Genomic DNA, 275,246 nt, shown 5'->3' with positions numbered 1-275,246 from the left:
CCCCCACTTTCCTTCTGCTCTCCCCCTAGGCGTTGCCCTGCTCTCCAGCGAGTACCCGGAACGGATCCTGCCTGTCCTGCTGGCACGGTACAGGTGCCCGGCGCAGGGCACGGAGGACACCATGGCTGCCATCACCAGGATGAAGCTGGGCGAGGTGCTGATGCGCGTCATCCAGGCGCTGGGTGAGTCTGCAGCCGCGTCCGTGAGCACGGCGATGCTGGCCGCTGCCAGCAGCCATGGCACCGCTCAGCCCCTCGCTGCTTTCTGCTGTGCCACCAGGGTAAAGCCCATCGGAGCTTTTTGTTGTCCAAAGGTGAGACCCCACCATGGGGGGGTCTGGCAGCCGAAGGGCAGCTGGCTGGGGTTTGCCGGCAGGCGGGCGCAGGCGGTGATCCCTGCCAGCAGCCCACCGTCCCCTCAGCCAGCAGCGCTGGGCTCGGAGGCTGCTGGGAAGCGCCCGGACACGCAGGGCTGAGGGGTAAAAGCTGGATGAGGCCTTTCCGGCAGCCGCTGTTGGGGCATGTCCTAAAACGCCGTGTCTTATTCCTCAGCAGAGGCCAGGCCAGTGGGAGCGTGCAGCCAGAGCTCTCCACGGCGGGGGAAGGCAGCAGCCGACGTCCCTGCTGCCGGGGCAGCTGCGCGAGGGTCCCTGGTCACCGGCTGGGTGCTTTGTTCCCCAGCCAGCCGTGGCAGGGCAGACCTCCTCCTGCAGAGCCCAGGCCACCCAGGACTGGGGCTCCCCTGGGGCCTGTGCCACATGCTGGCTACCCAGCTTGCTGGAGCTCTCCTCCGGGGCACGGCTACCACCGTAACATCCCCTGGGCATGGTGGCACCCCTGAGCTCGACTGGCATCCCACCGAGGCCAGTGCTCCGTGGGCCAGGTTGTGCCACTCTGCTGCCGGGATGGGGACAGGGCATCCTACGGGCCAGCAATCCCATCATCTCCCCGTGAGCTCCAGCAAGTGGTGTGAGCAGTGGCAGAGCCTTTTGGTCTCTGAAGGCCCCTGGGTGATGTCCGTGCGTCCAGCCCTTGCCTTGCTTGGCGCTGCAGCTGCACCACGCTGGGGTTCCCTCGGCAGCTGCCCGCGGCACGGCTGGCAGTGGGACGGTGGGCACGGCCTCCGCTGCAGCTCTCCCTGCTCCCCGTGGTGCCTCTGCCGCAGGCAGCAACTCTGGCACGTCCCAGCTCGCCTGCATATTTATAGAATAAATCGCATGAAGTTGTTTTTGTTGCAAAGCTTCAGGATTTAAGAGGAAGGATTTATCCAGCACTTCCAGAAATGCTTTGCTCTGTGCAGCAGTGCTGCTGTGGTTCAGAGCTCTCCTGCTGCCTGGGGACCACCATGCCTCCCACCTGCCCCATCCCTGCATGCCATCCCACTGGAGTGGCTTTTTCCTATCCAGGAGGGGATTTTGCAGCAGGCACCTGTCACCCGGCAAACGGCCGGTGTGGGCAGCGTGGCTGGAAGTGCACAGCAGCCCCGTCCCAGATGTGTGGCAGCCCCATCCTGAGCACGCAGTGCCATTCCTCTGCATCCAGCAACGCAGGGCCAGGCACCGCACGAGGGTTCATGGAGACCTTCCACCGACCCGATTAGCTTTCGCTGCAAACCCATTAAATCTGCTCTGGGTGCACCACGGCAGACCTCTTCCCTTCTTCATCAGGGAGCATGTGCCTTGCTTGCTGCAGAAGGGGAAACGCTTCATGTTTTCTGTGACCGTCTGGCACAGGGCTGGTGTGCTGTTGGCTTTAGAGGAGATGCATCATGCTCAGACCATCCAGCACTGCTCAGGCTGCCATACTGACTCCTGGGGTGCAAGCATGGAGCAGGCTGTGTTCCCAAGCGGTGTGGCCGTCCTTGGCTTCACCACACTGCCCTGAGCTCTCCCACCCAGTGCCATGCAGGAGCCGTGCCTGCCCTTCTGAGTGCACCATCCTTTAGTAGCAGGGAGGGCCACGTAGGAAGAGTGAAGCTACAACAGGGTGGTCCTACAGAAGGACGTGGCTGCCTGCTGCCTCTCCTGCTCCTACCCAGCTTTGGCCATCACATGCAGTGTGTCCCCTCCTGGCACACAGCCGGTGCTGCCAGGCTGTTGGCATGCTAGTGGTGCAGGGGCCAGTCCCCAGCCCCTCGCCGCAGTGGGTGATGGGGTCCCTCCACTGCCCCCACAACTTATTCCTGCCCTGCATCCCACCTCAGAGCTTCCAGAACTTGGGAGAACCAGGAAACCACCGAGCTCACGGGCTGGCAAGCCTGCCAGAGCTTCCTTTCCTCCATTACTGCCAGGCGAGTGCCGCCCCACACTCTCTCGCCGGAGCAGCCCCTGCTCAGTGGGAGCTGTGCCCGTGCCGTGGGGTGCATGGCCACCAGCCATCCAGCTTGCACGGGAGGACCCTGCGCCGGGGTGACTGTGCATGCTGGTCACGGGCTCTGCTAATTAGGCGGCTCACACATCTGCGGCACCGCCATGTGCTAATTGGCATGGGGGGTTGTGCGGCTGAATTATGTGAGAATTTGGGCTTCACACTTCGTTTCTGTGTGCTGTATCTGTGGGCACCTCTGAACGGCCCCCTGGGAGCTGGGGAGATGTGGGGTGTTCTGGACAGCCCCAGACAAAGCTCTTTGCTGTGGGGTGTGTGCCGTTGGGGTTTCCTGGCGCCCCGGGGGACTGTGCCGTGGTGTTCTCATCTCTGGCACCATGGCGGGTCCCTGCCGAGGCTCTGTCTGCCTTGCTCAGAGCTGCGCCTGGGTCCCTGTGCTGGGCACAAGCTGTGCTCCAGATATTGCACCCAGCTGTTGCACAGTGCTGCAAGGGGGGGACCCAATCCAGCTGCTCCTGATGGAGCCGGGGCTTTGGCAGGAAGGGGCTGGGAATTTTTCCTTGCCTGTGACATGCCACTCTGCTCTCTCTTGCAGGGGACATGGTGTTCAAGCACCGGGAGCCGCTCATCCAAGCCTTCCTGCAGGGCACACGGGACGCTGACAGCACGCTGCGGGCCAGCAGCCTCTCCAACCTGGGCGAGCTCTGCCAGCGCCTCGGCTTCCAGCTGGGCTCCGTCCTCCAGGAGGTACCAGCTCTGTCCTGGCACTGCTGGCCCCTTCCCCAGCTCCCTGCCTGGGGAGTGTGGGGCCATCGCTTGTTAATGAGGGTGGTTCGTTAGCGGCTGGCAGGGCTGCTGAATGCTCACTGCTGGGAACACAACAGCCTGGAGGTTTCCATAAAGGACATGAGTGATATTTGCTGATATTGCGGAGTATAAAAGTCATTGGACCTGAAGCAAACACAGGAAATTCTAGCCCTGATTTTTAGAGCTAAAAGCTTTATAATCAGCTAAAGATATGGCGTGTTCGATCCTGGGAAGCGATAGCCCAAGGAACAGGCGGCGGTGCCTGCTCCACCCATGGCAATCCCACGGCAGGAGGAGACCTGGGGCACAGTTAGTACCTGCTGGAGGCACCTCCTGCTGCTTAACAAGACCTTGTTACCCTTCCCGTTATCACCACCCAGCTGATGGCTGGCAGGGTCCTGGCCCTCGCCCTGGCTGCAGGCTCCTGGTGAGATGCGGCTGCCGGAGCCACCAGAGCTGTGGTCCCAGCGTGCTGAGCCCAGCTCTCGGGGGTCTTCTCCCCAGAGGGTTTTGAGGGGGCTTGCTGGGAGCCACTAGCGTCACGGTCCGGCAGACCTTGAGCTGCTGGGTCTGTGCCCCCATGGGATGCTTCCTGGAGCAGGAGGGAGGTCAGGAGACTTCAGGGATGCAGCACGTGGGCTTCTTTCCCCAGTCCCTGCTCACAGCCACTCGGCATCGGTGGGGTACCGGGAGCGTTTGATGAGATGCCAATGCACCACATGCTGCTATTTTGGGAAAGCGCTAGCTCTGCTAATTCTCCCGGCTGTCACTGCCGAGGGTTTAATTAGGTTCCTTCAACTCTTGCCTGCTTTTTTACAAAGCTTTCCAAGGCATCTGCGTGCCGCTTGGCCCCTGCCAGAGGGAGGGCTGCTCAGTGCCCTGTGCCTTGCAAAAAGCAAATCCCCTGGGCTGGGTGCTAGCAGGGGAACGTGTGGCTGCCCCAGGCTGGGCGCGAGGGTCCCATCCTCAGCTAACCCAAGGCTACCGAGGGACATCCCCACCAGCATGGCTGGCTACTCTGCTGGGTCCCCCCACGTCCCCCTGACCTTGCTGACAGCCCCCCTGCCCTTTCCCCACAGGTCACCTCCTGCTTGACGGCCATCGCCAAGATGGACCCCAAGGCGGAGGTACGAAGAGCCGCTGTGCATGTGGTGGTGGTGCTGCTGCGGGGTCTCAGCGAGAAGGCCTCTGAGGTGGGTCATCTCCCCACTTGTCCCCAGGGCAGGGGCAGCCCCTGCCAGGCGCCTGGGCATCCCCAGGCACCAGCACAGTGGTCCTTGGGGACAGCCCCTGCCCCGTGCGGGCTGCAGGGCTCATTCCCAGGCAGCTTCCAGGGAAAGTCCTGTGGAACCGGGACCTTCAGCTTGTGCCTCCCCCACCAAAGGGCCCCCTCAGTGCTGGATCCTTCCCGGGGCAGAGGGCATTGCACAGGGACATCCTTCTGAGCTGCTTGGCCGTGCCGTGGGGCATTGCCAGCTGTCGGGAACTGTAGGAGTTGTTCATCACTGATTTGACTTGGAAATGCCCAGTTTTTCCGTGAGCTGTGGCCTCCCTCCCCACTTCCCAGCAACAACGTGTTGGAACTCAGCTCCTGTGGAGGAAACGGCCGGTTCCCCACGGGAATCCCCACAGCGGGGATCTCAGCTTCTCCTCATGCCCCTATGCAGGAGGGATGCCGCAATGTGCCGCTGTGCTGGACTGCGCTGCTGGCGTGTGAGGAAACTGAGTCACAGGAGGGCCAGGGCTCACGCCTGGGGCAGTGTGGTGGTGCTGGTGGTGCAGCCATGTCCTGGCACTGGCAGCATTGGTGGAAGGGGCAGCACCGCGCCTGCTGGGGCACGCAGAGGGTTGTGTTTCGGCTTATTGCGGGTGCAGGTGAGATGCCGGCAGGTGCTGACACTTCTGCCCACTCTGCCCAGGTGCTGCGTGACGTCCTGCGGGATCTCTACCGCCTGCTGAAGCACGTGGTGGTGGCTGAGCCTGACGGTGCAACAGTGCTGCATGCCCAGCTGGCGCTGGAGGAGCTGGACACGGTGATGAGGAGGGTCCTTTTCCCTGCACAGACACTGGAGAAGAAGATCATGGTGCTGCCATAGCGGGGCTGGGGCAGCAGAAAGGAACTCTTCCTGCTCCAGCACCGGGGCCAAGCGGCTCCCCAAGGGGAAGGGTTCGCTGTGCCCTCAGGACACTGCCGGCAGGTGCCAGCAGGGAGGAAACCGCAGCCTGGGGAGGGTGGGCAGCCACCCCCAGGCTCCCTGCAGCCGGGGCAGTGTGGGCTCGCTGGGATGGGGCAGAGGATTAAAAAAGAGACACGCTCAGCCTTGTGCCTGTGACGTCTCTGGGAGCTGCGCAAAGCTCCTGGGTGCCATTGTGGCCATGTCCCGGCCTGTGGCTGGGCTCTGCTCGCCCTTGTGTGCTTGAGGTGGCGGCAGTGGCAGAGGCCCTGGCGAGCCCCTGCGTCCCACGGAAGGGTGGGCATCTGCCCCCAGACCAGCCCTGCGCTGGGTGGGCAGCTGGCAGGAGCAGTGCCTTGGGTTCCCGTGCGGCCAACCGGCACCGGGTGCTGTGGGTGCCTCTGAGGGGAGCCAGGAGAAGAGGGGGCTCTGCCGCCTGCACCCCCAGTGTGGGCAGCCATGCACCCCACGGGCTGGCAGGCCCCCAGGACCCTTCCTGGACCCCCCCTGGCACAATGCTCACACTGCAGGGGTGCCGGAGGGTCCCGGGACCAAGCCGGCCAGCAGCTATTGCACACTTGCACACTCGCTGCCAGGTGCCCACAGGCATGGAGGGAGCAATTCTGGGTGCCAGCCCGGGGCGAGGGACAGAGACAATCCCTGGAGGCAACAGCTCAGCCGGTTTCTAAATGTGATTTTTGCCAAATCCAAGTGATTTTCCTGGGGCAGGGGGCTGCCGAGGGGGATGGAGCCGCCATTGCCAAGCCCCTGCCCAGCCAGCACGGGAGGGCTTCGCTGCGGACCCAACCCCTCTGGGGAAGGCCCTGCTGCAGCACTGCCCACCCTGCCTGCACCCGTTCCTGGAGTCTCCCTCGCCGTGGGCTCTGAGGATGGGGCCCTTCCCCTGCCACACCGGCAGCTCCCTCTGTGCCAGGGCTGCCATGTGTGCTGGGATCACGCCCAGGGCTGCAGGACCCTGCAGGGTGCCTGGCCGGACCACCGCTCGCTGCCGTGTGCCTGGGGACATCCCAGCACCAGGGTCACCCTTCTCCCTCTGGTCTGGGCAGCCCCCATGGGTGCTGCAGCACCGCGGGGCCTGCTCCTGTGCTGGAGCTGCTGTGCACACACCGGGCAGGGGAAACGAGGATGGGGGTGCTGTGGGGTCACACCGGAGCCCTTAGGGACCCATCCCAGAGCTCCCCCTCCCTGGGCAGCCCCCAGCCCCGCTGCGCACAGCCCTGGGTACCCATTTGCCAGCTGCCCCATGTCGTGCTGTGCTGAATGGTGCGAGGGGCCCAGCACCCCTCTTCCCTCCAGGCTGGAGGTGCTGAGCTCTGTCTCCACCCCCAGTGAATCTGCCTGCACCAGGCCCACACCTCACAGTGTCTGCCGTGCCGTGCAGTGCCGTGCGTGCCGAGCCGTGCCACTTGGCTGGGTGTGCACGGGCAGCGGGGAACACATGGTGCTCACCAGGGAGTGGCAGTGACCGAGCACTCCTCGCTCTCACTGCCGCCAGCCTGCACCAGTGCCGGTGCCAGGCCATGGGCACACACTGGGATGCTGCCGTACTGGTGGTGCCTGCCCAGGGCCTGCTGCCAGCGGCAGGGGATGGTTTTTGAATGAAAAGTCTTCTTTGATGGTGCTGGCTGGGCACCGTCTGGCCATCCTGCCACAGGGAACAAGGAGGTGGCTGTGCCGGAGGAGGAGGGAGTTTGGTTCCCACCTTGGGCAGTGCTCCTGCGGCCAGCCACCGGCCGGCAGCAGGGACGGGCACCCGGCAGCTGTGGGTGCACCGGAAGGTAAGGGGCCACGGGGTGACCCCGGGGCTGGGTCCCTGCTGAGGGGTATGGGGAGGGCTGTGGAGTGGGGACATGCTGCCCCTGTCCCCCTCCCCGCTTCCCACAGATGGGCGCCTGCAGCCACGGGGACCCCGGCAGAACAGCAGCAGCGGCACAGCACAACCACACCAGGTCTGACTGGGCTGTGCTTGGCTTCACACCACCACAGCCCACTGCTGCTGGGCTCAGCCGGGCCACGTGTGAGCCCCGCCAGTGGTACTGGGGGTCCCGGCACATCCCTGCTGCGTCCATGGGCTCACCAGTTCCTTACCACCCACTCCGGGCACTGCTCCGGCACCTACCAGGGGGGTTTTCCAGCACTGCGGTGCTGGGGATCTCAGCCGAGGGGGGCCTGCCTGGCTGGGGTGCTCCCACCACAGGGGTCCCCTTCCCCAGCTCCCAGGGCGAGGAGGCTGCGGGCCGGAGCCCAGCACTGCCTCGCTCCAGCTCCCAGCCCAGCAGGACGAGGCGCCCCGTATCAGGGTGAGGAACCCAGGATTCGAGCCCAAAGCCGAGGCTGCAGCTCCTCTGGGCTCAGCGTGGTCCCTCCCGGCACTGGCTGTCCCCTGCCATCAGCCCGGTGCAGGGACACATCCTCGCCGTGGCCCTAGTCCTGCCCTGGGACTCACTGGCCATGTGGACAGGTGACGTGGCAGGCCCTGGCCATTCCCAGGTGACTCGTAACCGTGGGGGGACACAGAGGCATGGGGAGGTGACGTGTGTTACACGCGGGCATCATGAGAGGGGCCCCAAGAGTGGGGCAGGGGGAGACAGAGTGACCCTGGGGTGCCATGGGGGGACCCCAAGGTGGCCCCGTGGCGCTCGGCAGGATGAGCTGCGGCTGGTCCCCGGCCGTGGTGCTGTGCGGTGCCCGTGGTGCCTACGGATGCGCCGGGGGATGCCGGTGTCGGGGGATGCCCGTGCTGCACCAGTGCTGGGCGACACCGGTGCCAGTGCAGCAGCTGCGCCGGGATATGTCGCTGCCGGTGCAGTAGCCGCGCCGGGCGATGTCGGTGCCGGTGCTGGTGCCGGTGCAGCAGCCACGCCGGGTGATGCCGGTGCCGGTCACTGCTCCCGCAGTGCGGGGCTGGGGCCGGTGCCAGGTGCTGCCGGTGCCGGCCGGGCCCCGGCGGGCTGCGGGTGGAGCTGGTGCTGGTGCCGGCGGTGCCGGCGGTGCCGGTGCCGGTGCCGGGCGGGGCCCCCGCGGGCTGCGGGCGGTGCCGGCCCCGCCGCGGTATAAAGGGGCCGCGCGGGCCAGGCCAGGCTCACAGCAGCGGCGGCGGCGGCCGGGGCGAGCGGCGGCACCGGCACCACCACGGTGAGTCCCGGTCCCGGTCTCGGTCTCTCCTTCCCCCTGTCGGCCCCGGCTCGGGGCGTCCCCGCCCCCGCGGTGCTGCGAGACCGGCGGCGGCACCGGGAGAGCGGAGCCGGCACCGGGGGGCTGCGGGGCCCGGGGGCGGTCCTGCGGGGGCTGCCCGGGGGGAGCTGCCGGTGGCACGGGGGTCCCCGGGGCTGGCTCTGCGCCCTGCCCGCACCCCCTGCCCTGTTCATGCGCGCCCCCTCCCCTCCCCCGGCTCCTGCCCCCCCGCTCCCGCCCGCGCCCCCCGCCCCGCGGTGCAGCTCTGCAGTCCCCACCGCTGCCGGTCGGGAGCGGGTGCCCGCTGCCTGCCCGTGCCGCCCGCGCTGCCTGTCCCCCCGTCCCCATCCCACAGCGAGGCGGGGGTCCGGCTGCTGCCATCGCCGGTGCTGGGGGTCCCGCTGCAGGCGGTCGGGGTGGCCATGGGCAGGGGGGGTGTCTCCCCTCTGGGGACACCCTGGGGCCGGGAACCCAACGTCCCTGTGCCCTTCCCTGTCCTCTAGCCCGGGAGCAGGCGTGTCCCTGCGGGGCTGTGGGTGCCAGCACCCTGCACAGTGGGATGCTTGAGACCCCCACTCCCCGCCTGCCCCTGTAGAGCCACCGGTAAGGTCTCAATCCCAGACCGGTGACCGGCGAGGGATGGGGTGACCGTGGGGCAGCAGACAAGTGCAGTCTCCCCACTTCCCCCTTTGGGGAGCCAAGCAGGGGGCCCCGTCGTGGGCTGCCCCCCTGGCCCTGCCCTGACGCTGCCTGTGTCCCCCCAGATGCCAGTGAGCCTCTCCACAGCCCTGCGCGTCGTCGGGACCAGCCTCTTCGCCCTGGTGGTGCTCGGCGGCATCCTTGCTGCCTACGTCACGGGGTACCAGTTCATCCACACAGAGAAGCACTACCTCTCCTTCGGGCTCTACGGGGCCATCCTGGGGCTGCACCTCTTCATTCAGAGCCTCTTCGCGTTCCTGGAGCACCGGCGCATGCGGGGTGAAGGGCAGCCGGTGCAGCTGGGGCGCTCGGTGGCCCTCTGCATTGCTGCCTACCAGGAAGATCCCAACTACCTGAAGAAGTGCCTGCGCTCCGTCAAGCGCATCGCCTTCCCCGACCTCAAAGTGGTGATGGTGGTGGATGGTAATGGCCCCGACGACACCTACATGCTGGACATCTTCCATGATGTGATGGGCTCGGAGCACTCGGGCAGCTACGTCTGGAGGAGCAACTTCCACGCATGGGGCGAGGGAGAGACCGAGGCTGGGATGCGGGAAGGGCTGGCCCGCGTCCAGGCGCTGGTGCGTGGCACCACATACTCCTGCATCCTCCAGAAGTGGGGCGGGAAGCGGGAGGTGATGTACACGGCCTTCCGAGCACTCGGAGACTCCGTGGACTATATCCAGGTAGATGCATGGGCTGGGCGGGGGGGGGGATGCAGGCAGCCAGTGCTCTGCCTGCGTGGCTGGGCAGAGGGGCTGTGGGTGGAGCAGGAGTGGCCCAGTGAGCCTGCGGCAGCACCCGCCTGCCTGGCGCTGGATTTGGCCCCGTGCACTGGCTGCAAGCCGACACCGGGGCTGGGGGTGAACTGCCACCAGGGTGGCCCAAGGGGTTGAGCCCTGCCCGCACTGCTGCCCATGAGGGTTTCACATCACCTCCTCCACTCATCCCCTGCCCCAGGCTGGTGTCACCCTGTGGGACTGTGGCACGGTGTGGGGTGCCAGGGCCAATGCATGGGGGAGGGGTGGTGACCAGGGCATGTCCCACCACTGTGCCAGTGGCTGGGGCATGTGGCAGGGCTGGGTGGCCCGGGGCAGTGGTGGCCGGGCACCACGGAGCACTCCGCTCCCTGCCACCGCCTGCCGGTCTCTGAGGCTCTGCCTCGTCTCGCCGGCTGCGGCTCAGGCTTGCCTGGCTGCGGGCTGGGCTGTCTGCCGGGTGCGCGTGGGTGGCAGGAGCGGGGCTCGACGTTCCCTCTGCCCCCAGGTGTGTGACTCAGACACGGTGCTGGACCCCGCCTGCACCGCCGAGATGCTCCGCATCCTGGAGGCTGACCCCCGTGTCGGCGGCGTCGGTGGCGACGTCCAGGTACCCTGGCTGCAAGGGAGGGCACAGGTGGTGGGGGATGCAGCAGTGCTGGGGGGGTTGCAGTGCCAGGGCTCACATCCGTCCCCTCCCCAGATCCTGAACAAGTACGACTCGTGGATCTCCTTCCTGAGCAGCGTGCGGTACTGGATGGCCTTCAACGTCGAGCGTGCCTGCCAGTCCTATTTTGGCTGCGTGCAGTGCATCAGCGGGCCCCTGGGCATGTACCGCAACACCCTGCTGCAGCAGTTCCTTGAGGACTGGTACCACCAGACCTTCCTGGGCAGCAAGTGCAGCTTTGGGGATGACCGGCACCTCACCAACCGCGTGCTCAGCCTGGGCTACCAGACCAAGTACACGGCTCGCTCCAAGTGCCTGACGGAGACGCCCACTCGCTACCTGCGCTGGCTCAACCAGCAGACCCGCTGGAGCAAGTCCTACTTCCGCGAGTGGCTCTATAACGCCCTGTGGTTCCACAAGCATCACCTCTGGATGACCTACGAGTCAGTGGTGACCGGCTTCTTCCCCTTCTTCCTCATCGCCACCGTTATCCAGCTCTTCTACCGCGGCCGCATCTGGAACATCCTCCTCTTCCTGCTGACTGTGCAGCTGGTGGGCATCATCAAAGCCACCTATGCCTGCTTCCTGCGGGGCAACGCAGAGATGATCTTCATGTCCCTTTACGCCCTCCTCTACATGTCCAGCCTGCTGCCTGCCAAGATGTTTGCCATTGCCACCATCAACAAGTCGGGCTGGGGCACGTCGGGGCGCCGGACCATCGTGGTTAACTTCGTGGGGCTGCTGCCAGTGTCTGTGTGGGTGGCGGTGCTGCTGGGTGGGCTGGCCTACACCGCCTACAGCCAGGACCTCTTCAGCGAGACAGAGGTGGCCTTCCTCGTCTCTGGTGCCATCCTCTACGCCTGCTACTGGGTGGCCCTGCTCACCCTCTACCTGGCTATCGTCGCCCGGCGCTGTGGCAAGCGGCAGGAGCAGTGCGGGCTGGCCTTCGCTGAGGTCTGACCATGGGGGAGAGCCGGGGTGGCCCTGTGTGCTGGGGTAACCACTACCGGTCCCCTCCTCGCCTGGCACTGAGCCGCCAGGTGCTGGGCAGCGCTGAGCGCGCCCACCATGGTGTTTCTGATCAAGTCTTGCTTTTTTTGTTGTTCTGTTTTGGTTTTTCATATTTTTTCTTTTTTCTGTACTAAGCTGGCTGGGGAGAGGCTAAGCTGGGGCTGCCAGTCACCAGCTGGGCACAGCCTTGGTGCTGCAGGGGTGATGGCAGCATCCCCCCCCCCCCCCATGCCATACAGAGTATCCCAGTGTGCTGTATGGAGCACTGCTGGCCGGGCTCCCCTCACCCCACCACCGCGGCTGGGTCCTCCACCCTTCGGTGCTTTCTACAGGGACTTCTTGGTCCCACCTCCATGGTGCTACAGCAAAACAGCCCCATGCAGTACTGTCTCTGTCTGGCGCTGTGCCAGCACAGCTGGCTGGTGCTGCCTGCCTCTGCCCCCCACAGCTGTTTGTATGTGCGGGCATGTACCCATAGGGAGCCCCCCCACATCCCCCTCAGCCCCTTCCAGGGGGGTCTGGCTGCCCCAGGAGGGCAGCACTTCCCTTCAGCTTTGCCAAAGAGCCAGGGGGGGACCCCAGCATGCAGAAACAGGGGAAACTGGGGCCATGGCTTGGCTAGTGTCACCATGGCCCCTGGTGACCCCTTGGTTTCAGCCAAGCCATGGCCCCATCATACCAACCCTGCTGCCTTCCCAGCATCTGTCTAGACAGTGGGGAGACACTGGGTTTTGAGCCTGGGCATGCAGAGGAGGGCGGAGAAGAGCCAGTTCCCAACCTTTCCCTTCCCCAGGAAACTCACGCGGTTGTCTCCCCTGGGCCCTCTTTTTTTCAGGGCTTAAAAATCTTTCTACAATTGAGCTTTTAGATTGTTTTGTTTAATTTAATACAAGGTTTTTTAGACTTTTGTAGCTCTTTGGTATTCATACTTATTGCTACTTGTTTGTAAATCTATTTATTTTTTAACCTGTGGGTTTTTTTTCATATTTTGGAAAAGCCTGTTTTTTATATCCTGATGGATTTGTCAAAATAAAGACTTGCACCGAGGAAGGCTGGTGTGTGTGGGGAGAAGGGTGATGGCTCTAGTTCCCCCTGCCCTGGCACCATGAGGCGACTCAAGTGATGTTGGGGCAGAGTCCCTGCCTGGCACACGCTGTCCCCACAGCTGCAGGGGGGGACATATCATGTTGGGGAGTAATTCTCCATGCTGATAACACTGTGGCTCCCTGCTGCAGGCAGGATGACAGGCAGAGCTGGCAGTGCACTGGGAATAGCCAAATCCAGGTACTGAGGGCAGCCCCAAAGCTCCACCCCTGCCTGGGCTTGAAGCATCCCTGCTCACCAGGACTCATCTCACCTGGGACGGCAGCTGGGCTTGTGCCCTAGAGGTCTCAGAAATGGAGTCATTACAGGGGGAACAAGTGTCCCGGGAATTGCTCTGGGTGCCCCGATGCAGCACCCCAAGGTGGCCCTGGGAACCCCCTGTGCAGGACCGGGATGAGGCTGGAGCTGGCCCTGGATCTCCCCGAGTCCTGGCTGCAGTGCCTGGTGCTGCCTGGCAGCAGAATAGAGCTCATGGCCGCCAGTCTGGCTCCTCACACTTTCTTAGGTACGTTGGTGATGATGGGCTTGGGGCGGGTTTTGAAGAGGAGCTTGGTTTTGATGAGGGCAGTGACGGTGTAGTGGGTGTGTGGCCCCACCGGGCTGGGCTCACCAGCTCCCTGCTTCACCAGGACAGCAAAAGGCTTCTCCAGCTGCACCACCTTCCCATAGAGGATGTGGTGGCCCACGATGAGCACGGGGACCCCCTAGAGAGAACAGCAAGAGGGTGAGGGTGGACAGGGCCCCCATCCCCTGGTGGCGTGGCACAGCAGTAGGCTGCCTCACCTCGCAGGTATAATGCAGGTCTCCCAGGAGGCTCCCTGCCAGCCCGCCGCTCTGCCGGGGCTCCACCTCTCCCTGCAGCTCCACCAGCACCCACTGCGCCAGGCCTCCAGCACCCGCACTGTGGGCGAGAGAGGCAGCTTTCACCCTGCGGCTCCAGCCTTGCCTGGGGCTGCGAATGCAGAGCCGGGTGCCGCTGGGGGCAGGATCCGGCCCACCGGGGCCGTGCAGCCTGCGGTGGCCTCACCTGGAGATGACGATCTGCACCATGTTCCGGGCCCTGCAAAGTGCCCGCAGAGACAGTCAGTACGGGGGGGTTAGGGCAGTCCCTGCTGCGGCGGGACCCCCCCAGCCCCAGTACCCGTCCCCCCCAAGCTCCGCACCCCCGGGCCCTCAGCCCGCCCGGGCCCCAGCCCCCCATGCCCAGACACGAGGGCCCCTGCTGCCCCCCCCGGGCCCCAGAGCCCTCCGCCCCCCATGCCCAGACATGGGGGCCCTGCCGCGCCCCCGGGCCGCGGCGGCAGTTGCGCGGGGCGCTGGTGCCCTCCAGCGGCCCCGGAGGTGCGGGCCCGGGCCGGGGCAGCCCGGCCGAGCCGCTCGGCGGGCCGGGCCTCTCCCGCCTCCCGCTCCCCGCCCAGCCCAGCGCCGGCCGCTCCCCGCGGCCCCCGGCCCGGCCCCGCCGCCCCGAACCCGCACTCCCAGCTCCGGCAGCGCCCGAATCTCCCGCCGCGCCGCGCTTCTGCTTCCGCTTCCGGCCGCGCGCCCGCCCCGTGCCGGGGGAGCACTTCCTGTTCCGGGGCGGCGCGCACGTGGGGCTGTGCGGGGCGGGGCCGGGGCCGGGGGCGATGGGGGAGTTCGAGGTGCACCGGGTGCGGTTCTTCGGCCTGGTGCCGGCGGGCGTGCGCTGCCTGGCCTGGCACCCCCGCGGCGGCCGCCTGGCCCTGGCGCGCATCGACGGCACCGTCGAGATCTACAACTTCGCCGCGAACTACTTCCAGGAGAAGGTGAGGGGGGCGGGCCGCGCCGCGCCGCGCCGGGCCGCGCCGGGCCGGGGTAACGGGCGTCCCTCGCCAGGTCATCCCCGGGAGCGACGCCCGCTCGGTGGAGGCGCTGTGCTGGGCGGCGGGAGAGCGACTCTTCGGGGCCGGCCTCGGCGGGGAAGTCACCGAGTACGACCTGGCCCGGCTGTGCGTGGCGCGCTCCGTGGACGGCTGCGGGGGGCCCATCTGGAGCATGGCGGCCAACAGCAGCGGCACGCAGCTGGCGGTGAGTGCTACCGGCGCCGGGACGGCTCTTCCAGCCCAGCCCCGGAGCAAGGTGCGCCGGCAGAGGGAGAGGGGCTGACCGTCCCGCTGGCGCTGACCGCCCCTCCCGCAGATCGGCTGCGAGGACGGCTCCGTTAAGCTCTTTCAAGTCGTATCCGGGGGCATCGAATTTGAGCGGAACCTGGACAGGCGGAAAGGTGGGTCCGAGAGGGCTCGGTGCCACAGCGGCATCGTCCCTCCGTCCCTCCTGGCGACCCAGTCCCGCTGACCGAGGTGCCGCGGGTCCACAGGGTCACATCCAGAGCTTCCTTCCCCACAGGCCGTATACTGTGCCTCTCCTGGCACCCATCGGGCACTCACATAGCAGCTGGGTCCATCGATGTTTTCCGCGTGCTCAACGTCTCTTCAGGTAACTCGTGCCCCAGGAGGTGAGCAGGTCCGGTCCCCTGGGGCTGACAGCACCTGCCCGCCCTATGCTCTAGGGGGGTCCCCTTGCCACACCCAACTGTCCTTCCCCCATCTCAGGCCAAACCGTGCAGAGGATCATGGTGAACTACCACGTACAGAAGGTGAAGCGTGAGTGCATCGTGTGGAGCATTGCCTTCCTCTCCAGCGGCACCGTCGTCACCTCAGACTCCTTTGGGAGGGTGCAATTCTGGGACTGGGAACAAGGGACGCTGCTGGAGTCCCACACTGTCAGCACCTCGGCTGTTCTCTCGCTGGCTGTGTCGGAGGTAGGCGAGTCCCCCCCGTGTCCTCTCCGGGCAGCCAGGCACCCGTCAGCTCTCCTGTGTGCTGGGCCGGAGGTGCCTCAGGTGGGAGCTGCCTGGCTCAATGCCTTTGGCTAGGAGCCAGGCTGCTGGTCCCTGCCCGCTTCCTGGCAGCGCCCTCTCGTTCTTCCTGGTCCACACTGGCAAACCCCGTTCCCGTTTCTCTCACCAGAAGGAGGACAGCATCGTTGTGGGTACCTCGACTGGGGCCACCTACCAGTTTCAGCTGCTGCCAGTGAAGATGGGCAGCCTGGAGAAGCGCTGGGTGCGGACAAAGCCCTTCCAGCATCACACCCATGACGTGCGAGCTGTGGCACACAGCTCGATGGCTCTCATCTCCGGAGGTAGGACTGGCTGGGGTCATGGGGAGGGCTTGGGGCTCTCCCCCCAGTACCAGTTCGGCTGACTTCTGCTTGGCTTCCAGGCCTGGACGCCCAGCTGGTGATCCGCCCGCTGATGGAGAAGGTGCAGAAGAAGGGCTATGATGCGGCACTCCGTAAAATCACCTTCCCTCATGTGAGTGCCGCTCTCTGTGGGGTCTCATGACTAGGGAGGCAGGCTGGCAGGGTTGGATCTCCCTGCCCCACTGGGTCCCCTCCCTGGTGCATCTGGAGGCTCCTACCATGGAGGAGGTAGAAGTCGGTAAGCTCGTCTTGCTGGTCCTGCTGGGTCTCCACCTCCAGGCTCACATCCCACAGGACCAGAGTCCTTCCTTTCCCCCACCCCAGAGTCTCCAGCCCCCAGGGCAATTCAGCTTTGGCCCAGCCCTTTCTGCCAGTCTGTGGGTTCATGACAGTCTGCCCATTTCTTCATGCAGCGACGCCTTGTCTCCTGTGCCAGGAAAGCCCGGCTGCTCCTATTCCAGTTCTCCCAGCATCTGGAGCTCTGGAGACTTGGCTCCACTGATGAGACTGGTGAGTTGCAAGGCCTAACTCTCTGGTGCAAGCCCTGTGGCAGAGCCTGCGCTGCCTACAGGATTTTGGGTATGAAACCGTCTTGCTGCTTGGGCAGTGGAGGGGTGGCTTAGCCCAGGCCCCTTCCTCCCCACAGCCCTGTGCTGGTGACACTTACAGGCAGAGCTGTGTTTCCCAGCACAGCGTGTGCCTGTGCATGGGCTGCACTGCCGCTGTGAGGCTGTGCTTCCAGCGAGCTGGGCCAGGCCCTGGGGAGTTCAGCCGTGGGGAAGTGTGGGGCAGGCTCTGGGCTCTCCCTCAGGCACTGCTTCCCTGGGATCCCCAGCTGCTCAACAGGACCTGTGTGGTTTCCCCACTGTCACTGATGTACTGTGTGTTTTCTCGTCCCAGGAAAGGATGGTGAGGTCCTTCCCTTGTGCCGCATGCCTGAGCACCTTGTGCAGTTCAAGAGTAAGGTAGGACTGAGCCGGGGCTGGGATTTGCCCTGATGCCTGCCCCTCTGCTCTCCCTCTGACAGCCAAGCTCTGTGTGCCAGGCTGCAGGGGGATCTCCCAGGCCCCACTCACCCCCTGTGCTCTTCCAGGGTCCAGAGCACATTTACTGCAGCTGCATCTCGCCCTGTGGCAGCTGGGTCACCTACTCCACGGCCTCCCACTTCCACCTCTACCGAGTGCAATATGAGGGTGACAGTGTCAGCATCCAGAAGGTGAGGAGGGTGATGGGCCGCTCTGCAGCAGGGAGGGGCGGTGGGTGGCTGTGAAGTGCCAGCATGGCCAGCATCACTCTCGGGGAGTGAGGGCAGCAGTGGTAGGTGGCTGGCAGTGCTGCTTTTACCTGCTTCAAGGTCCCCAAAGTGCCCAAGCTGCTGCTCCCAGCCTACCAGCTCCAGTTCTCCTCCGACTCCGGCAGCCTCTTCGTCGCCTCTGCTCGAGGTTCCGTCCATGTTCTCCAGCTGCTGGAGCCAGGGGGCTGCAAACACCTGCACACACTTCGGCCACCCTCAGGTTTGAGCTGGGGGGGTTGTGGAGGTGCTGGGGGTCCGTGGGCTCTGCGGCCCCTCCCTGCTGTGGGTGCAGAGGGGTGTAAAGGGCTGAGCACGTCCTGGGGGATGTGGGTCCTTCCCCCTGACAGCCTCTGCCCTGTGTTTGTGCCACCCTCATGGCATGGCACAGGTAGGAGAGGGGGGTGCCCAGATCAGTAGTGGGGGCATGGGTCTGGATGTCCCCCGAGGGTGCATCTGGGGCTTTTTGCAGGCCCAAGCACCTGTTACAGCTGGTGGAGGTCTTTCCATAGGGTCCCCCGAGGCCGTTTACCTGCTGGCATCAAGCACAGATGGGCACTGGCTGGCGGCAGTTGGCGGGGACTGGGCAATCCACATCTACAACCTGAAATGTTTCAAGGTAGGAGCAGGTGCTGAGGGGGCTGCAGGAATGACTCCCACTGCCCTCCTGCCTTGCGGGGGGCAGGTGGTGGTGGGCTCAGCGTGTAAGTCCCCTCCCCGGAAGCGATCGCTGTGTCCCTGGTGCAGGGCCCATGGGAAGGGGGGTCAGAGGCTTGCTCCTGTCAGCACGCTGTCCTCCTGCCTTGCAGCATCACGGCACGGTGCCCACCTACACCTGTGCGGTGACAGCCCTCGCCATCCATCCCCTCACCAACAACCTTGTTATCGCCTACTCAGACCAGCAGGTAGGAGCGAATCCCGGTCGCAGACCTCGTGGCCCTGGCCCCTTCCCTGCTGTTCCCTCCCAGGCCTTGGGGCTTTCTGGTCACGCAGGTCCACCGGAGAGCTGTGGCTCCAGGCAGGCGCAGGGACCCAGCTGGCCTTCGCTGCCCGCTGTCCCTGGCAGGAGCCTGTCCCCATGCAGTGCTTGCAGCCTGGCTGGAGCAGGGGCTGCCTATGCGCCGCTGTGGGGGTGATGCCAGGGAGGACCAGACCTGATGAGTCGCCCCTGTCACCTCCTCTCCAGCTGTTTGAGTTCAGCATCCCGGAGAAGCAGTACACGGCCTGGAGCCGCATGGTGCAGAACTTTGGGCTGCACAAGGTCTGGCTGGAGAGGGACTCGCCCATCACCCACATCACCTTCAACCCCAAGAACCCCTCGCACATCCTGCTCCACGACACCTATATGTTCTGTGTCCTTGACAAGTCCCTGGTGAGCCCGCATGCCTGGTCGGGAGGGCTGTCTTCATGCTTGGGGCATCTCCCCAGCCTGGCTGTCTCTGTCCTCACGGGGAGCAGAGGGAACAGCATGCCAGGACTGAGGTGATGGTGGTCCAGGCAGCACTAACATGTGCCGCATGCTCTCCTCGCAGCCCCTGCCAGACAACAGTGCACTCCTGATGAACCAGAGCACCCTGAAGCAGCTCCCGGAGACAGCCAGGCAGCGGCAGCTCCACGCCTTCAAGATCTGCAAGAAATTCCAGGTGGGTGATGGTGTTGCTGGGTGTGTGCTGTGTTCAGGAGGGGGTGCCCTGCACCCTTGGTCCCTGTGGCTCTTGCCCACATATCCAGTTGCTCCCAGTGCCACCCCAGTGCTGGGTGCCCCAGAGTTTGGTCTCAGCCTCCATCATGGCACAGCCACTTGCTGCAGTCTTGTGGGCTCTGATTGCCCAGCAGCTCATGCAGCACACAGCCCCAGGCACTGCCCCTGCTTACAGCTAAGCCAGAACAGGCAGCTCTGCATGGCCAGGCCCGGCAAGCCGAGGCAGAGGGGGGCCGGCACCACAGTCCCATCTCTTGCCCTCTCCCTGCCCTGCAGCCCCTGCTCTTTGCGGATCTGCTGGATGAGAACTGCCTGGTGATGGTGGAGCGGCCCATCATGGACATCAAGACCCAGCTGCCACTGCCCATCCAACAGAAGAAATTTGGCACCTGAGAGCAGAACAAGCTGCTCCAGCTGCAGCAGCTCTGTGTGTTGCTCTCCCAGGGTGCTGTAGGAATAAACCCTGCTGTTCCGTACAGCTGCAGGCTCAGGTCTTGTCCTTGCCCTGTGGGGGCTCCCTGGTGTCGCAGCAGTGGGTCAGGGTGGCACTGGCCTGAGTGTGAGGATGCAGCCGGCTTGGAGGGCTCCCCTGCCTGTGCCGGTCCTCCTAGGGCTACGGCAGCACCCCATGGCCTCGGCAGCATCGGGTCCTGACATTGGCTTCTCGCCATGCTGGCCAGCAGCCAGGTGGGTTGGTGACCACTGGGGCACTGCCTGGGGCAAGGGGCTCCAAGCAGGCGTTTGCTGGGGCTCAGCACCCATATGCAGCATCCCCAGCGGGGCGAGCTCCATGCTTCAGGAGAGGTGCTGGCTCACTGAGCCAGAGTGCCCACCTGGGTGCTGGTGACACTGGGGCACAGCGCGGTCCCTTTGCCAAACCGCAGCTCTTGGCGTGCACTCTGCGGCGGCTGTTAACTAGAAAACTGGGCACCATCTGCTCCAGCCCTTCCAGTAACACCAGTACCTGCCCTGGAAGGATGGAGCTAGCCCGCTGGCTCTGAGGGGTTAGGATTGGGGCCCGCCCTCCGCTTTCCTTCCCCCTTGCACCCCCAAAGGGCATCTCCCCATGCCCCAGGAGGGGGCAGTTCGGGCTCTGGGAAGGGCGGCTGGCGCTCGGCCCCGGGAAGCGGGGGGCGCAGCTTTGCTGAGCCCGGGAAATGGAGAGCGGGGCGGGAAATAAGGCGCGGGGCGGGGCTTCTCCGCCCCTCCCTCCGGCGCGATTGGGCCGCTGCTGCTGCTGCGATTGGTCGCGCCGGGGAGAGGGGCGGAGCACCTTACCCCCGCCTCTTTCGCAGGGCTGAGCCTATCGCAGCGCGCCATGCGGGCGGGGGCGGGCACTCGGGGCCCCTCCCCCTCCACGCCAAGTCCCGCCTCTTCTCCCGGTGCGCGGCGGCGGCGGCGGCATGGCCGTGTGGACTCGCGCCTGTAAAACGGGGCTGCTGGAGCTGCTGCTGCGGGAGCGCTGGGTGCGGGTGGCGGCGGAGCTGAGCGGGGAAGCGCTGAGCCTGACGGCGGAACCGGGAGGCGGTGAAACGGCGGTGCTTAACGGCGTGGTTAACGGCAACGCGGAGGCGGCGCCCGGTTGCGTGCGGAGGGTGCGGGTGGTGAAGGCGGAGGCTGGAGGGCTCGGTATCAGCATCAAGGGAGGTCGGGAGAATCGGATGCCGGTGCTTATCTCCCGTATTTTCCCGGGGCTGGCGGCGGAACGGAGCGGGGCGCTCCGTCTGGGCGACGCCATCCTCGCCGTTAACGGCGTCGATCTCCGGGATGCCACCCACGACCAAGCCGTCCAGGCGCTGAAGCGAGCTGGGAGGGAGGTCATCCTCGAAGGTACCGCTTAACCCCCTCACCGGCGCCCGGTGCTCCCTCCTCCCTCTCTCGGGTCCCCACCCCTCGCCCCATTACCGAGTCCCACGATACTCTCCTGCTGCTGTCACGGGGCCCCCAGACCTTCCCCCTCGGGTCCCTTCTCCGATTGCGGGACCCTGCTCACCCCACTCACGGTATGTGGGACCCCCCTCCCCAAAAACCTCTGAGCCTGCTGTGTCCCCCCCCTGACATGGGGACAGGGACCAGGGGTGTCCCCTCCCCAACTGGGGGCGTCCTGCTTGCTTGGGGATGGGGACTCCTCCCAGCTGGGGACAAGGACGGGCCATCTCTGCTGACCATGCCCCCCAGGACACAGCTTGGGTCCCCTGGGACAGAGCTGGGATCCCCTGGCTGAGATGTCCTTCCAGCACAGGGTGTCCCCTCTCTCAGAGGTCGAAGCGCCCGCGGTGGGTGCTTGTGCCCCCCGAGTCCCCAGGAAGGGCTGTGGCCTGGGGGGCCGGTTGGGGATCTGCCCGTGTCCCTGTGGGCTCCATGCCCGCGGCACAGCTGGCTTGGCACTGGCCTGGCAGAGCCACCAGCTCCTGCCCGACCTGTTCCCGGCAGCCCGACAAGCTCAGGCAGGACGCACCTGGCCCGGCGGCGTGTGGCACAGGGCTTGTGCCATGGGGTGCCATGCCCCGGGCAGCCGGGAGGACGCCAGCCCCCCTGTGCTATGGGCCAAGGTGGCCCATGTGGGTCTGTGTTGCCACACACGCCGTCCTGGTGTCCTGGCAATGCCATCTGTCCCCTGGTGCATGGGGCTGCTCCCTCTGCCCGGCTGGGCTGGACTGACCCCAGTGACGGGCGCTCCCGCTCGCCTGCTGGCTCCGGCATGCTGCACCAGCACGAGGGCAGGCGGGTGGGCTCCCTGGCACAGCCACCACTGGCACTGGGGGGCTCTGTGTGGCTCGGCCATGCCGGGGGCCGAGGCGGAGCTGCGGTGCTGGGCTGGGTGCTCAGACACCCGGCGGGTCGGGGCCGCCATCGGAGGCGGTGAGAGCCCCCACAGGACACCGTGCTGGATTCGCCTCCTTCCCCCCGCTGCTGTCTTGTGCCACCCGGCTGTTTGATCCTGTCCTGCCGGAGCTCCGGCCCTGCGGCATGTTTGTCCCTCGCTTCCGCCACAGGCGCCGCAGCAGCCGCCCCTTCCCTTCCCTCCGGGGCTGCGGCTGCCCCACGGCCTGGCAGGGCCCTCCGGCTGGCAGCTGCGGGCTGTGGAGAGGAGCTGGGGGAGACCCCAACTGTGCCATCCCACCCTGTCCCTCCTCGCCAGCCCCTGGAGGTGTGACTGCTCCCCTGGAGGCAGGCAGGGCTCCCGGGCAGGTGCCCTGGGCTTTGCCGGACCCGGTGCTGGCGGTGGAGCACGGGAGCACCACCCCTGCGCTGGCACCTCGGTGGGGCTGGCAGCCCCCGCCCTGGCCACTGAGTCTGGCCACAGGGACCTGTGCCAGGTGCCTTCCTCCCAGGGTGCCCACAGGCACACTCCGGCACGCCGGGGGAAGGGAGCCCCTCTGCCCCTGCCGGGAGGTGCGGGCAGGGCCACCGGCCGGCGGGCACACGGGCTGGCCCGGCACTGGCAAAGGGGAAGGCCAGCTGCAAGAGCCGACCCATGTGAGAATGTATGGAAACCGTGCTGGGGTTTCCCCCGGGAGCGTGGTACCAGTGGCAGGAGGGGGCTCCAGCCCCGAAGATGGACTGTCACCATCTGGCCGGTGCACGGGGGCTCAGCACCGGTGAGGCCGGCACTAAGCTGGCGTTGCCGTGAGGCCAGGGCAGCCGCCTTCCTGCGGCAGGTTGGACGAGGGGTGCAGGCAGCAGCCGGGTTTCCTTTGTGGTGAGCGCGTAGGCGAGGCAGCAGCGGCTGTGCTGGGGCGGCTGCGTGCCGGCCGCCGGCCGCCCAGAAGCAGAAGGGACGGCTGCAGGTGCCGCTGCCCTGGCACCGGCCTCGCGCCTGCCAATGTGAGCTGCTCTGTGCTCCTGACTGCACCCTGGTTGCATGCCCCGAGTGCAGGCAGCCGGCTCTGCCGCCATCCCCGCTGGCAGACACGGTCCTGTGTGTCTGCTCAGTGCCGGGGTGAGCTGGCACAGCCGGCTGGTCCCCACCACTGCCGAGAGCTGCTAGTGTGGCTGCAGCCCCGCTGAGCCCACACTTCTTCGGCAGCACCCTGGCATGGCGCTTGGGCTGCCGCAGCACCAGCTGCCTGGCTCGGCCTCTTGCCCCCCCGGGGGTCTCCCGGCACGCCTGGCATTTGCAGAGATGGTGGCCGTGCCCCGGTGTAGGTCAGCAGTGGCACCATGGGGTCATGGCACCGTGGGCTGTAGCCATGCCGGGGGCTGGCTGGGAGGGTGCTGGGCTCCTGGCCAGTGCTGGAGGCAGCTGTCCACATCTGGTAAACAGCTGCCAAGCAGCAGGGGTGGCAGCTCCCACAGCTGCCGCTGCCTGCGGCACTGCCCTGCCCTGCCTGGCCAGGCAGCAGGATTAGGGGTGCGCGGGACAGCGGTAATCCTGGGATCAGTGCGGCGGGAAGCTAATATTAACTCGTTTGCTGCCCGCAGCAAGGACAGGCGCCTCGTGGCAGCATGTCCCCGTGCCACTGCACTGCTCAGCTCAGCAAATCTGGCAGGAGGGCGGGGGCCGGCCTGCCCATTCCCCATCCCTGCCTGCATCCCCCTGCCCGTGCTGCAGACAGGTGTCAGCCCCTTTGGTGGGGGTATTTGCAGCGGGCACCTGCCCATGGGGCTGTGGGGTCCAGCACCGTGGGGTCTGGCACCGGTGGCTGGCCAAGTGCAGGCCCCAGGCCCCACTGCTGATGTCTCCGCTCCAGCAAAGTGGTGGCCTGGTCGTGGTGTGGCATTGTGCTGGCTCCACGGATGCTGTCACCAAGCAGCAGGGCACCTGCCTCACAGCAGATTACAGCTTATTTGGGTTTTTTTAGTTTGATTTGAACTCTCCACTGCCTTAGGGGTGCGGACGTTGCTGCTCCCAGCATGTCCCTCCTTCGGCGATGAGCTGCCGGGGCGATGTGCTGCCGGGGCTCGGCGCAGGCAGGCTGCTCCTCGCGGCCGGCCAGGGAGCTGAGTCTGGGGGGGTTGTGGCGGGTGGGTGGGGGTCCAGCACCGGCTGCAGGTGTTGTGTCCCAGGCTGCCATCAGCTCTCCCTTGCAGCTTTCCTGCCTTGCTAAGTGTGCTGTCCATGCAGCCTCATCCCCGCTCTGGCACGTCGTGGCTCCCTGACATCTCGAATGCCTTGGCTTTTCCCAAGCGTGGCAGCTGGTGCAGCCCATGGGAGCACCGTGGGCTGGGTGAAGCGGGCTCCACGGCTCCCGCTCGCCCTGCTGGAGCTGGGCTGGGCTCCAGGGTGCTGGCACCTCGCCGGGGCTCTGCTTCAGCTGGGCTGGGTGGTGCTCGGGGAGGGATGGTCCGGGAGGAATCGGAGCCGATGCCTCCTTCCTTCCTGCCCAGCCTGGAGAGGAGTGTGGAGCCGGGATGTCCTGGCTGCAAACCCTCCTCGCCCCGCCGGGAGCGGAGGCAGGCTGCTGGCAGGCGCTGGCAGGCGCGGGCGACACAGGGTCAGCACACTATCGGCGCCTGCGGCGCTGGAAACTTGGCCGCTGTCAGCCCTGCAGCCAGAGCGGCTCAGGATGGGCTGCAGCCTGACCTCCCGCCCGGCCCATTGTGCTTTGCCGCCTTCCCTTTCCTACGGCCGTGTCGGACACAGGGATGCGCCGCCAGCGCCTGTCCTTTGCATGGGGCACCTCTGGCCCGGGGCAGGGTGAGACCCTCGGGGCCATGCTGGTCCCCGAGCCCCACCAGGGGTGCTGTGCCCCCTTTCCTGCTGCCCTCCACCTGCAGCGCCAGCCAGGGGGTGACTTCAGCTCCATGGGGCATGGGCTGTGCTGGTGCCCCTCAGGGAGGTCCCAGGGCTGGCCAAGACCCCCTGTCTGCTGCGGGGGACAGGCCCCCCCTTGTGGCCAGAGCGTCCGTGGGGCGCAGGGCTGCGGCACAGGTGCACAGGACCCCCGCCTGCCCTTAACCTATGTCCCCTCCACCCCACAGTGAAGTTCATGCGGGAGGTGACCCCCTACATCAAGAAGCCCTCACTGGTGTCGGACCTGCCGTGGGAGGGGGCTGCCCCGCAGTCACCCAGCCTGAGCGGCAGTGAGGACTCGGGCTCCCCCCAGCACCAGTGCCCCCGTGACCGCAAGGTGATCCCCCTGAAGATGTGCTTCGCTGCCAGGAACCTCAGCATGCCTGACCTGGAGAACAGGTGAGGGCAGGGGCTGCCCGTGCCCCCCTCCCACCCCAAACCCAGCAGCTGCTCCCTGCAGACCCCCCCAGACAGGGCTGAGGGCTTCCCCTTGCTGTGACTGTGACCTCCCGCCTGCCCCAGTGAGCTGGGCGAGGGAAGCTGGGGGGGTTTGTCCAGGGCTGTGCCATGCTGTGTCCCCCCAGGATGGCTGGCAGCCTCCTCTGTTTGCAGAAGGGGGGGCCCGCAAATCCCCTTGGCTCTGCCTGCCGGCAGGGCTGACACCAAACTGTACTGGTGGCTTCCCAGCACAGCCAGAGCCCCAAACCAGTGCGGCCAGTTTGCTGGGCTGGGCACAGGCACGGGCATGCTCAGCTGGGTGCCACCGTCGTCCCAGCCAGCACCGTGTCCCCTGGCAGGCTGATCGAGCTGCACTCGCCGGACAGCCGGAACACCCTGATCCTGCGCTGCAAGGACACGGCGACAGCACACTCCTGGTTCACCGCGCTGCACGCCAACATCGCCGCCCTGCTGCCCCAGGTCCTGGCCGAGCTCAACGCCATGCTGGGCACCGGTGGCACCGTGGCCGGCGGCAGGGAGGTGAAGCACATCGCCTGGCTGGCTGAGCAGGTATGTGCCGCCGGGGCTGCGCCGGAGCTGCTGCCCAGCGCCATCCCTGGGGACAGCCGTGCCGCTGGGGCGGTGGCTGCAGCTGCGTGGCTGGAGAGCCGTGCCACCGGGCTCTGCTGCTCCCCAGCCGGCCAGCTGCGCTGCAGCGAAGGCCGCGCTTCCTGTGCCCTCAGTCCCGTTTCCCGCCGGGATTCCCAGCTGGAGATGCTTGTCACCTCCTTGCTCTTCCATGAATTCACTGCCTGAGAGCCGCAGCCTGCCTGGGCACGGTGGTGAGCTTGGGGCGGCCCAGCTTTCCAGGATGGCCACCCTCGGCAGCGCCTTGCGCAGCTTTGCATAATGCTGCCAAGAGCCTGGCAACGCAGAGCCGCTGGCTTGGCGTTGGCACAGCTGTGGGTGTGGGGAGCGGGATGCCAGTAGCCCCTCACCGTGCGCTCGTGTCTCGTGCAGGCACGCCTGGATGGAGGGCGGCAGCAGTGGCGACCGGTCCTCATGGCGGTGACGGAGAAGGACCTGCTGCTGTATGATGGCATGCCCTGGACCAGGGATGCCTGGGCTTCCCCTTGCCACAGCTACCCGCTGGTGGCTACCAGGTGGGCTGGGGGGCTGGCTCTGCCCACCTGTGGCTGCTGGGTACCAGCACCCCTTGGCCACATCCAGCTCTGCCTCTCACCAGAGCTGGGTGGGGAGACCCCAAAACACCAATGGGCATGGGGCAGCATGGTGCTGGCACTGCCGTTGCACCCCTGACCCCCTTCTCTGTCCATGTGTCCTGTCCTGTCCCCAGGCTGGTCCACTCAGGCTCAGGCCGCCGCTCGCCCGCACTGGGCTGCGAGCTCACCTTCGCCACCCGGACGGGCTCTCGCCAGGGCGTGGAGATGCACGTTTTCCGTGTGGAAACCCACCGGGACCTCTCCTCCTGGACGCGTGTCCTCGTCCAGGGCTGCCACGCCGCCGCCGAGTTGATGAAGGAGGTGACTGTGGGTGAGTGTGGTGCTGCAGGTGTCCCCTGCTGGGTTGCTGGTTGGGCTGGTGGGACCTGGGTGACCGGGGGGGGGCCTGAGCGTGCCCGTGCCCACAGGCTGCACGCTGGGCGGGCAGGAGGTCCAGCTCTCCATCCACTACGAGGGCGGCTTCACCATCTGCCGAGAGGAACCGGGCAGCAGTGTCCTCTTCCGCTACCCCTACGAGAGGCTGAAGATGTCGGCGGACGATGGCATCAGGACCCTCTACCTGGACTTTGGGGGTCCTGAGGGCGAGCTGGTGAGGAGTGGGCAGCAGGGCTCCCCACCCCGATTTATGGCGGGGGGTGTGTGTCCTCCAGGGGTGGCTCTTGCTTTCCCCCCCATCTCTGCAGCATCGTGGCTGCTGAGTATCACTGGGTAGCACTGGCTGGGAGCCCCCAGCCCCAGCTGGGAGCCCCCCCAGTGCCCCCCGTGGGGTTTGGCATGCTGGTGGGGGGTTAACATTGCTCTCTATCTTCCCTCCCCCAACCCCAGGCGCTGGACCTGCACTCCTGCCCCAAGCCCATCGTCTTCATCCTGCACACCTTCCTCTCGGCCAAAGTCACCCGCATGGGGCTGCTGGCGTAGGGGGCCCCGGCCCCCCGCCTCCCCCCACCACAAACCAGCGGAGGGGCCCCATGCCCCTCCTGCCCCGCCAGTGCCTTGCTGGGGCCAGACTGGCAGCCCTGAGAGCTGCCAGGGTTGTGGCAGGATGGCTGCCCGGGGGGGTGAGCCCTTCTGCTCCACACCGGTGGTCCTGGCCTCCCCCCTGCCCCAGTGCCAGGGGGGCCAGGGCACAGGCACCAGCTTTAACCCCCCCTCCTCGGGCCTGAAGCCATCACTGATCTCACCACTGTGCCTTGGGGTGGGGTGAGCCCAGCCCTGACGTGTGGGGGACCCCAGGTGCTCCCCCCAGCTGTGTCTGGGGCAGCCAGTGCGCCCCCCACCCCCGCCTTGGGGTCCTCCCAAAGGGGGTCACATTGTGTCCCCCCGGCCATGGGTTGGAGCTCAGGCTGTCGGCCCCCCATTGCTGCAGCGCAGGGTCCCAGTGCCCTGCGCAGGGTGTGGGGGGGACATTCTTGTCTTACTCGACGCGCTGAAGAGTACAAAAGGGGCTGTCCCCCCACCAGCTGCACCAACCCCCCCACCCGGGAGGGCCCTCCCCCCTCCCCCCCCAAACCTTCCAAAGCCAGAAAACAACTATTGTGTCTGTGCTGCCCTGGGCAGGTGGGGGCTGGGCTGCCTGGGGAGCCCCACGGGCTGCTGCCCCCCAGCTGTGCTGCCCCCCAGCTGTGCTGCCCCCCAGCACTGCAGCCTCTGCCCCCCCTGCCCGGGAGCTGCTCTGCGGGTCGACCCCTCCGCATTTGGGGCAGGATGTGTGGATTGATGCACTTTTGCTTTTTGTACTCCTCGGGGGGGGGCAGCTCCCACACCCTGGGGTGGTGGTGGGGGTCCCAGGCATGGCAGGAGCAGGACCTCCCCCCCCCCGACGGGGCTGTCCCCTCCTGGCTGAAGCCCTGTTACCCCCCAGCCAAACTTCTCTGCACATTTTTCTGCTTCCTGGGGGGCTGTGCTGGCTGGGGGGTCCTAGGGGGGTCCCGGGTTGCACACAAGCACTACAGCTGCTGGACCCCCCGGTGCCTCCCCCCAGCACCACCCCCACCCTTTATTTTTGTATTCTTTGTAAATCGCTATTTATATCAGATTGCCATTTCTGGGGGCTCCGAGTCTCTCTCTTGGGGGGGTGGGGGGGTGGGTGCGTGTGTGTGTGTGTGTGTGTGCGCCTACTGGAGTGGGTGGGCAGCACTGGGCATCCAGTACAAGAAGGACTGGGATGTACTGGGGAGAGCCTGGGGGGGAGGATTGGGGCAGGGGCCTAGTTCTGCTGGGGAGTGGGGGGGTCATCGATGGGCATAGGTACCTGCAGGCTGGGCTGGGGGCAGTGGCAGGGAGCCCCCCAGACAGTGCTGATCCCAGTCCCATGTACCCCGGGTGTGCACGCGTGGCTGTGTGTGGGTACACACTGGGCACATGTGTGCTCTGCGTGTGGGTGTGCACACGTGTGTGGGTACAAGTGTGCACACTGTGTGGGCAGGTGCACACCATATGTGTGTGTGCGCGCGCATAGCATACACGTGTGCCTGCGGGTCTGTGGGTGCACACACACGTACAGGCAGGTGTGGGGGTGTGCACGTGCACACAGGTAGGGGTGCACACACCACAGGGGCTTGTCGGTGTATGTGGGTGCACCCGGGCTGGGCACGGCTGCGGGGGTGCACATGTGCTGGGGAGCGCACACGTAGGAGTGCACAGACACGTAGGGGTATATGCAGGCACGGGTGCACACGCAGGGAAGTGCACACATACACACGCATCACAGACACAGACACACACAGACACACAGAGACACACAGACACACAGACACAGACAGACACAGACAGACACACAGACACAGACACACACACACACACACAGACACACACACAGACACACACACAGACACACACACAGACACACAGAGACACACACAGAGACACACACAGACACACACAGGGAGACACACACACACACACACGCCCCGCCCCCGTGTGTGCGGTGCCGCCCCGGAGGCGCGCGGCGGGGGGCGGAGCCGCGGCAGGTCCCGCCCCGGGGCGCCGGCGGGTGCCGGCAGGGGGCGCCCTGGCGCAGAGCCGCAGTCGCGGGCGGTCCCTCGGGCCCCGCCGCCGCCGCCGGGCCGGGCCGCGCCAGGAGCGGCCGCACCGGGCGATGAGATGACAGCGGCCACCCTGCAGGTACAGGGCTGCGGGCTGCCAGGGCCCCCCTGCCCCACTCCCGGGCCGCGCCGGGCAGCGCTCACCCGCTCCGGGGCCGCTGCCGTGCGGCCGGGCTAGGCCTCACCCTGCCCCGGTGCTGTGCCGGCGGAGAGAGGCCTCACCGGCCCTGGTGCGGTACTGGCCGGGGCGGGCCTCACCCTGCTCCGGTGCCGTGCCGGCGAGGGGCGGGCCTCACCCGGTGCCGGCTGGGGAGAGGCCTCACCCTGCCCCGGTGCCAGGCGCCGCTACGGTGGTCTCGTCCTGCGGTGTGCCCGGCTGGGGCGGTGGGGAAGGAGCTAGGCCTTGGCCCACTGGGGCCAAGGTTCCCGCTGGCCGCCCCGGTGGGAGCAGGCGCTCCCTCGTGGTGGGGAAGGGCCTCATCCAGCTCCAGCCCCGGTGCCGCTCCACGGCTGACGGTGCTGCACGCTCCCCCACCAGAAAGCCATCGACCTGGTCACCAGAGCCACCGAAGAGGACAAGGCCAAGAACTATGAGGAGGCGCTGCGGCTGTACCAGCACGCCGTGGAGTGCTTCCTACATGCCATCAAATGTGAGGCGGGGCTGGTGTCCTCCTGCCACAGTGCGGGGGGCTCCAGAGGGGGCCGTGGGGGTGCCAGCGGTGGCATAGGGCCATGGGTGATGCCTGGGGGTCTCCACAGATGAAGCGCACAGTGACAAGGCGAAGGAGAGCATCCGGGCCAAGTGCATGCAGTACTTGGACCGGGCGGAGAAGCTGAAGGAGTACCTGCGCAGCAAGGACAAGCAGGGCAAGAAGCCGGTTAAAGAGTCCCAGAATGACAACAAGGGGTGCGTGAGGGTGTGAGGACCCCCGGCTTGGCGGTGGAGCCGACAGGACCCTGCTGCCCTACCAGGGCCAGTTCTGCTCCTGACCCATGTCCTCTCTCCCCAGGAGTGACAGTGACAGCGAGGGCGAAAACCCGGAGAAGAAGAAGCTGCAGGAACAGCTGATGGGTGAGGGGCTGCGGCAGCTGTGGCGGCACGGTTGTGCTGGCTGGCTGGCTGTGGGGTTAGTGGAGGGATTCCCAGACAGCCATCACGAGGGGTGGCTGTGGGGAGGGGGACAAGCTATGGGACTGGGACCCAGGGGCACATTGCTGGGTCTGCTAGCCTGCAAACTGGCCTCTGTGCCAAGGGGCGGTGGGGTTGGGGTGGGGGGCATGGAGGTGTGGGGAGGGAAGAGGGCTCTGGCTCACCCAGCTCTTGTCAGACATCGGGAGCATGGTGCCCATCTCTGCGGGGCCATGTGAGCAAAGCAACCTCCTTGCAGGTGCCATCATGATGGAGAAGCCCAACGTGCGGTGGAGTGACGTGGCCGGCCTGGAAGGAGCCAAGGAAGCTCTGAAGGAGGCTGTGATCCTGCCCATCAAGTTCCCACACTTGTTTACTGGTGAGTACTGGTGAGGGTCATGGCAGTGCTACAGCTGCTGCTTGCCCATGGAGGAAGTGCCATGAGGTGGCAGCTGTAGCAAACGTGTGCTGGGGGGGTGACCCTGAGCAGCAGGGATGCGTGCCCCTGTGGGCCCATGCGGATCCGGCCAGCACAGGGACTGGGGAGCCGTGACACTGGCCTCTGTCACAGGGAAGCGCACGCCCTGGCGAGGGATCCTGCTCTTTGGGCCCCCTGGCACCGGCAAGTCCTACTTGGCCAAGGCCGTGGCCACTGAAGCCAACAACTCCACCTTCTTCTCTGTGTCATCCTCCGACCTGATGTCGAAGTGGCTGGGAGAGAGCGAGAAGTAAGCTGGCAGCAGGGGTGCATGACTGCTGCTGCCGCTGGCTGCACTGGCAGTGCTAGAGCTGTGGCTGGGGCAGAGGAGCCACCGGCATCAGTGACCACTGTTAACGCAGATAAAGGGTTGCAGGGGAGAGTGCAGGCCCTCGTGATGCTCCACAGCCCAGGGACAGCCCTTCTGGCATGGAAGTCACCTGGCTGCCAGTGCAGGGTTCCCAGGGTGGGCAGGGGCAGGAGGAGCTGGCAGCATGTGTGGCTCCTTGCCCTGGGGCTGTCACGGGCTCTGGGTGCTGTTGGTGCTGTGGAGGGTCCCTGAGCGGGGTACCCTGTCCTCTGCTTTGTTCCCAGGCTGGTGAAGAACCTGTTTGAGCTGGCAAGGCAGCACAAGCCCTCCATCATCTTCATCGACGAGGTGGACTCGCTGTGCGGCTCCCGCAATGAGAACGAAAGTGAGGCGGCGAGGCGCATCAAGACGGAGTTCCTGGTGCAGATGCAAGGTGTGTGGGGCTTCCCCAGTGGGATGAACTGGTGCGGGGTCCCCAGGGAGAGGACAGAGTGGGTTGGGGTGGGAGAAGCTGCCAGACGCCTGCATCCCGCGTTCCCTGCGGGTTGCTCTGAGCTGTCTGCCTGCTGTGTCCCTGGGCAGGTGTGGGGAACAGCAGCGATGGGATCCTGGTGCTGGGTGCCACCAACATCCCTTGGGTGCTGGACTCGGCCATCAGGAGAAGGTGAGCAGGACACGATTGTCCTCCAGCTCCCGGACCCGCATCCACGGCAGGGTGGCAGTGTGGGGCTCACCCCCCCACCTGCCTGCACTACCCTCAGGTTTGAGAAGCGCATCTACATCCCACTGCCCGAGGAGGCAGCCCGGGCCCAGATGTTCAAGATCCATCTGGGCAACACCCCGCACTGCCTGACAGACGCCAACATCCAGGAGCTGGCCCGCAAGACAGACGGCTACTCGGGGGCCGACATCAGCATCATCGTGCGGGATGCCCTGATGCAGCCTGTCCGCAAAGTCCAGTCAGCAACGCACTTCAAGAAGGTGAGCAGGGGGCTGTCCCCGGCCAGGGGGGTCCACCCACTCTGGGGGGGGTGGGGAGGGGCGGTCCCGCGGCTGGTGTTGGTGCTGTGGCTACCATCCCACTGAGCACCATGCTGCCCGGCTCTGCTGCAGGTCCGTGGTCCCTCCCGCACCACTCCTGGTGCTTTTGTGGATGACCTGCTGACACCGTGCTCGCCTGGTGACCCAGGTGCCACTGAGATGACCTGGATGGAGGTGCCCAGTGACAAGCTGATGGAGCCCATCGTCTGCATGGTTAGTGCCACTGCGGCAGCTTACGGGGTGGAGGCTGGCCCCAGCACAGCAACCCTGCAGCCCCAGCTCTGCCACTTCCATCCCTCCTCCCAGGCAGCCGCCTGTCTCCGGGCCCAGGGCTGCAGCTCCTGTGGGTGGATACAGCCCTGTGCTCCCCATGGTGGGGAGTCTCCCGCTTGCCAGTCCCCCTGCAGGGTGCTGAGCCCCCAGTGAAGGCCTGGGTGCTGGGGAAGGGCCTGGGCTCCTCCAGGCAGCTCCCACCTGCAGAGCCAGTGTTGCTGCATGGCAGCGGTGCCAGCACCCAGCCCGTGGCAGCACCCACGGGATGGGTAGAGCTGCCTGCGCTGTGGGGGGGGTCCCTACCCGGTGTCACCCTCCCCCCCAGCAGCGCCTGTTCTCAGCTGCCCCACCTGCTTGTGTTGCAGTCGGACATGCTGCGCTCACTGGCCACCACCCGCCCCACCGTCAACGCTGATGATCTCCTGAAGGTGAAGAAATTCACGGAGGATTTTGGACAGGAAGGTTAAAAAGCCGGGGTGGGTGAGCGTGGGGTTGGGGCAGCCACACTGGCAGGGCCCTGCTGTGCCCCTCCCCCCCCCCCCCCCCCCCCCAGCCCCGACACTGCTGGCCATGCCAAACAGGTTCATCTTCCACTCACTGTCCACCCCATCACACTGGCACCTGGCCAGGCACTGGGAGCATGGCCCGGGGGGGCTGACACTACGGGGAGGGGGGGTGGGGGGGACTGTGTCCGAGCATGGCCTGGGTGGCCAGGTGCTCCCACTGGGTGCGCCCCACTCTTCTTCCTGCTCTTTTTTTTTTTATTTTTTAAATTAATGCTGCTTGGGTTCTGTCTTGTTTATATGACAATAAAAACAATCCAAAAGCTTCAGCAGGTGCCCGGCCCCTACCTGAGGCTCTGACTGCACTGGGGGACCCAGCCCAGCCCCCCCTACCCCACCCACCCCCAGCCAGCACCGCACGTCCCCCCGTGCAGTCCCCAGGCCCAGTTCAGCCCCATCCTGGTGCCAGCCTTGCGCCCTGGCTGCTGCGCATGCCACAACCCTGGCTCTCAAACATCCCCTTGAAGAGGAAGATCTGCCGCCCATCACCCCCCCCGCGCAGCCAGTCTTGTTCCTAGACCCACAAAATGATTTCAGGTGCAAAGGGCAGCCTGGGGAGCCAGCGGGCAGGAAGGGCCGGTAGCCATGCTGCATCCACAGTGTGTATTGGCTGCAATAAAACCGAGTGGGAGCCCTCGTGGCCGTGGCTCTTCGCTGCTTCTTTTGCCAGGGTAAGGACGGGGTGCTCAGCACCATGCCGGATGAGTCCTGGGCCCCAGCGCTCTGCTGAGGCTCTGCTCCGGAGGGACGGGCAGTGGGACAGCCTGTGTGGGCTGCGTCAGTCCAGCAGCTCCATCCAGCTGACGTTGGTGAAGGTGCGGGTGTCCATCCGGTCGATGTAGAGGATCCCATCCAGGTGGTCCATCTCGTGCTGGATGATGCGGGCGGCCCAGCCCGTCGCCTCCCAGCTCACGGGCTTCCCGTGCTCGTCCACGCCTGCTGCCAGGAGAGTGGCGGGGTCGGTGGGGCTGGGACTCGGGGGCAGGGGGGGGGGGCGGGGAGGGGACCAGGCGGTAATGGGGCAGCGAAGGGGGGGCCTGTGTGAGAGTGGGGGGACCTGTGTGAGAGTGGGGGCAGGTGTGGTGTCCTATCCGGGGGCAGGGCCGGGGTCTTGGGGCAGGCAGGGCAGGGGGCACAGGTAGAGCCGGGGGTGGGACAGGCAGGGCAGGGGGGTGGGACAGGCAGGGCGGGTGGCCGTACCGGAGACGTGGACGGCCCAGTGGCGCGGGACGTAGGCGGAGAAGCCGCGGAGGCTGGCGCAGCCCTCGGGGCCGGTGACGAGCCGCGAGTCCAGGACGCGCAGCGCGGGGTTGACGAGCAGGCGCAGCGCGAAGGGCTCGATGCGGTGGGCGCGGCGCAGCGCCGGCGGGTACCAGCGGCAGCGGGCGGGGGGCAGCTCGGCGGCGAAGACGCGCAGCGGGACGCCCAGCTGCGGGGCGCTCAGCCCCAGGCACGGCCAGCGCCGCAGCCCCGCCGCCAGCGCCGCCGCCAGCCGCCGCAGCTCGGGGCCGCCCAGCCGCTCGGGGCCCACGGCGGCGGCGGCGGCGCGCAGCACCGGGGCGCCCACCTGGCAGGGGGCGGCGAAGGGCGGCGCGGGCGGGCCCAGCACCCGCCGCCGCAGCGCCCGCCAGTACGAGCGTTCCCGCTCGGCCCAGCCCGCCGCGTCCCCGCAGCCGCGGCCCGGGGGGCCCTGCCGCGCGCGCCCCGCCAGCCGCCGCCCCGCCGCCAGCGCCGCCGCCATGGGGGTCGCCTGCGCGCGCAGCTGGGGCGCGGCGGGGGTGCGGGGCGCCCCCTGGCGGCGGGAGGGGGGGCAGCGGGGCTCCCGCTACCGCCGGGGGGCGCGGGGGGCGGCGGGCCACCGCCCGGCCCGGCCCCGCTACCCCGTGCCGGCTGAGATGCCAGGCAGCGCGGCCCCCGCGGGGGAGCTCTCCGGCCCCGGCAGGGGCTCCCCGGGCAGGGCCTCCCCGTCCGCCCCCGGGCGCCTCTCCTGGGCCGGCTCCTCCTCGCCCAGCGCCGGCAGCAGGAAAGCCAGCGGCTCCCGCAGGGCGGCCACATCGATGCGGCCCAGGCGGCCAAAGCGCTGCAGCTGGGTCGGGGGGACGCCTGCCAGAGAGGAAGAGGGGGTCAGGTGGGGGCCTGCGGGCAACGGGAACCCCACAGAGGTGGCAACAGTGGGATGGCACCCAGCTGTCTTGCAGGGAGAGCCCAGCCCCCCTGTACATCTCCACCTCCCCACCCTAAGATACAAACCCCTGGGGTCTCACCCAATGCCTGCGCGATCTGTGCCGGGGGAAAGAGGACCTGGAGGCAGCGGTTCAGGTAGGGCAGCAGATCCTCCAGGAAGGCCGTGCAGAACTGGACAAAGAGCTCCTGCTCCCGCCCGCTGAAAGCCGCCTCCTCTGCACGGTGGAAGGCCAGGATGGTTTTGGTCACCTGGGGCAAAAGGCAAGAGTCGTTAATTCCTTGGGGAGTTGTTAATTCTGAGGTCGATTATAAGAGGCTCTACAAGCCTCAGTGCCAGGTCCTGCAGTGGGGTCACAACAGCCCCAGGCAGCATTGCAGGCTTGGGGAAGAGCAGCTGGGAAGCTGCCTGGCAGGAAAGGACTTGGGGGTGTTGACCAACAGTCACCTAAACACGAGCCACCAGTGTGCCCAGACTTTACCGCTCTACGACTCAACTGCCTGTTGAGGCTGTAGCGAGGCAGGGGTCAGTCTCTTCTCCCAAGTGACAACCAACAGGAGAAGAGGGAACAGCCTCAAGTTGCACCAGGGGAGGTTTAGATTGGATATTGGGTAAAATTTCTTCACCAAAAGGGCAGTCGAGCACTGGAACAGGCTGCCCAGGGAGACGGTGTAGTCACCATCCTTGGAAGGATTTAGGAGATGCGTAGATGTAGCAGTTAGGGGCATGGTTTAGTGGCGGGCTTGAAAGTGAAAGATTAACGGTTGGACTCTATGATCTTAAAGGTCTTTTCCAAAGTAAATGATTGTACAACTCTATCCTATGAATACTGAGGGCAGTGTGAGCCATCCCTGTGTACTCCCAGGACAAGGCACAGCTCCTTCCCCCAGTGCCTCACCTCACCAAGTGCAGCCTCCAGGCAGGCAGTGACGTCTTGGGCCAGGGCGATGGGGCAGCAGAGCCGTAGGTCATTGAAGGCGACGAGGATGCCATTGAGGAAGCAGGCGAGGGGCGGGAAGTCCAGCAGCACCATGGGTGGCTGCAGCGTCCCCGGCTGGGCCGTGGGCATTGGCACCCCGGCACTGCCCCCCAGGACAGATGGGGTAGAAATGAGCGTGTAGGAATTCATCTCCTCCCGGAACTTCTCCACTACCTCCTCCACCACCTTCCTGAAAGCGGTGGCAGCTACGTGCTGGAAGAGGGGGGCCAGCTGCCCGCGGAAATCGGCCCCCACCCTGCTGAAGGAGAGGCCGAAGTACATGCACTGCCCCAGCAGCGAGTCCAGGCGGCTGCCCACCCCACGCTGAAGATCGCGCTCCAGTGTCTGCAGGAACTGGGAGACCTTCTGCAGCACCCAGCCGTGGAAGATGGCCCCCTCGTTGAGGGCCTGCCCCTCGGGGGGCAAGAGTGGCTCCTCGTCAGAGAAAATGGCACGATACTGGGTGATGATGTCAAAGAGGTGGACACGACAGGTCTCGATGGTCTTGGTGATGTGGAAGTAGGGGTCATCGTCAGGGATGGAGGCCTGGATGGAGCGTAGCCAGGCATCCCGCGCCTGCAGGAACTTGATGCGCAGCTCAGCCTCTGTGAAGACGTCCATGCGCCGCAGGTAGCCAATGACCCGCAGGCAGGCTGGCAGCTGGATGTTGGTGCGGAGCTGCTGGATGAGCTGGTTCAGCATCAGCTGGGTGGACTGGCGCACCTCGTCCACGATGCCCTGGGGTGGGAGAGAGGCCTCAGCTGCTGGGGCCAGGTGTGGGGTGGCCGTGGGGCAGGGGCAGAGTAGGGCCTACCTGGATCACGGGGATGTTGCTGTGCTTTCTCTCCAGCCGGCGCACATAGGCAGCGAGCTCCAGTGCCTCCTCATAGTAACCATTACGGACACAGGTGTCCATGAGCTGCGGGATCTCCAGGATCTCCAGGATCTCCGTGTGCCGGTTCAGCGTCAGGCTGTTCATGCGCCGGCTGCAGGCAATCTCCTCCGCATCACGCATGAAATTCCTGCGGGATTGGGACAGGGTAAGCACGAGGGTCTCCCCTGCAGTGAGTGGACCCCAGGACCCTCCCACCCACACTGGCCTCTCCTCAGCGCTATCCAGGGCCCCCTCCCAGTGCTGCCATTACCCCCCGTCCCCGTCAGCCTCGATCCTTACTGGGCCCAGCACCAAGGCTCCTCTCGCCCCGCTCCAGCCCAGCCCGCGCTGGCCTCCCTTGCCCGCTGGACTGCCCCTGCCCCAGCCCTTTCCCTCCTCCCCGTTTCCACCGGTGCCTTCCCCGCCGCGGCCCCCACCAACCCCGGTCCCCCCCGAGCCCTCGCCCGGTCCCCGGCCCCGCACCGGCAGGCATCCTGGAGGGCGGGCAGGCGGCCCAGCAGGCTGCCGAGGCGGCTCTCGATGCCGCCGAAGCCGCGGCCGGCGCGGCCAGTGCACTCGGCGGAGCGGATGAAGGCCCGGTAGTGCTCGAAGGCCAGGCGGCGCGTCTCCGCCCCCACCCGCGCCCGCTCCGCCGCCAGCCGCGCCGGCTCCCGCCCCAGCTCCGCCAGCCCCAGCGCCGCCAGCTCGGCCACGTAGGCGGAGAGCTCGGGGCCGCCGGGCCCCGCCGCCGCCGGGCCGCGCAGCCAGGCCAGCAACCGGGCCTCCTCCGCCGCCGCCGCCATCGCGCCGCTCTGGCCGGACCGTCCCGGTGGTCCGCCGCGCCGCTTCCGGGTCCGCCGCTTCCGCGTCCGCCGCTTCCGGGTCCGCCGCTTCCGGTTCCGGCGCAGCCCCGCGTGCGGGGCGCGGAGCGATGCGGCCGCTGACCGAGGCGGAGACGCGGGCGGTGTTCGAGAAGCTCGGACGATAGTGAGGGGCCGGGGGCCGGGCTGGGGGGGGGCGGCGGGACAGATGAGCCCGGGGAGCCGCGGCGGGAGGGGGCCGGGAGGGGGGCCCGGGCCGGGCTCACGGGGCCTGTCCCCGCAGCATCGGTGAGAACATCCAGCTGCTGGTGGACCGCCCCGATGGCACCTACTGCTTCCGCCTGCACCGCGACCGCGTCTACTACCTGAGGTGAGAGGGGCGGCCGGGGGGCGTGCGGCCGGCTCCGGTACCGGCCGGCCGTGGGCTCTGCCCTGGGGGCCGCTCCAGCTCTGCCCCCCGCTCCCCGCAGCGAGAAGCTGCTGAAGGTGGCTGTGAGCATCCCCCGGGACAACCTGGTGGCGCTGGGCACCTGCTTCGGGAAGTTCACCAAGACGCAGAAGTTCCGGCTCAGCGTCACGGCCCTGGATTTCCTTGCGCCCTACGCCAAGGTGGGACATGGCCCCTCGGCCGCCCCCCCGCCCCGTGCCGGACCCCCCCGGCCCCTCACGGCTCTGGGCTTCCCTTGCAGTACAAGGTGTGGGTGAAGCCCGGCTCGGAGCAGTCCTTCCTCTACGGCAACCACGTCCTGAAGTCGGGCCTGGGCCGCATCACAGAGAACACAGCCCAGTACCAGGGCGTGGTGGTGTACTCCATGGCCGACGTCCCGCTGGTGAGTGGCCGACGCGGCCCCTGTGCTTTCCAGGGCTGGGGTGTGGGTACAAGGTGGGGAGAAACTCTCTTCTCATGACCCCTTCATCTTTTCCCCAGGGCTTTGGGGTGGCTGCCAAGTCCACCCAGGAGTGCCGGAAGGTGGACCCCATGGCCATTGTGGTGTTCCACCAAGCCGACGTTGGGGAGTACGTGCGGAGTGAGGACACGCTGGCCTAAAGGAACTTCAGCGCTCCCAAGACGCAAGCATTCCTGGGCAGAATGGACCTTGTCCTGCACCGTTGGTTCAGCAGCGGTGCAGGGAGCCACAGGGAGCCCCCACAGGGTGGAGGGGCTGGGAGCCACCAGCATGCAGCCCTGCACCCCTGCGGGGCATGCTGCCAATGCAAGGAGGAGCTCCCCCTGTGCCAGACCTGCCCCTGGCATCACATAAAGCCTGTTCCTTCTCCCAGACCGCCTGTTGTCTATTGCAGAGCCTTGGGGGGGGTGGGGTGTGTCAGTGCTTGCCGCTGCTGCACATCTCTGCCTTGCTGGGGCAGTGCGATACGCTGCGGTGTGAATCCAGAGGGGAGAAGCACCACATTTGGTTTGGCAGACGAGACTGGGGGGGAAGCTCGCAGTCCGGGGCCGGGCTGTCAGAGGCTGACAGCTGAGCTCAGGGAGGGAGGGATGGGGCAGGCAGCTGCTTGCAAGGAAGGACCTACTTTGCCTGGGCTTGCAGAGGATGAGCGGCAGGCAGCAGGCTGCCATTGGTCCCCAGAGCATGTGCCAGGGGTTCCTTTATTGGGTATCTGGTAGAAAAGGCACGTTGCAACATTACAACAACAGGTAGGGATGTAACAAACCAACCCAGCATGCAAAGCTCAGGCAATTGCATTGCGCTTTTCTTCGGTCGGGGTGATTTCAGCTAGAGCCGGAGGCAGGAGCCGGGGGAGCTCTCCTTCCTCCTCCTCGAAGCAGGATCCGGCTTCCCTCCTGCTCTGTGAAGGGGCAGAGCAGCTGCTCAGTTACCAGGCACTGTAGGCAGGGTTCCTGCCCGCAGTTCTGGGCACTGCTAGCACTTCTGCCTGCTGGAGGTTTGCACGTTGAAGAGGCGCTTCAAAAAGTAGAGCTGCAGCACCCCAGAGAGGACAATGACACAGCTCTGAGCCATCGACCACCAGTTGACGTAGTTGTAGTTGGACTCCAGGAGGAAGGAGTCGGCTGCTTTCCGCATCCGGGCAAAGTTGTAGAACCGCCACATGTGGAAGATGTGGACCTGCAGCTTCCGGATGCTGACCTGCGGGTGAGGGGTGGGCGCTCAGCAGCGGGGTTGTGGCAGAGCCTGGGGCTGGCAGAGCTGCTCTGGGAGCTGCCCGCGGGGCTCAGCATTCAATTAACCTGCAACACTCAGTTCCCTTGGGAGGACGTGCCCATCCCTGTTGTGTTCAAGCACCCTGTGGTCACCTTGACACTCACCCCGATTGCCTCCAGGGTGTCATTCAGCTCTTTCTTCTCTTCCAGCTGCTTGTTTTCCACATTGAAGTCTTCGTAGTAGACACCAAAGTTGAGATATACCTGTACAAAGCCAAAGTGGTTCTGCTGGTTGTCCAGGCACAGCTGGTAGAAACCTGCAGAGAGAAACAGGGATTATTGTTCCCTGAGCAGAAGAGCCACTGGCAGGCAGACCCATCCCCAGCTCGACCCTCATCCTCCCTGTTAGGGAAGGAGGCGTGATCAGATCGATCAACGCTCTGGGAAGCACTGGCAGCCCAGGTGCACAAAATACAGACAGCTCCTCTTCCAGCATTACGTTAAGTATCTGACTAACTTCTCTCACATGTACCTTTTCGTTGTGTCCTCACCCCAAGGGGAACAGAACTGTGTAATCCGGTGTTTACATTATAAAAAGCCTTGTCTATAGTCAGCATGTAAACCAAGAATCATCTTAAAAAATTAATCTCTTAACAGTTTGGTTTGGCCATCCAAGCAGGCTCATGTTGAAGATGTACACACTGCCTTATTGCAGATGACGTCTGGAGCTAGACAAGAGCATGCATTTCAAAATCTATACATCCCTGATGCAATTTTTTCCTCTTTGCCAAACCTGTGAGTGTTTCAAAACCATGAAGGCCTCTGCCTGGGAGGAGGAGGAACTGTTAATCCTTTGGTTTCATGACCACCCTGCTGGCCTGGGCAGGCTTGGAGCTGCTGCTCCTGCCTGCAGGCAGCTGGCAGGCGGGCTGGGCAGGGACCTGTCTCCTTGGTGAGGAAGTTGATCTGTCCTCGGACGTCCTGGGAAGCACCAAGCCGGAAGCCGTTGGGGTCGCTCGCGGTGGCCAGGACATTCCTGTTGTTGGCAATCCCCGTCGCCCGCTGGACCTGGAGGCGGGAAACACCCGAGGGGAATTTGTCAGCCTGACTCTGCACCCAGGAAACAGGGAAGCCTTCCCGCACGGGGCAGGACCTGCCCGTACTGAGGGTTGGTTTGGGGTCCATGGGGAGCTGCCCCCTTTGCTCCCGTGAGCTGAGGCCAGGAACAGCCTCCAGTGAGCTGCCGGCTACATGGAAAGAAAAAACCCACAATCTGCAGCCCTGGGAAACGAACCCCACAGTTCCCAACACCCGCTCAGACGCCACGTCTCCCACCCTATGTGCCCACCCTGGCTCTCTGCCGCCTGGCTCAGGTGCTGCTGCCATTGCTGCTGGCTGCTGGAGTGTGGGAGATGGAGCAGTGCCGAGCCCCAGGACCATGCCGTGTTCCCACAGAGCCGGGGGAAGCTGCCAGCACCAGGCACGGCCGTGCCTCACTCCTTCAACCAGCCTAGTGTAAACAGGAGATAAAAGGGCTGCAGTTTCCCGTGCGGGAAGGGGCCGGAGCGTGGGGACAAGCAGAAAGGGCTGTGCCCGAGTCCTTCAGCGTGCCTTCCAGCTGTGGCTCGGAGGAGAGCCAAGGGCTGTGCAATGGGCTCCAGCCAGCCTGGCGGTGGGCAGAGCTCCCGCAGTGCCGGGACACCCTGCAGCAGCCTGTGAGCAAGCCCTGCCTGCTCAGCACTGTGTCTCCTGGGAGCTCTCACTGCTGCTTTGTGGTTGTAAAACAGGTATTTAAAAAAATACATGGGATTGATGATGGAAATTGCCTAAAAAGGCACAGTCCTTGAGATGAAGCATCCAAGTGACTGCAACCATTCCCTGTCTTGACCAAGGACTTTCCCCACGCAAGGCAAACCATCTCTGCCCTGGGGGCAGAGGGTCTGGAGTTCAGCCGGGCACGTGGGCTTCATCCCATGGGTACTCCTTCCACACATAGGCCTGGTCACAGGGAGTAGTGGGTTTGCGTGGTGAGGGTTTGGTGCGGGGGGGCTACAGGGGTGGCTTCTGTGAGAAGCTGCTAGAAGCTGCCCCCACACCCGATGGAGCCAGTGCCAGCTGGCTCTGAGACAGACCTGCTGCTGGCCAAGGCCGAGTTAATCGGCGATGGTGGTAGCGCCTCGGGGATAGCATATTACAAAGGGGGAAAAAAAATACCTGTGCCAGCAAGAGAGAAGGGAGAGACTATGTGAGAGCAGCTGCCCTGCAGCCCCCCAGTGTCAGTGCAGGAGGAGGCAGGGGGGGCTCCAGGCACCACAGCACCCAAGCAGCCCGTGGGAAGCCCCCGGCGAGGCAGGCTGTGCCCCCAGCCCACGGAGCCCACCGGGGAGCAGATCCCCACCTGCAGCCCGGGAAGAGCCCCATGCCGGGGCAGGGGGATGCCTGGCGGGGGCTGTGACCCGTGGGCAGCCCGCACTGGGGCAGCTCCTGGCAGGGCCTGTGGCCTTATGGGGAGAGGAGCCCAGGCTGGGGCAAGCTGCTGGCACAGCTGGGGACCCCATGGGGACCTGTGCTGGGGCCAGCTGTGCCTGGGGGGCTGCAGCCCGTGGGAGGGACCCACAGTGGAGAAGTTCATAGAGAACTGTCTCCCCCATGGTGGAGCAGGGCAAGAGTGTGGGGAGGAAGGTGCAGCAGAAACAACGTGTGATGGACTGACCATAACCCCCATTCCCCGTCCCCTGCCCGCTTGGGAAATTAAATCGGGAATTAAGTTAAGCCCAGGAAGAAGGGAGGGGTGGGGGAAAAGCGGTTTTCTGCTTACTAAATTGAACTATTTTTCCCCAAGTCAAATCTGTTTTCCCTGTGACAGTAAGCGCCGAGTGACCCCCCTGTCCTTATCTCGACCCACGAGCCTTTTGTTATGTTTTCTCCCCCCTGCCTGGCTGAGGCGGGCAGTGACAGAGCGGCTGGGTGGGCACCCGGCGCTCAGCCAGGGCCAGCCCACCACACGGGACTAAGGCAACGCAGCATTGCCCACCGCCGGGCAGGCTGCACCCCCGGAGGGGGCAGCTGGGACCAGCTGCAGAGCCACCACACTAGACTGATCCAGCACGGCCAGTCCCCAACCCCATCGGCCGCTGCACCACACCACCAGCTCCCCATGGCACGTCCCACAACACTCACCTCGTAGCTGAAGAAGAAACTGCCGCTCTGGTGTGCAAACTGCCAGAAGCACTCCACAGTGCCGGCAGGGATGACAATAGCAAAATCGTACCGATCTGCCCCGTGGAAGAGGGGCTCCTGGCTGGACCCACTCAGGGGCTCAGTCCTGGGGCAGCTGGCGGGTCCCAGCAGTGCCAGGACCAGCAGCAGCAGCATCCTGCTTCCCAGCCTCCAGCGCTCCCTCCTGCCAGGGCAGGGCAGGAGCGGGGACCCGAGGTGGCAGTGGTAATCATTAACTGCCCCACAGTGGCACTTGGCAGTGCTGGGGCTGGTGTTGGGAGAGCATGGCACAGGCTCTGCTCCTCAAGGTGATCTCGGCACAGAGTGGGAGCTGCTCCGGCCGGTCCATGTTGGAGCTCACCAGCTGAACCCTTCTGTGGGGGCTGAGGCTGCTGTGAAGAAGCCCCGTGGTCACTGGCCGCATGGAGCCGGTCCCTGCTTCCCTCACCGACCAGCTCTGCCAGCCTGTGTCTCACTAATGAGCAAACTAACCACAAAAGACATGTTTCTCCAAAAAATACAGAGCCCCACGCATCGCTGCCCACAGCCTTGCCTTGGGCTGTGCCACCCTCCCTGCACAGCTGAGGGCAAGAGCCTGCTGCAGAGAACGGGCTCAGCCCCATGCAGCATGAACACATCTCCTTCCAAACGGCCACAACCAATGGGCATTGCCTTGCACTGGGAGTTACTGGTCCAATTTGCAGCTCACACCAAGAAGCCACAGAACCGCAAGGTGCTCCTGGCTACCTGGGGCTGCTCTCACCCTACAGGGAAACGGTTTTACAAGCAGAGGGGGAGGGAAAGGCAGAGGCCAGAGCCAGGTGACAAGGGAAGCTTGCTCCAGCAGCTGCTGCTGAAGGACAGAAGGGAAAGCAGGTGTTTCCACAGACTTCTCCCCAGCCCTGGCTCTGCAGGAACACAGCCAAGGCATGCTGCATTTAGCAAATACCCTCAGAGCTCCCCGGCCCTTTGACTTCAACGAGAATCTAGTCCAGAAGCTTCCGCTTCATGTCTACTCCAATGCAGCAGCACCTCACACCTTCAGGGCATTGCTGTTCCACCCCAAACAAACAGCTGCCGACACAACCCCCCACGCCAGCCACTGAGCAGTCCAAGGGGTAGCACGTGCCCTGGCAGGGCAGCTCACAGGCAGCACCCCAAACTGCTGCATTTCTGCCTGTGAGATACATGTTCACATTTATGGCAACTTTGATAGCAAAGAACAAAAAAGCTTTATTTTATAGAAGACTGCTTGGACACAAGAGTTAGCTTTTGGCACCTGAAGGCAGGAAACAGGCAGCACCCTGGGAACTCAATACACTTGCAGGGATTGCACCCAGGAGGAGGATGTTACCAGGAAGAAGCACAAGTAAGACATAACTGAAATCAGTAAGGGACTGGAACAACCAACATTTAAGTACCAAACCAAAAGTTAATGCTTTTAAAACCTCAAAACTGGGAGGGAGAAATTCTGGCTTGCAGAGTAGTAATTTACAAGGCAGAAAGAAATATGGGCAAAAAATAAAAAGTCTGAGCAGATCACCCTAGAAGCTCTGGGACAACGTGCTGCCTCTCTCCCACAGGGTACAGAATGCAAATGTATGAAACAAGTCCAAGTTTAGACAATTAAAACACAAGAACAGCCACCAATGATATTGTCCTGCTACTTGACAGCATCCGAGCTGAGAAAACTGTGATTTCAGCAGCCCATCAGGCTGGGATTTGTTCTGCAAAGGCTGCAGTTGTCAGGTAGAGAGGGAAGTCCCAATCCAGACAGTTTCCAAACAAGTGCCATCAGGTAGCACAGCTTGTGCCAACTGCAGAGAAACTTTGCAGCTACAACGAGACACAGGACTCTGGATTCCTGTCAGACATTGTTTCCCTCTGCTCCAGCAGTCTCAGGTACCACAAGGCAGAGGGGCTCACACTGGACCCAATACATATCAGGGTCAAGCACAGCGGCCTCCTACTACTATCGCTCTGGTCCACCTTTCAAAAGGTAAGTTTTTTGTACTGGAGGTCCTGTGGCTCCCAACTTTAGAGGATTCCCAGCTTTTTCATGGTCCGCCAGCGATCCTTAATCATCACTGCAGTGCGGTTCTGGAAGGGATATTGCTGGCAAATGGCCTTCCATCTCCCTTCTCCAAAGTTCTTCACGCCCTCTTTGATCCACTCGCTCTCTTGTACTGTCCATGACTAGAAAAGAGCACATAAGCAGCATTCTGTGAGTATAGAGTGCAGTTTCAGGGAGGAGTTGCATTTGGCAGAGGACTCCTTCCTAGCATGTCAGCTTCCCTTCATCATTTCTGCTAGTAACAGGGAGGAAAGGCAGAGATGTCAGTAGCACACACAACGCTCCACCCCTGCAGTGCAGATGTGCTCTTGGAACTGTTACAAGTAAACGAAGTGCTCAGCAGAAGTTCAGGAGTTCTGCTTCCCAAAGCACAACAGGGATGAGGTAAAAGAGGAATTACCTTTTGATGTGACCGCAAGCATTAGAGATACAAAGCACTCACTGCCTGCACCCTGCCCAACAGCATACAACTAGAGGGTTAAAAAAATCCCAGCCATAATCTGCAAGTTCAGGTCTGCAGGTCCCCTGAATTTTTGTACTGGAGGCAAAAATGATTGAAACAGCTACTTGGAATGAAGTGCTACATGGTGCACAGCAGCTATCCTCCTACAAGCAAGGGTGAAAGATTTCCTAGTAGCACCAATCTTGGGCCCTGTTCCCAGGTAACAGCTGCCATACACGTGTCCCTCACCCAAACAAGAAGCTGAACCTTGCCAGCATGCAGGGAACTCTGCAAACCTAGCTCTGAACCCCGTGCATCAAGGAAAAGGAACTTCACGGGCATGCAGGAGGCACACAGCTTTAGCCAGCTACCAAACCAGGCTGTTTTAGCAGAAACTCCAGCCAGCTCTGTGAATGCAAAGACCTGCACAACTTGGATCAAGCCTGGGTATTGCAAGCACCAGCCTCAGGGAACACTTTGCAACCCATCCTCCAGTGCTTCATTTGAAGCACAGCAGCAGCTCACCCAACTGCAGGGAACCAGAGGCTGCTGAGAAAGAGGTCTGAGCAGCAGCCTTCACCAATGTATTTCAAATAGTCCAATAGTTTGGTCTTCCATACTGACATGTCCTCATTTCAGGCCTTACTGAAAGGACTTAAGGGCTCCACATTACCTGCTTCTTGGAACCAGAGACTGAAGTCTTGCGGCTGTTTGTCCTGTATGATGCTGAAAAGCAAGGCAAGAGAATTACACCTGGCCGTAACTTGGGAGGTACAGACCTCCTCGGGAGACTCCCCTGGGCTTAGCTGCCGAGCTATGCAGTCAGCCTACAGTGTGAGCACCCACTGACAGACAATAAACTCAAATTCCTTTATCCCTCCCTTTTCTGCAGCTATAGCGTGCACAGCCCTTTCGTTTCAAACCCCAACTGCTTTATGTGAAAGCTTTTAATAAGATCTTTTTGTTTTAAACTAGCCAATACATCAAGAACAGTGGCATCCATCCAGGATGCGGCTACACTGTATGTTGAGGCTGGAATTAGACATCCATTGTCCACTCCTTTTCACCAGCTAAGCTACACATCTAGCTGCAAAGCGGACCAGACAACTGATCTGGCTGAAAAGGTAAACTTAGCCTTTTTTTCATGGCACTGAAGTAGGAACAGAGAAAGAGCTGTATTTCCAATATTTACGTTCTGTAAGCTAAGCATGATTAGTCTGAAACCTGAACAGGAGTTTTTGGTATGCATTTCAGGTCCAAGGTACAAAGAAATACCTTGAGGCTGGACAGCTACCTATTTTCTTGGGCTTTTAAAATTTCTGGTTTCTAAAACACAGTCACACAGAAGGTAGCAAGACACCCATGAATAAACCCTAAAGCCAGGATTACTATAAATTACCCCCAGCAACAGGAGCTCTTGTTCTTACGTGCATTTGGGAAGAGCTCATCCTCCTCACTCCACTGGTCTTTTACTTCTTCGACATATGAGCTGACCCACCTTCCATGGAGGGACCTGAAAGCAGACAATCATTTACTTTGGCTACTGGCTAGAGAGAATGTTTTATGGGGAGAAAGTGCAGGAGCACAGCAGGCAAACCTGTGATCAGCATGCAGTGTGGAGAAACGCACCCATAAAGCAAGATATAAACACACCATCATCTCCTCCACTCCCCTCTGAGAGGGGATGAATCCCCAGGAGCCCCTGTCTGAAGGCATGGCATGCAATATATACTCAAACAAAGTGGACTATCATATCTCTTAGCCAGCATTTGCAAAAACAAGTGACTGGGTATCCACTAGTCAATTAAGCACTTGAAAGCAAACAAGAGACAGCTGGACTTCCTAGGCCTTCATGTATGACACTGACACACCAACAGCTCAGGGGACAAGCTTTTAGTCTTCAAGAAGCACTTAATTCTCACTGTCTCACTACTAAGGTCAACCGACCCAGAGAGGCCTCTCCATAAGATCGCGTGCCTCAGTGCCAACACCTTCCTTCCAATCCTCAAGCACAAACTTGTGAGGTGAAATTAAGTCTGTTAAAAACTTCAAAAGCTTCACCTATGGCTATCACATCAAATATGAATGAAGCCATTTATGACTACAGGAAAATAACTGTTCTATATTCTTACTTGAAGCTGCACTGCTGAGCTCCTCCTTCCTGCACAGAAACATTTGAGAACCAGCTACTGGCAGAGATGCCCACGATTAGATTTCCAGCCAGATGTCCTAAGTGCCACCACTACCACGAGTCCTGACATTTAGAAGTCTTCAACACACAAAATCCACACAAGCAGCACAGACAGTAAGTGGCTTTTCAGGTGTACCAGAAACCAGTTTGTACAGTGGCAGGGCTGAAACTTGAGAACTGCTCAAGCCAGCAGTCAGCCACATGGCAACAGCCCTGTTCTAGGCTCTTCCTGATCCCGCACCAACCCTGGCTGCAGGCACCACACAGGATGGGAAGTCTCGCTCTGCCCAGCCCCTTCCCAGGGCAGTCAGGCACAGCACTCTGCTCTGGAAGAGTTCACAAAACATCATCCTGTCCCCATCACATTCCCCAGCACCCTCAAAATAAAACTCTAGACATATCCTAGGGACAGCAACATCAGCTGCTGCAATGTACTACCAGAAAAAACAAACCCAAAAGACACCAAGTGGTGACCACTCAGGTCTTTGAAACAGTAGGAAATTTATGAACTAAAGTTTCCAGACAACTCTAGGAAGTGGACAACAGCAGGGGTAAAAAATCCCTCCTCAGTGTCCCCATAAACAGGGACAATTAGTTTAACCCCTGAACAAGACAGACCAGCAAAGTATCTGAGAGACTTCATTGCTGTTAGCATCAACCAGCTGCACTGCAGCAGCACATCCTGATTTACAGCCACTCTCCTGTGCTTCAGAGAAAGACAATCCCTCTCCAGAGAAGCCAAGTTACACAGAGCACAGATCTTTACTGCCCACCTTCAAAACCAAACCTTTATGCTCTTGACATTCGTAAGCCACGAAACCAAGGGAAATGGTATTTTATTTATCTTTCTGAAGACATCCAGTGCTCTGCAGTCCTCCCAGTCTCACTCCTGGGGATCCAAAACATCATTTTTGCTGGTTGCTATGCTATTTCACTAAGCAAAAGAGAAGCAGCTCAGACATTTAAGCAGTAAGCTTTGTTACAGCCTCCAGGAGATACTCACGAGACTCTTAGCTATAGCTATAAGTTTAACCAACCAACATGTTTCACGTACAAAAGAGCTTACGTGAGACCAGTGTCACATGTCTCAGGAAGTGGACCTTCAGTCTCACTAACCAAAGCACAGACAAACACATCTTACCTGTGATACACACACTGGAATCACCTACCGATACTAACTGCAGTACCTCTGACTCACTGCCAGTGGAAGTTGGATCGTTTTCTCCCCCCCCCCATTAACCAAACAGTAAAGTCTAACAACAACAGGGCAAGGTTGGTCAACATACTCATCTTGAACTAAAGGGAAAGGTTTTTTGTTGTTCGCACTGATGTCAGCTGCAAGTTAAAAGACTGGATGAGATTAGAATATACCACAAGAGGTGAGCTTCGTACTTTTGTCTCTTAGTAGGTACAGGCTGCTCATGTGGTTTCTGAGCACATCTGGAAGCAGAAAATACAGGTAACTCCTGTGAAGAGTCTGGGCTCTCACTCAAGTCTGTGTACTGGGAGTCTTGCTCCATGATCAGGTTGCTTATGGTAATCAACCGTTTGCCCTCACAGGGTATTGCAGGAGGGTATGAAATATCAGAATCTTGATTCTCCTTTTCTTTTTGCTTCTTGGTTCTGTGGGATACAGAAGGAGACAGTTGCTGGGGGAAAGAAAAGTCTGTTTCATCCAGTTTGGTGAAGAGTGCATCGGAATCCTGGGAGTCTGACAGGACCTTGAAAGCTTCTCTCAGAACAGAAATCCCATATGTAGTTACATTTCCAGAGGGCTGCCTACAAAATAAACAGAACTGATCAAGTTGTAAAGGTATCACCATGGTGGCTCCACTTCACTGAAATCAGTCTTTTCCCTACTGTGTGACCCTCAACAACTGACCCTAGGGTGCAAACAAAATTTACTCAAGAGGGCACTCCCAACCCTTTGCCTTACCCTTCTTCTGAACAGTGCGGTGCACCAGGGAAGCAGGTCTTGAGAGAACACGCCCAAGCTTTGTGCCCGCTGGATGTCCTGCTACTCTTTGACTCAGGGCTGACCTACATGGGTACCAAACACTGCTCCACAAGAGCAAACCTTCTGGCAGCCACTGCCCTCCCTCCCTAGTTTAGAGGAGTACTACATATCTTCAGAAAAAAACCCCCAAACAAACCATCTTAACATTTTTACTGCTATCTAGACAGAAGTCTTACACCAATGGCCTTTGGGGTGTGCTTGGGCAGACCTGCTTGGGCTGGCATTTGGGGAAGTTAAGAGCTGCCTGGACAGAGCAAACTACCCCTCAGAAGAGAACTGCTGCCACACTTATCCACAACACAGGGCCAGATTCCTCTGCCCACCTTTCCAAGTCCCTGGACACTCCTGGAAGTTCTAAAGAACCAGCAGCAGCCTCAGATACTTCCATAGGCTCTGAAGCATCTTCCAAGATACCACCCGCTGCTATTATACGTTCGGGAGTTCTTGCTGGGTCAGTAGTTCCTTCCACAGGCTCAGGAGCTGCTGCAGAGTCACTAGGCTCTTCCATAAGCTCAGGCACTGCTGTAGGGTGATCTGCCCTTTCTGCAGAGCTGGGAGCTCCATTCAGGTCTTTTGCTGTTTCTGCAGGCTTGGGAGCTTCTGCTGGGTCCTCTGCCCTTTCTGAGGGCTCCAGAGCTGCCGCCTGGTTCTTTGGCTTGTTTGCAGACTCAGGAGTCGCTGATGAGCGTTTTGGCTCTTCAGCATGTTCTGAATTCAAAGTCTTTTTCATTATCTGGGACAAAGAAAAAGTATGCAACTATTATAAAGATGATTCCTCATACTACATCCAATTTTATATCCCCTCCCAAAGGCATTTTAAGCTGCTACTTGCAGTAGTACACCATCTACAGAGTTCATGTCAATCAAAACAGACTGAAAGATGGGTTTGACTATATAAACCTTTTATGAGTGGGCTGAATTTGAAGTATTTTAGATTTAACCCACTGTTAAACAGGTGCCTAAACTCTTAACTCATTATTGGCACAGAAAGCATATAGAAGGCAAATTACTGTATTTTATTGCCTCATGACAAAGTAAGTGTCAGTTTTCCCCAGATCTGCACCTCACGCCATTGCCAGGCAGGGCAAGCAGGGCAGACACATACCGTTAGCAGCAGTGGCTCCGAATCATCCACATAGGTCTTCACAAACTGAAACACACTCTGCTGGAAGTTCTTGTAAGAGAAGTTTCTGACCAATGGATGAGTTAAATTCTTCTCCTGGATGACAGTCAGAAACTTGTCCCTCTTTTTCTAGAGGAGAGGTAAGATGCTCTCAATAGGTACACGGGAGCTAGGATCTAGCTCTTCTCTATTAGATATCTCGCAGGCACAACTAATTTATAGCAATATAAGGTTGGGAAAAGGCCAAGGCAATGTGAAAGCCACCTTGTTTTAGCAGTTCTGACTTTCTGCTTTCAGTGCCCAAAACATTACACTGTCTATAGAAACAGGAACGGGGACTCCCTCTGCTTTCAGAACGAGCCCTTCTTAGGAATTCATGCTCTACATGTGATCTCAAGTTTGCCTTGAAGCAAAGGATGAATATTGATGCCTGGAAGATCCACAAAGGTACATGAAGGAATGTGGTTAATAGAAGGAGCTCCAAAGTGATGATTGGCACACTTTAGAAATGCCACTGAGGGTCTGTCAATCAAGGAGGATTCTTATCATTTCAGCACCCCTATGCTCTCTTCTTGTTCAGGTTTCCCTGAAACACATTCTTCTCAGGGAAACCTTTCACACTTGCAATATGCACCAGCCCTACCCCAACACCCCTATCAGACCACCTCAAAACAACCCCCCTCCCCAATACAGCATAAGATACAAAAGACAGTCCTCAAGCAGCCATCTTCCATCCTGGCATGGACACACCTGGCTTTTGGGCTCCTTCCCCATATGCCTCTTGACAATTTTTGAAGCTTTATCAAACTCTCCATTTTTGATGCAGACAATAACAGCCTACAGAAGAAAAACAACAATTTCACTGCTGACACTGAATTGCCGTATTTTCTAGATCAGCTCTGGAAAAGCACATACAGTAATCAAGTACAGCACAGGTAACAGCTTAGTACTTATACGGAGAAACAGCTTCTACACTAACTGATGAAGAAGCACATACACTGAAGATATGCATTTGAGGCCAAGTTGGCACTAAGAGCAGTATTCCACACAAGGCAATTCCCACAGTCATTTACCCAAATTTTCTCTCAGACAAAAGGTGAACTGAGTATTTATTGGAAAAGATAAATTCTTACAGCTTCCTTCACTCTTTGCTGAACATCTTCCATTGTCTTCTCAGCGATAGAAAATTCTCTCTGAACAAGCTCCAGGACACCGATTGCCGATTCAAGTGGGGTGAGCTCCAGCTCCTTATCAAAGGCACAATCTACAAGAAACCACAGCTGTTGGTTCGCGAGGCATTCACAGTGATGCCCTACAGTGAGCTAGTTACTTATTTGCTTAGTTTGACTGCAAATTCTAGAGCTACTGAGAAGGATGAGAAGGAATGGCAGGCTGAGTGCCAACCACCTAAACTGCAAGATTTGCCCCCACCAGGCATGGAAAGCTACAAGAAGCAACATTTGACTACAAATAACCAATCCAGGGGAAGCATTTCAGAAGGTATGAAGCTGAGCAGAAGCCACAAGCCTGGTACATTCAGATAGCAGGACACCCCTGGAGCGTGGGTTCCAGCACACCACTCTTGGCCACGGCAGCATGATGCAGAGATGAACAGCCACACTCTCTGGCCCCTTACCCTCAGGGAAAAAAAGCTCCTACAGCCTAACAACTTCAGCCCAGACCCCTGCCCTGCACAGCCCTGCCCCTAGGAGCTGCAGGCGTGCAGCCACAGGGCAGGGCGTGCTGAGGCTGGGGGAGCAGGCTGCAAGCCTCAAGCCACCACTGGCGTTTCCTCAGGCCCTTGCCGGGAGGGTTAGGGACCCACCGAGATTCTCGCCTTCCTCAATCCGTGACAGCAGTTGCATTACGCGTAGCATTTGGATGACCGTGGGCTCCTTGTCCAAGGGCCGTAGCAGCAGCGCTGTGGGACAAAGGGCAGGTTACGCCGGTACGTCCCGGGCCCCGCTGCCGGCCCCACCGTCCCGGGCCCGTCCCAGCCGCCGTCTCGCTGTCCCTCCCGACTATCCCCCTGCCCCAGCAACGGCCCCGGCCCGCCGTCCCCGGCCCGCGCGGCCCACCCTGCATGACGTCGCGGAGCTGGCGGAAGTCGCCATTCCGCCCCGAGCGGTAGGCCGCCATGGCCTGATGGAAGTAGAACTGCAGGACCCAGCTGTTCATCATCTCCTCGGACACGCCGCTTCGCGCCGCCATCACCTCTCGCCAGGCCGACCGTGCCCGCTTCTTCACCATCCCGCCAGAAACCGACGCGAAGCCCCAGCGGAAGTGACGACAGCAGCGCGCTCAGTGGCCCTATTTCAGGCCGCCCCCGCCGCTACCGGCATGCCCCGCGCCAGCCCCGTCGCGGCGGCAGCTCCCAGCGTGCAGCGCGCCGCCTCCAGGCCCAGCTGCCGCCCCCTGGCGGGCGGGCGTTGCACTGCGGCCTCGGGGCCTCGCGGGGACCGGCCCTGCCGGGTCCGAGCCCCCAGCGTGGGCATCACCCGGCAGGCTGGGCCCGCCCCGCGCCCCGGCAGCCCCCCCGCTGCCTTACGGCGCCGCTGTGCTGGGGCCGGAGCTGAGCGGCGGGTCGTACCGGGCCTGAGGCCATTCTCTGCCCACCCGAGAGATAAATGGGGAGCAAGGGGCGCAGGCGGCTGCCACCCTTCAGGCTCTTCCAGCAGCAGGTTTCATTCTCCCAGAAGAAACCGTGTTTTCTGGAGGAAAATGACCGTGTTTCAGCTGGGAAGCATGGAGTGGAAGGGAAACTGCCACCTGCACGTTGTGGGGGACCCCCAGCGGGGTGCTTCACCTCGCGCCTGACCAGGTCCCGAGCTGCCTGTTACACTCGTGCTATCACCTCCAATGGCCGGTGCTGCCTCTGCCAGCACGGGCAGGTGCTGAGGGCTCTCGGGTGGAGCAGAGCTGCGATGTGCCCTGAAGCGCGGACCACCCCGCCGAGCCATGCTGCGACACCTTTGGGACAGGAACATTGACAGAAATCGCAACACACACCTGACTGCCCCACGGGCTGCTGCCTCAGAGGGAGCACCAACACCCAACATGGGGTGTGAGGTTAAGGCTTAAGCACAACCTGCATTTGTAGATGTGTTGGGGTCTGCAGACAAGTTAGTTGACTTCAAAGACTTAGCCGTGTACCTTTAAGACAGCCACAAATTGTCAGGTATGTAAACAGGGTGTGAAGAATTGGAACTTAGAACCGCAGCAGATGGGCACCTACAGCAACAGCAAATAGCAAGCAAGAAGAAGGACACAAAAACCTATCAGGGTCTAACACCTGCACTGTCTAAGATGTATAAATAGTTTGTATACAAACAATAAAGGCCATTTTTGTCCGAACCCAGCCACGCAGACATAGTGTTTCTTTTCAGTCTGCCTGGACTTGCATCACCACATAGATGCGATTGAACACTTCAAGTATTAGAGTTGCTGTTTTTTACTTTATCTGTTGGGCTTTTTTACTCTATGCTCTTTACTCTAGTTTTTTGAGCAGCCTGGATGTTTTCATACACTCTGTACATCTGTTTCTTGTACTCCAGCCATCTGCAAATCCCATTCCCCTAACCTGCAACAAGACAACGAGGTCCCCGTTTCAGTGTTTTGGGGCAGAGATTTTCCCATAGTTACCCAGACTTTGTGTAACAAATCTGAAGCCTGGACTTCCCAATGATCCCAGTGAGCGAGGGCCAAGACAAACCGGTGCCCTGAGGAAGCTGGTTTAGGCAAAGGCCAAGCAGGGCTCTGGCAAGCCGATCCTCCAGATTACAGCATGGTTCTCTGCCATGCTGGGATGTCTCTCACTCAGACACGGCATCTCTTTGGCCCAGGGAATGGCACTGACACCATTCTGGAGACTGTCTCACCTGAGGTGGAAAAGCACGTGAAAATTCCTCTCACATTAGGTTATCCAGGATACTCCCCTCCACCCCTGGCCAGAGAAGGAAACGCATATGAGAAAAATCAGCGTGTCAAATGGAAAACACTAAAAATGGGAGGGATTTTTTTATTGGCAAACAAAGGGAGATAAAAATAATCTGTGCAAGAAAGAAGGGTGGCTGCTCACCCGGGGCAGCGTGACTGCCCTGGGGAAATCAAGCACAGAAGAGGAACTGTCTGAGCGGGACACGGTACAGCCGTGTCATACAGCCAGCGAGTCAGTGCCCTTACATGTTAGGAAGGATGCAGCGAGAGATACCGGCGGCTGTTTCCTGGGCTGAGAGGAGATGGCAGAGCAACGTGCTTTGGTTAAAATACTTTTCCGTATGAAATATCCCCGAGCAAAATGGTTTTGCTCTTTTTCTGTCACAAGATGCAAGAACAGGTGACAGGGCTGGGACTCCTGAACTTCACTGTTCTCCCCTCGGTTCAAGGAGAGGCTGATGAGCCCCAGCAGAGATCGGTTGCCCTCACAGCCTTTCAAGAACTGCTGTTGCTCTCCTGACTAGTAAACTCCATGTTTTCTGAAATGTTCAGTCACTTGCACACCCAAGATACATACACACTGCCGTTCCAACTAGATGTGCCAGCCACTTTGGCAGATCCCACCAGCCCAGTACGGGTTTTAGGATTTTGAGCCATTTAATTTATTTTTGCTCAGAGATCACAAAAGAGAGTCCCTGGGGTCCTCTACAAAGCAAAACAAAGCAGGCTTTCTCTCTGAGATGCCTGGATGAAGCCATTTGGGGCTACCTGCCTTCTCCAAGCAAGGCTTCGCTCAGGAAAAGTGGCAGAGCTGTTGCTCACCAGGTCCACTTCCTCAGCCTCCTGCGTCTGCCTCCTGTCTTTGCCCCTCTGGGGCTGCCATCACCTCCTCCTTGTGCCCACCAGCATCCCCCCAGTGAAGGTGACATCCCTTTAGATCTCCTAGGGGCGCTGCTCAGTAGATTCACTTCCTGCCCTGTCAGATGGAACTGCTCCAGGTGAGAAAAGACCCATGAGGCTTCTGCAGTTTCTGGGATGGTTTGTTTGGACAGCAGCAGCTGAAGGAGCCGTAGCGTTGGTGACACTGACAGATGTCAGAAAGCAGTAATCACCAGGGCAGAGCTGCGGGGCAGCTGAGAAAGTGCTAATCTCCCTATGTGCTGCTGGAGCCAGGAGTGGGCATGTGACAGGGGCCACACTCTTGGCATCTTAATCAAGGCTTCCTTCCCACACAGCCCCACAGCCTACCTGGGCCAATTATGTGTTAACAGCACCCAGCATGGGAAAACAAGCCTGAAATTGGGATTTCCAGAGTAAATACAGAAATGCAAACCATTGTTTTACTCTCTGAATCTTCTACAGTGCATGAAAAGGAAGCAGGGATTATGAAAACAGGCAGTGGACCTAGAATGCAAGTGGCCTCACTGTCCAGTTTCACCAAATCCTTGCCCAGTGTCATCATCATTTTTTTCAGGAAAAGGTTTGGTGCTTCCCATGCCAAACGAAACACTGAGCAGGAAGGCACAAATTACAGTCGTGTTTGTGCTTTTTAGTCTTAACTACTTGATTTATGGATTATGATGAAGTGATTAGAGATGAAAGAAAACATTCCAGGGAACAAGATCTGCACGTTGCTGCAATCTCGTGTCTGTCTTTCTGTATGAGTTACAGTGGAAAACAAAACAGGAAAGTCACGAGGGGCACCTGGTCACCACTCCCTCCCTCCTCTTCTCTGTTGTAGAGCACCGGCTGCGTGTGCAGCGCTGCAGCAAACAGAAGCTCTAAAGAGCTTGCTCTCTAGACAGACACACGACAGATTTCTGACTTCTGTTTGGACTTGATAATGGTAAGGAAAAGCAGCAACTGAATTCTGTTGCTCAATAAATAAATGTAGAGCTGATTTGTTACCACAATCATTATTTGTATTGCTAATGTGCCTAGAAAGCCTGGTTGTGGACCAGGATGCCACTACATTACGTGGAAATGCAAAACAGGTACTGCAGCAAGTAGTCTTAGAAAGGCAGCTGACAGCTACAGAAAAAACAGGCAACAGCTGAACAGTGGAAAAGGGAAATGTTGAGAAGGATGATGAGGTTGCTTTGCCAAAAACACAGAGAAACCCTCCAAGCATGAAAGCTGCAGAAGAGAAAGCACAAAGGCACTTATTAAAAAAAATTATCAAGTAGGTTACAGAAACTTTACTGTGAACCAATTTGAGGCAAAGGTTAAGTACTTCATATTGAAATCGAGACAGGCAGAAATGCGCTGGGAAGGATCTAGAAAAAGAGACGTATTTTTTTATGGAACCAAGGGATGGGGCCAGCAGAAATGTGCCAAGAGATGGGTAGCCTCGTTGAACTGAGGGCAGCGTGATCTTTACAGCAGCTCTTTGTGTGAAATGATACATGACTACACTTGTCAAGGCCAGGCAGGAAGGCATGGTGGCAACAGGGGTGCACAACGATGAAACCCCATGTTACTTCATGTAGAGAAATTATAGAGGAATGAAGGCAGGAATGAGAGAGAGAGAGAGAGAGCACTCGGGATGTAGAGGAGACAAGGAGAGGCCCTGGGAGAAGCAGGGAGCCTGGATGAGGAGAGGCTGGCTGGAAGAGGAGCTGGGAGAAGGAAGGATGCAGCAGAGGCAAGAAGTAGGGTGGACTGGCCTGAAGAGGATGAAGAAAAGGCATGGACAGTAGATGAACTTTTGAAACTTTGTGGGGGATTAGTGGCTGGTGCAAGGTATGGGAACTACTTATTGAAGTTAACCTGGTATGGGATGGTAAAAGCCTTGTTGCAGCCAGCTAGTTTTCATAGTGCTGTGATAACTTCATGCTACATAGCCTGGCTGGGGGGAGCTTCCTGCTTAGCAACCTTACACAGTAAGGGAACTGCAAGGCTGTGTGTCACATCAGTGCAAGGAGCCAGAAATGCTTCCATGTCAGACAGGATGCTTGGGTTACACACAGAACCAGATATAAAAGATATACAGAAAGGATCCAAACAAGATTAAGCTCAATATTTAAGCTATGTTGAGACTGAGCTATTGATTAGGTAACTGAAGAAGTTTGAGAACAACAGGCTAAGGCTGTAACAATATACAAATATCTGGTTAAGTAAATGTGTGGACTTGCCCAAAAAGAGAAGATACTGGTATTTGCATTTGCCCAAAAAGAGAAGATACTGGTGTTTGCATTTACTGAAGTATCTGTATTGCTGTGAAATAGCTGAAGAGGAAGCTGTGAGGTCTGTGCCCTCCAGCCTGTAACAGAGCTAGAGGAAAAGGAGGCCAAGGATTTCAAGAACAGCGTGCACAGCCAAAGCATGTACAGACAGAGCACTGGTTCTGACACTTGGCTTGGAAGAAGTCCCTGCAGACTACACTGGACAACAGTGGGGAACAAGTGTGTTATTTAAAGGAGGACTTCAAGTGTGCATGCATTGCCTCAATTACAAAAAAATAAGTTATCATAAATGGAAGCACCAAGAGACAGAAAAATAATCTAGCTTTATAGCTGTCTTGCTAAATGTTGTGAAGTAACATGGAGTGTGGCCACAGAAAAACCTACAATTCACTGGAGCAATATTGCAAAGGCAATGCATTCAACCATGTGCTGTGCTACCTACCAGGCTTTTGGAGAAGCAGAAATCCCAGTCTGCTGTGCCAGCAGAGTACGAGTAACAATTGTGATGAAAGACTACAAGCTTGCTGGGAAGCACAAGGCAGTTAAATGCACTTAGAAAGACAGTCTTTGCTACAGCTCTGAGAACTGTGTGAACAACGAGGAAAAGTCACCAGCACACTGGGTACCAAAGGACGTGAAACATTCAGTAAAGTTCATAAAGATATAGCATTGCTGTGGTGTATCCAGATTTATAGCTTACTTCCTAAGACAAAGAACTCACTGACAGCAGGAGATGGATTTGAATCCTACACAAATTAGACTGATCTGAATGTCTGCTCTCCCCACCCTTTACTCTTTACTTTTTTTTTGTTTTGGCTTTATTTCCTTACTACTGCTTTGATTGCATCTCGATCCCCGTTTCCTTGTACAAAACCAGCAGAACAAGGCCAGGATAAGCCAGTGTATGAAAAATGCTGCTGAATAGTAAATGCTGTACTACTTATCTAAAGGATGACGCACCTATGTTTAGTTAAAAGTCGGAAATGCCCAAGGACCCTTATTGCCACATGACGGATGTACAGACTGCTAAGTCCTTGGGTTGGTTATCTTTAGAAGGGACATTTTGTCTTAGATTCCTGTTGTACATGCAACGTGGTGAAGATGGAGACTTTAAACATGGCCGCTAAGGAATAGAGTCTGCGTAGAGACAACTCCTCGAGGACATTGTGCAGGCACCAGCTATGTAAATGAATTCTCAGAATTGTAATGAATATGTAAACAATTTCTTGGAAAACTAATGAATAGGTATGAGTAACTTGTATAAAGGGGGGATTGAAAAGTCCCCTCGATGTGCATGACTTTGGTGGAGCGATCCCCCATGCACCCAGCGCTGCCGAATAAAGATAACCTCCGCTTGCCTGCATATTGCCGACTGATTCTTCGAACCACTGCTATGCCAGGTCTCAGCCCAGAACTTCAGCCGTTTGCAAAGGTTGTGCATTACAAGAGTAACTGAATCGGAGACTATGATTGGCAGGCACCACTGGAGCAATTGCTTTCTCTCTAGTAATAAGAGATACCCTTCTTTCTTACCAGACAGTGGCCTAGAAATTTTGTTTTGATATACAGCCTGGGGTCTTTAGGGAGCTAACCTGTCTTTGTACTGAAATGGATATGGACAGACAGCATGGTTAGTTAGGGTAACACCTTTGGGCTGATAAATCTCCCAGACTGTACCATTTGGTAAATCTCATTCCCACAGAGATCCCAGCTTAGTGGTAAGACAGGTACAGGTACCTACTTCACTTTGAGTGCCTTTTAAAATCCCAGCCATAGCAAATGGCACTAATGTTAGCTTGCTTGAATTCTCTTTGCATATACCTTTAATCTTTAGCCAGTGTTGTTAATAGTATTAGCACTTCTTACAACATAGGGCATTTCTGCCTCCTCAGCAGTTCTGTTAAAACAAATAGTTCACTGTCCAGCATTACACCTGCACTGCAAGTCTAAGAAAATAAATTCCACAGCCATGAATGCAAGATCATAAATGAAAACCATCAAGTTTACAAATGACTCTGGTTCCTGAGCTTCCAAACAGTCTCTCTGGCCCTGAACCTGTTCAGTGTGGGTGGCAAGGAAGAGAGAACTTACTGACTTGCATCAGATCTGCATGTGAACACTTTCCTTTAGGAACTGCTAAAAAGGCAGCACTCTGAGGTCTGCGGCACCTCCACTGGCTCAATGTAAAGATCTGCAAGATGGCCATTATTTTGTACACACGCAAAAAGAAAACAAAAGGAGCAGTGACAAATCTGTTCCCACTGGCAGCGGAATCAAAGCCTACCAAAGGAGCGCTACAGATCTCCCAGGGGACACCCCGTACACCTTCCTCATAGAACAGCGGCTACCTGCGACCCCCTGTCCCCGCACCCCTGCGGCTGCCTCGCAGATACCGCCCTGCCCCTCCCGCCGCGTGCTACCGGAGGCAAGCCAGTGGCGGAGCCCTGCGGCCCGGCGCGGGAAGAAGTGCCGCAGCTCCGGCCGCGGGCAGCCAAGCGAGCTCGGGCGGGTCCTGACAGCAGCAGGCGCCTCCCGGGAGATGCCGGACTCTCCTCACCCGCCCAACAAGCCAGACGGTAGGGTTACCAGAGGCGGGGGACGGGCACCGGCGCGAGCAGGCTGCTGACAGGCTCCTAGCTCCGGCGGCCAAGGCAGGGCGGCCGGGGCCGGGGGGCCGTGCCACCGGGGCCGCGTCGCAGCGCGCCGCCTGAGGCGAGGCGACGCTCAGCGCCTTCCCGCCCAGTCGCTCTGGCCGCTCCCTATTGGTCCACACACCGCACCGCGCCCTTCCATTGGCTGCAGCCCGTACCTGCCGTCGCCCCACCGCCGGTGCTGCTCGCTCCTCATTGGCCGGCGGAATCTGCCGGGAGCCGCCGCGGGCCATTAGCTACAGGGGGCGGGTGGGGGCGTCCGCTATCCCTACGGCGGCTGCTGTGGGCCAAGCCCGTCGTTCCGCGAAGTTGCCGACGGCCAGCATGGAGCCCGGGGAGCGCACGGAGGCCGGGGCCTGTGCGGCGGCGGAGGCCGGGCCCATCTTCACGCTGGAGGAGGTGGGGAAGCGGAACTCCAGCCGCGAGGCCTGGCTGGTTATCCACGGGCGCGTCTACGATGTCACCCGCTTCCTGGAGGAGGTGAGGCCGGGCGGGGCGGGGTCCCGGCCCGTCCCCTCAGGGGCCGGCAGGGGAAGGACGGGGCCTGGGGGGGCTGAGGGGAGCGGGGCGGGCCTGGGGAGGGCGTGTGGGGCTGAGAGGGAAGGGAAGGGGAGGGGGTGGGGGGGTGAGGGAGGGGAACGGGGGAGGGCGGAGGGGTGCCGTGGGGGGCAGAGACCCCGGGGCGGGGGGGGCTGCAAGGGAAGGGGGGGGGGGGGGGGCAGTAAGGCGAAGGGGGGGCTCCTGTGGCCCTGAGGCAGCGGGGCCTCAGCCAGCCGGCGCTGCCCGAAGGAGGGGTCCGCGAGAAGGGCCACCCGCAGGGCTCCCGCTCAGGGCAGCTCCTGGCCCTGCCACAGGTCAGGCCGGCAAAGGCCAGCTGAGTGCAAGGCTGTGCTTCTGCTCCTTTGAGTCAGCTCCTGGTTTCGTAGGAAATCTGTTCAGGCACGCTTACGTGGGAGGTGCAGCTCACCTTAAGCCACGTTACTTTGCTTCTTGTCTTGTAGGGTAAACAGTATTGGGGCTAGATCAGTGGTTTAAATTTGATGTCTCTAAGGACACCCCAGAACTTAAAGGAGAAAGTAGTGGTGATTCAGTAGGTGAGCATCACGCTGCTGCCTGGTGACCACACGCGAGTGATTTGTAAGCGGTGCAGTCTGCTGTGTGATCTCCAGTTCTCTTGGATATGGGGACAAAAATTGCTTCTAGACTCGATGCTTTTGAATTCTGTTTTTGAGAAGGTTGAGAGCAGTATCGTTAGTGTTTGGAGCTGAAAACAGAGCGGGAGGAAATGTTTAAAAAATTTTCAGAGGGCTTTAATCCCAGCTTGACAAGATACCAAACTCTCTAGCATCTACAGGGTAATGTACAAAAGTTGGTCTGAATCAGCTTTAAAAGAAGAACATTTCACTGAAAATGTACATGTTGCTGCTTGTTGGTTTTGCTTGTCTAAATTAAACTCTGATTTTCCTGCAGGCATTTGTGATTAAAGCATGTCTGCTATGTAGTCATAACATATAATGATAAAATTACCTTGGTGAAATGTATAGGTTTATCAGATAGGAGGAGAGAATGATAACTTGGCAGCTTTTTTACAGTGACCTGACAGCTGGAGGTAGTGGCTTTCTATGTAGCTTTCGGCATTTATTTATAAAGTTAGATACAAGCTGTTTTGTTCACTGGATCCAGCATCATAATGGTTGGTTCAGAATCTGACTTGTGCTTTGAGTCTTCCCCTCAACGTTTGTTCTAAGAGAGTCTCTAAGGTATTTCAGTGAACGAATTAAGGAGTGTCTTCTACTACAGTGCCTTGAGCTGGCCTTTTCTGTAGTCAGTTCTGCACTGTTTATTGCTTTATAATGAAAAATTTTGCTTTCACAGGACCATAAATGGATCCTGTCTGCTTGCTCCTTTGCTCACCAGCGTCTGCTGTTGGTACTCCAGCCCTGTTTACAGGTGCATGTGTGTCAGGTGCAGAATCTGAAAGGCTGAATCTGCTGAGCAGCTGCTCTTCTTGCATCTTTGATACTTGAGAGAGACTCTTGGCACCCAGTATGCTGGAAAGAAAAGTATGTGGGACAGTGGGATGGTGCCTGGTGGAGGCATGGGAGTTTGGTGCTACAGAGCAGCAGTCACATGAAGACTATCAGCTGATGCTCAGCTGTTTTACAGGACAGCCCGCAAGTCTGGCTGAGGTGAGGGACCAGTTGCTCATTTATGACATGCATCTACAAAAGATGCATAGTGTACTGTAGAGAGCTTATGATTGGGGTGGGAAGGAGAAGGCAGTTGCATTGAATGCAACTCTTAACTCAGGTAGCTCTGAAACGCTGGAGCTACAAGTGGGTACTCAGATTCCTGTTCCAGGGTCAGCTCACAAGTTTTCCAGAGTTTTCCAGCTGGTACGTGAGGATTTTCTGAGCAGCTGACTGCCTCCTTCTACATGCACGCCCCCTCCAATGTTTGGGCTCCCTGGCACTAGGCCAAACCTGTCATCTGTCATCTTTCAAATTCCTGAGAGAGGGCAGCGGGGTACAGATCTGTGGGCCCAGCTACCTCTGCTGATTAAATGAAATGGGCAGGGCAGCAGACACATTTTGAAGAATGCTTGTTACTCCACTAGTTTCTGAAATCTTTCATGTTTGCCTGCATCTGAAAGTCTATACAAGATCCAGGGGACATCAAAGCATCTGGCTGGAGCCAGGTTTGAAACAAACAAACAGTGTTTCTTCATGTAACAGGGAGAAGACTGGTGGAACTCCTTGCCAAATGTTGTTGTAGATGCAAGAAGGTTATGTAGATTCAGGGGAAGACCGGGAAAAGCCATTCACTGCTGGTTTCTCAATAACAAAGTGCTGTTTGTTTAGGAAGAGCCAAAACAAGCTGGAGGTTGGGACAGTACCTGCAGAAACTGTGTGCCTTGTCTTACACTTGCATCTGTGTTCCAAATACGGTTGCTACTTTCTGCTTTTCAGACTTAAGAGTTAGACAAATGTTTTCAAGATACTTACCCCACTGTGAGTGACACTGTTTCAGAGCATGGACACTGTGTAGTGGTCACAGTCTTCATCTCGGCGTTCTCTGTGTAAGACAGCATCTGGAACAGGACACCTTCAGTATTGTAAATGAGCACAGAAGAATGCTTCGCTTCCCCCTGCAGCAAGCCAGGTTTAGCAGTGCTCTGAATGTTACCTTGGGATGATATTTCACGTTGCCCTTTCCAAGCCTTTTATCCTATTTGTGTTTCTCTGGCATGAAAAAGGTCTGCTTGGACTAGGGAAAGGAAGAAGAATAAGGCTACTGTTTTAACTGCCAGCATGGCTGACACCACGCTCTGCTATGTACACCACTCACTGACGTGGTGAAACTTGTAAACATAGATCAAGGCCTAATTTATTGGCAAAAATACACTTTATATCTGTTAGTCCGCTGTAATCAGTCGAGTGACAGGGGAACAATGTGTAGCTGATTGGAACCAGGAGTTTGTGTCTTGTTTAGAAGTTACAGTTGTCTGAAACTGTTCTGCTTTAGAGCTCTGAGTTGCTGTGGCTGCAGCTATCAGGGTTTCAGTGGGTAGTATTTCCCCTTGATCCTGTGTAGTCAGTGAAGCAGTGTCTAATTGTTGCCTTTTCTGGCCTTTGGTCACAGATTATTTGAACAGGATTGCTGAACTGCACTGGAGCATTACCTTGGAGTGATTGTGTAACCTCGAAGAAGCCTCACTGCTAAAAGATTGTCGAATTGTGCTTCATGATTCCTGCAAATGAGGTACAGCAGGTCATCCATTAGCCAGCCAACTCAAAATCTGTATGTTGTTTGAAGCGCAGATCAGTTTAAACTTCCAATTTAGTTATTTAATATGTAATAGGAGTAACAAGACATTTATCACATAGCAAAATTCTACTGAATTATAAGAATGGAACAAAATGCAAGAGATCTGCAAAGATGGCAACTGAAATTTCATGTTTCTGAGAAACTGCAATCTCTTGTACTTCGGAAAGCCTGTAAGTGCCTGAAATGAAGTGTGATTGTTTGAAATCTGAGATAGCCTTATAGTGATAGTGTAATTTTCTCCCACGTCTAGGTAACTGGACCACCAGAATACATGTTATTACTCCTAATTGCAGTAGCCTAGAAAAGCAAGCGTAGGCTATTGCTAGAGCAAAAAGAGCTGGCTGCTCAGGTAGGTGTGAATTATGAGTGAGGAAGCAGAGGAAGGCAGGTGTACCTCCCCGACAGGCTCTCTGAGGTCTGGTACTCTGGTTACTGCTCACACTTAGGCCCTCACTGCATTCTTATTAAAATCTGTTGCTTTTAACTTGTGCACTTGTCTGTAATAGGCTTATTTTCACCAGCATTCTTCTGATAGAGGGATGTGGTTTATCTCCATTTTTACACATGACTAGAAGAGTTTGCAGGTAAGTGTTTCTTCAGCACACCCTTTTGTCTGTTTTCTGAGTCCATCAGATGCAGCAGCTAGCACAGCTTTGTCTTGGCATGTGCTGCTGCTTCTGACACCTGTGGCAAGCGTGACTAGAAATCTGTTTGAACCGGCTTCCAAGTGGAATAAGCCTGGGCTGTGACAACTCTAACTCGAATCGGTCAGTTGGTTTCAAGTATAGTGTTCTTCATATTCTACTACTGGCACCTTTTCTTTAAAATTACATGGTTCTAACAGAATTTACACTCTTTCCAGGCAAGTATATAGCTAAGGTAGGGACTGTGCTTGGAAGAGCTGGTAGTTTAAGAGCATTGTCACTGAGGTGAAAGTAAAGAGGAGGGAAGTATAAGATGGTTGCTCACACCAGAGGCAGCAATTTTTCAGATTCTTAACTCCTGCTGCACCAGCAGTGAGAAGCCAATGTTGGGTACTCTTCTTTGTCTTTTCGCATTTAATTCCTGTGGACTCTATCTGAAACCAGAACTCTGTGAGGGAGTAGGAGGAATGTCAGAGATCTGGTTTTGCTCATGCTGACTTGCTCCAGCTTTGCAGAGATGTTTTTTAGGGAAACCTGTTCTGTGTCTTGAAACAAGCTTTGAAGGATGTGCGGTTGATGAACACCATTTGTCTAGGTGTCTGCTTGTCATTGTTTTCTGGCTGGTATGGTACTGGCACATTATTATTGCACAGTAATACTCTTCCCTTTCCTAGCTTATTTCTCTGATACTGGGGGCTAAAAATGAAAGCTTTCGCATCCCTCCTCAACTTGATGATCTTGCATCTTACCTGACCCAGCAACCTAATTAGTTGTAGAGCTTAGTTGTTGCTTCTGAGCTCATTTGCAGTTTACAGTGGGTCTGTAACAGCAGTTGCCTGCCAGACGTATGCAAACGGGTATTTGGAGTTGCCTCCTGCAGTGAGTTTCAGCTTTGCGGTCTCGGAAGCCTCTGCTGTGTGCCTACGATTCTGATTTCCTGCTGCTTTTTGCTCACTCCTTATCCCTTCTAAAGGCTACACAGATAGAGCTTCTTCTGAGGTCTCTTGAATAATTACAGCCTTGCTGGATGAATGCAGAAGATGGGCTATATGAGCTGCTAATTAGGGAGTGCGTCATGAAAGGCAAACTTTCTTTGCTCGCCATATTAGAGTGTCAGTGACATTTAAAGTGAGCTTGGAGTAACTATGGGGTTGTACAAGGCCCTGCGTCTGCTCTTCTTCTCTGGACCCAGTTTGGAATTTGGAGAACTTGATTGAAAGATCGCACTGAAATGATGCTTCGAGCACCTGCTGTAGCTGTGAGTATTGCGAAGCATGAGGAAGTATTGGGCTCCTGACTGCAACAAGAGCAGGCTGGCCTCTCTTCTGCACCACCTGGGCCAGGGGCTCTTGAGGTGCCTTATGGTGGTGGTGGGCTGTTGCACTTCTCCCTCCAAATGACAGGGTTCTCCCTGTAAGATTGTTTTCTCTGCCCAGTGGCATTGGTTGTATTCTTCCAGAACTGGTGCTTCAAGACTATTAATGTTGCTGTCAATGTATGCTTTATTTATTGTGTATTCCGAAGGCTCAAGTGACAAGCAGGTTCCAGTTCTATTACTGTTGCTGAGGAAGACTTATGAGTACTGGCACTCGGACCCACCTTTCTTGTTGTTTGCTTTTGTCTGTTTCTTGAAAACATTTTCCAGCCATTGTTTCCTCTGGAATTACTTCTAATTTACTTTTTTTCCACAGTTTGCAACACTCTGTTTTCATGTTTTCCTGCTGGAGCTGTAGCTTTGAGAAGTTTTGTGGCAGAGTAAATGACTTCCTGTATAAATAGTCTGGGTTTACTGTTTTCTTGGGTATGACAAGGTAAGAATTGTCTGGCTGCAGTTGTGGTTGTCTAGACTAGAGAATCCTTTCAGAAATACACTATGCCAGAATGTTTTGAAGTTTTTTCTTTTGGACTGGTGTTTACAATAAAGGACAGATGTGCATGAATAGATAATTCTTTTTATTACTTGTGGATTTAGCAAGTGCATAGAAAGGCTTCAGACCCAAAGAGGTAAAGAGGAGCAAACTGTACCGTTCTTGCTTCTTTTACTTTACCATTCTTCTTGTTTGTCTCTTGTATATGCAAAGGCTGGATGCCACTGAAAGCCAATATCTGCTGCATGTTCCCTGTTAGTGCAGTGTTTTGTCTGCTCTTTTAGGGTGGATGATTAGGAAAGCAAGGTTGTCATCTTAAAATTCAGTTCTGATATTTTTCTATCTGAAATAAGATTTCTGGAGAGACATCCCTATGGAGTTCTTCTAGAAGGCTTAAAGTAAAGGGCCAGCTTTTCATCCCCTGGTTTCTGTGGATCTTTTCAAACATGCATATAAAGTAAGTAAAAGTTGGACAGTTCTGAGTAATGTGCATAGACAATCTACAGTGTCCTACTGTTGCAGCCAAGTCTTGAGGGTGTGATCTAAGGGGCGCAAAAATAATCTAAAGCATGGTCTTGCTGCAGCCTGTGTTCCTGCAACTCCCACGTGTAAAGAGAGACATGCATCCAGCTCTGTAGTGAGCTCAGTCACAGCTATCCCAGCAGATAATCGGTTCCTTTTCTTTTTTTTTTTCTTTCCTTTTTTTTTTTTTTTTTTTTTCTTTTTTGTAGGGTGGGTTTCCTGCTAGGGTAGTCCCTGGTCAGACTCCCTCTGAGATCAAGTGAGCCTGAGGGTTGGTGTGGGAGAAATGGCAGCCAGACCTGTAGCCAGGCACAGGGGGAACGAGCAGAGTGGAGTCCCACTTGGTTTTACAGCTAAGGCAATCTAATAACTGACTGCTAACCAAACTGTGTCCTAGGACTGCGGACTTTGCCCTTCATGGCTGCTGAGAAGGCTCCACGTTGATTTTGTCACATACCTGGACAATAAAGGGATTTATTCAGAATAAAGAGCTCTGGTACGAGGATTGCAGAATTGGCTGCAGTAACTCACAGGAGTAAACAACTGGACTGTGTTTGTGTCCATACTGAGGATGTTTGGTATGAGGTGTGAGCGCCAAGTGGGAGTATTTAGACTTTTGGCAGCAAAAACAGACAAGCTGAAGGAAGAGAGGCAAGGGCAACTGTTCTGTGTCTGTGGGAAGGAAAATGATATTACAGAGAAAAACAGGTGTGTTAGTCCTTTGATGTGAAACTTTGTCTAACATCTCTTCTCCAGTTCCAGGCTTGTAGCTGTTAGAGGCATTTCAGGCAGCAGTGAGCAACTCTTGTCTTCTCAACTAGCACATTTAGTGCTTGTTGCCTGATGCTCTAGAAAACTGGGTTAGTCCCTGTGTGCGCACTGAGAAGCCTGACCACTTTATTGGTTTAACTGGATTAGCTGATAGTTTAAACTGAACTATTTGTTCACACTCACACTGTGAAGAGATTGTACTTCGCTGGCTTTGTGGTTAGTGCTTTTCATTGCTGGTCTGTTCCTGGAATTATGGTATTGACGGTGCTAGAGAAGAGCCAAGCCCATCAAGGAAAACAGAGTTGCACCAGGGTTTTTGTCGGTTCTTGCTGCTTGTCTGTGACTGCCACCAACAGAAATGCCAGTGGTGTTGTGGAGCGTCCTGTGGATTTGGTACTTCTGGTGTTGCAACTTCTGAAACTCTGAAATCAGTATATGATGTCAAACAGTATAATTTTTTGTGACACTTCCCCCCACCCCCCAGGTTTTTGAGTGGTTGTACGCTAGATTGGGTTCAGTATTGTTGGGACTATGCTAGTCATAGCTTCTTAAGCTACTAGAAAACATGATGCATTTCAGCTCAGTACTTCATTCCTCATTGCACAGCTGTGTGCAGAGAGAGGCCGTTAGCCAAATACTATTATTATTTTGTAGTATCTAAGAAGTAGAATACCCTTTCCTCTGCTGATGCCTGTAAAGGCAGTGTTGTCTTGTGCTTCACTAGCGGCGGAGGTGCCTCAGGAAAGCTCTTGAGAAAAATCATGAAGGAGAGGCTCCTCTGCAAGCAAGTCTGATTTGTGCAGTGAAGCCCTTGAAAAGTTGTGTGAGGATATCCTTTCTTTTGTGTATTTTCGTGCCCAACTCAGTTATGGAATCATGGGAGGGATAGTTTGGCTATGGGGGATAAAGCTGTGCTTCCCTGTGTATGTTGGGGATTTGCCTCTCCAGGAGGATTTTTATTATGTTTCCAGGCTGTGCAGCACACACTATTCTCCATGGATTCCTGAAGGAGAGAATGGACAATTGAAGAATTTATTGCTGATGTTGGTTTGAGGCATCTGTGATGAAGGGAATAGGTTGGAAGGAACTTCTGGTACCTTTTCTATATCTAGCCCTTTGCTCACCTGAAGTCTTCTCTTCCAGCATCCAGGTGGAGAAGAGGTTTTGCTTGAACAAGCTGGTAGAGATGCCACAGAGAGCTTTGAAGATGTTGGGCATTCCACAGATGCCAGGGAAATGCTCAAGCAGTACTACATAGGGGAGATCCATCCGGTAAGGACTGGCTGGCTGTGACAGCCTCTTTCAGAGCTGGAATGAGTCTGTGTAAAAGTGTGACTCTCCTTTGTGTAACCCACTGCACACATACACGAAGATGTGTCTTGTGAAATAAGTAACTAGTTAAGGGTTTTAGGCAGTCTCTGTGTTGTCTGGGATTTCTGTTGAGGGAACAAAACCAAATTAGTTTTGTCTTTCCACCATTCAGAACAGATTTCTCACTACAATTAAATCCGGGGCACTTAAAGAAGCTAAGCTAATCGGCTCTCACCTTCGCTTTGCCTTGCAATTTAGAGTTCAGGAGGGTGAGAGATCACGGCACGGCACAAACACCAGCTTCCTGCCTGCTACAGAGGCTGTGTGCCTTTGGGTGCTGAAGGATCGACTCCTTTGAAAACCAAGTCTAGGCAATTACCCCTATGATGAGGACTGTGCACACGTCCCTCATAAAGACTGCACATTTCTCTTGAAGTCAGTGCTTATCTTTTTTCTTCTTTTTTTTTCCGCCTTGACAGCACGATCGTAAAAAAGAAGGTTCTAAGGTAAGCTGTTGGTGTTTTACTTTTCTGTTTTAATTTAATGCTATGGAAACAATATTATGCTCACAAAATGAATAACGGAGTTGTCACATGCCTTTTTTTTTTTTTTTTTTTTTTTTTTTTTGGCACACAGACACCCCCCCACCCCCTGTGGGGGTTGTGGCTTTATGTTTACACAAACTACAGTAATGAATGAATCTTCCAAGCAAATTATACCTCTTGTTTTTGTTCTGAACCTCAGCAGTCACCTTAGTGTGAAATTGGAAGTGGTTTTTTATGCCCTCTCTCCTCTGACATCAGCAATGTTATTTCCACACCTTGAGCCACAGACCATTTTTTTTGCACTACTCATGATGTTCTGACCACTGAACTGTTAGTGTTGTTACATTCAAACCAGGAGACAGGCACAGCCACCGTAGGGTTGGCTGTAAAACAAGAATTCTCTGTTAACTGCCCTGGTAATCATTGGTATTGCTTAAAACTCAGGTACTCCTGGGTTAGAACAGGGCATAGTGTTGCAAAAATGCTTTTGAAATGGATGGGGAGAGGGAAATGGTAATAAATAGAATCCCATCTGAGAGGTAAACATGAGCCTTGCAGCTGGCTTCTCTTCTGACTTGGCTTGAAGGCTCGGACCAGGCACAGCTCTGCCTTCAACAACACTTTCATTAGATGTTGTTCAAAGCAGGGCCACTTGCAGAGCAGCAGGAACCAAGAAGGAAGCTGTCAACAGAGAGAGCGGCAGCTGAAGCCCTTGGGAGCGTTTGCTCGCTGTAGTCAGCCATAGAAAGAATAACCCAGGCTGGGTAAAGCCAATGCTTAGTTATAACATGGGGCCGCATGGTTATGCATATATTCACCTTAAAATGTGTTTAGTTCAGCTCCGTTGCATAATCGCATACCTAAAATGTGCATAGAAATGAGTAGTAATCAAAGTAACTCCCTTGGATATGAGTTAAATATTTTTTGAAATATTTTTCTCTTCTGAGGAGGAATTCCAGAGTTGTGTACAGCTAAGGTCTTTCTCCAGTGTACAACAGCAGCTTTAAAATTATACTTCGGCCTGCTTTTAAAATAGCAGGAAGAGATAGAAGTCAGTAATGTAACAATAAATAGGAGGGACCCACAAAATAAAAAGTCATACATGTATACTCTTGTGATGCAGCTCAGAGGTAGCCCCCCACGGATAAGTGTTGGTGTTTAGCATCCACTGGATGTATTACGACAGAAAAGCAAGCACTAAGGCTCTCAAGAAATGGAGATAATTCTCTTTAGGATGGGCAGGAAAGGTGATTTTGGGTTGGTAGGCGTTGATTAAACTGGAGAGCTGCAGCAGCCACCAAGGAAGAGGCTGTAGAGCTGATGAAAGGCGAAAGGGGAATTTCAACTGACTGGAAAAAGTATTTAAATGTGCAGCTTTATGAAAGGAGAACTATAAAGTTTGGAAACAGGTTGCATGCAAGGGAAGAGTTGAAGAGCGTGCTGTGGCTGTATGTTTCAGTGGTCAGGCAGCAGGATGGCAAATGGGGACGTGGGCAGGGGTTTAGGGAGGGGGTGACAGTGCTAGGATTATCTGTATTGGAGCGCAGGTTATCATCCATTGCGTAAAAAGGAACAGACTGCTTTCCGAGGTAATGAGCAAGATATATTTTTTTTTATTTTTTTTTTTGAGAGGGGTGCAAGTTCTAGTGTGAAGTTGATGACTGGGTGGGAGGGATTGGGTTAATGGAAAGAATGTGGAGGTGAGGACAATGGCAAACATCCCCAGAAGCACCTGCACCTGTGACAGAGGGTGTTTGGCAGAGGAGGGATGGTTTATTTTTTCTCCATGTTCGTAATCACGTGTTCAGTCTTGTAGTCTTATTAGCATGTGTTTAATGTTTCTTTTTTCCCCCTGCTAACTCCCTCTTTCCTCCTTCAGAATCCAAGTATGACATCCTCAGGCCAAGCAAGGTATAGTATCTTCTTATAGTAAGAGTAAGAAATGGAGGGGTTAGGACTCCCTGTTTGTAGAACTGCGTGTTAACTCCAATAGGCAGGAAAAAAAGCCCAGGGATATCACTGCACGCTCCTTCCAGCAATAGTCCAGATGTAACTTGCCGAACTGCAGCTCACAGAGTTAGCTGCCAGGGCACGCACCTCCCTTGTCGGATGTGGAGACACAGCCGGTGGCACCAAGTCCCCTGCTCACTGGGCAGCACAGGCATCCTGGTACTGTGCAGCTCAGATTCTTGTGCGTTCGTGTTGCGTGGCTGTGGCTGCAGTCCCTTTGCACTGCAGTGTTTGTTTGCGTGGTAGCTGCAGGTCTTGGGGTGACACAACACAGTCGTGTGGGTTTTTTTGGAGGATCTTTACCATGAGCAGCCCCATTTAGTTGAAAATCCTTACAACCAGAACAGGGCCCTAGTCTTTTGTAGCTGATGCAGAACTTTTTTTGCTAAGGAGGCTGCGGAAGGTGAGCCTGTGGCCTCTGGTTTATGAGTGAGGAAGATTTATTGTGGGATAGCTGTAGCAATTTCCATCCTTGAGTCAACTCAGCTGTTTGTATAGCACAAATTACAGTCTGACTTTTTTAAGGAAAAAAAAACCCAACCCGCAACCCAACAACCAACAAAATAAACCCCAAATTGGTTTCTGTATGTGCCAGGCTGGAAAATTCAGCAATCCAGCAGCTGTTTTTTAAGCCACCAAGCGGCTCTTGCAGCGCAGGGGCCTCAGAGGGGCCGGGCAGAGTGCTGGGTGCAGGGACCGTCGGTGCTGCCCAGCCCGGCGAGCCGAGACCCCTGCGGCTGGTCTGCTAGCAGCTGGAGACAGGCCCCAAGAGCTGCCTGGATGAAAACAGACGTGTAATAAGTGATGAACATCTTGAATGAATTATTAACTTGATACTTTCTTCTGGTTTATGTTGTGTTGTATTGTTTGTGTTGTGTTTTTGTTTTCTCCCTATAGTTTCTGGTCAACGTGGCTAATTCCCATCTTTGGAGCACTGGTCATAGGTTTAATGTATCGCTATTACATGTTGGATGGGAGAACCTCTTGAACTGACCTTGCTGGGACCTCAGAAAGCCTGAAAGAGAGGGTGTGAGAGAGAGCGCATGCATGCAACACGTGGAGTTCTGCTTCCCTTAACCTTTTCTGCCTTGCTTTTAGCTTTGAGCCTGTCAAGTGATGTTGATATCCATGGGACCAAGCTAATACCAAACGCTCTCTATCCTAACTCTGGGACCCGCAGACCTGTCATGCTTTCCTCTTGCGGTCGTGGGGCAAGTGCAACTTCCCAGCATTCTCTTATGTGTGTGTGTGGTCCCCTTCGTGTGTGCGTGTTCGTGCGCGCGCTCTCTCTCGCTCTCTCTCTTGCTCTCTCTCTCACTCGCTCTCTGAAGTAAATCACAGACAACCTTTTTTCTTTCAATGCCTTTTCGTTAAGCCAGACAACGTGAAACAGCTGCTAGTGAGCCTGTGGATTTGACTCAGTCCTTCACGTAGCATTGTCAGAAATAAACTGCAAATTGTCTACAGTCCTTTCCAGAAAAGATATCGGGAGATTTGGTTCCACAGTAACTTTCCCAGTGCATGCAGGCAACACTAATTGGAGCAGCCAGAAATTGTTAGCTTTGCTACCTCTTTCTGTACATGTCTGTTTTTAACGGTTAAACAAATATAAGTATTTTAAAAGCGATTCTGTTCATTTTGTAATATTTGTACTTGTCCCTTTTAAAATGTATATTCTGTGAAACAATTTATACCTTGGATTCTGGTTTGTTTTGGGTGCTTTTGTGCTGCGTGCGGCAATGCCAGAAATGGGAACTGACATGCGGCTTCTCAAAATGCAGTTTTTTCTTTCTGCCTGAGGTCTTGATCCAACACATATATTGGAAACAGCTCATTCTTACTGTGAGTGTGCACCAGATGGGGACGGACACACACACAAATAAATCCAGTTTCTTCTCTCTAAGTGAAAAGGGAAAAGAAATCCATTTGGGATTTGTGCATAATGCTGGTTTTGTCTTGGAAATAGAGGAGAGTATTCCTCTCTTCTGTTTTTGTGTATTGTGTGGTTGGTCTCCAACAGAGCAGAGACAATGTAAGGTATGCTTCGAGCACCCAGGCATGAATCTTTCCAGCACATTGGTCTCTGGCTTCGGGATCTGCTAAATAGAGGGGACTCGTGTTCTGGTGTCCGATGCCCTTCAGCAGTTCTTGAATGGCAACAAAAAGGGAAGCGATACATTGTAGGTTGTTGGTTTTCTTCTCTTTTTCATGAAACTACTCTGTTCCCTGGAGGGTCACGTAGAAGAATGTCTTAGATGTGAAATTACAGTCTGCCTTTTTAAAGACGAAGGCCAAGGAACTGCGTAGTCACTGGGAAGGGAGAGCACTGCTGGCGCTGCATTACTCCCTCTACTCCTCCAATGGGCCCAGGCCCCTCGCTGCTGGCAGCGGCATCTCCTATTTCAGCCCGTGGTGTTTTAGCAGAGGTGCAACAGAAGTCCCTGTAGAGGTCTGTCTTCCCGCAGGACTTTTTTTCACTGCCATCGATTGTTTTCTCTCTTGCGGTGAGTTATCTGGCCAGGGTAGCCTGAAGTTCGCCATAGCTGAAGCGGCATTTGGCTATCCTACTGCAAGCTGTGTTTGTCCCTCGTCCTGCCCTGGCTGCTTTGGTGGTCTAGTTTCTGTTTAATCTGCCCTAAGAAGAGTTTAGTAGAGGAGTATAAATCTGGCTTTTCCTTGGTTCAGTAGGAAAGACATGGGAAATGCTCTTTAGCTACATTTGAAAGGATAAAGGTGACAGGCCATGCAGTCATTCATTAACATAGGTCTTAAACTTGGAAATGGGTTGGTCAATATAAGTTTATGGAAAACAGATCTTATCAGTTCGAAATGATACTTTTATATTCCAGATTAGTCACAAGTACGCTGATGTGCTGCTGATACACTGATGTGCTGCTGAGGCTTCTGTAAGGCATTTGAGTTGGTGCTGCAAGGTATATTGCCTGATTTAACAAAACCAATACAAAAATCCACAAGGACAAACTGAAAACAGAAAGATTTGATTTACCCGTGCAAGGGCAATAGCTGGTGAACGTGTTTCAGATTCACCCCAAAGAACAATCTGTGCTGGTTTAAGACTTAGCAGTGACCTAGGAGGAGACAGATGCTCCATGGAAAACCTGGCACTGTCACTGCAGTGGATGAATGCTGTGACTATGCCTTTGGCTGGTAAAAATCCAGAGAAATGCCATGTAAGTGATTAAAAGCTTGGAAACTTATTTATGGTGAGAGACTTGGGCCCAACCTAGCTTATCAAAGGGAGGGTTACAAAACTAGTAGCATGGAGGTGCTTGCACATCGAATAGAAACTGTCAAAGGGCTTTTTGATTTGGAGGACAGTGGTCTAAAAAAGAGCGCCAGTTAGAGCCAGAGCAGTTCAAACTGGAAATAGGTGCCTTTTCACATTTATCACCACGTCATGAACAATGCACGCAGTTTAGTGAGGCTTATAGTGGATTCTCTATCAATGGAAATTTTTGGAGCTGGAAGGCACGTGGTGGCTAGAGCATCATCTTACCGAGCCGGGTTAGTTCAGGGAGGTGTCGGGCCCTCTACAAAAGTCAGCTGGCTTGATTCCAGGAGCATCAGCTTAGCTCAAGGAACAGGGCTTGGTGTATTGATGCCTGGTGTGATGGTGGAAATGTGTCTGTTTTCTCTGTAGGCATCACTTTTATCTGGATTTTGACATACTTTCTTTTTATTTATTTATTTTTAAATACCGTTTTCCTGGTGCTGTATGTTCAGTTGCATGTTGGCTGCTCTAAATAACTTCGCCATCGTCAGAGCTTGTCCCTTTGCTGTTTACCTTTGGGAAAACAGCCTGTCAATTCTCATTTGTTACAGAGCTTTTTTGTAGTTGCTGCTGTTTCTTTTTAACCAATTAACTGCCGGGGGAAGAGCTTCACTCTTGTTCCAGGGCTGCTTAGAGCTCTTAAGAGCCTCATCTGATGCCTCGTGGAAGCCCAAGTAGTCTCTGCTGAACAGCTGTCCCTTTTCTGCGTGAGGGCTGGCTCCCTCAAAGATCTCTATCAAGATGCTTGAGGTGCATGTACAGAAGCCGCATCGAGGGCTTCCCGCTCCTCCGTTACAAGCTTGGGACAGCGTCAATGCACCCAGCATCGGCATCAGTTTTACTGGTCTGTCATCCTGCAGCTCCTTCCCGCAGCAACGCCCGTGGGAGCTGGGGCTGGTCTGAAGGACAGCCGGTATGCGATGGAGGCAGCTGGTGTGAGCCTGGAGCTCTCCTGGTGCTGAGCTCCCCTGCCCAGGGCTTCCTCCAGTGAGGTGGTGGGGGCCGGCCTGCCTCTCCTCATTCCTTTCTTCTTCTGGCTTGCTGAATGATGGGTCCCACAGGTGTGAAACTGCTCAGGCAACAAAGGAGGTATTAACAATGTTTGTTTACCCGTTTTATTTGAGGTTTAAAAAAGACAATTCAAATTCTTTGTCTTTAAAGCTGAACTTCTCACACAGTGAACATTTGTTGCCAGGTCCCCCACACAATGCAGGCACTGTCTCAGCTTTTACCCTGTGAGAAAACTGTCTCGGTGAAACTAAAGCTGGGTGTGAGTGCTTTGCTTCCTTCAGGTGCCTTGGGGAAGGTGTTGAGTGAAGAACTGTAAACACGAGCATGGAGGCAGCTTCCATGGTGACTGTAACCGTATGATGGCTGCCTCGGGAACACCAGCAGAACTGTGCTGGTCTCTTCTGCCTCTCCACTAGCCCAAATTCCTTGACAAAGCAGAACATAACTGTCAATTGGGTTGTTGGTTTGCGGAGGATGGGTAGAAGAGCTGGGTGCCTTCCTGGTTTTGATGAAATTGGGTGATAAAGGGAAGGAGTAGGGCAGAAACGAGATGCAGAGTGTTCTGTGGTGCTTCTGGGAGCCTTGGCTGCTGCCCCAGGGGGGGATGCAGGCTGGGGGGCCCTCGGGTGATGCTCTGTTCTGAGCCAGGAGTCCCCCTGAAATGCCCTTTCTTGTACCTGGAGACCCTCTGCCCAGCAGGATGTGCTCGGTTGTGTATTTGCCGTGTTCAGTAAAGGTGTACAACAAGCAAGTGCATGATTGTGTCTTTCAACAGGTACAAAATGTTTAGTGACTCTGTCCCCCCAAGCCCGCTGCCTGACTGCTGGCTTGGGTGGTGCCTGTTCTACGGGGCTTCAATATCCCGCGTTTGTTCTGTTTTACAAACCTGACAAGCTCCCATCACCTGTATTTGTGGCACAGGATCTCTACTGCACCGCAATGGGAATTATAATGAGACAAAAGGATTTAGGGGGGTGGCGTTCAGCAGCTGCTTGCTGTTTCCCAGAAGAATCCTCACATTCCACTGGGGTCTACGTGGGGGAAACGGGTATCAACGATGCGGCAGCAGCATGAGGCGGCCAAAGCGGGAAGCTGAGTTTTGAGAATTGCTCTGTGTAGATGTAGTGCAGTTTGAGCAGGAAAATTTTGGTCATGATAATCGTTCTGCTTAAAACTAAATATTAGTTAAAGCTCTGAAAGTGGTGAGCGATGGCAGGCACAGGACTCGTCTTCCTGCCAGTAGAGGAAGAATCTTTCAGTTGGCATCGGTTAAAGCTGAGCCGGTGCCACAGACGATCTGCAGAGCAGTGTAACCAAGCAATACAATTGTTCTTGCCTGTGTCAGGAAAGCAGCAGTTCGTGGATAAGCACCCTGCAAGCAACGCAACTCATTTTTGGGGGGTGAATGGGGTTTTCTACAGGATTCAGTCCATAGTGATCTAAGCGTGGATCGTTATTAAGCATTATGCAATCATTCTCCTGTTCCCCAATTGCTTATTTGTAATGAAGATCTCCGTGACCAGCTGATGTATTTACGTTGCGAAGTGCCGTCTTGCTTTTCCAGTTTTGAGAACATCTGCCCTCAAATCCATGGTTGCTGATGCAGTACGATATTTCGCACTGTAACTGTAATGGGACTTTTAATAGCTGCAGCAGGGGAGCTGTGAGGGCTCCCTACGTAATCCTGATAAATTCCAGTTACTTCTTAGGAAGTGCAATGAGCAAGCGGCAAAGAAGCTATGGAAGCAAGTTTTGTCAGATGCTAAGCTGTAAGGCGTGTGCCCGTGACGGCAGTGCCGTCTCTGGCCTTCTGGACGAGCGCTGGCAGCGGAGCATTGCCTTGTGCCTCCAGGCAGGAGCACAGACCCTTCACCGCAAGAAGAGGGTTGTTTTCAATGGAAAGATGAAATGGAGACCACAAAATACATCTCTTACTTACGTATATACTTATAAAAGAATATAGCATCCCACTCCCACAGCTGCAAGCAGAATCTGGCTCTTAAAAATTTGCCTGATTGTGGCTCTCACAGTAGCTGCGGCAGCCGCAGGGAAGTGGGACCTGGCCAGATCATCCCAGGAGGGAGCAAGAGATCAGCAAGGCAGGTAACTGGCAGCCGGTGACTGGGTAAAAGGGCAAGAAAAAGCCAGTGGGAACGGTCTGCTTTGGCCCTGGATTTTAGCTGAAATAATGTAGGGAGGGTAGAAAGACCGTTAACTGAGCTGGAAGGGGGTGGGTGGGGAGGGGGCACCTTGTTAGTGCTGGATAATGCACGAAACCCACTGTACATCCCTCGCGATGGTCCTGGGTATTTATTAAACCTGTTCTGTGGTCTGGGAAGCAGGTGCTGGGACATCCTTGGTGTGTGTGTGTAGGAAAGGAAAAACCGATTCGCAATATGAAGGAAGGTTGTGAATTGTTTTCTTGGCAAGCGCTATTTTACTGTAAACTTTATTTATCTTTGATCTAAAGATATTGGATCAAAAATTCACAGAAATAAAGAGAAAGCTTCTGAACTACTTCTGAATCTGCTTCCAAGTACCACGGGGTCAATACTGAGCACAGTCTTGCTTCTTCAAGCACCGAGGACAATTTGCAGCATGTCTGAGGCAGAGATAAGAAAAAAATTAGGGGAGTCCGAATGCTGTGGTGCCCCTTGGCAGTCCCCCATCTCAGCCTTGGCTCTGCGTTCAGTTGGACGCCTCACTTTGCTGGTGACGGGAGCACTGAGATCAGGGAGAGGGAGGAGTGTCACCCCAGCGCCTGTGACTGAGGAGGGGGTGACACGATGATGGGCGTGTTGGTCCGTCTGCACCATCCTGTCTTGGTGTCTTCCTAATGAAGCAGCTATTTCTTACATTCTAATTGCTCCTGATCAATAAATCTCCAATTAGCACTGTATTTATTTTCTGCTCCAAAGATTATTTTTACATTAAGGAGTATTTTTTGATACTTCCTTGAAAGGAGCATCAGCCGGGGGAAGCAAGCACTTTAAAACCCCACAAAGGCTGTGTCCATTCCAGCTCTGTCCCCAGCAGCTGCTGCCGCACCGGGTGTCAGGGCCAGAGCTGCCTCTGCCATTAACAGTGCCGTTCCCCCCCTCTCTTCATACTCATGGGCAGGATCTTATTTCCGTTCTCTACTGATCTGAAGCATATTTAGCATAAATACCATCCGGTGCTGGTTTCCAAGCTGTAGCCAGAGCTCCAGAGAGGAGAAGAATTCACATCGGCTGGCTTTGTTTCCAGCCCAAACGGGGCATTGGGGCAGGGAGAAAGAGGAGAGAAAACACAAGTGCGATTCGTGTTCTCGGAGAGGGGCAGGATCATTCTTGCTGCCCAACAGGATGGGCACTGTGGAGATCCCAGACGCTACCAGCACAGCAGCAGCAGCTACACAACTGTGAAAGACTCACGCCACAGCAGAGACAGGTCACCCTGCGGCTGAAGGCTGTTTCAATACTTGAAACAGTTGCAGGTGGCACGAGAACGTTCTCCTTAGGGTCCAGACCCAAGCCAAGTGCCTCTGCCCAACTGAGATGAGCTGCATTCGTGTCTGCAGCCAGCTTCTGCTGCCCAGTGGTGCTGCAGCCACCAAGGAGTTATCCTGGGCTTCCCGAGGCAGGCATGCCTCAGCAGGATGCAGAGGGGTGGGAATGCCACTGGCAGGCAGAGCTCTGGAGTGGCCGTGCCTCCCCAGGACTAATGCACACCTGAAACCGGGGGAAGTGTCCCTGGAATTGGCCAAAGTCACAAGAGCAAAGAGCGAGCTGTGACCACCTCTCGCAGCTGCTCCCATGAGAGCGCGCAGGTCCCACCCGGCTGTGCCAGAAGGCAGTTGGCTTCTGGAGGGCTTTTGGCTGTGAAAAGCTTGGCAGAGTCCTGGGGAGGGCAGAGCACAAATGACAACACAGAATGAGCGTAAAAGTGTAGAACAAAGGATGACACGCTTGGAGACGATGTTCTTGGGCACGCTGAGAGCCACGTGCTGTTGCTGGAGAGGGGGAAGCGATGGGCAAAGGCCAGATTTGAAGAAAGAATAGATGATCTGCTCTTCAGGAGGAGTCCCACATAGTTAGTCTTTTTAATGACTAAATACAGTTAGTCCAGGGTGCAGCGTGGAGCAGTGCCTAGCAGTGGGACTCAGGGAGATAACCGTACTGAGACAGGTCAGCAAAACACAAGTACAAGGGTTGTTGGAGTCCAATTGGAGCCATAAACTCCTCCTGTGGACCCCAGCATCTGAGAAAGCCGTGTGGAGCACGCAGCAGAGGTGCTGCCAGGGAAGGTGGGACTGTATCTCCTTATCTTACAGTTTTGAAATCCAGCTTGAGTTACAAGAGATGTTGAAGGGGGCAGAGAAGTAAAAAGATGAGGTGTGGGAGGGTGAACAGAAAGACTTCGCCAGCCAGAGTGTAGCAGGATGTTCAGGACACAGCACGTGTCCAGCATTGACACACTGACCTGGGATGCAGATTTATGTGACGGCAGTAAAAGATGCCATGAAGTAGCCCATTAATTGTGCCATGTCTCAGATTGCCAGCGGATAGTAGTGGGAAGGACTTACAGGGGGTTTTTTTATTTATGTTTCTACTTCTTCTGGACATGCACTTTCATGGAATCACCGAGGACTTTTTAGGCTGCCTGGAGAAGCCCAGCACCGAACAGTTGCTGGTACCTATCACCCAGGGAAAGAAAAGCTGCTTACACTTCCCAAGACAGAGAAAATTTTCGTGTGACCAGGATGAACCTGATAAAGCAAGGCAAGAGAGAGAGGTTTGCCTTTACCACCGAATCTCAGTCAGGACCTTAGACTCCAGCGTCCCTTGACTTGCCCAAGATCTGGGTGAGGTTTAAGCTACAAGAGCGACTACAGTGTTCAATCAACTCTTTCGCCTGGGTGTTCTCACCAGCCCCAGGTCACACACTTCACATCACACTGTATTGCTGTGTTGACAGCAAATGAAACCTGCCTTGTATTCCCTGTCTTTGGAATTTGAAAATTTTGGGAAAATTTGGGGACAGCATAGGAGGGATCCATACCAGCTACTCGTGAGGGTGGCTGAAGATCACCCAGTGTCCAGCACAGCCCAGCTGTGTGGTACCAAACCCCAAAAATCAGTGTGGGACTGAGTCCTCTGGCCCCATGGCTGGTGCTGGCTTCTAGGCCTTGATCACAAATAAAACTGGAAGCTGGAGAGGCTTATGTGCTGAAGGAGGTTGTAGATGAATGACCACTGAGCTTGTTGTGCATTTTTCTTTATGATTTTTGAACATTTTGTGCCTTTTGCTTTGGATAAACATCCAACTTCAATGCCAGCTCTAGGCAGGTTTGCTGGGGGATTCTCTGTACGAGCTCTGCAGATCCTTTTCCAGCGTCAGTTTGGCTGATGGGCAAAAAAACCTTTAATGTTCCGAAAGGGCAAACTCCAGCTGGTGCCTGTGGTGGAAACAGCAAGCAGGATCTGAACTGTGGAAGTTACACAAACAGTGGAAGTTGAAATAACACGGTAAAGGAAATCTGCGCCCCATTCAGGAGCAGGAGGGATTGCAGCTGGGGGTGGTATGCAGCTGGGTTTTTCCAGTCTCTGCAGCAGGGACTTAGAAAATGGGCTCCGCTGGGGATTCTGCCCCTGGATTCCGGGGTCAGGGAACTGCCGATTCCCAAAGCCTGGGACAGGCTCCTGGGGCGGAATCCTCATCTGTGTCTGCTCTTTTTCATGCATTTTTCCCTGGAGCATGCGCTGCTGGCTGCAGCTCAGCAGGCAGAGGGGGACCCTTGTCTGGCTCTGGCCAGGGATCTGAATGAGCTGAGGAGCAGCATCCTGTGGCCAGGGACGTGGCCGAGATGACACCTCCATCAGTTTGGTCCCGCTCACGTCTGTGAAATGCAGCGACATCATGTTCTGGATGTGTATTGATTTTGCAATTATAATATATGGAATAAATGTTCCTAAAATACACAAAAATCCTAACCAATTAACTGCCAGACACTGGAACAGGAGACTTCCCATTAAAAGCTATGTGTTCTGTGTAATTAAGGTATTTTCTCTTTTTATAATGAAGTTCCTCTCCCTGCATATGCAGTTGGATAGAAGCAGGTGTGAGGGGGAAGGAGTCTAAACCAGGATCGTGGGGACAAATTAGCAGGTGCATGTGTAATATTGCTAACCCCATTTGCAATTTCGAAGCCTATGTAGGTGTTTTATTTTCTAACTGTGTTAGAAAGACTGTCGGAAAATAATTAGGCTCTGTCAACAGTTCCCCTATTCCCAGATTACTGCTTCCTGACTCATTAGAGCTGCTGAGGTTGGCAGGAAACTTGTTTTACAGTAATTTCTGTTAGCAGTGTCCCTGGAGAAGAGACAACACCGAGCGTGTGACACCGGCATTGACTTCATCCTCGTGATGGAGGCACAGGGCGGCTGGGAGCTGTCAGGATCGCCACGTGGCGGTTGCTGCTGGCATGAGATGCCGGCATCTCCATATCCCAGTGCTGGAGATGGGGAACAGGGCAGCTGGGGGTCCCCGGCTCGGCAAGGTTCAGTTTTAAGGAGCAGGGGCTGGTAAGCGTGATTTGCTGGTTTCCTGAATATTTGGCTGGTTCATGAGGGCTTTAAAAAGAGAAAACAGAGGGACCACTTAACCCCCATTAAAGAAATGGGTCTTCCCATTCAATCCCAGGAATAAAGCCACAGCAGCATCCCCGTCATTGCCTCCGACAGCGAGAGCACCAACTGCGGTGAGGGAACACAAGCTGGCTGTGTCAGGAGGCACCAACTCTCCTGCGGCAGGGCAAGCATCTGGCCTGGGCTCGGCTTGGGCTTCACGGCTGTCCGAGCACGTCCTGGGGCAGGAGTTTGTCCCACACAGCTCTCTGTGCCTTATTTCCCCCATCCCATGAGTACTGAGGTCATTGGGCAAAGCTCAGTATTCAAGCTGTAATAATACGAAGGCAGCTGTGTAGTCGATGCTGTTAGAGGGTATTTCTAAAGCTGCAGTGTTTACCCTTTTGTGTTTATATTTAATTGTAGAAAATATGCGTCAGTTCCTACAACACAACTCAGTAACTTTTTTCCTCTTAAAAAATGTATCTATTTTATATTTAGATCAGCTTAACACTGCGTAAGGGGTATTGTTACCACTAGAATACTCAATGTATTGGGCTTTTCCCTTGTGTTTCATGAAATATTTCTGAAAGGACTTTTCAAAGGCCGTGATCAGTGGGCTAACAGAAGAGGACAACACAGAAGAAAGGTTAGTGCTGATGAACAGCAACACAAATTGTTTGTACAGAACAGGATCAGAATGCCATTCACTGATCCCAAACACTGGCGCCCTGGAAGTGACGTGCAACTCCGTAGCAAAGGGTCACAAGCTTAAAGACTGGTGAGATTTTCTATGATAAATTATTGCCCTGTTAGCTGGAACCAGCAAAGGAGGAAACAAAGTACCTGGGACTAGTCCATATATACAAGTTTTGTGTCATTATTGTCCTTTCATTTATGCTCATTCTCTTCCTCCCAGGTGTTCATGGAGAGTCACTCACTGGGATACATTAAATAAAAGAGTATTTGTCTTCCACTTATGAACTAGGCTCTGATTTCCCTTGTAGTCACCTCCTGTAGCTGCTCCAGCTGGAATTAAGCTTTTGTGACAATAACCACACACAAAACATCCCAGACAAAGGTGTCCTAGAGCCCTAGAGTCTGGAATACCTCATTCTCCACTGGTGTGGGAGATGGATAAATCTCCATTGCCACATCCCACTCAGGCCATCTAACAAACCCCCTGCTACAGCCACCTTGGGAGCTCCAGTTGTTTCCTCCTTTGCTGGTTCCAACTAACAGGGCAATAATTTATCATAGAAAATCTCACCAGGGATTAGGAGAAAATCTCACCAGGAGGCTGGGGATTAGGAGAGTCTCTAGTCATCATAGGGCAGAACGGTGGGACCCCGTTGGTGGGAGCACAGGAGAGCAAACCGAAAGGCACAGCAACGTATTTAATACCAGAGTTAACAACGGGTTATTTGTGAAAGGAGGATTGACCCTAAAGACCTCCAAGGTCTTCTGCAGCGCTGGACTCTGCCCCTCTGCAGCCAGGGAAGGCAGAGCCTGGGCCAGGGCTGGCACCGGCTGCCGGGCACTGAGCTCCTGTGCCGGGAGAGCAGCCAGCCTGGGGTGGACGGGTCCTGTAGAGCACTGGGCAGAGCAGATTTGCCATGTCTTTTGAACACCTTAGCACAATACTTCAGGCCATCTTCATCAATCAAGCAAAAGAAGGCGTTGCTTGGTCTGAATATTAGCAGGGTACGTCCTCTGTCTGTAACAGACAGTTCTTGTTCTTGGGTGCTAAGGAGGTGAGAGTCGGTCCAGTAAAAACAAGTTTATCTTGCTTCAGTTGAAAGCTTTATTAATTGAACCAATCTTTTAAAGATACTTGGAAATTGGGAACAACTACTGAGGGGCTTATGATATTTAGCAAAAGGATTTTTTTCTACCTGCTCCTCACCTGCAGGCTGTAAGGAGTAAGCTCTCAGCTTGCACAGTGCTGTCACCTGTAACACAGCAGCACGGAAACATCATCCGCATTATTCAGGCTCCCCATCCTTCAGCTGTAACTACACAGAGTTCACTGTGGAAGGGACAAAGCTGGGACAAGTGTGCTTGACTTCTAGCCACCAATTTACTAATAACATCCCAACGTAAATTTCTAATGATTTTCCACGTACTGCACCATCACGTTCTAATGCTCAGCTTGCCTGGGCGGTGCTAGCAGGGGTGCAGAGTTAGGGAGTAATTTACCGCCTGAAGAAACAGCAGGTTCATGGGTCCTGCTTGCATAAAGGTAATTGTGCTCGGGGACGGGGAGTTCCATGGCATTGCTCCAAGGTCCTTTTCATCCCTCTGGAAAGGCCACCCCAGTTCCCTCTGCGGTGCCTGGCCCTCCTGTGGGGAGCTGAGGCAGCCGTGTCCCTGCCTGTGCTACAGCTCATCCAGGGCACTTCACACAGAGACACTTCTCCGGGGGTTTGGAGATCCCCTGCTTGTCCCCTGGCCGAGCAGCAGGTCCTTGCCACCAGCCCCTTCTCCCACCCCGGTGGTGTCTGTGATCCCACTGGGTCACAGCCTCTTGAAGGATGTGGGAGATTTTTGTTGTGCAAGAACAGCTGCATGAACCGGACTGGTGACTCCTTGGCACTGCTTGTCCAAGTTAAACGTTTTGACCCTTCTGTCTGTCATCCTCACTAAAAATTAACTCCCTACAGAATGGAACCATTGCCAAGAAAACCTTTGTGTCACCAGCCGGTGGCTGGAGAAGAGCCCAGCAGCGCTGCAGAAGCAGTGGTGCTGCAATCCTGCCTGGCCTGGGCGAGCAGGGCCGGGTGCCGGAGGCCTTTCAGCCCTTGCCGTGGCCTCCCTGGTGGGGGGGAACCATCACAAATTGCATAGCTTTTCTCGAGCTTTTCTGCTGGCTCTGGGGTGTCTGAGCATCCCCACAAAGCTGGACTTCAGCCTGGGCACTGCAGATCCCAGCGGGGGCACGTCCCGCCGGCTCCCGTGCTGCTGCACCCATGCGGGGAATTTGGCCCCGAGATAACATCCTGTTCCTGCAAGAAGCCAGGCAGGATCTGCTGACTTGGCAGCCAGGACCCACCAGAGGCACGGAGAGCAGCAGCCCCCTCTCCGTACCAGCATCTTCTGCACCCAGAGCTGCTTCCCCTCCGCAGCTGCAGCGCTCAGCCAGCAATGCTGTGTGGGTGGCATATCCCAGTAGGAATGCTCCTGAGTCGGGCGTGTTTTCCAGACTGCTTCACCAGGAGTACCACAGCTCAGCACATCATCTAGCGGGAGGGCTGATTCCCGTGTGCATCGCCCTGTGGCCAGCACAAAACCTGCCTGGGAAAGGAGCAGCGTGGCCAGCGATGAATTCCTTTGCCCCCAAAGGCAGTGGAGCTACCTGCTCCATCCCTGATTGCTTTGTCTCTCATTGCTCCCCTTGCAGGAGTAAGATCTCTTTTTCTACTCTGCCACAGACCATCTGTTAGTAGCACCTTCTCAGAAAGCCTTTGTTTCCCTTATTACTGAGAAAGAAGGTGATTATAACATAGTCTTACATTTTTTCCCCTGGATGCTTCCCAAATGGTTTACTTTTGTTGTGCCAGGGTAGAATTAGCTCGCTCTCTTCTCAAGGGAAAGGCATTCCTCCCTCTCCGGGGAGGGCAGGCACAGAGGAATCCACCTTCACTCCCAGGGCTGGTAGGTACGTGCTTGCCAAAGTGGGGGACTTTCCCTTCAGTGCTTCTGAATATGACTACTCGGCAGCTTTCCTCGCCCCCCCTCTAAACTTCCCACCATAAAAAGAATTGCCACTTGTTCAGTAAATTTATCAGATAATCCTTTTAATTCCACAGTCATATAATCCGTGCCGGCCAATTCACACAGTGCTGTGTACGTTCAGCTCTCCTCTCTCCTGCATACTGACAGCTCTACAAGGCCCCTGTGCAGTTCAGCTCAATAATACCTTTAGACTCACGCTTTGAAATTATTACTTGGATTTGTAGCTGGTTTCAGTAGACCTTATTTCAGTCTCTTAGCATTGCTGCGTTTGGCACATTGCTTTGCTTATTCTATAAGCTTATTACATAAGAATATTTGCATATTCTTAGGTAGCTTAACCGTGCAGGTGGGCTGTGGTCCTGCAGTCACGCTGAGCTGAGCTGGGTGTCCGTGGGCTGTCCTGAGCGAGTCACCTCTCCCATGCACAACCCGCCTTGTGCTGGTACTAGCTCTGAGCAGGATGGGGTCTAGCTGCAAAACCAATCCTGCTGCAAAATAATCTCACCAAAAAAAAAATAAAATTGTTAGCTTTAGACAGACTACTTTATTGACACCACTCACTGCGGGACTGACAGAGCTGTAGTGCCAGGCATGGGAGGCCACGAAGTATGTGGTTTAGGGCACAGCTACTCTTCCCACGGTGCCTTCCAGCAACATTGAGTTACAGCGACAGTCTCCTAGTCACCGCTGCCAGCGATGCTGGCTGTCACTGGGCTGCCTCTGCCCCACAACCAGCCTCTGCGCTCACTGCATCACCTTCAGCATCCACCTGGGCATTTTGCTGAGGGCCCTCCATGCACACACTTGTTGGAAAACCAGTGGAACCAGCGCAAATGGCATGAGGATGTGGCTGGGCCAGGACAGGGCTGCAGGCTCTGGCAGGAAAAGCATTCTGAGCTGCAGCAGTGGGTGGTGTGAGCAGCAGCACTCCTCCCTTACAGCTGTAGTAACCATGAAACCGGCTCAGCTGCAGTACCCGGCAGGCTGAACTCAAGTCAGCTCTGCTCCGTGGCTCACGAGGGGTGGTGGTAGTACAGCTGTTCAGCTGCTAGGAGCAAAACTGGTCACATCGCACAAGGAGATGTGCTGGAAAACACACCAGTGCTCCTTGCAGCACAGCCTCCACCTCCGTGATATGAACTGCGCCTGGCTGCTGCAGGAGGACACCCAGGGACAGTAACTGGGGCTTCAGTTTTAGCTTGACTTGGTGAGGTAAAGCCCAAGATTTGGCACGGGAGGGACAGAGTGCCGCTTTCAACCCATGTAGAAAAGCAGCGCTGGCATCTCCTGGCAGAGCTCATTCACACGCTGCTGTTTCAACAGGCAGCGGTGATCCTTGCAGCTTTGCTGCCTGCTCTTCGCAGCTATATCTTATTTCCTGTGCATGGGAACAAACTGGTGTCTTTTCAGGACAACAAACAAGTGGCAGCAACTGATAACAGTCAAACACAGTGTGCAAGTGCCCTGGGTGATACACAATGCTTACTGTGTGTGTGACCCTCCACTAAGGACCCCCAACTTACCCACACCAGCTGTCCCTCCCCCTTTCCAAAGCTGCATGCTGCCCACCCCAGCTTCCCACAGCCACCAAGCAGGAGCTGTGCTCGTTCTCAGGGTGTCAGCCACTTTTGGAGAATGCCTGTACCATCTCTTCAGCCCTATGGACAGCTCAGATCACATACAGCTTCTCAGCAGCTAGAAGACCATGAAACTGCCCATGAAATGCCTTCAGCTGTAATTCCACATCTGCCTCATGTTGCTCTCTTTTGCTCCACTAACAAAAGGGGTTTTTTTTGCTCTGGCAACATTTCCAGAATCAGCTTGTCGAAGGACTGCTATCTGGATGCTCCTCATCTCCTTTCAGTGAGGGATTTTTTTTGCCAAAGTCAGTCACACAGAATTCGGCAGTAGCACACCACCACCCTCTACTACTCCTTGCTGTAGCTTAAGAAACTGCAGACAGCTGAGTTGCCACAAGGAAATGTTACCTGTTGGCTGAACAATAGCACAGTGATTACAGCAAAACCCTTTGGAAGATTTTTAACTCGGGAGGATACTCGTGCCTGGCCTGAAGCAAATGAACAATGTCCTCACATGATGCCATCTGCCTGCTCTACTTGGCACAGAAGCTACGAGAGCAGAGGAAAAGGCTTGCGCAAGCTCCGGGCACAGGCAGCGGAGAAACTTGCTTGGCGCTTCTGAAAGGCAAGGAGCACAACAGCTCTCCTGGCAGTGGCAGACAGCCGGGGATGTGTCCAGGACGCCTTGCCTGCCCATTCTGAGCAAAATGCATGAGTGCCGCTCTTGTTCTGCATGGCAGCACACAGGTGGCCAGAACTGTGCCCAGGGGTGATTGTCCTTCCTGCGAAGGAAGAAAAAACACCTGGCTTTGTCTGTGCTTCAGCCTCAGAAATGCTCTGTAGGCATGATAATAATAACACGCTTAATTATGACTGTAATTTTTTTCACTGTATTGGTGAACACTGCTGAGCACCCTGAAACAGCACCAGAATTACGGTGTACCATGAAAAATGCTCCCCAGGGAATGGGATGGCCACATCCAGGCTGTAACTGCCCAGGGAAGCATCCTGCAGACCTTCGTCCTCCTCAGGCAGGTGGCTGGTCACGAGGCCCGGCCCCGGTGTGACGGCCTCTGCACAGTGGGACACGTTCCCCACTCCCAGGGCACACACTGGCTGCCTTTAGCAGGCGGCAAGGTGACTGCTTAAGGAAAACATGGAAAAAACGCCTTGCTGGGCAAACCCTTACACACAAAGCATAAGTTGGTGCAAAACTGTAATAGGCGAATCCAGGAGAGCGGCATAAATAAGAGATACCATAGGGTAGGTGGTGACAGAAAAGATTGTGAGATTCTAGATACAAATGAGCGCTTAGACAGTGCTGAAATCCATAGACGTACTCCATGGTTCGAGCGCCGTGCCCTCTCAAAGCACCACAAATGACAGTGAAGTCAGGCAGAGGAGGGAAAAAGCCAGCACAGCTCCAGGGGATTAAAGCAGTATGTCTGGGATGAAAGAGATATCCAACTTCAAATAAAGCCAAATGCGTTAGCACACAGTTGCCATCATTCTTCTGCGGGGCTGTGAAACTGGGACACCACGTGCATGCCATGCTGGCTCCACAGGCATCATCTCGGCGCCCCGCTTGTGCGGGTAGCACAGCGGAATGAAACCCCAACGCTCCAAGCACCAAAGCAACAGTGCCATGAGTGAAGGAGCATGGTTAGATGTGTGGTGAAGACACTGGGGAGGCTGCCCCATGGCAGCCAACTGACTGGCAGGCATCTGGCAGTGGATTATGTTCAAGGAAACCCTCCCATGCGCTGTGGTCCTGGCTGGGGGGGTGCAGAGTTTCTGGAAGCTGCCAAGGGAATCTGGAGTGATTTCACCGGGATCAGAGAGCAGAGTGGCACAGGAGCCAGCTGCGGGAGGGACAGGAGCCAACTTTTTGGTGACACAGTACCTGCAGGGAAACCCGACCCTGTGCCGAGCCGGAGGAACGTATCAGCTGTTCACAGCTACTTCCTCCTCCATTTTTCACAGCTTAAGCATTTGCCTGGCACCTCCATCCACTCACACAGCAAGCCCTCTGGCTTTCCGACCCTTCCCCATTTCCAAAGTATGTTTTCATCACCTTGGAAAAGTAATTTTCTATCAGTGTGAGTAACCTTTCCTTAACTCTTCCCCCTTCTTAGTCACAGAAGGGGGCTCCCCAGCTCCTCTTGCCTCCTGAGCCGTTCAGTATCGCGTCCCCACGCCACCCATACGTGGGGCGCCTGCTCTCCCAGAGCGTCCCTTGATTAAAACATGCCGCTGCCACCCTTCCCACACTCTCACTTTGCCTGCTCAGAAATACCCGCTCCTTCATCTAGGGCAACACGGATCAACGGGGGCCAATGTAAACCGACAGCCCAGGCGGCGGGCCCTTGGGCAGCAGCGCACCGGGGCCAGGCCGCAGCGGCGGGAGCGGCCAGGCCCGCTGCCCCCAGCCCCCGCCGGGCCCCTCCCCGCGGCCGCGCTGTGGGGACAGCCCGAGGGGCCTCGAAATCCCCGGCCCGGCCCCCCCGAACCGCCCGTCGCCTCACGCCCACGGCCGCCCCACTCCCCTCAGGGCCCCCCCCCGCCCCCTTCTAGACGCTTCCGCGCCCCCCGCCGCCGCGGCGGCGCTTCCGGCGCGGCCCCCGCCCTCCCGCATGCGCGCTGTGGCGCCGGCGGCGGCAGCGCAGGCGCGCGCGGCCCGCCCGGGGCTGTTCCAGGCCGCGTCTCCCCGCCCGCCGGGGCGCATGCGCGGGCCGGCGGCGCCGGAGTTCCTTGTGCGCGCCCCCTCCCCGGCGGCCGCGCAGGCGCAGAGCGGTAACGGAGGGGGCGGTCGGGCGCGTTCCGTTGGCAGCAGCCGGTTCCTGTCAGCGGCGGCGGGTGGCGGTGCCCGGTCCCGACGGCGAGCGGAGCCCCCGGCCTGGCCCGACCCGGTCCGATTCGCGGCCCCGACGTGCGGAGCGCCGCGCTCCCCGCCTGCCGGTGTCTCCCCTCCCCAGCCCGGGGCGGCGGAGGCAGCAGCCCCCCCCCTCCCGGCCCGGCCCCCTCCTCCCGCCGCCCCCCTCGCCCCTGCCGGGCCGCGGAGCTGCGATGCCCTCGGACTTCATCTCTCTGCTCAGCGCCGACCTCGACCTCGAGTCCCCCAAGTCCCTCTACTCCAAGGGTGAGTGTGGCACCGGGCCGGGAGGCGGGGCCGCGGGGGGGCCGCCGTGCCCGCGCCGTTAACCATCGCTAACGGCCGGCTCTGCCGCCCGGGCCCGCGCGTCGGGCCGCCCCCCCCTTCCCCCTCATCCTCCCGGGGCCGCCGGGGAGCTTCACCCGCCCCGAGCGTATCCCCCCCCGCCCCCCCCCCCCCCCCCCCCCCCCCCCACCCCGCCGGCCTGCGGGCCGCGCCGGGATGCTCGGCCGCTGGCGCCCCGCCGTGAGGGGCCCCGCCGCCCGCTCTGGGGCTGAGCCCGGCTCCCCCGGCCGCATTCCTGGCCCGGCCGCCGCGGCCTCAAGAATGTGTCCCGACAGGTTCCTGCGCCCGGGGCCCGGCGGCGGCCCCCGCGGGAGCGGCACTGCGGCGGGGGGCTCCCCCCTTCCGCCCGCCGGTGCGGGGCCGGGAATGCGGCCGCGGCCCCGCGGGTCGCCCTGTTTACTTCACGGTTCGGCCGCGCATCTGCAGGGATGGGGGCCGAGCGCCGGTGCCGTCCGCGGGGGCGGCCGCTTGGGCCGGCAGGCGGGAGCGCGGAGTAACGGGGCGCCCGGCATCTCCCGGGAGCGGCTCGTCGGGTTCCTCGGAGAAGGGTTTCGGGGGGACGGAGGGGACGTGAACGTCCCGGTTTGGGTTAGAAAGTGGCAAAAAAACGGAAAAGTGGGGTGCCGCTTGGCCGCGGGGCGGTGGGTCGGTGGGTCCCGGTACCGGGGGGGAGGCGGGAGGTCGGCATCGCTGGGAGCCAGCCCCGGCCCGGGGGTCGAGGGGGGAGCGGGGGTGACGCGGCATCACCGGGACGTGGCGAGCGGGGCCGGGAGGGAATGCAGGGAATGTGGAAAGTAAACGAACCGGGCGGCTATTTTCATAATATCTGAAATTCAGTTTTGACAAGTGCCCGCTAAGGCGGGTGCGAGCATCGGGAGGAGCGTCCCGCGCTGCAGGAGTCCCTGACCCCTCTCCTGCTCCAGAGACTTACGGAGTCGCTACCGGTAGTTCGTGGAACGGGTCTGCCCGCAGCGCAGCTGGCAGGGGGAGCTGGCTGGGGGGCTGTGACAAAAGAAATGGAAAGCCATTTATTACCCTGAAGGGAAGGTAGCTCATCAGGGTGTAATGCTGTGACAGGAAAGATTACATTTTTTTGGAATTTTGGGAACCAGTTTTAATACACTCATTAACTCTCGAGTTGTGTGTCCTAAGCGGTGAAGCTATAAGAAGTGAAAAGGCTTTAATGAATCAAAGCACATCTTTAAAGCGCTCAAACTGCTCTATGCCATCGCCTTGCTGTTTAGAGATGTTAAAGTTATCACCAGCGTATAATAGTTTGTAAATTTTTGTTATAGATTTTACTACAGAGGTTTAAGGCTCCCCTGTTATCTAACCCATATGTATTCTAGATGGCTTCAGCTTAGTGAGGACAGTAGAAGGGAAAGAGTATTTTGAGAACAGGGCACTCCAGTTAAAAACCACAGGTGATAAAACCCCATCAAAGTTATAATTTATTGTACTGGAAATTTGAAAAGTGTGCACTGTTAGAGTAAATTTGTAAAACATCTAAAATAAAAAGGTTCTGTATAAGTTGCAAAATTTCTTCAAGGGCTCGTGCTTAATTGAACAGAACTTTTGAACTCGCCTATCTTGCTGTGAATTCTGAGGTTTTTTATCTTTAATGAAATGGTTGAGTGTTTCAGGTAGGAAAAGGATCTCAAATTGATTAATCAAGGGTGTATTTTTTTTCTTTCAGTGGTGTTGATGTGGCTTCAGAGCTATAAAAAATATAGAGAAGGATGTTTGATGCTTCGGAGTGGTCATAGTGAGTGAGCTGCTTGATGCAAATGAGATGGCATATGATAGAGGTGTATAAAGCAGTGAATGGTTCTAAAGAGGTTGGAGCGAGGTTTGCTTTTCATATTGTGTCACAATAAAAGATCAAGGAAATGTTGAGTTGAAATGTAATTCTAATTTAAATTAAGATTTAGAACAAATGAATATTCTTTTCCAGAATGAATAATGAAGTGATCCTCTATGCTGTGAGGTGCGCAGGTACGATTTTTAGTTGGATTTAGGAAAAGGTATTAGTGGTTATCTGATTCATCAGAATACACTTCAGTGTGCCTTTTTTTTTTTTTCCTAGATAGATACAGATAAACTTATCCTGTGGACAAATGCTCTGGATCAGAGCATGAATACAACTGATGAGATAAAGGGAAAGGTCTGAACACAGTCAGAAAGCCACAAATACGCATTTGCAATGAGGGTGTGTTAGGAGCATGTAGCCTCTCATAACTGCTCTCCTTTTAGAAGCGCAGTTACCCTGCAGTTTGGAATCCAACTCACAGATTGAATTGGGGCCAGTAACTTTTCCTCTGAATTGCATTCCTGCGTGTGCATCGGGATGGTTGCGGTTTAATGATACCGGTCTTGTAACTTTGTTGATGATGATCACTGTGATGTTTCGGAAATAGATTATGAAGGTGAGAGAAGCTGTAAAATTGGGGTGGTCTCGGGAGTAACTGGGGCTTTCTAACGGACAAATTTGAGTTTATTGAAATTACAGTGGAAGAGTCTAGTGGATTGATTGAAATACACTCGCCTGCTCTTAAAAGTGAAGTTATATTTGCAAACTCGGTGAATCAAGCTGTAGCTTATGCTAGTGCAATTTTTTACGGTATAGTCTGGCCCATTCTCTGGCTTGCATGAGCATTTCAGTTAAGCTATTTGTTTTCATATTTCCTTTGAAAATGTTAAGCAAAACTTCCAAAAGCACACAAACCGAAGGTGAAATGGCAGTATGGACAAAGGGAGAGTTGTTAATTTAAAATCTGATCTGATAATTTGTTTGAGTTACTCTTCATTTATGCGTAGCTTGGGAAAGAGAGTATTTTTCTTTGAGTATGTAAATACTTTACCTTGCAGTTTTTACTCTTGGAAGTGTGATGTCACGAGCAGTTTCAGCCAGTATGAATTCCCATTTGCTGGGTTAAAGCCGTCTTGTCCCCTCTTTTCCTTGCTGCTCTGCTCATGCCAACACTTACGTGGCCATGCAGTGAACTGGATTGATCATGTTAAAATTAACTCAGCTTCTCCCTTATTCCTTCTCACCCTGCCCCCCAACAACAAAAAGGAAAAAGGGAAGAGAAATGTTGATTTTTAACTAGGTGAGTATCCTGGTCATGTTTGCTGTGGGTCTTCGTGAATGGCTTGTGCTGACTCAAGGAAAGGACATGTGAAAACGCGCAGTGGGAAGGGTGGGACTATTTCTTCCAGCAGCAGTGCCAGCTTATATTGGCTTAAAAGGATAGTGAAGCTGTACTTCAGCTGCAGGCCTCTGGAATAGGATTGGTTATGGCTGTTAAAAAAAAAAAAAAAAAAAAAAAAGTGTTGATTCCAAGGCCTGTTTCTGAAGCTCGTCCCACAGGTCCTGAGGAACTGAGCTGCGCTAAGGACTAAAACCTGTCTTTTTCTGTAGGATTGATATTAAAAAAAGGCATACGTTTTGCAGCCGTTGCAGAAGGATGGTATCTCCTAACAGGAGGATAATAGAGATACAAAAAAATGTATGCATTTTTGAATGCTGAAAATGTTGAGAATGTAATAGGTTTAATTCCCATCTTTACATAACGTACTGTCCTTTTTGAGATAAAACAGCCCAAATGTGCATACAAATTAGTAATGTAGTAGAAAAATCAACTGGAGCGTAAAACCTAAAACCTTGAGGCTAGTTGTTGCATGGTTGAATATCATATGTAACATTCAAATATAGCAAAGTCAACTATTCATTGTCAACAGGCAGAGGGGAAAAACTGTGATTAAAGCAGTTCATCAAATGTCAGGTACTAAATCTGAATTGATTAAATGTGTGATTAATTTAGCTAATCATTCATTCTGAACAATTACAAAGTAATATGTGTGTACTAATAAAGTTGCATTTTTGCACTGCGGCAAGTACAATCAGAACTTTTATTCACCCCCTGGCCCCGGTTTTGCTTTATGTAGCTGAGGAACTGTAATACTATGAGACTTTTTGGAACTGGAAGCAACAAGAAAAATGTTAGTAGTCTCCTAAATAGCTCTTTTGCCCTAAAAATGTCATATAGTCAAAACTCAATTTTCCTCCATGCTTAAGTGTTAAATGGTGGTAATCTACTTGCATTTACTGAGACTTGTTGATACAATACATGGTTTTTGGTGATCTCCCTCTGCTGCCCCCCAAACTTTTTTCATTCCATGATCTAAGGGATAACTCTAGTTAGACAGTGACTGAATTATCAAAGAGGGATGGAACAGATGCTTTATAAAAATAGTAAGAGCCTGCTTTTAATTTAGAACGTTAGAACTAGTACTAGCAGTTTGTAGGAATAGAAATAATACTTGGTTCTTTTTGTAATGATTCTTAGCTCTGCTTTTTGTTGCTCATAGAGGGTGCTGTGCTGGACAAGCAGTGCTGAGTGTTACTGAGGTATGGATTGCATACATCCGTCTGCTGCAGCTCTTCCAGCTGCCCCCGGGACAGTCTGACTTAAGTCAACTGAAATGGATTCTACCAAAGTTCCTTAAATTCTGTGTCAGCCTTGTAAATGACTGTTTCTACTTTCAATCTTACTAGTTGATTTGCTTTAAAAATAAAACCATGGAATATGTTGCTGCAAGATGATTATGTGTGGTGCTGGGGGTAGGGGGGAGGATTTTGAATTCACAGCTTTCCACATGCTAATTTGAATATTCCAGTGACATATATGTTTAAACAGACCCTTTTCCCTGCTGTCTGTTCTCATCCATGCCCTGCTCTCTGAATTGTGCCAGCACAGTTGTTTTTTGTGGTTGCAAGATGAATGGGATTGGGAAACCAATCTAGAATGAGTATATTTTACTTTTATTAGGATTTTCTAACATTGTTCTGCTCCCCGGTCTTGTTGCAGCTGCACAAGTAGTGGTGTCAAGACAAGAAAGGGGGTGTCAAGGATTGGGATTAAATGGTGGGGGATGCAGCAGATGAGGTAGAACTGCTAAATGGCTCTGCCACAGAAAGAAATGCTCCTCACGTTGTGCCCTGTGTTGCATTTGCTGTGCCTGTGCTCGTGTGCCGAGTCCAGGAAAGCCAGGCTTCCTGCCTGGGCTGGTTTCTTGGGGGTTGGTGAGGGAACCTGTTTCTGGAGGTCGGGAAGCCGGGCAGGATGTGTGGATGGCGGGGTGGGAGACTGTTCCTGCCTTAGGTTCTCCAATGCTTGCCTGTTTGCATCAGAGTATAAATGTGTGGTGTGGATCACAGAGTAGGGGAAATTAAGAGGAATTAAATAAGCTTTTTCTTTAGTTCCAAAGCGAGTTGGATTTTTTCGCTGTCAGTTTTACTCGATTTGGATACTTTATGTAGTTCTATGAAAGTTGTAGATATTTTTCTGTTAGAGACTCTCCATACGTTGTCGAATTCTCTTGTCCCATTTAAATTTAGATAGTCAAAGAAATCGTAATTGGAGAGAATATATTTCAGTCCCATGGAAGGATTTGAAAATTGCAGCGAGGAGCTTGAATTTGACTTGATTTAGCGAGATCTCAGCATAAGCATTACGGGTGTTGATGTAGCATGTTTGCAGCGATCTGTTCCACGAGCAAATGGGCTCTCATGCTTTCCCAGCCAGGACTGCTGTTGAAGCCTGCAGGCCATGAATATGTGGTTCCCTGTGGTCGCATGTGTTGGCTTCAGACCTCTTCCACTTGCAAAGGCAAATGTGTATGTTATGTTGTCTTTCAATTCAGCAATGTTGGAGGGTTCTCAGGGACCTAGAGGTTGGAAAACTGTTTGAAAGTTATTGTGTGGGCATTTCTGATTGTGATTATGATTTAGAGGAAGACGCTCCTTCCCAATACTTTATTTCTGCCCACCTTAGCATGTCTTTTATTTTTTTGGTTCATCATATTCTTCTTTGATGTGAGGTTATGCCATTTGGCATCTCTTATACTTTGTTTTGTTCTGGAAGGTTCTTTGTGCAGTTTTGACACATACTGTAATAGCTGAGAATCTTTAGAATATGAAAATATTAGGAGTCGAGTACTTGTGCTTCAGTTAGTTCAGGATCTGCATATTTGAAATCTGTTACAGCTGCTCATAAGGTGAATCCATAGGATACTGCTGTTCAGTATAGTCAAGAAGTAGAAACCAGATTGTACATTAAGATTTTTCAATTTTTGTAAAGTGTCTGATATTTTTTTTATAAGTTTTCAACAGCAGAGTTACCTTTTGGGGTCTGCTAACTAAAAATTATTGTCAACTTGGAGCTGTGATCTGATTTTTTTTCAGTGGTACACAGATTACTTAGTTTCATGTGGGAATGTATTTCTTTTGAGTTAGAGAAAATGAAAGAGAAGTATTGCTTTCTTTTGTACAAAAAGGCAACGGCCTGAACTATTTTTGGAGTTTAAGTACGCTGGTAAACCCTAGCAGGAATTGATGAGTGGCCGAAGTACAGGTGAAGTAAGGTATGTGGTCGTGTCTCTGCAGTTTATCATGTTTGTTATCATTTATGTAAAGAGTAAACTGATGAGGTTGAATATTCAGACAAGTTTTGGCTTTCTCATCAGCAAGTACAGCAATTATTTTAGGAACTGACTGAAATGAACTCTCAGCTCTAACTTTGAACTGTGTTGTAATAGCAGATTCTAATGGGCACATAGTAAAATCTTAAGTAACTGCTGTTTCCAAAAGTATGCAGTGCTTTAGCAGTGTTTGAAGTGTAAATGCTCAACAATCAGTTACATTATGTTATTGACTCGGTATAGTTCCGTGTGATCTGTGTGGTGAATATCACTGCACCAGTCTAAGAGGAATGTTTTCACTATTTACATAAATAGGCTCAGAAAAATCGTTCCCCAATTCCCCTTGATTACTTGTCCTTCCAGTAGTTGCAAAGGTTTTACAGTTGCTTTGTAAATCATTAGAAAGAATTTTGGGTCACCTTACAAAGTTTATAAGATAATGCAATATCCTAAGGTAATTCAAAGTTGTGATACTGAAAGCAGATTTGAGTTGCGGTAAAGTTCAGGCTGTCTGGCAAACGAAAAGATGGATAACAGTTCCTATTAATGTCCAGGCAAGATGAAGCATATAGAAAAGAAAGAGGTTTGAAGATAGTAATAAGAAGTTTTCAAATGTTGGGGTTCTGCTCCCGTTCAGAAAAACTGACATTACCAGCCAGTTGTTTCAGTCTCTCATTGTCTAGAGGCCTGATTTTTCCCCCCCTTTTTTTGTATGGATTCACTCAGCAGAAGAATCTGTAAGTTTTGATAGTAGCACTACAGAGTGATTGGAAAACAATAAGCTGCAGAGTTCAGTAGCTTCTATTAACTATGACAGTTTCTGTTTTCTTGTGCATAGGGGAACGTGACCTACTAATGTGACTATTTACGAAGCAGCTTGCAGGACCACTGTCAGTTAAGTGGGGCAGGAAGGTGCGAGTTGTGACTGTCTGCCTCTGTTAAAATTATGTTTCTCTTCCTTCCATGTCTCTCCTTGGAGAGTGTTGATGGCAACAGTGCCATCGGAGCTGCAGGCTGTAGCAAAGCTCATGCCAAGCAGCCCTGCACATCTATACGTTTGAGTAACATGAGTACCACTATTAATATGTGTTTCATCATTCGCATGTTGTGAGTGCCCCTTCATATGTATGCATGCATATGCTTAACTGGGCTGTAACAGGACTATCTAGAATCTTATTCAATTCTTTTTTGACTCTTAATTAGTTTTCGGATTCAGCAAGAAATTCCACAGTCCAGTTGTGTGGTAAAGAAATATTTCTTGTCTTCCGTTTAAAGTTTACTCTCTTTTCAGTTTAGTGTCAGGAATGAGGAGGTCTCTTAGTCTTTAAAATATCTGAGTATGTTTTTGTTTCTTGGTGGGGGCAGAAAGGTGGCTTAGCTTGGAATATATGTTCCTATTAAAGCAGACTTACTGAGGAACTTATAATTACAGTTCCTAATAGTCCTGGTTATATCTTGTAAGTAAATGCAACGGACCACAGGAATGTGATTGAGGTTAAACTTCTGAAAACAACCAGATATCCCAGTTGTGCAGGGGCTGGGAGAGGAGAGCAGGGTGATTACTGCTGGAGGCAGTGCCAGCTTTTAGTCACACAGCTGCTGAGGTTGGCCGGGTCCTCTTGAGATCATCTAATCCACCCCCCACCCCCTGCTCAAGCTGCACCAGCTAGAGCAGTTTTCCTGGGACTGTGTCCAGTTGGGTTTTGACTGTCTTCATGGATGGAGACTCCTCAAGCTCTCTGGGCAAGCCATGCCTCTGTTTGGCTACCTTCATGGTTAAGGTAATTAAGATGGAGTTTAATGTGTTTCAGTTGGTGCCCGTTGCCTCTTGTCCTGTCACTGGGCTCTGCTGAAAAGAGCCTCTCACTCCCTCCCATCAGGTGTTTCTACACATGGATAAGATCCCTCTGAGCCTGTTCTTGTCCAGGCTGAACAGTCCCAGCTCTCTCAGCCTCTCCCTGGTGTGAAAGATGCCCTTCATCTTTGGGGCCCTAAATGCATCTCTGTGAATTCTGAACAGCTTTTACTGTTGTTGGGCCGTCTGTGAAATCAGTAGTGTTACGTTGCAGTCCTTTTCTTACTGGGGCATGAAGGCAGGTTTTTCCTCTTGAATATACCAGTTTATTTTCCTTTGCACTGAGATTTTGTAGCTTATTGGTTTTGCTGAGGGGTATCTACCAGGTTCAAAGCCTCCTGGGAAATACGACTGCCACGTTGCTCCATTAAGAAAGGGGCTTACACTTGTTTATCAAGAGCTTTGAAAGTGACTTTCTGGGCATTCCTGGAGTTCTGTGCTCCAAATGTGCTCGGCACGTTCAGCAGTTTTAAACTCTTCTCTGCGTTTGTTAGTGATACCATCATCTCTAGTCTGTAAGTGTATTTGTATGAGTGGTCAGCCCACTCTTAGCCCATCTGCAGATTTCATTTGGGAATAAATCTTTGTTTTTCTTTTAGGGCATTTGAATTGTAGGCAGGGCCATCTGCCTCGCCTTGAAACTTGAACTGCACCTGGAATGGAGTTGCTCTTTCATCAGATGGGGAAATAATTTGGTTTCTTATTTTGTGGCCTGAAAGCATTCGGTTTAAGCTTCAGTAATTCAGTTAAGTTATTTGCTGCCACTTAAGTAAAAAAGGTGCTTTTGGAGGTGTGGTAGCAAGGAAAGGATTATAATATATATACTCCTTGCCATGCAGGTACTTCAATATATTAACACAACAGCAAAATAATTCATTTAGGAGGACTACTACCTTTCTGCACCTGAGCCAAGGAGCCTACAGGCTTTGTTTTTACTGAATTGAGTTTTCAGATGTAGAGGAAAGACAGCTGAAGTACTCTGGGCCTTTGAAACACTTCATAGAGTGTGATACTAGTTACCTGTTTAAGAAACTCTTGAGTACAAGTTTCACCCCCCCCAGAAGTCCAGTAAGGAAAGACAACTTAATTGAGCTGGAGAGATCTTTAAGTATAATAGCATATGACTCTTGAGAAGCTGGCCATAGCAGACTATAATAGCTCAGTTTATTGGGGGGTGAGGTGGGATAGTCTTAGGTGATGGATGCTGGAATTCTCAGAAACTTTTGTCAGGTATGCTGTAACCATGCAGATACGATCTTTATCTGCATGCTTGCCAGTTATCTCCAGGAGCTCCGACCCTCAGTGGACTCATCTTCCATTATATTGCCTTTCCTTGAATCAGTGTCAAGCTTCAGCATATACAAGGTGTTAACTGTATACACAGCTTAACTGTAGATACCAAACTGAAGAAGGTTTGAATGAAGGGGAGAGGGGAGTACAAAAGCTGTGAAAGGTATACTGTTGATAACTAGGCCATGCTTATTTATTATTTTTCGTGACTTCAGAGATGAGATACCCAATTCACTGACCAGGCAGCAATTTAAAATAAGACAGGGGTTTTTTTCTTCTTCTTCTTCTTTTTTTTTTTTTTTTTTTTTCTCCTCTCCTACCTTTAATTGTGGAAACAATTGTCAGGTATTTTGGGTGGTAAAAAGATAAATGGTTCAAGAAGTTGTTAGATTTGTAGAGGTTATATCTATTTAGGGAGGCCTGCAAACTAGGGAGTCTGTAGCCAATTCTCAGAATTTGGAAAGTCTTCTAATAGAAATATTTTAAATGTACTGGTTCTTGTGAACCTTTCCTTATAGTTGGCTGCTATCAGAGGAAAGATGTGGGCTAATCAATATTTAGTTTGATTTGTTAACAACCATCCTTAAGTTTTATGTAACTTGGCAGTTCCAGAGCAGTTATAGCAGAGATTCTTTCGTTGCTGTCTCTCCGATTCCATTGGGGTCTTAGCTCTGTAGTACAGAAAGGGATCTTTTATCCACCTTTTGCTGTTAAATGGTTGGCTTAGGTTCCCACTTCTCTCTTGAGAGTCATGTGCGAACATATTTGAAACTATTAAGTTTCAAAACCTGTTTTTACAAAAAACTTGCATCTTTATTTCCTTGAGGAATTCCTTCCAGGTGTCCAGGTGCAGTATTTATTGTGCAGGCTTGCGTGTGGTTGAACACGCACCTCCTTAGCTGCCTCTAGCTTTACCTGCAGCCCGGGAGGCTTGGTGTGTATCGGCAGCACTGCTTGTCGGGAAGAATGAAGGGCTTGTAGGTGCAGGGCTTGAGATGGAACTGTAGCACCTTGTGCTTGATGAAAGCTTACTTTGAGCAAATGCTGTCCATAACACTGTACCGTTCAGGCTCACTAAAAAATTTATTTATAACCTTTCTTCCAATTTCCGGCGCGAGCGTGTTCATCATAGCTGCTGTTAGCGCTAAAGGTGACAGAAAGCTGAGCGGGCAACCTGGGATTTGTGTGCCATGCTCCGAGATGCCTTCTGACTGTATGAGATGCGTGTGAAGCATCCAGGCTGTCTCATTATTTTCAGTGGCTTTTTTTTTAATATTGATGTGGTTTTACCTCCTAATCTGGGATCTTGCAATATTGGAGAGAAACTGGTGAGATACAAGAGCCTTGAGCTCCATCACTTTCACACAACATGTCACTTTTGTGTACCTGGTTAGTCAGTTTATTAGGAGCGGTGTTACAGATGTCAGGCTTTCAGCAGAGCTTTCTTTTAACTGTGCCAAGGAGTATTGTTTGTTAAACATTACTTCGTGTTTGTTTTTAAAAATTAAGTTTATCACCAAACATAGTAATTGAATTCTAAGTAGAAACCAAAATGACGGTAGGAAGCATAAATATTTCTCAGTTTTGGGGAGGATGAAAGAAGATACTTTTTATTGTCAGTATCTTACTGGGATGAGTAAAAGGAAGGAGGCGTGAAGATGGCTTGTGGGCTCAAGGAGCTGGACATCATGCTAGGAGTTACTAGGGCATGTCAAGCCTCATGAACTTGATGCTCAGGATTATAATAAAATATGAACCCAAGAGGTGACTGCAATGTATTAACTCTGTGTGAATACCTGTACACTCTTGTTCTTCATGTCAAATGTCATAGTATAGCCTCAAAAGAAAAAAATGCCCTTATGCTGGTGTTACATTTCTTGTCCTACAGCAAATGTAAGAGATGGCAAAAATAACTCTTTTGGAAAAAAAGGTGCAAACCTGCCAAGGCTGAGAACTGTTGTTGTGAGACAATAGCAAATTGAGGGTTGGGGGGACTTCTGAATTTGCCTCTGAATTTGAATGGTGCTTTGCACCAAAGGAGCTAGCTCCGCTGGCTGGAGCAGCTGAATTACCTCTGTGTTTCTGGTGAACTTTGATTTTGAACCAATAATGGTGTTTTGAAGTGGTTGATAAATAGCTGCTATTGATATTCTTTGGTGATACTGTATTTGGGTTTCTTTGAGCATTTGAGAAATGAAGTCTTTGTAGTGACAGAATGCGAAGATGGGGAGAAACCCAGCTATCCTTAAAAGTCAGTTCAGTGCAGAATCACAAATAAAGAAATGCCATAACGACCCTATAGAACAGTGTTATATGGCAAAATGAGGTTTGAATTCCTTAATTGAATTTTCATACCTTTCATGTTTGGATTCTTTCCAAACATAAGCTTAGATCTATTTCCTGCATGCTGGAAGATTAAAACATGGCAACGTTGGATTTATTTCTTCTTTAATACTTAAGGTATTGTGAAGGGATTGGGATCTCCACCCCTGCCCCCATTTTGGGTTGTTCGAGAGAAATGTGTATCCTTAAATACTACTCCTGTTATGTGATAAAGCCTTTCAAATATGTTGCTGGAGTGTTTTAACTGTTTAGCGGAGCAGTGCCCTGTTTGTCCACTGATGTTTTAGTAGTCTCTTTTGAGTTTTTGGGTTTTTGTCTGGAGTTTACAACTGCATAGGATAAGACTTTTCAGTAAGTCATTACTGGTCCATTTCTTGAAGTGACAATTGCTAAATAATGTTGTTCTCTATTTCTGAGATGTGTAAAATTGGATGCAAACAAGACACAGGATTTATACTGCCTGTCTACATTTATAAAAGTACTCTTTGAGCTGTGAATGGGGATGACTGAAACACAGCCAGGAAAGCTTTATTTGATATTTGGATGAACGCCATAAATAGAATTCAGCTAACACATGCCTTTGTCAGTTGTTGAAATTCAACTTTAAAAGGATTAATTTCTCAACCCTACCCTGCTGTGCAGAATCCTGAATATTGAGATTAACAGCTTCTCTGAAGGTTAGTGGAATACTGCAGTAACTGATTTTTGTTCAGTTATGAATTGCTTGCAAAATTACCTTTTTAATACTATATTTTTTTGGTACTAACACTTGTGCTTTAAAAAAATGCAAGAAGCAACTTCTGGCGTTCATTTTTAAGTACAAGAAATAATGATATTATGATTGTGATAAAATTGTAATGACTTTGGTAGTTAATAATATATTACTGATCATCTTTCTTTAAAAATGAAGTGGCTGTCTTCCAGCAAACTCTTCTCTCTTCTTCACTAACATATTATAATGTACATTTCAGTATTGGAGGAGCAGCACTTGCAGGCGAGATTTGGTTTTTGCAGTGCCCAGTGCTACATCATCAACACGGAGCGCTCAGATTCTCTGCTGATTCTTCAGAGTGGGGCTGCACCAAGATACTTTTTAATCATGAAGTTGTCTAGTGCAGGCAGAACTGTGACATCTGCCTTTCCCTATGTGCTCATGAATCATGTTGATTTAGGGTTTGCTTCTTTTGTCTGAAGCCAGGGGGAACTGGAAGGAAGATTTTCTGTTTGGCTGTGTAAAACATCCTTGTATACACTGCAGTTTCTTTGAAAACCTGCCACTGTTGCTGTAGCAGCAATATAGGTCTGCCAGTATTGACAATAACGGGAGCACTGGCGGGAAGACTTGCTTCCAGTCTTTTACTTTACCGTCTACAGATACTCTGAATATAGCGTGGTAGGTAAAGAGGGAGGGAATAGTACTCTGTAGTTTGTTTCCACTGTCCTCTCTTTAGAGGTGATACTGAAATGAAAGCACCAGTACAATGTCAGGAAGCATAGCAAGTGTCTTGCTGACGTACCTTCATTTGAGAGCTGGGTGAAAAATAGTGCTCCAGGTAGTGCTGGGGAACTTACTCAGAATACATTAATGTCTACAGGAACAGATGGAAGTAGTCTTCACCTGTTTTAGGTTACACCATCAATTTGCACCAAGTCCTATGTTTAATCCCATTATCCCAAGACGTAATCAAAGATGTGAAATGAAAGCATTGTTTTAGTGTTACCTAGTGGATTGAGCACTGGGTAGGACAAACTCGATTGTATCCTGCTGCTGGCTGGGCAGCACAAGAAGTGACGTTCTTCCCGCCCGCAATCAGTTTCTGCAAAAAATAGGAGTAATCAGACTGACAGCTTTGTAAAATGTTTTAAAGTGTTTGCATCAAGACTGCTAAGGAGTGTATGGTGTCCTTTTGCTCAACTTCACTGAGTACAGGCCTTTTCTTGCTCTTCAGCTTTTGCCATGCAGTTATGCGACAGGTATCTTTATGCTTTAGTAGGACTTGGCAGTGTTAGGTTTATGGTTGGACTTGATGATCTTAGAGGTCTCTTCTAACCTAAATGATTCTATGATTCTTTGCACGGTTGCTGTGTTTTATCTGTTCTTACGTGTGCTGAAGCAGGGTCTTCCCTTCTTGCTCTGGATGCCAAGTTAAATCTTTCTCCAGGGCTGTTTGCCTCAATTTCACTGCTGCTAAGCAAGCCTATTTTTAAGTCTACTGAAGTTGCAAAAATGTTGGGAAATACAGAAACTCTGATAGTTTGTAATATAAATCCTCTTTTGACAGGTACAGAACAAAAGCTGATTTACTCTGTTGTCTATTCTTTACTTCTATCAAATCTTTTTTCTAACTTATAAAATCTCTGCTGTACCTTAAGCAGAGCTGCCACTGTCTGCAGTTGTTATGGGTGATTCTCACTTGTATGAGTGAGAGTTTGGATCTCCTGTGGAGTACCCAAAAAAGCCAACCAACCAAACAAAAATGAAAGGGGAAAAAACCCAAGCCCAAAACCCCAACAACAAAACCACCACACCGGAGTAGAAAGTACTTTAGTGGTCACAGATTCATCTGGCCCTTGCCTATCTCAGCCTGTTTCTGTTCTGTTTTTATGCACCAGGCGCTCTTTCTTCTAGTTGCCTTTCTCAGAGTCTCAAAGCTTCCTCTGTTGAGCTTCTTACTGAGTCCTCGTTATCCTGCTTTGGCTTCCCATCTGTGCAGTCCCTGTTCCTGATCGCTGCCCCTTATCTGCGTGCCATCTCATGGAACAGCAATTCTTTAAATATTCCACTGGCTAGCTACAAATTCTGTATCATTTGCACAAAAGTATAGGTGTGTATTCTCAATGTAGCTGTAGTAATGTTTCATCTTGCTAACTCTGAGTCAAAAGAGCAAAATTTACTCCATAGGATCCTGATGTTACTTCTCCCAGCTTAGCCTAGGTGTAATGAGAGCAGTCACTGTGCCATGAAATGTGGAGTTTCTGAATTGGTTCCAATGCCTGTTATACTTGGGGGTGGCCTAAGCCTTCTGAAACGTATCGTCTATTCTCTGTGCTGTAATAACCAAACTTGTTCAGTAAATGCTTTTTCTGGGATCTGCAGGTGAACCTGTTTGTCTTTGGTGTATGTACAGAAGGAGCTGAGGGGAGGACTAAGAACCAGAGGGCTCATCAGCTGGCTCCTACAGGTTCTTCCTGACAGGCAAAATAGTTTGCTTCAAAGTATTCCCACACCCAAGCTTTTGTATACAGAAAAATCCATGAGGGTAACATGGCACTCACATTATGCAGTGAAGCAAGACATTGGTTAGATGTTGAATATTTAGAGCTAGCACCCCCCGTTTCCGCTGCACAGCCCCCCCCCCAAAAAAAAACCAACAACCCCACACAACCAAAAACCCCAAAAAACCCCCAAAACCCAAACAAAACACACAACAAACAAACAAACCCCAACAAAATCAAAACCCAACAACCAAAACCGAAACAAACCCTCTTTGTGAACTAAGCTGTTGTGGTGGAAGAATTCAACCGCTAAACTATATTTATCATAGACACTGGACTTCTGAGTAGAACAGAACTTCAGGATAAAAACCCCAAACCAACCACAAGGTCTTCTGGCAGATTCAGAGGCCTAGACTTTTCAAGTATATTTTGGTTTTAGGATCTCTTACCTGCAAAACTGACTGCAGGTACGGTTTTGTTAAAATGCAGCTAGGTTTGGAGTGAGGAGTGACAGTCAGGCCCTTAGTTGACATTTGGAACTCTGCAAATACAGGTTTAGCCCAAAACTGTGTCTTAACGTGAACTGATTAGCGTAATAGAATCTTTGTACGTGTCTGTATGGGTACTCTGAACCGGTGTTTGTATGCTTAGCTGGGCTTACGGTGGAGTATAGACACCATTTTTTTTCCTTTATAGAGTTTCTGTAATTTGCTGAGCATGTGTGCTCTGCTTTTCTTTTCTCGCCTACCCCCTGTGTAGGAGAGGCTGCTTGCAGGTTCATGTATTTCTAATTGTTTTTTAATTTTAGTTCCATATAAACAAGTCTCTTTGCCTGTTTGCTTGCTTGTTTTTTTGATCAGCTTAGAGTACATCATTAGAAGAGATTTCTGCTTGGATGCTGCCAGCTGATTAGAAGAGTACACCAAGGTTTTGTCTAATCTCTGGTGTGACTGTCATGTGCTGCAGCAAGGAAATGGCTTTGGAAGAAGCAGCCAAATCTGTACGGGTATTAAAAAATGTTGAGGAGCCTAGTATCAGTGTGGATCAAATGGGCAGCCATTCAGTGCAGGGAGCTTATTAAAAGACAAGGATTAACTTTGCTGCTGTTCATGAGGTCATAGAAGTGGTAAGGGATTCCAGGATGTGCCTACTCTTAAAGGCAAGAAATGCCAGCTGCAAATGGAAAATGTCTCTGCTTCTGCTGCAAACAATTTGGCTGGTTCTCATCATCACCCATTTACTGATTGCACGCTCCTGCATGATTGCCTTTTGAACAGGAAGGATGCCATTACCTTTTAGCCTGGGGGTGAGGATAAAATGGGTGCTGCTCAAGAAGCCCCCCGAATTAGAGGAGGTGAAGTCACCGGGACAGACCGCTGTGGCAGAACAGACAGACAGGTGGGCTGGGGGAGAGCTGGGGCTGTTTTTCAGTGACCTCCAGGCTGGGCCTGGGTGACAACATGGAGAAGTGGCGTTGAAGTAGGAGCTGGAGCTGCAGCGAGGTTAAATGATGTCTGACATCTTTGTTATTAAGAGGAAAACTGTAGGGAAAAAAAAAAGGGGGATTTTCCACATTGTGATTAGAAATGGATTTACAGGCTATTACATGCAGTGGAAGGATGGCTTCAGCTAAAGGCAAAAGCAATACTTTCCTGGGTTGCTTTTTTTGTGTTCTTAACTATGTGTTGTCAAAAATAACCTGCCAACATTTCCCCGCTATTTCAAGTTTAACTGGTTATTCTACTGAATTTAAATTGATTACTTAAGGGGGAAAAAAAAACACAAACCAAACAGGCAGGAGAGGGAATTACATGCCTAGAAAGCAGAAACAGCTATTTTATTGCATATTGCTCTTTTAATTCTATAGCAGAATTCTGTGGAGCTGTAGCAGTCTGGAGTAGATGACCTTTTCAGATGTTGATATCTGTCTCCCGCTATGTTAGTTATGGCCTCATTTGCTAGTAGGTTAGGGCAAAGTTCTCCATCAAGTTCATAACACGGCTTCCACGTGTGGAAGTTCTGAGTGGCGTGGCTTTGCTTTTGGTACAGAATAGCAAAGGGTAGGGACATCGCTGGTACATCTAAAGAGCATTCCATAACGTTTAAGGCATTTGGTGGTACTGGCAAAATGAGGATGTACGCATTCCTCATGGATGAGCCTGCTGTTGCATTTAAACATTGGAAATGGGTATCTTCTGCTGTTTTCCATATCTTCTGTGCTCCCAGTGTCACCGAGTGCTGAGTTAAAAGATCTTTGGTCAACCAACCAGAAGGTTCTCAATTAAATTTACTGGTAGGCTAGGAAAGCCTCACAAAAGTTTGGGAACAGACAAGTTCTTCTGTAACATCATGAACCAGTCCTAGCACAGTGCGAGTTAGAGGCACTAAATTACTAGAAATCGCAGTTCTTAATCTGTATAGCTGAAATTCCTATGTAGATGCAACCAAAACATCGTTCAAGATTCATTAAAGGTAGGTAGCTGCAGAAAAGTTCTGCAAGTGCTGCATGTGGTGGAATACTGGATCTGTGTGTACTTGGTTTGCTGCATTACAGCTGAACTAATTATTTGCAACTAATTTCATCAGCTGTAATGGGGAAAGTACTTCTCTTTCTTTTTCTGCCTTCTGTCTTCTTGAAGTGACAGCATCTGTCTCCATTTCAGCATTACACTTGTGTTATTTAGCAGGACACCTTTTACTTGAAAGCGGCTTGTGTTCTGACCATAAGAGGTTATCTGAAATGAGAATTCTCCTTTTTCGTTACGAGGGAGAGCACTCTCCCTGGTGAGAATATGAATGCTTTGGAAAAAGCGGAGCTTTCTTTGGGACATGTCCAAAGCTCCAGTGACTTCTCACAGTTGTCTTAGCACTCCCAAGCAGGAAGCAGTTCTGTTAAGTTGTGTTCCCTTTTCTTTCATAAGCTTAACTGCTATGTTCCTAAGAATAAAGTTTAAATAGAATCACAGTTTACTATTTAGTAAGGAGGAATCTAATGTTGCTGGTCACAAGGCATGTTGTGCTTCTAAAAGGTCCTTTGATACTGTGGTGATGAGAATGGTTTAAAAATTTCAGTATAGTGTTTTCTGTTGGTGGTGATGGGGGAAGGCTGGAGCACTTGAATTTTGCTGTAAGCCCAGATGCCTGTTATTTAGCCTGGTTAGTCTGTGTTTAGAAACCTAAAAACATTCTTACAAAAGGGACAACGTGTGTGCGTGCACTAAGGTGCAGTGAGTAAAATAAGAAGAAAAAGAGCGCTTACAAATTTCAGTTTGCCATCATGAACCACCAGCTCTTTGCACTTCCACTGTAATATCATCTGATCAGCTTCACCCACTCTTTCCTACCTTCTTGGAGTTATTTTGCTAAATCATTCCAAGGCCTCTCCACTCTCTCCCTCAGACAGAGCTCCTGTCACCAGCTGCTGGGACTGATCCAGGTACATGTTGACCCAAGAATATATTTTTGTTCAGACTCATGGTAACGTATCCAGCCCTTTCACAGATAGGTTTTGTTCAGTTCTTTTAACGTAAATTGAACTGATTTCACTTGTGCGTAGCAGTTTATACGAGGTGAGCATCCCTTCTAGCAGTGTCGTATTTCCTTTAGTGTATCTTCTGGATGTGTTGCTGCTTTTGCAGTTCTTTGGGAAAAGCGGCGGTGAATACCTTTCGCCTGGGACTGGATGCTGGCTCGGTTCCCACTGATAGCCGAGTGTACTGGCATGCTTATTATTTGGCTTGGATACATTGTTGTTGATGTGCTGCAATAACAAGCAAGTCCAGTGTCATATTACTTGATTATTTTTCATTAATATTTCAATTCTGAATGTTTTGTGCAGTTTCAAGAAGTACATAACAAAATCTTGCCTTTCTCAGATTTAAAATTTTGTGTTGTTGGATATTGACCTGATGTTGGGTGCTGTTCTGGTCAATAAAGCCATGTGAAATATAATTTTCTGAACTGTCAGTATAACTGGCAGGAAGATCAAAGTTACAAGCAGCTGATCTCAGATGAGAGATTATAGGAGCAGGATAATCGGATAAAGGGTGGTTGAAGAAATTTGACACTTAAAATACTTTTTGTAAATCTGCCTGTCCCCGTGTGTCCTGGATTTCAGTAGTAGAATTTGCAAAGCTCGGGCTCATCTAGTTAGGGCATTTTGAGGAAAGATACAAGACTCGGAACTCTGTTGTAAACAGGATGTGTAATAACTGATGACATGAATGCAGGTGAAAGTTTGTATGTGGAAATGAGTGTGTGTGACTCTTGGCTGATCATAAGTGATTTGTTATTTTGTTTGTGTGTTGATCTTGTTTATATTTCATAATAGTAATCCTGAAATGCATGTTCCTCTCTTCCTATTTGGAGAAAGAAAATATGTTTAGGGGAGGTGCTGGGTACAAATGGAGCTACTTCTAGCAAAAAAAAACCCAGACACTTGAGATCAACTAATCTATTTATCGAGAGGATTTGAAATCGGCAGTAAGTTACAAGACACTTTGTGCTGTTGTGTTGGCTGGCTGAAATGTGACTCATTGATTCAACACAGTGGCTGCTGAAAACAGGAATTCTGTCTATATCTTTTTTTCTTGCTAATCAGATAGAAATATGTAATATGCCGAATTTTTATTTTTGCCTTCAAATGTAATACTACATTTACGTAACAGCCTTTTCTTTTTTGTGGGTGTTTTCCACATGAATAAACATAAAATTTTAGCAGAAAATTTCATGTACTTTGTGTTTGTGGGTGTGTGCACACGTATGTAAAACATAGTGGTAGAGGTGAACTGATGAATAGGGGATGGAGCTTTAGCTATTTAAATAGAGTATCAGGCGTGGATGGAAACTATATCCTCTGGGGAAGAATTAGTTTCCTTGCAACAATTCTAATCTTTCTGGAATCTGTCAGTTTTTGCTTTAATGCTATTTATAGTGCAGCATATATAAACATTGGCCTGTGTTTAAGTGAAAACACAAAGTTTCATTTGAAGTCTGATTTGGGTAGAGCAGGTTTGTTGCAGTAAACTTTCTTAAGGGTACCAAAACAATTTCAGATTCCTCAGAGAAGCTTGGAACGATAGCTTCCCTAGTAATCTAGCTCTCTAGAGATGTGGTTTAGACTATGAAACTACATCTGTTCTGAAGACAAGCCAGGAGAGGGTTGGGGTTTTGTTTTGATTTGTTTTGTGTTGCTTGATTTTTTTAAAGCTTGGATTTGACTTTAAACTTCTGTCATGTGTTTATAGAACGGTTTGGGTTGGAAGGGAGCTTTAAAAGTCATCTAATCCAGCCCCCATGTCATGGGCCAGGACACCTTCCACTAGATCAGCTTGCTCAGAGCCCTGTCCTGCCTGGCCTTGAACACTTGCAGTGATGGGATATCCGCAGCCTCTCTGGTCAAACCTGTTCCAGTGTTTCACCACCCTTGTTGTAAAAAATGTCTTCCTTATCTAGTCTGAATCCCCCCTCTTTTGATTTAAAACCATGACCCCTTGTCCTGTCACTGCAGGCCCTACTGAAAAGTCTGTCCCCATCTTCCTTAAAAGCCCTCTTTAAGTATTGAAAGGTCATTATAAGGTCTCCCCAGAGCCTTTTCCTGTCCCGGCTGGACAACCCCAACTCTCAGACTCTCCTCAGCTGTCTCAGCCTGTGCTCCAGCCCTCGGACCATTTTGTGGCCTCCTCTGGACCCACTCCAACAGGTCAATGCCTTTCCTGTGCTGCCGTAATCCCATGGTTTTGATCTTTTTTCTTCCTCGTGTTCCCCAGTAGACCTCCCATGTTTTCCCCTCGCTCCTGTTTGGGACTTTTCTTACGCAGCGTTTCCACACTGCTGGGAAGGGAGGTAGGTTATGGGGAGCCACAAGAGGACAGGGGAAGATCACTTCCCCAGCTTTTCCAGGCCTGAGGAGGTATTGGTGGTGGCTGGGGCTGGGCTGTCTGTTTTGGACCTTCATGGTGCTGTTTGTTCTCCTCTTCCACCACACCTGTGTTCTCTTAGGCTGTGCCTCGTAGCTGTGTTCCCTTCCATCCTAACAGCTAGCTCTGTCCTCTTGTATTTACAGCTGTCAAGGCTAATGCCAGCTGTTCTTCCAAGTGTAGGGCTCATCTTCAGTTTTAGGTGTGGTATTCCAAGTGCATCAGCATAAAAGCCAGGTGTCATGTTTTAGACCATGTTTCAAGTAGTTCGGTCTTTTATCAATGAAGCATGAAATTAAATATTTGCTCTTAATAGTCTTGTGATCTTTGGGAATGTGCTTCAGTTCTAATGCTGACTTTTCTTTCCTTCCTCCTCTTTGTCACGTTGTTAGAATTATTCACAAAGATTATAATTGTGCTTGTTGTGGATTTCTGTTAAAATGTATGTGCTCCCTGAGGAAAAAAATACGCTGTGGGAGTTTTGGATCTGAGTATCTCTTTAAAGCAGCAAACTTGACAGAACCTTCATGATGATTGAGAGTTAAAAATAAATTTCTTAAACAAAAAACACCTCCAATAACTAACCTGAAGAGAAACACTCACTCTTACCTAATAACTCAGCCTTTGGAAATGAGGCTTTGTATTCAACACCAGATATCTTATGAGTCATGACGGAATTATGGTGATGAGTAACTCTCTCTTCAAAGAGGATTTCTTGAGAGACAGCAGAAAGGAATGAAAAATGTATGTATATATGTTCAACGTTGTTCTGGTTTCAGCTGGGATGGACTTTATTATCTTCCTAGGAGCTGGTATGATGCTGTGTTTTGGCTTTGATGTGAGACTTTTCAGTTCCTCAGGCCTTGCTAGCAAAAAGGCTGGAGGGGCACAAGGAGTTGGGAGGGGACACATAGGAAGGGGAATCAGAGCTATAAATATTTCACCTTTATGTTGCAAATCCAGATCTACTTGAGCCACTTCAATCTTGGCTGCTTTATCTATCTGCTGATTGTTTAAATGTTCTTGAGTAGCTCCACTCTTGGGTACATGAGCATCTATATGATGCATTTTTACAACCAGGTTCTCCACCCGAGCACCCTGCCATAATGCAGCAGCCCAGATGGGTTTACCTCTGTGTTGCCAATTGCTCTTCTTCCATTGCTGTAACCCTCCCCACGGGGCATTTGCCACCAGCCGTGAGTCAGTATAGAGGTAAAGTATTGGCCACCTTTCTCGTTCAGCGGCATCTGAGGCTTCCCGGATAGCTTTCACTTCTGCAATCTGGCTGGATTCACCTTCTCCTTCAGCAGTTTCTGCAGCTTGTTTACTGATGGGTCCTGCCGTATTGCTGACCCAAACTAGCCAAAGAGATACTCCATACCATGGGATGTCGTGCATGGTGTATATATACCTGGGGGGCTGGCCGGGTGGGCAGGCCGTCGCTCTGGGACTGGCTGGGCATCGGTCGGCAGGCAGTGAGCAGTTGCACTGCGCACCACGTGTTCCTTCTTCCTTTCCCTCTGAATTTTATTCTTCCCCTTCCCCTTTTCATTATAACTGTTACTGCCATCATTGTTATTATTTTTCTTTCATTTTTATTCAATTTCAGTTATTCAGTTGTTCTTATGTCAACCCGTGAGTTTTATGTTCCTTTCCAACTCTCCTCCCCATCCCTCGGGGGGGTTGTGGGGGAGTGACTGAGCAGCTGTCTGGTACTTAATTACCAGCCGGGGTTAAACCACAACAAACATATACATAAAAATAAGGTTTCTATACATACGTGCACACACACATACGCTGTGTTACAATCCCTCATTTTGGGGCCCCTCGCTAAACATTTTGTATTACAGAAATACTTGGTGAGTTGCTTCCAGTGTCTTAGACATAAAAGAATATTCAGCATAAGCAAAGCTGCCTGTCAAGTGACTGCATCAGCTTTAAATATTGCTACTACTCCTCTAGAGGCAACAGCCTTCCCAGCTCTGGCACAGGGAAGAATTAAGCCATTCTTAGATGGCTTAATAGGAAGAATTTGTTCCAGGGTACACTTGGAGCTAAGATTGCTTTTTATCAACAGTGCTGAATGGGCATAATTTTCCATACAAGAGGTAGTGACAGATACCTCGGGTGGTAATTACAGTGCTGCAGCTGCTCCAGCACTGAACACCTGCCTATGGCTGGCTTTTCAACTGAAGGGAGCTCTGATTTTACTAACCTCCTGTAAGTAGTAGTACCGGTGCCAGCCAGAAGAAAGGCTGATGCTCACTTAGAAGGGATGGCTGGCTGGAGCTATGGTACAGACTGCTGGCTGCAGGGGCAATAATACTTAGAGGTGCAGGGAAGTCAAGTAGGGAAGCACTGTCTCATGTCATAACTGTATTTTTATTCAGCTGGTATTTGTGCTCTTCATTGTTGTGATAAAATCCGAACCTTTCATTCTTGAATTAAGAATTATTCATCTTGAAGTAAGATACTCATCTTGAAAAAAAATTGTAGTTCAGTAGGAACTAGACCCACACACACCTTATGGTTTCTAAACACCACATTTTATTTGGAGGGTTTTTTTGACTTACCAATAGCTGTACCAGCAGCCAAGCTTATAGGAGTCATTCAATGTGGAAATAAATAGACGTCTTCTCTGAAAGCTGCCTGCCTTTTTGTGGTTCACAGAAGCTTTCTCAGAATGCAGCGTGACAAATAACAAACATCTGCAAAATAGGCAGCGCCGGCTGTGTTTCTGTGCATGTAGAATGTGAGGTGGCTCGGGAGCATGAGCTGGACTGGCTTGTTTTTAGAAAGGTGCAAACGCACGTGTTTAGTTCTTTCATGTAAATTCCCCAGGATTTGTACATGAGGGCTGGGTTAACAGCTTGTGAAAGCAAACTGAGAGCCCAGATTGAAAATCCCCAATAGCAGTCAGCGTAAGTGCATTAATAGGGTTCTTGCTCTAATACTTGTGTGTATTAAACCACATTTGAATTTACCATGACACCTTTTGACAAACTGTATTGTCCTGGCGTCTCTGCAGAAACTGCCTGGTAGTGACTATTTAAAGCAGTAACCTGACTGCTTGGCTTCCCATTTCTGGATTTTACACTGGTCCTCCCTGTTGTTAAAACTGAATACAGCTGCGCAGAGTGTTAAATGCCATTAGATCAAATATGCTCCTTTTTGCAAGGCAAATGACGCACAGCCTCTCTACTCTTCCTTCAGTGGATGGGCCAGCCAGAACTTGACTGGTCGATTTTTAATCTTTTTTTACCCAAGGCAGGGTAGGTAACAGTTGATCTTCTGGTGCCCTTTTTGTTCTTGTTCCAAGAGTGAATGAATGTCTGTTGCATCTCTCTCCCATTAATTTAGCACTTGTGGTTCACTGGAAGAAGTACATTCAATAAAATAAGACAAAAAAACCCCCTCTACTTTCTTCACTGTCCTCAGACATTTTTGTTCAAATATCAGTATGACTTCTTTCTGGTTATTTAGTCAATGGATATTTTTTGGTTTTACTTTGTACTTTCTGCACTCCCTTCCTATCTTAAAATAGAACTGTGCCTTCATAGTCCCCTTCCACCTCATTGGCACAGCAGGCATAAAGAGGTAGTATTTGGGCAATAACAATTTTAAATAGTTTAGTTTGGTTTTTAATTTTTGCATTGGATTGAAGTCTGTATGCACATGCAGCTTAAGTAAAAATTGTAAGGTAAAAAATAAAGGCATGATTCTCTGATTCACCTTTTTTAATAAAGGCTAAAATTTAGAATACATTTAAACAACGTAAGAGCTCATACACATAAAAAGTACATAATACTCCTGCTTAATAAAATGTGTTATCACTAAAACAAACTAACCTTTTTTTGGAAAAGTAAATGAAGTATAAAATGAGAAGCACCATTGTAACTGTATCTTTACATAAGCAATTTTAAACTGGTCTAATTTATTTTACTTTGAAAGCCAGTTTTATGGTGTTGAAAATCACTAGCTCAGGAGAATATGAAATTAGGTCTTAATATCTGAGGAAAGTTAATTTTAAAAAGACAAGTCCTCTTTGAGGGAAATGCTAATGCAGCTGTTCCTCATAGTAGAACAGGAGCAAAAGTTTGCCTTTTTGCTTTGCCTTTTGTGCATTGTAAGGTCGTCATTAAGCACAAGTAAATATATATTCTCAGCATTATAGGTAACTTTTATAGAAAACCTCTGCAGAGGTTTCTGTTTGGGATTGGGATTGCAGCCTCTAGTTGCCAATATTTGGATTATCATTTTAAATTAAAACAATGTTGTTTTGGTTATTTGTTATGGTACTGAAAAGTTAGTTCTCTGAAAAGTGGGTGTAACTGGAAAAAAAAAAAAAGGATGATGTTGCAGCAGATGGGCCAAAGTTTGCTGGGCTGTGGAGCTGACTCCGGTTACACCTCGCTGCCAGTTTGCAGCTGTTGTTGGGAGTTGCTTGTGATTTTGTACATGACAGGCAAGTCGTATCCCGTAAACAGCATTAAAAGTTTTCTTGGGCTCTTTTTATGCCAGTTAGTGGTGGGAGTGTTTGAACTCTTACCCAGTAGGGTAGCTGTTCTGGTTTGTGGCATTTCTATGTGTTATATTTTTAATACAATTATGTGTTGCTGGGTGTGCATATACGTGTGTGTTTCCTAGAGTATGGTTCACTTTTTACGGGGCCTAATGCAATTAAAGCTTTTTAGTTAACAACTTTGTGAGTTTTCTAATTTTTACAGAATTGCTGCACAGGTGTATTTTACTTGAGGATCAATTGAGTATAGTTGTTGCTTCATGGGGGGGAAAAATTCTTCTAAAATGCACATTGAGTTTTCCATATATGTTTCAGACACCTAAATAATACATAGAAAGGCATTTCATGAAGTTTTGTGGGGTGGAATGGTTGATGCAGTTTACAGCTGTTCATCTAGGTTATTTTCATCTCCAAATCGAGTGTCTGAAATGATGCATCTTTGGTGTATGCCTGGGAAGAGGTGCATTTACAGCTGTGTGCTCATGCCTGAGCAGTTGTTCTCTCTGAGTAAGAGCTCAGTGGAACGTTCTCCATCTCTGGGTGCATAGAGAGCTCTTACTACTTGAACTCTGAAGCAGCCATCCAACAGTAGGCAGTGACCTGCTTTGAGCTGTCAGCAAGCATGGGGGGGCAGGTTGAACACGAGGCTGTTGACTTCGCTTCTTGTGTGTCTTGGGTGCTGAAGCTGTTGGGTGAGCTGTGTGGGGTGGCCACAGCAGTTTCGCAATAGAGAAGGTGCAAAGAAGTTGCTTAGAGGTTCTGCTATGGTACAGAATCTGCCACGGTTCCCTCAAAGAGCTTTCTGTGTAAACTGGACCAGCACTAGCCATTTTGTTAGTAGGAACTGCTTTCTTTCAAGCATCTTCATGAGTTTACAGCAAAAAGAAATGGCGTAGATAAGTAAAAGTAAAGGATCTTACATAATAGGAATTAGCGTTTATTGCATGGGAAGACTTTATAGGATGTTCAGCAGATGATGATACTAAATTAGGCTCTTTTTCCTTGGAAGTCAGTTGCACAATTTGAATTCTGAGAACAGGTTTGCCTTTGATTCTCATGTAATTTTTTTGTACGTGTTGTCAGCCCCTTCATTCTAAATGAGTATAGCGTTTGTGGAAGTTCATGAATTATTTCTTTGTTTGAACAAGTTTGTGTCCTTCTGTTTTGGTCTTGAGAATGTGTATCTTAATGTCTTAGTGGTTTGTTTGTTTTCTGAAATAACTTTATTCCACAATGTTAAGATCTCCAAGTGTTTGTTTGGATTATTGTTTGTATCTTTTAGGAAAAAACATAATTTCTTCTCTCTTACAGAATATGAATAAATTTTTGACTAAATTCTTTTTGTTCAACAGAATCTGTCTATGACCTTCTCCCAAAGGAGCTGCAGTTACCACCTTCCAGAGAAACATCTGTAGCATCCATGAGCCAAACAAGTGGTGGCGAGGCAGGTTCGCCGCCTCCAGCTGTAGTTGCTGCTGGTAAGCATTCTCGTTTATTCAGTTGCTTTGTTAAGGTTTGTAGCGTTCTGGCCAACATGAACAGTGCTGGCAAAGTTTTGATTGTAAAAATAGAGCTTGTGTAGAAGTAACAGAGTTCATTCTAGGAGAATTTAGGTAATATAAATTAAACTGAGTGATCTAAATTATCAGATATTCTATGTTAACGGTTGCTGTATGTCACATATATATCTTCATAAGAAATTATCTGTTTTGCTCTGCTGTTATTATGCAGCACAGACCTGTTAACTCCTAGAATGCACTCTTGTCTTCAGAGATAATAAATACCTATTTGGAACTAAGGCAGAATGCTGACTGACTGTAAAACAGCGCATTCTAGATAGGATAAAAAAATGGAATGGGAGATTACATTTTGGGCTGTGAAGCTTTTACCAAACTAAGGAGGAGGAAAGGTCATGTTTTCCTTTGAGGCCTGAGGAAGCTTAGTATTTAAACTCCATTCACATGTAGCTCTCTCTTGTAATGTATTACAGAATTCTCAAATACGTGAGAATATAATATACATCAGGATAGCACTTGTATAAACTGAAAAGTTTAAGTTAGTTATTTTTCTAATTGACAGCATAAAAAATGAGGCATGACCTTTTTATCTTTGTCTTTATTTTACTCCCAGTCATGTTTTAGACTTTAGTCTAAAGACTCTGTCATTAATTTTCATTAAACATAAAAATGTGAGGATTTAAGGACAAAGTTCTGGTTTGTGAGGTTAGCTGTAGTGCTGGTTTGCATCTGGAATCCTTATCAGTAACTTGTATATATTAGTAAACAGCTGTGCAATGAGGAAAAAACAATCATTGCGCTCATGATAGATGCATCTTTCTTCATTGGATAAGGGGTTTTTTTTGTATAATTTGATCCCCATATTTCTTACAAGGTCATGTTCCACTTTCCTAATTGGTCTTAAATTTTGGCTTGAGAAAAATGTATATATTTAAGGTGAAGATTCAGATAGCTGCATTACCCTTTTTTCTCTCTGTGAATTCATATGCATTAAATGTTTGTGTGAGAATGTTTCCCAGATTTGCATGGTACAGGAATCCTGATCAGAAACTAAAGTGATTGTAGACTTGTCAGAGAAACTTTACAGCACTGCTCACCATTCATGTTTTGCCAGACCTCTTCTAAGAGAACCTGTGGATTTAACTGTGCACAGTGGAACTTCGGTCATTGAAAGAAATTGATGGTTTTATTTATTATATTGAAAGGCTTTGATATTTTTATATCACTTATTCAAAAATAATTTGGGCATATATTTCTAAAATCAAGATACGTAATGATCGGTTTGGTTTGAAGACATAGCAACAATGAAATCTTGTAGAAACATATACCTCAAAAACAAGTGGGGAAAAAAAAATCCCACAAACCCTGTTACACTGTAAATCCACAGATAGACATGAACTGCTAATTAATTCTGTATCTAACAGAAAAGACTTTAAAACTTGAATGGAACTAAATGTCTGTTACCTCCAGGTATTTAGTGTCTGCTAACAGCCAGTCCAGTTCCTTTTAAAAAAACCTAAGAACGTGTTAGTTGTGTTCGGGTTAAACTGCAGCACAATTGTCTTGAATGAAAAACTTAAAAAAAAAATAGCTTTGAGATCTTTTGTTGACACTGAAAGGAGACCTACTCATTCAATTAAGAACACTTACCAATGTTGGAGATTGTGTAGTTTCACAAAGACTTTAAGCTGAATATGCTGCCGGAAGAGGAGTTTTTCCTGTGTGTGCTGCAGAGCTGTTGGATCAAGGACCTGCTCCGTGTTAGAGTTGCCCTGGATGGGTTCGCTGCAGGTCTACAGAAATGCTTTTGGTGGCACAAGGAAGGGGATAGAAGGAGCAGTAAAAAAGGTGGAGCTAGCTTCTCTCAATGGCTTTCAGTTTCTGCTGGTTTAAATTGTTAACTGAATTGGGGCTTTGGAGGGCTTCCATCAGAGTTGTGACGAGACAGTTAAGTTTCTGGGTGCCGTTAAAATCAGGATCAGAAGTATTAAGCACAAGCAACTTTAGTTCTCCAAGTTGTTAAAAACTGTCTGGTTGGTTGTTTTTTTTTTTTTAAAAAAAACCCAAATGGAGCAAAGACTACTTTTGTTTTCATTGTCTATGTCACTGTCCATTACAGCGAGGACAAGAACAATTCAATCTTGGTCTTCTGTAAACACATGATTGTGATGACCAGGATCATTCAGCGGTGAGCTGTGCTGTGTGCACGTGTAAGGAGAGGTGAGCACTGAGCAGCGTGCCTGGTGCTGTGGTGGGAGAGTGGGTGCCCAGCTTCCATAGGGGTCAGGGAAGGCTCAGCCTCAGCATTTTGGCCAACAAGTATCAGATAGGTAGTTGTAATGTAACAGGTTAGTGGGCTTTTTGTGTGTGTTTTGATGTTTTTCCCCACTCTTCCACCACATCCTTGAAAGAAAATACATGTATCTTAGATAAATATTTACCTGCAAAACAGGTCTGTAAGCTGTGTTCCAAAACTATAGAGGCAGAGCAGAAAGCTGAAGAGAACAGTCCTTGCTCCTCCCTCTGGTGTTGGGAGGTTATATATATGTAAAGTATATATTAAAATATAATACATAATAAAACCCAAGGGTGGTCAGATGATTGGGTATCTCTGGTAAGTCTGAGGCCAGACCTTTTTTTTTCCTCTTTAAAGCTGGGGTCAAACTCTTAGGAACAGAGGAAGGAACATCAGTGTCTACAAAAGTTGTAGGTGAGGTTAGGAGGACAGGGGAATTTACTCTTTGCAGTAGATCTCAGTGGATTGTTTTATAGTCATAGTTGCCCCCCCCCCCAAATTCCTGCTGTGTAGTGACTGGTTAGGATTCCTCCCCTAAGCCATCTTGAGCTCAGCATTCTGAACTGATGCTGGTACCTGCAGCACACAGCGACCTTGGAGGAGGAGGGGTCTCCGGTGTTCTACATTTTCTTCCAGAATCCCTGGAGCACTTTTGCTTTTCATAGAGGTTAGCTCTATGTTTCCTCTGCACCCAAATCTCTCCACTTTCACAACAGAATAGCACACAAGTGTTTCAGCTGCATTCTTGCTGTAGCTACACCATGTTTCTAGAGAAACATAGAGAAATGTATTCCATTTTACTATTTTTCTTTAATTGTTTTAGGGTTGCTTCAGTGTCTTTGAAAAGTTACTATCGTGTTTTTGAGCCCTGTTCACCCTGCCTCGTGTAGTAATGAGAAGTCTGGCTGGGCTGGGCTCTGATTTCTTAGGAAAATCAGCCTGGGCTTTCTGCCTGTCTATATGCTTATACAGAAAAACATAAATATACAGAAAAACATAAATACATATTTCACATACATATTTTTAAAGACCAAGATTGACTATTCATTTGCATGTATCAAGTCCTTAATAGGCATATTTTTGAGGAGCTGACACTATGCAGACAATAGGGTGAGGAGGAAAGGTGAATTTGGCCACCTAGTAGTGCTCCTGTATCTGTCAGCTCTTACTTGCTCTAAACCCTCACTTCTTTGGGAGATGATAGGGGAACGACAGTTCAGTCTCCATAGCATTGTAGGTAACTTCATTTACTCTTGCTTCTAAAAGGAAAGGCTAATTTGAAATGCTGCTAGCAACACTGTATGTAGAAGTCAATGGCAGGTATGATTACTCTCGATAATGAGAGGATTGCGTTACAGGGAACGATCCAAAGTGGTGAGGGCTTTTTACTGCTCCTGTAATAGTTAACACAGTTAGTTCTCTGCTTCCAAAAACACAGAGTAAGATAGTATCTGGCCGAAATTCAGAAACTTGTGGCTTTTCTGTCAGTCACTTTGCTGTGGGGTTTTGTTCCATATAAATCACATTATAGGTGAGAAATATATATTGCTGCAGTTAACTTCTCTGGTTTTTTTGGAGGAGCAGGATGGGCTGTTTTTAGCAGTGATGACCTTGCAGGGGCAGACTTCTAGTTCTTCCATTTGGAAATTTGTTTTGTGATTTACAGAACAGTTTTAAGAGTATTAAAATGGAATGTTACTGATTGGATTTTCATTAATTTGTTAATAAATGTGTATCTCCTATTCATTAATCCAGACAAAAGAGGTATTACCCACTCTCTGAATATCAAACAGGCAAGTATAATTTAATAGAACTCCAGGATTTTGAGCTGCAATGTTCACAACCTGAGCTGCTCTCTCAAGCTTCTAATTCTGTTATTCTTCTGGAAGGTAGAAGGGAGGGAAAGGATCTACTTTTGCTGCTAGAAACTGTTCTCTGTGCTTGCTGTTTGAATTGCAAGTGTCTTTGTTCAGGGGACAGGAAAAGGAGGATTTTGCCTGGTGCAGTACCATAAACACATTAAATATGAATCATCTTCCAGACTCTTGAAATGCATGAGGGTGTCATGCTGAGAAATGTCATTGTAAGCTGTGCCTGGAGATTTCTTACATGAAATAAATGTGCCTGAAGCTTTAATAATGCCTTCTACACAATATTTTTAAGCTCCAGTTGCAAGGAGGGATGCTTGATTCCTTTCACTTGCTTCTTAAAGGTTGAACAGTTTTTTCGTGTTGATCAAGACTCACTGAACAAGTGCTTCAAATGCTAATTTAAGTCCTTCCTTCACACTGCTAATTTAAGTCCTTCCTCAAAGGTGTCCTTCTAGTTGGCAGGTCAACACCTTATTCTTGTCTTTTGAGGATGATGCAGGAGTATGTTCAACTACACACTTGAAACAACTGTTGCATTTTCATCTTTTATCTCCAGTTACAGGAATGCTCAAACCTTCTGAACCCCAGTGAAGAAAACTTACAGAAACTTGCCCCTCTGCTTATCATCCATTCATTCTTTCTGTAGCAGCTCTTGGAATGAGCTTCTTCAGCTTGTTGATGATCTCTTACTTAAGCTACTCTGTTTTCCAGAGAGGTATACATTTCCATACTTTTTTTAATTGCTCCCCAGGACAGTATTTCCTGCATCATTTCCATTCAGACATTTTCCAGTGCTTACTTCAAATTGGATTGTCCACAGAGTGGTGTTCTTGCTGTAACAAAAGGGTAACAGTTTTTATGTGACTGAAATATATATTTACTGATCTCTTTTTGCATTCTTCATACTTGATTACAATTAATCTGGGAGGTATTGAATTTTTCTGGCTCCCAAACACCTATAATTGTATCCTGGGCAAATACTTAGTAAAGGATAAAGCTTTACCTTTTCGTGGTCATGTCAATTTTGTGCTCCTTTTTAAGTAAAGGGACAAACTACTAGTCCCAGACAGGCATAATTGGCTTTTTTGGTCAGTTGTTGTTGAAACACTTGCCATAAGCATTTTTGGTTAGTTTAATTATGAAAATAAGGCTTTGCTTCACAATTGCTACTGTAGAGAAATGGATAAAAATACTTGCATCATCTATGGGGTAGAGATCGGGTATGAAGATCTGTGGGTCATCTTTCCCACTACCAAGATAAGGCTTTTTCATTATTCTCAAGCTAAAGGTTCTAACAAAACCTCGGAATGGAGATATGTGTGTGTGTAGGGGTGTTTGGGGTGTTTTTCCAATTTTTTTTTTTTTTTTTTTTTTAGTAGCTAGAGTCAGGCTTCTTAATTTCTACTTTTAATGAAAATATTTTGTCAGTTTATCATCCTTCCTGGTGTCATTAGTCAGTTTTTCCTGTTGATACAGAAATAATAACCAGAGATTTCAAAGGGGATATCAGTGCTGCTACTAATTCTATTATCCTGACCTTATAATTACACGTTGTAAACAAATTATCAGAAAAAAAGATTCTTCTTTGTAGTTGGTCTCTAATGCCTGTAAAAACTTGCCATTTCTTTGTAGGCTTTTCCCTTCCTTTTCCCACCGCCCTCCCAGCTGGAAATGCCTTCCTGTAATTTCCTAGGAGGATGTCTTCCAGGGATTTCTCTCTGCAGTGTGCTTGCTTCAGTCATGTGTCAAATACTTCTTTCTTACAGAATCAATTTAAACCAGATCCTAATACTCTTTAAAAATGCATCTTCCTGATACTGTGTATGAGTACAGTGCCGTACCCACTCTGGCTCGTTAGTGCTAACACATATGTGAACAAGTTTCACTCCTGCTCCTGGCAAGTGTGTGCCCAGGAGAGCTGTGGTGGAGCTGGATCGCATTAGTCTGGGAGAGTCCGGGCTGTGATGAGCTATGGCTCAGGGCAGTGGAAAGGTTCCTTCATCATGCTGAGCTGTCGGCTGATGAGAAGCCATTGTTAGGAAATGGGAAAGAAAAGGATTTCTCTTACTGTTTCCTTTTAATGGAAACTTTTTAGATGTGTTCTGTGTAAATTCAGTTGAGACATCGTAGTTGTGTGGGATTGTGCATGCACTGAGCATGTAGCTGCTTTTCTGCTTTGAGCAGAGCTTCCTTGTAAGAACCTATAAAAGATTATATTGATGTACTCTGGACCATCGCTTTTCTTCTGAAGTTCATTTTCAGTCTTCCTGAATCTCATACAGTCAGTAAACCCAATTTTCCAGAACTGCTCCATCAAACACAAGCTGTGTTACCATTCTGAGAGATTTTTTTAATGGCAAATTCTTGCATTAAGTGGCTCCTATTCTTACATCGAAAAGGCTTAAGAATTACTTTGCAATGAGAGAATTGCTTGTTCCTTAATGAATAATGAAAAACCAAGCCAGTGAAGGGCACACAGAGAACAGTTCTACTGTGCTATTCTTTGGGCACCTCCTTGCAGTAGCAGCATTTAAGACTTTGTGAAGGCCAGGTGGACTTCTGAATTTCCTAGGGGAAAAAACCAACCATGTATCTAAAGAACAAGAGTCTGTTTCTTAAATTGAAGTGTTCTTTTGTCAGATCCATAAACCCTGACATTGACATACACTCACTCTTTCAGAGTCACGGGCTGAGGAGGTGACAGTAGAGCTTGAGGAGAGCAGCTGAGGGTCCTAGAGTTCTGACTTGCTTGGATGCAGCGAGTTATCACCCCGAGTTGGGAAGGATCTAAGATACATGGAATTGGTGTGCGTGAGCCACTAACAAAAGTTCTAAACCTGAGTGTGGATTTAATAACAGATGTCATTTATAACAAACAAAACCTGATTGATTGATGTATTTACCCGAAGTATAATACACTGCTTGGTTCAGCATGTGAATGTAAGGGGAATTTACACTGGGGCTTAATGTAAATTAAATTAACCTACCTATCTTGAATCTGAGTGTTTTTAATAACTGGTGAATTGGATTGCTTTATTATATTTGCTGGGATGCTAGTTTTTTTCTCTATTAATACACTTAACTTGCATTCTAGCTTCGCCATTCAGAGACAGGCATCGAGTGGTGGGTTGTGTGACAGTGTCTGTCAATAGTGAAGACAAATAGTGCCAGAGACACTTAACCCATCCAATCTCACCCAGGGTATAGGTCGGTCTTGTTTTCAGACTTCTTCATAAGTCTCTTTTTTCTTTCTTTCCTTTTTCCTTTTTTTTTGTTTTCTTTTTTTTTTTTAATTATTTATTTCTAAATAGTGGATTGATACTGGTTTGAAACTAAACTTTTTGGAAAAGTTTTTGACATTACATCAGTAATAAAAGAAGAAGAAAAGTAGAAACCCAAGTTTGGCATGTGAGGTATTGAAAGCAGGTTTGCAGCCACTTTGTAAGTTCATGGTGGAAATTTTGCACGTAGTATCCTTCTGGGTTTGTTCTGAAATTGTGCTTCTGTGTCCAGTGGTTCAAATAAACCAACTAATACACAAAAGTCTTATCAAGAGTATGACATGTTAGATAAATTAACAAATATAATAAATGGGTATAATTCATATATTAAGCTTGTACACCACCTAAACCTCACCCTGTGTGGTGAGTCTTCATTTTTGACACTTGTTTTCTGAACATAGTGTAGGGGATCACATGGGATACAGGCTAGGTTCTGAGAAACAGGCGAGTTCTTTAATAGGTCTTTGCTAGTCCTGGCTGTTCATGCACAGGTGGCTGAAAAACTGGTGAAAACAAAAATATCTCCTGTTTACTTGTGTTGACAATGTTAAGCTTTCCAGTCTGGGAAATGACTTGGTTTGCACTCCAGCTGCAATAAAATAAATAAATAAAAAGTCATCAGGAGGCTATTTGTTTCTTTTTGAGGACTTGGTAATCCTTGTTGTAGTTAAGGATCTCTTTGGAAAGAATGAACAAGGATTTCAGGATTGGCTCCACCTAAGTATCTAAAGACAAGACTCCTTCAATGCCAAGTAGTGATTTTATTTTTTTCTTCTTTCTCCTGCATTTCAGACCTTTTTTAGAGGCTGAATGCCTTGTTTGACTTCACAAGATAATAGGATATAGAAATATATATCATTGCCTTAGTTGCTAACTCAGGAGGTAATACAGTTTCTTTGTACAATGCTCTATGTTACTGAAAAGAAAAAGACTGCGCTGATTTGCTCATGGGGATGCTCTTTGCTGTGTGTTCCTTCAGTCTCTGATGATATATCAGCCTGTGATTTTTCTAGCAGCGTGCATTTGTGTCACGTGTGTTGCATCCCTTCTCCCACTGCCTGCTTTTTGGCTGCTTTTTATTTTCAGAAAGAACCTGAATTATGCAGTCTGTTGGTTGTGAATGTAAATCTGTTCACTGCCTGAAAGAGGTAAATGTTTTGGGAGCAGTAGGCCACCTTTTTAGACTTTCTGGGAAGCCAGTGTACAAATGACTGGTATCATGAACAACTGGAATTTCCTTGAAATTTAGTCTTCCCAGGAGTGGTGCAGAGTAATTAGTTATCTTTATTTGCATTTGGAACTCCGGCACTAATCACCTAGTTTTGTTCTTGGTTATTTTCTGTCTTTCATTTACACATTGCAGAATTGCTTATTATTGATGTGTAAATTGTGATGTGCAAAACAGAACCGGGACTTCCTTATGCCTAATTGTTTGATACCATTCTGCCTGCCTTGGAGAAAAAAAGCTTGTAGGACAGGTGACAAATTCTGAATTACTTATTTCAACTACCTTAATGTTACAGTGATGGCAATGAATAGATTCAGGAGGTTTAGTTTCAACAGTGATCAAAGTTGCTCTAGTGTGAAAGTAGTTTTCTTTTCTCTCTCTCTATTTTTTTTTTTTTTATTAAGAAAAAGGAAAAAAACCCTAACAAACCACCTTGTGATGCTGGTGCACGTTTCATTTACAATACTGTGGCTGCATACTTGCCATAACATGCACTTGGCTTCTATTCAGTGTTGTTGCTCCAAAAACAATTTTTGAGGCTGTGTTAAAAAATATTCAGTCTTCTATTTCAAAATGTACATACTCATTTAAACTATATGTTTGTTATTGCAAGCACTGTTGAATTGCAAATGAAAAAGCCACCTGTAACAATTCCCATTAATATGTGTCTAAAGAAAGTAACCTTAAATAAAAGAAATGCTTAAACTGGGAAAAGGTGTGTGTATGTTTCCACTTTAACCTGACAGACCAGCGACCAGCTACACTCCTCACACTGGATGTCCACTGGTTGTATTTTGTTTATTATTTGCATGTGGGGGAAAACATCATTCCTCAAAATCAGGAACTGCAAAGTCCTTTCACCTTTTGAAGCAATACCAGTCAAGTTTGAATTACTGAAAACTTTAAAGTAAACTCCACCCCCCCCCCAAATAACGCAGCACATTCAACCAAGAGATCTCCTTTGGGTACCAGATATGCATGTGTTGTCACTGGCTTTAGAATAAATAAATAAAAATGAGAGCCATGTAAAACATGCAGTGGTTTATTCATTACAGTATATGTGAACTCTTATTGGGTCTACCCCATTTATTTACTTATTAGTTCAAAGGAAGACAAGTTGGCTAAAGGCCTGTGGACTCTGAGAGAACATAAATTCTACTATGTTTCTTTGCATAACTTAGTAATTGCTTTAGTAACATGTTAACTTATCCCCCCAAATAGATTTTAAATGTGTATGTTTGATTGTTCTAATATAACCAGTTTATTTAATTCGCTGTAATATGCCATACGTTCTTACCTCTTTTTAATTCTAATAATAGAGAAGACACTGGCCTGTACATGCTTTAAAACAGTTGCACGTTTATAGATGGTAATGGCATTCATTTGAGGATATATAAAGCTAAAGAGAGGGGCTTTTTTGCCATTACTGTGTAGCTTGATACTGTTTTGATAATCTTATTGTTACACAGGGGTGTCTCTGGTAAATGGAGGAGAGTATAACCATTTTATAATGGACAGTATTTCTTTCCCTTTTAAATGTATAAAGATAACAACTATACACATATTCATACACATACATGCATTTTAACTTTTAGGGGGGAAATTAAGGAGAAATTGTTTAGGATAGCAATAATGATAGCAACTTATATATTACAAAATGCTGTACCCTAAAATAATGATACCATTACCAGCTCTTTTATGCTTATACTGAAAAGCATTTTGTTTAGTGATTTACTTCTAATTTTATTTTTTCTAGGAAAGTGAGGGAAAAGTACAGTTGTTGCATTTCTGGACAGAATATGCGTGGAACCATTTGATAAGCAGGGTATGATCAGTGCTTGGCATACCCGTTCTAGTGCAGAGCTGTGTACGGATTGTCACTTCAAGTTTTGCTTCTAGGTCTTTTAAAAGACCTTTCTAAAACATTCACGGTATTTGCTGCAAAAAGAGAAATCTTTGATACTAATCTATTGGAGGAAGGGTCTTCCAATTCTAGAGCTCTGCTGCTTGGTTCAATGTACATAATTATTTATTTGTCAAAGTCTTTGTCATGCACAGGCAAACATGAGATGTGCATACACTGCGTTGTACTGTGCATGATACTGAGTTTAATCTGTTAAAAGAAGAATTAATTTTAAATGGGGGAAATATTGCTGTTCAGTAATCCAGGTCTGCAGCATTACTGCTGTGTGCTCTATGTGTTCCATTTGCAAACACTTGCATGCAGCATATATGCTGTAGGCATGCTGCATATGTCTGTTTCTTTCTGTTAGAGTGTATAAATGATGAATGGAATCTAATTCTATTTTAACAAAACAAATATCCCAAAGAGCAACAATCTTTCTCAACTCAAAGTGGCTGCAAATCAGCTCCTAAATATTGTCACTGAAATTAATATTTAGATTTAATAGTTCTTGCCAATCCTATAATAGAAATGTTTTTGGAAAAAGCATTGCATTAATGCATGATATAGAAAGGATAAATTTGCCTTTAAATTGGAATGCAGTTCAAAGTGACTGAATTCTCCAATTTCAGCCACTATATTTGCCAAAGAACAAACTGAAAAATGGAACTGGTATCATTCATCTGCTCCTGCTTCATTGGGAGGTTCGGGGAAGGGACTTCCTATGAAGACAATAGCAGAATAGTTTATTGATAAACTGTAATGACCACTAAATTTTACAATCTGAAGTGTAGATTTGCTTTCAAACTAATTTAGCACAGGAAAGCTGTAAGAAACAGTAACAGTTTAAAAATGCTTTTATCATCAGTCATTGATAGCCCCAGTAATCACAAATAGGCTGATTTATAGGAAGGTTTGCTAAGTTTTGCTGTTAGTTATATATGTGTATATATGGGTAGATTCATCTATATATCTATATCATGGCTGAACATACTTTATTCTGTTACTTTTAAATAGCTTAAATTGGATAAAATAGTTGAACTATCTCTAAACCTTTGAGATGAGACATTAATACAATATTTTGGATTTTAATTCCTAAACAAGAACAATGAAAACATCATGTTCCTCTTAATAGGTTTTACGTCTATGACACTAGTAACTAGCTGAACAAACACTTTGTATAATTATGTATATGTATTATATACAAATTTTTGCCAAAATTAGATTACTTCTGTGGTTCTGGTTTATTGTGTAAGATGTGGTCAACAGTGCAGAAACACAGAAAACAGTCTCGCCCCTAGGAAGCTTAAATCTGAATATAAAATTGTTAGTTATTTCTCAGTGAGCTACAGCTGATTTGAATAAATACATAAAGACCTATGATTGTCTGTACTGCTTTCTCCGAAATGTTTTAGTCTGTGTTTTCAGTTGATTTGTCCGTTAAAATACTTGAGTGGAAATGATTATGTTGTTCTCCAGAAATCTTCAGGGTTTTACTTTAATAATCTAGCTGTCCTTTCACATTTCTAAAACAATCTAAAAGATTGATCTGTGCGACCTCTGGAGAAGTTATAATCACATTGTTTAAAATATCCTGCTTAATACAAATTTTTCAGAGGTCTGTCCCAAGCTGTGTCTCTGTGCATAAGGGACTTGGCTAATGAAGTCTGAGAGAAATCAGTCTTGGTGACTGAAAGAGTCAAATTACAGAAATTTCATGTCCTCTCGTACCAGCATGTCACCAATACCGATATTTCATCCCTGTTTTGAACCTTCAAAATAAACAGCTGTGTCATAGTGACTGATACCAGTTCCATTTTGCCTACCAACTCAGTTGATTTTATATTTTATTTCTCATTTATGATGGAATAATCAGCAGCTCTTTTTCTCATTTATTTTCTCATATTTTTATTCCAGGATTTGCCTCTGAAGCAGGGAGTGTCTGCATTAAAAATGACCTGTAGTTCTCTGCTTCATAGGTTAGAAACTTATTTTAATATTTTGTGGCTAAGCACAGTCCCGTCTTTTTCAAAAATAAAATTTTCCAACAATAAATGGTTTAATTGGCATTGAATGTGGATTATAAGCATTTTGCATTGGGGCTTCCATTATTTTAGATGAAATGGCTTCTACACAAATAATTAGTCCAGCTGAGGCAATGAAAGCTCTGTTTACTTGCAGCCATTTTTACGAATTAACATTAAGTTTTAAAAAAGTCGATTACTGTGGATCATACTAAGTCTTATTTGGACATTTCCAAAGTACTGTATTGGTTAGGCTGTATTGCTTTAAGCATTTACATTCTAAAACTTAACCAAATTCCAAATATTTGTTGGGGGAAAGAAATCGGTTCATAAATCTCTTTATTTCAATGGGACTGCTATAGCCAGCACACACAGAACCATGTATCTTGTATTTACTTCTGAATTATACACCGCAGATGCTTCTTCAGCTCCTTCCTCTTCCTCCATGGGCGGTGCTTGCAGCTCCTTTACCACCTCTTCCAGTCCTACCATATACTCTACCTCAGTCACCGACAGCAAGGCTATGCAAGTGGAGAGCTGCTCCTCAGCCGTGGGGGTAAGTACCAGAGGGGTAAGTGAAAAGCAGTTAACCAGTAACACAGTCCAGCAGCAGCAGTCGACGCCGAAGAGACACACAGTCCTGTACATCTCGCCACCACCTGAGGACTTGCTGGACAACAGTCGGATGTCCTGCCAGGATGAGGGGTGTGGATTGGAGTCAGAACAGAGCTGCAGTATGTGGATGGAGGATTCACCCTCCAACTTCAGTAACATGAGTACCAGTTCCTACAATGATAACACTGAGGTGCCACGTAAATCACGCAAACGAAATCCAAAGCAGAGGCCAGGGATCAAACGTCGAGATTGTGAAGAGTCCAACATGGATATATTTGATGCCGACAGTGCCAAAGCGCCTCACTATGTCCTTTCTCAGCTCAGCACGGACAGCAAAGGCAACTCAAAAGCAGGAAATGGGTTGGTATCTGCTTTTTTTTTTTTTTTTAAAAAAAAAGTCCTATCACCATATGTAAAACCAAACTAATAAAACTCCCCCCGTGCCCTGTCAAGTGTTCTGCTCAGGTTCTCACATAAATCCCTTCCCTTCTCTGCTGTTCCCTTTTGTGTCCATAAGTTCTCATTAGACTTGTTAATCTTTATTTAGAAGATAAAGCTAAACTTCATGCAACAATTGGACGCACCGCTGATGAGCTCATCTATGTTCTTGTTTAAGTGAAATTCCTAAAAGATTGTGCAATTCCATTTATAAAATGGCAATGCAAACGTATTCAAAAAGAAAGGCAGAAGCGGAATGGATGCACCCTATATCTTAATGTTTTTTTGCAGGATTTTATGTGAGGATTTCAGTCTGTACACTTCAGCTGCTTCTGTTTGTCTCTCTATTTACCAAATAGAGAGATGGAAGTAGAAGTTAATGGCTCGTTAGGATTTCTCATCATTTAAATTAACACATGCTTTACTTTTTATAAAATGTGAACCAAATTTTGTTTTTTCTTGTGAATTCACTTCTGTATTTGATTTTTTCAGAAATAAATCTCTGATCCTGTTTCTCTCTGTGCTTCTGGGTTGTGTGCATGCGTGTGTCTGTACGTGGGCACGCCTGGGTGGTGGTCTCTCATCTCTCCCACTTCACACTCTTCACTAAATGCATTTCAGTAGTTGCTTAAAGAGGAGAAAATCCATCAGTTTACAATAGTGTGTTGATACATTTTTTGATTTTATTTTTTAACTTGTGGCTTCTTTAGTACTTTTAAGATGGTAAAGAGGATAGATTTGGCTTTTTTTTTGGGGGGGGGAGTATATTTTGTTTGGTTTTACTTTTATGTATGTGCTTGCAGTACGTTCTAATGTTCATCCCAGTAATGGTGAATATTAAAATTTGACTGATGGGAAAGATTATGAACTTCTCATATTCCAAAGGGAAAGAGCCTGGAGTCTGTATTCCCAGGGTCATTGCAGTTCCATACTTAAAATTTCATTGTAAGTGATTCTGAGAAACTCTCCAGAGTGTGCTGCTGCTGCCTGCCAGCCTGTGCACCGCGTCGGGAGGAGCAGAGCTGGCTGGTACCAGGCACGTTGGCTCTGCCACCCACTCCTGTCCCCTCGGACCGCTGGGTCTTTGGGTGTCTCCCTCCACTCTAAGGGGGTGGAGGTTAGAGTCAACCACTCTGAGCTTGACTGCAGTTGTCCAGCGTGTCGTTTTCACCAGCTGAAATTGGTAATAAAGTAAAACATTAGTACATCGTAGAACTGAAGAAGCAAATTAACATATGTAAAGCAGCTGCTTGGAACTAGGAAGCTGCCTCCAGCCAGCCCAAAGGAGGTCACGCTCTCCCTTACAAAAGGGAATAAACTTTTATCGAAAGGCAAGAACTGTGTGACTGTAAATGTGATTTCTGGACAGGAAAGGGAGATTTAGTAAACTCTGGAACAGTATGTACGATCCCAACCTAAAACATCACAAGATTGTAACATTCCCTAAAACACTAGGGGCTAACCAGTGAGTGTTCGTGGGTACTGCCAGCCATACTCTGTGAACGCAGCGGCAGGCAGGCGGAATTTTGTTCCTGATGGGTTGTGCACAGGCTAGGTTGAAATGCAGCAAAACTCTTACTCAACAGAATTGTCCTAAAAGCGGTGGGATACGAAATGGCCAAGACAGGATAAAATTTAATTTTCCAGTTGGAATATGGAGATTCAGCATTACAAATCTAGGTCACAGTAGTGACTTCTTTTTTTTAACTTTCCAGCCTGGTGGAGTTCAGCCAAGGGAATTCATTTACTTCTGGCTTTAAGAAAAGAGCAAGGGAGCACCCTTGCTGATTTGTGAAGTGGAAATAGCATTTGCCTCAAAAGAGACTTCTGGTCAGTTGTCTTTAAAAGCTAGGAAGAAAAGAGTGTATTCCTGCAGAAACTATTGGAATTTGTGAAAGCCTTTTTAGAAATTAATGAATTGGTGGTGATTTAGGGCAAAATGTCTGAGATTTCCAACATGCTTGGTCTTACTTTCACTTTCAGATCTTCACTGGGAACAGCCCTGATGCCAGTGCAGGACCAGGCAAACATTAACTCAGGAAATCTGGTTTAATAGAATCGTGGGGTTTGCCACTTATGTTTCTCTTTTAGCAAAGAAGTGCTAGCTTTGAGGAGACGCCTGGTAACAGTTAAGCTAATAAATAAATGTGTGTGTGTACAAAGTGTTTCACTATTTGTATGTGCGTGAATAGTAGTATTATAAATAAACTGAATTTAAAGCATGTGTAGATGATATATCCTTGTGACTTGAGAAGAAAGACCACCGAGAAGTTCCGGTGAAGGCTTTACAGTTGCTTTCACATTCAGCTAATCGGATTGAAAGTAATGATTAGGTTTACTTAGGTTTACAGGGAAGACTTGCAAAATAATTGTTAGGTAGCATCTCTTTGCTGATGCAAACGTATACATATGAGAATGTATAAAATATTAGTAAGTTGACAATTAAAGTAACTTGGGGTTTAGGAGTAAAGTGCTCTCAGGGAAACGGAGCTGTGCTTGAGAGCTGGAGTGTGATGTCACACTGCTAAAACTTGACATTTGGAGTGTTAGAAGTGAATTGCATTGTGGTGGCCCCTGCTCTAGTGCTTCCCTTCAAAATTCAATATCTCAGTCTTCCATAGTAATTTATGGAGCTGAAACTTCCAAGTGTGGCAAGGTCAGATTAAGCAGTTCCTGCCATGTCTTCCCACCCAGTGCTCTCCAGCGGCGCTGCGGTGCTGGGGCTGCCTGGCGGAGGTGCAGGAGGCACGGGTCCCAGCGCAGCAGGTGTTTGCAGGAGCTGAGGTGGCCCAGCATTCCTTCTTGCGTTCCCTGAGGGAAGCGAATAGATAGTAGAGGTGTGATTTAAAATTCTGTCCAAGAAAAAGAAGATAGTCCCTGAAAGTTCCTAAATGTATTCCTTTTAATTACTAGTCCGTTGGAGTAACGTCCTGACAGGAAGAGCAGAGAAAGTGATTATCTAACAAGCTTGGGTTTGATTAGTGTTTTTGCTAACTTGTACAGAAGCAAAGAGCATAGTGGTGTTAATTAGTGTATCACAGGTTTTGTATATGCTACATTGAGGAAGAATTTTGTCCCTTTTCCTAAAAGAAGGTATGTTTTCCTATAGCATTTTTATTATTTTTTAAACAGCCTGTTTGACTAAACTGTGGCAGAGTAATTGGAACTCCTTGGCAGAAAAATGGTACCCTTGCAGTTGTTTTTTTTTTTATACTAGGCTTTTTTTAAATCTAGATCCTGCCTCTCTGCTGTTATTTAGTTGGAGATGAGTGTGCAGGGCAGGCAGGGCTGCACAGGGTCACGCGCCGGGCATCCCTGCTGGGCTCGGCTGGCGGAGCAGCAGGCTCGCTGGGCAGCCCATGGTGAACTGGTTAACCTGCACCAACAGAAACACCTGAATGAAATTCATACAAAGCACAGACCTCCTAACGGCTCAGTAATGTCCATTTTCACCCTTTGCTACATGCATGAAGAGGTTTTGGAAGGCTTAGCAGAGAGACGAGCGTGACCGATAGGACCTTCAGGGGTCTGAGATTCCTGCTTCTGCAGGACAGGTGCTGGGCCAGGCTGCGCAGGGGCCGGGGACGGCGCGGAAGCGTGTGCTTGCTAGTGGCCTTGCGCAGGAGGAGTTTTAGGAAAGGTGCTGATTTTGTTAGTATAAATCATCTGGTAATTGGGAGGAGCGTGCTACAGGTTACCCCAGCCTTCAGGGCAGCAAAAAACTCATGCAGTGGCAGAGGTCTCAGTAAACTGTTTTGAAGAAAAAGCATTTCTTTTGCCCTTCTCACTGAGAAGTAAAAATCCTGGTAAATTACTTCCCTATGTTGCACATGGAAACAGGATTTGTTTTTTAAGCAATTCACACCTGTTATTTTCAACTGCTTTCTTCAGAACCATTAGTGGTTAGAAACTACTTTTGGTAGTAAAAAAATACTGCATTTGCATAAATTCATTGAGCCCTTTTTCTGCCTGTACCTTTTACCATGGCATGTTTACATTTGGTAGTGTTAAATGAGTTTATTAGACTTCAAGTTCATTATATAAACCTGCTCTGTACAAGATCAAGAGTCTTTTTCCATTGTGCTTTAAAGTGAATGCAAAATTGATCACGTGATGTTATACTTTGGAGGGCTTCTTCATTCAGGTTTTAATTATGGAACTGAACACAAGATACAGTACATCTTGAGGTGTGCACCTGAAAAAGTCTTTTTGCATACATTGCAGATTTAAAATGGGTGCAATTATGTCAGAGCTTTTTATAATAACTAATTTGGTTTTTACATAAATTTATCAATCTGTTTTGACAGAAATTAATGTTTGAGTTTGCATGGATATGCAAGTTCAGGTGGAGACAGGCATGAGGCTGTTTTCCTGTTTAAAGAAGTATCATTTAACCTTAAATCCATTTTCAGTGTGTGTGTGTACATATGTATATTTGTTACAGAAGCGAAACAGCTTGTTCAGATAATATCAGGCTGTATCATATACTATGAAAAAGCAGGTTATGAGCTGCCTTCTGTTTGTTAACAGTTTAATGCTAATTGCTTTTCCCTTTACGTTTACTCTCTGAAAAGCAGTTCATATTTGCACTGGATGGAGGAGGCAGGGAAGCACTGTTCCTCTTCATCCTGCAGGTTTCCTTCTCTGTCAGAAAGAGAATTCCAAAGTTTGATCTCAGCTATAAATCTTTTATCCATTAATACACACCTTTTATCTTTTTAGCTTTTCTGTGAATTAGTTTGTTTTTATTGGGGAGCTGCTTATGACATCTTTTTAATGGTCTGCTTTGACTTCCCAGAGCATCAGAGAACCAGAAAGGAGCTGGAGGGAAGAAGACCCCAATGTTGTGCGGTCAGTATCCGACCAAGAGTGAGGGGAAAGAGCTGAAGATAGTGGTACAGCCGGAAACCCAGCACAGGGCTCGTTACCTGACTGAAGGCAGCCGAGGCTCGGTGAAAGACCGGACACAGCAAGGCTTTCCAACTGTGAAGGTAGGCTGCTTGGTGTTAGGTGATGTGGGGGCTCCTTCCCAAGGGATGCTTCAGTAGAATGGGAGCTGGCTCAGTTCAGACAGGCCTAGGATCGCTATTTTTAGAGGAAAGGGGGGAGACTTTGTAGTCTCTTTGCTGTAGAGACTGTACTGTATCTCTTCGTGCTGGTAGTAAGAAGTCTTACGTTCATCACAAAGTTACAGGAGGAAGGAATCTGTGTCAAGACAGTGATATATGATCTGTGATGTGTGTCCTGTTAGACTACAATTCCACAAACGGTGTAAATAGACACTTGAAGCATACAAAACTAGGATAGTGAAATGCTGTAACTGTTTGATTGCTGATGACAGTGGGTCGTCATTATGCCTTTTTGGTAAGGACATAAAACTAGTTTTCATTTAAAAATATAAAAGTGGGGCTGTTTATTTTATTTTTATTTTTTGGGTTTTTTTTTTTAGTGAGAAGTATTTGAATCCACATATCCAGTGTCTGTCTTTCAAGTAGAGTTGTAAACATCTGACTGAGGTGTAGTTTATGGGTCATACTGCTCAGTGTGGTTAGCTGTATTGAAGTACATGGGACGAGTAAAACTGGAGAATGAGGGGAAGGAAAGGTGAAGCGGTTGTATGCACTTGTAACAAAAGCAGCCCGTTTCCTGTATAGACTTCGGTGACCTGAAGTTGAAGTGTTGATGATCACTTGCTCTGAGGCAGGGGTGAGCGGCCCACAGGGCTGAATGGTGTCCTTCATCCTTCTGATCAAGGGGAAGGATCTGGATGGAGCAGATGCAGTCGGGAAGCCAGGGCCTGGCTGCATAGCTGGTTTCTCCAGTGAGCATTTGGTTTCTTTGTCTTGCTTCATTTGGAGGGGAGGAAAGGACGACTGATGTAATTCATCTTTATTCAAAGAGGGGAAAAAATTGTTCAGGATTGTGCTTGCCAGGCTGGTGAAGAGGGCTTTACTGTAAGTTCGTCAGAAGATGGGGACCAAAGCCTGGAAGTAAAAGAGGAACTACAAATAGGGGAGAAACACAAGGAAGCCAGCCACAAAGAGATCTTTCACACTGCTGCTCAGAAGGGAGAAGGCGCGAAGGCTGTCCTCCAGTGACTGCACGCTAACGCACAGAGTGTGAATTTGCAGGTCTGGTTTCTTCCCTTGTGTAGTCACAGGGCTGTGACTTGACTGGAATCACAGAGACCTGAGGTAGCGTGCGCTGCTGGAACACAGTTGTGGATGTGCACCAGCTGTTTAGGAAGAAAAAAGGAAGTCACATATTGTAGGGAGCTCCCCGACTGTGCAGACCTCCAGCATGAGATTGGAGACTGGCCTGTTGAGAGCAGAGGAGGAAGTTCAGGGCTGTTTTGGTATCTGTTACAGACTGCCTGACTGGGAAGACAATAGATGATGCTTTCTATAGATAGTGAACAGGAGCATCCTGCATACAGACCTCTCCTGGCATGAAAGGTTTCAGCCATCTGTCCATCTGCAAGGATGGCTGCATAGCCTGGTGGAAGCAATGGAAGAACTCGAGGACTGTGCTTGTTAAGGTTTCCTAACGCAGGTGGTAGAGGGGCTTACCAGGAGAGAGGCTTTACTTGACGTGCACAGAAGCAAACAGACGAACTGGTGTCAAATACCATCACAGAAGTTGTAGCGACCACGGTGTGAATGTGAGAGTGGATGCTGCACTGAATACAGGCCAGCATTGCACACTCACTGGAACTGAGGCAAATGGCATACTGGTCATATTGGGAGTAGTGAGACCAGCAGGTTGAGTGAGTAGACCACTATATTTGTTGTCATACAAATAAGAAGGGTGAAAGACATGTCCTTTCATAGTTCTTCTTAGTTATGCCACTTTGAGAAGGCAGCAAAGCAGTTCTCAATCCAAACTAATTTACCAGGTCCAAAAAGAAATGTTTGTTTATGATACAGCTTTTAAAATTTTTGCTGACTACTGCTGACAGAGTATAGAAGTATATTTATCTTTAAAGTCCTGTTCAGCAGTGTTAAAAACATCTCTGGCACTTTGCTCAGTTCTCCTGAGTAATGCAGAAATCCAGTAAAGTTTCGTAAGAAAAGATTCATTCATATAGTCCTGTTGCTATGGTGATCTAGTGCTCATTTATGTGAATTTTCTTAATGGGCCTTTGTTCATCTGAATTTAATTCCTTTCCCAGTTACCCTTTAGCACCCAGCAGTGAACATTCTGTTTGGAAGAGTCTCGTGTTACTGAATTCCTGGAAGCTCAAGCTCACTTTACCAGTGGGCAAACTAGTTCATACCCTGCCTGTAAAAGTCTGCCAGGGCTGGACAGATGAAATGGGCCAGTGGGTCTTCAGGCAGTCTGAGCTAGTAGGAAAAATATGTAAAGGACAAGAGAGGGCTTTTTGTTTCGTTTGTGTGTTGTGGGGTGGTTTTTTTTTTGGTGTTCTAAAGATGGGGATGAACAGTGTAAAAATGCTGCTAGTTCAGCAGAGATCTGGTGGTTGCCGTTCCTGGCAGCACCTGTGACGGGCGACCACTCCGACTGCATCGCTCTTAAGCAGACTGAGGAGGAGAAGCGGGTTCTGTGGCCCTTTAAAGAAAACAGTGTTATTTGATGATTTAGAATGAGAGAGTCTACAATCAATATGCAATTTAAAATTGTATAAATGAATCGTAGTAGAGTGACTTGTCTGGCAAAAGAAAGATTATCCTGACTGCAGAGCATCAGCGGAGGTATTCCAGCCATCAGTCGCGGGTTTGTGTCTTTTCTTGCTAGCAGTATTGCAAAGCTGGAGCAGTTACCATCTAGAAGATGGGAGACGCTCTTGCGCACCTTTAGTATCTTCTTCTAACCAGACCACTGCACTGGTTAGCTGTGGTGACGCTGTTTCTAGCCAAGGAGATCTTGGTGATGTGACACAGACTGTTCATTCAGCTTTCCGTCCAAGAGAGATTCAATGGTGGAATATCAGAGTACCCTTTACTGCCCTTTGCTTTCTTTTGACCATCTGGTGAAATTAAGTCCCTTGTTGGCTGTTTTCACGCTCTCTTGTTTATTAGTGCTGTCCTGGATTTTGAGTTCAGTGATATGCACTAGACCTGTTAGGGTGGTTCATGTGGGGGAGCCTGTGCTAGGCCACCTCCAGAAATATTTTGGCTTTGCCCATCCGTAACAGTCATAATCCACCTGTCTGCTGTAAGCTAAGTGCTCCTTTTGGGCACAAGAAGCATACTATGATTTTATCAGTATTTGTTGGTTGTTGTGTTTTTTTGTTCTTTTTTTTTAATTTGCTTTTTCCCCCCCTAATTTGCTAAGAACTTAATTTTCTAGGTATGTCAGGGACTAATCCCCTAAGAGATCCTCTGGAGGATTCTGCTTTCATTTGCAAACTCTTACTGGTAAAGATTGAGCATCTTTCTGCAAGTAGACTGGGCTCCCAGGCTTAGGACGAAACGTAATACTGTCACCCAGAAATCCTCTAGCAACAATTGTGGCTTAATGAAAACATGAAAAATACTTGTTTTATCTCCTTGTGGAATGCTGTGGCAAAGAATTTCCACCTCTGGCCTGGGAATTTGGCAGAAATCTAGTGTTTCTTGTTCACTTGGACTATTTTATTACCTAATAAGTAAGTGTATTCACTTGGACTATTTTATTACCTAATATGTAAAAGTGTAAGAGAGGTTACTTTGTAATGCAGTATCCAGCTTTACCAAGACTACTTCTACCTCAGAGTATTTTTAGCATATAGCACCACAGTGGGGTTCTGCTAATGAAAAAAGCATTAGAAGGACACAGATCCTTCATGCTAGGATGTCAATGTTACAAAAACAAACACGTTTTTCACTAACATGTTCTGGGGTAATTACGGCTTGCACACCAGACTGCTAAATCATTATGTGAAATGTACATCTGATCAGCTTTTATTTATTGTTTCAGTAAGTGAATCCTGACACTGTTCATAAACTTTAAGTAGGAGATGTCAAGTTGCCAATTTTTATTTTGGTGTCTGAGGGAAAACTAGGTTTGTGTGGTTGGGCTGTGCAATCATTCATCCCATTCCTGCCTCTGCTTCCCCCCTCACCCTGTTCTGACTCACCCAGTGGTTTTGCAAGTGTTAGACAGTTTTATTCTGGTTTCACAAAAATTGCAAGGTGCTGCTGGCATGAAGATGGGATCCTAGAAGTGTAGCACGCTAATTGATTGATTTGCACATACACACTGACCAACAAATTCTCATCAACACTGGAACCAACCACAGCAAGTGTTCTCTTTCTCAGCTGCCTGCTGGATGTAGGTGCTGGGGGGAAGGAGGATCCTGGCAAGAGGCAGGGAAATAGTCACGGTTGGGGTGGGAGTAAGGGGTTGTAAGAGACCTGAAAGCTGAAGTTAGCATAATTCTGTGTGAAGGCGAATAGGATTCAAGCAGGTTTAAAATAAACTATTATTAATAATAATAAAAAAAAAAGTTACCAGTTTATTAAATGCTGACTTGTCTTTTAATGGAAGAACAAATGAAAAAAGATAAAAAATATTTGCATTTTGTTCATAAACTAGATGAAAGATTTTTGTTGCTTCTTCCCTTAGGGTTGTTTCCAACAACGCTGGAAGCAGAGTCACTTCATATTCTGCTGCATAAAATGTTTCCTGTTTCAATTAAGAGGCATTTCTGGCCAATTGATATATTTAATTTGTGTTGCCATGTTTCAGCTGGAAGGTCACAACGAGCCGGTGGTGCTGCAGGTATTCGTGGGTAATGACTCCGGTCGAGTGAAGCCGCATGGGTTCTACCAGGCCTGCAGGGTTACTGGGAGAAACACCACTCCCTGTAAAGAAGTGGATATAGAGGGAACTACTGTTATTGAGGTCGGACTGGACCCAAGCAACAATATGACACTTGCGTGAGTAACTTTTTTAAAAAAATATTTTCATTTATTAGCTTGTTTTCAGAAACTGATTTTCCTTTTTCAATGGAATTGGTTGGTAGCTAAATGTCTGAACATCTTGGCACACACCAGGCACTTAGTGAAGCTGAGTGTGTAAGAAAAACTTGTAAATTGCATTCTGCATTTGTTTATTATACTTAATGCTTAAATCTGGTCTCCTTAACCTGTATCAATTACCTTTGTTACATTAGTTCTGTGTTCTGGTTGATCAATAATGTGCATATTCAAGCATTAGTTGAACTATAAACTGGTCGCTGATTCTGCTGGTTGTCCTGTCTTCTAACAAGTACAGAATTGCTAATTGGAAGAGGGAAGGAGTATATTGGCCCAAACAGCTGGAGCTGTGACTAGTGAGGCTAGACTTTGGCTTTTCTTCTCTCTTGCTTTGCTTGTTCCATTTCTATCGTTTCCACGAGATAGTCCTTTCTCACGGAAGCCTCCTGCTTTGCCATTGTTACACAGCTTGTCTGGTCGAGTATAGGTGGTGTTTGGGATACACTTTACAGATGACCGTAGGCAGTGTTCCGCTGCTGCTGAGGAGGGTTGCGCTTGGTCTGATGGCAGTAGCTGATTTTTGAGCAAGTGTGTTCATCTGCCTGCGTGGTTTTCAGATCTCACAAGAAACTTCAGATATTAAATTATTCTCTTGCAGGCTTTTCACATGTATCTTAATGTATAGAAAGGGAGTGATCTTTCAAAGTATTCTTTCTGGTTGAATGACTTTTTTTTTTTTTTTTTTTTAATGGGTATGTGGTTTCAAGCTGCCACTTTTTACTTAAAGCTTGTCTTGTTTCAGGAGAAGAAACGTTTATTCAATTTACAGTGTCCACTTCTTAAGCAGGATAATAGTTTGCCAGTAGACTGAATCTATTTGATTTTTTAAAATACAGGACATATTCCCACGATAAGTTCAGAAACTGCCTCTTAAAGAGTAATTTTATAATTGTCCTCAAGTGTTAATGTAAAACCATGTAAGTATAGAGATACTAGAAAGATGAATTTGGAGTTATCTAGGAAGAAAAGTTTTGCCTAGGCTGTTTTCTCAAAAGATACCTTGATGTCTCAAAAGAAGTCTTCCTAGTATTTCAGTGATGCTGTAGCACCTCTCTGATGGTGGTAATGCCAGTGCCACCTTCTGAATCACGCGCTCCTCCTCTGCTCCCTAGCTGTTGCTTGCTGGCCCTCATGCAGCACAAAAATTCATTGTAGTCAAATTAGATGTCAGAGGGTCCCTGTGCTTTTCGGATGTAGGGCCTAAGGATTGGTAAAATTACAATATTCTTCTTCCCTAATACATCAGACTGTGTTTGGTGGTTGGATTTTTTTGTTGTTATCTATTGCTTGAAACCATTTTGCATCGAGCATGTCTTTCTGAAAGTTAGCACTGCATCTCCCTCTCACCCATATATTTCACATAGCACCACAGTTTATGGTATGATGTATCACTTCCAAGGTCCACTGAGCATAAAAAAATAATATGACTACAGTAAGTTTTCTTCTAGTACTGCTTTAAGCGTATGCAGGATATTTTGTAGTGATAATCCTACAAACCCAGATCTAGCCCCGGGACTGGAAGAATGAAGATCTGCGATTATAAATTGAATGCTTACCAGAATTACTTCGTTACATTGCATTTTATGTTTTATTTGTGCTACTTTCATATCCCTTCCTGTCACGATTCATCATCCAAATTATGTAGGGTTGCATTGAAAACCAGGCTATATAATGAGAAAGCTCATACAGAGATTTCATGTAAATAAAAAAACCTGCTCTAATAATATTTCAGTAATTACTTCAAGAGTTTTGACTTTATGGTTTATGTAACTAGTCGATTAAAGATGCTGAACTTAATAAACTCTATTAAACTGTTAACTATTTTGTGTTGTTAGGGTTGATTGTGTGGGAATACTGAAGCTGAGAAATGCTGATGTTGAAGCTAGGATAGGGATTGCTGGCTCAAAGAAAAAAAGCACACGTGCTAGGCTGGTATTCCGTGTTAACATCACGCGCAAAGATGGTTCAACTTTGACTCTTCAGACACCTTCTTCCCCAATTTTGTGCAGTAAGTATCAAAATAAAAAGCTGTTATTATAGGATTCTAGATTTTAGTATGATTGTCATAAAATGCCTTGGGGAGGAAAAAAATACTCCGATGTTAATATGTGATTATTTCAGAATTGCTATGGCTAAGATCCCATGGACTGATTTTTATTTGGGATGAGGTGTTAGTGAAATGGCTGACCAATATTTAGAAGTAGTTACAAATTTTGCGATCTTTTATTAAATTAATTTTTGCCTTTTAAAAAGTCAGAATTTTTGTCATGTTTGCTTTGAACTACTTCTATGACTTTTTTGATACGGGTTTTAATCTCTTCTGTATTGTCACGTTCATCTGTCAGCTTTCAGTCATAGCAAGGGCTCCTGGTAAGTTAGGAAGCATGGCTCTTTACAGTTGTGGTAGTTCATTGGACCAGAGCTGCATCTGTTCTGGTCCAGTGCAAGAGTGAAACTTGTAATAGTTTTTTACTAAAATGCTCTGTTTAGCACGGAGCACAGATGGCTGTGATGACTGGTTAAGTTACACTGAACAACAGGGAAGACGAAATCAGGGGCGATTGCAGTACCTCAGGGGCTGCCTGTGCTTGTAGAGTCTGCAGTGACTTCCAGTTATGGGGAATTCTGCTTATTTGTCAAAGAGAAAAGAGGGGGAAATGTGTTCAGTACAGTTGTTGTTGGGATTATTGATACATCTTGATGAACAAGATGGTAGAAGAGGTTTTTCTCCATGCGTGGAGCACAGTGTGAATATGCAAGCTCCTGGTTGCTTGTGTTGTCTTCTTTCCGTTGTATAGAAAGGTGGTTTGGTTTTTTTTTTGTGTGTGTGTGTTGGTTTTTTTTCCTAAATGCTGTCAGTACATATTGTGTCAGGGCTCCTATTCAACTCATCAGAAACTGGAGCTTTGTTGCCAATGAAAGAACAGATTGCAAGAGGAGATAATTAAAAACATGTGAGCTTCCACATCAGATACCACTGTGCGATTCCAGTGCTGCAGGCAACAGGCGATTTGGCAGATGTGGCATGTAGCCCGTCTCCCCTTCCAGTATTCTACTGTCTCAGAGAATGCCTCTGCAAGACTTGGGGAGAGCAGGAACTCTGCACAAACCCTGAAAAGGCTGATAACCAAAGACGTGTCCTGATGAGGCAGGGGAGGACTCTCCTCCTATCTTCAGCCGTGTGCTAGGCTTTAGGCAATAGTTTGATTTTGGGTGGCTTTTCCAGAAGGGTCAGCTTGAGGTGTTCTCATCACTTTTTTTTCCTCTTCCTCCTGCTGTTTTTTGCTAGATCTTTCTTTTTCCAGTGTTTTTTAAACTAGTGGGGTTCTCAGATTTATGCATTTATGTTATTGGAAATATACGTAAGTACATTTGCTAGAAATATGGTTGTCTCCATAGCTCCATTTCAGTCAGTATAGCATCGTAGGATCTGATCCTAATTTTCAGATGTAAGAAAAAAACATTTTCTATAAATTTTCAAAAAGCTGTTTCTGTATACATTTTGTTTATATCGTTAACTTAGTGGTTAAAGGGAAAATTATTTAAATCATAGCAGAAATGGGAATGGAAATCATCTGGTGTTTTCTTAAACATATAACAATCCAAAACTGGCTATTTTAAGTGGAAGCTGAGAGTCTGAGATGGTTTAGAGACCGATTTTAAAATAGGCTGTTTAGCTAAAAAAAAAAAAAAAAAAAAAAAAAAAAAAAGCTGTATTTGGTGCACTTCCTGCTTAGCTTGTTGGTAAGGCCATTCCAGTATTTTTGTGAGGGTCCCTTCTAGTCTTCATGCTCTCATGGCTGAATGCATCCCTTTTATACCCATAACATTAGTAGCTACATTTTGAGATGTGGGCAGTGATTAAAAGCAGAATATATGAGAGGGATGACATGCTAAGGGCCATTAGAAGAAAAGGAAGAAGGAAAGAAGGAAGCAAGCTATTCTTCCATTCTAAAAAGAAAACACCGCCAAACCCAAACCCAAAACTGTGAAGAGTAAATTTGTTTTGTTTTTAACAAGCTGGGGTTTGGTCAGTTGCTAAGAAAATCTTGCTAATTGTATGAGTTGCTAAGAGATTGCCCAGGAATTTTATAGCATCTCCATTGCTCGAAGTGTAAAACAAAGAAACAAAATACTCTGGTTAGACTTGTGTCTTTGAGGAGTGATGTGGGTAAAACTGCTCACGATGTGAAGGTTGAGAGGGAATTCTTGAGGCTCTTTCCAGGCTTGCTTTCCAGGATTCTGTGCTTCTGCTGTCTTAACTTACTCCAAAGTTACAGTGACTTGCAGTAGACCTTAGCCAACCAAATAATGCTAATACTGGCTGATCAATATGGCATCAATTTACTGTTTATTGAGTTATTTGTTAATATAAATCATCTCCTCAGGCACGTTACAGCTGATTTGTTTGCTGCATACATTTTACTACAGATGCATACTGTACCTTCTCATATTAACGTTTGCATTTTCACTCATCAGAGCCTGTTCATGTTGGGTTTGATAACTACTATTGCCATCAAAGTTGCAATTATGTTCCTAAAACCGTAGGAAAGACATTAAGTGGATGCAGGCTCTTTATTTAAGGTCTATGTTTTAAATAGGCTTTGTTAACTTGCTAGCAAACCTAAATCCAGTTACTCTTTTCAGAAGTTCATGTGCCTTGAGCATATTTAGTCGTTGCGTAATGGTTGCCTAGGAACCCGCTGCAACAGTTGTAGAAAAATCCTTTCCGAAAGGTCATTAAATAATTTGGAGTGCTACAGAATGTATGTTCTTCTGTGTGCTAAGCCCAGAGAATATTGTTACTAAACACTGAAAGTGGGCCATGTAAGTGCAAAGCACAAGTACAAGCTTATGCCCCTAGGATTTTATGGTGAATAGAAAAGGTTGTTAAGAAACCTGTATTAGAAAGTGGAATTAATTTATACTAAATGTGCAAAGTATATTATTTTAAAATGAATGTCCACTTGAATTATTTGGTGCTCATTTTCATTTAACACACATGGTCTTCTTTGTTCTATGCTTTAAAAAGCATAGAAATAGTTTGCAGCAAAGACTGTTTGTAATCTGCGTTATGTGAAACTTCACCCGAGTCGCTGGCTGAGGCAGAGGTTTCCAGGGATGTGTAGCTGTCAGCCACGGTCTCTTGGCTGGTTTATGGGCTATAAATCGCTATAATCCTAACTACAGAGACACGACTCTTGCAAGGATTTGTATTAGCTGAAATACATGCATCTAGAAAGTCATAGAATCATGGAATGGGTTGGGTTGGAAGGAACCATAAATGTCACCTAGTTCCAGCCCCCTGCCATGGGCAGGGACACCTGCCACTCGCCCAGGTTGCTCAAAGCCTTGGGTTAGTTCTTGCACCAGCCAGACAGCTGTGTCTACTAAAAAAAAAAAAAAATCTGTAAAAAAACAGGTAATACAGGAATTACTACTTCTACCTTTTTGCACAACAGAACGAAATAAGCTTCATTAAAAAAAAATAAGTTTTTATGACCTTAAGAATAAATTTGAAGGTGTGCTTCAGCTGTGTCTGAGGGCTGATGCATTCGTTTATTGCTCTTTAGGCCAGGAGATTACAGAACCAAATTTTCTTTCCTTCTGAACCCTTCTTGAGATTTAGCTCCAGCACTAAAAGTTTTGTTGTGCAGATTTAATAAATGCAGGAGAAAAGGGAAAAGATTAGTGGATCATTTATTTACCTAAATGTGATTTTTATTGAGGTCATTCTATTTAGTGTAGGAATGATAGAAACGGTTGTCTTCTGAAAAGTTTCATCATGAATGATATAGTAAAGGAAGAAGCTCAAGAATTATTTTGTTCTTTCCTTTATTCTGCTGTAAGTAAAAGCTTTTTGTTTTTGCTGTTGATATTTTCTTGATTTCAAACTGCGGGTTTTTTTTCAATTGCAGCTCAACCAGCAGGAGTTCCAGAGATCCTAAAGAAAAGTCTGCACAGTTGTTCAGTGAAGGGTGAAGAGGAAGTTTTTCTGATTGGCAAGAACTTTCTAAAGGGAACAAAAGTGATTTTCCAAGAGAATGTTTCTGGTTAGTGTGAAAGTAATAATGGCTTGGCATGCTGTTTGGCATGATGTTTGGGTTTATGTTGGTTGATAAAGTTTAGCTTTAGAGAGCAAACTGAGCAGCAGAATCAAAGGCACTAAAATGAATTGATTTATATGGATATGCAATAAATTATTCTTTTCAACTTTCATTTAGATGAGAATTCTTGGAAGGCAGAAGCTGAAATAGACATGGAATTATTTCATCAGGTACTTCTGTATTATTATTATTGTTATTACTTTTTTTTTTTAAAAAAGGACTCCAACTGTATTTCTGAAGAAAAATCAAATAAGCCTTTCCCTCTTCCTCTGCATTTCTAGAAATAATATTCCTTTTCTTCTAATAGGTTTTTCAGTGAGTCTGGTAGAATATAATTGTTTTGGATTTATACAAGTATAATTGTTCAGTTTCTAACTGAGAACTTAGGTACCACAGTATGCCGTGTATACCACAGTAGGAGTGTGGTATATGAACTTGGTGAGCAAGTCTTTGCCCTACAGTGTAATTAAAAGGCCTAATACAAATTTTCCAGTAGCTTTCCTAAGGACACATTAGATTACTACTGAGTGGAAACAGATTGTATGTACGCCATAGTCTTTGTACCTGGCTGAATTTCTGTTCCACTCTGAAATGTTTTGCGAAGTATTTGGTGCTGGGTTGTGGGTTTTTTTGACACACAGAGTGTCTTTATGGACTATTGGACTGAAATTAGAGAAATTATTAGACATAAATGATGTCCGACAAATGTCATCTTGCTCCCACCTCTGAAGGCAGTATTCCATGCAGGCACTGGTGTAGAAATTGTTTCTTACTTCTAGCAGGGTAGACAGGTAGTTGGGGAATAGACAGATCACTAATCACTCTTACTGTTGATGAATGATTGCAGGCCTATTTTTTGATGTCTGCTCAGCGTTAAATCCTCTTAGGTGTGACATGAAACTGCACCCTCCATCTGTTCATGCTGAATACAAAGACCTGATTCAGCACAACAGCGAAGTGTCTGAGTCCAGCAGAATGTGATGGCAAACTGCAGTTCAGTAAGGCATGTTAGGCATAAGCTTATGTTTAAAGTACTGGACTTCATGTCTTTCCTTTCTGCACCTTCCGTTTGAGTTATAAACTGCCAGTGAGCATTGTATAGGCAGATAATTCAAATCTCTCTTGTGGCACAGGTTAGTTATCAGTTTATTTCACTGAAAATGTGACTTGATGTTTCCCCCAATGTCTTTGTTCTTTGTGGTGATCACTCTCTCTGTTTGATGGATGTAAATACAATTAAGCTCAATAGTGATGAAATACAGTTTCTAATGTCTTATTTTCAAAATTATTTTTGCATTGCAGAACCACCTTATTGTGAAGGTGCCACCATATCATGACCAGCAAATAACCTCAGCTGTTTCTGTGGGAATATATGTGGTTACCAATGCTGGAAGATCACATGATGTGCAACCATTTACGTACACTCCAGATACATGTATGTAAAACTGAGAACTGGAAGAAGGAATGGGCAGTTTTACCTGCTAAGCATCTCATTTCTGATTTCGTAGTGTTTAGTCCATACAACAGAACTGTTAAGTAACGTGGATCTTTTCAAACGCCTCTTGCTGGTGAGGTTTGCTCTGTTAGGTAATAAAATCTAGAGGCTTTGCTTTTCTCGTTTATGTGGCAAGTATCTCAAATTTCAGCTGCATGGAGACAGGTGTTCTTACAAAGTAGCATCCATTTCTAGTATAAGGCTCAAAATGAACCGAGCACGAAAAAAGTATACATATTGCATACAGTGCACCAAATGCAAACAAAAGATAGCACCAAGCTTTATCCTAAGGAGAGTTGAAGTTTGACAATATCATGTCTTTTTGTTTGTTTATTTATTGATTTACAATACACACTGCAAAGTTTGTGTGGTTTTCAGAGGACCTTTATTTCTTTAAGATATAAGTAACTGTTTTGGTTTGCTTTGGTTTTTTTTGCTTGTTTGTTGTTTTAACATAAGGAAGTTCTCAATGTGTTTTGTCTCAACAGCTGGTACTCTGAATGTTAATGTGAAGAAGGAAATCTCCAGCCCAGCCCAACATTGTTCTTTTGAAGAGGCTATAAAAGGTACTAAATTGATTCTTATCATTGTTATTAATAATTTAACCATAAATTCTTGCCCAAATTTGGAGGAATGAATCAGACATCCTGTTGAAAATAAGTGTACTTGTGAAATCTGGCCATATTCTTACAGTGAGGTTTGTTTTCTGATTCTGAATATTTTACTTTATAACAGTATTCCTTTAAGTATATTGTAACATGAACAGTATAGAACAATAACTTTGCAAAAAATAATATTAAAAAGAAATAGTTTCATTTTTTGTGCTTCAGGCCCTGCAGTCTAATCTTCCTTTAATATGCTTGCAAGTGAAGAAGAAAAAAGAAAGAAGCCTAAGATGGTAGTTAGTACAAAGGATTTAGAAACTGTGTAGTCTTAATTTAAGAAAAAACACATGTAAAGGTGGTGGTGGGGAAGAACTGAGCACTGAATAATACAAAGATGCCAACTTGGTATTTTTTGGAAGCTGTCCGGTGGTGTTGTAAGACTGCGTTCAGTGGGTCTAGTGAAGAACGCTAATTCTGGCAATTTTAACTTACTCCCTTCAGGGAGGGCTTCCCCCCCACCCCTGCCCGACCATTCTGTCCGTGCAAAGTTTGTCGTTTTGTTCTAAGGGACCAAGTTTTGGGTTTGCTTGGTTTTTAAGTGTGAAGTGAATTGATCCTTCAAATATTGAAATAGAGGAAGGAAATGTTTCTTACTTGACTGTTAAAACTATGGTAGTGTGCAAAGGTTAGTGGAAATTTCCATAGCCTGCTCTGGTGAAAGCAGGTTGAAAGGTAAGCAAATGCACAGTGTGATCACAAGTTTGATAGGAATCCATAGCTCCAGGTTAAAATCATGAAGCTCATGTTTGAAGTTAATAGCTTGGTCTTGGCAGGGGATATATTTACAAGTTGACTTTCAGCTTGTTAGGGAGGATAATACAAGATACGATGAGTTTAAACCTGCAGAGAGTATTTGGGGGAGAAATATGCAAAAATATTTAGGGCAATGAAGAAGCTGATAAAAAGGCTGGTTAGGCTTCTAGTAGCGAGATTAAAAAGATGAGGAAAATAACTACTGTATCAGGGCAAGCCTGACATCCATCTAATCTAGTATGGAGGCTTAACCAAGGGAAGAGACCAACTGCTTCAGGAGAACATCTGCTGTTCATAAGAACACAGCGTGCTATTTCTGTTACTTCATGTCCTCCATTTAATTTATCACATTTAATGTGATAAATCTTAATTTACTTTCTTGTGTGGGTTTTCTGCTAGCCAGCTCTTTTTCTGACAATCATTCCTGTACCTCTTCTACTCTAGGTTGATCATGAACTAAAGTCAGACAATTTTGTCTGCTTTGTGTACTTTGTCTCTGGATATTTCCCAGCCTGTCCTTCCTCACAGTTCTGAATTGATAAAGACCAGGTGGGAATCCAGTGGGATGCTACTTCCTTGCTGTTTCCTTTCACTGGGAGCGAAATCCTAGAATTCACAGTTTCTTAAGTGGCATCATTTCCAGCAGTCCTGGCCAAATAGAAAGAACTGTTGTTGCTGGACACATGTACAGTTAGGCGTTTTGCTGCAGGGCCTTTCTCTTCCTATCACAGGCAATTTTAATCTTTGTCTCTGGTATCTCTGAATATTTATTAAAATAATTTCTATTAAAACACCTGTGTATGTAAAAAAGCCAAAACGTGACTTCCCAAAGCCAGTACAGATTCTTAGCTCTAATGTTTTTAGAGTCCGCAGATTTGACAGACTTGAATGACAAGTTACATTTCAAGACAACAAATCTATAATTCTAAGCTGTTCTGTAAAACTTGAAGGAGATGGAGATACATGGACAACTATGTAGTTCGGGTCTTTGCCTTCCAACAATGAAGTAGCACTGGACCATTTTTTTAAGTGGTTAATGGTGGTTTCAGCTTCCAGTTCGCGAGTAAATGGAAAGAGGGGTGTGTATGTCTTGGTATTGGTGGTAACTATTCAGAAGTTCTCAACGAAGTGTATTACAAAAACATAGTACAAAATCAGGTGTTCCTCTGCTTTTGAAACTTCTTTTTCATTATTAATCTCCCTTCTTTTTTTCATTCTTTCAAGCAAATACATCACCGTGAATGAACGTAGCATTGCTAGTACCTAATCTGTATACCATTGGGGTTTTTTAAAATTGCTTAGATAATTTTTTTATTGTTTCTGATGAACACAACATGATTAAGCACATAGAAGAGAAAAGCTTATAAATAGTGACTACAGTATAGAAAAATATTAACTGGTGTCTTTAAATGTGCTGTATGACTAGCTGTCCTGAAGTCGGTGTATTTTAGAGTAGTTTCATTCAAATTGTGTTCCCTGCCAGCAGCACAGCCCAGCACATCAGGTCACGGGGCTTGTATTTCTGGAGCCACCCCAAACCTGTGAGTTAACAGGAGGGAAAGAGTTTATTTGGGTGTCAGTATATTGACAACTGTTGCCATACTGATGGCTGATAATTTATTGCTGAAGAGAGAAAATAACATTTCGGGAGAGAATCTTTGGTTTTACATAGAGTAAACACACGAGGACTGTAACTGAGGACGTGGCATACTCTTGATAGAAATTTGCAGAAAATTTACTGCCATGTTATTGTAAGATCTAAATTTGTTTAAAGCCTGGAGATCTGTTGCTTTATGTTGACGATTAATTCTTTAATTTACTTATAAGTACTTACGGAACTATGTTTTTTACCGGCTTTGCCATGGATTTGTTTTAAGCTCAATTTCAGCAGTATTTGAAATCAAGGCAGTATGATTCATTTACAGCAAAGATCTCAGTTTATGTAATATTTTTTGTGTGGATCGGGAAAAATTAAAACTAAAAAGATCTAATTAATTTTAAGAAGCCAGCTTTCTACATTAAAAAAGATAGACAATATAGGTTCTGCAAAGGCAGAATAACAACTTGCTCTTGCTACAGAGCTGACATGCAGATTTATCAAGTTTTTGCTTGATTAGTCCTTTAGCAGAACAAAAGTAGAGTCTAAATGCTTTGAGCATTCTGTTCATATGGTTATCTGAAAGCAGACATTTTTCAAAATTAAATAGAGAAGTTGTACACTTAAAGTGCAGTAAAGTTTAAAACCTGATAATTTGTGGACAGATGTCTTAAGCTGTTAGTTTGTAGTTCAGGCGGTTGGTGGATGGCTGTCCTGGTCTAGAAAGATACGAAATGGAAGGAAATCAAAATACAGCATTGCTGTTAGTCTTAAAAATAACTGTTGAAAGTTTCAGGTTTTCTAGGATTATCTGTAGTATTCCAAGTATTTGAAGTATTCAAATGTTTGCAATGATCCCTCTGCGTATTGGTGTCTTAGATGAGGATGAGAGCTCTTATGGTGGAACTGAAAAGTGAAACGGGAAGCAGGCACCACCAGAAACCCACTCTTTGCCTAGTGAATGTTAACGCTCCGTTGCCCTTCTTTTTTTATTTGTGATGGCAGCAGCGAAGGCCACTGGTTGTAACCTGGAGAAGGTGAACATTCTTCCTAGTGCCTTGATAACTCCACTCATGCCAAGCAGTATGATTAAGAGTGAAGATGTGGCTCCAATGGAAGTAAGTGCAGAAAAAAGATCTCCCCCTGTCTTCAAGGTAAGTTTGATAGTGATCTGAAGACAGTAGCTTTAATAGTCTTAGTTACATCTACCCATTAGCCCACATTCTAACAGTTGCAAGAGTAACACACAGGAACAGTGTCATGTCTGAGATCCGTCGGGGTATAACGTGACAACAGAGCATGATTAAAATAACAGACGATTTCCTTTGAATGCTGGAACAAGATGTTACTTTCAAACAGAGTGATTGATTGGTTAGTGGTACTATGATGAATTGTTCTTTGTCCTGTGACACAGAACTAGTAAGTTACTGTAGGAATTTTATTGTAATCACTTCCTAGCATCACTTTTGTTAAATTGTACCGTAGCCCCTTCCTTGAAAAGTAGCATTTCCACTGCTAGCCATTTGCTTATATGTTTGGTTATGTGTGGAGAGATACATCAGATCTTCTGTCTGATCTTTCTTGAACATAGTGGATTGGTGGAAATTTTATAAGCATAACCTGAGTAAGCTTACAGATTGCTTAATGTGTTGCACTTTCCAGGCTTCAAGTGTGGTTGGACCAACTCAACAAACATTGGAAAACAGTATGTCTGGCATATCAACTTCTGCTTCCCATTTACCTTCTGAAAATGAAAACCAGCAACAAATGCAGCAGAAGGTGTATAATCCAGAGACATTAACTACTATCCAAACGCAGGACATTTCCCAGCCTGGTAGCTTTTCAGCAGTCTCTGCTCCGGGTCAGCTGCAGAACAGTGATGCATTATTGCAGCAAGCTGCACAGTTCCAAACAAGAGATTCCCAAACCAGGGAAGTCTTGCAATCAGATGGCACAGTAGTCACTTTGTCACAATTAACTGATGCATCACAACAACAACAGTCTACACTCTCAGAACCAGCACAGGCATTGCAGCAACAGATTTCATCCAGTATTTTCTCATCAGCAAGTGGCGTGAGTCAGCTGCAGAACACTATACAGCAACTGCAAGCTGGAAATTATCCAACAAACACTGCCACTGGCAGCAACAGAAATGTTGACTTGGTGCAACAGGTATTGGAAGCTCAACAGCAGTTATCTTCTGTTCTGTTTTCTGGTTCAGACAACAGTGAGGATGTTCAAGATCAGCTAAATGCAGATATCTTTCAGCAAGTTAGCCAGATACAAAATAGTGTAAATCCCGGGATATTTTCCTCATCAGACACAGCTGTCCATTCCAGAGCAGAGAACCTTTTGCCTGGACGAGCTGAAAATGTTCACTCACAGCCTGAAAATGCATTGTCCAATCAACAGCAGCAACAACAGCAGCAGCAGCAGCAGCAGGCGATGGAGACTTCTGCGGCAATGGTGATAGGAATCCAACAAAACATTTGCCAAGCTGCAACGCAAATGCAGTCTGATTTGTTCTCTTCAACAACTTCAGGGAACGGAGCCCTCCAACAGTCACCTGTTTACCAGCAGGCTTCTCACATAATGAGTGGGTTATCCACAAGTGAAGACATGCAAATGCAGTGCGAATTATTCTCTTCATCTCCTGGTGTTTCTGGAAGTGAAACTACTCCTACTGCTCAGCAGCAGGTCTCCAACAACGGACCTGCTATGTTTCAGGCATCAAATTCTGCGGATGGAGAAGAAGCTTCAGGACAGAGTAAACAGATGCAGAGTAATGTGTTTCAGACGATGGTTCAAATGCAGCATAGTGGGGAAAGTCAATCTCAAGTTAATCTCTTTTCATCTACCAAAAGCATGATGACTGTTCAGGCAAGTGGAACTCAACAACAAGGAGGTGGTCTGTTCCAGCAAGGTGGAGAAATCATGTCGATTCAGTCGGGAAGCTTTATGCAGCAGTCTCCGCATTCACAAGCTCAGCTTTTTCACTCTCAGAATCCTATTGGCGATACTCAGAATATATCACAGGAAACACAAGGCTCTATTTTTCACAGTCCAAATTCCATTGTCCACAACCAGACTAGTACTAACTCCTCAGACCAACTGCAGCCTCCAATGTTCCACTCACAGAACGCCATGGGTGTATTACAGAGCTCGTCAGTTCCTCAAGACCAGCAGTCTGCCAACATGTTCCTTTCCCAAAGTTCAATGAGCAACCCTGCAACTCAGGAAGAACAGATGTCCTTCTTTACAAGCCCAAATTCCATTTCTCCTCTTCAGACAGCAACAAACACTGAACAGCAGACTTCTTTCCAGCAGCAGACACAGATATCTCATATCCAGAGTTCTATGCTTCCCCAAGAACAGCCCCAGGCTCAGCCTGCTCAGCAAGGTTTGTTTCAGCCTCAAGTGTCATTAGGCTCCATCCAGTCCAGTTCAATTCCTCAGAACCAACAAGGAGCTATCTTCCAGCCTCAGCATTCAATAGTTGCTATTCAGAGTAGTCCTCCGTCTCAAGAACAGCAGCAGCAACAACAGCAGAACATGATGTTCAGTAATCAAAATGCCATGAGTACAATTGCTTCTCAAAAGCAGAACATGATTTTCAATCCGAATCAAAACCCAGTTACCAATCAGGAGCAACAAGGCCAGTCCATTTTTCATCCACAGACTAACATGGCATCAATGAACCAGGAGCAGCAGCCCATGCAGTTCCAGAGTCAGACTACAGTGTCTTCTCTTCAGAATCCTGGATCCAACCAGGCGGAAGCACAGCAGCCAGCCATCTTCCATAACTCACCCCAGATTCAGTTGGTCCAAGGATCGCCAAGTTCTCAAGAGCAACAAGTCACCCTCTTCATCTCTTCAGCTTCCATGTCTGCCTTGCAGAATAGTATGAGCCAGCAAGAGCTGCAGCAGTCTCCTATGTACTCTTCTCAAAACAGCATGGCAGGAATGCAAGGAACTGCTTCTCCTCCACAGCAACAAGCTTCTTTGTTTCACAACACAGGAGGAGGTGCTATCAACCAGCTGCAGAATTCTCCTGCTTCATCTCAGCAAACATCGGGAATTTTCCTTTTTGGCATTCAAAACAGTAAGTGATAAGTGCCTGATTCTGAGTTTAGAATTTCGAAGAGCTATTAATTGGAGTCCACAAGACAATTGATTGTTCAAGTCTAAGATATTACAAAAACCAAATATATATCTAGAATAAATGATGTAGCACTACAGTGGAGAATATACATATTCATCGTGTTGCTCTGAATATTGATTTTGCGTGAGTACACTTAGTGTAAGACCACTAACAGGTATTTTAGCTTAGGATTGATGTGATAAAACCAGCTTAGAATTGTGTGTATATCTCTATAGAAATAAGTATATATATATGAAATAATATATAAGACACTATTAATAACACATACACAAATAACGTGTGAATACATGTGTGCACATGTTACAAATAACAGTTAGGCCCTCTTAGGACAGCTCTGCTAATCTTTGTCTTGCTGCATTTGGTTTCCACAATTTATGCAGTGGCTTTCTCCATGTGTTGTTGAAGAAAAGCAAAGATTTTCTGAAACTGCATAGTCCAGAAAAGCGTCTATTGATGAGTATTTGAACCCCCTTTAGTTTTATAAGCCTGCGCTTTTCCATATCTCATCTCTGAATTGAGCCTCTGTGGCAGTTCTTTGGGACATAGATCCTTTCCGCTGCCTGTCGTACCTGTGAAGCTCCAGAAGTAGCAGGTGCAGGTGATGATTGTGGCAGCTTGTGAAAGCCGTGGACAGAAAGCCCTTAGTCTGTGGTTACACCTGAATGTGGGCTTTGCTGTATGAACTCTTTGGTCATCAGGCAATCCGCAGCCAAACCTTTCCGTGAAGCTGACGATAGTGCTAACAATAGGAGACGAGACTCGATTTGCAGGTTGTAGAAGGAGCTAGCGGACACCTTGGCTGAACTGAAAAAGATACATCTCTCTATTAAGAAAGGATGGGCATATTCAACACTTCCCTTATGCTGTGCATTTTGCTTTACTTCCAGCTAAGCGTTGTCCTTTGGGGTGTTAGTAGCATTTGGTTTTACTGCAGAGTCCGTGTATTCAATATGTATGCCTTGAGCCTCTGCTTATACCCTGAGGCAGTGGTGAGCAACAGTGGTCTTGTGAACAAAAGCACATGTAACTTTCTACAGGTTATAGTCAGTATGGATGTATGTGAAGGCGCTGGCTAATTCACTGCGTGTATTAAGCTAATCTAAGTGATCCTTTGTTCTTCCCTTGCTGTCTAACAGACTGTGGCCAGCTGCTAACTTCTGGACCAGCTACGTTGCCGGATGAGTTGATGGCTATAAGTCAGCCAGGTCAGCCACAGAGCGAAGGACAAGCAGCAGTGCCAGCGCTTCTCTCCCAGCAGATATCGGAGACTTCTCCGCTACCTTCGGCTATGGCAACCAATCAGAATATTGAGAAAATAGATGATCTGCTTGTGTCATTGCAAAATCAGGGGAACAATATGGCTGGCTCATTTTAATTAATCAAGTAAGTAATGCATTTGAGTTTCTGGGTTCTTCCCTGCTACACATACTTTTGCTCAGTGAGTCTTCATTCTGGAGTGTATTACCATGCTTTAAGAGGTCAGCTGAAATGTCAGTAATGCTGAATTAAGAACATAATACCAGTGGAGAGAATGAAGGGTTATTAAAAACAGTCATCAGAATTTGTATGAAACGGTTGAGGCTGGGTCTTGTTCAGTTGTGGTATGTTTTGTCATCTGTTGTTACAGTCTAGTACTTTATTAGGAAGGAGAGTAGATCACTGACAGCTCAGCAGATAAAACAGTTGCGAAATATGACTGTAGTTAAAAACTTAAGGCTTATTGAGTAAATAACACGTCAAGTGTCTACTGTTCTGAAGTTGCCCCCTGGGTTACAATAATGTAATGTGAAAACAAGTTTTGGTAGAATATGGCAGCTGTTGAGAGTACGCCACATGCCGAGTCTTTGCTAAAAATGAGCTGACACGATCAGCTGTTACTAGGAAACATTCTGCTTTTAGAAGGTGCCTTTTTCAGAGAGGTGGAAGAGGCTTTGACTACAAATGAGTACCCAAGAACCAGGACGATTCTGGGATCTAGTATTGTCCGCAGTCTGTATCTTGGCTCTAGTTAACTGTGTTGCTGTCCTAAATCCCTCATAAGTTTCATTTCAGTGATACGCTCCATTTTCTAACCTAAACTGTTTTGTATATGAAATTACGAACTTTAAAAAACAAACCAACCAAACCAAACAGCAAAAAACCCCAGGAGCATGGAAGGAGAGTAAACCTGCTTTATGGAGGAGAGTGCGTGCTGATACTAAGTGGCTTCATGTCTCCTTGTGAAGAGCACTTCCAAGATGAGGGAACTACACAGAAGTAAGAGGATGACTTCTGTTTGTTCTGCCTAACTTTTTTGGTTGCTTGTTTTTTCCTGCAGATATTCTGTGAAGAAAAAAGTGATGATTTCCCAGATCCTCTCAGACCTTCCAACTCTGGATTAGGCTGTGCGGAACTGATTGCTTCTGTCAAAAAGTGGCCCTCTTCTCTAAAGAGCACACACGTGGCCAGTTGCAGTGTCTAGCACCTAAGGCTATGACCATAGTACTTGGGATCTGTAGTGCCAATAATGCTGAGAAGCTATGCTTTGTTTTGCTGGGGCATGGGATTGTACTGTTACCAGATTCCTAAAGCTCATTGACAGTGGGGTGCTCTCCGAATTTAAAGCATATCTGGTCAGTTATTATTGTTAGAAGGTAATACATGTTACCACGTTTACTTTTTTCCCTCCTCTTCCTTCTTCACATCCACTCTTTTGACTAGAAAAGCTTGCGAAGCAGAAACATCAAATGCCTGTGACATGAGCCATGACTCATAGCTGTCAGTATGTGAAGGGATCGCATGTTTTACGGTTGAGTAGGAGAGCTAATACTGCAATTTTTTAATTGCAGTAGGTGGCAATGAAAAATATTGGTAACTGTTGTAAACAAACAGAGAATTGCTTGCTGCTGTAGATAGCCAGAGGTGGGTGCTGCCCATCTGAGAATGTGATTAACGGTTTTCCATGTCTCGTACGTCTAAGTGTACATAGAGCAAGGGTTTAGTGGCTCTAACAAAATGAAGACATGAAGGGGAACTTTCAATTAAATTTTGCTCTTAAAATCTTATCCTCAAAAATACCTTCAACTTGAAAAGAACATTCTGTCTGGCTGAGGAAAGAATTCCTCTGTGTCCCTCACTCTGACTGTATGGATAGAACTCTGTAAAGCAGCATTAGCCGTTCTCAAACCAGCCTTCTCCCTTTCATTCTTTTCATGGTTTTCCTTCTTTCTCCCTCAGTTTCATGTTGCGTTTTTAAAGAAAGACATAAATATCCTACTGGCTTTAAAGATCAGAGGCAGCTTTTAGGAATCCGTGGCATTCAATTGCTTAGTCAGTAGAAGCTTTGACAAATAATCAAGGATTAAGGAAAGAGGAAGAATTTCTCTGCCACCTTCTAAATGCAGGAATCCCCCTTAACCAGTCATTTTCTAGCTGTTAACTGATGTAAATCTTCAGCTTGACTTTACTCCAAGTAGGGGGCAAATTACGTAATTTGTAAGCATTCTTGAAAAATTCACTTCATGCTGAGCCATTGCATCTTTGTAGCATATTGAGCTCATTGCAGTTTTGAAGTGATTATTTTATTCCTCCAACGATCCTCCAAGTATAGTTTCTAGATTGTCATGTTTCAATTAAAAAAAAAAAAAAAAAGATGATGTTACAGAATGTAAAACCAACCCACTCCAGACCATGCAGTTGTATTGTGAGGCATGTGAATTTTTTTGGGTGCTCCAACTATCTGGACAGTTTTGTGATATCTCACTACAGCCTCATTCAGATGTTTGTTTCTTCTCCTTCTGCACGTAGAAGGCTGTTGCTGCAGTTAGAGCCAAACAGCTGTCACGTATGGCTATTATGCCTTGGTAGAGTGTAGTTGGTATCATGTCATTTTTCATTTTTGTTATTTTAAATAACAAAGAATAATCTGTAAATGGATTTTAAGTTACTCTAGTCTGTTTACTGTGTGTTTTTCCCTTAACTTGTGTGCTTAGTTGAGCCGTGTAGAGTTTTTGTTTGTTTTAATGGATTTCCCGTTTGTCAGTCTGTCATAACGTTCACTTTCTCTTTCTGTCTCTCTTTCTCTCTCTCATTGAGAGGCATTGAATTACGTTTTCAGTAGTAAGGCTTCTTGCCGATATGAAGGGAACTTTTCAGAAAGAGACCTGCTCTGGGTCATTTAATTTTGAATACAGTTTTCAATCGTTCAAGTTTTGGATGGTTTATATCTAATGTGTGTTTCATTTTTTTGGAAAGCTATATTTTGTATTTAGGAAATGGTATACTATTTTGCTATTTGTACTGAGTGAGTACATTGGCATAAATATAAAAATTTATATATATACATATATATAAAATATTCTTTTTGCCACACATTTTTGTGGTAAATTTGTGAGTTTGTCTGATGTTCTACCACAACGTGGCGTCTGATAACAGTGGGGTGGGGTGGGGTTTGTTATGTCTTTATTGAGTATTTAAGTACTTTTTGCAACATAAATAACTTGTTCATCTCTCGCCATTCCATCAGGCAATTTATTGTTCCAGCTGGCTATGAGAAGCTTCACTGTGTGTTTCAATGTGTCTGTCACTCAGCAATACGATCTAGGAAGGAAACCTGTAGGCATTTAGGCGTATCTTAAATAATGGGGTTTCATTCAGAATGAGCCATTCAGCTTTTATCCACTATCATTGTCTATTTAATATTTTATTATTAGCGCCTCTGTGTTTTAACTCTTAATTTATGATTATGCTAAAATGTTTAAAATTTTAATCATGATTAAAAAAAACTTTCCCTGCTTCATAATGTCCAGAGCTGCTTTAACCCTGAACCATACTTTTCTTTCTATGATTTTTTTTTTTTATTCCCCTCCCTGCTAAGATGAAATATTAACAAAATCTTGTTACGGTTATGACATGAAAACGGCAATCTCGCAGCATTGACTAAATGCTGTAGGAAGCTAGGTAGAAAACTTGAGAATTATGGACCGAAACAACTTCCAGATGGTCTTGGAAGTCGATAGCCAGTTATTTGAAAATGAACTGGTGGGTTTTGCAGGATTGCAGTCCCAGAACAAGCTGCTGGGTGTCATCTGGGGCCTTCATACACAGAAGAAGTAATAGGAATGATAAATTCGCTTGTGTGCTGCTTCAATTCGTTCAGTTGTTCCAAAGGGGTGTATCCTTATGTTCAAGTGCTGTCGGTCAGTGCCAAGTCACCAGGGACCAATTCTCCATTTCACAAGATGGGTGTCCAAAGAGAACTTCATACCAAGACTGCTACAGCTCCAGGGGAAGGGTATGTTTGAATTGTGTGCGTATTTTAGGTCACTTGTGAAGAGAAGAGGAAAAAAAAAAAAAAAAAAAGGAGAGAAAAAAAAAAAAAGGGCTGTGCTATCACATTTTTCACTTCTGGATAACACCTTTCTTTTCTTGTGTTAAATTTATCTTGTTCATTTTAGGTCAATGTTTAAATGTACAACACTTTGAACATGTGATTTGGTTACAAAAAGTATTTGTCTTATGAATGAAGAGGTTGCTCAGCGGTTGATTAGTGCTTGAACTGCTGCTTGCAGACAGCTGTTATGGAGGATAAAGAGAGGTTTGATAAGCCAATAAAGAGCTTAAAGACAGGCTGTGGGATTTCATGGCAGAAAAACCCTGGAACAGTGTGAGCCACATCTGTATTTAAAGTCCTGAACATGTACTTTTGTAATTTGAACAGTTGATACTGATAATTGGAGCTTACTCTGCTGCTTTTTTTGTTTGTTTGTTTGTTTAATCCCTGTGTTCACTCCTCTGCGCGCTCATGCTGGCGTGCCTGTTAGCTGCGAACAGACAGTGCTTGTTTGCAGAGGCAGTGGCATCGTGTCCGGTCCATTTGGGTTGAGAAAGTTAGATGATACTGAGATGTTAGTCTCTATAAAGGTAAAGCTCCTGATGTTATTGTAAAGGGGAAGTTACTATCACATCCACAAAGCAGTGATTAAGTGTAGAAGACAGGTGAAAAAAAACTGTAGAGCTGCGTTGCTGGGATGGGTTTTCTGTATCCTGTTTTTTCTGCTGCTTGAGCTTGCTCTTTAAAGAATCATTAAATCTAAACCTCAGTGTTAAATGTGGGCTATACTCTTCAGCTGTTTGTGCCTCTAAAGCGCCCGTGGCCTGCTGCCTGCACAGCGCCGGCGGTGCATGGTGCTTTACAGAACGGCCAGTTGCTGGCACAGGTTCAAATTGAGGGAGACGTACCTGCTAGTCACCAGGCGCGAGGCTGCGTGCATTCTCTTCTCTGCTCATACACTGTGTGTATATATATATATAAAAATATGAATAACACGTAATACACAGTTATTAGCTAAACATCTCCTCTGGCAGGAAGTTACTGGTGCTTCGTGCTTAATTAGCAAGTCCACGTTTTGTTATTAATTGCCTCTTCACTGTCTGATCTTTCAGCAGTTACTCAAGCCAAATGCTTTGCTATTACTTTAACATAAAAATAGTTCGAGAAATAATTTCAGGGTTGCTGTTTTAAAGTGGATGTTTAATCACCAATCATTTTATTATAATTACTTTTAATTACTGACAGGGTGGTTTCTTCCTGTCTAGTTTTAAGACAGAATAAAGCATGGGGAGTTAAGCATTTGTAACTTTGGCAGGTTTTTTAACTGAAAATACTAGGAGTATGGGCAGCTGTATCAGTGGACATTCCCCCAATTTAGAGAAGTTGAACTTTTTTTTTAAAAAAAGCTTTTAATGTTATTTTGGTTTAGGATATAGTTTCTAAAAAGAAAACTTTTCTGAATAGATTTTCTACTACTATTATCTTTCCAGAGTCGTCAGAAAAAATACCAAGCGAGTCAGAAGCTTGCATTTGTCTTAAAACATAGTGTAAATCACCATTTGAGTAGCAGGAAATAATGATTTATTAAAAAGCAAAGTCAAAACTGTTGTTACTAGACTAAAAAAACCTACACGTAGTTTCCCTCAAGGGTACGTATGTGTGTGCGCAGGCATGCATGTGCACGTGCATGAGAAGTTGGAAAAGAGTTGTACTGTCAGGTTTGGAATCTCGTGCCTTTGCGTGGCAGATGGTTGGGTTACTTTTTCAGGGTGGTTATGGGGAAGAGTGTGAGGGGTTACGGACAATTATCTTGAGAGAGAGAAGCAAGAACGAGGAGAATGAATTGCTTTGCATGCTCTTGTGCAAAAAGTTGTAGGTGGGAGATGAGAAGAAATACTGATCGCTGGTGGCTTCTCATTACTGCAAAATTTATTTTCAAGGAATAGGTGTTTTTTGTGTCCCAGTAGGACTGGTGGCAGCTCTGTTATTTTAGAATCTAAAAGGAAACTAGTACTCAGATGCTTTGTTTGTTTGGTTTTTTTTAATTTGGAGTAGTCTTTTGGGATAGATTGTGAGCACTTTGTGTTCATATTCAGACCAATTATGCCAGCTGCATAGGACAGCAGTTGCTGGAGCATATCAACAGGCGTGTCTGTGCCCGCTGCGGGCTGGGAATCGACTGTAGAGGGTCACTGCGGGAAATGTTGTTTAGATACAAGATAAAATGCAGCAGCAGGGAAACTCCTGTAAAAGCATACTTGTAAAATTCTCTAGTTGACTACGGGACTCTGAGGGGTTAAACAGGAGGAGAGGCTTTTCCTTCATTATAATCTGTATAGGTATGTAAATAGGCAATGCCTGTATATTCTAGGATTATATATATGTATATAGAGGAATCATATATTTAATATATATAAATAATTAGTAGACACATGCATAGAATACTGTTATATTTACATTTTTATAAACCTGAAATAATACTACTTTTCCTTAGTATGAGGTTATTTACCAAGGTTTTTGTAGTAACTCATTAATAGTTGTATAAATACCTTTCAGTACTGTACATGTGGGTCTGTTGGTAATGTTGCTCCAGAAACTTGCTCCGCTTGTGAACGTAACTCATATCCATGGGTTGAAAACGGCTCTACACTTTTCTATTTTTATATGTTTTTATTAATAATTGCAGATGTGGTGTTAGCAAAACAGTAGAACTGGTAGCCCTGCTGAGAGCCTGCCCACCGGCTGGGCTCAGGAAGCGCACCGGCAGCAGCACTGGCTTTCTGCGTCCGCGTGCTGCCCAGCCAGCTCTCCTCAAGTGACTCCTGACTTGGGGACCTTTTCCATTCTCAGTCTCCCAACACCTTGTGCAGGTAGGGAATGGTGGTGGCTGCGTTGCTCTGGCAGAGTTGGGCTGACACCCACAGCTCTCTCCCGGTGGGGGTTCTTAGTTGTTGCATAGGAAAGGATCCCGGCTGCTGCTCAGCTGGGTTGCACTTGGATTGGAAAGGTGAAGCTTAATCTGTCATTCCTGTTCTCTTTATTCTCATAAAGGCAGGCATATTTAATTTTTTTTTTTTAACCAACATTTTACTGCAACAGTCAATATTTAGAAAACTCCTTGAAAGCTGGCAAAAGCTCTTCTTGGTTTCTAGCAATGAGGAACCCTGCCACAACTCGTACTGATTTCTCACAGATGTTGTAAGAAACTAAGCGCTCTGAAAGAAATCCAGATTGTAAAATCAATAGCATGGATTTTGCCTGCTGTGACTCTTCATGCCAAATCAGGTGTGTTCCACTGCAGTTTGACGTGAGGTTGATCGAGGAACGTTATTGTCCTGATACAGGCTTTATCAAAGCACCTCTGCCAAACTGAAAGCCAATGTCCTTATTTCTCCTCCTTGAGCTGTCGGCTTGCAGGTCTGATCTCTGCTGCTCCCAGAGACCTGTAACTTTTGCTACAGTTCATGAAATTGCCTTGTAACATTCAAGTGTAATGGGGCGAGGGGGAGGAATCCAAGGATTTCCCTGTTTGCTGTGGGACACTCACCGACACTCTCTGCAAGTGCTCAGTTCAGGCTCCAAACCCCTTGCCACCCAGCAGCAGCCTGCTGGAAGATGCTCCAGTTGTGTGCATTTGCTCCAGGATTCAGACTGGCGAAGAGTCTTGTGTTCAGATCACACAAACAGCCTTCACTTCTTTTTTCAGGCCCTGGAACCACCCCTCTGTGAGCCAGGGAAGGTCTGGCCAGTGTCCCTCAGCGGGGGTGTCCCATGAAGAGCGTGGCTCTGCTGGGGGGCAGGGTAAGGGCGCTTGGGGGGGAAGCTCCCTTTTGAAAGGGGAGAGAGAGAGTGGCACCTCTGGGTGTTGCAGAACTGGGAACACATTCCAGTATCCTGCTTTGTAGACCACAGTATTCCTGAAACTTTTTTTTTTTTAATTCTGGACACTATTTGAAATGAGGTGATATTTCCATCTGAGCTCATCATTAATGAGTAAGCTCCAAAAAACCTTCAGAGCAGAGCTTTCTACCTCTGTTACTAGCTGCATCTTTCAGTGGCTTACCCGCCTTTCTGCCATGTGTTCCTGGCGTGCACTGGTCGACCGCTGAGCTGCCTCTTCCACTGTCCTGCAATGTGAAAGTAGCACCAGATATTCCTTTGTGCATTTCTGTGTATATGGCTTTCGTAGTTGGGATTTTCAAAGCACTGATACCGGGTGTTTTCAGTTTGTTCTATGAGGGGATATTTTATTTGCATCTATGTTTTTAGCTATCCTGTGATAACTTGTTGAATATTAAAAAATAAAAATATTTTGCTTCTATTGGGACATTTGTATACTCGCAACTATATTTCTGTAAACAGCTGCAGTCAAGAATAAAACAATGAAAGTTTTCATTTTGCAGTGTAAAGTCTTGTTGTGTTTTTTTCAAGGGCATCTTGGAAGTGCCATTCTTCAGCATGGAGTCAACCTGTCTGGGGCCAGGAAATGCTGGGAAGGCAGGAGCCCATGCCAAGTTCTGCCTGTGGCGGTGTGTCCTGCTGCAGCTGGTGCGTTAAGAAAAGGCACTGTGTTGTGCCTATGCTTTTAAAATACTGCAATGTTTCTTTTTGACTTTGTGGCATGAAGTCTAAAGTAACCTTTGTGGCGCACTACCCAAACCCCAGCCTGAAAATTATAGAGCATTCAAGGAAATAGTTTTCATTGTCAGCCTGCAGCAGGATTTTGTCTCCGAGGGAGCTGGGGAGATGCAGAGGTCTCCCCCAGGGTGGTCTGGGGGCTGCGCTGCCTCAGGGAGGTGATGCCAAAGTCCTAAGCCAAGATGAATGGGAGTTTCTGCTTCGCTAGAATGTGTGGGTGTGAGTGTGTGTGTGTGTGTGTGTGCATGTGTGCACGCATTAGCACAGTCCCCCTTTATCTGCATCTTTAGTGTATTTATGCTAACGTGCTAAAAATGATGTGGGGTTGCTGAGGCTCGGGTGTGTGTCCCCCTTCTTGCAGACCTGCTCCAGGGATGGTGACCTCTGGCAGTCAGTGCCTGTAATTTTGAAAAACTACAGCAGGCGTAAGAATCTGCAGCTGCCCCAGGAGCTGGACAGAATGCTTTATTGTGGAAGTTTTAACTGGATTTATCCAAAAGGCTTTCCTCTGCACCCACTGCCCTGGGCAGCACCCACTGCCACAGTCAGATGTGGCTGTCCTGCAGCGGGGCAAATGCAACCTCCTGCCACTGGCTTCTGCCCCTCTGGAGCTGCCAGCCCTGCTGCAAGCATTCATTATCCACCCATCTCATCAGTGTCACTGTGGTGCCACGGGACAAAAGAAAAATCCTGAGAAACCCTCCCTCCTCCCCAGTCTCCTCTTCTCGAGGCTCAGAGAAAGAGAGAAAGGCACAGGCCAGCCCATGAGCCTGGCACAAGCAGCTGCACAAATGAGACAGAACCACGGTGCTGCCGGGTTTTGTGTTTATTAGCAATGCTGGCATTGCCAGGGGCCAAGGAGGGATGCTGCTACCACGGCCTGCTTCCCCCCGGCTCTGGCAGGCACCTCCAAACCCAACAACTCCCACCCCAGTCACTGCTGCTCTTCAGGCACCAGAGAAGCATGGCAGGAAAGGCCCCGGCCCCTGCCCAGGGCGGCCGTTCTCAGAAGGGCGTTGGGAGAGCCCTTGCCCCACCGGAGCTACTAGGCAGCAACACGCAAAGCACGGGCGGCTGGTCCTTCCCCTGCAGCACAAGCTGTGGTGGGCCCCGACCAGCCCTTCACCTCCTCTTCACAAACTTCTTTGTCACAGCGTTGGGGTTGAGGCGCCTCCTGCCAGCACCCAGGGCTGCGTCCCGGATTTGCAGATTGGCTGCGCGGCTGTAGACGTCGTTTTCCACAAAGGGTGAGACACCGGCGATGTAGTCGGGGTCAAAGACATTGGTTTTCTGCCTGGCCTTGCGGGACAGCCGCTGCTGTGGGAAGGGCTGGTCTTCCACCAGGTGAGGGTTGTTGGCGTGCTTCCCTCCTCGCGGGGCTGGCAGTGGGTACTGCCAAGAGAAAAGCAGTCATTAAACTCTTGCTCCAAGGGACTTCAAGGTGACTGCAGGCCTCTAGCAAACAGAGGAAACTAAGCCCAAAAGCCCTGGAGCCAAGGGGAACATCTGGAGGACAATCATGGCTTTGCTTTGATTCCCACCTGCCGGCCACAGGCCAGGCTTGCTTGTCCCAGCAGCAGCTGCCCTGTGCGTGATGTACAGCTACTCACCCTGAGCCCCCGGGGGTTCAGCACCTTGGGGTTGCGAGAGAAATGCATGTGGAGGCTCCCGTCATCGCTGACGCTCACTGCCACCTTCTTCAGGGTCTTGTTACCGCAGTGGGCACAGAAAACCTTGGTCATGTCTGAAGTGGTCCTGCAAGACAGGGACAAAAGGGGTTTACCGCTCCCTGGGCCACAGAATACAGGCTTAGCCCATGAGCGGGATCATCCAGCAAGCACCATGTGGCCGTGCCATGGGCAGTGCCGCTCTGTGCGCACACACTCACTTGAAGCAGCCATGGCAGCGGAGGATGTAGCTCCTGGCCTGGCGGATCAGCATGCCGTTCACTGCCAGCACGTGGAGGCCCATCTGCAGCAGCACATTCTGTAACAAGGAGGGAGAAACCACGATACCATGAGCTGGGACCAGCCGGAAGTTTTAACCAGGGTCTGCCAGCCCAGGCAGCAGGAGAGGCTGATGGAAGCGACACCAATGGGCTTTGTAGAGGTCTCTGCAATGGAGAGAACTGACTAGTTTTAGGATAAAAGGAGCTGTCACAACGCTCCTGTCACCCTGTCCAGGGAATGGGGCAATGTGCTCCTCCATCCCCGTGTGCTGGTTTAACCAGCCCAGAGGTTTGAGCAATCTGAGACTCTGCCCTCAGCCCACCCTGCTGGCCCCTCGTGCTCTGGAGCCTGGATCGGGTCCTGTGCTGGGCAGCCACCAGCACTCACCTGCATGGCAAAATCAGTGGTGACGCAGCCGACCTGGATACCAACGGGAGCAGTGTCACAGTGCCCCGTGTCCTGCTGGACCTGCTTGAGATTGCTAGGTGTTATCCAACCCTCATCGTCGCTCTCCTCCTCATTGTCCTCCTCTTCATCAGCACTGGCCCCATTGTCAGAGCTCTGGTGCTCCTCAGTGGGCTCTGGGCTAACGGAGATGGCTTGAGCTTTCTGCGGTGGAGGAGACAGTCAGCTACGGCACCCGCAGCCGAAGAGGCTGGCCAGAAACCAGGGCAGTGAGGAGAGGAGGCTCCGGGTCTCACCAGCAGCTCCTGCAGCTCCTCCTCGATGCTGGGCAGGGGGGCTCGCCAGTAGAGGAAGGAGCTGAACTCATCGCACTCAGGTGGGACCACTCTCCTCTCGGGGCTGGGACGACGCTGACCCTTCCCCAGGCGCTTGTGCTGGGGGGACACACAGGGTGTCCCTCGGCCATGGCTGCTCGTGGGCTCTGCGAGGCCGCATGCCAGTGCCTTACCGTGGGAGCGCTGCGGCCCCGTCCCTTACCTTGGCGGGCAGGTGGAAGCCGGCGAGGTGCAGGGGGGCCTCGGGGTGCCGCGGGGTGGAGCTCAGCCGCACCTGGGGGAGCAGCGCAGGGGGTCGGCGGGGCCCCATACCGGGGGGGCGGCGGGGCGTGGCGGTAGGGGGCCCTACCTTGTCCTGGGGCTCCCAGCGCAGGCAGCCGGGGCCGTCGGTCTCGGCCTGCAGCTGGCAGGTGAGAGCAAGCACCTGCAGGTCGGCAGCCGACAGGCTGGGGTAGTCGCCGGTCTTCTTGGAGAACTCGGTCACTGCGGGGCGGGCAGAGGGGCGCCGTGGGGCCGGGCTGGGGGGGGGCCCGGGCGGCGGGGAGCCGGGCCGGGGCGGGGGGGGCTGGTGCCGGTACTCACCGAGGCGCAGGAGGTCGGGCCGCGGGCGGCGGAGGCGCAGCTCGCAGGGCAGCGCGGCGAGGCGGCGGCGGGTCGGCCTGTCACGGATCTCGGCCAGCACCTCGGGCACGGTGTACAGGTGCTGCGCGATGTCCTGCAGGCAGCGCCGTCAGACCGGCCCGGTGCCCCCGGCCCCCCCGGCCCCCCGTACCCCGGTACCTGCAGTGGGGCGGCGCTCAGGAAGGCGCCGGTGTCGGCCACGACGTGCGCCACGCGCGCCATGGCGGCCCGTCCCATGGCCCCCCCCGGCCCCCGTAGTGGCCGCGCTGCCCGCTGGGAGCCGGGGTCCGGGCGGGGCACGCCGGGAGCTTCCGCGCGGCGTGGTCAGGTGACCGGCGCGTGTCACATGACGGCGGGTGCTGGAGCCGGAAGCGGGAGCGGAGCGGGCGCCGGTAACTCGGGCGGCGGGACGGGGCGGGGGCTGTCCAGGACGGCTCGGACCCACTCCTCAGGCGCTTCCCGCTGGGCGGGCAGGACCCGCCGGGGTGCCCCGGGGGCTGCTCAGCCGCGGGCTCTGCCCGCGCCGGGGCGGTACCGGCTTGGCCCGGTGAGGCCCGGGGCCGGCGCGGGGGTCTGCCCCGGCCGCTGCCATCTCTCCTCCGCACCGCCCGCCGCAGCGCTTTGCCTCCTCTCGCTCCTCGCGGCGGCCCTCTCTGCCCGGCCCGGTTCTTTGCCGGGCGAACCGGCAGCCGGCTCCAGCTGTGGGGCAGGACCCGGCCCGGTCCCGTGGGGGTGCCCGGTTGCCGGGCCGCTGTCCCGGCCGTGGCGCGGCCCCGCGGGTGAGCCTGGTGTTCGCGGGGAGGCGGCAGGGCTGCCCGCTTCCCCGGCGGCGAGGCCGGGCCGTCGGCAGCGGGAGCGGGGAGGGCAGGCCGCCGGCGGGGCAGGCCCGGGGCCGCGCTAGGGCCAGGCCAGCCCGGGAGAGGGCGAGGGCGGGCACAGGCCGGTGGGGAGGGGAGCGGCGCCCACCGCAGAGGGGTTTCCCGGTAGCTGAGGGGTGGTTAACTTGGCCGGGGACATTAAAACAGGCGATAGCGACATGTAGAATCAGGGAAAAAGAAAAGCGGAAAAAGAGTCAAGGTTTAAGAGCAGGAAGGAGAGAGGCTGCCCAGACGGGACGGCTGTGTCACCTCACGGGCAGGTGCGCTGAGGAAAGCAGCGGCCGGGCGGCCCCAGGACCCTCTGGTGCCACAGGGTGCCCAGGCGGCTCTGGGGGCACGGGGCAGGCACGTGGGGCCCAGCAGGAGTGGGGGGAGAGCGGCAGGGCTGCGAGGGGACGCATGTGCAGCGTAGGGGCCGGGAAGGGGAAATGCCTTGGTGACAGACAGCGCTCGGTGGTTAGCGCACCCCAGGTCACCTGGGACAGTGGGCGGAGGGCGTCAGGGCCGGTGAGGCTGGCAGCACCGGGGGGTGGTTGGAGCAGAGGCAAAGAAGCGCCGGTGGCTGCGAGGGAGGAGCAGGGTCCAGAGTCCCCGCTGCAGGGGAGCGAGCCTTGGGTCCTGCTGTAGTAACTGCGCGGCGCAAGTCGCCAGTGTTAGTGTGACAACAGCCCTAAGGACGGGCGCGCTAGTCGGTCCAGCCTGGGGCTGGGCACAGGCTGGTGCAGGGGTGCCTCGCAGCTGGCTGTTCTCTGCGGGCCACCTTAATGGCACTAGTGAAATGAGCGGTGGTGCGGAGCTGGGGAGTCATAACAAACACAAGGAATAACAATATCCTAAGGGAAGGTTGGGGTGATCTGTGGGCCAGGATAATTGGACTAGGAGTAGGTGTAGTAATAGTAAGTGCAATTAGGCTCGTGAAAGATCTCCCTCTCTAAGTCGGCTGCCCCACTAACAAGGGGGCAGAGATCACCACGTGTTAGCGAGCCTCCAGCCACTGTCTGACAGAGCCAAAACAGCAGCAAGGCTGGTACCAAGTGAGGCTTTCCAGGCAGAGAGGGGTTTGTACAAGGCACCAGCCAGGCCTCGGCTGAGTGTGGGGCACTGGACAGGATTGCCAGGTTGTGCGGGGGGGGGGGGGGGGGGGGGGGGGGTGTGAGGTCACATGGAGATGGAGAGCAGAGGCCTTGATTCACAAGAGGGCATTTAAACAGAAACCTGGCTTTGCAGTGGAGCTTGGTAAGGTCTAATGAGAATGTGGGGAGAGGGGCAGGGAAGACAGACTCCTGCACAAGGAGGGAGGTGGCAGAGGCTGGAACAGCTGGAGGTCTCATCTCCCCTTTTCATACTTCCCTCCCGCTCATCAGGATGGTGAGAGGCTGGCAGGCACTCTGGTCTAGGGCCAGGCAGGAGGGGTGCTCTTGGCTTTCGTGGCTTGGGAGGGGAATCACATATGACCCTGTCTGAGCCCTTGCTGCCCTGGGCAACAGTATTGAGGCTCCTCTTTGCTCCTGTGCAGAGGTGGGCAACAAATGTTCCTTATCTGCCATGCTGTGTCAGGGGCTTGCGCATGCAGGGACCCTCTGGTCTGTGACCTTGACGGTCCACAGGCGCCTGTGCTCTGCACATCATCTCCAGCTCCTCTGCCTGGGAAGTGCAGAGAGGAGGACTGCTGCCCGCAGGCTTAGGAGGATGGTGTGAGTCAATAGCTGACTCTGTGGTCCCAGACCAAGCACCTCGTGCTTCTGCGTGATACGTGACCTCATACTTCTATTTTGTGGTCAGTCGTTTTAGCAGAGGTGCCCAATCACATATTCCATGAGCATCCCTGAGTGTTACAGCTTGTGTCCTTCCTGCCTGCTCCCTGTCCCTGCTGGGTGACTCCAGGGAAAAGCTGCAGCAGAAGGGGCAGGGGGAAGCGCTGTGCCTGCGGTGACAGTGACGTGGTGCCAGAGAGCGAGAAAGTGGTGAGCACTTGGGGAAGTGGAGGTCTGGGCTCGCAGCCTGCTCTGCAGTATGATCCTTCTGTATGTTCAGAGCAGCTGTGGTCTTTGTCCCTTCCACAGTGTGTTAGGATAGATGAGACCAATTTTTCTGTGGGGTTTTGTTGCCAGGAGGAGACCCAGGCTGCCCTCGAGGGATGCGGCTGCTTCCCTGTACTGTGACCAGACCTTCCTCTACTCTGCGGTTGTCACTGTCTCATCCTTTCCGAGGGACCCCTTGTGCTGTGGCCACGCAGGCTGCTCCTGAGCCAGTGTTGCTGCTCAGCGGCACAGAGCAGGGTGTGAGGCTGTGTATCTGCTGAAGGGTTTGGAGGGTGCTCTGTCCTCACGCCGGCTGTGACTGGCAGTCATCTTTGGGTCAGGGTAAGCTGCAGCTGCCTAAGTAGGGTGCCCAGAGGGCTGAGTGTTGCCCAGCTCGGCTCAGATATCTTCAGGCCATGGTGGCACCACTGAAGGGAGATTCTTCTCCCTAGGACGCAGCGTTTCTGTTGCCTGTGGTGTAAGGCTGGTTTACCAGGAGTGAGAGGGAACCTGTGTTTACTGGGCATGTGCATATCAGTGGCCAAGTCTCCCTGCTGTGTGGGTCACTTGCAGTGGCAGCCAGGCTGTGTTTGGGCCCAGAGAGGCTGGACCCCCCCAGTGCAGCCCCAGCTTCCTGCACAGGATGGGATCGGTGCTGAGGTGTCTCCTGTCTCTCTGCTTCCAGCTAGGGGTGATGCCATGGCCGCTGCGAGCTCCAGCAGGGCCAGGGCTGGGCCACCCTGCGAGAAGTCCCAGCTCTCTGTGAAAGGTGGGTCCCACTGCCTCGCTGGAGGTGGGGCTGGGGGTCCCGCGGTGGGGAGTCTGGATTTTGGGTGCGTCTGGTCCAGGTATGCTGCCTGCGCCCCAGGCTGGGAGATCTCGTGGGGAGCAAGGGCTGGGGCTGGCCAGCACTGCCCCGCGTTCCACGGGTGCCCAGGGAAGCTGGGCAGCCATCGGCTGGGCTCTGCCGCTTCCTCTCCCCGCTGCTGGTGGGACGTGGCTCTGTGGCCCGGCCAGGGCCGCGTTGGTGCTCCCGTGGCCGCGAGATGGCTCCCAACGCCTGGAGCTGCGTCCCTGAGCTCCGTCCCGGTCTCTGCCCCGCAGCCCCTGCGCAGGGCACTGCTGGCCTGGGGGGTCCCTCTGCCCAGCGGCTCTGGCAGAACCCCTTTGCCCCCAGCTTGCTCACCAACCCTGGGGTAGGTAGGGCCTTGTCTGCGGGGACCGTGACACTCCTGCAGCGTGTGGGTGAAGCTGGGGACAGGCAGTGAGCAGGGGCTGGGGGCAGGAGCACCTGCATGTGGCCATCAGGAGAATCACTTCCTGCTCCCTGCACCCCCCCCCCCCGCCCGCCCGGCTGAAAGCAGTTTGACTCTGCAGCGAGTCCTGGCACCCCGAGCTGGCAGGGGGGTGGGTGGGGATGGGGGGTGGAGGACACCCCTGCAGCTGCCTGACCCTCTGCCTGTCCCCTCTGCCCAGTTGTATCTGTGAAGCCCAAGGCACACAGCCGCCCGTCCCGCATGAACTGCTACGTGGAGGTGTCAGGCGATGGGCTGCCCAGTGAGACCAAGAAGACGGGGAAACAGATTGGGAGCTCTGAGCTGCTGTGGAACGAGACCCTTGTCCTGTAAGTCTACGTGACCCACCTGGTGTGGGTCTGATGCCGGCGATGGCCCCGTGCTCCCTGGGGTACCCCACTGTGCTGTTGGCTGGAGCTGCTCAGATGCTGGTGATCTTTGCCCCCAGCAGATGAGGACACTGGCAGGCAGAGCCAGGCTGGAGGGCAGGGTGTTTGGGCAGGGTGTCTGCCATTGCCCCGTGGCCTTGCCCACCTCCCTCTGCTCCCTGGCTTTGGCCAGGGGAGAGCACTGCCTGTTCCCCAGGCATGGAGCAGGGATGCAGCCATCATGACAGCCCCTTTCTCTGGTCTCGGCAGGAACGTCACAGCTCAGAGCCACTTGGACCTGAAGGTGTGGAGCTGCCATACCCTGAGGAACGAGCTGCTGGGCACCGCCTCCATCAGCCTCAGCAACCTGCTGAAGAGTGGTGGGAAACGTATGTACGAGCCAGACCCCACCAGGGTCCCTCAGCTTCCACCCTGGCTGGAGCCCCCCTACCCCACCGGGTCCTGCCGCCTCGCCTGCCCCTAGGTGCTCGGTGGGGAGGAGAGGTGGTGGCTGCCACGGCTCCCGTGCAGTCCCCCGCCCCGGGAGGGAACAAGGCACCATTGTGTGCCCTGGGCCGCCTGTTGGGGCTGGGGGGCCGGGGCATGACGGAAGCCATACCTCCGTTAGCCAGGGTGCTGCAGCCTGTGAGGAAGCACAAACCCCTCAGCTATTTGCTGCCATTTGTGGTCGCCAGAGTGTGGCTCATGACAGCAGCTACTGCATAAAGGCAGCCATTCAGGGCCTGGGCCGCGCAAGCGGCTGCGTGGGGCTGGAAAAGGCTCGCTCTGTCTTTTCCAAGCAAAGCTCCACCACTTGCAAGAGACAGACCTGGTATTGAGCGGGGAGAGGGGCCTCCCGTGCCCTAGGGGTATATGGGGCTCGTTCAAACTACTCTCCCCCATGCCAGGGTCTGGGGTGAGCCGCTTCTGGCACTGCCAGCTGCAGGCTACGAAACCGCAGCAGTGTCCCTGCTGTGCTCCCTGTGGTGGGCAGGCTGCTGTGCCCCCAGGTGGCACCTTGTCTTGCCGGGGCAGCGAGGGCTGTGGGGAGCTGTGCTGCTGCCGCCATTGTCTCGCAAAGCCCTCGAGGACCTGAATGTCCATCCCGGGTCGTTGTGGGGCTAGGCTGCCTGTTGTTTGGGCTGTTGCTGCCAGACAGCGGTGGGGGTCTCTGCCCTGGGGCACACTCTCCTGCAGCTTTTTCTTCCCGAGGTGTGCAGATGCTGTGCTGGAGCAGGCACTGCTGCTCCCGCCCTACCTGCTCCTCTGCAGGGGCACAATCGGCTCTTTCATTAGCAGGCGTCCCAGGGGGCTATGTGGAAAATGAATGGAAAAGGCAACTGGCTGTTCTAGCTTGTCCATTAACATCCACCAGAAAAAACGTGTCAGATTTTTCCTTGACACGGTGGACTGGGAGGGAAGACTCTTAAAGCTGCAGAGCCTGCCCTGCCCTGCCAGGAAGGTGCTGCTGTGGGCTGGGGGCAGCCGGCACTCCCTGGGTGAGCCATGTGCTTTTGTCTGCCTGCCTTGTCTAGCCTGGCGTCTGCTTCCTCTTCTCTGCAGACTCAGTGCTTGGCCTTTGGGCTTTGCTGCAGCTCTGAGTGGGCCAGAGACTGCTGCTGGTGCCCTGAAGGTCCTGTGGGAGCCTAGGTGCCTGGGAGACCCTTTTCTTGAGAGGGCTCCTTGCCTGTCGAGAGGAGGGGAGCCTGTTCCCTCCGCCTGCCAGCCCAGGGAAGTGGCCAGGTCATGCAAAGGCATGTAAAGAGCATTTGGGATTTTGAGCTATCCCGAGTCAGATACTTCGTGTCCTAATGCAGCCTGTGACCCTCTTCCTGGGGAAGGCAGCGAAATGCAGGGGCCTGGCCATCTTCTCCCCCTCCTGGGAAGCACTCAGCAGGAGCGTGCCTTTCCCAAGGCTGCTCCTGCTGGGCAGCAGACCCCTTTCTGGCTTAGTTGGGTTTGTCATGGTTTTGGTGAGGCTTTCTGTTAAGTTACTGTATGTGAGTGTAGCTGTGGGCTTTTGTTTGTGTTCCTGCAGTTGTTCTACTTGGTGCAGAAGAACTGTTCCGGTTGCCCTGCTTTTGGGCAGGGGTGGTATTCTGGCTGCCGGTGGTGTCCATGGCAGTGCGTGCAGGCCTGCCGCCTGCCAGGGAAACGCTGGAGTTCCCCCTGTTCTTTCTGTTGGCTCTCCTGCCAAGCACGCTGCGCTTCAGGTGAAAGGTGGAAAGCCTTGGCTCTGAGGCTTGGAGCCTGGAAAAGAGGGGTCAGTGATGAGCCCGGTCAGGCCTGAGCTCCCAAGGAAGGTGGGGAGAGCCTGCTGGAGCTAACAGCCCGAGCTGTTGGACAGGAGCTGCTGCTCCGGGTGGGTCCAGCCTTGCTTTTGGGGTTGCAGTGCTTCTCACTGCCTTGGCAGGTGCCTCCAGGGCCTCTCCTCTGGCAGGCAGCACCCTCCTGCTTTCGGAGGGGATTGACCAGGGAGATGGAGAGGTGGGTAAGAATGGGCTCAATCACAGAAAATGAGCTGGAGCCTTCCACAGAGCTGAGCTGCTCCCAGGGCTCCTGTAAAACAGCTAATTTGCAATGGCACAGCCCCCTGCCCTGGCCCCGAGCTGCTGCCTGCTGCAAAGGCACCTCTTTGTTCCCAGGCTCTGGGAGCTCCTCGCCCACTCCTCCTGCAAGGCCGGAGGAACGACCCCAGGAGCCCTGTGCCAACGGTCTGTGTGGAAGCCCATACTGGGCCTTGATGGTTTCTGCTGGTGCCCCTGTGCGCCGAGCAGTGTATGTCTGTGCAGGCACTGAGTAAGCCAGGCTGCAGCTCGCAAATGGAAGTGCTCGCTTTTATTGCTCACTGCTCGGGTTGCAAGTTACATCAACAGGCTCCTGTTTCTTGAGTGGCACCACATGCCAGGGTTTTACAGATCCTGCAGAGCCTTTTCCTTCCCTGCTGCTGTGCCCCAGGCAGAGCTGCTGGAGCTGCGGCCTCGTGGGAGCCTCCAGGAAGCCAGCAGCAAACCCCCAAACCTCTGGAAAGCTGCAGATTGCCGCCCCCCCCCCCCCATCACGGATGGGATGTCAAAGGAGCTCTGCTGCGTGCCCCAGCAGCAAAGGCTCTGAGTGAGGAGCTATGACGGCAAAGGCTCAGAGCAGCTGAGGTGACTGCTCAGTGAGCCGGCTCCATCCTCCTGGGCCATAGTCTCATAAAACTGGTCATCCAAGCGCGTGAGTCACTGCGGGTGGGACTGTGTCTGCCCTGCATCACCTTTCAGGTGTCGTGTCCTGAGTGTTCTGCAGAGCTGATGGCGCTCTGACCACCAGCCCTGTGCCCTGGCCACCCCCAGGCTCTCTGGGTGGGAGGCTGCTCTCTGTGCCCCTGTCAGCCAGTGGGCAGGGTCTGCTGGCTCCTGCCCTGCCCTGGAAGGGCTGTTCTGCAGGTGCCAGCTGTGCCTGGTCAGAGACAGCGGGCTTCTTGGCTTTCTGCTCCTATCTTGTCTTCCCTCCCAGGGCTGTGATGGTTCAGAGGAAAGAAGCAGAAGTCTGAGATCATCCTGGTTATACCTGGCAGATAAATGGAGTGGGACACAGTTGTCCCTAAGTCACTGGTGGCTGAGACTGGGTCAGCAGCATGGACAAAGCTTCCCACTGCCTGGGGTGACTCTTATGTGTTACCTGGGACAGTAAAAATTGTCCCTTCCCCTACAGTCTGGGTTCCTCCTTGGTTTAGGGATGGCTGTGGGAAGTCTAACTGTCCCCCAGCTCCTTCCCAGAGGGCCTGTAGCCACAGCATGGAGTCATTCCTTTGGCTGCAGATCCTGAACAAAGTGTAAGCTAGTCTTCCCACGCCGAGCACCAGGGAGGTGGGTGCTGCCCACTCACCAGCCCTGAGCTTGGGTTAGCGTGGGGGTGCCTGGCACCCGGGGGAAGCTGGTATGGCTCTGTGCTCCCACTGATGCTGACAGCGAGCGGCCCCGCTGATGGTGTTGCTGCCCTGCCTTTTCTGTCTGGTGCCAGGGTGATTTCAGGGCAGAGTCCTGGCTCTGGGGTTTGATTCTTCTGTGGACTGATGGCATGGCAAGTAGGTTGCTGGCTGGAGCGTCTGGTTTTCGGGGTAGCCCAGAGGATCTGCTTATCTTCCGTTGGCATAAGCAGCAGTCCTGGCTGCTCCACGGGGAGCTGCTCTTGAGGGGTGATGGTGAATGCAGCTTTGATTGTGTGGAGCCGTTTAAGTGGAAACTGGCCTTTGCATCCAATGGAACTGTGCAAAGAGGGTTTGGGGAGCTGAGAAGGGTGGGAAGCATTGCCCGCCTGTCTGTCTGGAAGTTTTCCTGGCTGCGTGCATGAAGATGGAGCCACCTCACCCAGGGAAGAGGTAGAGGGGCTGCCCACTCCCATGTGGCAGCTCTCTGGTGCTTGTGCCCATGGGTGTCAGACGTGTGTGGTTCCTGGAGGTCCCGGAGGGCTCGGGCTTGGGCTCAGCTTGGGGCCGTTATTGCACTGGCTGCTACCAGCCTTATTTTGTGGAACCGTAAATCCGCTTAATGGACTGGGTGGGAATTCCAGCTCACCTTCGCTAAATGGGAGCTCTGATGCTGTGTGCAGGGCACTGGAAGTAGCTGAACTGAGACCTTATTCAGGACCAAATCACCCCCCGACCCCCTCCCAAAATAATAATAATCCCTCTGACATTCTGGCTGCCGGCAGGACACAGGCAGCCTTTGTGCTCAGCCATTCAGGGGACCCTCTGTTGGTGCAACAGCAATGTCCCTTTGTGCGTCCCGCGTGCTGGATGGGGACAGTGAATGGAAGGTTCTGCTAGTGTTTATTTTCTTTAAAAAAGCTGAAGGGGGTGGAGAGGGGGAGAAGGAAGCCGGCTGGGAGGTTCATGTTCACATCCTCCACTTGGAGACACCTTGTCTTTGCTCCTGCGCTGCCGCCCCCTCGGCTGGGCGCCCGCACAATGAGGGCTTGTGCGGCTCCGGCGGGGAGAGCAGCGCGCTCGGCTGCCGGGTGCTCGCAGGGGGGGATGGAGGGGACCCCTGGAGCGTGTGGGCACGACTTCCGTACGGCTCGGAGAAAATGCAAATTCCTATGGCTTGGAGCAGCCAGGGAGGAACAGGGTCTGGATTTGTTCTGGTTTTTGGCCGCGCTCAGTAGCATCTTCGTGTCTCGGGCTCTTAAAACCGATGGTGAGATCGGTTCCCCTTGGAAGCAAAGTGAAAGCAACTCCTTTAGGCAGAGGGGTAAGACCAGGCTTAGCAGAATCCCTTGTCTGATCATGGGCAGGTAGCGAGTGACAGAGTTGGGCTCCAACCTCTGTGCTATGCCCCCGTGAGCATGTGCTCCAGCCGTGCCTGGACCCTGGGTGCTGAGGGGACGTGTGCTTCCTTGGCATTGAAAACCTGAGACTCTTTCATGAGATCCACAAGTGCAGCCTGCCCCGCAGCCCTGCCTTCACAGCACACCCTGTGGCTCTGGGCTTCGGGGTGCCTGTGGAGCGCCCTGTGGGGCAGAGACCCCTCGGAGGAGGTGGTGGTGAATCCCAGCACCAGGCTGCCTGCCCTGTGGCTGGGCTCCCCCTCACAGTGCTGGCTGGCTTGGAGGACGGATGGCTACCAGCCATGGGCCAGTGCATGTGGTGTGAGTGCCAGACACCTTTGCCATCCCTTCGCAGCTGCGCGAGGCCGGCAGGCGTTCCATGGGGAGCAGCAGCTCCGGCCGGGGAAGGAGGGCAGGAGCCTGTCTCCAGGCGGTATGAGAGGTGTGTGGCTGCTTCTGGTCCTGGCAGTGGCCAAGCTGGTGCGCAGCAGCACCGTGGTCTCTGTGCCTTCACCCCAGTGCTGTCAAGGGCTGGGCTGGCCGCTGGGAGCCATAGGTGCGGTTTGGGTGGCACTTGCACACCCTGGCACCCCCGCCAGCGTGTCTCACCCCAGAGCTAGAGGTGGGACAAGGGGTCTGTGGGGAGTGTGTTCCCATCCTCCTCCTGCTCCCGCTGGCAGGTACCACACCCTGTCCCCACTGCAAACCAGGACAAAGCAGGTTGCTAAAAAATGGTGCCGTTGTCATGAGCAATCTGTGTATAATAAAAATATTATTTAAGCAAATGAGTCAGGAAGCGTCTGGGCTGGTGTCCCAGGCTGGCGCAGCCAAATTTTTCTGGCCTTCTGTGGCGGAGCTGGGTGTTTCGGTCCTGCTGGCTCCAGCAGGCATCGCTGCCATGGTGGGAGAGCCCTGCCTGCCTGTGGACACTGAGGGTTCTGTTGTTCTCCCACTTCCCATGGGGATGCAGCCCTGCGGTGGGTGGTTAGCCTGCGTGGCTGGGGGCGACTGCAGGAGGTGTACGGGCAGCCGCTTCGCACGATGCCTTGCTCCAGCCATGCTGGGTGCTGGTGGCTTCCCAGTGGCACTGGGGACACCCCTTGCTGCTGTCTCTGTGCAGTAGAAAACTGTCAGGAGGCCTTGGAGGAGCTGGAAGGGTTGTGGGTGCCTGTCCAGGGGCGCAGGGAGGCAGAGAGCTGCAGCTGCCGACGTGTGTTGGTGAAACAGGGCAGGCACTGGGTGCCTTGGCGCGTGGCAGCATGTGGCTCATCAGCTCTCCTCCCCTGCCACTGCAGCCCCTCGCTCCGTGCCCGCGGGGAGAACAGCGAGTGGTGTTCCTGGAGCCGTTACCTCTGGGCAAGCTGTGGTGCCCAGCTGTGTGTCGAGCTGTGGCTGGCAAAGTCTCACTAAGCTGATGGAGCCAAACTGGCTCATGAGAGAGGGGAGTGGAGCTGGCAGCCATCTCCAGGAGCCTCCCATCCTATGCTACCCACTCCAGAAGCTTCTGCGAAGGCAGTCTGATGCCACAGCAGAGCATTTTGTGCTTTGGGGCAGCCCTTTGTGCCGGTTTTATTCAGTGAGATTGATGCATGGGGATGTGGATGGAGGGATGTGCCTGGGGCTTTCCTTTGCTGCTTACCTGGGTTTTCTAGGTAGTGTGAGGATACCCCCAATTTTGAAAGATGCTGCTTGCTCCTCTGCAGCAGGCCAGGACTTCAGGCACCACTGGCCATGTAGCCATTGGCCTGCTTCATGTCCCAGGCACCTTCTGGTGGTTGCCCTCATGTAGGACCCTTCGTGACCCATGTGTCGTGTCAAACCAGCCGAACCTCTCAGTTTTCCTGCCATGATCTTCCCCGTAGCCCTGGCTTCTGGATCTGTGAGCAATGGTGGTGCTGGCTGTCACAGCCAGGGCCCTGGGGCAGGTGCAGCCCGTGTGAGAGGGTGGAGGGACCCCGCTTTGCGAGCAGTGGCTGGTGAAGGAGGGTCTTCCCCAGGAGCTGCTGGTGGGGCTGGCCAGGTGTCCTCTGGCAGTGTTGGTTGGTGTGTGTATGTGTGGGGCCAGTGCTGGTGGTAGTGCTTTCTGGGACCACTGGCCCTGAAGGATTGGGCACATTGTCCTCGGGGGATGTGGGGAGGCCTGGAGGGGACCAGGAGGCTGATGTCCCACATCATGGGGGAGCTGGGGTGGTGGAGCCATCCTCCGTCACGGCTGGCATCCTGCGTGGTGACTGCTTGGTCTCTTTCTCCATGTCCCCTCGTCTCCCACAGTGGAGAACAGGCAGCTGACCCTGGACCTGCAGGCGGAGAACAAAGGCAGTGTTGTCTCCAGCGGAGAGCTGACGATTTTCCTGGACGGGCCTGCTGTTGATCTGGGAAGCCTGCCTAATGGCAATGCCGTGACAGAGGGTGAGTGCCACCCGTCTCCGCATGCATGCGGCGGCTCTGAGCACGAGGCGGTGAGCAGCAGCGGGGAGAGGAGTAGGGCTGAGAGCACGGCCCCCGCGACCTCTGAGCAAGCGTCCGAGTGCCAGCAGCCGCCGCCTCCTCCCCCAGGTAAGGCTCTGGCCCCTGCTTGCCCCGACCCTGGGCTTGCGCACGGGCTCCCGCGGGAGCAAGCATGTGGTGGGGCAGGAGCAGAAGCGTCGACAGGCTCGTGCCCTGCCTCCCCGTGAGAGGAGTGGCCCTTCGCCAGGCCCTGCTTCCCTCGCTGTCCTCTGTCAGCTGGGGAAACGCTTCTGTATTTAATGAACCGCTCAGAAAAGGGCTTCCTGCAGCAGAGGGTGTGCGGAGATGTGATGTCTGACCCAGTGGGGCTGCCAGGGCAGAGAGCAGAGCTTGGACTGGCAGGGGGTTGCGTGTTGTTTTCCCTCAGCTCCCCTTCCTTGCTGGGAGATGAAGCCTGTGAAATCTGGGCGTCTTAAATGCGGCCGCTCTCCTGGTGCTGCCAGTTGTGCAGAGTCCTGCGTTCCCCTTCCCTAGTGCTGCGCTCGGGGCCGCGGGGTGCTGTGGGAGTGGGCTATGCCATCGCACAGCAGTGGGGGAGGAGAGCAGCTTGGCGTCAAGGCAGGGGGTCCTTTGCTGGTGGGTCTGTTCTGTAATGTGTGGGGCTGGTGTGCTTTTGGGTCTCCTTTCTGGAAGGAGGGAGGGAAGGAAGGAGGATGGAACTAGTAGGTGCCTCAGTCTTTTTCTTCACCTGCTTTTTCTTTACCCATTCAGGGTCCCAGATACCTGGACGGGACCCCAGCAGCATGGCTGCAGCCACAGAGGGCAGACACCAGCCTCCCAGTACAAATTGCTTTGGAAGCAGACCAAGGTAAGGGTCCCGTGCTGGCAGCACTTGTCAGTCCGGTATTGAGTGGTTATTGCAGCCGTGAGGCAGCTGAGAAGTGTCTAGATCATTCTTGTGCAGCGGACCCTGCTCTGGATCTCTGAGGATGTGTGGAGCAGGGGTGGGCTGGCTGCCCTCCTGGAGGACAGCAGAGCTGGGAGGTGCTGAGGGGTGGCCATACAGCTGGGGTGCGGCTGACCTGAGCCTCTCAAAGTATTTATTTCTCAAGGAATATCAGGTCTGTGATGGTCCTGACAGTTCCCACCACTTGCTCTACTGGCAGCCAAAGGAATGGTCTGTCAGGGAGATGTGGGGCAGGCTGTGACCAGGCAAACCAGCAAAGGTCCCTTCAGATGGGGATTACGGGGACCCCAGCTCTTGCCTCGAGCAGAGCCTTGGCCAGGCACTGGGCCAGGCTGGGAAGCACAATGCCCCTCTGGGCAATGGTCACAGGGGGACACTTCCGAAGGTCCAGGGAGAGCAGAAGAAGCAGAGCTGCAGGGAAATAACAGCTGCTTCCAAAGGAAATGAGATGCTCGGGCACCAGGCCATCCTGTGCCTGGCACAGTGCCCTTCCTTGCCTTCTTGCTGGGCTGGAGTCGCTCAGCACTGCTCCTTTTGGAGCTGTGGTTATTGAGAGACGTGTCACACTGTCAACATGGAGTTGAATTTAACACCTATTTATATTTCCAGAGCATGGCAGTGGCCCAGCAGCCTATACAGATGTTCTGGTTAGAAGTGTGCCTGTAGAGAGGGCGCCTGTGGCCTGCCCGATAAGAGATTCTGCGTGCCCCCAGGCTTAGGAGCGCTCTCAGCAATAAGCCCCACACCTCAAACTCTTCTGCGCCTTCGTCTGCTGGGCACAACCAAGAGACATGCAAAGGGGAGGAATACTTCTGGCTTTAAAAAGTGACCCTGTCCTTCCATATCGTGCGTTCCTCTCCCACACGAGGAGGGAGTGGGACAGGGAATTGGGAAGAGGTTGCTGAACAGAGTTTGTGCTCTTTTGTTGTGGCTGCTCCCCTCGGTTCCTGCTGCCCAGGTGTTAAAGCCTTTGGAGGGGTGAGAGAGTGCTGACGGGAGCTGGACTTTGCAGCCACTTAGCAGCTGTCAGTAGGTGCTGGAAAGCCTGCAAAGAAAGTTCTAGCTGGGGAGGATCAACATGGTGACTGCTTATTTCTAATTCCTGACTGCTTTCTGATTGTCTGTACGTAGTTTCTGCTTTTGGTGTCGTCTCGACCTGTGAGCGTGCAAGATAAGCATGGTGAGGTCTGGCCAGGGGGACCCTCTGAGACCTACCAGGTGTGCTTGCCATCATTAAAAATCCCATGGCTGCTCTGGTACTGGAAACTTTCTACTTAGTTTTCATTTCATCCTATGCTCACCTGAATTTGGAGTGATGTCCAGAACAACCCTACAGTTTGATGTAGTGCTGTTACATGGGGCAGAGCATTGCTGTACGTACCCACCATGGAAGCAGCTGCCTTCTCTGGAGTGGCATATGGGTCCTTTGCGCTTGGGAATGCTGTTTGATGTTGGCTCTGTTTATACACAGAGCTGTGTTTATTTTCATGGGCTTGGTGATGGATGCTGGCAAACTCATTCGCAGGCAGGAAGCAAATAAAAGGGTCATTCTTTGCTCTTCAGCTATTTCTACACTGTCCCCTCAAGGGAAACTGCTTGGTCAGGGCTTCTCTTTCTTCTCCTGAACAAATGTCATCTTGGGATTTGCTGCTAATCTTGGTGACGGGGTGTGAAATTCCACAGCCCTCTGTGCAGAGAGAAAACAGAGTCCAGAGGTCCCCAGCTGAGAGCTGGTGCCGTGGGTGCCGAGAGAGCTGCCATAATCCCTGTTTGTCTTGTGGTGGCCAAAGGGGCCTCTTCTGACAGCAGGGAATAAAGCAGCCTGGTTTGCTGCTCACCCTACAGAAAGGCTCTGGCTGGTGAGCCACGTCGGGCATTGCAATCTAGGCACGGCCATGAGTAGCTGCTGTCACCTGTCACGAGCTCAGGCAAACTCAAGCGATTTTTTTCCGTGCAGCCTGCTTTGCTTTCTCTGCTTGTGTGATGTTCAGTAGTCACCGCTCAGGTGGCAACGGGAATGAGCATCTCTGAGGGTGGGTGGGAAGCGCTCCTCTGGTCACTCAGGTAAAGTATTTTCCTTTGTGAAACCCCTTGCTACGCGAAACCCCACATGTGGCTGTGGGGTGTCCCCAGGCGTGTGGCTTCTGGTGTGACACAGCACCAGTGAAAGACCGGGGGAGCTGCCGTTACCAGCTGCAGCCCTGGCGCACAGGCAGGGGAGAGGCAGCAGTGCTGCACGGCGGGTGTGCTGCCTGCTGCTGCACGGGGCCGGGGGTCTGCTCGGTGCCTTGGAGAACAAGCTGTGTCAGCTGGACAGGGGTGGGCAAGAGGAATAGGCTGGGTCTGGGGGTTTCAGAGCCAGGCACCTCTTTGGCTGCACGTCCCGCTGCCATGGGGCGAGGGGGTGTTCCTCCTGCCCCGGCTCTGGGGTGGTGGTACATGGGTGACATCTCTGCTCCCGGCACTGCAGGTGTGAGGGCTGCGTGCTGGGGGACGTGGCTGCCTCCTCCCGTCTTCGCAGGGCCAGGGGGAATTTCTCAGCTCCGTGTTTTGGGAGCTGAGCCCCCACTGTCCACACGGTGCCAAGGCTCTCCCGGTCACATTTCCCAGTGGTTGTGCCCTGACCTGCTCCACAGCCAGCGCTGGTCCTGGTTGCGTTCTCTGCCCTCCCTCTGCTTGGGCCGCAGATCTGGCGATCTGGTGCGCTGAAACCAAGACTGGTGCTGCCACCTCTGCTGGCACCTCGTGCCAGGACTTTCTGGGCACCGCAGTGGGAGGAGGTGGCCGTTCCTGGGTTTCATGCCCAGGGCCTATGAAGGTGATGCCACTTTCTTCTTCTGCCTCCAGCCTAGGAGCGGCGATGGGGCAGAGCACACGGCAGGGCAGCCACCCGAGGTCCTTAATCAATAGGGGACAGCAGGGGTCTTGTCAGCTGCCTGGGAGATGTGCTCCCCACGGCATGCCCCGCTCCATCCCACCAGTGTGGCTGTGAGAGGCTGTTCCCATCTGCGCTCTGCCGCCTTTTCTCCCTGCTCCTATTTTAAGAGCACGCTCCCAGCCCGCTGCGCTCAGTGGGCTTGCTGGGTTTGTTTCCATGTGTCTATTAAAAGACAATGCCCAGATGGGAGCACTCGTAGGAGGGCTGGGCTGGGCGGCGGGTCAGCTAATTCAGGCCTGGTAGCTCTGTGTGGCCAGCTGGCAGCCTGCAAGCATCCTGTTTTGGTTTCTAAAAACGCCCCGGGCAGCTCTGAGCACATCTGTGCTGGGGAGGGCAGGGACCAGCTCTGTCCAGTGCCGAAGGGGCTGCTCCCAGCAGGGCTGGCTCCTGGTGGCGGTGCCACCTGCCTGCTCCCCTCTGGCCATGGGGGCCGGGGGCTGGATGTGGGGCCGTGGGTCCTGGACAACTTTTGGGATGTGTGTGGTGCTAGTGTGCCCCGCTGAGCCCCAGGGGTGGATAGGGCAGCAAGGGGGAACCGTCACCTCCGGGCCAGCGGAAGAGGAGCCTGTTCTGCGCCTGCAGCTGCTCCAGGTCCCCAGGTGCTGGTGGCCAAAGCAAACCCCCAGCATGTGGTGGTGTCCTGGGGGTAGCCAGAGGTTCTGGGGTGAGCTCACCATCTGAGGAGCCCCTGTGCAGGGCTGTGCCGAGGCCCATCACTAGTCGAAGCAGCCTTGCAGCTCCTTTTCAATGGGCTGCTCTGCCCGAGGCTCTTATCTGATCTATTTTTGACAGTCTCCTGCTTTCCCATGTCTCCTCCCAGTCCCAGCCCTTCCTCTGCCCGCTGTCATGCGCCGCTCCCCAAGGAGAGCGGCTTCAGGGTGAGTGGGAAGAACGAAGGGCTTGCTGCTGGAGCTGGTGAGGGTGGCATGACTGGTGCTGCCCTGCGCTGCCAGGCTGCTGTCCCCTCCCAGCTCCAGCCCTGCCATGTGGGGACAGTTTGTGGGTTTTGCCCTTTTAAGGGAAGAACTTGGCTGGGGCAAACTGAGATCCCCATCCCTGTGCTCCTCACCCTCTGTGGGCGCTGCCATCCTGGGTGGAGGCATCTGGGCTCTGCCTCTGCTCCCCTGGGCACAGGGTGCGTGAAGGCAGCGTCTCCCCCGCTGCCCTGCCCCGGCCCCCTCCCCATTTCCAGTAACCACCAGGCTGCTCTGCTGATGGGAAAACTCACCCTTTCCTTGGATGCCTTCAGGCTGCCTCAGGGGCCCAGGGCAGTTGGAGGGGGAGAGTTTGCTTTGGCTGCCCTGGCCACGGGACGGGACGTGTGGCATAAGGAGGAGAACCCCCCCCCCCCGAGAGATGGAGCAGCTGCGTCTGAGCCGGTCACAACCTGTGCCGTGATTTAAGCTGCCATCTTTCCCAGCTGCTTGTTCCCTCCTGTGCCAGAGGCCACAGCTGTCACTGTAGCAGGAACGCTTGCACCTTCCGCACCTGCTTGTGGCGGGGGAGGAGGCACCAGCGAGGGCTCCCACCACGGCGCAGGAACCGGGGCTGCCGTGGGGTCTCTCCTGGGACCTTTGCTGCTGGGGTGGATGGAACAAACTGCCGGGGGCTGCCACAGCTTGGTGCTGCAAGCCGGCTTCTGGCCACGAGTGCCTGAGGCTGTTCCTCAGCAAGTGGGGCAGCTGAGTGAGCACCTGCAAGCAAAAGCAAGGTCATTGTCACCCAGGTTACTCTTCCATGGAGCTCTGCCACTGGCAGATGGGTGCCAAGACCTGCAGGCAGGCTGGCAGGTCCATGTAAGCAGCGCGAAGTTCAGTGCCCAGCCAGAGGAGCAGAGGCACGTGGCTGCATCCTGGCCGTTCTCGGGGCTGGGGGGGTCCGATGGTTGTGCTGGGCAGGAAAGCAGCACAGGGCTGAGGCCAAAAGGCAGGAGTGGGGTTTTCTTTGTGAGGCCAGGCGGCGTGTCTCACCTCCCGTGTTTCTTTCCCTTGCAGGATGCACCGGCATGCGGCTGGAGCGGCCAGGCAAAACACGGGGAGTGGAGAGCAAAGTCCCAGTGCTAGGAGCCGGCACCGGCAGCAGGCCAAGAGCACGCAGCATGCCGGCATGGCCAACGGCACAGCCAACGGCACAGGTGAGCCAGCCCTCGTGGGAGGAGGGGGATCGAGCTTGGGGGCTGCGTCGGGTGGGAGAAAATTAATTTCTGCTAAGGTAATGGACCTTATAGGGCCTGGGAATTTCCTCCCTGTGAACTGATTGATTTTTGTTGATTTTACTTTAGACAAGCTGTGTAGCCTTGCAGAGCGCACTGGTAGGATCCGTTCTGCCTGTCGGGAGTAATTTCTGTGGCTCTTCTTTGGAGTCTCCCTGACAAAAAACACTGCATCCAGCTCCAGGTTTTTAAAAGAATACTAGGATGGCAGCGTCACTGATGCCACAGCAGGGAGGACAGTTATCATATCTGAGTGGATGTTTTTCAGGGTTTGGAGCATTCAGCTGAACTTGTCAATCAGTCTTCAGCAAAAATGTTTTGAGCTCTTTGCCCGCTGAAGTGGGGGGGAGCAGCTGTCTGTCAAGCACCAGAGAAGGCACAAACCCACCTCTCTAAAGAGAGCTGACTCTTACACCAGAAGGTATTTTTGGAAAGGTTTCTCTTGTCTTTTCTTGGGTTTGTCCGCAAAGCCATAAATACTTGTGGAGCAGGGACTGGGACCTGCTGAGTGCCTGACTGTGAAGCCACAAGCGGCTCATCTGGTTTGCTTCTCTGGCTCTCCTGGAGCCAGCCAAGCAGTGCAGCATCTCCCACTCCTCTGCACAGCTTTTGCAGGCAGTGCCACCCTTTCTTTTGCTTTTGTCGGAGACCTGGAAGGAGGAGCAGAGTGCTTTGTTTTGGATAGAAGGAAATGTTTTGTTCAACCCAAAAGGAAGATTCTGCCCCCCCCGCCCCCCATTTCATTGGAAAAACCTGGAGCAATGCAATTTCAATTTTACCAAAACCCATTTTGGGAGAGAGATGGGAGAGCAGAGGGCTGATGTGAAATGCTGCCTTTCAGCTGTCACTTCTGTGCTCCCCTCCTCAGTGCTGTGGCTCGTCTCTGCCCTTCGGTGTGGTGCTGTAGTGGGAGCAAATGCTGCACGGTGTCCCCTGTGCCCACCCAGCCCTTCCCGGTGTCCTCACTGTGCAGGGGACACTCCCTTTGGCTGTGGACAGAGTTTTTGTTCCCGAGTACAACTTGGCTCCTTGGCTTTGGTTTGTTTAAATTGTGTTTTATTGCCCTGGTCCCAGCCTCCCCAGTGGCTTTATGACCGTGCTGTCCTCATCGCTGTTTACCACTCGCCAGCCTTCGTGTCTCCTGCAAGTCCTGTCAGCAATGATTTTACACTTGAGGATAGGTAGACAAGTGTTTCGGATGGCTGGGTTTAGTGCTGGACACCCTGTCTTGCACTCTGTGGAATGCCTCTAGAAACCATCCTCTTCCTCCTCAGTTTAGCACATTTTGGTGACGTTACAGTGTTTTTTGAGCAGACTGTTGCAAGAACGTCCCCATTACATTTGTCACTCACAGCTGTAATTTCATCTGACAATAAAAGGAGATTATTTCATGGCATGTTTTCTCCACAGCCATGTTGCTTAGCCCTAGCTGTGTTCCCCTGGAGCCCTTCCTTATCAGGTGAACTTTGGATCAGCTTTTCCCTTGCTTTGTCCAGGACTGAGATCAAACTGATCACAGAGCAGTTACCTGGGTCGTTCTGCAGGTTCCCTTCTGAAAATTGGCACAATGTGATTTGAAGCTTCTAAAGTTGCCCTTTCCCAGGCTGGCTAGAAGCGAGTAGCAGGCAGACTTCCTCAGCTGACTCTTGCGGTGCTCCGGTGGATGTTGCTGTGAGCCTGCTGACCTGGAAATCCTCATCGCCGGTAGATGCTGCCTGAGGGGCTCCTTTAGTTGCTGATGGTGTGTGCCAGGATTCCCCCAGTGCCAGAAGATGCTGCCCAGCTACTCTCCAGCTGCAAAGCAAAACTGTCCTGTGCAGCCTGCCTCTTCTGCAGAGTGTCTGTAGTTCTTCAGTCTCCCGTCTGTGGGGGTTTATACCACTGTGAATTTTTTTCCTACAATACATAGAATCATAGAATCATTTAGGTTGGAATCTTTAAGATCATCAAGCTCAACCGTTAGCTCTGGACTACTTGGGTTTGTAGATACAGATGCTTCCTTTACAGTTTTCTACATTTCTCAGCTCCAATTTGTGGAGTTCTGCCTGCATCTCTTACTTCTTTGTTATTTGTTGCTGGTTTGTTTTTAATGCTTTTGCTTTGCCACTGAAGCCAGGATGTCTTGCAGCAAAAGTTATCCTCTGCTGGACTGCCAAGCCTCAGGGTTTTTTGGCTATCTAATAAATATTCGTCAAACAAATTCCCTTTCTTTTTTTTCTTTTTTCTTTTTGTCGGCATTTTCCTCCTCATCAGTTTTCTTTGTAATTTTCCTTTGCTCTGTCCCTTCCCCTTTCCTTTTCCAAAAGTTCAGTGGAATTCAGCAATGTTTAGCCCTTACTGGTGGAGCTGACTTGCTGAGCCTGGGCTTCCCTCTGCCTGGGGGGGATGCTGCACCCGCAGTTTCTGAGCTCCTGCTGTTACCTGAATTCCCATCAGGCACACAGTGTGTTTGCAAGTGGCAGAAGAGATACTGAGCACAAATGCAAAGTACCCTCCGCTTTTGTTTCAGGACAAAGGCGGTGGTTCCCAGAGGGATCTGACTGCTGGGTGAAGGAGGTGCTGCCTTTGCTGCAGGCTGCAAGCACCTGAGTCCCGTGCTTGGGTGGTAGTGGCTGCTGCGCACCATGTGCTCCGCTTCCGTGGGTGCGGTAGGTCAGCTGGGCCCCTGTTACCCTGTCTGGGTGCTAATGTCTCTGCTCTCTGCCTTCCCAGTGAATGGAGAAGCGGTGGGTGCTGCAGACATTGAGGAGGAAAGGCCAGCAGTGGGAGCGAGTGTACCAGCCCCGGTGGCGCTGAGTGTGGCAGACAGCTCCGTTGCTCCTGCCCTTCCTGCCTTGACCAGCTCTGGAGAGGCAGAGGAAGCAGCCACTGGCTCCAGTGCCCCACCAGCCCGTGCAGCGGTGCTAGCCCTGGATGCTCTGCCCCCTGGGTAAGGTCTGCCTTCTGCTTGAGACTTTTGTTCCCCTAACAGGGTCAGCATGACATGGAGCACCTGTGGCCCTTGGGGAGGAGGCATGGCCCTGCAAGAATGGCTGGGGGGCCACGAGCAAACGGGGGCACTGCTGTGTGCTGGAAGAAGAGGGTGTTTGAGGGAGGGGGCTGTGCTGCACCAGGAGTCGGTGGAAATGACGGTGGTCAGCAGAGCAGAGAGGGCCTGGAGGCATCTCATGGGGATGTCTGTGCCCCTCACTCACCTGGCACCGCCTGCCCTCCCCCATCTGAGCCAGGGCTTGACTGTTGTGGATTCGTCCTCTGGGTTGGAGTCTGATCTGTGTCTGCTGTGGGTCTCTGGGGTGTAATAAACAGCGAATCGCATCTCCGCAGCAAGCAGCTCCTCAGCATCCATGCCCAGGGGAGCAGCAGAGTCGCCTCCTCTCCTGGGGCTGCTGAAGGGGTCAGTCAGAGGGAAATGCGTGAGAGAGTGAGTGTGGACTTCCGTGGAGCTCCCACTGAGCAGGAGGGCACGAGTGTGCACGCCAGAGATGCTGTGGAGGCATTGGCCACTGCTGAGGGGCGGTGGGCAGGATCCTTGTATAGCTGAGATCCCTGGTGCGGCTGCTCCGCATCATCCTCCTCCTCTGTGGGCTGTGGGGAAGGGGCTGGGAGGAGCGCTGGGGCTGGCTGAGCCGTGCTGGTGGGCGCACTGGCTCTTGGTGGGGGTGGTGTCGGGCTCTGGGCTCAGCGCCCCTCTGGGCTGCAGCTGAGCCATTCTCCCCTTGTATTTGAGACACGTTTAACTCTGGACTGCGAATGTAAAGCGGCGAGAGGGGGGTTGAAAATGGCTTGTGTTTGGTGTGAAGGGAGCTGTTTATTTTCCTTTGGCTGAGGCGATGCCTGGGAGGTCAGGGCCTCGCTCGTGTGTCAGTCACAGGTAATTAGGGTTAACGGCTCAGTGTGCCTTTATGCTGGGTGTGTGAGGGTTTCTGTTCTCTGGCCTGGACGCTTCCTGTTTCCAGGCAGCTGGAAAAGTCCAGTGCTCTGAAAAAGGTCTTTATTCCAGTCAGAGCTTATGCCTCTTTCTGCTCCTACCAGGTAGACTGAAGGTCTCATTTTCCCCACCTCTGCGGAGCCCAAGGTGGAAGCGGGCTGTCGTTTCTTTCCCAGGGCGGGGAAAGACACAAAAGCTCCGGAGAGGAGCCCGCGGGTATCCCAGGATTAGGGTTTCTGGAGGCTTGGGGAAGTTGCAGGCACTGCTTTGTAAGACATGGCATACTTGCGTTTACCTGGTCCGGCTGGGTGGAAGCGTGGCCCATGTCCGCCCCATGCCTGTCCCCCTGTGGTGCTCGTGCCAGCAAACCGCGCGTGTCAGAGCGGCGAGGAGATAAGGCTGTTGTGCTTTGGGAGATGGCTGGAGAAGAGCAGTGAAGGGGTAGTGAGCCATCCTCCGGGATGAGCTTGTGGAATTTGGAGATCTCTGGAGACACCTTTGAATAATAGCTTGTGTATCTGACCCTCCCTGTCCTGACCATGGGATCCGTAGAGGGGAAAGAGGGCAGCAGCGCTCTTGCACGTGCTGTCCGAGTTACATGCTCGTGCTGGGCTGGCTTGGGCAGCAGCTGAGCTGCTTGGTCACATGGAAACCAGGCATAAAGGTCTTCCCAGGTGAAGGAGGGCTGCAAACTGAGTCTGTTGAGGTCTCCACGGTGCAAGCCCTGCCCTGAGAGCTGCCGGACCAGGTTCTGGGCTAACGGGGATTTGTACAAATAGAGATTTGCTAAACGGGGACTGCACAAAACACTGTGGCCCTGGAGTAGTATAAATGAGCTTCTGGGCATCTCTTGAGACCTGAACTAGGGCGGCTGATCTTTGGCTGGCTTGCCACACCAGGGTATTACTCTGACTGGTGGTTTGGGGCCCAGCTTGGGAGGTGGGGATGTGACTGGCTGGGCTGGTGGAGGCAGCGGTGTCTCAGGCAGAAGGGATGCAGACGAAACCAGGCTACTTCAGCTCTGGCAGCAGCGTGCTCTGCGGAAAGGGGTGCAGGATAGTCCCTCACTGACCCAGCGCCTGCAGGGATGGCTGTGCAGTGTGTTGCAACCCCTAAGTGATGGCTTTTGCTTTGCTGCTCCCAGGAGCAATGTCCCCTGCAGAGCTGCCAGTCATCCTGGCACTGAGGAGCCAGAAAGCCATCATGTCCCTCCTGCTTTCCACACAAGCCCTGCCTCATTCTCTGAGTGCCTCCTTTCATTCGTGGGAGCGTGGAGAGCAGTGGTGCTCGGCTTCCCTTCAGCCTCTGGAGGGGTGGCAGCTTTTTCTAGCTGCGTGCCGGTGGGTGCGCTGAGCCCCAGCCTCCCGGCTCATGCCAGGCTGCGTGCAGATGGAGTCAAGAGCGGCTGGGTTCATGTGGGGATTCAGAGCTATTTATTCTGCTCAGATAGCTGTCTGTGAACATCTGCACCAGATGTGGCGGGCACAAAGGCATCTCTCACACAACTGGGAGTCTGTTCTAGGGGCTGGAGGGTGCTGGAAGGTGTTCTGAATAATTTTGGCCCCAACAGTGCCCAGAGCCTCCTTCGCATCCTCCTGGCTTGGGCATGGTGTGTTTCCTTGTGAAGCCGGAGAGCGTGTGGCACCGGCACAGCCAGGTGCTGTGCTCGAGGCCTTCAGCGCGGGGTCCTGGCTCTTGCGTGGGGGTTTCTGAGTGGACTGATAGCAAAAGGGGGGAGGGCACAAAAGCTGCTGGCTCCTGCATCTGGTTCCAATCAGTGATGATCTCGCGCGGGGGACGGCCGGCCGTTAGCATGGTGTGTATACACAGCGCTGTCTCGCCCGTACAAAGAGGTACATTATGCTGCCTGGCAGAAGGCGTGGGGCTGTGGTTTCTTACATAAGGAGGGCGTTTTGTTTGGACTGCAGGGTTGCCTCAGCGCTGCCACTTCACACCGTCCGTGGCTCCCAGTATCCACCGCCGTTGTGAGCCTTGTGGGCAGTCGGAGGGGGGCCAGCGGGGGCCCACACGTCCCGCGCTTCATGCTTGCAGCAGCAGTGCACGTGGGTGAGAGCTCCCACCGTCTAGTGCTTCCTAAACCGCTGGTCTTCCTTGCTGGCAGCAACGTGGCAGCAGGCACAGGGGAGGAACGCCAACTGGACTTAGGGTCCTCAAAGGAAGAGCCCGTTGTCACACATCTCCCTAAGCTGTCCCTTGCAGGGTGGTGGGTGAGATGCGGGGAAACTCAAAAAGGCTGAAGCCTGCAAACTGTTGGGCAGGGTGGTCTGTCTGAGCAAGGATGTGTTGTCCCCAGTGCCTCCATCTCTCAGGTTGTTGCTGTGTGTCAGGAATAACAAGTTCGTTACAGCTTGCTGCTTAATGGTGGTGACTCACTGTTCGTAGGGTGAGGCAGCCCTTGGCAAATTTACTTTTCAGATTACCAGGGAGCTGCTGGCCTGAGGAGCGTGTGAGCTTGTCACCTGTTTGTACAGGGTGTGAGACTGGGACAGAGGACATGAATCAGCAGCTGCCACCACCACCAGCTCTCCCCAGTCTTGCGTGGCTCTTTGCAGTCACGAGGGCACCCGGAGGAGTATCTGAAGGATCCAGAAACCCTCTGCCCTGGAGGAGTCCTCATCGTGGGATTTCTGGCCTCTACAGCCACAGAAATGGCACCTGGGGCCTTGAGAGCCTCTTGTCATGGAGGACTGCCCGGTCCTCAGAGCCATATTGATCAGAGAAACCTGTTGTTAATGAGCCTGGAGGACCTGTCCCCTCCGGTAATGACTTGCTGGCACCGCTGGTTCTGTGTGCACAAGGCTGAGGTCCTGTTCATCTCTGAAGCACCACATGTTAGCGTGGACAGAACGGGTGGGACATCTGGCTGGCGTTGTCCTCGCCGTAAGCGAGTGGTGCTGCAGCCTCTAGATCTGTCCAAAGCAGGCTGTTATGGCCAACTGACCTGGGAAGGATGATGCTTAAAGGGTTTTCATGGGATGCTGACTCCTGCAAATTCTCATGAGCAGAGTTGTGCCTTGGAGTTTTGTCTGTGAATAGCGTTCGTCCACCTGTGCCGTGTGCCGGGTCCGTATCTGGCTGCTGGTGGCGATCCGAAGCACTTGCAGTGCAAGTCAAGGAAGGGCCTTCCCAAAGCTCTGCCTGCAGCAGGCGGCTCTCCAGCCAGCGGCACTTCCACACTCTGCCTTCTCCCTGAAGATGCCCAGGGACCTTCTGCTGTCCATCTCACGGGGTGGGCATGCTTGTGCCTTCAAGAAATCCCAGCTATGCTGATTTTTCTCTAAAGAGATTTCAATCTTTTGGGGCTTTTTAGCTCTCCTGGTGCTTTCATGCTCATGAAGGACTGATTCATTGTTAGTGAACTGGAAACATCAGGCCTTTCCCCTCTGGCAATGCCCAGGGGTAACCCAGGAAAAGGGCTGACTGTGGGGTGGAGAGGCAGAGGCTTCCTGGTGCCGGACGGCACTGGGTAGTGCCAGCTCTGCTCCCACATGGTCTCTCCTTTGGGCAGTGTCACGTTTGGCAGCACCTTGCTGTTTAAGGTGTACAGGCATGGTAGGTCCTGCCCTTGGACTCTTTCCATCAGAGATAACCACTGGTGTCCCTAGGTCTATTCTAGAGATGAGAAAGACTCAGTGCTCTGACTGGTAGCATCATCTGCAGCTGTGTTGACAGTGCTTTTTGAGAAGCCAACAAACAGGAGTGAAGCCAGCAGCTCTGAACGGGGTTAGACAATCTCTCAGCTAAATCCTGGGCCTGGCATTCACATTCCCCTCCTGTTCCGGGGAACTGGCTCTTGTCTCAGAGTGCAAGATTGCCTTCTGCCCAAGGCGGAGGTGTTTCAGGCTGCCCGTATGACTGCTGGACCACTGGGGTCCCCAGCTGCCGGCATGCTGCCAAGGTTTGGAAATGCAGCTGAAGCTTTTCCCATTTCTGCCTTTCCACCTCTTCCAAGAGCGATGTCAAGGCTGTAATGCGTGCTACCTGTGGTCACAGCAGGTGCCTGGTTGTGGCTGATGTCACCGTTTTGTGGCTTATCGTCCCCTGGGGAGGTTTGAGGGTGAGCAGGGATGGTGCCAGCCCAGGCAATGGGGCATTAGCACTTAGAGCATCCTCACAAGGGCTGCTTGGTTTCTGCAAGTGTCACAACAGAAACTGGTATATTAATTTTCTAGAGCTTCTTGTGATGATTAATTGAGGCTGAAGATGGAAGATTGTGGGAGCAGAAGTGTGGCAGGCGAACACTATCTGTCAGCAGCTGCTGGCTTGCCTCTCACTGTTGTAGAAAAAAAGCTGACAGGAAGGCGCATTGCTCCATGGAGCTTTTACCTTTGCCAGGGCATACACTTTCATGAATGAATTAAGGCAAAGAATGTTTTTCAGTGTAGCTGTGTAAAGCCCGGCCTCCTATCACACCGGCTCGCCTTAGGGGCCACCTCTGAACCAAGTGCCTCGTGGCCATGCGATGTTTTTAAGCGGTATCTGTCAGCAGAGCAGGAGGGCTGCCAAGAAGAAAATTCAGCCCCAGCCCAAACTCAAAGGCTCCCCTGTAAGATGTAGTTTTTGTTTGGTTTCCCTTAATACATCAGAAACTCACAGGGCACAAAACTGACCCTGTGTGAAATCTTACGCTGGCCCTCCTCCTTTCTGGAGGAAATTAGGAATTCATGCTCCAAATCATGCCTGTTTTCAGAAAGCAAGCTGCTGCAGCACCTCTCTGGTAGTCTTGATCTAGCAAGACAAACAACTGCCATGTAGACCTCCTGTCATTCTTTATTTTAAATAAAGGTTAGGACACTGTAACTAAGCGATGCGAGGAGGTGGACTTGCTAATCCACCAGATGCAGGTCTCTGGACATTCTTGGTAATAAGGTGATTATTAATTCTTCACAGCTCGCTGATCCGTGGGGGAGGCTGGGCTGCACAGCTGCAGTCTGAGCGTATGGGCGCACTTGCAAACAGGTTTCCTAGGGACGCTGTTTGGGCATGAGTTAAAGTAGACAAAGGTGACTGTGAAGTCTCTTGGTCCTACACGTCGCCAGGCTCTGGCTCTCGCTGCCCTGCACATGCAGGGGCCGAGGCTGCTGGATCCACATTCCTTGTTCCAGCTGAAACCCTTCGCTTCACCTCTGTGCTTGAGGAGAGGACAAGCGTCATCTCGTCTGCCTCAGGTTTTCTCTACGTGCTCTCCTGAGGGGTGCTGCTCTCCCCAGCTGGCCCTGGGACGGTGGGGACGGGTGTCCAGGGAGCCAGGCAGCGGGGCACAGTCGCTCTGGCTGGCATCGCAAAGAGCAGCTTGTTTTGGTAGCTCCACCTCAGCCGGGGTTCGGTCTCTGTGCTAGCAAGTATCAACTGTCTCATGGTGGTTTGTTTTTTTTGACTCTTGCAGGTGGGAACAGCGAGAGCTGCCTAATGGTAGAGTCTACTATGTAGACCATAACAACAAGACCACCACGTGGGAGAGACCCCTTCCTCCCGGGTAAGGGGCTCTGGGGACAGCTGCCATCTCGGATACTGAACTAACTTGTAGCCGATGCACAGGAGTCTGTGCAAAAGTGGGGAAGGTGGCAGGAAGGTCTTTTCATTCCTAAAAAGAAATGGAGTGAGATGACCACGTGTTTACTGGCCTGAAAACACATGCTGTGTCCTCAGAAAGGTCTTTTCAGCATTTGTAAAAGGGAAAAAGCATTCCAGTCTGTTGTGTTTTGACCTCTGTTAGAGGATTATTTTTTTTTAAACAGTCCATGGAAATCACTAATCACTTGCGCAGCAGCACAACTGCTTGTGGGCAGAGCAGAGGGGGTGGGCCTTTGGGATGGGGACCAGGAGAAGGGAGAGGAGGGGCATTGTCGTCACCTGGAAAAACAGATGCTTCTAGATGAGGGCTGAGCTCCTGTGAGCAGGAACAGGCACACTTACTATGCCCCAAACCTGGAGCTAGACCCTGGACTCTCTCAGAGGAGGTTCTCGTTGAGGTCTGCTTGTGCTTGAGAAGATGATGCTGCTCAGCTCCATGAGACCTGCAGGAAGCACTCTGCAAGACTCACCTCCAGGAGGGCCATGCTTTCATTCGCAGGCGTCTGCAGGTCTAAAGCCTGAACACAGCCCTGTGGGCCACGTGCTTTCCAGGAGCTTGTTGAATTCTCACCTCTTAGTGCTCCTAAAAGCAGAGAACTTGAGAACAACAGTTTGGCTGTATCTAGACTGAGTTTGTTCAGGGCTGGGATGACTGAAGTGTGCTTTAACTGCCACTATAATGCGTGGAAGTGAAATACAAACCCGTCCTGTTCTCCTCCGTGGGAGCCTACAGGTTCCTGCGGGCACACATTACCTTCAGTTAAGCTGCAATACCTGCAGCCGCTCTCTGATCCTACAACAGCTTGAAATCTGTCTGGTGTTAAAAGAGGGAGGCTGCTACCTGGAAGGGTAGGTTTGGGAGTACCCCAGTGTGCTGCTTCCCTCCTGTGCAGGTCTCCAGCCCGGGGCTGTGCCGCTGTCGGAGGTCAGCTGTCTTGGACTGATGTTTATGGCATCGTGGCGCAAACTCTGCTAGTGTCTAGGCATCCCATGTAGGCTTTGTGTGCCCTTGCAGGGAGCTGCTTCAAGTCTTAATAGTCTTTTGTATATCCTTCTGGTGGATCTTTGTCCAAAAGAGCCCCTTCAGCTATGAAATTGGTGGCTGTGCCAGAGCTGGGAATGGAGCCCTTTTGTTAGAGGGTATCTTGGTCGTGTGAGAGGAGCCAGAGAGCGAGTGTCTGAAGCCAGCCTGTAGTGTCAGAGCAAAATGAAAGATCACAGTCTCCATAGCTGGACCCCTGGGCCCAGGCAGCTCTTGGCTCTTCCTGCCTTGGAGGACTACGAGCTGCTTTTCTCACATGTATTTCTGAGAGGCAGAACACAATATGCTGAGCCAAGCCACTGCACGGGGAGCACAAGGGGAGTGTGACAGCTGGGGAAGCGGTTCATAATCCCGTGCTCCTCCGTTGTGCTTTCAGCACATTCTGGGGCAGCAGCTGGATATTTTCAAGATACTACTGTGCATCCAGAGCCCTGGGGGCAGCCCTCAGCTGGGGGCGATGGGAGGTTCCTCTGTGTGCCACCACGGGCTGTGCCTTCTGACGTGTCCAGGGCTTCTTCCTGCTGCCTCCACACCAGCAGCTGAGTGGTTGTAGGGCGGCTGGAGGCACCTGCCAGCGGGACTTGCAGAGCTGTCTGAGGACAGTGACACCTTCTTCTGGTGTTTCCAGGTGGGAAAAACGTGTGGATCCCCGAGGCAGGTATTACTATGTGGACCACAACACCCGGACCACCACATGGCAGCGCCCCACAGCCGAGTACGTCAGGAACTATGAGCAGTGGCAGTCCCAGCGAAACCAGCTCCAAGGAGCCATGCAGCAGTTCAGCCAAAGATTCTTGTACCAGGTGAGAGCCTGGGGCAGTGGTGGTCTCACTCGGCTCTCCCACTGGTCTCGGCTGGGCTGGCCTGGGAGACACGGAGCATGCGGACATGCTTGCTGGGCTGCATGGGGTCTGTTGGTGAGCTCAGCAGAGCAGCGCTTGGACAGGAGAGCCCACGGGCTCCTCTGCTGTGTGCAGAGAACTGCGCGGGAGTAACTTTCTTTTTATAAAACAGCTTGCATGGTCCTGAAGGGTGGTGGGAGGTGTCCTCAGCAGCCTGACCCTGGTCTCCCTTCAGTGCCAGCGTGGCTAGGCACATGCTCTCTCCTGGGGCTCCCATCAGGCAAGCCTTGCTGCTGACTTGTGAGGCTTGCAGAACTCGTTGCATGCTGTTGGAGCTGGGCATATACTGAGGAAGCTGTGGGAGCCTGGTCTGTAGTGGGAGGGGAGGCTCTTGGGGCTGAGCTCATCCCTCCCCCAGTCTCCCTCGGGCTGAGGACAGTGGGGCTGGGCCCTGGGTGGCCGCAGGAGTTGGGTGCAGGTGCTGACATGGTGAGGGCTGCAAGAGCCAGGGGACCAGAGGGCGCAGGGAGTGAGTGCTGCTGGGCTTGGTGAGCTTCCTCCTGCTTTTTCTGCTTCTTCCCTTCACTCCTGGTTTGGGCTGAGTAACTGTGTTTCGTTGCTTGGGGAATGGGCTCTCGACAGCCCTGCAGAGCACTAGCTCTTGGGCACAGACCACTCTTGTCCTGGCCTTGCTTTTGCTGCCGGAGCTGGGACCCAGCTTCAGTGGTGGGTAAGCAGGGTGGTGCTGGTGGCCGTTGTGCTGCCGGGTGAGCAGTGGTTGGGAGAGAGCCGGGCAGGAGCGTTTCCGACTCCTGGAGTGGTGACGTCCCAGCGATCTCTGCTGTCAGCCAGCCCCGTGCCTTGCAGAGGCCTGCTGCAGTGAAAAACACGGCTCCTGCCAGAAGGCAGGGAGGTCTGGTGGGGCAGGTGTGGAGCGAAGGTGGGCAGAGCAAAGTGGCCAACTTCTTCTCATTGATGTTTAGCTCCTCTTGGAAAAAGCCGGGAGGCTGACGTGTCCCAGCAGCGCTGCTAGTGCTGGTGCGAGCTCTGCGCTCCAGCGAGGAGCTCGATGCTCTCTGGGAGGAGGGTGCAGGCAGAGCAGTTGTGCAAAGTCCCTTCTGCGTGAGGCACAAGCGGGGCCTCTCCCCGGGGGTGCGGGAAGCTGCTCTGCCCCCCTCCCCTCTCCTGCCCTCCCCCCCCCAGACAGCTATCCAGCCCTTCCAAGCCTGGCAGTGGGAGCTGGGCTGCCACGGCTCTGCTGCCCGCTGCCTGCCTGCACTGCTCCGCAGCCTCCAGGACCACTGGAGGGGGGGGGGCATGCAGGAGGGGGCTTCCACCAGAGGCCAGACCGGGCTCCGTGCCTGTCACTCGCTCCCATCTCTGCCATCGCCAGCCTTGGAGCCGCTCCAGTGCTGTGTGATCGCCCTGGCCGGGCTCCGCAGAGTGCAGAGGGAGGGACTCACGCTCCAAATTTAGCCTGATGAAATGATTGTACTTCTTGTTTCAAGGGCTCTAGTGCCAGCTCTGCCTCCTTCCCCGCAGGGGCTTTTTGCTTTGCCTTGCCCTCCCACCTCCAGCATCCACCTGCCCTCCGTGCTGGGAGAGGAGGGTGGGGAGGCGCTGAGCAGCGCTGGGTGCTGCAGAGCCCTCTGCCCTGCCGGCGGGCACCTCGGTGCCACAGGGCTCCCTGGGCTGTGCCTGCGCGCAGCATCCCTGGCACCGAGGGGTCTTGCTGTCACGAGGGGCCGGGTTGCTCCCAGGGGATGTGGAGAGCTGCAGCAGGGCCCGCTCTCGGGAGCTCTGCCCTGGGCTCTTGTGTCTCTGCCCTGTTAGTTTTAATTAGTTATTTTTAGGTCACAGTGAGGCGATACCTCTGGATGTGACTTGGCTGCGTCTCTGGCCAGCCTGTGTAGGCAGGGAGGGCGTGGAGGCTGCCCCGTGTCCCCAGTGTGCTGGGCTGGGCTGGCTGCTGCTGGGACAGTGCCTCCTGCACCCAGTGCTGGCATGTGGGGCGAGGGACAAGAGACGAAGCTCGGAGAGGCACGGACTGTGCCAGCCCCATCCCTGATGAATCCCAGGACATCCTCAGGGTGCTGGGCTGCCATGGGGTGCCCCGAGTGCTGGTGGCTGTCTCAGAGCGGGGGGCCCTGGCACCCCAAAAGGTTGTGGGAACTGGGGCTGCCCCCTGTTTCGGGGTGGGAGGGATGGTCTGGCTGCGGGTGGCATTTCCTGAGCCCGGGCTGGCTCCGCTCCCCAGCCCAGTGCCGGAGGGCTGCGACGCCAGCCTCGCCAGCAGCTGGGTTTCGGGAGGTGCAGTGGAAATGCCTTTTCGGTAACAACGCATTTCTTATTTAACTGTTCAGAGCACTCGTGGGCCTCCCTCGCCCCTGAACACTGGGACTGCACCTCCATCCCCAGGGTCCTCCTTCGCCCCTGAAACCCCTGAATGCCGGGGCTGCACCTCCATCCCCAGGGGCCCCCGGTAGAGCTGGAGACCGGGGGGGGGGGGGGGGGGCTCGTGCACAGCACCCCAGCCTGCCCCCCCTGTCCCAGGGCATCCCCCGGTTCAGGCTTGGTGACAGCCACCGGCTCTGCCCACCCTGGGGAAGAAGAAAGGTGCTTTGTGCGGCGGCCCCCAACCTGCCGGGGGGCGGGGGGCACGGGGCCGCCCGTCTGCCCGGGATGAATGTGGGCTCAGTGCGAGCGCATCCCGCACCCCTCGCCCTGCCGGGAGGAGGGGGCCGCCGGCCGCCAGGAAGCGCTGGGCGTGGACAGGGCTTGTGGGAATGATTTCATTGGAAAGGCCTGCGATATTTTTTCCCCTCTTGTGTGTGGTTCTTGGAGGAGGCTGGAGGTGTATCTGGTGGGGACAGCCGGCGGGAGCTGAGCAGCCGCACACATCTGGACCCCACTGTGCCGTCCCGCTCCCCTCCGTGCGGCACAGCCCCTGCCCCGCTGCCCCCTTGGCTGCCCCAGCCTCTGTTTAGTTTGTGCTTTTTTTTTTGCTTCCCCCCCCCCCCCGCCCCCCTTTGAGATTGCAAGTTGGTTTTTGTTTTTTTTTTTAAGTTCTCTGGGAGCTGCGGGCCAAGGGGAGGCGAGTGGGAGCAGGGGCTCTGCATTCCGCTCTTCCCAGGCGTCCCTACCCTGGTTTTTATTTTGTGTTTTTGCCCTCTCTGTTGTCTTTAGTCGTCCGGCGCCCCGTCTGACAATGATCCTCTCGGTCCCCTTCCTCCCGGCTGGGGTAAGTACTGAGCCGCCTCACCTGCCTGCCACCGTGCTGGCTGGACAGCGGCAGCACCAGTGCGGATGGGGATGCTGCTCCGGACCTTGCCCGTCCCGTGGGGAGGATGGTGCTGTCAGCAGCTCCTGTGCTTCTGTCCTAGGCATTACTGGGAGTGGTGGCTGGGGAGCCAGTGTTCCCCGTGCTCTGTTGCATGTGGGGCTGAGTCTGCCTGTGATTAGCACGATCTCTGATTTGAAATCCAGCTTTTTTTCCCTTTTTGTTAAACCCCCCCCCACCACCACCTTTTCCTGGAGGAGTTCCCAGCCTCTCTCAGCTGCTGAATGCAGAAGTGCTTGTGGTTGTTCTTTGGACGGGGGCAGAGGTTGGGGATCCAACTCCTCGCTTGTCCCCAAACCCCTCCTCTGCCAAACGGGGATCTATCCCGCTGCCGTGCATGCCTCCGGGGATGCTTTGCCCCAGTCCACACCAGGGTTGGGAGCTGGCAGGAGTGGGGCTGCCTGTCCTGCCCCCATGGCCCAAGCATCATGTGCTGGGATGTTTTGAAAGGTCCCTGTGCCATCCCCAGAGCAGAGGGGCCCCCCCTCCACGGCGAGAGCATCCCCTGGAGAGGGCAGGCTGGGATGCTTGTGGGTGCAGATGGGCTGTGCTATGCCAGGGAGGGCAGGAGAGGGGTTAAAACTGTGGGGAACTTGGAGCAGGGCCAAGGGGACCCAGGCTGTTATGGGGGTCTCAATGGGGACTGTGCTGGAGCCTGTGCTACCGTGCTGGGTGGCCCACCTCCTGCATCAGCAAGCAGAGGGGCCCCATCCCGTGTCAGCTGGGCAGGCTGGGGGGTGGCACGGCTCTGTGTGGGGCTGAGCACCCTGGGGTGGGGATCCTCAGGGTGCATGAGCTCTCAGAGATGGATGCAGTCCTGGTTGTTGTATGCAGAGTCTGCCAGAGCCACAGTGTGGGGGCTGCTTCCCGTGGTCTGGGAGCAAGGGTGGGGGGGGGGGGTGGCAGTGGCTGGGAGGTGACAGGGGAGCGTGCGTGCAGGGCATCCCTGCCGGCATGGAGCAGGGCCCTGCACGTGGGGAGTGACGCAGGCGCGTGGAGGGATGGAGGTGTGTTTGCATGTGGGGCACACGTGTGGGTGGGGAGGCAGCGAGCGTGCGTGGGCGTGTGCAGGGGGGTGCTGGGCAAGAGACCGAGCAGCGTTGGCAGGTGGGACGAGATGGGGTGCGCAGGGTGGGTGCGGGCACGGTGGGGAGCGGGTACAGGATCACCGCTGAGCCGGGGCGTGTGGCGCCTGGTCATGGCTGGGAGGCTCGTGCTGTTCAGAGTGTGCAAATAGTGCTGGAAGCGTGTGTTGGGCTGGGGGTGCCCAGGGAAGTGTGCGAGGCTGCAGGCACGGGGGCGGGGGTGTCGGGCAGTGGTGCTGGGGTGAGTGGCATCGTGTTGTGCCTGTGTGCAGCAGCAGGAGGGCACGTGTGCCTGTGCACGAGCATGCTGGGGGCACGAGCCGTGCACTGGCGACAGGGCCACACAGGGAGTTTGGATGCATTTGAGAAAGCACCTGCAGGTCTGCCTGGAGGGATGCTGCGCTTGTGGACGCTGCGTGTCCGAGGAGGGGGTGTGTGCCGCCTGCCCAGAAGGACCCGTGGCTGAGCACGCCCCTTGTGCCAGCCTGGCAGTGGTTGGCAGGACTGGTCTCTGCCATTGGACCTCCCTGCACGCTGGCCTTGGGGGCACGGAGAATGTCAGTCTTTCCTGGAGGTGCGGCAGCTTGGGCATGTAGAAGAAACGTAGGGTGTTTTATAGTGCCTTTTCCAAACGAGCCGGGGCAGTGCCAGTGGGGAGGTGGGACAGGGGGAGCTGACGAACTTCTCATGAACTGGGAAGGGGAGGGCTGTTCCTGGGACTGCAGGTCAGTGCTGGCCAGGGCGCTCCAGCTAACGCCTCCTCTCTCCCTTTTTCTCTTAGAGAAGAGACAGGACAATGGGCGAGTGTATTACGTGAACCACAACACACGGACCACCCAATGGGAAGACCCTCGCACGCAGGGGTAGGCAGCCTGCGGGGAGAGCAGGGAGGATGCTTGCTGTTTTGGAAGGTCCGTGTGATGGGCTACCGAGCGCCCATCTGAGAGCTGTCTGCCGGGGACCGAGCGGGCTGCAGCGCTGGGGAGTCAAAATCAGTGAGAGCCGCAGGCAGTGCTGGAGCACAGGAGGGCTGGGCACTGCAGTCCTGGGCATCGTGGGGCAGCGCTCCAGCTTGCGGGAGCTGGGGTAGAGATGAGGAAGCAATGGGGAGGACTGTAGGGCTTTCTGAGCAGAAAGAGGCGCTTTCTTCTTGCCCTGGTGCTTTCTGGCAGGGCTCTGCTTGGGCTTCTGAGGGCGCTGGGTTGCGGCTCTCCAGAGAGCTGCCCAGGCCCCCACTGAGGTCCTCTCTTCTGCAGACAGAGAGCGAAGCTGTAACTGTGGCCAGCCCTGGCCATGGCCGAGTGCAGCCCAGGCAGGGCTCCTGTCTCGGGGTGCAGGCAGGCGCTAATCCCATGCTGTGAATCCTTCCTTTTGCCTGGCACGGAGCTGCAAACTAAAGGTGGTTCCCAAGGGCAGCAACTTGGAGAGCCATGGTTCGGGGTGAGGGATGCCTGGTGACCCCTTCCTTGTCGGCAGGATGATCCAGGAGCCGCCGCTGCCGCCTGGCTGGGAGATGAAGTACACAAACGAGGGTGTGCGCTACTTCGTGGACCACAACACTCGCACCACCACCTTCAAGGACCCGCGCCCTGGGTTCGAGTCTGGGTAAGCGCTTTTGTGCTGGGCCCTTCGCCTCGTGGCTGGGCTGCGCACCAGGAGCCGCGACCGCCTGTTTGCAGCTCCTGCCTTCCTGTGGTCGTGACACGGAGCGGAGGGAGTGGGTCAGCTTTGTTGCAAAGAGACTGAGTAGCGGGTTTAAAGTCTTGCGTTTGGCTCTGAGAGAGGAGAGCTGCACCCCAGAGATCTTCCTCCTGCCTGGCAGGCGATGAGACTGCTCACACCGGGGCAGGTGGGGGTGCTGAGCCGAGGCCCATGATGCTTTTGCAGGAGCAAGCAGGGTGGCTCCCCAGGGGCGTATGACCGGAGCTTTCGCTGGAAGTACCACCAGTTCCGCTTCCTCTGCCATGTGAGTAGAGCAGAGGGCCCCAGAACCCCGGGGGCTGCTGGGCTGGATGGGTGCGTGGATGGCCTGATCCTGTGGGCAGGCGCAGGTGAGGAGAGCTGCTGTGCCAGCCTACGCAAAGCCTGGTGTCTCTGCCTTGCTTGTAGTCAAACGCGTTGCCCAGCCACGTGAAGATCAGCGTTTCCCGACAGACACTCTTTGAGGACTCCTTCCAGCAGGTGAGGAGGTGCCAGGGCCGCGGAGCCCGGGGAGGTGCGGAGCCGGCCCTTGCACCAGCCTGCGGTGACGCCTCCTGCTTCCCCCCAGATCATGAACATGAAACCTTACGACCTGCGGCGCCGCCTGTACATCATCATGCGAGGAGAGGAGGGCTTGGACTACGGTGGCATTGCTAGGTGAGCGCTGGTGTGCCGGACCACACGCCTGCTGTGGGATGGGGCTGTGCCCGGCCTGCAGCGCGAATCCTGCTGGCATGGGGGCCTGTCCAGCAGCTGCACTCAGGGTCTGCAGTGCCTGCGTGGGCGGAAGAGCCCAGGGTTTTTCAGATGGGAAACAGTGTGAGTTTTAGGAATGGTGGACCATTGCGAGAGCATCGCATCAGCCTGTCCCTGGTGTAGCAAGGGCCAGGGGACCCAGCTGGGGCTCTCCTGCTGCCCCTGGGGTGTAGGGGTGATGGGTTGAGCAGCCTCTTCTCCCTGCAGCCCACCTTCGCAGCTGGCGGGCGCTGCTGTTTCTTGGGACAGTCGGCGTGTGCCGGGGCGGACATGGTGTGATGCAGTCACTGCAGCTTCCATCTGCCTGCCCTGAGGATGGTGTTACCACAGAGCGTGGGCTGCGTCTCTGCTGGAGGAGGGGTCCTGTGTCCCCACGAGCCCCCGCTGGCTCACTCGGGTTGTCTGCTTTGGTGCTGGGCTAATGCTTCCCCTGCCTGCCGCCCCGGCATTCGTGCTGCCGTGCTCTCGCCCGCTCCTCCTTTGTGGTGCCGCTGCCCCCGGCTCCGGTGCAGGGGCTCCTGCTCTCCACCTCTCTCTGTGTCCTGCCAGTGGTTTTACCCTATGGTAGGTTACGTCATGCTGTTCTACCACAGGGTAGAACCACGGACGGGATGCCGGGGCTGCTTCTGCGTCTGAGGACTCCTGTCTCCTTGCACGGCCAGGAGAGCGAAGCCAGGACGGTGTCCGTCCCGCGCTGCCTTGAGGTCGGGGTGGGGCTCCCGGGGGGCGCCTGTGCCGAGAGGCTCGGGAGGGCTTCGCACAGCAGCGTGCGTACGTGTGCGACAGCCTGGTTGGGAGCGAGCCCTGCGGTGCCTGCCGGGATCCCTGACGCCCCAAGTGAGGCCTCTGGCAAACCGGGCCGTTTGTGGCTGGTGTCTCCAGAAGCACTTCACAAACCACGCACAGCACCCCTGGGGCTGAGGACACCCTCGCCAAGTCACACCAGGGCCCAGCGCTTGCACCACTGCCCCGAGGCACCTGGTTCGCACGGGGCGTGCTGCAGAGGCAGGTGGCTGTCCCCCCCTGCCCACAGCCCCTGGGCGCCCTGGCTCCTCAAGCCGCTCGTCACCTGTGCTCCTCCTTCCTCTCACCCCAGGGAATGGTTCTTCCTCCTGTCCCACGAGGTGCTCAACCCCATGTACTGCCTCTTCGAGTACGCTGGCAAGAACAACTACTGCCTGCAGATCAACCCAGCCTCCTCCATCAACCCCGACCACCTCACCTACTTCCGCTTCATCGGCCGCTTCATCGCCATGGTAAAAGCCTGGGGTGATGGGGTGAGGGGTTGGCCAGGCGACAGAAGACAAGACACTTTGTTTCTGCCCGTCCATCCCCCAGAGTGGGGGCCTTGCAGGGGACGGGAGTGGGCCGTGGGGTGGGGGGCCGCTCTGCGTGCTGTGGCTGTTTGCTTGGCACTGCTGCCCCCCTTCAGCCCCTTCTCACTCAGCTGTGAGCCCGTGGGAGACGGCTCATTGCGGGGGTGCTGTGGGGAAGGCTGCGGGGTGATGCGTTTTAAATCCAGGGGATGGCCGTGGGGCCAGAGGGGACCTGGTTTCCCAGGGGCTGTGTGGTGGGGATGGCTCCAGATCTTTGGCTGCCACCCCAGGTGCTGTCGGGTTTGCAGCTCCACAGGCTATTTATAGCCCCAGCAGTGTGAGGTTTTCCAGCTGCCCAAGCCCCGGAGCGGCTCCTCCCGTTCGTCTTGCATTCCTCAGGGCCAAGGTGCCGTGGGGTTGCCCAGCTTCGGGCTGGCAGGGGGGCTGCCAGGGGTTCCCTGAGCTTGGGGAAGGGTCCCTGGCCCGCCGCCCTGCAAGGTGTGCGCGGGAGGCAGCCGCAGGCTGCGCTGGCCCCTGCTCTGTCCTGCCCTGCCCTGCTCCACGCGTTGCAGGATACCAATAAAACCCCAGACTATTACTCACCGCTGGGCTGTTCTAGACAAGCGTCTGCATTATTTTTGGCTGCCTTTGCCTTGGGGCTCCTGGAAGCCAGGGATTCAGGGAAGCCACAGCACAGCTCTGTTTAAACAAGTGCTCTTAATAGAGCTGTGAGGGGAGAAGGAGACATGGTGGAATTCGCAGTGGGGAGGGGAGTGGGCTGCGCACACACCCACGCCAGGCGAGCCGCCCCCAGGCAGTGCTGTCGGGGGGAGCCCACTCCTCCCCACCACATTTGCCAGCCAGGGGTGAGTGCCGCAGCTCTGGGACCCCGGGAGCGATTCCCCTTTGCCCCGCAGCTCCCCCAGTGCTGGAGTATCATCTCGCCCCGTGGGTCTGCCCTGGGGTCCCCCATGACCTGGCACCACCTCCCCGCCGTAGGCTCTGTATCATGGGAAGTTCATCGATACCGGCTTCACGCTGCCCTTCTACAAGCGGATGCTGAACAAGCGGCCCACGCTGAAGGACCTGGAATCCATTGACCCCGAGTTTTACAACTCCATCGTCTGGACCAAGTGAGTGCCTCGTGCTCCCTTCTGGCCTGGGCCTGTGCTGCTGTGGGGGAGGCGGCGCTCCTCCCCACTCCTCCCCACGGCCCCTCGCTGCCGCTGGCTGCTTCCGTCAGAAATCACATCCCGGAATCACATCCCGGTGTCCTCCCGCAGGGAGAACAGCCTGGAGGAGTGCGGCCTGGAGCTGTACTTCATCCAGGACATGGAGATCCTGGGCAAGGTGACCACCCACGAGCTGAAGGAGGGTGGCGAGAGCATCCGGGTGACGGAGGAGAACAAGGAGGAGTACATCATGTGAGTGGCCATCCCCAGGCCCCTGCCGGGTGCTACCCGTGCCGGCCGCAGGGCAGCTCTGGGATGGGAACGTGGGGCTTGGGACGTGGCTGCTTCCCCGGGCTACGTGGCCTGTGACAAGTATGGGCTGGCGCGGTCGGCCGAGCTCCGCTGCGGTCTGGCTTGCTGCTGGCTGGGCAGTTGCCAGTACTTTCAGGAAAGAGGAGAGGGGAGAGAGGGTGAGACTTCTCTCCCTGTCCTGTGGCCGCACACCCTGCCCGTCTGCTGCAGGGCTGGCTGGGGGCTGCCAGGGCGTTCTCCTCGTGCGCACGGTAGGCTCCGGCCACGGGACGCAGCTTGCACCCCTCATCCTCCCGAAGGCCGCTGGTCTGTGTTCAGAGCTGCCTGCTGTTCAGGGCTGGGAGGCAGAGAGAGGAACCCACGGGTGGGAACTGAGGGCAGCTCTGCTGATTTGCAGGAGCCCCTCTCCCCCTCCCCATGCACGCGTACGGCTCCCAGGGCCCTCCCCGCAGCTGGGAGGGATGGTGGGGGTTCCCCATGCCAGGCCAGCGGTGCTGGCTGCCTGCCAACCACTGTCTGCCTTTCCAGGCTGCTGACGGACTGGAGGTTCACACGAGGCGTGGAGGAGCAGACCAAGGCTTTCCTGGACGGCTTCAACGAGGTGGTGCCGCTGGAGTGGCTGCGGTACTTTGACGAGAAGGAGCTGGAGGTGAGCTGGTGCCTGTGCTGGGATGGGGACATGGAGGTACTGGTGCTTCCCAGCCCGCTGGAGGCTACCCAGGGAATGGCACACGGTGACAGCAGAGCGCACGGGCTCCACTTGCACCCTCTGCCCCACAGCTCTGCTGACAGGGGTATCCTCAGTCTGGGTGTTCGGGTCTGGGAGGGTGGCTCGTTGGGTCCATTGGCAAGAAAATGTCTCAGTGGAGGCGAGGAATTCCTCCCAGACGCCTCTGTTGGCCGGTGCTGGAGCCTGTGCTTTGTGAGGCCCAGCACCAGAGGGGCTGGTGTTCCGAAGCGTGGGTGCAGGGCCTTATTTCTGTTCCCCCACTAACTGTCCCCTGTCCCCAGCTGATGCTGTGCGGCATGCAGGAGATAGACATGAATGACTGGCAGAAGAATACTATCTATCGGCACTACACCAAGAACAGCAAACAGATCCAGTGGTTCTGGCAGGTCAGTCCCAGTGCCGGCAGCACCTCTGCTGAGCTCTGCAGCCCTGGGATCATCCCCTGCCGCGGCCCAGGGCTGGCTTGGGGCACGCAGCCTCGCAGGCTGTCAGGAAGAACAAAATACAACCACGAGCACGTGTTCAGCCAGCAGCATCTGGCTGTGGCTGGCGGAGGCGCTGGTGCCAGCACAGGGGCAGCGGGGAGCACGTAGTGGTCAGTGTGCTCCTAGCAATTAGCTGATGCTTTTGGGCAGGACGGCAGAAGAGGGTGACATGTAACAGAGCTGCGCCAGGTCAGGCGGTGCTGCTCCGTGCTGGCCCGGAGAGAAGTGGGTCAAAAATGTCTCCAAAGGAGGGCAAGGGGGCAGAGCTGCTCCCTGCCGGCCCCGTGGGATGCACCCGTCCCCAAGGGTGTGGGACTGGAGGCGAGGGCTGGACCGCGTGCCCGGCATGTTGCGCTGCCCTGGGCTGCGGCTAAGCCCGGCCAGCGGGCGTGGGGTGTTGGTGGCAGGAGCTGCACGGCAGGATGGTGCCCCGGGCCCGGCTGGGCTGTGGGCTTGGGGGGTGACAGGGATCCCATGCTCCTGCCCCGTTCTTGTAGGTGGTTAAAGAGATGGACAACGAGAAGAGGATCCGCCTGCTGCAGTTTGTGACAGGGACCTGCCGCCTGCCCGTCGGGGGGTTCGCGGAGCTCATCGGTGCGTGTTCCCGGGTGCCTGGCATGGGCAGGGTCCCGGGGAGGCGAGGGGGGCAGCGGCTGCGTGCAGGGGGGCAGGTGGGACCTGGCTGGCTGTGTCTCCACCACAGAGTGCACGTAAGCAGTGAGGCAGCTGCAGCGTCTGAGCCTGGTGATTTAACCCGGTGGTGTGCTGTACTCAGACAAATTCCTTAGCCGTGAACTGTAGTGCCACAGTTAACTTTGTCAGTCCAGTTTATAATCTCATTTTGAATGATTTTTTTTTTTTTAAATTCTGATTTTTGTGCAATGAAACCCCTCTTCTAGAAAAACCACAGTGTGGCATTATTCTGCTCTCATCCTTTAATTTGCTACTTTCTGGGGCCTGTACCAGCCTTTCCCTTACTTTCCTGGAATTGGTGGCAAGCTAATCAGCTAACTTAACCCGCTCATTTATTCTTGCTGGCATATTAGCTTTTTTCCAGCCCCCTGGAATCTCTCCAGTATTCACAATCTGTTAAAAAGCGACCTCAGTGACTCAGACTTCCTGAGCCCCAGGTCCTTTAAAACTCTTGGATGGACCCACTCAGTCCTGTGGGTCTATGGATAAATATGTCCTGGCACTTGCTGTTTAACCGTCTCGCTTAGAAGCCGTGCTGTTACCCTTCTGTGCTGTGAAAGATGCTTTTCAGCTTTCCTCTTTCTTTCTTATTTTCTGTACATCCTCTCTGCAAAGGGCTCAGAACAGGCAGTGAGCACTGCTGCGGATTTATGCCTCCGTGTGTCTCTGTGATCATCAGGGGGTGTGATGCTGTGATCTGCTGGCTAACAGCATGTTAGAGGGGTTTTCTTTTTCAGCTCCTGGTCATGTAATGATATTTGTTGTGCTTGTAATTAACAGGCAGCAATGGGCCCCAGAAATTCTGCATCGATAAAGTTGGCAAAGAGACATGGCTGCCTCGGAGCCATACATGGTAAGTCATTTCTCCTTAGCCCCGTTAGGAGCACGTGGGGACAACTGCGAGCAGCCTCTGCGCGGCTGCACAGGGCCCCAGGCACCCTCCATCCTGGCCGCCCACGTTCCTGGGGGATGTAGCTGCCATTCCTGGCTGTGCGTCTTAATGCAGCTGCTGTGCGCAGCTGAGGCTGGAGAGGACCCTGCTGTGGGGAGGAGAACTGGGATCACGGCGCTGTTCCCAGCCTCTGCTGTCTCTCCAGCTTTAACCGTCTGGATCTCCCTCCCTACAAGAGCTACGAACAGCTGAAGGAGAAGCTGCTTTATGCAATTGAGGAAACGGAAGGATTTGGACAGGAATGATGGAGCTTTGGTGCTTTCCCAGGGCAGAGGGCCCTGGAGTGCTGCCGGCCGGTGGTCCTGCCTGCTGGCGCCCGCAGAGCCCAGCGCTCGGCCCTCTCCGCAGGATGGTGTGCAGGCAGCTGCGGACGCTGTTGCTCTTGTTCCTGGGCGAGATCTGCACTAACGTGGCCCTGGGGGAAACGGGTCCGCGTTTCTCTTCCTAAAGAAACTTGAGGTGTGCTGGAGAGGTAGACGCAAAAGCTTGGCCCCAGTCTGCTCGTGAGGTGCGGGGGCTGGCACCGGGGACAGGGCACAGCCCCGGGCCTTGGCAGGCAGCGCGCAGTCACCGAGGCTCCCCGGTTCCCCCGGCAGACACAGCGAAATGAGATCCAGGTTAGGCACCGGCTGGTTTCCACCCGCTAGCGTGTTCTGCCTTTTCAGGGCATTTTGATAGATTCAGGTGAGGAGGGGAAATGGCTCTTGAACCGACCCTCAGGTCACTTTTGGGCTCTGTCCTGCACCTGGCAAAGGTGACGGGGAGCTCCCAGCTGATGCTGCTGGGGCTGACCACTGCACAAGGGCCAGGACTGCCCCATCCCGCGCCAAACCCACAGCCGCCGGCGCCCAGCGCCTGGCTGGCCACGTCCTTTGTGTGTTTTGATTTGCAAGAGCGTGGCCCCTGTGCAGTTGTATCTAATAGCGGTCTGGTGCTCGGAGCTGGTGCTCCACAGCAGCCTTGGGGGCTCCGGTCACGTTCGGGGCACATCTGGCCTTTGCTTGGTTCGTGGGTTCAGCCCTAGCGCCCCACGGTTCCTGTGTGGCTGGTCGGGCTGGTGGCAGAAGCTCCTGGAGCTGCGGGTGAGGGCAGGATCAGGCCTCTGCCCCTCGCCTGATGCCCAGTCTGCTGCTGCCCCCCGCCCCGGCGTGCTCGGGGCAGACCCACCCGCGCAGGCGTTGGTGTACATAGCTGTACATAGGGGAAGTCTACAGCTACAAGACACTGCAATAGCTTTTGACTGGTAACCAGATAGTTTTGTACTGCACCATCCTGCCTCAGCGATGCCAACTTCTTGTGCAATAAATGATAAGCAGCTGCCGAGATGTGTGTCCCTGGTCGGTGTCTCGCACGGGGAGACAGCCTGGTGTGACCCCTGGGGTGTCTGCGCGGGGGCTCGGCTGAAGGGACATGGCGGGTGCCCAGAGCTCGTCAATGAGGTCATAAATAATACGTACTTTTTTCCACACACACACTGCACAGGAGCGTCAGGCTGGGCGCAGCGCTCCTGCCTGTCTTTGCCCAATCTATAATAACACGTTGCTAAAAACATCTCCAGGGCTTTGTCCCAGAGCTGGAGCTGCCTCCCTGTGCCACCATGTGATGAAACCCATAGCGGCGTTGGCGGAACTAAATCAGGTGCATGAGGTCAATGTCCATAGGCCGGTGGTGGTCAGTAAAAAATCCAGCGCAAGCAGAACTAAACAAGCCCACTGCTCGTATCGCTGGGGGCCAGCCTGCAGCCAGGAATTCTGCCATGCCGTGGCTTTTCAGCAGCTGCCGGGGCTGGTTGATTCTTTGTGTGGGTTTGGGGTTTTTTGTTTTGTTTTTGGGTTGTTTTTTTTTTAATAGTCTGTACATGTGCTGCACTGCGGGAGATCTTTGCCAAGCACGGCAGAGCCGGGGCCAGCCCTGCCCCAGAAGGAAGCTCCCCTGGCTGTGGGCAGGCCATTCGCCCTCCTGGCCTGGGAGGTGGCAGGGGAATTGCAGCCACCTGCGCACCCTCTCCCTGCATGGGACAGTGACATGGTGCCAGGACAGAGCTGCTGTGTGAGGGAGGCTCCCCAGCGCTTCCCTGGTGTCCCGCCAGCTGAGAAGCCAGCCTTGTGTTGGTGCCACCACAGATGTTTTAACGACAAGGCCTGAGAAGTGAGCAGAGAGGGGCTGGCGGGGCGCTCTGCACCGAGCCAACAGCCCGGCCATCGCCCCCGTCCCTTTGATGGAAGCTGTAACAGGCGCTATGCTGACAGGCAACAAGGTGCTTGGGGACTGTGCAAACAGGAGCCAGATTAAATACAGATGTCCATGTTACATGGAATCGGCAAACTGTAACAAATTGGGCCTGAAAAATGCAAATACGTATGCATGCTGCAAGCCTAATATGGTAACGACCTGCTGTCGTACTGAAGGGAAGGTGTTCCTCAGTGTCATAGCACCATGCAGAACCTCACCAGAGCACCATTCCCATCGGCTCCCCATTCGACCACTGCAGAGCATCACATACACAGTTTTTTGTTTGGGTTTTTAAGTGTCAGGGAACAAGCCAGCAAACACTGCTTGTCACTGGCCAGCTAGAAAGGACAGCAAAAAAAATTTTAAAAAGTCACTCTGTGGTGCCGCTGGAGCTCAGCACCTTCTCCTCAGCTCTAAAATGAATCCATGCTAACAAACTGTGTCTCACACGGTAGTGAAAGCTCAGTGTCAGGTAAGATGTGTACCCAGAACAAAGGCTGACATAGCAGGTGGTAGAAAGCCTCAGCTGCTGGCCCAGAAGTGCATGAAGGGGTGCTGGGGGAAGGAAATGTGCTGCACTGAAAAAAAACATTAAAATTTCTCCCCTGGCTTTTACTGCTTCCCTGCCCAGTGCTGAGACCCCCAGCTGCCAGGCCTGCCCCCCCCCCCCCCCCCCCCCCCCCCCGGTAACCCTCTGCTTGTTGCTGGTGTGAGATCTATCCAGCCACGTTATGATGAGCACAAAAAGCAGGTGCCAAAGCCGAGGAAAGCAGAGTGCTGACCATTTCACCAAGAGAAAAGAACCCAGCATCAAAGTGATTTAGTTTACAAGATTTTTAATTTACAAATAAAAAAACTACGCATTTTACTTTTTCTCTTTTTTCTCCTCTTTCTTGATGTCACTCTTCTCCTTGTCTTTCTCTTTCTCATCTTTTCTCTCCTTTTTACTTTCTTCTTTTTCCTGTCCTTCTTTCTTCTCTGCATCCCTGTTGGCAATCTTGTTGTTAATGAGGTTGTGCAGGGCAACCACGGAACGGATAAGAGAAGCCAGATATACTACTACCATCTGGTCATTGGTCTTCAGGTAAAAGGCCTTGACAAATTCTTGCAGGTTAACATCTGGTAGCAGGTTGAAGACATCCTGAAGATGGTAGATGATCTGGTGATTGATGGGGAGTTTGCCCATGGCTACTTTCTCTAGGTAGCTCCTGATGTCCAGAAGCTTGGAGTTCAGTCCCTTCAAACCATGGACCTGATTTGTGATCCGCTGGGACAAAGTGCCCACTGTCGTATCCTTGATATCTCTGAAACACCCACAACAGAAAGAATCAGCATTAGACCGCTCCTTTGCATTCTCATTAAGAGGTGGGCACATTCACTCTTAAGTGAAGATCTGTTAAGGTATTTCCAGCTTAAAAAGAAAAGCAGTTTGAAGTGCAGCTGAAGTATAATCGACATGAATGCTGCAAGTCAGAGAGTGAGAACACACTGGTGTACGTTACAAAGTACACCTAAAAGAGATCACCGTTGTATCCTGTGGTGAGTGTATGTTCTCTTTGGAATAATACTTGTAACACCAGTTAGAGGGGTAGACAGAAAAAAGGAACAGGATTTCCAGCTGGTGAAAAGGCGACGTAGTTTGTGTAGTGACTGCTCTCTTGCGCTCTCTTTTTTGACTGGAGAGCTACAGACCCATCTGCAACGCTCCTGGTCAGTCCTGCTTGGTGAGGTACACAGCAGCCGGACACAGTTCCAAACGATGCAATATTCTGCAGCTTTGCTAGAATCAGTATGTAGTTTACATCATCTCATCAGTGGGCAGTCACACTTACCGCTAGCAGTAAGTGAATATGCCAAGTGAGACTGCTAAATGAATATGCTCTTAGAATTTAAGTAGTATGTTTAACAAGATCACGTTTCCTCCAGGAAGCTGGCACCGGGAGATGCCAGATGGATCGCATTCACTGCTACGAAAGCCTTGTAAGAATGCTTTCATGCTAAAGATGCTTACCGTAGCAAGTGTTCAACACCAACTTCCTCTGCCTCCTCTGCTCCGATCTCGCTAGTCACGTGCTCAAACGTCTTGGAGGTGGGAGTGCCATCCTTGGAAGCGCAGGGATACAGGAGACAGGGTCAGACTGGGCACAGAGCTGACTGCAGGTACAAAGGCGTGCGCCATCTCACCAGTGGAGGTGTCTCACATGCCAGCAGCGGGGCAACTCAACGCTGCGGCGTGAGACTAACTGATGCAGTGCAAGACTAACTGACACTCGTTTATAGGATCAGGAAGAGGCAATGGGGCAAATTATGGAAAAACGGTGTATCAGGGGACTGAAGTACATTATTGCTTTTTTTTTCTTGATTTAAGTAGTGTTACCAACTGTCACAAGCCCAGAGTCGCTAGAAATTTCTTCTTTCCTGTGCTCTGTGTAATTTTCAATTAATGTATTTTGCTGGTCTGTGTACTGGTGGGTACAACGGAAAGTCTCACTAAATACCAGCATTATTTCTTTCTTTCCTGATACAACCTTGTTGCCTTTTGGGATACCTTTCGTCATCCTGGTACTTGCTCTCAGCCAGTATGCTGAGAAGCATGTAGTGATTCCAGAAAAGAAAAAAACTAATAAGGAGCAATCTCATTAAAATTATAACTCATACACTGGATATTAAGGACGATGTTCAAAAGATTCACATGCTGAATTTCTAAGAATGAGATTCACCCTTCTGTTTTCAAAGCCATTACCTGCACCAGTATACAGCTATAAACAGAAAGCACTACCCAGATTATTGTGAATTCACAAAACTAAGAACAAATTCTGCAAACCTAACATCTGCAATACTGGGAGCAGCTTTATCTCCATAGTGAGGGCCTCAGAAAGGCGAAAGGATCAAACTTTTTTATATACATCCAGAATGTAATTTAAATCAAACAACTGCAAATGAAAAGCTGAAGCTGACTTACTACTGTGTGGTGTTTGTCTGCATGGTACTGCAAGTGATTAGTAAGTGTTGCCTCATGCCTGACCTACCTACTCAGCACTGGCAGGTGCACAAATGAGTAAGCGCGCAATTAAGCGGAACACCTCTGCCAACAGGCTGACATTAAAAAGTGCTCCAATCTGACTTTCTTCATGGCCACAGACATGACACAAGCAGGTAAGGAGCATCTACATCATACCGACAGCTGAAGCTGAGGAATTCCTTATGTCAACCAGTAACACACAGCTTTTCTTCCAAGAGCACTGGTGGATGAAAGCTTTAGTTACAAATGCTTATATTACAACCGGGATTTAACCTCTGGTTTCAGCAGATTTTGGCTGCAAGTCACAGGCCCTTGCTAGTAAGTGCAACATCCTGTATGTAAAAGACAACTGTGTGCCAAGGGATATGCATCTTTCAGAAAACAAGACAATCCTAACAGCCATCTTTTAAGGGAAACTCTTTTCCTAGGAAAAGGCAGAGACGTGTTAAATACTCACATCATGAACTTCTTCAACTGAAATATAAGCTTCTGTGGGCAGCCCCAGGTCCTTTGGCTTCACATCAATAATCACCAGCACCTTACAGAAAAAGCACACATTTCAGAAAACCAGGCTTTGATTCAAAGACTAGAAAAAAACCACCTAGGTCAGCTCTGCACTCCACAGCAATGGTACAGGGGCTGCTCCAAGGCGTTAACTTCAGGCACTGAGAAAAGACATCTGTAGCTGTTTCAACAGATTCCGACCCGAGTTCCTCAATTACTTTATAGCTACCAGGTCTTCAACATGCTGTATCAGTACGTTAAATGTAACAAAGGTGGGAGCCAAAGTTCCTAGATCCCTCATTTAGGAAGAGAGAGGGGAAAAACCCACAACCCTCAAAAAAGTGCTGCACTTACAGAGTTAGGACAGTATCTTTTCATCAGTTCATTGATGGCGATGTCATTCTTGTGCAGTTTAGGGCCTGTGTGGTACCAGCCAACAATTCTTTCTCTAGCTGAGCAAAACCAGAAAGGATTCTAAATCAGAATCGCATGGTAAGACAACAGCAGAAAGATTCAGGCAGAGACTGAATTAGCAAATCAAGGGTGAACATCTGATGCGTGTAGATGACGAATGTAAAGCACGGGGAAATGAATTACAGCAGGGAAGACAATCACATGGCTACTGACAAAGACAGTTTACTAGTCGTACTTACTTATCATAGCTTACTAATCACATATATAACTTTGCCCCTAGATTCTTAGCTAAACCTATTTGATACCATTTATTAATTTTGCAGATAACAGGATCTGACAGCTTAAAACGGTGACATGTAGAGATGCATATACTCTAGAAAGTAAACTGTATCATGAGAATGACAGTTGGTCCCAGGGCTAAGAACAGGAACTGAAGTTATGACTAAACACTCAGCTTTAAAATCTCAAACTGAGCAGTAAAGACACTTTTTAAAAAGCGGTGAAGAGCAATTAGAACTATTACTTACAAAATGTGAGTTTGTAATGTTTACATTCATAAAAAACTGATTTCAGGGCACATCTGTATATGATGGGCTACAGAGGAGAAAATTTTTTAATTCTTCAGAAATAACGGCATTTTTGAAATCTGAATTATTCTGAAGATATAAAGCTGTCAGTAGACTTGAAAAAACTAGAAAGGTATAAAGTAATGTGTTAAGAACACAAACTGCTTGCACAAACTAACCCATGGAAAACCATCAGCGAAGTGAAAGTGAAGCCATGCAAGGAATGAGCACAGAGTGACTCCTTACGTGAGCAATTAACTCTCTACCTTACCATGAATTCACTTCCTCAAACAGAGTCTTGAAGGTTTCTAGGAGCGTACCCCTGACTGCAAGAAGACCTCAACTTACCGTTGACCTTCTTAAACATTCCATACATGTTCTCCAGATAGTCATGGTCTAGAAACCACACAGTATCATCCTTGTCATCCTCATCAAAAGGGACTGGGAATGAAACAAAACATCAATATTTAAGAATCCAGCTTCCAGAATGAAAATGTTTATAGAAACACTGAGTTTTAGGGTATCTGGCTGCTAAAGGAGAGTGGATTTTCATCCGTTTCAACTGTTCTGCAACACCATGCTGCGCAAACTAACCTGCAGCGCTGGTCAGTTCTCTCAGGTATCGGCTGCCTCATAATTACAACAGTTTAGAACTGAGGAATGAAATGCAAAGCATTCTGAGGGTTATCCTCAGTGGACACCATCAAGCATCACAGAGCAATCCTCCCACATACAAAAGTGACTCAACAGCGTGCACAGACATTTGATATGATAAACTGAGCATCCCAGCAGACTTTATAACTTGTGATCAACCACAGTCTACCTAAAAGAAAAATTATTTTTCAGTGTAGAACACATGTCATCAGCACTTTTATAGACTTCTAGAACACCACGAGGCATTTTAAGTAAGGACTATTTACCCTCAAGTAAATAACTAGTTATTTTATCAGTTAGCATGTACACAGGCACTCAAGGCTCAGTTCTGAGAACAAAGACTGGTCTCAGTCTTTCAATTTACAGGTATAGTAAAAGCTTCACAGTTTAAAGGCTGTCAAAAAGACATTAAAACCTCTTTTCAACCCAGATGGAAAAAAGTTCTTCCAAAAACTGGAAAAAAAATAGTCCACTTGAGAGAAGAGCTCCATATAAATTGCAAAACTCCATATATAAACTGAGATAATTTTGCTTTGTCACAGAGTAGCCCCAACTGGGAAGGAAATGATCTAACTAACACAAATGGGTCAGCAAAAGCTGTGCATTCAAGAAGTAGTTTACTATCGCATGTAAGTATTTAAGAGGAAACTATTTCAACACTACTAACAGCATATTTAAGGAAAGAACTAGTATTTAACTGGACACAATTTGCAGAAAAAAAGTAAAGCTAAAATATACATTAAATCTTTACACAAGCAGGTAACTGCTACATCAGCACCAAGCACTGATGATTTCTGTATGAGCTGTTGAGACACTGATCACTCAGCAGAGGTCAGCGAGTCCAATGCAGCATTTTAAGAGAGGTTTACACCTTCTCCCAAAACATTCCACATTGCACAACACTACAGGGAAGATGCAGCACAAGACTGGCTGGAATAGGTGTGTTTTTGTCAGCACTTAGCATTTCTTGTTAGATGTAGGCTGATTTGTACACGGAGGGAACAATCTGTGCTCTGGCAGGACGGCTTAAAAAAAACCCAAACCCAAATGCCATTCATCTATTAAATAATTCAGGAGGTTTGAACAAGGGTAGGTCACCCAAACTCACCTGCAAAACTGTTGGACACATCTAGTATTTTTTTCTGCCATGAGCCCAGCAGCACACCAACAACTCGCTTCTGATTTCCAACTTTTCCTATTCTAAATGGAAAAAACTGTCAGTTCCTACAACAAAAAGCCTGATTCAAGAAAGAGGGTAACAGTGGATCGCTTGCTTCGCCTAATTTCTGTAAGTTAAACAGGACGTGTGCTGGAACAGAAGACGATGCGTTATGATTGTTTTACTACTGATTGTTAATTTACATCCAGAAATAGGCGTTTCAGTGGCCTCAGAATGAAACCTTGTAACCCAGCGATGCAGAGTGAGGACTACGTGGTCTGATGCAGCTAACGAGGGGGAACGTGACCCAAAATAAGCACCACTGCAGCCTCTCCGCAGGACAATGGGCTATAAACCAGTGAGTAAGCTCTTAAAACTGCTCGGTGTCATCCACAGCTTGCTTTCACAGCAGCGGGCTTGCTTGCCTTCTGAGGCTTTGGATAATGACATTAGAACTGCCTGTCAGTCGGCGCAGTTCAGCTGAGGCAGGCCGATCTCCCTGGGCGCGGGGAGCGGTACGCTTTACCCCCCCTCAGCCCGCGGCGGCTCCAGGAACGAAGCCCACTCCTCCCCTGCCGGTGTTGTACCGAGCCGAGCGCGGCCGGCGGGCCCGGGCAGAGCGCTGACAGCCCCCGCCGGCCCCACGGCTCCCGCCCGCCGGCCTCCTCCTCCCGAGCGACCGCCGGCGGCACGGCGGACCGGGGGCTCCCGCAGGCCGCGCTCCCGCCGCCCGGGGATCGCGGCCCTGGGCACCGAGCGGCCGGCCCGGGCCCGGCCGCGCCGCTCCCCTCAGGAGCGGGGTCCCCCCCACCCCGATCCGCCCGCCCCGCCGCTCCCCTCGCGGCCCGGCCCGGCCCATGACCGTGACTCAGCGCCGCGGCTCCGCGCCCGGCCGACCCCACCTGTTGAAGTGATCGACGACGCTGAGCAGCACCAGCGGGTGCACCACCACCCGGTCCACCGCCAGCTCCGGCATGGCGCCCGCCTGGCCCCGCTCCGCCGCCAGCCCAGCCCGCCCGCCCGCCAGCACCAGGCCCGCTCCCCGCCGCGCGGCCCCGCTCCCAGCCTGCCCCGCTTCGGGGCGGGGCCGCCGCCGCCATCTTAGAGAGGGCGGTGGCGGCGGGACACCATCTTGGAGAGGTCGCGGGAGACGGACGCGCCGCCGCCATCTTGGGAAGGTGCGTCTCCGCTGTCGGTGGTGCGGCACCATCTTGGGGAAGTCGGGTCGCTCCGCCCGGAGGTGAGGGGCGGGCCGGCGGAGCAGGGAGGCGGGCAGCCGGCGAGCGGCCTTCGCCTGGGGGTCTCCGGGGGTGCTGGTCTCCCTCGCCCGCCGTTGCGCCTCGGCGCGCCCCGAGGCGGGCAGCCTCGCCGAGCCGCGTCCGGCCCCAGCCAGCGGGTCCCTCGCCCGCCTGCTGACTAAATGGCGCGCAAGAGCGTTTGCCCTGTCGTCTTTCCAGAAACGGTGGTTTCAGGGGCTGGCCGGCCCTTTCCCGGCTTCTTGTGCTGCTCTTGCGGAAGATGAGTGTGGCGTTTGCCTTTTTCCAGTTGTCAGGAACATCTCCTAATCACCGTGACCTTTCAAAAAATGAGAGAGCAGCTTCAGAACGATGTCGTAATCTTAATCGTTGCCACTAGACTGCAGGTTTAAAATGCAGGGGTGCTGCGCTCTCAACTCGATAGAGAGTGGAAGTGCTAATAGCACTGGCAGGGCGGTATCCTGACCTTCCTAGCTGTGCGCTCTGCCCTAACTTCTGTGTCTGCCTCTGCAACTTCAGGAGGTGTTGCAGCCTGGGCTGGAAAACCTCCATCACCTCTTCCAGAGCTTCAGGTAACTTCAGGGTTTCCAGTACTGCAGTGATAAAAATCTACATAAATAGGCAGAAATCTTTATTGCCGTTAGTGTTTGCTTTCTTCTGAGGGGACCGCGTTAGGCTGATTTGTTTGGTAGGCATCCTTCAGCCTCTCTTGTAAATGTTTTTCCTCTCCAAAGTACAGCTTTCTTCGATGTAAAGGAGAAAGAGATTTTGAACTAAGCTGAGTCTTTGTAGAAGGGTTTTGTACCTCAAGAGTAGGAACTGGTAGATACGGAGCTTGTCTTTTATACTTACAGCAAGAAAACAGCACCTGAGGCTTATTTCTGAATCTGCTATGTAGGAATTACTAACATGGAAAAGTATTGGCAGATTTGTTGAGGACAGCCTCGCTGTTGTTAAAGCATTATGATCCCCCTTATTTTCTACACTTTTCCCACATGTTACGTGTTCTTTGTGTATTTCTCAGGTCTGACCAAATGGTGGTATTGTGGGTGAAATCTGAAGTTTAGTGTTGCTGTTCAGGTCTTTTGACACTTGGTGGGTTTCAGCAAAAGCAGCATTCAGCTACAGACTCTGACAACTGAAGACCTCTCGTGGAGTTTTTTAGACTTACATCCTGGTAGTACTGCTTTTTTTTTTTTTTTTTTTTTTTTAAAAAAAAATCTGCTCAAGTTTTTAGAGGTTTTGTTTCCCAGCAGAGGGAGACATCTGACCGTGAAATTCTAATATAGCCAGTATTCTTGTCGCTTGCTTTATCAATATACATATAAAACTCAATGTTCAAATTAACTAGTTCAATAAGTAATTTAGCGCATTGATTTTTGGGCATATCCTAAGTGCCATTACAAGCTATGGATATTTTAAATGCCATTACCTAATAGAAGGAATGTTTTAAGCACCTTTTATTGATTTTATTACTGCTTTATTTTGCTGTCTTGGTTTAAAATCATTTTAACCACTCTGTCATCAAGAAGAAATATATCGTTGGTGAAATACAGTCAATTTCCTAAAAACCTTTGACATCGTTAAATAAGGAATTACAGTTGTTAAATCATGTCAGGCAATAACCAAGGGACAGAAAAGATATAAAATTTGGAGCAGTGGGCCAGCATACCAGTAAGCTGTTTTGACCTTTGGCATTCAGACTCTGTATGTGACAATCACACTTCAATTCTGTTCTTGGTTCTTATATCAGTCAGAAGAGATTTAAAATCTCAGCATGCCAGGAAGGTTGTGGAAGGATAACAGAGTATGATCTAGAGACAATTAAGGGGCATTTTAATGACCTGCTGTGACTTTTTGTTAAAATTACTCTCTAACTTTGCACATTTGAAGTTTCATTTGCTGGATTGTATTGCTAGTAGTTTAGTGTATTGATGTTATACACAAAAGGAGTAAATTGAGTCAGCTGATAGGGATTTCAGTTACTTCCCTTCCCAGCTCTTTTGACTTGAGAAGATTATCAGTATTATTGAGCTAATCAGCTGGTAGATGTAGACTGGGAATACGGGCAATATGTTGCTTAATCAAAGAATTGAAAAGTAAGTAATGAATGTTGGTGCTCAATAAAAAACAGCTAATGAGTTGATTGCATTGATGCTTGATGTAATTTAACCGTAGAGTGGCAAACATCAATACTTATATATGATTTGGCTCATGGCTGCTGAGCTGAAACTCGAAGTTTAGAGAGGTTCTGCAGTGCACAAACACCTGGCAACTGACCTGAAGTGGGGAGGGAAGGAGCTGTGTTTTGTTCTTGGTGATGGAATCGCTTGTTCCGTTTAAATTGTTGGGCTTTTATTGTGTTAAAAAACCAAACACCCAAAGCAAACAAAACAACGCCCCCCCCCCCCCCCAAAACCCCAAACAAAAAAACCCCCACAAACCCCCAAAACTTATACATAACTGTTTTCAGAGGTTTAAGAACATTTTCTGGATTGAAAAATAAGAATAAATAATCATAAAGTCGTTTAAAAATCAAACCAACCTCTAGCCTTCCTTAAAAATGGCCTTGATAACCTCAAGGGGGAAGTCAGCAGCAGAGAAACATGCTGTCTGGGGAGGTGGACATTGCTATGTTTGAGCTAGCTATCCCAGTTGTGTTGCATCAGTTATGACTGCATTTTAAAAGTTCATTTGCAGAACGTGAATACTGGAATGGTGCCACCTGTAACTTCATTCTGAACTCACATTTTGCCATTATTCTCTTCCTTTTGATTTGTTAGGTGTTGTAAACTCTCCTCAAGTGCAAGGTTATAGTACTGGTGGCACAGAAGGATATCTCTATAGGCTTTTCTGAACCAAGATCTGCCACTGTGAGCTGCTGTGAAGCAGCAGGAAGGAAACTGTTGGTACCCAGATTGAGTGGTTTCTGCATATTTTATCATATTCTGACCTCTTTTACCAGTCTTGGGGATTGCACTTCTACTTCAGAAATCTCACTTCCATCAGGAGTTAGTATTTGTCTTTAAATTATGAAGTAATGCTTCAGAAATTTGGTTTTGTTTTCTGTGAAATGTCCTGTGTCATGTTTGGGCCTAGATCCTTGTTAGATTGGTGACGCATTCTCTGGGCAGCCATCAAGCATAGTCTCTGCTTGTCAGCTGCTTTCTACTTTAGTTAATGCTGGCCTACAAAACCACAATAATGCAGTGGAGGGATGCTTTAAGTGGCCTTATCTCTTGCCTTCTTTCAATCTGTTAATATTGAGGGGGGGGGGCAGTGATGGGAATCGGTAATAGGAGAAAAGTCAAATGGAGGTACTCTGCTCGTAGAATCACAGAAGAGTCTGATCATCTACAGATTAGAGAAAGCATACATTTACTGAATACCTTCAGTTTGTATTTCTAGGTGTTCTTTCCAATGATGAAAGTTAGCAACATAACAGTGCTTTAAGTGACAATGCTAGCATGGCACAGTAATAACCTGAGTTCGTCAAGGGTGTGAACTGAGCCTTGGATGGCTCAGTTACCTCCAGACTTAACTATACACAAAGCAGGCTCTATTAATGTGTATTTTGCCATCATGTCTGAGAAGGAGTTGCTGTTTGATGGTCAGTAGGCTCTCCTTGGGAAGAAAGATTTGATTATTCATGTCACTGAGACTCTCCCAGACAAAGAGTGTCCTCTGCCTACCTAAAGGGCAGAGTGCACGAAGGAGGATTGCATGAGCAAGCAAATAGTGGGCTGTGGGCAGGCCAGACTGGAGGTGTAGGGCGGAGGGTAAATCACACAGAAGGCAGTAACACTTCGGTTTGATTTGCTTTTCCTCTGTAGCTTCGTGGTGTCTGCTAGTGGTAAGTGACATTCTTGGGACTTTGGCCACAAAAGATCCACACAGCTAGCAAATACTGATGCCTGATACTTTGGATCCTAATCCTAAATGATACTAATGTGCTCCTTTAATACTGGTGATCTCTGTTTGTAAAAAAAAAAAAAAAAAAACAAACAAAAAAACAAAAAACACAACCCTACTTTATTTTTCCTAGATTGGGCTGCGGGAACTGAACGGGTAAAGAGACAATGTCCACCAACATGTATTTTCATGGAGATGCCTTCTAAAATCTGTTTAAAATCCAGTCAAGAGAAGCTAGGCTTTCTTTACACCTGTTGATAGTTTGTCACATAATACCTCTGCGCTACCAGTTTGAACAGGAAATATATTTATTTCCCTATAAATACGTTTAGCTTTGTCCAAATAACTGTAGTTTCCTGTTAAGATTTCCTTGGCCAGGGTGCGCCGTAAACTGTTTTAGATGGAATGATGCTGTCTGGAATCGAAGAAGGATAATGCAAGCCATGGCAGCAAAACAGAAAGCCACCACAACATTAATTCTAATTTGTTTTGGTTAAACTGTAATTCAGTGAAATGCTGACACTGTATACACAATGCATGATGCCATAAAATGTGTCCTTACCCAGCCTGCAGTTTGTTTCTGAAGACCTCCAAATAACTGTTTTTTTCAAATGTTTGTTCTAGAATGTAATCTCTAAAGCAAACTTAAATTGATAATTATAAATTAATCTGTTCAGTTTATGGTATGACTGTTAAATATTGGTGTTGTAGTAATTTATTTTTGTTTCCCTATAGGGTACTGTTGCTTGACCAAAAGGTACATGCATAAGTAGAACTCGTGCTACGTACCATAATTTGGCCATCTGTGAACATTGCTGTAGTTTCTGCCAACGGATTAAAAAACTTTTGTTCATACTTGTGGTTAGCTGGTGACTTAGATAATCCTATCCTCCCTAAACAGTGCAACAGTGGAATTTTGACTGATAACTTTTGGATGTAGAATTGTCACTTTCTTTAATTAAAAGTGGTTTGTGGAAGTATTGTCAACTTGTAATGTAAAATTATGGAAAAGTCTTTCATGTTTTTATATTATAAGTTTCTGATGTTTGCTTCCCTGTCCAGATATCACAGAGTATAGAAATTCCAGATTTTTTTTTTTAATAACCAAGTCACTGACTCTAATTTTTGCATTTCAGTACAGAATGATTTACTTATTTTATTCTGGTACCCTTACTACATTTTGGGTTGTTTGTTTTTTTTTTTTTAAATAGTGGAAACAAACAGTTAAAAAAAAAAAAGCACAACAGGTTCTAGTCATACTCATTTTTCCACACCTTGAGATCTAGCAAATTCTTTAATATGAGATTTTATTTGTACAAAGCAAAACTTCAAAACCACTCAAAAGCTTTCTTATTAACTGCTGTCAGTCCTTTGATTTACAAGGGCAATAAAGATCTAGAGGGGGCACATTTATCATGGAGTTCAGCACACCAGGAGCCATTTTCTCAAGCGGTAAAGCCAAGTGATAAAATGAGTTCTTTTGTTCTATAACCAAGACACATTCCCTATTTTTAAAAATGTGTGTGTGTTGGACTTCTTGGCTTGTAGTTTGGCTGTGTTCCTGTAATACATTTAATAAATAATGAAAAATTGCTAACGTGCTTGATGATACATCTGGAAAAACGAACTGTCTGAAAGAAACTTACTTTCAGCTTTGTTTTATTCGCTAACTTTTCTCCAGTACTAATTCTATGAATTATTTAATAGTACTTTTAAATTAGAGGTGTGGGGTTTTTTTTAAAGTGATCATATACCTCTTTGCAAAGCTGAAAGAATTCTGGTTAGGAAGTAATAATATTTAAAATAGAGCCATGTTCATAGGGTATAGTGCTATTTTGCAAGTTCCAGTTTCTTCATCTGTTTCTAAACTTGTATTTAAGTGACTTTTTGAATGCTGTTTTTTAATGTTAGCAGATATTGCAAGAAGTTTAGCTTCTTGTCTAGACCAAATATGGGTAGCTCATTAATAGACATAGCTGTGTGGGAGGAACTGATTGCATGAGTGAGCACCCTTGCATGTGAGCAAGGGGCTCAGAATCTGACTATAAATTGAATATTAAGCAAAGTTAATTTTGTTTTTTCTATATAAAAATGCTGCCACCTACAGCCTCTTCCCGGGAAAGAGACTCACTGCTGCTTTTGCCGGTCAGCTGCTGAAAGTTGTGAAGTCCAGTTATGCTCATCAGGACAGTGTTGTTGTACAGACACTTTTGAAATAGAAGTAAAACACAGTTGCAACAAGTACTTTCCAAATAAAAACGGTATTAGGTTGCTCTTGATGTTTTGGCTTCAGTTGGGCTGCTGTCACAACATATGGAAAAGTGAGTCAGGAAAAGGTCAGTGGCGTTAAACCTTGTTCATATTTAAATCAGCACCATGCTATGGTGCCCGTGTAACTACAGCAGTGCTGCTGCTGTACCCGTTTGTCCCCAAGTTATGCAAACGGTGATGGAGAGGCTTAGAAGGCATTTTGGACAATAGCAGTTTCTTCGGTTTTATTCCTGGTTTCCTTTATTGACAGACCTTTAAGAAAAGCAATGCTGTAGCAAAGTTATTGCATAGCTCTTAAATGTGGTGTTTATGAACAAAACCAGCAAAGGTATAGCTGGTATATGTGACCGTGGTCAGCAGCAGGTTTGTAGATAAGTGTTAGAACAGGGCAAATGTGCAGTGGTATTGTTAGAATAAGAAATGTAGAACAGTGCAGGTCTCGCCAACCTATTTACTGATCTTGGGTAAACATTCTTCAGCTGCGCAAGGTATGTGTGGGACAAACAGTTTTTCATTCACTGTATTCTACATTAAATAGTCTGGAGGTAGGACTTACAATATTATCACCCTAATTCATGTGTCTGTGAAAGCATATTACTGCGAAATTAAAGAAAATGTTTCTCGGTGGCTGACTCATGGTAGTTACTTATCCAGAAGGAAGCAGCTATTACAGCAGCCAAAGGACTCCACCATAACTGCTGTACTAGCTTATGGAAAACAAAATCTTCAGTTGACCTATCATGGCAGTTGTCTGTTGCACGGGAATTTTGCAGGTCTCTTTGCTGTAGTTCTATGTTGGCACTTGAAAGGTAGCAAGGAAAGACATACTCTAGGAGGCCTACCTTTTTGTATAGATGTGTATGTTAATTCTGATACTGCAAAACCTTTAGTCTCTGATATTTAAGAGACTAAAGATATTTAAGAAATGGTAAGTGTAGGGTGTTTTTTTTTTAAACCCTGGGGCCTCTTATACTGTAGTGTCTTGAAAGATCCTAAAGCTTTGAGGGGAGAAAAAAAATTGAAATACTTTATTTTATGAAGCAGTTTTGGGGTCGGTTTTTCTAAAATGAATGCTTTTATGTTGGATAGTTTAAAGACCATCTGTTAACTGAAACCAACCCTAAGTGAAGTTGCAGTTATGTTTCCTATTAGTCTTGTATCTTTCCTATTAGTCATGTATGAAAGAATACAGAGACATCCAACAGAACTCAAAACAAAAATTGAAAAAGCAGATGTTAAAAGTGTTGGCTTGTTGCTTTCCTTTTACAGCAGCAAGTAATTATTAATGGATCACAAAAATACTATAAGACTAGTTTTGTAAACTGTTACCTAGAATCACAGCTAAAGATGTATTTCTAAATTATTGTATATTGCAGTTGAAAATTGGAGTATTTCACTTGAAGACACTGAAGAGGGTTTTAAAAGATAGATTATGAATGTTATGTCTGGAAGCATACAATGAAAGATAAAATACAAAATTTTAAATAGTTACGCACTTCTAGTCTCTCAGGGCTCATTTATTATGTTGTCATGGTGAGCAAGAAATAAAAAAAATAAAATAAAAAGGCTATTCCTTGGGTAGTTGTGACTTATTGGTAGTTATCTTTTACAAGAGTTCCATGCTGACTTAAGTAAAGATCTCTAAGAAAAAAAAAATCAAACTTTATTTTTCAAATAAATTCAGCTAAGAACTCACAGACTTCCATGACACCACACTGAATTATTACTAGTGTACACTGCTGTGAGAATAACACTCACTGCTGTTTAACAACGGTGTCTTTCCATGGAATTTTAGAAAGTCAGTAGGAAAATGAAAGACAGAATTGAGTGCTGAAGCAGAATTAAACCCGTCCATCCTGAAGCCAGGGTACATTCATTATTACTTCTGTAAGGAAGAAGAATTATTGCAGGCCCATATGATTTGGTTGAAAAATTCTCAATGGCTTGTGTATGTTAAGCAGGAGGTCTTCTCTTGCCTGAGTAAAATCTCCTTAATTTTTTTTTTTTAGACTTTCTCTTTTTTCCATTCTTAACATGCAATCAAGTATCGGGAATGTAGGCAATTTTGGCTATGTAATTTGTCATGCAGAGGAGAGGTTAATTTTTTTTGCTTACTTCTATTGTGATAGAAGATAATGTGTTGCACTTGATACATGATGGAATTTAAAATAGCTGGGAATTAACAGCCATGTCTAGGCTGTTCTGTAAGATTGTTCAAAAAGACTGCTCAGCGAGGTTCCCTGACTGAAATGCCACTGAGCAGGCTCTTGGATGCTTCCGCATTCCCTTGTCTTCAGGTTCTGGAGGGTGTCTGAGCGCAGGGGTGCTAAGCCTGTCCCACAAGAGTCTTCCTACTGCTGGAGGAAGCTTGTGCAATTGGTTGGTAACTGGGGCAGCAGAGTGGTTCAGTGTCTGCAAGAAGATGCCTCTAAGGTTTGTGTGTACAGTTTGGGAGCTGAGGTGTTTCCTTGGGACGCTGAATTTGGGAGACAGGACAAAGGCCATCGACAGTCACAATAATCATTGCAAGGGCGTGGAATTGCTGTTGTGAAGAGTAAATCGCTTCATTGCCTTCATGAGTACAGCTATAGACCAAGCCCCAAGTGCTTACTACCAATTCTTGGAGAAAATTTCTCAGAACTGGCCTTCCTGAAAGACCTCAGTCTCTATTCCTGGGGAGTTTACAAAGGCCATGTTACAAACATGGTGTTAGAAGAGAGGACTATGCTTAGGTTCCTAGAGCAATGAAACAGCAGTTGCTAGAGAGTGGGCACTGATGGGGAGACCTTCTGGTCTGGACACCCAAAGAGCTTTTTGCCCTAAACATGACATACAATCCCACCAAAGACATCTCTCCTTAGTCTGTCTTGGGGTACCTTTCAAACCCAGTTCAAGGCACATCTGCCAAGGCACTTGGGCAACTCATCTCAGTGAAGACTCTCCTGCAAGGAAAATCTCATGGAAGCACCAGGATAGCCAAACCATCCCTATGGTACTGCCAGCCTTTGTGGTCCAGCTGGTGTGATCATATCAAAGCACCTTGTCTGCCATAAGACTGGACTTGTGGAGAAGTTGAAGACCTGTCCTAGCTCAACAGCAGAAGTCTTCTCTCAGACAGTGGCCTGTGCTGGTTGTAGGGAACAACAGATCACTTGTCCCCAAGGCTCTTGAATACCAATGTTTAAAGGTTAAAGGAATGTAACCCACCTGGATTCCTCTGAATTCTTGTGATGCCTAGGCAAAGTTGGCGTGAATGATACAGTAAATCAGCCTTGAAGGGGCTTTAACATAGTAAAGTTGATGTAGATGATGTTTGCCTTGTTCTGCTGGTGTTTTGTTGTATGGTTGAGACAAAATGACTTTTTCATTCTGTTACTGCAGGCTCACTTAGAAAATGGAAAATCAGATATGTAGGTGTTGAGTTTTGAAATTCTTGTAGTGGACATGTTTTAGAAATGTTGGTAGTAGTGATGGAGTTTATTCCTGTTTAAAGAATATTGAAACTATGTCACTGGCCCCAGGAAGCGTAAATTTGCTGTAAATGGCTTCCTTTTGTGGGAGCAGCTGTCCTGTGAAGGCTGCTGGGACCAGTACAGATAAATTCTGTTTCGTGCTTTGCCACTGACATGGTTACTCCCTCTTTTACACATACACCAGCATTTTTAATAGGATACTTTACTACCTCTGTTGGTCCCAATACCCAATTTGTCACAACTTGAGGATAATGCAAAACCACACGTTCTTCGCAGACAAAAGTGGTTTTACACCATTTCTCTGTAAGCCTGATATGGATAAATATGGAAAATAAAATAAACCTCCTCTGGCAACTATTTTCTTTCAGAGAAACACATATTTTAGGATAGCATTTACAAAGGCTTTATTGGTACTGCATTTCAATCTTTCAGAACTGTTCCATAACTAACAGGAATTTAAAATGTATTTGCTTTGTGTCAAGGCTTTAATATTGGGCAATTACAAATCCTGTGTAGCCTAGGTCTGCATTTTATAGACCAAATTTACTGTTCTCAATGCTGTGCTGTGTTAACTATGTTGTAACGAAACATCTTTAATAGGGATGTTGCATTTGTTTTCAATATCTTCTCTAGAAAGATGGATTTCTCCTGTAGCTACAACCAACACAGTGAAGCAGGCTTGTGTTTCAGCACCGCTGGATGCTGCACCGCAGGTACATACGTGCCTGGCATCTGCCCCTTGCTCCCTGGGCAGCTTGGTGTCTGCTGCTGCCTTTTCCCCTTGGATGTCCCTCTCAAATATTCCCTCATCTGCATGTCTTCTCCCTCTCAGCCCGATACTGACTGTGTAGGCCCAACTCAGACCAACCTAATCCAGGTTTTGGGGGAAGAGATCCTTCTTCCTTTCACTTGATCATCCCTTTCTTTTCTGTGTTAGAATTTCTGGAAAGCTTGCCTCTCTGGGTAGAGATCACTGATCGAGTCAGTTGTGTTGAAGGGGTTGTTGAAATTTACATAAATTGTTGAAAATGTACCTGTATCCCCTCTACATTTCTCAAACACTCTCATTTACTGCTAACAGCAGCAATTCATGTTGGATGCAGTAAATAAGTTTTTCAGATACTGAAGAAATTCTGTGCCATCTTATCTGTGTTGGGCTGCAGACAACTGTGTGGTTTCATATGCTTTGCCATGTCTTTGATGTGTAGATTAAACACCAATATACATATATAGCTATATTAGTTAAGCCAGTAAGTTAATGTAAATAAAAATCGTCTTTTTCTCTTGAGTCTGGCTAAATACTGGTTGAAACTATTGCCATATATTTAGGAAGAAAATGGGGTAATCATATCTTGTTTTTTTTTTAAAGCCTTAATTATCGTTATAATGTCTTTTAAAAGTGCATCTTGTTCATACAGCTATAGAACAAATTCAAAACACGTGGCATCTAAGGAATTTCTTTATGCTTAATTTTTTTTATATTACTCTGCTATGGTAATAGTGCTGATTGGCTGTTGGGAACAATTAGTGCATGAACCTCAGCCTTCTAAAGGTAAACCTAACTGGCTGTGTGGCTGTCAATCTGTAGTTTTTAATAGGTGATAATATTTAAATAGGACAGACTTTCATAATACTTTTGAGAGATTGATGTTCTAATCTCAACAAATACCACACCTCTTTGGAATCAAAATAGAAAGAATAGAAAATACAAAACACACTTACGTTTTGTCCTGCTTTGAAAAAATCTGTTGTTACTTTTTGTTTCCTTGTTTTTATAAGAGTCTGTTGAGGTATGAGGAGGATGGAGTGTGTATGTAGATATGAATATAAATATTAGAGAATGGAAGACTGAAGAGTTCTGCAGAGGAGGCCTCTGGAATCAAAGGGCCAGAGTCATCTGCATTTAGTGAGGGAAAACATTGTACAAGGTGAGATATAATCACTGAATGGTGAACTCCTAAATAACTTTTGTAAGTGATAAGCTGATTGTTTGGTGGGTTTTTTTGTAATGGAAAACATTCTTTACTGGTGTTGCATCATGGCGACAGTTACCCAAATGCTGTTTTCATATTAAAGCATTATACACGTTTGTTGATGTGAAATTGCATAAGGTTTTACTAAAGATTGCTTTCTCAGCTTAACAAAAAATGTCGTTCTACCTCATCCATTCTCAGATTCTAGTGATAATCCTTTTAATGTCCCTTATATTGGATTCTAGAAAAGGTTAATTAGTTATCCAGTGAGCTTGATAGAAGAAGGTGGGGTTTTTTTCCGTTTTATTGGGGTATGAAGGTAACACCACAAGGGGGTACTATAATTTTATCAAATTTGCCTTGGTAAGTTGTTTTATTAAGGTAAAGTGATTACAGCCTGCAAAGTTAATTTTAATATGCTAATATACCACAGCAAGTTGGAAACTTAAATAAAATGGTACAATTAATTTAAATTTATAGAAGGCAGAGAAGCTTAGTAAGGTCATCTGTATGTTATATTAAGATTGCATATAGGCTTACCAGATTTAAAAGTCAGTTTTCTTAGCAGCAAGCTTTAGAAGATTGCTGTGTGTATTTTAGTGACCTTTGCAAGAAGAAGTTGGTGTAGTTCTACGAAAACTGCATTCTATGAAAAGTTCATTTCCATGTGAGGAAAAATAACCCTTTACTTTCTGCATACAGAAAGCTAATGTTAGATCTGTGTATGTTTTAATGGTTTTAACACCTGTATGAAGGTGGAAATTTATTAGGACATTTTATTTACAATGGAAAAATGCATCCTCTGGTACACTTTTAAGTGAACTAATTACTCATGACTAAACTTTTTGATAAAATACATTAATATGACTTGCTGTTGGGCACACAGGTGCAGGAGTTGTCACTCAGTTTTGGGAAGTAGTGGATATTGCTGTTTTGGTTTTGAAGGAAAAAATATTGGCACTGTAAAGTAGATGGGCTTTTGAACTTTTATGTAACTGCTGTGTTCAGATAATGCCTTCCTGAGCTCTAGAAAAATAGGATAGAAATTAATTTAACAGAAACAGGCTTTTTGAAGACCTTGGTGTTTTATTTGGCCTGGGAAACTAGAAGTATAAAAACTAAAAAGAAATAAAGAATGAGGGAACTAAACAAGAGTACTGTGAAGCAGAAATTATGGGAGACTAGTTCTAGCATTTTGTTTGCACGCAGCCTATTGCTATTTGGCTGTTTTATCTATCTGGAGCAGAATTTATCTGAGCAGCGTAACTGCTCCTGATGCAGAGAAGCCATGATTTCAGGCTAGGCTCTCTGGGTGCATCATGCAGATGTAAAGCAGCAGCAGCGCCACCGGTAATACAGAATGGTTGGTGGGAGACAGATGGGTGTTAAATCCCAAGGTCTGCTGTGCGGGATATGAGAGGGAGGTTGCAAACTGTTAACAGTGGTCCTTGTTGCCTTTGGAGATTTTGATGAGGTCCACAGAGAGCCATGTTAGAAAATAGGAAAGAAAGAATGTATCAGTAGAGCAAATTAGAAAAATATTTTCTCATAATTTCTACAGAAGATAACTAATTTGTCATTCCTGTGATCCTGTCCAGTGAGTTTTACTTTCATTAGGAGGTTTCTGAGATCACCATATCCCCCCAGGGTATGGAAAACCAGATTGTACATCAGTAAACCAGTTGAGACACTAGTTTGCTAGAGACTATAATGGGCAATGATGTAACAAAATGGGTTTTTCAAAATGCTTTTAAAGATGTTTTCAGTGGCCATTTTCAGTCTGTTATTAAAATTGACACATAGCATATACATATACCATGTGTATATTAAAGGATATGCAGAACTGACGAGGTTCGTGTTGCAAGCCTGCTATTGATGCAAGGAAATGGATGTATGCAACCCACACTCGTGCAAGGATTGATCCAGGTTATTAGAAAAACCTGCCACATTTCTTTTCTCTGAAGTCCATGTGTTGTACAAACCTCAGAAATGAGGATTACAATGACAGTGCCCTTACCAGTGGGAGACTCTTTTATTCATTTTGCAAACCAAGCAAATTGCCATTGCCCCTGCGATTTGAGTGCCTCTATAGCTGAATTTTTGTTCCTGTGCAAGGAAGTAAACAGATAATGTTGAGCGTGGCTTTTTGGCATAGTGTATGGAGTCTGGCATTTTAGAAGGCCATAGTGAGTCAGCTTCTGCAGAAAATATGTCCTGTTTTACTGTGATCACAGTTTATAATGGTTTCCAGAGATATGGCTTTCTCCTAAAAACTGCACACCAGTGGAGGAGGAGTAGGGGAAAATTTTGCCTCCAATGGCAACAAAGTGCTGTTCATTCTTGTCATAGCTTTCTGTGGTTGTAGGAACAACCTTGTCTTATGTTGAAGATGTGCCTAAGCAGCAGCATCAGAACCTCATTAATGAAGCGAGGTAGCCTGTCTTAGTGTTCTGCATGTTCCATAATGAGAACAGCAGGTTGGATTTCAGGACATCTGAGTAACAATAGAAGGGTATGATTTCGCTGGGTATGAATTTTGTCCCATTTAGGAAGGCTGCAGGCAAATTATGATAAAATTGGGAGTTCTGATAGTAAGAATGTTTATTCACAGAAACCTTGAATGTAACTTTTTTGATAAGAAAAAAACAAATTAATGCATTCTCAATTTTTATAACAAGATATTAAATTATCAAATTATATACATGATTAAATTTTTATTAAATATGAAACAATGTATGCAATATTATTATAATCTTCTAAAGTATAACAAGTTTTTAACTTTAACAGCGCCATGCACTGTGCCTCTGCTTCTCAGGGGACTGACTTTAAAAGTAAGGCATTCAGCAATTGAAAAGGAACTCGTAAAATTAGTCACTTGAGTAATTTAAATATACAAATAAGTATCCCAACTGTGTTGATACCAGATTTAGCTGAATTTACTAGGGCTGCTTAGACTTCATCATCCTGATTATTCCAGTTTTGTGTCAGACTTAAGAAAGCAGAAAGAATTATCTGTTACAGAAGTTTTTTGTGGTACTGTGTTGCTATACTGTGTGTTCACGAATGCACTCGCTGACATAAACTTATTCCAAGCTTTTTTCCCCTCCTAATTAGCCAAACAAAAGCAATCAGGACTGTTCTATCATTGCTTCTCATAAGAATACCAGAGATTTGAAAACACTTTGATTTTACTTGCCAAGCTGAGTGAAGTATGAATGTATGTTGTGATATAAAACAATACGGCATAACTGATTGAATTCCATGGCTTGGAGCCTCTTATGAATTCAGTAAAAATTACCTGTAAGATTGATATGCTGGGTTGGGCCTTTGGTGTGTTGTAGGTTGCATGTAGCTTCCATATGAGGTGTTGCCTGGAAGCTCGAAAGTACAGTAGGTGGTTTGTGATCGTGACTCTTCAGTGTCTGTGTTGTGTGGGTATGCAAGCGCTCTATCAGGACCCTGCTGCTGTTGCGGCATAGAACAGAGCCGTATGCCTGAACAGATTGTACCTCACGATGGATGGAGACAACAGACAGAAAGGAGATGGTGGTAACAGGGCTGTGAGCCCTGGCTGCGCGCATCTTGCCTGTCTGCTGTGGGTTTGTTGCAAGCATTATGCCAGCGGAGGGGTGGGTCTGAAGAGGCATGATGAGATACATCTAGTATTTGTGATGCTTCTGTGCAACAATTGTATTATAGGAGAAGGTGAAGATACCCTACTTCATGATGGATCGACAGGCATCTTTGGTGGAGTGACAATAAAGATTTCAGCAGCGAACAAAAAATAAAGGCAAGGTTCTTTGTAAACTCCTAAGTGGTGAAGCACCTTAAAAATTGTGGGTTTTATTTTTGTTTTTTTTTTGTATAGTAAAGAGGGTAAGCAATAGGTAGAACTGTGAAGATGGATTTGTCATATTAAAAAAAAATCAAGAAAATTATTCTTGAGGCAACTTTTTAAATGGGTAGAATTTGAGCAGGATTGCATTTATTGAGGCTGTAGAGGAGGAGGTTGTAGGAGTTATGTGATAAAGGATTGATCAAGACATTTAGTTGGATGGAAAAGTCATGTCCTAATGTCAGGCAGGAAGGAGTGTGAAGTTAGAATTGATGGAAGAAATAAAAAGATGAGACTTGGGTAATGGCCGAGGTTTAAGTCTAAACATGGTGATCACTGTTTTGTGAAGATGAGTCAGGAGAAAAAAGGATGCCTGGAGGCAAAAAGTGAAAGGTATGCTTTGGTAAAACTGTTTTTTATTTAGTCATATGGTTGGACATACACATGAAAGAAAGGGACCATGATCTGAGCTTGGACTGGGGGGACAAAGCAGAAGGAAAGAGAGAAGAGAGGTGTTGGTCTGAACATACCGGTTAAAATCACACTTGAGAGTGAATTTGCTTAAGGTAAAGTTCAGCCACATACTTTCACAGCTTTCTCAAATGTTGGTAGGTCCTCAGCTGTGTCTGAGATCCACGCCCTCAGTGCATCAAGAAGTGGCACTGACACAGCTGCAGCTCTCTGATTCTCTGTGTAGGACCACCCCAGTGCAGGGTGCACCTGGCTGAGCTCTGGCTTCCTGTTGTCAGCTGGGACAGACAACTGTGTTTTTCTGTCGTGCCTTTCCCAAGGACACCTTCCTGGTGGAGGAAACAGAACGGTGTTTCCCTCTTTGTTGCCTGAGTGCCATCAATTAAGCAGAGAAGGGCAATGAATTGTCCTTGTAAACTGAACGGTTGTTCAACCGTCTGTTCTGGGTTTGCTGTGACAATCATGAGTTTGGCAATATTGCACCTTGCGTTGTTAAGTTTAGATAATGATTTTTTTTTTCCTTTTTCCTCAGAACCATCTCCTTTCGTGGTGTCTGCTTTGACATTAAAACATATCTGCTTACCATGAAAATATGTTTATATTTTCGAAATCTTATCCACAAGAAACTAGTTAAACCTTGTGAGAGGAATGATGATGAAAATAAACACATGACCCAGTTGCATGTGCAGGACTGTTTTCAGGCTCGTATTAATCTTAAAATGATGTTAATACAAAACATTAAGATAAGGAATCTGAGACCAGTTTCCACCTACATAAAGTCCAGGAGCTCCCCGCTGAGCTTTGCTTGACCAGCAAGTATAGAAGCTATGTTATTAAATTGATTTAGACCTTATTATTGGCATTTGGATGAGGATTCAGAGGACATAAGTTTTTTTGGTTTTTTAAAAAGGTATTTTAGTGATAAAAAGACTGAGTCAAACAGACATTTCTTCTTATTTTTTGGCATGACTGTTTAAATTTTTCCCCCAGGAACTGTACATGACAACCATGCTTTCCACATGTGGGTAGAAATGGAAATAATCTTTGCAGCTATGGATGTTTCTTAATATTAGTTGAAAGTAAAGATGCAGATAAGGCTTCTGCTCTATGGAGAAGGTGAGAAAACAAATACGAACAAGTGTTAATTCATGTACACAGAATTTGTGTCTGCACAGCAGGTGAAAATGCTACATTAATGCTGGAAATATCTGTCCTGCTGTGTAGTTTTCCTTCCGTTTTATTACTTCAGTGTTTGGTTTCATATGAATGCACCATACTTATTTGCATGTTATCATGACAGATTCCTCTTTGCTTCTAGTTATCCATACAAAGAGATGGATGCTCCACATGACCTCAATATTAAGTATTCAAATGAAATATTATATTAAAAGTATCTTGGTTTTCATAGTGCAGTGTATAAATACATAAATTCTATTCTTAGTCGAGGTTATTAATTGCACACAAAAATGCTAAATAAAAAGAATTATTGTTAAAATGTAATGTCAAACACTTCTAATTATGGAAATGTCAGAAGCAGAGTTCAGTCAGAATCTCCATGAGATTAAATTGAAAATTATCTAGACGGTGTGACTCAAAGCACCTAGTCCTGTTGAGCATGCTATGTGTGAAAACAAATCCTATTAACTTAGTATCTGGAAATACGCAGCATATTGCAAACAACACCCCCTATTAGTGGGCTGGAGGTCAGTATCTGTGGAACACACAATTAGCAACTACCTCTGGCAAGTCTGATAGTACAGAGTGGCTTAAATTTGTAGAAGTCATCTGTGCAGGGGTAGGAAGACATTCAGTTCTCGAGGGAAGCACTTAGTTGTCTGTAACAATCAGATTTTTCTTCCTCTTGCTGCCCCCGGACTGGCCTGAACCCATATTTCAGAAACCATTAGCTGTGGCCATGGTGCCACCACGGAGCTCAATAGTGTGTCTCTGAGGTTTTCAGAAAGATTCAAATTTTCATCTGTACGTATACAGAGATGGAGAGCCCATGCTTTTTGGGGAGTAACTTCTCAGCAATTAGTCCTGTCATCACTGAAAACTTGAACTGAATGTCCAAAGCATTAGCTTGTTTTCAGTAAAAAAAAAGGTGTCTTGCCTTGGCCTCATGGGAATGCAACAGCCATGTTGCAGCTGGGGTGGGGCGAGAGGAATTTGTGTATTGGTGCAGGCTGCTCTGCATGACCCAAACTGATGCTGCCATCAGGTGTTGCAGGTGTGTGATGCTGCATGCTTGATGTGTCTTCAATTTTCAGCTGGAGTTTTTTTAATTTTATTTTTAAAAAGAAGGGAGTCCATTCTTGTGGTGGTCCTGAGGTTGCTCACAGGTGTGCCACATGTCTCTCCTGATGTCTCAGGCTGGCACTCTCCATCCCTCTGGCATGTTGTTAGTGCTAACGTTGCAGATGTGGAAGGCAGGGTCTCACACTGGGTTTTCACAGGACCTAACAAACAGAGCTGATTATAAAATACACATAATAGTGTATTATTTTATATGCTAAGTTTATTCAAGGATTGGATACAGAAATCTCTGCGGACAAGGCTTCGTTTTGTTTGTGTCCAAATTGCTAGCTATTTTAAGCCTTTGTGTATGAAAAATAGTGAAATCTTGGAAATGTGTGTTGTGTTCCAGGGATTTGCTCTGTTCTAGTTCTCTGTTGGCTCTGCAGTCGTCTTGTCTTAATGTATATGTTGTGGAAATAATTCATCTTTTTTTTTTTCTTTTCCCCCATATGAGAATAACAAGAAAAAGAACACACAAAATTCTGATTACTTTGATAATTTGATATCCACATGAATTCCCAGTCAAACCTTGTCCTTCATGAATGACTAAGTGTGATATATGCCATGCTCTGTTTTGATCTGTGTATTTGCTTACCTATTTTATGTTATCCTCTGAAAGGGTCAAACAACAGCAGCATATAAAGGGAAATATTTTTTTTTAAAAAGGGAAATGAGTGCAGTAAACGGAAGAAGGGTGAAAGCACATTTAAAAAAAAAAAAAAGACAGGCATCACATCAGTCACTTTTAGTTACTCTTCCAGACTGCTTTATGTGGCACTTGCATTTTTCCAGTGTGTTTTTCTGATAATGCTTTATGTATTTTACTTGACACAGCAGGTACTTGGGATTTGTGCTTTCATATATGTGAATCACAAAATGGGCTTTTTATTTAAAATTGGTATTTTTGCACTGTTTTATGCAGCAAAGTGGTGAATTGGTGTACTAGTACTTCAAACTGTCAGGTCAGTAAAGATTGGTTATAGTCAGAGAGTAGGCTGTAAAAGTGACATCATGGAAATCTTGTTCTTTTGCAGTGATTCCAGTGAAAGCACAGTTTAGAAGCTGAAATCTGACTTTAAAAAGTATCTGTGTCGTGTCCGTCCCGTCCCACCCACCCCCCCTTAACTGCAGACTCTGGCCTCTGAAAACCCATCTCTTTTCTTTCTGTCTCATACATTATCATTAATAATAAGGGCTCTACAGTCAGAGCTTAGTGAATGCTTCTGTTTATGGTGTGTGAGGCAGGCAGGCTCCAGTTTGTGCTTCTTTGTATGTGTTGCCACTGCAGAAATAAAAAGAATAGAAACTTCTTTTAATTACTGTAAGCAAGAATGATGTGCAGAGAAGCTGCAAGGGATGTTTCCATATTGGAACTTCCCTGTTCATAACGAGAATTTAAAAAAACATTGTTGGGCCATGTTTATAAGTAAGCAGCATGACAAAACCTGTCCTGGGAAAAAAGATCACCTGAGTTGCATTGCCAAGAACAAGGGCAGAGTGGTTGGAAGTCCTCTGAAGGGCTGTCTGAGACCTTGACTGCCCATGAAGAGCATTTTCTTAGGTTTCCTGATGTGAAGTGCTCAGTGTGTTCTGCCCCTGGAGGACTTCCTGGGCTGTGTACAACTCCCCTGGTTCCTTAGGTGTTGATAAGTTAAAATAGCACTGGACGGCTCCAAGATGTATTTGGGACTTGCTGTCTTACCCCAAGATACAGGATCTACAGATGTTCCTCATATCTAGGCCTTATTGAGGTAACCTGAAAATGTATACTGAGTATGTTTTTACAGAGTAATTAGTTTAATGAGAAGAGTGGAGATAAATGAAGCAGCACATGTGTGCTTAGTTATATATCTCAAATATAAAGAATTATTACATGCTGAAGGATGAGGACACAGTTACTGCTTCTGTAAGAAGTCTGTTGTATGTTTTTATCTTGAAAATAGAGGACTGTTATAAACGTCAGTGAAATATGAGCCGAAAAATGCAAGTTGTGCACATTCATGCACATCTTTCATTTTACAATGCACTGCAAGGCTGGTTGCAAACCTGGAAAGGCGTGAATCTTCCATGCTTTTTTTCTGGAGAGGGCTTTGGGGAACAGTGCGCAGGTGTAACTTTTTACAGTGAAGTGAAACTAAAGAATTTGAGTCTTCAGGTCGTCTGTCCCATGCAGATACCCATTACTTGTACAACTACTTTGTCTTATCCTGCTGGTCTATGGGAATTTACATTGTAACTGCTTAAAAGAACAGAGCAGTTTGATTGTATACCAGTGGCTTCTTTTGTGGTGTTCCCTTATGAATATTTACTTTGAAATATTGATCCTAAGAACATGAGACAGTAGTACCTTATGTGACATTTGTGTCTTCTGTTTCCCAGGTGTTGCACAGAAAGATGGAAAGTTGTCTCCTTTCAGGTATGTGATTTCTGGGCTGGTGTGATGGATGTTAGTTATCTTCACTGCTGTCTGCCCGCTGCATGGCCAAAGCCACTGGGGCTATTGCACTCCATGGACTACGTGTTCCTGCTGGAGTGGTTAGCATAAGCGTTACCTAATGGCGATTGTACCTCACCAATTCTGAAGAAAAGTAGTTTGCATGATGTAATTAAAAGGAACTTTGTCTTAATAAACCAAGTGGTCAGCGAAATGTCTTGCAGGAGTCAGTATACGATACACTGGTTCAGTGAAACATCTCAAATGGCTTTGTACATGCAGGACATGATGACCTGCCATATTGGTGCTGGTTGGGGGAGCCCGGGAGTGCTGTGCTGCATCTCAGGGCTTAACTTTGTGGTTGCTGGCCTGTCAAAGGCAGAACTGTGCCAAAATAACACTGAAATGTGCTGACTGGCATTGCAGGAGGTGATTATTGTAGTCTTCTGGGTCTGTTATCTATCTTCATTTTGCTTATTGTGTTTTCAGCATTTTAGAAAAGTTCATCCTTCAGGTCTTCAATACTCAATGAAATATTTAATTGTTTACAGTTCAGATTAGGTCTAGAAATGAAGGTAGTCTGGATCCTATGGCAAAAACTCATTGTCTCCAGACAATATCAATACCAGGTCTTTAAAGCCAAGCTGGCTCTTGGCTGCCCAGGTGACCTTAGGGCATCCCTGCAGCTCTGAGTCAGTGGGGACTTCAGATTCCTCTCCAAGTTGTTTCTGGAGTTTTTACTGGACAGCAAAAATGTCACTCAAAAAACTTACCATTAAAATCAAGTTGTTGCTCTGCAATAATCAGTTAGATGAGGTAGCTTTCAAAGTACGTGCTTGTTCCTTTTCTGACCTGAAAAGTGGTTTTTTGGGGTTTTTTGTTTAGTTTTTTTGAGTGTGTGTGTGTTTTGGGGTTTTTTTGTTCTCTGATGTCATGGGGCCAAACTTTCTCTCTTCATTGACTTTAGAAGACTGATTGTGATACTGCATTGGATGCATGGAGGACTGTGTAACTGGCATTTAAAATAATTGCTTAATAGCTTGTCTTCATAAATCTATCTTCTTCTGCAAAAAAAAGTGCCGATATTTTAAGCATTTTAACTGTTCCTGCTTATTTTTTTGCTTCCTTTTATGCCTTAAAAATTCAGTTTGCTGGTTCATTTTGAGCCTGACTGGAAGGCTAAGTTTGTTTATTTTGGCAGCTTAGTTGTAGATCGGCCAAAAGGAAAATGAAAAATTGTAGCCTACAGGCATTCTGCATGTGCTTATCTAAGTACTGCTGGAGCAGGGATAACTGTCTCTCTCACAGGAAAGGAAAAAAGGTTGGGGAGAAGCCTCACTTATATTTTCTCTTTTTGTTTGTTACTGTATCAATTATGCATGGTGTCTTGAATGTGACAGGTCTATTGTCAGTATTGGCAGTGCCATAGACACACCTATAAACAGTAAGCTGAGGGTGTGGCCTAAAGTACTTTTGCCCAACATAAGTTTAAATTGGTATAATATGAAAATTTGGGGCTTTTTCTGTTAATGTTTTGAAAGTAACTTGAGACTATGTATCTTCTGTTTGAGTATTAATCTAATTGAATCAGAAAACAGTAATAATTTATGTAGGCTCCTTTTTTGGTGTTACGATTCAGAAAAGGGCATGCTTTCCAGCAGATTGGGCACAGCTGGCTGGTACCCTCAAGACTGCTCTCTAATCACAGTCAAGGACAGGCTTTGTTGGATTTTATTGCTGTGATCCTGATCTTCTTAACAAATTTTATCGGTCCTGTTGGTACCCGGATGGGACACGTGAAGGATGCGGAGGGAGCCTTGCTGCCACCTCCAACTCCATGAAACCTCCTAGCTGAAGTATCCTTTTTTTGTGTAGGTGACATAAGTGCCATCAGCAGTTGCCAAAGTGTAGAGCTTTGCATCTGGGAGCTGGCAGGTAAGTTAGGGATGGTTAATTCCTGCTTTAATAGGATTTGTAACATCCAGACCAGGCAATATGCTGCCATAATGATGTGAGATACTGAATAGCTTTATTTTACAAATCCTGTGATACTCACTCTTAATTTGCTTTTGCAAAGTGCAGGGAAATAGAACATTCTCATATATTTCACATGAAAACATTTTAAAGATCTGTACTTATGAACTTTCCAACAAGTTTTATCGCTTGGTGGTGTGCTTTGTGCTGTTTATTACTGGGGTGCATGGGGAAGTTTTTCTTATGAGGGATGATAAACATGCAAAATCCTAATTAATTAGGAGTCAGTAAAAGTTCAAATGCTATTGCTGTTCTGTTTAAAAACAAAATTAAGATACTAGTGAGGTAGAAAGAAGAAACCAGATTGGAAAAGTAAGGGACCTATGTGTTGGTGTGTTTGTTTGTTGTTTTTTTTTTTAAATGCTCCTTGCTAAAAGACATCTATCCTATCATCTGAGGACTTGGATATTATTTTTACATCGGTTCTTTCACAAATAAGCTATTATTTCTGTTATTGTAATCCTACATGTACTCTAAAGCCTAATAAAATTCTTCCTCATGTATCTGAGAGAAAAAAATGTATTCTTTGTTTTAGGAAGGCCAGCGGCTGTGGCTCTGGTGGATTAGCAGATGGGAAGCTTATTCCAGAGAAACAGCTCTTTCAGGAAAATTACTTTGACAGAAAACTCTAATTCATGTGACCAGAATTCACATGCCTTAAAAGTAATTAGGGTAACTGGCTTCAGTTAAAAATAAACACATAAACCAAATCCAACAGTAGGTTTGGCTTTTACTCAGCAGCCTTTCCCTGGCTGTGGGTCTGTCCTGCTGCTGGGGAGAGTGGGATAAATGCGGGGAGACAAAGAGTTACTGGTGTGGGGGTGAGAAGCATTTATTGCTGGGAAAATGAAATCATCCTCCTTTTAGCTAGAGCTCTGTCTTTCAGGAGCGGGGGCACAAGCAGCGTCACCATGGAGGTGCTGTGTCTCATGGCCATGCCTTGGAGAGACTGTGGCTTGGTAGATGGTCAGGCTGGAGCTGCGTGATTTGACATGTTTGCTTGTAAGGAACAGTACAGAGGGGCGTTAGGGAGACTGGGCATCAAGGTATTGAATGCCACTGGCAGCAGGTGGCTGTGTGCTGGTCTGGCTGCTGGTGGCATCACCCATAGGACATCCTTGCGGCTGGTACCTGGTGTGCCCTGCCATGGGGTGGAGGAGGCTGGACTGGCAGCGCAGTTCCCCAGTTTCTGTTAATGGAAAAAAAGTCTGTATTTTCTCAATGTGTCTTTAAATCATTAAACAGTCTTTGAGGGGGGGGAAAAAAACCTCTGGGAGAAGTGATGCTTTTGATGGCCTTTTCTTTGTGGCCAGCACACAGCACTGAGCTTCATTTCCCCCCCCTCCCCCCACCCTTTTTGTCCTAATAATATATTCAAATTGTGGATTTAATGGCACTTTGCTACTGTAAGTTGTGCGCCTGAGGCAGCACCTTTCCACTGACTCATGTTATTCGTCTCTTAATGTGTGCGCGGGGAAGCGACGAAGTCTGAGGGCGTGCTGGGCTTCTGTGCCAGCCTGGGTGGACCTCGCTGAAGGAAAAACAGCTTTGCTGTATCTTATTTAGGACTAACCTTAAGTGTATTTCCTTACACAGCCTAAGCACATTTATCTCCCTTCTGCCTCTGATCCTATGGCAACAGAAATCACAGGTTATAATCAAATAAAAGCAAAATCTGTCTGCTGTTTGATCCGCGTGTGCCATGGAGACGGCTGGATGGGGTGGGAATTTCTGTGCATGTGCTTTCTTAGAAAACTTTGGGGAAAACAGATTTGCAGAATTGGGATGTCTCGCAGTGCAGAATTCACATGTAGACTTGGCCTGCTGCAGTGATTAACTGGCGCAGGACTGGTGATGAGCAGGGGGCAGACAGGCATGGTGGTGCGGGCACCTTGTGTGGCTGTGCTACCAGAGCATTGTCATCCTGCCCTGTCCTGCACAGGAATGTCCTGGTGCTGGAGCCCACTGGGCACCCAGGCCATTGGTGAGGGGCATCCCCAGGGCTTAGTGTGGGTGGGTTTGGTGTGCCAGGTGGTAACAGCACACAGCCTGTGCTCTCCCTGGCCCAGCCTGGCAGGCGATGCCTGAGCCTTGCCTGGGGAGGAATGCGCCCAGCAGATTTCCCCCAAAGGAAACATGAGGAAAACATCTTGTTTTAAGAGAGATATTTAATATGTTTTTCATATTTGGAAAGCAGTTAATGTCTGGGAATGTCCTTTTGCTCTCTGGCCAGCATGATTAATACTACTTTTGATCTTTTTTTTTTTTTTAAATGTAGATTAAAAGTGATTTATCTGCAATGAAAGCAAAAGCAATTACTTACTCTGTATTAATGTTTAAAGTTGCTTTCTTTTAAACATTATTTTTGGGAGGGTAGAAGTTCTTAAAAATAAACATGGTTCAAATTATTTTTAGATTTAAAATACTTTATGGAAGGAGAGCTGAATTTTAGCATTTGAGCAGTAAACCAGGAAGTCAAGACCTTGGGGAAAACACAGATGTAGAAAGGCAGAGTAAAAAATGTGCTTTCAACTGACTCAAGCTAATTGCACAGAGTGCCTAATGAGGATGCTTCTGTTATGGTACCCAGGTGGGTTTGTTTGCTGCCTTGCTGTGCTGCTAGTCCTGTACTGGGGTTTGGCTGGGCTAGGCTGTGCTGTGCCACAGGCGTATGTACTGGCTGGCTGGCATGGGCAGGAATTCTGCACAGGGCTTCACCAAAGCGGGGTGGGAGGCACCCAGCCATCCCTTGTGGCAAAGCCTCATGTGTTCTAGTGGTTTTGTAAAGCGTTGGTAAAAGCTTCCCTCAGCAGCATGTCATTGTGTGTTTTATATAGGATTTTAAATTAATGCTCAAATAATTCAGGATGTGCTTGAAAAAGTGTGTGAGAATTACTTTTGTAGCTTTTTTTGCCTGCGAAGCTGGAAGCTTCATCTTCGTCTGCCTGCTTGTCAGTGTGCAGTCTGGCTGGGAACCACTTAACTGCTGAACAGCTTAAGGTTGCAGGATGGAAATCATGGTATTTTCATATGTATTAATTGTACCTTGGTTCCTTCCAGAGCCAGCAACAGGTGTGATGTCCTGAGGCCCCCCTCTGCCCCAGGGAATGGCGGGCAGCAAACCTGGGGCCACTTCTGCACTGAAAGTAGGCGGCTGCTGGGACTGGGCATTACTTGCTCTGTGCATCTAGCTGGGATGCTGCTTGTGCCTGGCTACAATGCGGAGGGAAGAGAAAAGCCTGCTTTGGTCCTTTATTTTTCTCAGTTTAAGTGTTTAAAGGTTATCTTGGCTCATGCCTTAACTTTGGGAGGCATTAAGTGGTGATCCATCTGTCACCTGTACAAGGGGTTTCAGATGCCTAGGTGAGAACTGTGGGTGTGGAAGGATGGAGGCAGCGGCTGTTGTCACAGGTCTCTTATGGGCAGAGAGATTACACTGGCTTTACAGTCAACAAGGTTCTGGCCCAAGTTTCCCCACAGTTTTTGTATTATTTTTGTACTTATTTTCCATATTTCATTTTTCATAACTTTTTTAGATCATAGGTGAAGTTTTTGTTTGGTATTGTTATAGTTTTATCTCTTTTTTAAGACTAAAATCCAGTTTACTGTAATACTGAAGAGCAATTTTATGTGGTGTGTTCTGGTAGACAAGAGTCTCTCTTATCCAGCAGTAAGTTTTCTACAAATGCATTTCCAGAATGCATTTTGGTACTTACTCAGATTGATATTTTTCACAAGAACATAATTAAATGCCAGTAGACATTTCCAGCAGCAAACAGGGATGTATTACTGTACTGTTGGTGGTACCTGACAGCCCTCGGACTGGCTTGGCTCATGTGCTCAGTCACCCAGCTGCCAAGGGCTTGTAGGGGAGCGTGGTGGTGATGTGAGCACCTTAGGCACAGGAGTTACTTGGGATGGGTCTGCCTTCAGACAGTGACCTTTATGAATGCTGTTGGTTACTTATAAACTTAACTATTTTACGTAATCAGGCTTCTTGCGATTGCAGATTCAATTCTCTTGCAGGAGAAAATGTGATTTTTGGGGAAATAAAAATTATGTTAAAGTAATATTTCAACCTCTTTTGCATCAAGCTCTGATCAGTAAATGCTTAATCTTTGAAAAATCTTAACAAAATGAGCTTGTGATCTATATGTCCCACTAATGAGGCAAAACACAGTTGCCAAAATTTTGTATTATTGCTGTGTGAAATATTCAGATTTCAGTAAAGATCAGACGCATTCCACAAATGTGATTTGTAGGAAAGTGGGTGAAAACTGCCCAGGGTTGTGTATTACAGCCAGGCTGGCCCACGCAGTGGGCAGGAGCGTGTGCTTGGGGGCTGTGTGGCTGGTGGGTATGACCCCATTCGCGGCTGCAGAGCAGAGGCTGGTCAGTGGTTCGTGGGGGGAAGCCTGGCCCACTGCTCCCCCCATCGTGCTTTTATCGTCAGCAGGAGCATGTTTTTCCTGTATCACCTGCACAGGAGGCCAGAGACCAGAAGTGTCTCCTAGCCAGTCAAAGACAGTAAAGGTCCAGCTGGGCAGTGAGCAGAGTCCTGTGAGCTGGCATGTGTTCTGATTGCTTTCTGCCTCTGGCTATGCCATGTCTAATTAATAATAATGTTTTAAAAAACAAGACTAACCTATTGAATCCATAATGTATGAATAAGCTAAAAGGATAACCCCAAGTTACTTGTTCCCTACTTACAGAAAATAGAACTGAGTTTTTTTCATTTTGTATTAAGACCTTTCTGGTGTGATAGCACGTTATGTACCACATACATGATTTTCAAAGAAAACACGGTTTATCCTTCTTATTGGATTAAAGTCTGGGATGACTAACAGAGATTTCCTTTTACTTATACCTTCCATTATGGTCCTACAAAAGCCATTTGGGTGGAAATATTGCAGTGGTCTGATTGTTGTGCAAAATCACCCATGTTCTTTTCAGCCTTAAAAGCCGGAAGCAACGTGTGTCCACCCCAGCTGGGACAGACACACCTGAGAAAGGGTCTACAGGACTTGAGTGTATGAAATCTTGTGAAGCAAACGGCTCCTGCTGGCACTGTCCTAGGCATTAGCTCCTTCCCAGGGTTTGTTGGGGGATCACAGGGGTCCAGGCCAGGGCTGACCCACATTTCCTTCCTCGGTCCGAGGCTTTAGGTCAGACTAAAGAATACAAAACATTCAGATGTGGCTGCACTGAAAGCTTAATGCAGCACAAACAGAATAAAGATTTAAACTTGAAACCGGTCTTAGTTAATCTCTTCTACAAAAACACACCTAAAGAGATCTTTTACATTTCTGAAGCCCATGTGGTTATAGTAAAGTAACACAACTTTCCAAGAAAAGTCCATTATTTCTTGTTTTAATATATGAATAATCTTTCAGGAGTTGATACAAAACCATTATTAGTTTCATGTCTTTCAGTGTTTCAGTAACTGATAGCTTGTTCTAGTTCTTTAAAGCTGAAATTTTTCTTGCCTGGTATTTGTTCAAATATTTCTTTAAATAATTCAGAGTCTGTTGGATTTCTGGATCTTAGTGTGAAAATAACTCCTTTGTGCATAGCCAAGAAACCCCAAACCACTGAAGCTGGAATTTCCAATTCACTAGATGTGATCATTGTTGAAGGAGGAAGGAAGTAGAAGTCAGTTCTGTGCAAAACAATTCCAGTATTTTTACATATACGGATGTTTCAAGCTGGAGTCCTTGTGGATGAATATTGGAATAATTTTAATTTGGAAGTTTTTCTGTGATACACATTTAATTAAAAGGTAGTGGGGCTGCATACAGGTATAGTCACCAGTGGCTCCAGGTCCTGGTGTGTGGTCAGCAAAGCCAGGGATTTCTCGCTTCCTGTTGCCTGCACCAGGATCGCTGAGCCAGGTCTCGGGCCTGTGTGGGGCTGATGCAGCTGGTCCCCGTGATGCAGGTGTCCCTTGCTCCCACGCTCCTTTGCTCCTTCCCCATGCCAAAAGACCATGGCATGGTGATTCCTTTGGGTTGTTTTACTTTGCTATACTGAGGCAATACCTATCTATACAAAGTGGTGGCAAGCTGGACAATACAGGCTAAAATAAATGTTCTGCGTAATGCACAGTGTGCGACATCCACCTGAATATTTTCCTCATCCCGGTTTCCTTGCTCTGTCCCTTATGGCAGAGCTCAGTGGGGTGGTGCAGGGGAGTTTGCTCTTTCCACTTGCATCTCCTGCACTTGGTTTCTTGTTCTTGGTGTTAGATAGGACCCTTGTCATAGTGCTGCTGACATGCTGTTGCTGTGCTGAGGGTGGACTTGCTCCCAGTTGGTGCTTTCTGGGCTTCTTCACCTTCTTAGTTATTTGGTGGCACAGAAAGTGTTTTGTGCTCATATTCCTGGTGATAACTTCCCAAGTGATTTTGCAGCCAATTATTGTGGTGGTTTTGTTTTGGATGCACAAGCTCAGTATTGACTGAAAATGCTTATAATTTCCTCTGTCATGGCTGATGCAGTTAGGGTTTTTTAGTTTTACTAGTACTGTATAACGAAGGGCTGTGGCCAGAGTAAGCCTATTTATTAAGCTGTGACTTGTTCCTGGATATTGAATAGTCCACGACTCACTTGTGCATTGCTCTGTGATTCCAGGCTGCTCTGGTGAACATGTGATAATTTTGGTTTGCCTCCTTGAAACTGCCTTGGCACAAGGTTATCCAGGATAAGCATAGCAATTAGCAGCTTGTTCAGATACAGGATGGTTTTTTGTTGTGGGTGATGCTGCACAGTGCTCTCCAAACTCGACCTCTGGGCTATGGCAGACATGTTTCCTGGTTGAATCAGCTTTACATTGTGCCATGCCATCACATACCTGGTCTCCCTGTGTGGTTAGTCCTTGTTATCAATGTAGGATTAGCTAGCAGAGTATTTTGATTAATGCAAGCAACTCCTGCAGGGTAACGTTTTCTGTTTTGGGATGCTGAGGGTCTTAAACCTTCAGGCTCACCCACTTTGATACAGTTGTTTATTCTTCTCATTTTTAGTGTACAAAACGTAACTCCATTCATAATGAGTTCACACAGCTTAACCTACCCTATTCCTAAAGGGAGAGATCCTGTCATCTCTTTCTCGCATCTGTATTTAGTTTATTATAACCAATTTTATAACCAGGACTTCAAAAACCCTCTGTATTTAGGAATGCTTGTGCTGTTTCAGAAGAGACGTTCTGCTTCTCGTGCTGCTCACCCACCTGGGGCTTGTTTCTGTTAGGCGTAGGGGTTCTTCTCTTGTCACAGTCTTCACTGCTTTGCACTCTTCATGCAATAGGCTCAATATTTCTATATTTCTTATAATCAGGAATGCTAGACTTTTTCTTGAACCTGCAGAAATACCTCCAGGATTTTACCCACATTCCAGTTTTCTGTCAAAGTATTGTCATAGCTGGAGTGCAAATACAATTAGGTAGCAGGACGATTCTCTGAAGAATCATCTATAAATTTCTGTCCTCCCAGAAGTGGCTCAAGGTTTGGTAACTGGTTCCTCTGGGTTTTTTTAATTTTTCTTTTTGATTTATTTGTACGTGTCCCCACTCTTTGCAGGCAGGGAGTCCACTGGTTCCTCCCTAGGTGCTTTGGCACCACAGATGTGACACTTGTGCTTAAAATCCAGAGTGAGCTAAAAAAAACATCTTTGAGAGTATTAAGAGTTGTGAACACCGTAAATAAGACCAGTGATAGCAAATATATAGGAAATAGATGTTGTGGCTTCTGGTTTTAAATTCAGTGACCGTTCTGGTAAAATACCTTAAACTTAATAGATAAAAAAAGATGCTACAAATCCACACAAACTTGTTGGACTTGAATGTTGCTGTCTGGATGATGGCAGTTACCATGCTGGCTCATGGGCTATAGAAACTTGAAATAGATTGCAATACCACATTGTCTTGAATTTGGTAAAAATATGCTATTTGTGAATGGCAAAATTACCTGAAGGAAATGTCAGTGAAATCTATTCATCTTCCCAGTAAGAATATGCTCCATTTCCAGAAAAAGGCAGCGAGACCCTTTTTGGAAAGTTTGGAAACAACTTCTTAGTGGTCTGCATGCAAATCCAGACCACTTGCATCAATGTGTGTGCATCTCTACAGGCTCCTCTTCTAGGGTGCAGGGAAGCACAAGTGCTGCAAAGACCAAAGAAGGACCTCATGCATGGTGGGACATGGTGTGGTCTACGTCGATGCCTGTGGCTATGCTGGAGTATCTGTCTTGCACAACTTGTGCTCTTACTCCACCAAGGCCATTACTTTACACCCCTTAAGGTGGCCACAAGTATGTGTCCTCTGTCATTAAGGTCAGGATAGTGCAGTGTTGGAAGAATCTCTGCTCTGAGGGTAGAAGGAGAAGAAAACTTTTACCAGGTAATAAAATTGGACGGCACTTAGATTTGATGAGTTACACATAGCTTTTGGGATGCTGAGTTGTGGTCAGTACTTCAGTGAATGTAAGTTACGTGGCTCAGTGATTTTGAGAATGGTTATTGCCACTATGTTTGGGTGTGAAAACATACCTTCTGTTGCATGCAGTACCTGTATGAAGTATATAAACAGGGTTTTTCATCTGCTTTCCATTTACTGTTACATTTTGTTGTCTTTGCCATGGGCACTTAAAACTGAGATGTTCTAAAGAGCCCTGCATGAAATTTTAAAGAGACTGGACCTTTCATCTGCGCAACAGCAGGATACCAGCTAGATGAACAAGAAAGAAAGAGAAATTGTTTTTGAAGCAATAGCAAGAAAAATAACAGTAGAAGCAATTATTTTATCAAAGGTTTATTTTCTTTCTTATTTTTTAAAGACCTTTCCTCAGTTGAAGTTGGCTGCCTTCTTATGTATGTTTTGATTTGTGGTATTCACAAGGTCCAAATGAAAAATGTCAGCTGGAAGATGCGTATTGTTAATGAGCAATCATGATGGCACCAGTGATTTCAGTGAATTTTGGTGCTTAGAGTTGCAAAACTCTAGTCTTCTATCCTCAAAACAGGCACGTGTTTTTCTTTCATATCTGTTTGTTCCTTGACTATGGACAGACCTTTTCAAAGAATAAGGATGAACTTAGTCTGTTTGTCATGTTCTTGCTTGTAGTTTCATAAATTGTGTTCCTTATGATAAGGAGCTAGATTATGATCCATCAATCCCCTCTTTCAGGCCATTAAGCAGCGATCTCCACTTAATGTTACTTTGGCTTGTGTTGATGACCTGACTGTAAGAAGTTTGATGTTGCATAGCTGGTTCTGTGTCCTTTCAACTTGCAGCCTTTTTAAATTAGTTTTCCTTTTACTGAATTATCTCCTGCTTGTTGCTCCTTACACTGCTGGGAGATGTTCTCTCTGAGATGATAGAAGCTTCTGCTGGAGCTGCAGCTGGACCCCATCGGTTGGCTGCAGTGGCACTGATTTGCCCCAGATGTGCAGGTTGAATAGTTTCAGTTTTAATTTTGATGGTGTTCGGGTGGGAAGGGAAATAAAATTCCTCTCCTTGTAGATTATTGTATGACAAGCTGGGAACAGACTGCAAATATCACTGAGTTCTCCCAGAACTGATTTGGAGCAGAAGAAGGGTTGAAGGAGAGAGCAAAGCCACCAACTGTGACAGCACAAAGTTGCAGGGAGTGAAGTAATATACGGGGCTGGGACCGACAACTTCGCTGTTCTTTACTTAGATGCTAATAAAAACATTTTTCTGGAGGAGCTATGTTGTCCAGAACATGCAGGACTTAAGATTACCATGTCGGATGGTTTACTTAAGAGTGAGGAGAACTTGGAGGAATCTAAAATATGAATAAACATATCTTATATTCCTCAATTTCAGATATATATACCTTGTATTAATTAAATAGGGCAAATGGGCAGAGAAGGGTTTTTGTACTGCCAGTAAATATTGAAGCTGGGATCTTGTTTGAATTAGGATGATGTCTGCTGGGTGAAAGAGATCTACAGAGATATGTAAAGCCAAAGCTTCCAGCAGTCCATACTGTCTTTACTGAAAAGCATATTTATATCTTCCAGACTAGTAATTAATCACTCGGTAGGATTTTTTGGGACGTGCAGTCACAGAAGATCTTTTTGTACTGCCAGGAACCACAAAGCATGGGCACAATTAAAACACTGATTTAATTTATTACATAGAGGCATGGAATAGGAATGTTTTAAGCAATGTTGACAGGCCAGGATTTCAGAACCACCTTTTTTTTAAAAAAAAAATAGAAAACAAATGCTGCTCCTTACAAAAATTAAATTACATTAATAGCGGCTTTCTAATACACTACTGAGAAAGAAAATAAAGGTTTGGCATTAAGATGTAAAAAAGTGGTATAATTTTTAAAGAGAATACATTTCAAAGTTGTCTTTAAAAAAATAAAAGATACTGCCTTTTGTTGAAATGTACTTTAATAGCACGCAACTCTTGAAAAATTAAAAATAATCGCTGAAAACTTTTTGTTTTCTGATAGTTGCTTCTTTAGTTAATCTTGGGAGTTTCTGCAGCTCCTCCAGTGCCTTTGTGTGCTACTGATAACCTGATGAAGCCTTGCAGAAACAAGAGGTTGACCATGATCAGTCTGCAGGCAGCTGGGATTATGGGATGCTGCCCACAGCCTCAGGCACTGTGCATGTACGTACGCACAGGCTACCCTTTGGGGCACAAAAGCAGCTGTTTGGTGACCATAGATTCATAAGATGTTGCCTGTGTGTACATCTACAGATGCCCACTTTCATGGGGTCCCTGCTGCTGTTTTACTGTGTGTGTGTTTGAAGGAGAGGGTCCTTGGCATTGGAGAGGACTTGGAAAGAGCACAGCAGTTGCTTCTTTCTTTCTGTGCAGGGAAGCACCTGTGTGGGTTTGCAGTGTGCTTCTGCACGTTGACAGCTTGCGAGGACTCCTCACAGCTTCTGAAACAACTCGTTACCACAGCTAAGAGGAAACATCCAAGAGTTCAGGGTCTGATCAGATCACCCTGTCCTGTCCTGTGCAAATGCAGAAAAGCATACAACATCCAAAGTGAAACTCCTGTCTGGCTGCTATTGTTTGTATGCTATTTAAAGGAAGCCATTTTTCTTAAACAACAAAATTAGTAAAGCCTGATGCATCAAAACACATACATCCCAGCAGTAAAGGATGCTTTTTCTGCAGTAAAAGTTCCAGAGACGTTCACCAATTTCCTCCTCATGGTTATGACTTCTGGTTTTGTTTCTTCCTCTGCTTCAAATATGAAAAATAATCATCTCATTAAGGCATAGGGTTATGCAGGCGATAAATTAATTACAGCTTTAATTTGCTTGGATCCAATTGGAGCAACTCGTATTTTAAATGTAGAATATAACGTGTAATGTTTTTTTGGTCTTGATGGTTTTAACGTTGTGGAATATTACATTGTACTGAAACATCAAATGGGTTGAGGTCACAGCTTGGGGCAAGACTGCACAGTGAGTGGTCACCAGCTTTGTGTCACCACTATCTGTCATTAAAAAAAGCCTATTTGCTGTCTGGCCCTTTGGTAAACTATGATAGTATAATCTGAACACCATTTATCAAAAAGGTGTACAGTACTGGAAAAGAAGAATCCTTTTTCTTTCAAGAGTCCTTGCTTGTATTTCCCCTTACTAGTGGATACCTGCACGTGACATCAGCAGTAGGTGTCATCTCACACTTCTTTTCCTGCATCTGCGATCCTGCCCCGCATAGTCATGCCCCGTGTCATGGAGGGGTGGCTCTGTCTGCCCCACACTGTGGGGAGCAGCTGCCAGCAATGCTCGGTGTGTGGTCACCTGCGGGTGACGTGGCATGGGGATGCTGTGTTTTGTGGGTTTTTTCTAGCAGTGCGTGTAGATGTGGCATATAGACAGGCATGCCTGTCTGCTCTCCATGAAGTGCCTCTTGGGGCAACATGCGAGTTGGATTGTCTCTGCCAATTCAGTGTGTTGTGCAAGGAGTAGCAGCACTTCAACATGGAAAGGATGCCTAGCACTCCCAGTCTGCAGTATTTTCTATTTTTCTAACATATATTGCTCTCTGCCTGCATATGCAAAGAGAGGTTGTGATAAAATCTAGATAAGCTATTGTTCAGCTTTTCATTTGACGTTATGCAAGTATTCTCCTTTCCAGTTTCAGAAATACCACAAGTTTTGAAAGCTATTATCGTGTGTCATCTTTAGTCATCTGTGAATTAATAGAAATGTGCTTCCATTTAAGGTCATTTGTATGACCTTAAATAAAGTTTAAAATAATTGTGTGATTGTTGCTTTGAGAGGTGGTGATGAGTGTCTGTCACATGGACTGTTTTTATTTGTCACTTGTAGCATGACTACAGAGAAATCTGCTGGTACAGTCCTTTCATGTAGGGGCTGGAGGATGCTGTGTAGGATTAGGGTTGTATGATCTCTTTTTGCCACTGCAAATGCCTCTGGAATATTGTCCATTTCTTGGCCTGATACTTGGCGAAGGGCGCTAAAACGGATGCACTGAAAATCCACAAAGGTGATTAAGAGGAAAATTTATCTTAAGTGACAGATAACAAAAATTAAAAAAAAATCAAGCCTCTTACATTATCAAAAAGGCACTTAAGAGGTGACTTGAACACAGTAAGTGCCTACACAGGCAAAAGAAATTTTTGAATAGAGAGCTTTTAAAAGTAGCAGAGAAAAAGTATAATGAGATTTAGTGAATTGAATTAAAGGTAGACAAAAATTTGACTAGAAATATTGTACTTTTTAATCAGGCAAGATGATTAATCACTGGAACAACTTAATGGCCAACCCAAACCATTCTGTGATTCTATGGTGGATGTTTTAAAATCAAGATTGGATGATTTTCTAAAACCTGCAGTTCGAGTGCAACTACTGACCTTTAAACTGGAAGTCGTATAGAAAATTCCAGCAGCCTATATTATGGAAAGTGTCAGATTAAATCATATCATTATTTCGAGTCCTATGAACTAACAAGGCACTTTTGTTTCTGAATAAACACGACCTCTAATAATTTCCTGTTTCTTGAATAATTCAGTAGTCCTACCATCCAGTGTTTTTGATAGGATGTTTTATTCCATCACTGTGAATTGTCTGAACGTGGGGTTTCTTCAGTCATGATCCAAAAGCATAGAAAATAAATGATAATGCAAAGAGTTGTCAGAAAAATACATTAAAAAAAAATCCTTGCTATTTCTGCCTTCTTGTGTATCCCTATCCATTCTTCTCTTAAATCTCCTGTGCTTTATGTGACTGTGGCACCCCATGTCAAATGTGGTGTTGTGCAGGGCTGGAGTGACAATCCCAGCTTTAATTTTGTTGCCTTTTGTGAATGTCACAACATTAGCATTGTATGTTTTATTATTTGGTATTTACCGTATCTATGTAGGTTCATCGTATTAGTTTAATGATAGAGAGCAATGATGGGATAAACTGCAAGGAACTGAGAGAAGTGACAAAGGAGATAAAGGGTTTTCATTTTAATAAACTGCACACTAACACGTACTGTTATAAAAATACTCCTCTCGCTGAAATATGATGCAATACAGAGTGAATACGATGAATTATGGTCACAAAGATATAACACCAAAGAGTGGCTGGACTGTCATCCTCAATCAGAGGCATACCTTTTGGAAATGACTTTGAAGGTTATCTTGGAATAGCTTTCCAAATTGACTTTAGATTTCAAGTGCGGAGGAATTGATGGATGGATGGAGAGGTAGCCAAGGAAATTAAGTGCGGGTGACCATCTGCATGAGCAGAGATTTTTATGCAGTGTAACACCTGACCTATTTATTTTTATCATAAAGTGATTACATATTGTGCCCAGAGTTCTGTAATGATGATAAACACCATAGAGCTTTGTCTCTTCCAAACAAGATCTCCATCAGTCTGGTCCTGTAAACAAGATTCACCTGCTGAGAAACTGCTACATTAGATATATTTTCATAGATGCTCAGAAAGCAGGATGCAAATCTCTATCAGGGCGGTAATGCTAGTCAACCTAATTTCTGTTACTCATGGGGCGGAGGGGGGGTGTGTGGGGAATGAGTTGCATCTTCAGTGTACTTACTTTCCATGAGGAGGTCTTGCCAAAATAAGTTTGCTTTAGAAGATGCTTCCATTTGGGATCTACATGGTAGTAACCATCTTGGCCAACGTTCATTTTGGGTGAAATGGTAGATCTCTTTCCACAGATGACTGGTGATAATGGGACCAGCAAAGGGCTTGCTGTTGCATCCCTCCTCATGGTTCTGTGAGTTGTCAGACCTGCAGGATTTGGGCTATCCTGTGTGTGTTGCTGGATGTAATCCAGCTGTGCAAATCCTGAGGGCAGAGGAGAAACGGCGGGGGACTAGTAGAAAATGCTGTGGTGACAGGGCTCTGTGCATGGCTGCCATGGTGGGACAGTCCTCAAGGCACCTCTGTGGACTTGCTCTGGCACGCTTTTGCCTTTGCACCATGCTGCCCTCTCCTCACACATAAAATTGTCATGATGTTTCTCCATTAAATCTGAAAACCAATGGGAACTCCTAATTCTCTTTAATACATAAAAAAAAAACCAGTAGCATTTATTGTATACATTGGTGTGTTTTCTGAAAACAATTTATTCAGATACTCTTTGCTTTCTTGTGTTTATTTCCTCTCCCTTTGCTTATATTTATTTCCTCTCCTCTTTCAGATTTTCCCCATTTACTTTCCAGTTTCTTTTGTACCTGATGATTTTAAGCACACAAACCCATATAACTAAGTGTACTTTTTTTTGTTACAGAGGATCTAACTATTTGTATTTTGCTCAGCTATTTTTCTTTTCATATTCTGTTAGTTTCCATCTGCCCAAATGATGACTGCGTGTAGATGAAAACACAGGTTCAGCTCGTTCACAGCCTGCCAACATGCCTCCTGTGTTTAACCTGCCCAGGTGGTCCTATGTGAACACGTTTATTTAAATATTTGAATTAAAGCATCATGCGGAATGCGTGTTTGTGTACAGTAAATGTGATATTAACTTGTTCTAGCTAGTGCTGTGCTGGACGCACTTTGTCCTCTTTGTGTCTGCTCTCAAGCCCGCTTCCAGCCTAAAAATTTCACACTAGAAATGCTGGAGTTCTTAGTGCTATCATGGCCTCTGGTTATTTTCTGCTCTGCCTTTGTGGTGACAGCATGGCCAAATCTGATAGAAAGGAATGAATGCATGAAGTAGTGACGCTGTAATTTACAGATCAATTGAATGTGATAAAAATAATAAAGAGTAAAAATTTTTAAACTATAAAAAGAATTAAGTTTTCAGAGCAAATTTGTCTGCAGTTTAAGGCTATTGGAAATAACATGTACAGAGATATTTACATTGGAGTTTGAAGGACTCTCATTTGTGAACTGTCCAGATATGTGTGTTGTTTTTTTTTTTTAAATGTACGAGAAACCACAAACAGATTTTCAAACCTGTTCCAGGACAAGTGAAACTTCGGTATGATTTACAGGCTTCCTAGGGGGAATACTTCACAGTGCAAGTCTCTGTTTCTTCTGGGACTTTAAGAGACATTTGTTATACACGTTTCTGTATTTTAAGAAGCAGGTATTACTGAATGTACTGGTACCAAATGGTTTTGTCCCAGAATGGGAAGAGTTTTATTGTGCTGTTGATGTCAGGGTCAGGAGGCCAGGGGACACCTTTTTGTTTGGCTCTCGGCAAGAACTCAGTCCGTTGACATCTTTTTAGATTTATTCACACACTGGAAATTGCAGATGACAGTTTCTCTGACTTTCTTTTGAGATTCATGGCTTGCAAAGTTTTTTTTCTTAATGAGCTGTTAATTCATAACAGTATTCACTAGTGATGTAAAATAGAAGTCTGCTGCTTTCCAAGCTGGTTTGCATTGTGCTGTAGTTTGTAATTTTTTTTAAAAAAGGATTTATTTCCTTCTGAGACTTCTTTTTTAAATCTCAAATTTTTCAAAGAAAAATTTGTTTCAACTTGTTTGTGGTTAATGTTTGCACAAATGCAACATCTGACTATGTAACTGCATGTGCATTTTTATAAATGTACTATCTTACATACAAACCCCCATATAAGGATCCTTCCAAAACCTACAACAGTGCTGTGCTAGTCCAGGTACAGCACAGCTTCCTTCTGCTCCCGTCTTGACTTGCTCTAAAAACTCCTGGACGCTGACTCACAGATCCAGGAAGCTTGCTTTCAGACTGTCTTTTAGTGTGAAATCTTGCAACTATCTAAAATCATAATATCATTTTGTCAATATTGCTATGCATTTGTGTTCTTATGTGCACATGATTTCAAACAAGAGAGGGAACTCATGGTGGGAGCATATACCCCTTTGTTTCGCTGTAGGCACTCTTGCAAGCTTTCTGGTGCATGTGCAGGTTCAAGGTAGTAAGAGGATGATTACAATAATTTTTCATTGCTTGGCAAGTTGTGAGTCTGCACAAAAAGCAAGGCTCTCCCTCTCTTTTTGATTTAATTAAAGCTTCAGTTACAATATGGTGGGCTTTGGAGGATTATAGAAACCAAAGGCAGTTCAGTGGAAGGATGATGTTGCTGCCCTCGTGATAGCGTCTCAATGTGAGAGGTGCACAGCAGAGTTAAAGCTGACTCTGTTATCCAGAGTACTGAGATAAATCTGAGTGCTGGCCCTTTCGTGTTGATTTCCCTGAGTTTTAGACATTTAAGTGATTTTAGACAAAAATGACTTGTGACTTTAAAGTGAACTCGATCGTTTATTTTTGCACTGCTGGTAATTCAATGTCTTCAGCCTGCGCACAAGCAGGATTATGCACGGAGTGAACACGCTGTACAAGAGCTGAAGTGCACGAGTATCTGTGGCTGTGTTCAGTTCTGGGTGGGAGTTTTGGGTTTGGCAGGCACCCGTGTTGCCTGAGCAGGCAGTGCTAATAGTAGATTCTCAGTTTTGAGAGGCAGGATGTGAGAAAGCACAAACGTGCTTGGAAAGCTGGCAGGCAGGGTGCAGAAGCGGGCAGCCCACACTGGCCGGAGGTGGCAGGCAGTCCCGTCACACTGCTCAGAAGATGTTCAGTAAAACAGGGAGAAGTTGTGAAGAGCCATGAAAGTGAAGAGAAGGAGCTTGCCTCTGAGGAGGAGGGGAGAAGAGGTGGCTAATGGAGGGCTGCAGAGATGTGTGATATGCTCCAGGTGATGGATGGGGAAATTATCTTTGCAGTAACACTCCAGACAGGCTGTGAACAGAGCAAGAGTACATTTGTCAAGGACAGAGAAGAGGATGCTGCGGTAATTGAGAAATGTCTCTCTTCTTAAGACTAGGAATTTAAGGCAGCACTCCTCTTGAAATTCACTCTGGCTGTGTGGGATGCCCCTTACTTTTGAAGTACTCTGGTTTTGTCCCATAAAAATGTATGAGATGTAATTATAAATAGCAATCTATGTCTGTTGCCAACTTTCTTTGCTTCTGAAACATCCCTTTGTTGTATCTAGACTGGCATGTTGTGGTCTTCTGGAGACTCGCGTAGTGGATTTTGGTTTTGTGTATTTTGTTACCATAGGAGTAAAGTGGAAGAATACTCTTTGCTGCTGCAAATATTAAAAAATTTGACATCCAGCAAAGTCTGGCAAAATATAGCGGAAGAATGAGTACTCTACTCGCTCTTAGTAGTCAGGTACAATGAAGAGCTATCATGCCTAATATTTCAGTTTTTTTCTGCTCAGACATTTTATTTCATTTTACTTCTGAGCAATACTAAGTATCTAAATTTCAGGAGGTATGTTCTGCAGTGGTATAGAAATAAAATTGAAATGAGAAATTATCACTTAAAGAAAGCACTGGTTTGGTAACTGTACGTGGGGCCAGGCTGTAGCTGTTGAGAGGGTGTGGGATGAATGCTTGGTGATGGAGGCTTGGAGATCATATTCTTATTGCTCATACCAGTGGCTCAAAAAGAAATGGTCAATCACATAGCAGGGAATGTCAGGATGCTGCAATCAACACACATGCAGCAGGTGCCTGAGCCAGCCCGTTGCCAGCTCGCTTTTTCTAGCAGCTGGAAAATGAGTAACAGCAAAGCTGTGGCTTGTACCTGCAGGGTACTGTTCCCATCGCCGCGGGAGGGCACCCGCATCCCCCGGGTACACAAAAACGGGTGGGGGGGAGTGCGTGTTCAGACATCAAAGATGAATATAAATAGGAAAGAAGTAGAGATAAAAAGGACCAGGCTGAAACAGTCCACAGAGATATTACATGTTTATAGCGGGGTCTGTGGGAATAATGGGTGTTTATAAATGAGTTCAAGGGGATAACGTGTATTGAAATATGAGTCCAGAGGGAGAGTACGTATTCAAAAACTATCTACTGTATATAGCATAATAATCCCAGTATTTCATAAACTCGTAGGAAAGTATTAAATAAAAATAAATTACAAATGTCTGTGGCTTGATTGCAAATCATTTCAGAGAAAAGGGGGGAAAAATCCTTTGGAAAATGTGGAAACCATCTTGTGTTAAACAGCACCAGAAAAAAAATATAATTGTAAAAAGTAAATGTCAGTTATAGTTATTACAGTGGCCATGTTGTTTCCAATAACAATTTGGCATTTTATTTAGTCTGTAACAATCTACAATTTAAATTTAAAATAAAGATTTTTCTTTTATTTCCCTCTGAAGTTGTGTGCCAAGCACAGCAGAGCAGAATGTAACATCTGTTGATGATTAAAACAAGCTTTCCTATGGGCCCTGAATACAAAGTAAACATGGATTTTATCCATAGTCAACAGCATTTACAAATGTAAAGGGAGGAAGCTACTGAGTTTTTGAAGAATGAGCTGTGAGAGAGGAAATATAAGTATGGGGACGGCAGATGGCGATAATTAGTTCCATATCGTGAAAGGGTTCTATTAAAAATAGAGAGGACAGAGTCCTGTATTATGCTGCTGTTTTATTAAAGCGCCCTTTATTTGCCATTATCCCCCCCCCCCCAGTTGAGCAGTACCTTTACTTGCTGGCCCAGTCTGAAATTGGTGAGCGCAGCTGGTGTCTGTGGATGCTGGCGGCTAGCAGGGAGTGCGGCCACTCAAAATAGATATTTTCCTAGCATTTCCCCATGTAGTGCTATAAACGCTTTGCTGGCAGTAGGCATAATTTGGGAGGAATTTATTATGTGGACCTATAGGCTAGTAATCTTGCATGTTTTTCTGTTTTAATTTAGATTTAGGGGGCAGAGTATTAAAGGTTAAAGGCTACTGTACCTCGGTGATGGCCCTTGTCTTGTGCTTTTGCCCTGTTTCATCATGCGTTGCACGATTCCCACCTCTGTGTTCAGCTGTTGTCACTAAGAGCTACTTCATTTTATCTCTTACCAAGGCAAAATGCTTTCCTGTGCTTCTAGTCTGTATGTTTCTTGTATGGTCTATCTGCATATCAGCATTACTCTGTTTCACCGTATTGAAGAACTAGTTGTTATTGCTGGAATAGTTTCATTTCATAGGGCTTTGCTCAGCCTGTTGCCTTGTTTTGTCTTGCTTTGATTTTTTTTCCAGTTATACTCAACATAGAGTACATTAAGTGAAGTGTCAAAATGAAGTTCCAATTTTCTGAGATTTACCTGCTTCCCATGGAGAGGACAAACCTCCTCCAGCTCCAAGGGCGTAGGCCAGCCCCAAGCTTGCATAAGCGTTTTTTTGACTCTTCTTTCAAATCTGGGCTGTGTTGGTTTGCAACAAAAGCCACTTTTTTCTTTTTTTTTTTTTCTTCTGAAAGCATTTTGTAGCATTCCAGTTCATATGTTATTTTGGAATTCATTTCAGTTTTTAATTACAATTTCTTCTTTCCTCACTTCAATCCTCCTTCAATTTTCTTTCCAACTGGAAGCTGTTATAACCAAGCTCTCAGCACAGGCACCAGTGGAAGTGCCTTTGTAGCCCTGCACAAACACACAGAGTGTTAATCTGGCGTGCTCTCTTTTTTTTTTTTTTTTTTTCTTCTCCTTCCGTCATTTTATAATTACCCGAGGTGGTAACAGCTCTTAAGAGCCTCGTCTGTCACCCTGGAACCAAATGCTTTTCATTGAAAATTAAGGAGAGGCTTCAAAAGTTTTAGTTCTTTCAGCAATGAAATATAACAGTCCTCCAGTAGAAAGAGTATTTTGATGATGGATCCCATTACACCAAGTAATGTAGGATGTAAGTATGCTTTTGTGGTTAAGAGGAAACATAAAGACTGGAGGCTTGTGCTTGCTTTCACAGACGTGCGAGGCTGGCTGCAAGCGCTGCCTCGCCTGGAGAAGGCACCGTGCAAATTGCAGGAGCTTTGTCAAGGTGCGCAGAGCCCATGTGTGCCCGCACAAATCCGCACCTGGAAGCAAAGGTGTTGTGAAAACAGAGCCACCAGCCCTGCTATTCTCCCAGGTGTTAATGAAACTATCTCCTTAACTGGTATATCTCTGGGCTGTTGTTAACTATTGCAATGGCCGTTAGAAGGTGCTGAGCAAGGAGGTGGTTATTGCGGGATTGAAAAAGAGGCAATTTGTCGTGATGATATGAAAAACACACATTAAATTTAAACTTAAAATGGAAAAAGAAAAACTGCATGGAATTCAAAATTACTTTTTAATTGCTGAAAGAATGTATGGGAAGAGTTTTAGGCAAAATAAAACTTGATCAAACCAAAATAAGCATCCAGATCTGCTGAGACATAAGTTTTGGGCAGAGTTTTCCTAAACTCATAGCTTTAGCAAAGTCTTCAGGTAACAGATATTATACTTAAATGTCCAACTTCAAAGAGAAATGACTGCAGAAGCAGCCTTGCTTTTATTTTTAATTAAAAATTTGAAAGCATTACCTGAGTGGACCCCAAAAGTTAAAAAGCAGAAGGCAAATAAAATGTTATGTCTTTTAATGTCTTTGAAGTTGAATCTTACAGTTGCTGGATCCTGTTATCTTGGAGGTTTTGTGCATGTTTGTGGGTGGGTGTCCTGTGTCAGGCTGGCAGTGGAGGGGATGGGTGAAGCAGTGGAGATTGCAGAGTGTCTGCAGAATAAGGGACTTGGCAGGGATGTGCTGGAGGTGGAGGAAGTTCCCACCTTGTCTGCGGGGCTGATGCTGGATCTTTCAGGAGTTGGATCCCAGTTGTTCCCCTTTAGGACCCATGTAAGAGGAGCACCCAGTGCTGCCTTGCACTTCAGCAATTAGTCAATAATCATGCTCCATGGCTGTGTGTGCAGTAGCACCATACCTGTACTTGGCCAGTTTGCAGCAGTGTTTTGTAGTTAACTTCACAGAAAATGCAGCCTGCCCGGCTTCCTACATCACAGCACGTAGCATCTCCCTAAAGCAGTCTGTGTATGACACATAAAAAAATTATAAATAGACTGCTGATGTCTGAGCAGATACAACAAAAGAGCCATGGTTTAAATGACTTCATGACCTTGCCTCTTAAAAAACCCCAAACAAGCAACACCCCAAACCCACCCCAAAACTCAACCCTTGCTGACTCTTCTTCCCAGGAAGGGCAAGGTGAGCTGTGGTACCCAGCAGTTGGTGTTTGCAAGGACTTTGGCCGCCTCCCAGTTTTCACTGTTTTCCAGGCAATAATGGCTTTGGAGGCCCAGACAGGTATTGGAGCCCTTCCAGCAGATGATTATACTGACCCCATAAGCAAGGCTGCTGGAGAGCTGAGTGCCAGCTCAGGCCTCTCCATCATGTTATAGAGTGCTACTAGAAGGCCACCAGACTAGCTGTCTTTCCTTTTAAATAAGCAGCTTAATCATTCTCTGCTTGTAATTAAAAATTTGAGTTGGTCACATGTGTTGTAAATCTGCACATGGAGAACTTATTTAACTAATAAAAATTAGCCTGAAGTTGTGTTTACCTGAGCAACTGGGAACTAAACTCTCTGGATACATCAGCTCCGCTCTCCTACAAGTGAGTGTAAAGCCTCTGTTCCTCAGGAAACTCATGGAGAGGCTAGACAAGGGCCAGCCCCAATCCCCTTTAATAAAAGCCATTATTTCAGCTTCTGTGCAATTTGGAGTCCAGCCGTAACGTAGGGTGGGAACACCTTGTAACACTTACAGATGATCTCCTGCTTTCAGTGGACCAAGGCAAAACTTCTGTTTAGCTTTCTTGTTTTCTCTGCAGAGGTGGTGGCTTGTGAAGCATTTCTGGCCCAAGGGGCAGCAGGTATGATAGCTGTGTCTGTAAGGAGTGTCTCCACCATTGTGTGCTCTTTGTGGGGATGGTTTTCCTACTGCTCTTAGTCATTTTGCTCAGGCTGAGAGAACAGATAAAAAGACTCACATACCAACAGTATGTGATAATACTCAAGTTTTCTTATATTTTGCCATGTATTTCTGTCATACTCCAAGGTCTACTTGAGAAGATCACCTCAAGCGAAAGATGGGGCTTGTTGCCCTCAAACCAATGTGAAATAGCTTACTAGAGTAGCAAGGGTCTACCTGGGAGGTGATAACCCCTCTGTGCTGCCTGGTGGCCCATGGCTCTGCCCCTCCACTGGTGACAGTCACCTGCTGTGGTGCCAGGGCAGGGAAGCCCCTGCGAGGGCTTTGCTGCATGGCACAGCCCTGTTTGCCCAAAGGCTCTGACTCAGAATCAGTCAATTCAAACAACACTATGAAACCTTAAAAAAAAATATATAAAAAAAAAATCGATGTTTGCTCAACAAGACTCTGTACAAAACATTTGTGACTCAAGTTAATTTTATTCCCATCCTCTAATATTTTATTGATCAAACTCTATATTAACTTCTATTACTTTCTGCTGAGGATTGATGTCAGGTTAAGTAACCTATAGTTACAAGTCTTGCTTGCTCTGTGTGAGTATGGGTATAATAGTCATGCTCTTCCAGTGTTCTGCAATTTCTCTGGTATGTTAACTTTTTTCAGTTCATATTGACAGATTAGCAATCTTTCCTGGCGACTCTTTGTGACTTATTAGCACAAGGCATCCAGAGGCCATTGGATTTTAGATTGTTTAATGCACCCCGTGGCTAGAAACAGACTCAGACTAGTTCATTGTCTTCATCTGATTTGAGTATGCTGTCTGTGTCTTTCCTAACAAAATGTTTATTGACCAGTTCTGCCCTGTCTGTATCCTTATTAATAATATAATCATCTCCATTGACTAATAAACCAGTTCTTGGAATTTCTTTTGGTCCTGATATGCCTAACACGCTCCTCCTTGTTATCCTCAGTCTGGCCAGCCCAGACTTTGACGTCAGCCGCTTTCTGTCAGTGATCTACACCTCAAAACATCTAAAACTTTATTATAGATTCCTGCTTCTTTTCCCTCTTATAAAGAGTTATAAACATAGATAAAGGTGGTGTGGAACTCTCAGTGGAAAAAGCAGTTTGGAGATGCTGACAGTCCATGGTAGCAAGTAGACATGGAGGCTTGCCCTGTCCATCTTTCTCCAGGGTCTGCTCACAGGACTCTGCAGTCCAAGGCCCCATCCTTTCCTCAAAGTGTTCGGTAGCCTGGGATTGGGCATCTCTGAAGGTATTACAAAAAGGGCAGTAGTCAACTGTTTTTCCCTTTAGCCACCTGTCATAAGACTAAAGTTTGTTTCTAAAAAAATAGAGATTTCTCGTGGTTTAGCCCAAGTTGGGACAGACTGCTAAGAAACAGATACCACTCACTTTGTTCTGCTCCATGTTCAGGCAAAACTTCTGCAGTCTTCTGTTCACTACTTCTGCAGTTGATGTGGAGTCTCCAGAACAAATAATTACATGACCACTTGCCAAAATAATGCCTTACAACAACTTTAAAATACTCAAATGTCAACAGCTTTTGAGGTTTTGTTGTTTATGTAACTCAGATGGTCTGCATGGTACATTAAAACAGGTATGCAGGCAAGATTTCTTCCTTGCATTTTTTGGTTTGATTTTTTTTTAACAGATTGTCAATATGGCAGTCTCCTTTTGGTTTATTTTTCCTTTCTTTCACTACAAGAAAATGCCTACCTTTAGGTTGCTCTGAAGTTTTCTCTTTGAATCTTTAAAAGAGAAGTGCCCAGACAATCTATGGATAAAATAATAAAGAGCTATCGCAGCCTGAAATTGGAGGGTTAAATGTACTGGCTTCCTTCTGGTCTGGACAAAAACCCACAGTGTCCAGCTGCTCAGATGACAGTGTGCATATTGCCTGAAAAATGCCTGTCGTTTCGTGAAGATTGCTAGATATAGCCACAAATAGAAAACTGTTATGTGATCAGCTTTCCACCAGCATCTCAAAGATTCTTGAGTGGTCTTTAATGGGGAAAAAAGATGCTGACATGGTAAAACTGAGAGGCAGGTTCAAAGTAGCCCTATAGATGTGGGGGTTGTAGTAAGGGGCTTTGGCCTAATCCAAGTCCTGCTCCAGTATTTTTGATGGGACCGATACAGAAATCATTAAATGATTGCAGTAGATATGGCAGGAAAAGTAATGTTTCCTGCATGTGCCTTCCCAGTCTTCAAACAATTCCCAACAGCAGCCAAAGTGCTGACTCAGTCTTCAGAAGATGGCCCAGAAGATTAGAATCGTAACTGTGCTCAAGACTGAAAATTGCAAACTCATTAGCAATAGAGGTAATAGAATTCTTCAAAGGTTGCTCCCAGCTTTTTACCCATGTAAGGGAGTGTGTGTGAGGAGGGCGGTGGATTCTCTGTGGCAGATTAGAGTAAAATAGCCCTCCTGTTCTCCCAGACTCGTGTTTGAAAAGTTAATTCTGGTGGTAGAGGTGGAAAACTCAACAAAAGGCTAACAATGAAGAACAGCGTAAAGGCAAAATGTTTAATGTGGGCGTGGGTTATTTACAGCCATATGGCTGGTCCTGAATTAATTCTATGCATTTCCTTTAATAGCGTCTAATAACTTGAGAGATGAAGTAAATGTCATCAGACTAACTTTGGAGGATGATGAGTAGTGAGGGGGTTTATATAGGTATAATACCAGGTTATTTATAGAAGTTATATCAGGAAGGGGAAAAATGAAAATTCAGCCGTGAAAAATAGAGATGATATAGCTGCCTGCGTATGAACGTTCTAATCCATCACAGGTATATTCAATAGGAAAGAACCTGAGTGGTAGCAATGCTAAGAGACATTTCAGGGTTAGAACAGACAGTTAGGTAGGAGTTTGCAGTGTCATATAGGAAAAATGAACGGTATAGATTTGGACTGCCTGCATTGAACCATCATGGTAAAAAGCAGGAAAATAATAGTGACCCCTGTACTGACCCACGGCTGCAGCTGGGAAACAGTGCTCTGTTCTGGCACCATGTCAGTGGCTTTCCATTAACAAACTGGAACAAATTCACAGAAAAGCAACAAAGAGAACTGGGGACCTGGAAGAATTGACTTATGAGAAGAGATTAAGAAAGGTGAATTTTTGCAGCTTGGTAAACCAGTGACTAAGCAGCCACATCAGCATACAAAAGTGGCCACAGCTGTGAGGAACAGTGGAAAGACCTGTTATCCAGCAGGATGCCCATCTTACAAACCAAAGGTGAAGGGCTGAGTTTAATGAAAGAAGTTTTTAGGCAATAATAGGAAGAATGCAATCAATAATGAAATCTTTAAGACCTAAGTAAAAGTCTCTCAAAGACTGGAGAAATCTCAGTTACTAGGGAATTTTAAAGCAAGGTTAGGCGACAGCAGAGTATGTAGTACAGTCAAATGTTGTGTGTTGGTGAGATGTCCACAAGTGTTTGGTGTTCTCACTATTCCCACATGCCAAACATTCAGAGATTCCTGGGGGTGCCTGATAGCACATATATTCTTTGGTATTGCATAGGTGCAAGCTTAACGTTTTTATCTTGAGAAATCTGTATATGGATATGAATGAAAACTACCTTTGCAGTTCTTGGGATGCTCACACATTTAGTCCACGCCTTGAATCTCTACTTTAGCACCCACCTTGTTGGTCTTTAAGATGTTTAGACTGTAATTTTACATCCCAGGTCCAGATGCTGGGCAGCACTGCCAGCTCACCTCCAAAATAACTCCCAGACATGTCACAAATGTGGTCAACCTGTTTGGAGAATGGTGCCCAGAGGAGTGTGCGCAGGGCAGTTGGGAGAGTGGCCGTGGCTCCCCATGATGTTTCCATTTGACTTGACCTGTCACAAGCAATGATGCTGCAAAAGTAAATACTGCACATCTGGCAGCCTGCTCCAGGGCGGTGTTGAGTTGTCTGGTGTAAAATAAAGCCAAATGTTCATAAACTTGCAAGACTGCATTGATAAACCACAAAGATATTAAAATGTATTAATGTCTTTTTTTTGCTCAGCCCTGGCCTTGATGCTCTTGGCAGGTAAATTGCTTTTGGGCATCAGCACAGCAGGGATGGGGCTGCTCAAAGGCATCACTGCAGCAGCTCACAGGTAACGATAACTGTTACAGCACAGATTCTGGTGTGGGACCATAGGGGAACATCTGATCTTTTGCACTGCACTTGGTTGATCATGCTCCCATTTATTGTTTTAGAGTATCTGTATGATGAACAGGTGGGAAAACATCTCTACTGAGTGCCAGCAAACTCTGAAACAATGAGGCAGAGATGGCTGTAACAGTAGTTTCTGTACTTGCTTCGTTTCAGGTTCTTAACTAATTAACATGGTATTGTGATATGTAATGAAAGAGTTTCCCACAGACACTTAGACAGCCGAAGGAGAAGTTGTACCGAGTATCTCTGTCCAGTCGCAGCTGAACTGGCTGGCACCAAACCCAGGTAGCGTGTGAGGTTTTCCCAAGCATGTGCCAGTAAGGGGGTCCGGGCCTGGTGCTCAGCACCTCTTGGCTTCGCAGTGGTTTAGCTGTGCTGTGTTTGGGTGGCAGCAGGTCTCGCCCGTGGCACTGAGCATGTGTGTCCAGGTGATGCTTGGGGATAGCTCTCATCTCTGCACCCCAGACAGGTGAACTGGCTTCACTTTTATAATGTACACCTTTGTTGGTTGGTGCTTTTACCTATTCTAGTGCAGCCTGACGGTCCCTTGCACAGAGGTGCTGCTTTGTTCAAGTATTCATCCTTTGCCTGAATTATTTATTCATTCTTTTTTTTCACTCCTTAATTTTTCCTTCTGTCTTTCCCCTGCTGGTGTCAGATGAATTCCTGTTTCTCCAGCGGCTCAGCAGGGCAGGGATTAATGTGGCTGGAGCGCGACTGCAGCTCTGTTGGGCAGCTGGAGTGACCTCCTCCAGGAAAAAAAAAAAAAAAAAAAAAGAAGAAGAAAAAGGAAAGTATCCAGCAGTTAGAAATAGGAGGGGGAAAAACTCTGCATACCTCTTGTTCATTTTCACAGCAGACATGTTCCCAGAATCTCTGTTCCCCTGGGAGATGAAATATAATGCAAATCTTTAATAGAAGGTAAAACTGAAAGTGCAAATATTGAGTATGAGTTGTATTGAAAGAAATTGCAAGCTATGAACCAAAAAACCCATGCAAACTTTAAGTGCTTAGTTAAGGTTAACAATTACGAGCTCTGTTCTCACAGTTCTTGTTGTTTCAAGCAGCACGATGTGGGAGAAAGTGTCTCCTTTCCTGTTGTCCTCCTGCTAATGGCATGATGAATTCTGATTAGACTGCAATCGCATCCCTACAATGTGGAAGGCCACAGTAACTATTTGGGACATCAGTTTTCCTTCTGCCAACTTTCAGGAGCATTATATAGGATTAATATTCAATAAAACCCCCTTAACATTAAAAAAATGCTTAGTCCCACAATTGTTATTAAATTCTTTTCCTGTGCCATAATGCGGATGCTTTGATCTAAAGTCCTGCAGTTTCTGGAAGGAGCTTGCGTGATTACGATAATGTACAGTGCTCTTTCTGCTATTCCTATAGGGAAAATAAACCCCACATTAGTTCCATATTAGTACCTGACTTGGAGAAGTTAAAAAGTGCCAGAAAAAGGTTAACCAGAGTCAAGTACACATAAGAAAGCTGTGATTATTAGTGTTAAGGGAGCCATTTGAAAAAAACATTTCTGCTTTTACAGAAGAATTTATTGGTGTCTTTGCTTCTGGCTGCTTTATGCATTTTAATAAAGCAGTAGCAGCAATAACAGGGTGTGGGAGTTGGTTATGCCTCTGTCGAAAGAAAGAGTTCACCTGTGAGATACTGCCCCTGTCCCTGCCTTCAGCCTTCCCCAGCCTGGGCTATTTATTTGCACCAGAGCTGGAGCTGGGAGTGCAGGTAAAGAGCCTGTGATCCAGCACTGTCCAGAAGTTCACATTCCTGAATGCAGACTCAGTTCAGGCTCTCTGACTTGCCAGCACACGAACGGGATCCATTTGGAGAGCCATTTAAATGAAGGCAATGATTGCTTTTGTGTGTGAAAAGTTACATACAGCCTATGAGCAGCTTTTGCAATTTCCCTGCCAAATGTCTGGGATTATTTTGAAAACATACTCTGCTGAAAACAATCCCAGTCCAAGATATACCCGCACAATTAGGATAAAACTCAGATGTCTGCTAAATACAGCTGGGCCCGGAGAAATTATTTTTGGTGGAGCAGATGCTAAAATGCTTATTGTGTGTGGGGAAGGGTTTGTGCTCACCTGAGGTACTTGCTACTGGTCCCGGTCAGAAACTGATACTGGGACAGATGAATCCAGGGTTTAACCCCATATTGGTGTTCTTACATGCATTACTTCAATACAGATATTCATCAAAAAACTCAGTAATTTTAAAAAACAGATGGAAATTATATTTCACTCTGGTTTGCTGTAGGGACTGTCCGCTGCAGATTATCCCTCCTTAGAGGCAGGTCAGCAATTTAAGTTCCTTATGAGACCACATGCCACAGGTAATGCAGGGAAATTGTGTTTAGTTTGTACAATGGTTTGCTTAAAAAGATGTGATGAAATGCAGGCAGCCAGGACAAATATAAATAGTCTATGGCTTTCACACCATGTATTCGGAGAAACATGGATGCATTCAGTACATGTGGAAGCCACATGAACATGCAGGTTTTTGTATTTAAAATGTTAGCTATATTGGTCTGATCTTACTGCTTTGTGATGAGTTTGATTTTCCTTTAAGAATGCATCTCTCTTGCTAGAGGTTTCGTGGATGTGGATGTTCTGATCTCTGGCTGGTCTCTTCGTGAATTTATGGTATGCTTAGTCCACATGGGTTGTTTTTTTTCTCTCCCTTCTCCTCTGCCAGTATCATTTGCAGGACACCTCAAAGTGTATCTATGGAAATTACATTTTTTCACTGAGTTTCTGTTTAATTGTGGCTGTGCTTGAGTGACCCTGTGATAATGCTTCTTTGCTATTGTTTAGCTGTGAAAGTTCTACAGTTTTTTAATTTCACTACAAAGACCTGCCATTTGTTCACGAAACATTCTGACATTGTTCATCCTTTCCAACTACAGTTTAATACGAATTGGATGTGCATCCTGGTGGTCAGATTTCCCTCTCTTCAAATGTTTACCTATCTAGAGCTTTTTTGTGTGTTTTCACACACAGGTTCTGATCTCAGGATCCTGCTGTCTGTGGCCTGTAACACTGCTTTTTTGGCAGTGATAATTTTTCACATGTTGTGTAAAAGTCCCATTCATCCATTTGGGGAGAGCCGGAAAATATTT

The 275,246-nt window shown here is 49.5% G+C and overlaps 15 protein-coding genes and 1 long non-coding RNA gene across 42 annotated transcripts in view; 10 read left to right on the top strand and 6 right to left on the bottom strand.

The window, feature by feature from the left end:
* TANGO6 (transport and golgi organization 6 homolog) overlaps positions 1–5,449 on the top strand; it is a 26,537-nt gene extending 21,088 nt beyond the window's left edge. For 3 of the 11 annotated variants that reach the window (XM_056361210.1, XM_056361209.1, XM_056361217.1), the window contains exons 15-16: positions 30–182; positions 552–2,905. In XM_056361210.1, coding sequence (XP_056217185.1) covers positions 30–182; positions 552–1,252 — 854 coding nt within the window. In that variant the 3' untranslated portion in view covers positions 1,253–2,905. The other 8 variants (XM_056361213.1, XM_056361212.1, XR_008825775.1 and 5 more) reach the window with 6 other exon arrangements.
* A 3,815-nt stretch (positions 5,450–9,264) lies between these two features.
* On the top strand, positions 9,265–11,652 carry HAS3 (hyaluronan synthase 3). Its single transcript, XM_056361232.1, has 3 exons — positions 9,265–9,885; positions 10,466–10,567; positions 10,661–11,652. The coding sequence occupies exons 1-3, from the start codon at positions 9,265–9,267 to the stop codon at positions 11,582–11,584; spliced, it is 1,647 nt and encodes a 548-aa protein (XP_056217207.1). The 3' UTR covers positions 11,585–11,652.
* Positions 11,653–12,491: 839 nt separating this feature from the next.
* Positions 12,492–14,289, bottom strand: CHTF8 (chromosome transmission fidelity factor 8). 2 transcript variants are annotated; one of them, XM_056361242.1, is made up of 4 exons: positions 14,216–14,289; positions 13,767–13,799; positions 13,523–13,640; positions 12,492–13,443 (listed from the first exon to the last, which is right to left on the bottom strand). In XM_056361242.1, exons 2-4 carry the CDS (start codon positions 13,787–13,789, stop codon positions 13,231–13,233), a joined length of 354 nt encoding a protein of 117 aa, XP_056217217.1. In that variant the 5' UTR covers positions 13,790–13,799; positions 14,216–14,289; the 3' UTR covers positions 12,492–13,230. The 2 variants fall into 2 exon arrangements, with proteins under 2 accessions (XP_056217217.1, XP_056217216.1); XM_056361241.1 differs by having other exon boundaries at positions 14,210–14,280.
* A 51-nt stretch (positions 14,290–14,340) lies between these two features.
* UTP4 (UTP4 small subunit processome component) lies at positions 14,341–19,429 on the top strand. Its single transcript, XM_056361223.1, has 16 exons — positions 14,341–14,523; positions 14,594–14,785; positions 14,897–14,981; positions 15,104–15,193; positions 15,310–15,518; positions 15,727–15,898; positions 15,979–16,070; positions 16,372–16,468; positions 16,859–16,923; positions 17,052–17,174; positions 17,313–17,472; positions 17,762–17,868; positions 18,059–18,154; positions 18,436–18,621; positions 18,782–18,892; positions 19,228–19,429. Exons 1-16 carry the CDS (start codon positions 14,365–14,367, stop codon positions 19,342–19,344), a joined length of 2,061 nt encoding a protein of 686 aa, XP_056217198.1. The 5' UTR covers positions 14,341–14,364; the 3' UTR covers positions 19,345–19,429.
* Positions 19,430–20,312: 883 nt separating this feature from the next.
* Positions 20,313–28,414, top strand: SNTB2 (syntrophin beta 2). 2 transcript variants are annotated; one of them, XM_056361234.1, is made up of 7 exons: positions 20,313–20,781; positions 24,877–25,087; positions 25,486–25,696; positions 26,147–26,289; positions 26,484–26,680; positions 26,798–26,959; positions 27,196–28,414. In XM_056361234.1, exons 1-6 carry the CDS (start codon positions 20,355–20,357, stop codon positions 26,947–26,949), a joined length of 1,341 nt encoding a protein of 446 aa, XP_056217209.1. In that variant the 5' UTR covers positions 20,313–20,354; the 3' UTR covers positions 26,950–26,959; positions 27,196–28,414. The 2 variants fall into 2 exon arrangements, with proteins under 2 accessions (XP_056217209.1, XP_056217208.1); XM_056361233.1 differs by having other exon boundaries at positions 20,314–20,781; positions 26,778–26,959.
* A 930-nt stretch (positions 28,415–29,344) lies between these two features.
* VPS4A (vacuolar protein sorting 4 homolog A) lies at positions 29,345–33,848 on the top strand. Its single transcript, XM_056361235.1, has 11 exons — positions 29,345–29,493; positions 29,953–30,064; positions 30,174–30,321; positions 30,425–30,486; positions 30,803–30,922; positions 31,115–31,271; positions 31,616–31,764; positions 31,914–31,995; positions 32,093–32,312; positions 32,445–32,585; positions 33,011–33,848. Exons 1-11 carry the CDS (start codon positions 29,473–29,475, stop codon positions 33,110–33,112), a joined length of 1,314 nt encoding a protein of 437 aa, XP_056217210.1. The 5' UTR covers positions 29,345–29,472; the 3' UTR covers positions 33,113–33,848.
* On the bottom strand, positions 33,821–38,109 carry COG8 (component of oligomeric golgi complex 8). Of its 2 annotated transcripts, none has more exons than XM_056361225.1 (5): positions 37,727–38,109; positions 37,184–37,391; positions 36,289–37,107; positions 35,473–35,641; positions 33,821–34,144 (listed from the first exon to the last, which is right to left on the bottom strand). In XM_056361225.1, exons 1-5 carry the CDS (start codon positions 38,044–38,046, stop codon positions 33,987–33,989), a joined length of 1,674 nt encoding a protein of 557 aa, XP_056217200.1. In that variant the 5' UTR covers positions 38,047–38,109; the 3' UTR covers positions 33,821–33,986. The 2 variants fall into 2 exon arrangements, with proteins under 2 accessions (XP_056217200.1, XP_056217199.1); XM_056361224.1 differs by lacking the exon at positions 33,821–34,144 and adding an exon at positions 34,964–35,311.
* On the top strand, positions 38,080–39,344 carry NIP7 (nucleolar pre-rRNA processing protein NIP7). The gene is made up of 5 exons (XM_056361238.1): positions 38,080–38,230; positions 38,348–38,434; positions 38,535–38,673; positions 38,754–38,894; positions 38,993–39,344. The coding sequence occupies exons 1-5, from the start codon at positions 38,175–38,177 to the stop codon at positions 39,110–39,112; spliced, it is 543 nt and encodes a 180-aa protein (XP_056217213.1). The 5' UTR covers positions 38,080–38,174; the 3' UTR covers positions 39,113–39,344.
* A 293-nt stretch (positions 39,345–39,637) lies between these two features.
* TMED6 (transmembrane p24 trafficking protein 6) lies at positions 39,638–43,827 on the bottom strand. The gene is made up of 4 exons (XM_056361237.1): positions 43,367–43,827; positions 41,128–41,254; positions 40,352–40,503; positions 39,638–40,172 (listed from the first exon to the last, which is right to left on the bottom strand). The coding sequence occupies exons 1-4, from the start codon at positions 43,559–43,561 to the stop codon at positions 39,948–39,950; spliced, it is 699 nt and encodes a 232-aa protein (XP_056217212.1). The 5' UTR covers positions 43,562–43,827; the 3' UTR covers positions 39,638–39,947.
* Positions 43,828–44,613: 786 nt separating this feature from the next.
* TERF2 (telomeric repeat binding factor 2) lies at positions 44,614–61,320 on the bottom strand. Of its 5 annotated transcripts, none has more exons than XM_056361230.1 (10): positions 53,331–53,590; positions 53,078–53,173; positions 52,386–52,516; positions 52,003–52,089; positions 51,235–51,381; positions 50,453–50,862; positions 49,505–49,735; positions 47,349–47,434; positions 46,595–46,647; positions 44,614–45,601 (listed from the first exon to the last, which is right to left on the bottom strand). In XM_056361230.1, the coding sequence occupies exons 1-10, from the start codon at positions 53,500–53,502 to the stop codon at positions 45,443–45,445; spliced, it is 1,572 nt and encodes a 523-aa protein (XP_056217205.1). In that variant the 5' UTR covers positions 53,503–53,590; the 3' UTR covers positions 44,614–45,442. The 5 variants fall into 5 exon arrangements, with proteins under 5 accessions (XP_056217205.1, XP_056217201.1, XP_056217202.1 ...); XM_056361226.1 differs by having other exon boundaries at positions 49,505–49,891; positions 53,331–53,589; XM_056361227.1 differs by lacking the exon at positions 46,595–46,647 and having other exon boundaries at positions 49,505–49,891; positions 53,331–53,592.
* A 28-nt stretch (positions 61,321–61,348) lies between these two features.
* On the top strand, positions 61,349–74,150 carry LOC130159522 (cytochrome b5). The gene is made up of 5 exons (XM_056361239.1): positions 61,349–61,504; positions 69,801–69,929; positions 70,448–70,474; positions 72,393–72,424; positions 73,421–74,150. Exons 1-5 carry the CDS (start codon positions 61,349–61,351, stop codon positions 73,509–73,511), a joined length of 435 nt encoding a protein of 144 aa, XP_056217214.1. The 3' UTR covers positions 73,512–74,150.
* On the top strand, positions 61,758–69,794 carry LOC130159524 (uncharacterized). Its single transcript, XR_008825776.1, has 3 exons — positions 61,758–64,786; positions 65,103–66,754; positions 67,188–69,794. It is a non-coding gene; the product is annotated as an uncharacterized LOC130159524 (long non-coding RNA).
* A 17,369-nt stretch (positions 74,151–91,519) lies between the features above and the next one.
* On the top strand, positions 91,520–167,228 carry NFAT5 (nuclear factor of activated T cells 5). 6 transcript variants are annotated; one of them, XM_056361208.1, is made up of 15 exons: positions 118,942–119,068; positions 126,369–126,481; positions 131,604–131,665; positions 132,127–132,685; positions 137,562–137,754; positions 142,454–142,644; positions 144,579–144,751; positions 148,662–148,796; positions 148,968–149,020; positions 150,153–150,285; positions 150,834–150,911; positions 154,366–154,514; positions 155,023–157,462; positions 158,659–158,905; positions 159,840–167,228. In XM_056361208.1, the coding sequence occupies exons 4-14, from the start codon at positions 132,156–132,158 to the stop codon at positions 158,895–158,897; spliced, it is 4,314 nt and encodes a 1,437-aa protein (XP_056217183.1). In that variant the 5' UTR covers positions 118,942–119,068; positions 126,369–126,481; positions 131,604–131,665; positions 132,127–132,155; the 3' UTR covers positions 158,898–158,905; positions 159,840–167,228. The 6 variants fall into 6 exon arrangements, with proteins under 6 accessions (XP_056217181.1, XP_056217179.1, XP_056217180.1 ...); XM_056361206.1 differs by lacking the exons at positions 126,369–126,481; positions 131,604–131,665 and adding an exon at positions 91,520–91,885 and having other exon boundaries at positions 118,943–119,068; positions 154,369–154,478; XM_056361204.1 differs by lacking the exons at positions 126,369–126,481; positions 131,604–131,665 and adding an exon at positions 91,520–91,885 and having other exon boundaries at positions 118,943–119,068; positions 154,369–154,514.
* Positions 167,229–168,282: 1,054 nt separating this feature from the next.
* Positions 168,283–171,097, bottom strand: NOB1 (NIN1 (RPN12) binding protein 1 homolog). Its single transcript, XM_056361236.1, has 9 exons — positions 170,941–171,097; positions 170,743–170,875; positions 170,510–170,643; positions 170,363–170,434; positions 170,122–170,259; positions 169,808–170,029; positions 169,360–169,457; positions 169,082–169,226; positions 168,283–168,863 (listed from the first exon to the last, which is right to left on the bottom strand). The coding sequence occupies exons 1-9, from the start codon at positions 171,016–171,018 to the stop codon at positions 168,594–168,596; spliced, it is 1,290 nt and encodes a 429-aa protein (XP_056217211.1). The 5' UTR covers positions 171,019–171,097; the 3' UTR covers positions 168,283–168,593.
* A 22-nt stretch (positions 171,098–171,119) lies between these two features.
* WWP2 (WW domain containing E3 ubiquitin protein ligase 2) lies at positions 171,120–214,493 on the top strand. Of its 5 annotated transcripts, XM_056361219.1 has the most exons (25): positions 173,446–173,623; positions 173,771–174,022; positions 174,366–174,449; positions 175,157–175,304; positions 175,614–175,732; positions 182,928–183,212; positions 183,876–183,972; positions 189,004–189,143; positions 191,934–192,150; positions 198,557–198,646; positions 200,415–200,589; positions 203,815–203,869; positions 205,835–205,916; positions 206,530–206,658; positions 206,941–207,019; positions 207,163–207,234; positions 207,323–207,411; positions 208,607–208,766; positions 209,826–209,959; positions 210,110–210,250; positions 210,839–210,959; positions 211,322–211,426; positions 212,023–212,119; positions 212,999–213,071; positions 213,316–214,493. In XM_056361219.1, the coding sequence occupies exons 3-25, from the start codon at positions 174,380–174,382 to the stop codon at positions 213,413–213,415; spliced, it is 2,778 nt and encodes a 925-aa protein (XP_056217194.1). In that variant the 5' UTR covers positions 173,446–173,623; positions 173,771–174,022; positions 174,366–174,379; the 3' UTR covers positions 213,416–214,493. The 5 variants fall into 5 exon arrangements, with proteins under 5 accessions (XP_056217196.1, XP_056217193.1, XP_056217195.1 ...); XM_056361221.1 differs by lacking the exons at positions 173,446–173,623; positions 173,771–174,022 and adding an exon at positions 171,120–171,173 and having other exon boundaries at positions 182,928–183,065; XM_056361218.1 differs by lacking the exons at positions 173,446–173,623; positions 173,771–174,022 and adding an exon at positions 171,120–171,173.
* Positions 214,494–216,221: 1,728 nt separating this feature from the next.
* On the bottom strand, positions 216,222–222,779 carry PSMD7 (proteasome 26S subunit, non-ATPase 7). The gene is made up of 7 exons (XM_056360540.1): positions 222,624–222,779; positions 221,671–221,762; positions 220,257–220,349; positions 219,283–219,380; positions 218,882–218,962; positions 217,414–217,505; positions 216,222–216,706 (listed from the first exon to the last, which is right to left on the bottom strand). The coding sequence occupies exons 1-7, from the start codon at positions 222,695–222,697 to the stop codon at positions 216,268–216,270; spliced, it is 969 nt and encodes a 322-aa protein (XP_056216515.1). The 5' UTR covers positions 222,698–222,779; the 3' UTR covers positions 216,222–216,267.
* Positions 222,780–275,246: the final 52,467 nt, after the last annotated feature.

This window comes from Falco biarmicus, chromosome 15, assembly GCF_023638135.1.
Source record: "Falco biarmicus isolate bFalBia1 chromosome 15, bFalBia1.pri, whole genome shotgun sequence".
NCBI lineage: Eukaryota > Metazoa > Chordata > Aves > Falconiformes > Falconidae > Falco > Falco biarmicus.
This window is presented reverse-complemented; position numbering and strand designations above follow the sequence as displayed.

Bases quoted from the DNA above. Each gene is read 5' to 3' on its own strand.
- HAS3 (XM_056361232.1), top strand. From the start codon at position 9,265: ATGCCAGTGAGCCTCTCCACAGCCCTGCGCGTCGTCGGGACCAGCCTC. The intron at 9,886-10,465 runs GTAGATGCATGG...CTCTGCCCCCAG, and splicing joins ACTCCGTGGACTATATCCAG to GTGTGTGACTCAGACACGGT. The intron at 10,568-10,660 runs GTACCCTGGCTG...TCCCCTCCCCAG, and splicing joins GCGTCGGTGGCGACGTCCAG to ATCCTGAACAAGTACGACTC.
- WWP2 (XM_056361218.1), top strand. From the start codon at position 171,128: ATGACGGCGGGTGCTGGAGCCGGAAGCGGGAGCGGAGCGGGCGCCG. The intron at 210,960-211,321 runs GTGAGCTGGTGC...CCCTGTCCCCAG, and splicing joins TTGACGAGAAGGAGCTGGAG to CTGATGCTGTGCGGCATGCA. The intron at 211,427-212,022 runs GTCAGTCCCAGT...CCGTTCTTGTAG, and splicing joins AGATCCAGTGGTTCTGGCAG to GTGGTTAAAGAGATGGACAA.
- CHTF8 (XM_056361242.1), bottom strand. From the start codon at position 13,789: ATGGTGCAGATCGTCATCTCCAG. The intron at 13,641-13,766 runs GTGAGGCCACCG...TCTCGCCCACAG, and splicing joins GTGCAGATCGTCATCTCCAG to TGCGGGTGCTGGAGGCCTGG. The intron at 13,444-13,522 runs GTGAGGCAGCCT...TGTTCTCTCTAG, and splicing joins ACCTGCATTATACCTGCGAG to GGGGTCCCCGTGCTCATCGT.
- COG8 (XM_056361224.1), bottom strand. From the start codon at position 38,046: ATGGCGGCGGCGGCGGAGGAGGCCCGGTTGCTGGCCTGGCTGCGCGGC. The intron at 35,642-36,288 runs GTGAGGCACTGG...CTTTTGCCCCAG, and splicing joins TGGAGGCTGCACTTGGTGAG to GTGACCAAAACCATCCTGGC. The intron at 35,312-35,472 runs GTGAGACCCCAG...CCTCTCTGGCAG, and splicing joins ACAGATCGCGCAGGCATTGG to GCGTCCCCCCGACCCAGCTG.
- NOB1 (XM_056361236.1), bottom strand. From the start codon at position 171,018: ATGGGACGGGCCGCCATGGCGCGCGTGGCGCACGTCGTGGCCGACACC. The intron at 170,030-170,121 runs GTGAGACCCGGA...CCTCCACCGCAG, and splicing joins AGGAGCTGCAGGAGCTGCTG to AAAGCTCAAGCCATCTCCGT. The intron at 168,864-169,081 runs GTGAGTAGCTGT...TTCTCTTGGCAG, and splicing joins TGAACCCCCGGGGGCTCAGG to TACCCACTGCCAGCCCCGCG.
- NFAT5 (XM_056361203.1), top strand. From the start codon at position 91,813: ATGCCCTCGGACTTCATCTCTCTGCTCAGCGCCGACCTCGACCTCGAG. The intron at 119,069-132,126 runs GTAAGCATTCTC...TATACACCGCAG, and splicing joins TCCAGCTGTAGTTGCTGCTG to ATGCTTCTTCAGCTCCTTCC. The intron at 154,515-155,022 runs GTAAGTTTGATA...TGCACTTTCCAG, and splicing joins GATCTCCCCCTGTCTTCAAG to GCTTCAAGTGTGGTTGGACC.
- SNTB2 (XM_056361233.1), top strand. From the start codon at position 20,355: ATGGCCGTGTGGACTCGCGCCTGTAAAACGGGGCTGCTGGAGCTGCTG. The intron at 20,782-24,876 runs GTACCGCTTAAC...TCCACCCCACAG, and splicing joins GAGGGAGGTCATCCTCGAAG to TGAAGTTCATGCGGGAGGTG. The intron at 26,290-26,483 runs GTGGGCTGGGGG...TCCTGTCCCCAG, and splicing joins TACCCGCTGGTGGCTACCAG to GCTGGTCCACTCAGGCTCAG.
- UTP4 (XM_056361223.1), top strand. From the start codon at position 14,365: ATGGGGGAGTTCGAGGTGCACCGGGTGCGGTTCTTCGGCCTGGTGCCG. The intron at 14,982-15,103 runs GTGGGTCCGAGA...CCTTCCCCACAG, and splicing joins GAACCTGGACAGGCGGAAAG to GCCGTATACTGTGCCTCTCC. The intron at 17,869-18,058 runs GTAGGAGCAGGT...CCTGCCTTGCAG, and splicing joins ACAACCTGAAATGTTTCAAG to CATCACGGCACGGTGCCCAC.
- LOC130159522 (XM_056361239.1), top strand. From the start codon at position 61,349: ATGGAGCCCGGGGAGCGCACGGAGGCCGGGGCCTGTGCGGCGGCGGAG. The intron at 61,505-69,800 runs GTGAGGCCGGGC...CTTCTCTTCCAG, and splicing joins TCACCCGCTTCCTGGAGGAG to CATCCAGGTGGAGAAGAGGT. The intron at 69,930-70,447 runs GTAAGGACTGGC...CCGCCTTGACAG, and splicing joins ACATAGGGGAGATCCATCCG to CACGATCGTAAAAAAGAAGG.
- NIP7 (XM_056361238.1), top strand. From the start codon at position 38,175: ATGCGGCCGCTGACCGAGGCGGAGACGCGGGCGGTGTTCGAGAAGCTC. The intron at 38,674-38,753 runs GTGGGACATGGC...CTTCCCTTGCAG, and splicing joins TCCTTGCGCCCTACGCCAAG to TACAAGGTGTGGGTGAAGCC. The intron at 38,895-38,992 runs GTGAGTGGCCGA...TCTTTTCCCCAG, and splicing joins CCATGGCCGACGTCCCGCTG to GGCTTTGGGGTGGCTGCCAA.
- TMED6 (XM_056361237.1), bottom strand. From the start codon at position 43,561: ATGCTGCTGCTGCTGGTCCTGGCACTGCTGGGACCCGCCAGCTGCCCC. The intron at 40,504-41,127 runs GTCCCTGCCCAG...TTCTCTCTGCAG, and splicing joins CTTCCTCACCAAGGAGACAG to GTTTCTACCAGCTGTGCCTG. The intron at 40,173-40,351 runs GTGAGTGTCAAG...CCTCACCCGCAG, and splicing joins ACACCCTGGAGGCAATCGGG to GTCAGCATCCGGAAGCTGCA.
- VPS4A (XM_056361235.1), top strand. From the start codon at position 29,473: ATGACAGCGGCCACCCTGCAG. The intron at 29,494-29,952 runs GTACAGGGCTGC...CTCCCCCACCAG, and splicing joins TGACAGCGGCCACCCTGCAG to AAAGCCATCGACCTGGTCAC. The intron at 31,996-32,092 runs GTGAGCAGGACA...CACTACCCTCAG, and splicing joins GACTCGGCCATCAGGAGAAG to GTTTGAGAAGCGCATCTACA.
- PSMD7 (XM_056360540.1), bottom strand. From the start codon at position 222,697: ATGCCGGAGCTGGCGGTGGACCGGGTGGTGGTGCACCCGCTGGTGCTG. The intron at 221,763-222,623 runs GTGGGGTCGGCC...TTTTCCATTTAG, and splicing joins GTCGTCGATCACTTCAACAG to AATAGGAAAAGTTGGAAATC. The intron at 220,350-221,670 runs GTGAGTTTGGGT...TTTCATTCCCAG, and splicing joins TGTGTCCAACAGTTTTGCAG to TCCCTTTTGATGAGGATGAC.
- TERF2 (XM_056361226.1), bottom strand. From the start codon at position 53,502: ATGGTGAAGAAGCGGGCACGGTCGGCCTGGCGAGAGGTGATGGCGGCG. The intron at 53,174-53,330 runs GTGGGCCGCGCG...TTTGTCCCACAG, and splicing joins GCTCCGCGACGTCATGCAGG to CGCTGCTGCTACGGCCCTTG. The intron at 49,892-50,452 runs GTGGGCAGAGGA...TTTATTTTGTAG, and splicing joins GTGTCCAGGGACTTGGAAAG to GCAGCCCTCTGGAAATGTAA.